Raw genomic sequence first — 213127 nt, forward strand, 5'->3', positions numbered from 1 at the left:
ATTTCTTTTATGTGATTTCATGAGGTTCCTCAGAAATTAATGGAAAAAAAAAGAAAAAATAAATGAAGAAATAAAAATGAAAAAATAGAAAAAGAAAAATAAAAGGGAAGAGAAACGAGGAAAAACAAAATGTAGGAGCGTCAGGATTATGGAGTTTCTTCTTTTCGGCCTTTTTCGTTCCCGCATCAAGAACGGAAATGTATGCAGAAGCGAGCTGCATGAATCGACGTTACCGGATACCCGCGTGCATGTATCGTAGCGCGACAATAAAACGAACGTTCTTAAATGCAGAAACACGTCTGGTATCTTCCCTAGCAGTTCGAAAGATCCTACTGCGATATGAGGGTGGACGAACGGCGCCTTAGTCATCGTTTCTTGCCGTCAATGGGTCATTTGGGGTCATGAATGGGATAATCGGCCGTTAAATAAAATTCTTCCACGATATCGAACGTTCTATAGTAAAATTTGCAACGTCAGTGATCATATTTGACCTTGAATCTTCACCATGGAACAAGTTGAAAAACGAATTCATGGATTGTGAGTGCATCGACGTTCTCACAAAGGAATCATCCAAAAGTCCCTGAAAATAAAAGTTGTCTATTCAATGTTACGAAAGAATACGAATAAAGAAATTTGTCATGAATGAATAAAGAAATAGTTTGTTTCTTTCATAAGATCGACCTACTTATCGATTCGAAATTGTATCTCTCCGTTGTAGGATAAAAACCTCTTGAAAGATAGGAATAAAAACGAGGAAGACACGAGACGGATCTCGATGGCACGAGACTTTGGTAGACTTCGGTAGAAAGAGACGAAAAGACCTGCATCCCCAGGTGCAACGCACGCCACGGCGGTTGGACCGTTGCACGGTTCTCTTTCTCTCTTTCTCTCTTTCTCTCTTTCTCCTCTTCGTAGCTGCATTCTGCGCCGGTGGCGGTCACGAGGGCGCGAACTAGTTCGTGAATCATGCCTAGAATGCTTTACATAAATTGCTCGGAGCCGACGTCACGCTCATGGAGCGTAAGCACCGGCATCCTCTAGATGAAGAAGAAGAAGAAGAAGAAGAAGAAGAAGAAGAAGAAGAAGAAGCAGAAGAAGAAGAAGAAGAAGAAGAAGAGGTAGAAGAAGAAGAAGAAGAGAAAGAGGAGGAGAAAAGGAAAGAGGACGAAGACGGAACGGACGTAACGCAGACATGACTCAACCGGATCGTATGCGGTTTACTACGAATCAAGAGAGGTACTTCGTGGTAATCCCGGAAAGGTGAAAGTACGAGAGACTCATCCGAAGAAGTAGCGGAATCGCCTCCGGAAGCGCCTCCGGCATCGAACGGCCATACTTCCTTCATGTCCGTTCTTCCACTGAGTTTGACTCGTTTTAATGACGTAGCTCTTGTAACAGTCAAGGAAAGACGTAATCGATAATAGGGATCTATTTGCGAAGGACCTATAACGATTTATAGATCGTTTCTGATTTCACGTTTGAAAATTTTCGTGCGATATCAGTCGTAATTAATCTTCATTGTCTAGAAAAGTGTGAAAATCGACTAGTAGTCTAAAAGTTTTCGTCTTGATAAGATCAATTATTCGTTAAATATCTAGTAATTGCAAGTAGAGCGAGAAATGAGGTCTCTTTGATTCATCGACGTGGTTAATGAGTTTAAATGGAAATGAAGTAATTAAGAAAGACTTTCGACTAATACGGCGATACCACGTTCAAGTTTGTAATCGCTTCCACGAATCGTCGTACGATTCGTTTTACATACCAAGAAAAACTATTAACATAATTAACGAGAACTCAGTTACTTACTTACCAATGGATTTCCTCTTATCATTGATTAACAAGATGTCCCTAAAATGGATAACGTAATAACGTCTACAAAGTGAATTTTTCTTTTATTAACGTTATACACTTAATTCTTAATCGAATCTACGAGAGCAAAAAATATGCCGAAATATGCATGGGTTTATATAAGGGATGTGTGTACAACACACGTGCTCTTCACACTCGATCGCATTTAATCTCGTGTCTACGATCAAATATTTATACGTATTTATGTAAAATCATTCGGATAAATTAATCTTCGATTATTGGTTCGAATATTGATGACGTGCTTCTCGTGAAACCAAGGTTAAAAAAAAAAGAAAAGAAAAAAAAGAACATTTTCGAATATCTCAACGCGAACACCTTTCGAAATTCTTTCTTTGATTCCTCTTGCGACTGTTGGCTGTTTCCTCTTATTTCGATCGTCGACACGGCCGTTCGATGATCTCATTCAACTTGACGTCTCTTCCATTAGTGACTAATACTTCGAGTACTTTTGTCATCGGCAAGGCTGAATACCGATTATTTCTGAAAGAGAGATTAAAGAAAGCTGGCGTATGTATGTGCAAGAAACCCGATTGCCTTTCGTTAAATATCGTTTGTCACCACGCAAGCAGGACTCTCACGTTTCGAACTTACGTTAAAAACTTACGACTCTCTCGATTATGTCCTCGGCGGCGTTTACTTTGGGAGGCCTCGCGGGTATACCTTTCTTCGGTTCGCGTTCCATCTTATGAATCATCTTATAGACACTCGAGTTCATCAGATGATCGTAATTCGGTAGATTTGTCTTTTCGTATTTCTTAAAGTTTACCCTGCACGTAAATGGAAACATAGCGAATTAATTGAAAGCTTCGCGTAAAAGTGTATAATTAGCCGGTAATTAGCGACCTCCATTACCCAAGTGCTTTCCCGCGAATAACTTCCGCTTGAGAGGATAATACTTCGGCTATCATCTCGTCGTTGAAGAAATCGTTTGGACATCTCCATCTACGACCAAACGTGAGTTCCAATTGTTTAGCCTGGGGCCAGAGATCTTGCGAATGTTTTCTCCCTTTCCTGTACTAAAAATGTAACGAGTGAATTAGAAAGTGAGTTAGAAAACAAATTCTTTTACACGTACGCGGATACAAATAGAAGAGACGATGAAATACAATATATCGAAGACGTTCCAAGGTTGCACGTGCGACACGGGGAAATAAGATATTATAATCTATCCTAGATTATTTTTAACCTAAGAAGATTTAAATCCAATTGGAAAACGTTAAGTACGATACGAAGGGATATAGTTCGACAACAAGGTATCACTTTCAAACATTATTACTGAAACGCTTGAATAGTGAACGTGGTATGAAATGCATGGGAAGAAAAAAAAAAAAAAGAAAAAAAAAAAGAAATGTTGGATGGTGTGTTCTCCAACGTTTAAACACAAAAAAAAAAAAGATAATGAAAAACATTCCAGTGAAACTTCGCAATATCCCTCATTCGTATACCTGCAACTCCTGAATAACTTGATCTTTCGGTGACAGGTTTGGATCTGGTTCAAAACTACCTATAATGGTGCATAAGAAGGTATAATAACTATTTCCTCGTTCTTTCACGTAATCACGAACGCTTCGTTGACAATAAATTAACAATAATAGTAACTAGATCTATAATGGTTGAATAAACGATTAGGTGCCATATAATGATAGATATTTACCATAGGAAGGCGTTGGACTAGCTGTTCTCGATCTCATAACTTTGGTTTCGTACGAAACAACGAATTTCTTGACCCTACTACCTTCGTCGTCGCTACTTCTTATGGAGATCGTACCATCCAATTCTCTCGTTTCGGTTTCTTGCTCTTCATCGTCAGTAGTTTCTATTATCCGTGGTGGTTCTTGCGACATGGCGGTCGATGGTCGTTCGGATCGCGAAGTTTCCACGTCATCCTCTTCTTTGATATCTTCCACTACCGGTAATTCTTCTTTACTTTCTCGAGGACACTGCTTTGCAGCGACGATTTCATCTTCTGAAAATACACACTTTCGTCAATAATAGAAAGCGAGTAATATATCCCTAGAGATTTCAATGACAAAATTCTTGCGACGAATGGCGCTTCCTCAAAGATTCGAAAGTAAAAAGAAAAAAAAAAAAAAGAAAAAAAGAAAAAAGAAAAAAGAGAAGAAAAAAAGAAAGAAAGATGAAAAGCGAGAAGCTTGAATATATTTATATTATAACATAAGGCACATAAATAAACAAGACGAAAATAGCCTTCTAGAAGGATCGAGCGCGAATATCACGAAATTTCATTTCCAACAAGACTTATAAACATGCTTACAACCAAAACTCATGACGGATCGATCATCTTGGTTACAACCCACTTCCTACCAACGACGATCTCGTTTACCGACAAGTTTACCACTCGAGATCTTTTAATCACGATCCAGAATGAGCTTGAACGATTTGGCAATGGAAGTCGTATTCGCGAATCGCGCGTAGGCGCCGGCTCGTTTGGCTGGCGTTCAGAAATCTCGTTCATCGGCTTGGAAAGTGAGGAAAATCGATCAAGGCTGATTTTCACCTGACGATCCACGACGGCTACCGGCGGTGCTGCCGCCGTTTTGAACACCGCTCAGCTCCATGATCATCCTCAGTTGCTCCGACACGACCCTAAGGTGATTCTCGATCTCGCTCGGCAATTGCTTCAGGGCGAGCAACTGACTCTGCACGTTCTCCAGTTGTTTTTCGAGATTGATCTCTGTCCTCACGAGCTCCTTGATCTTCTCCCGATCGACCTTGCTCGCCACTTCAGCCATCTGTCTCTCGATACCGGCGAGAATTGGTTCCTCCCTCCTATCCTTCTCCTCCTCCTTCTCCTCCTCCTTCTCCTCCTCCTTCTCCTCTTTTCTTTCCTCCCTTGGTTCCTCCTTCTTTTCTGTCTTTTCTACTTCAACCTCGACAGTTTTCCTCTCGACCGATTGTCGAAGATCCTCAAGACTAACGTTCGGATCCTTTCCCTCGATAGTAACTTCCTCGATCTTCTCAGTTACCACGTCCTGCGTTCTCTCGATCACTTCCAACTTCGATTCCGGACGCGAATCTGGTGTCTTGGCTCCGCTCGATCTCCCAGTTAGATCTGGAGTTGCTGCCGGTGTCGTTGCCTAAATAAAAGAATTTCTATTTTCCAATACCGAAGAGTACTTTTGATCTCGTAGCGTGCAATAACAAATCGAACCTGTGCAAGAGGTTGAACGCGAAGATGCCATTTATCTTTAACAAACTAAATAGAACTAAAAACGATCAAATTCTATACGATCACTTTGTCATTTTTCATTTTTAAAAAGTACAATGATAAAGAATACGATATGTTTGATAGATCCTTCATTATTTTACCTCTTGCAAGCATGCTCTATCTGACTTATATCTTTGATCAATAAATAAAGAACACGGTTACGACACGACTCACAATCTCATTTATTAATTGACCCAGTTGGCAATTAGTATTCGATCTAATTCGAACGATCGAATGCTAATCGTATTACATCTGGAAATGTGCGTTTTTGTGTGAGGTCTGCGCAATGTTCGATCTATTTGTGTCGGTGTATATGTGTGTATGTATTTTTAGTAACATCGACGAGGAGAACGCATAGACATGCAAACATGACGATTATTAAACTGGATTGACGATTTATTTGTAATTGATATATTTCATTATTAGGTTAAAGGGAAACAGAAACGCACGTTTCAAGATACATCGTCGATATAGTCCTACTGTTTTACACGTGCACCGCTTTTACGATCACTTTTTGTTTTGTTCCATTTAACCCGAGAGAACGAATACGCTTAAATCCTAATTTAAATCAATTAATTTTCAAAAAGCGAAATGCAAACGTATCAATTAAAATGCATTTACGGGAATTCTAAAATAAGCCTGTGCGACTCGAAATATGATCTACGAAACGCAAATCTCGAAAATTTATTTTCGATTTAAAACATACAACATTCCGATTATAATGCTTCGCCCTAACTAAACGACATCCAATTAAAAAGCCCACGATTAATATTTCTTTGGACGAATTTGTTACGACCGAAACGAAAACGATACAGGCTAGAGCAAGATCAAAGAAATTCGATTGCATTGAAAACGAAAATAGAAAGCGTACGGGACGGGATCTAAATGATTTTTCAAAAGGATCTTATTTGTACATGTACAACAAAACGACGGACGCACAGGGAACGAAAGTGTAAGCTACGAGTCTGGTAAAATCGACGCCTATATGATTGGTCAGACCCTTGTAAAGGACGGTAGGCACGAAGGACAACCTTCGGGCTTCGTAATCGGCTTCACGAGCGATCTTTTCGTCGCACGTCTTCAAGCTGTCATCGGAGAAACGAGCGCCATTGTCAAGGCCGCAGAGTCGAGCGAGCAAACCGAGCCAGCCGTTGGATTCCATAGGGGAGTCGACCTTGACGACCTTGGACGATCTCGATAGTCTCCTGCCACCACGATGAAACACCTCGGCCGAGACGAACTCGCCGGTGGACCGTAAGAACTTGGAAAATCCTCCTCCTTCCTCCTCGTAGGAGATCGAATTCGAGAGAGATACTTCAAGGTCGTCGTTCGTTGGCCGACCTTCGCGCCAACCGAGTATCTTCGAGGTCATCTTCTCGGCCAGGTTGCCGAGAATCTCGAGATTACGTACGATCGCACGTTCACCGTAGTGAGCGCGATCGTAGGAGCATCTTCTCGAACGAGCTTTAACCGAGACATCGAGCTGTCCGTCGGCAACTTCCGACGATCGACGTTTCGTTGACTCGATAAGACCCGTTAGCGTCGAAGTAAGCGTCGAAACTATAGCGGAGGAGTCTTGTCGAGCTAAACAACGCTCCAAGTAATGACCCTTGACCTTGATCAAACTCGAGCGTCGTCTAGCACCCTGTCTAATCTCTCTCTCGTTACTGCCAATAAAGAATTTTCCTAAATCTACGCGAATAGAAATCTCTTTGATAAGTTCGATCAATCGTCGTACGTCTTTCGCAAGGACGCGCTCAAAATATCGAGCTTTAGGACATAAACGTCGTTTTTGCATTTTCGCGGTGTTCCTTCTCTCAACGAACTCTCCTCTAAGAAAATTCCTCGTCAGGAGTCGCTCGGCGTATCGAGGCTTGCTGAACCTTCTTCCCTTCGTAATATCGTTTCTTTTAGCAAAGAAAACCTTAAACATCGATTTGAACCAGATGTCCTCCCGTTCGAGATAAGTCTCGATGTAACGGCCCCTCCTTCTTATCCGTCCGAACGTCCCATTGGGAGAAGATTTTCCCAGAATAAGTTCGAGAAGATAGGCGAGAGTGACTCTGTCGGAATCCTTACGATATCCGAGGAGAGATCTCTCGAAGTAACGAGCTCTCGTGTAGAGACGCTTTGGCTTGATCGTCGATCGACGAAGAGTTAAGGAAGGAAGACACGTGGGAGGATTCGGATTAGTAGTCAAGGTTTTAACGGAAACGAGATCGAGAGTAGGCTTTTCAATGGGATCTGGGAAATCGTTAGATCGGATCGAATTTGGTAGAAGAAGTTTAGGGACATCGATTTCGTGGACGGCCGTCCCAATTTCGTTAGATTCTTCGTTAGATTCCTCGGGGGCGTACATCTTTACCTCGGACGTTGGTTCAGGCGTGTCGAGGCTTCCAGGTGGTATCAGACCCTTCTCCACCAAACGTGCTATCACGCTCTTCTTCGACTGCTTCTTTATCACTACTCTGTACGGTTCTCCCTCCGATGGTTCGCGAGGTTTAGCCTTCGGTATAGGTCGATCCGGCTTCTTTAAAAAGGTCGAAATGTGATGACGTTCCTCTACGTCCGGTGGTGGAGCTGCGGCGATGTGTTGAAGCTCCTCCAAGACCTTCGAACTTTTCAACACTGTAGCGCGAGGCTTGGGCTTATTGAAGTTCACCCTGTTGATTCATTCAAATCGATCTCTCCTATATATACGGATCTTTTTTCCAAATCTCTCAATCAATATTACACACGATTTACCCTAATACTCCCTTATAGGGAAGCAATTCTTCCTCTTCGAGAATCAATTGGGCGATCTCCTCGTCGGTCAGATTCTGATTCGGTATAATCTCGCTGTTGGCGTCCTTCGGCTTGTCCGGCAATTCCTCAGCCTTATCCGGGGTCGGTAAACGTTCGATCGTTACCTCGTGCTTCTCCAAAATCGTATCTTCCGACAGAATTTTCTCCGGGAAAACTGGCGGCAAATCTGCGAGCTATGACAGAAGAATTTAACCCTCCGATTCGAATCGATGAATCCGATCGATTCTTCTTTATTGTTTCTTTTCTTTTTTTTTTTTTTTTTTTATTCTTACGAACGAAACAAGAGAAAATCCAACGAGTTAACTCACCGAAATATTATACGGGACAATGTTCTCGTCGGGTATAGCCTCGAGAGCCTTACGAGCTTCTTCCTCCCTACAACGAGAAAAAAAAAAAGAACGAAGAGAAATGATATCGTGTTTCAGCTTATTAAAATCTCATACTTTTCGACTTACAGCTAGCTCCTTAAAATACACGGTTAGTCGATATTAAATTTTGTTTATTCGTTCTCGTGTGATCCCGAGCGCGAACCAAAGGGTAATGAAGAATCGGTAGAGAAGGAGGGGTGACGCGAGTGCGGTATGAAAAGCCAGTAATAAAATTACCAGCGACCAATGATAAACAGATTTCATTCTGGGTCACCTATTTATAAGTGGTTGCAATACATTGCCACACGTAGACTCTTGTACGCACCGGGATATTCTGGCTACGTTGGATTATATATAAAGCCAGAGAGAGAGTGACAAGCGTGCGTGCACTTTGACTCGTTTTTCCAGACTCGTGGCTGCTAGCTTGCTATCCGTAAGATATTCTTTAATACGCACATGTATACCATAACTAAGTTGTTGTTGTTGTTGTTATTTCATCGACCGAGAAGATAGTTCTTCATTATTATGGATTTCGGGGTGACAAAAGTAAAAAAAAAAATGTGATTGTCAAGTTTTATCGCGTCGACGTCGAACGTATCGATAAAGTCTCGCGAAGATACTTACCTTTGTACACCGAGAACGAAATTGTTGCCTGCCAGTTTGAGAGCCTCGTGTGCTTGTCCATGCGTCAAACTGCTGATCGGTTGATCGTTTAATCTTACCACGACATCGCCCACTTTTATACCCATACATTCTGCAAGACTCCCTTCGTTAACCTGCAAATGGAACGGCCAAAATTTATCGAATCCGAGAGAGTCTTAAATTCGATTAATTGACGTAAATGTTACGGATAGAAATATACGGGGTCGTATATGCTCGCGATCGTCCATTGAACTCTAATTAACGTCAGGATCGGTGTAAACCTTACTAAAACTTGGCATCACTTTCGGATGACACTTTTGGCTCGAAATAACATTAAATGCCAAAGCCGTTCGATCGTATTTGAACGATCAATCGTGTTTTACTTAACAAATTTGTTATCGTTAATCATAAAATACGTACTTTGATGACCGTCAATGGCTGTGGAAAATCGCTGCCACCCGCTAATCGAAAGCCCCATGGTGTGTTATCGAATTTTGTAAATTTTATGTTAATCGCCATGCTGATCTACATCTGAAATTACGTTTAATATGTAAGATTAGTATCCGTTAGTTAACTACTCTACAAAAGCATTGCCCACGTCCCATAAAACATAAGATGGAAATTATATGACATCGTTAAAACGAAATCAACAACAAATAATTCATGCGAAAGGAAGTCAAGGAGGAATCTCTATTTTTAATCATCGATCTTTCCTTCTTCCTGTTTACTAAGAACGAACGCGTAGGAGGATTCAGAGAGATATATAAGAGTAAACAGGAGTACAAATTCTTCGACGAATACTAATGGCATCTTTTATTTCAAATTTATATCTAATTAATAATTTATAATGCGATAGAATGAAAATTCTTTATTTTCTTATTTTCAAAATGGAGAAAGAATCAATTCTATTAGTTCGCGATCGTTTTACCGAAAAAAAATTATTTTTACTTTTTAATGTATCTCGCTGGTTGCACGCTAAAAGGAAAAGTCTGGTCGACCTTTCGCCGGCTGACTCGACCAATTCGTCTTGTGTACGCGGAAATAGACGTAAGTAAGCGCGAATGTAGTCGTCATTAGTATAAGTGCGAGATAAATGAGACACACGGCAATTGTTGGTCATTATTCATATTACACAAAACATTCTCTTTATGTACCTGCTATGTATGCCTGAACTTATTTTGCATAATCCCCTGCAAGAGTCTTCTAAATAAAGACATTTAATCATGGTCGTTTATATGTTTCTTTACTATTACACCTTACCCTAATACTATTTTTTTTTTATTTTATTTTATTTTATTTTTATTTTCTTTCTAAATTTGATCGATCGTTTTTACACACACGATCGGCGAAAACGTGTTTTCTTTATTATCACGTTTGGACCTACGTGTTTAATCTACGTCAGGTTGAAGAAAGCTATTTTACGTTCCAAGTCAACGGCCCCTTCTTCATCCTACACGGCTGATTCTTCTTTCGATACTCTCATAAATCTCAAACACGAGCGTTCGAACTGTGTTATTCCTTGAAACGATGATCCTAAAACTGCACGATATCTTAAGAATGTTTCACAGCGTCCAGAATCGACAACGTCACGTGAAGACATCCCATCCCTTCCCTTATGCCTTACGTAAGCTTTGCAATATTGTTTGCCACACGTGAGTTATCATTCTTCCGATATAATTCACGAAAAAGGGTGTACGTATGCGAGAGAGTAAAACAGAGACAGAGAGAGAGAGAGAGAGAGAGAGAGCTATAGATGATAAGTACTTGCCAGAAAGAAAAGATTAAGAGTGCAAGCGAGAGCACACTGACAAGATAACGTTGATCACTGCATTCGAAGACGATCGGAATCGTGAAAGCAAAGTGAAATTTCAAATGTGAATTTTCTTCGTTCAGCGCGAAGCAACGAAACGCAACGAAACGCAACGAAACGCGCCCGGGCAACGGCCCGGCTTGAGCAGTCCACCGAAACGGTGTCACGACGAGCTTTGCCAGAAGGCTCGATCACCGACGCTCGACTTACAAGACGCAAATACACGGCTCCTCCGTGTCCCGTCGTGCTTTCCGATGGCTCGATCTATTTACTGATCGATCTATTTCAATTTGAGCTTCGATTTCCGCGACAAGTTAAGCTTCGGTAACGCTTCGGTAACGCTTCGGTAATGCGGCCCTTATGTTTCTTCCTCTTCTTCGGCTTCCTCCTATTTTCTTCTTCCCTTTCCTCTTCCTCTCTCTCTCTCTCTTATCTTCCGCGTTCCTCCTTATACTTATACTTCCTCCTTATATTAACTCTATTTCCTTTTTATATTTCAACGATATCCTCTACTTACGCTGAGAATTTCTCTCGAGCGTAGAAGAAACGAGACGTGAGAGATCGTCCCCTCGTGTCGATTCTAACGAAGTTTCGATCCGTTTGCCAGAGTATATTTATGAGCGTGGGCGAGAGTAGGGATACGTGAAATATATTTGTAACGTAGGAGATAGAGAGAGAGAGAGAGAGAGAGAGAGAGAGAGGAAGGGATGGTACGTAAGACTCTTTTTAATTTTATCAGACCATTAAAGATTATACTATACGATAACAGAACGTATCATAGTCGTTCCGCTCGCCAGATGATAGAATCATATCTTATCGTCTTCTCTTTATTTAATGCCATTGCTTTCGGAATACACACATCATTTAAAACATAAGATATACAAGGACATGGTCACAGCCATATATTGCTTGCAGGACCCTTCCTGAACCCTGCGGATTTTTACTTAACTGGTATAAGGTACTGAGAAATACGTACTTAGCAAAGAGTATCAGTCGCAAGACGCTTTAGTTCCTTAAAAAAAAGCTTTTTCACATGCTACCGAAAACTTTTCGACCCCTTGTCACCGACAACGAAACGACGACGACGCTTAAAACAAAAAAGACTAGTCCAAATAAAGTGGTCAGAGCTCTGCACCATTGCCGATTCCTTTTCGCTTTCGCAATCGCTCGACCCAAACGTTCGGCACGCGTGACGTCCAACGTGAAATCCAAATCACCGATGAATCCTCTCGTGTTGTGATGATTCCAGGCACCTTTCGTCGACGGCACGACTATCCCTTCGTTCGAGGAACCACCGTCGCTACACTCCAACTGCTGAAACATCGCTCTTTACGCGTTGGTTACATTGACGATAGTTTTTATACAGAAAAAAAAAAAAAGAAAAAAAAAAGAAATGGCTACAATTGGATATCGAGCAACTAACTAACTTTGACAACAATTCTGTTTCCACAGAAACGCGCTCGTGTTAAACCAACAGCTAATAATTGCAAAAAAGAAAGAACCGGTCGTATAAAGATACGAAAACTCGTATTCATTAAAATGATAATTGGAGCGTCGGAAAGATTAGCAATTTTAAATTCATTAATCTCGATATCAAACCTATACGAACTCACCATCGTGTATTCTGGTTCATCAGAAACAAGACCATTTCGATTTTGATTTAAACCGTCTAGTCCAACGATCGACTGTTTCTCACTATCTCCGATCTGAACACTGGTACAAGTACTCTGTTTCCTTCTAGATTGCTGAGTCGAGTCTTTAAAGCATTTACAGGTACACAAACCCAATGGTTTTTGACAATGAATCTCCGTACTTGAAGACGACTTCTTTTCCAATTCCGGCCTAGTCTTTTTGCATCTCGATGATTCGACGTTTCTATTAGATGGGTCGCAGGTACATCTAGACGTTGACCAAGCCGAATTATAAAATCTACGGGTGCTACCGTAAACTTTCGAATTCACCGGATTTACCCTCGTCGATGACGAGGAAGACGAGTGTTTCGTACGACTTTGAAGCGACGACGAATCCTTTCCAGTCGACTGTGACGAATTTTTACTGCTCAAAATTGACGAAGTGTTCTTTCCGTCATTCAACCATGCTGGATTGTGACGTACGTACTCGTATATACTACTCTTCTTCAGATTTATCCCCTGAGCCACGGTTTTCGATATATTTTGTAAAATCTCTTCGGGTGTCATCGTCGTCTCACCTTCTATAACGGAGTTCAATGTCCTTGATAATTCTAGAAGAATCTCGCGCGCTGACGTTCCCGTCGGTCGGCCGTAATTCCAATCGTAGCACGAATAAGTGTACGTACAACCGCATCCGCAACACGTGTACATTCCTATGAGACAAGAAATAATTTATAAAACATCTTATCGTTAATATTTATGCTTACATTGACACATATTAAACGAATAGAGCTACTAACTATCGTATTCGGTTTTGCCGTCATCGCGGATATAGAATTCTTGTGGTACACTGGTAAAGACAGACGGCCATATGGGACGTGGAATTGCTTCGCCCTCGTGTATTACTGCGAGACCTCCTCCGAATTGATCTTTCATCGTTTGCGGAGCTGTTGAACGAAAAATACTCTGACCAGGTACAGCAGACGCGTAACAGGAATAGGAACCTGCTGATAAAGGCGGCGAGTGGCTCGAGTAGCCCGAACTGGTCGAAGTTCTGCAACATCGTCTTGGATTATTTCGCGTAATCGTCGTCGTCGTCGTCGTTGTCGACGATCCTGCTACTAATCTTGATACTTCGGCATCCACCGAATCAGGTTCTACCCTAAAAAAAGGAATATAAAAGTTTTAATAGGGAATCCACTTGGAACTTTATCATGCGATCCAAAACGATCAAAACTTTACTTTCATTCTTTTTACATTCCTTCCGATAAGATAAATATAAATAAAGAAAAGAGAGTAAAATATATTCTCACCATTCCACTTCGTGAAGATCGTTTCTAGGGACTGAATAAATGCTATCGGGGTTACAGGCGTACCGATCGTTCGGTAATTGCAGGGATGAAACGACGCCGTCTAGACTGATCCGGTTCCCAGTTGAGACTGTCAAGGCCGTTGCGATTGCGGCACCGGTACGGACTTTCTCGCGTTCGAGCATCCCCTGATACGGTCCAACAGTTTAACCTGAGACTCAAACGGCTCGTTACAAGACGGATTAATTATTAATTAACCTGCCGGTTAACGCGAGGAAAACGAGATAAAGGACGTAAAGACAAAAAAGAAAAGTACGTATGTATCTATGCATTATGAGAATCATTTAGCGGAATTGCTTATTTAAAAGGTCATCGGTAATCTTTACAGAAGACTCATTAGATTTACTCTGAGCGATGAAAAAAAAAAAAGGTCTAATAGATCGTATCTCTAGAATGAGAAACCTCATGACCATTTAATAACATTCCTTATGAGAAATTGATAATCTTCCCGTACGTCCTTGAAACATTTAGCGGTGAATTTTGCGAAGCTCGTTACGTCAGCTTTCGAGCGGTGCCGCGTAATTTACGCAAGGTCGCCATTACGTCCTCCACAAGTTGAATCCTCTCTAGAAGAGTATTTCGTGAAAGTCGGGAGATCGTACCCCGATGGTTCGTGGCCGATAACAATGCTACCGCATGGGTTCGATGCTGGTTCGTCCAGGGCGAGTAACCACCGCGGCATGCTCTTTTAGAACGACCTACCGTCGTCTTTGTAACGCACGATTCTTCTCTCTTCTGTCATCACCGACATCGCAACATTTTTCTTCCTTCCTCTCGACGTTTGCACTTGTCCTCCTGAAAAATGAAATAACTCCGTTGGTCGTGGGTACGGTACGTTCGAAAGCAAAGTTCATTGCTGTTGCCATACTGAAAATAGTTTATAATTCCTATTTATAGCTTCGTTAACCGCATAATGATGGTCGTAGGAACGATCACGAGTCAGAGTTTTGTGGCTGCTCATAAAAGGCCAGCTGCACCGTGGCGTTTTAACCGAAAGACTACGACCGTATTGCACGTACGATTATTCAACAGTGACGCGAACAACTTTTGCGTGGTCGGACTCGGATTTTTCCAAGCAGAAGATAAACGACGCGAGTGTCGGCTTTCGATGTAAATCTTAATAACCTATCGAGATTAAATAACGTCTGTCGATCAAATAAATGATAAATTCGTAATCAAATTTCACTATTAGATCGACGTTCGTATTGAATACAAGCACGCTGGACCTTAGAGTTGAAAAATATTGATGTAAAGTCACTCGATGCTAACTTGTTTCCACATATTACTCTTATTACAATCAATTATTTTATTTTTCTTGTACGTACGTGCGCACTGATGACAGTCGACGCGTAAATATATACGAATGTCAATGCTCTTAGTCGGCGGCTTTTATACAGGATTTATTTTTCACGAGAAAAAATTCGATGACAAATGGACGATATATTTAAAAGAAGAAAAAAAGAAAAGAAAAGAATAAATAAATTTGGATCTACGAACGGTAGCACAAAACAATAACGACTAAAGCATATATCGGTTGATCATTGAGAACGCACAAAGCCGCACCGCATCCTCTAAACTCGTCAATGTAGCAACGCTATTATTTATGCTCGTGCTGACACACAATGATTAATCGTTGTAAAAGCGTGTATCACAAAGATCGTAGACCCCGTCTACGAGAAGCGGTAGTACAACCAACATGAAAGAACAAACGCTTCTTACAATTAAAAGATCAAGAAACGATAATTCATCTCTGACAGAGATCGTTAAGACACTGTTTTCTTTTGTCTTAATCCACACTTTTATATATATATATATATATATTAGAGATTTGTCTTGCAATCAAAATGCTCATTAGATTCTTGCCTTTCTTTCAAGCAAAGCGTATCCGTTATTCGATGGTTTCGTTTCTCAGCAACTTTTTCGACGCATCTTTGACACTTAGAAAACAAAAAGAGACAGAGAGAGAGAGAGAGAGAGAGAGAGAGAAAGAAAGAAAAATTCTCTCAGGCTGAGATTCTTTCCTTTTCGTCAGAACGTGCGAAGATATTTTTCTTGATCGCGTTAACGAGCGAAGAAAGTAAGTAGAGAGAAAAGATCACGCGTCGTGACTCGTCGTTGGTAGATAGAACGCGAGCTATGATTTGTGATCGATGATCCAGCTGAATTCCGACGAGTTGCTCCTACTGGTTTTCGCCTCCTTTACCTTCTCCTCCTCTTCCTCCCCTCTTCTTTAATTCCTCCTCCTTTGTCTTGGCAACTTCGTAGGTGTCGTAATGGCTCACGGCACATCCATACGCGTCGTGACATCGCGAGCGAGCGAGCGAACGAACGAAGGAGATTATCGTATTCTCACCTCGTCGATTCCCCCATCCTCTTCTTGCCTTTTCAACCATGTTATAAACAGACACCTAAGCCAATGGCGTAATCGTAAACTAGGGAGAAAAAGAGAACTCGAGAGACCATCGTAAGTTCTCTCTCTCTCTTACTCTCTCTCTTTCTCACTCTAGCTCTCTCGATATATCTATTTTGCAAGAGGCTTTTCAGAAGGCGGGAAATATTTATTGCAAACACGATATAACGCATATTACTCGTTCTATTTTGCAAGAATCGATTTATACGTCCTCCTTCGTCGAGGATTAGATCAATTATATCTGTAATATGTGTAGAACACGTAACACGTCTAACAAAGATCGAGAACACGTAATCTCGCGATTATCTTTGTTCTACATCTTCGACATGACTTTTGTAAAAAAAAGACGAATAATTAACGGCTCTAATACAACGTGATATCGTTAATCGCGAATCAAAGACGATAATTAAATCGAATCGATCGGCAATAATCGATCGGAGTGGATTGATGGAGACTCGTTCTCCTCGTAATCTCCGTAGTGTCCTATAGATTTGTGTCATTGAGTCCACGCCGAAAGTATCTTTCACCCAAATATTTATCGATGCGGGCAGATGATCCGCGATTCAAGGTCGCTTTCACATTCGTCATGTTCACGCAAGAAATTGGACAGCGCGAAGGTACGAGCGCGTTCGCGTTCACGTTACGTTATCCGGGACGTTCCATATAAGCTGACACGAATACAAAATATCGCCTCCTTTTTCTTAATGTTTTACTCTCGAACGAAAAACCCACGATAAAGCTCGGAACTTGCTTTGGTCGGAATCGTATATAGAAATAAGTATGAGAATGTATGTAGGTATCGTCGATCGAACGATCGAAATAAAAAAAAGAAAAAAGAAAAAAAAGGGAAAAGAAAAACATCTCAATGGCTCATCGTCGTATCTACGACAAAATTGCAAGAGAATTCGAAGGAAGAATTATTTTTCAATGTAATCGACGTCGCGATAGCGCATATTCCGAGTCTTTTAGCGAGTTGCATCGATAGAATATTCCTACGCCTCCGTCGTAAATCAAGGCACAAGAGAGTCGCAAAAGTCGCACGATCTCTTGGGATATGTAAATACATTTATGGTGAAATTCCAACAACGTACCAACGTTGGTCTCCATTCTACTCGTGGATAAAATCCTTCGTTATTTTCCTCCTGTCTCTCTGGGAAAAATCTTTTTCTCCTTTCGCGCCTCTACCCCTCTTCGACGAACCTCAGGAATATAAATCTAGAATACGTCGATCCCACGCACCTATCTGTACGAGGGTTTATACGACGCGTATCTTTTGCCCGTTTTACTCCCCTCTCGTAGCACCGTTTCTTTTTATCTTCTCGACGGCAGAAAATTTTCGACCTCGTAACGCTTTCTTTAATGGCCCAGATAAACACGATCCGATTCGTCGTTCTTCTTCCGTAAATTTCTTTCTATTCTTGCGAAATTCATGTATTCTGTTGATAGATCGATCGATCGATCGATCGATCGATAAATAGATGGATAGATAGTTTCGAGTATCTATCGTTTGCTTGAATTCCGATCAAGAGTACGTAACGGTACGATACGATTAATGAGAGTAATCGAATGGAACGATGAACGAAAAGTAAAGAGTCTTACGCCATTATCGTTCTTTCTAGTTCATATATAATACATATAGTAGTACAATAAAAGTGGAGGAGTAGGCGAACGATACATAGTCCAATTAGCTAGTAGCGTTGATCAACGTACACGCTGTGCGGCGGCCGACACTCCGCATTCCGCCACTTCCAGCCGACCACTTTCACGTCGGCACCGTCCTGTCGGGCCCGTTCCTCGATGTTTACGTATTACACACGGTGCACCCTGGAATGTCGATCGACAAACAGTTACAAAAGCCGAACGAGAGACGATCGAGACTACGATCAAGATTTCGATCTGGACGTTGATCGAACACGAAAGATTTTAACAATTTCCTGCCGCCGTTTCTTTCCCTTCGATTCAATTTCATACGTATTTCCATAAAATCCGTAAAGTTCCTATCGACTAATTCTCAAGTTAGAACGCTAGTTAGAATATAGAACGCTGTATAATTCTCATGGCCAATATCCTTCAACGAGTTTCAAACGAGTTTACAACGAGACACACCATCGCACTCGTGCCAACGAGTATTATTACATCTATGATAATTGTCGTTATGAGTGTTATAAAACAGCTGTGCCCCATTATCTTACGCTAAAGTAACTTCAAACCTACTTCGAGAAATAAGAACGAAAGAGAATACGCGAGATCGAAGGTATCGAGTATCGATACGTAGGCGCTAAGAAGTCGTATAGGAAGATCGCAAAACGGGTCCACGAAACACAGCCGCGAAAAAATATTTGACTCGGGGACTTTCACTCGTGCAACAGTACCGTCGCGAGAAAACACGTCTCCCCTGTTTCGTCGCTAAAGGAAAGAGAATATCTTTCTTCCTTTCTTATACTCTTTGTAATAAATCGAACAAAAGAGAGAATGAAAAAGAGAGAATTCACCTCGGGCTGCTGGCGCGGTCGCTGGACCCAAAAAGATCCACGCGACCACTTTCACGGGCATCGAAAGTTTTAACGCGCGATTGTGATTTCTAATCGAGCTAATCATCGAACCGAAAAATTTCCATTCGAATTTCTTTCTAATTTCTATTATCGAATGTTACCTCAATGCTTTTTTATGTTCCTTTATTTTATTCGATCTATTTGTCCTTGTTAAAATCTTTCGATAATAAATTATTATTAATGAAATTCCGATGTTTTTCTAAGTCAATCGACGAAAGAACCGAGGATTTTTCTTCACAGAGAAAGTATTAAAAAAATGACAATTGCTTCGCAACTCTATAAACGTTAAGAATACGCACGCTTTAGGTTCGAGGCATCGATTACGTCAGTATAATGTAAAGGATAGATCTTCCCTCGTCGTCGTCGTCGTCGTCGTCATAGTATTAGTAGTAATAGTAGTAGTAGTAGTACGTTTTTATAATACGAATGAACATGTAATCGCTCTACGTGCTTTCGCTACATGCTTTCGCTACGTGCTTAGTGAGTCAAGAAGGAACGACAGGAAAGTTTAACGAATTAATCGTAATTAACAACAGCGAATGTAAAAACGACTTAATGAATTTGTAAAAATACTTTTCGGGAAATGGATCTTTTGATTAATCGAGAAAGATCATATGTGTTTCCTTAATATCATTGGTAATTATTTTATGGTTTGCGTTCACGTGAAACTCGAAAGCGAATTCACGAAGCTTCGTAGAAAAATGATAATTTGTTGGTTGAAAGTTTGATCATCTCTCTATATATATTTTTTGAAAGTATATATATATATATATATATACAAAGAATAAAAACATTCGACAGCTATCACTCTCATTCACAATAATTGTAGAAAGTCTTCCGTTCGTACGTTGATAGTTGGTTAAAATTTCACGCATTCTAGAGATGACATCCTTATATCGTTCATACCGATGGCTAATCCAATCTTAGAAAGTATAAACCGCAAAGATTCAACCTACTTTTTAGTATATATATACATATATATATATATATATATATATATATATATATATATATATATGTGTATATGTATACATATATACATAAACTTCGAATGATATTTTAAACTAGACATTGCAAAACTATATCTTATTTAAGTGTCTTCCGGTTATGTCAATTATTTTTCGAAAATGAAATATCTCATCGTATACTTTCTAGTATCAAATCAAAAGAAACATCGACGATTATGATATTATACATCCTCGCTTCCTTACAATCACCGGAAATCTAAATCTATACTAAATCAAATACGCCTAGAAAGAAAATTCTTATTTATTATCAATACTTTAGAACGTAATACAGAAGATAGGACGTAATTTTAATCGTTTTATGGCATGCAACATGCAAGATAAGTTGGAATGGTTGAACTCGAAACTCTTCCTCAAAGGAAAAACTTTCTTCTAAGCGAACTAATTTTATATATAAAATTAAATATTTATAATTGAAATAATATTTTTGATATTACTCGAATAGATATTAGAACGATTGTTTCTCTAAACAAAAGAAAAGGGTCTGAGTTTATTAGAAGATGTATAAAGATAGACATATAATGACAAAATTCGATGATGAGGATAATCGAGAAAAAGAGAGAAAGAGAGAGAGAGAAAAAGAAATTGAGAAAGATACAAATGAGGCACAGAGAACGACCCTGACTTTTTGACCCAAAGCACGGGAGCTCGAAAGAAGATCCATTGATCGTAAGGCGCCGTTATAATAAACCTCATGTTTCGACTCTAACATATATATATATATATATATATATATATATATATATATATATATACGTTACAGGTATATATATAGGTATAGATTACCAAGGAGTACGAGCAGCTATCTGCTTCTTGTAATTTCGTAACCCTCGATGTCATCGTGACAAGGAGGGTCATCGTTTCGAAAATTATTCATTTCGTTCCTATTTTGTCCTTCAAATTCTTCCTCTTATCCTTATCAGTCATATGTATTTCGTTTTGCGTCTTTCACTTTCTCTACGTCTTTCTTTCCTTTCCCTTACATTTAGATTCATATGAGTGACCTTGTGCAATGGCTCATCCGGTGAAATTAAAAGTTATTATTTCGATATACCTTTGAAATGATGGTTATAATAATGAGAGAGAGATTTTTATTCGACTCTACTATCTCTGTACGAACGAAAGAATCTGTTTTATAGATAGAATGTGTTATGTTATCCTGTAGGTTTTAACTGGTGGCTAGAAATAGCTTGACCATTGGGCGATCAAAAGTAGAAAATGAGAACTTGGAAGAAGAAACGAACCGCGTTACTTAATACCGAAGAAAAACCTGTCCCATGTTTCACATAGAAAAACTAAGTTACGGCATACTATAGTTATATCGATAAGTGGCATCCGTGTCTTCTTACGACGTCATGCACGAAAACTTTCAATTATAGAAACGCGACCTCTCAAAACATACCAAACTATACCAATACAAATAATCTTTCTGAATGAGGCAATATCTATATCTATGCAATGAACGAACTGAAACGAAGGTCTGTTGATTTTCGATGAATCGACCATCTAATTTTCGAGTGGTTATTTTTAGCGTCGTTTCGTATCAAAAAAAAAAAAAAAAAAAAAAAGAAAAAAAAAAGAAGATCTTTTGAAATAATTAAAATTCACTCGCCTCTTCGTAATGACCTTTCAAAGATCTCGAAATACCTCTAAACATCTCTCAATGAATTACGATCCACTACCTTCATAATATCTCGCTCTTTAATCTTGCAAATTATCGCGCTCAGCGAAGCCTGAATATTCTACGTAAGTAGGTACGTGTATAGACTGAACGAAAGGGAGAGTCGTGAAAATGAAATTGACTTCGTTCGATTGGTCTTAAGATTATGACTGAATAAGTAGTCAAGATTACGATTTGCACGGTCAGTGCTTACCAATGGAATAAATCGATATGTCTTTGACTCATATAAATAATGTTACCGTGGTAAGGAAAGGATATGTTGCAAAGTAACATTTCGTTCTACAGTTTCTATGGAAAAAGAAATTTCAAATTAGCCGCGCTATATTGAAATAGCGTGAAAAGAATACTTTACTTTATCTATTAATTATCATATAAATCATTTGCAAATACGATCCTTTGGCCGTAATAAAAATAAATGTGGTAATGATTTAAAATTTCTATTCGGTACGTTTATGTTTGAATTGTTATGTTAGTTTTAATAATTACTTAGAGTTTAATTACCTCCATAACAATCATTAACGTAAAACAATAAAGCAATACTTATTCGGAATATTTCTTGTTAAATCCTAAGTTAGAAAACCTTTTTTAATTGGAAAGTCACTAAACCGATAACATTACGTTTTGTTCTTATACCGATCTCAATTTGTTCCTTCTTCGAAAACTACTTCGCGACCGGTTACATTCGATGAAACTGATGCAAGCGATAAACCGGCCAACTCCATGCTTTACCATAAATGCATTGCTCTTTCTCTCGCACGCAATTAAGAAATTAATCCGACGCAATCGTTTTTTTATTATATTATCATTTTTCTGTATTACGTATGCCTCGAAATATTTTGGAAATTAACATTTGACTAAATATCGAGCGAAGGAGACTCTTAATATTGGGAAGAGATTGAGTTTATCGGAATAAACAAATGTTTATAAATAAAATGCAATAGACCTGAAAATTAAAAAAAAAAATATCAAGAAGAGTTAAATAAAATTGTAAAAGAAAAAATAATAAACACAAATGAAAGAAAATTAAACGAAAATGTCTATTTATAATCTTGTTATACACCTACCTATCTACCTACGACAGACCCTTTCGATAATCTTCCCTGTATGGAGGAGGATGTTGGCCGCTTCAAAGACAGAAACTTTCACGCACGTACCAGAACGCGCCTGTTACATTAACGAGATGCTGCACTCGCGATCTCCTAAAAGAAACTGAAAGTTCTGTTTCTTAGTAACGCGAACCTGGCCCACAAACTACTCGCGAGTTTACCCACGACTAGTCGCATGTGCGCGCGACCATTCGCTCGTTCATACGTGAGCCGACCTTCTTGTGCGATTCACGATTACGATTTCCTTTCCTATCTCTATATCATAGGTATTCTCATATAATAAACTACGGTAATAAGAATTAATTACCATTCGAATAAGTTGATAATTTCAAGATATGTTTCTACGAAAAACGTACTGTAATAAATATAATTAATTGATTCGTTGTATTGTTTGATTTTATTATGAAATTCTTTGCTCTTTTACACATTTTTCTTTTTTCTTTTTTTTCTTTCTTTTTTTTTTTTTTTAATTATAATTATTATTATTTTTTCGATTATGTCATTCAATTTATTATGAAAACAAAAAGAAATAAAAAATTATAGCCAGCAAAGAATTTCCATAATAGCATCCAAATTCTTGGCATTAGACCAATGGATATACATACTTATTTTCTTTTTTATGTATTAACAGGACTTTTACTATACTTTCTAAGAGATTTTGGTACTTTGCGAGAAGTTGGTACACGAAACTCTTCTGATGTCATACAACTACTTACAAAAGAATATCTGTGAAATAAAAACAAATGTATGATCATTAGGTTTCTATATCACATACTACCAAATTATGAAAAAGATAAGAAGCATAATTGTGCTTGACATTTACCTATCATTTTGTAGTCTTCGTATATCCATAGAAGCTACTGAACTAGTCGAAGTAGATATCGTACTAGGACTAACACCTTTAAGATAATTTAACTTCTCTTTTATTTTTACTATATCATTTTTATATTTACCGCATTCTTGTGTCATATATTCTGTCTTTTGAATAACCTTACAGTAATGATTCTTCAAATCATAATATTTTCTCCTCTTAAATATAATAATAAATAAAATTATTGTTATATCATAAAAGGATAAATACATAAATTTCATAAGAAAAAATACTACATACAATCTCATGAAAGCGTTCTAAAATGATGCTCAATTGTGTATTCTGTAAACTTGTTGCTGTTCTCAATGATCCTAAAGTTTCATTTAACGGAGCAAAATAAGATGCTATCTCTGTTGGCAATGGTTCTATTAGAGGCAAAGAAATAGGCCCTTTGAAACCACAAACTACGCATTTTCTCGTAACTACGATATAACAAATTCATCTTATAAAACAAATCTATTTCTTTGATTATTATTAAGAAATATGATTATTACCTTCTTTTATGCAATTATCACAAAATATATGTTTACACTGTGTAAATCTAAATGGTTTATCTATTCTGGCTTTTGTACAATAACATTTATTACAAATATAATCCATCATACGACGTTCAATTCAAATCATTCAAATATAACGATTCTCTTGAATGATACTGCGCAAGTGAAATAAATGTCATGGCGGCTGTAATCTGATTGGCCTATACTAAAAAACACATTATTTGAATTTTATTAACAACCCGTCCTGCTATTATCTTTAATATTTAAGATATTATAAAAATAATCGAAGCTAAGAATGATCCATTTATGATATTTCCTTCTATTTCAAATTAACAATTACATAAAGAATTTACATACGTACCGTTATAAAGAAAAAATTATTACTTATATCTCACAATTACTATTCATAGATCATTGAGAATTACAGATGAAGAGATATAAAAACTATTGAATAAATGTAATAATCAATTGAATAAATTGGCAATTTATATCTACATATATATACCACATTTAAATGATATGATATAATATATACTTTGTTTTATTTTATACAAAATCACAGTAAAAGGAGTGTAGTACTATTAATTTTTTAGCTGATAACAGTAATGCAAATTATATTACAAAAAGATTCTCAAAACGAAGAGAGATCATTACTTTTTACAGATCCGCACCTTAACGAATGAATAGTATATTAATAAATTATTTTTTGCTATTTAAAAATCAAAGGAAAAAATTTGTGTGAATTTTGTTAAAACTTTTAACGAAAAAGAGACAATCTGCTTTGAGAACCAGGCAATCGACCTTGAGCGTCTAATAAACCAGTTTGAATATCTGCAATTGATGGAACTGATCTAACTTCCCCACGAGCAGCTACACTAGGAGCGGATTTAAGTAATCGACGGGCTACTCTCTGTATATCACTTTTCGATATCGCTTCTGTAAAAATAATGAATATAGAATCTATAATAAATTTTTACAAATAATAAGCTAATTACCAATCGCTTGTATAAAAAATTCCGGTCTTTTTCTAGAACCAGTTGCTAAGACCTGTCTTCCAATATCTTCAAATACAACAGGTCTTTGTTCTAAGTTCATAAGCAGCATAGATTGTAATTGCTTCTTTGCTCTCTACAAAATAAATGATATCAAAAGTTTATAAAAAAAAAAAAAAAAAAATTCTGTTTCTTTTAATTTATTATGGCAATCTTATTTGGCAGTCCTACTTCAAGTTCGCTGTTTGAAATATTGCTAGACATTGAAACCAATTCGTGTACAATAACTTCTACCAATTCTCTTATATGCGAGGGTGTAGAAGATGCATGAATACAGAAAAGACCTGTATCAGTGTAAGCATGATTATATGCCGTTGCACTATATAACCAATGGTACCTACAACATATTTTTCAAATTAATTATATTTCTTTTACTTAAAATCTTTAATCACAAATATTACATATGATTTAAATGTTTACTAAATATTACCTATTAAGAACATTAGTATACAAACGTGTATACATGCCCTTTCCAGGGCCACCAGCACTAAAACTACCACCACCTCCCATCATCATATTTAAAACACACATGGCAACAAAATCTGAATCTTGATGCGAACAACCCTCTAAGCCTATTACCACATGTGATAATTCTGGTAAACCACTTGGCCCTGCATATACTGGTACAGTACATTCTTCCTATTTATAGGTAAAAGACAAAACAAAGTTATTAAATCCTTAATTTAACTGAAAACAATGTAATGAATTTAATATAAATTTACCAGTATGTATCCACCTGTATATTGCGCAATGGATTTATCAACCGAATATTCATTTTCATCAGAAGAAACAATATTTTGTTCTTCCCAAATAGGCTTTTGAGCAACAAAGTATCTAGAATAAATAAATTATAAAACTTAAAATACTCTTTAGTTTGATAAAATCACATTAGTATTACGAATAATTAAGCTTCAAATACACATAAAGTTTTGTAAGAAGTTTCTTATATCTTCTCTTGATGAATGACTAAACAAAATTAAAAGAAATAAATTGAAAACATGCATGAATAAATGGGATAATCTAATCAACAAATATAGAAAATACTTGCGATATGATATTATATGAATGATCGCTTTACTATGCTACATATTCAAATACGCACGAACGATTGAATTACTTTTCGACCGCTTTAACCAAATCCTGATGATTAACACCAACACCAGCAACAACCATTCTACTTGGAATATAGTGATGCTTAAGATAAGTTAATAGAATATTTCTATCTATTTTTTCTATATTCTCCTCAGAACAAATCTTGGGAAAGCCCAATGTATTGTTCCTATAGGCAGCCTATATATAAAATATATTTTTACGATTAAGTTTAACTTAATGTATATATTGTACTTCACATTTCATGCAAAATAATATTAAGTTTTACTTACAGCATGAATCATATCCATCAGTATAGGTTCCTGCTCTGGTCTTGTTAACAATGTTTCTATTTCAAAACGAACTGTTTGTTTAGCTGCCAATATCTTTAAAAATAATCATGTTAAATCTTCATAAATATTACAAACATATATATATATATATAATATATACATTTTATAAATATACCTCTTCCTCTGTAATTTTGGGTCTCATAACAATTTCACCCAAGATATTTGTGACTGTATCTAAACCATGACATTCTGCTGATGCAGCATAAATGAATGTATCTCTTGATGCCTGACAATCACATATACCTCCATGTTTTTCCAATGCTAACATTATTTCATCTTTACTTCCAAAATGTTTTGTCGACTAAACAATTATTAAACATCATTATGTTGTTCTAATTAAGTTATTTTTATTATATACAATTAAGGCTCTTACACTGAATGCTAACTTTTCAAGAAAGTGAGAAATCCCACTGGGATAGATAACTTCATATCGTGGACCAGAGTCAATAAGAACTAAAATATATTTTTATGTCATTACTATAACGTTTTTGTTATTACATGTATATTGATCAAGTTTATATAATCCATACCACCAATTGTACAAAATTGACCAAAACGATTTTCAGAAGCAACACGTAATCCATTTGACAAAATTGTGACCTCAGTTTTTTGATGTTCTTCTTTAGCTGTAGAATAAATTGGCTTTGGTAAATTAGGTACTGGTTCTGTCAATGGGGGAAGCGATGTGACACTTGGTTTTCTTAAACCAGTTGTAAAGTTACACGCTTGCCAAAGAGTAAGGTTATCTGTTTGTATGGGGCTGAAAGAAAAACAATCTCTATTAATCTATTCATTTTTGTTCATAATGATGATGATGATATAATAAATACGAAAGCATTGAAATATTCGTAAATATTATTAATTTGTATCGTTTGACAAATTTACTATTAACACGATAATTTATATCAAAAAGAATATATACAATAAAAAAGAAAAAAAAACTATTTGTTTTATTAATTTTTATCTGTGACTTATAAATTAAAAATGAAATAGCATAAAGGTTATGAATCAAAATTTGAAGCAATAGTCTAGCGTAATATCATATTAAAATTACCGTTTTTTAAGTACAGATGATAATGGAATTTGTGGTAACCTAATCAACATTTTGACGTTATTTGTTTATTTAAAATTTTAATCGTTTATTGCTATTATTAATATTAGTATTATTTATAGCCCAAACTTATGAAAGAGACCTAATAATCAAAGTGAATATAATAGATGTCCCACTACGTTTCTCCATTGGCATAGAATTTAAATTTCTAGAGTAGATTCTCCATACTTGTGATTATATATATATATAAATGTAGTATATATATTTTTAATGCATTTTTTAATATTTTAATTACGTATATATGCATAAGGATTCATTGCCAATCTGATAAAGTTTAATATATTAATTTATGAATATTGTTGATAAAAATAAAAAGAATGTTATTTCAAATGGAACATATCTTTAATTGCAGGCGCATGTCACCAGGTTGCGACAAAAAACTTGATAAGAGTGTCCTTTCTATATGACTTACTTGTTAAATTTTGATTCAATTGGATCTATGTGATATTTCAAAATTAGTCGTCAGTGGTCCTGCATAATTGGTACTGTACAAAGTACATCGAAATACTTAAATACGATTGTGTAGTTAAAGTGCTTCCCATCTCTTAAATATGGAAAAGATGCATTATCTTTTCATATATCTTTCCTGTTTGTTAACGTTTGCTAATGCAAACGACATACTAAGGTAAATAAAAATATTTAAAATAAATGTAATAATTAAAGCACGCGATAAATATCGAAAAAAAAAAGAAAAAAATGTTTTTTATTAATTAAATATTTTGGCCATTATTCGAGGATCCCTATGTACAAGACTCAAACAATACGATCACAACTGAAAGAATATGATACCGAATGGCACCAAGTTCATCTTTTGAATGGCGGATTAATGCCGGAACCATTATCTAATTATCTTGATGCACAATATTATGGTATTATTAGTATCGGTTCGCCACCGCAAAATTTCAGCGTAGTTTTTGATACAGGCTCCTCAAATTTATGGGTACCATCCAAAAAGTGCCACCTAACGAATATTGCTTGTCGTAAGTACATATATATATATGTATAAATAAATATGTACTTATATATATACACGTTCTTTTTTTCCCATTTTAATAGCATGTAAATATATATTCTTAATGATATAGAGAAAAATATTTATGATAATGGAATTATTATTAATAATCGTTTTCAAAGAAAAAGAAATGCGAAGTAATGATAAGAAATATCAAAAGAGTAAAGAACATGTTTTATCTTTCATTTTCCTTGTTTCTTTTTGTTTTCTTGTATTAATTATGTATTTTCGATATTCACTTCGAGAAATGTATATATATTTAAGTACATATATTTAAGTGTAATCTTTAAGTGTAGATAAAAAAAAAGAAAGAAAAAAAAGATAAGATAAAGAAACGATAATAAAAATTCTAATTTATTTTTACTAAAATATAATCGAGATATCTATTTTTTTTTTTTTTTTATTAACGCGTTATTGTACATACAATTAACGATCGTTTTAATTAACAAGGAAACATAATACAATAATTTCTTATCATATTGTACTATTTACGAAACAGCATGTATAAATTAAGATAAAATATGTTTATAACAATCGAATAATGAAATAATCGTTCAATTATATTTTTTCAGTTCTTCATCATAAATACGATAGTAAAAAATCGTCTACATATATAAAGAACGGCACAGAGTTTGCAATACGATATGGATCTGGTAGTCTTTCTGGATTCTTATCTGTCGATACAGTATCTGTAAGTTATTACCGATATTATATTGATTTGAGTATAGTATTATGAACAATGTCTTCATTAAATTGTTATCTCAACAGATTTGATATAAAAAATATTTATAGATTGCAGGAGGAGAGGTCAAAAATCAAATGTTTGCTGAAGCTATGAGTGAACCTGGACTTGCCTTTGTTGCAGCTAAATTTGATGGAATATTAGGAATGGCATATTCTAAAATAGCTGTAGACGGTGTAACGCCTGTTTTTTATAATATGGTTAAACAAGGCATAATATCCCAGGCCATTTTTAGTTTCTACTTAAATAGGTATCTTATCTTGTTGTCTGATATATTTATCTTACTTGTTATCATCAAATTTTATTTTATATTTTTAAATCTATTCAGAGATCCTTCGGCACCGATAGGCGGAGAAATGATATTGGGAGGCTCAGATCCAAATCATTATGAAGGTGATTTCACATATGTTCCTGTAGATCGTAAAGCATATTGGCAATTTAGAATGGATAGGTATAATTTATATGATTAATATTACGTAATATTATTTCATTGATAATTATTGTACTAAAAGATGTTGTGTCGATATCATTTAATTATAGAGTTGAAGTTGGTGATAGCGTATTTTGTGCAAATGGTTGTGAAGCTATTGCAGATACAGGTACATCATTAATAGCAGGACCAGTAAAAGAAATTCAGGCAATAAATAAACAAATTGGCGCCACACCCATTGTAGCAGGAGAAGCAATGGTAAATATAAAAATTTCTTATTATAATATGATTATTATTTAATATTATGATATATTAGTTTAATATTATGATTATTATCTGTTTAAAGGTCGACTGCAATTCTATCGAACAATTGCCTGAGATTAAATTTGTACTTGGTGGACATACCTTTTCCTTGACTGGTAATGATTATGTTTTAAAGGTTGGTAGATTTGCAAGTATGTAAATTTGGATAATGTGATATAAAATAATAACGATTTATAAGATGTTCATTTTACTGTATAGGTTACACAATTTGGTAAGACTGTTTGTCTGAGTGGGTTTATGGGTATGGATATTCCTCCACCTAATGGACCATTATGGATTCTTGGTGATGTATTTATTGGACGTTATTATACTGAATTCGATATGGAAAATAATCGTATAGGATTCGCAGTTGCTAAATAAATACAACGAAAAATACTAATCATAATGCACTAACATCACATGTGTACATTAGTAAATTTTGAAAGCGATAAAAACGTTTTACTCAATATAAAAGAAATAATCCATGAAATAAGCGTTTAAATTGTATAAAATGCATATGAATATTATGTGATTTGTTTATTTACCATAATTCTTTCTTATACCAAATATAATTCCATTAAAAATGTGCCGTTATTCATTGTATCTATATGTATATGTATCTACACTTATACAAAAAGCATAATAATTACAAATATTCATATATACTCTAATTTTATTAAAATTCATTTTATTTCTTATTTTCTATTTTTGATTTTTGTTTTATTCTCTGGCAAATAAAACGTAATGCACTAAAACAAATTATTAATTATTATTTAGTTGTTATAAGAACTATTATTGGAACTTATAAAAAAAATTATTATAAATATCTGTAAAGAAAAGTATATTATACAAAAATAATGAAGAAAAAAATACCTGTTCATCCAAAAAATCAATGAGAGCATTAATTTTACACTTGAAACCATTTGTTTTTAACATGTGATGCAACAATTCTATATTCAATGGTTCATATTGCAAAATTTTATTATGTAAATCTTTATTAAATTCTATTAACTTCGAAAATGCTTCTTTTATACTATCACAATCACTTAATACGATTAAGTTTTCAACATTGTTCATATATTCTGTTTTAGTTTCCATTCTCTTGGAATAATCATTTGAATTCCTTAAATAATTTTATAATATTTGAAAAATACTATATGCATAATATAATATAATATATTCGTGTATGCACACACACACACGCACGCACACACACAAGCATTATTTTATTAAACACATACCAATTTTTGAAGGAAGATACATTACATTCACGTTCAATGTTACTGTATTTATCCGATAAATTAATATCTACCTTTAATCTTTTTTTTTGTGGCTCTTCGTATTCATTATACATATTTTTACCGCTTGTATCTATTGTTTCACATAAATCGATAGTAGGATGTAATTCTTTATAAATATATGTTAATAATTTAATATTTTTATTACGATTTTGTATCTTTAATCCATATTTCTGCATTTCCCTCTAAAAAGAAATAATATATACAATTACCGGAAAATATCAGAAATTATATGAATGAAATAATTAATGGACATACATGAAGCTCAGCAGTATCCATAATATCATAATTTGGTAATGAAATATCATTATTTTCAGTTATAGTAAATAATTTATTCTTTATAATCAACTTGTTATCTTCTTTATTGCATTGAAGACTGTTCATATTATTGAATTTATCAAGTTTATCATTTTCTTCAGCTGTGTAATTAATTTGTAAATTCCCTTCAGATTTACATCTTTTTCGTGATTTTTTGTTTTTTGAACAAATTTGCAATGTTTTATTATTCAAAGTAATATGTTCAATTCTGTTATCGATATTAATATTTGAAAAATGTATATCATTCGGAAAAGTATGGTGCAATTCATCATCAGATTCTTGTATTTTAGAACTTAGAACACCAAGGCTATCATTTTTATTGAAGTTGTTAATATCTTGACTGTTTAGATCTATATCTGGACTAGAGGATATTACAATAGAATCCGGATTGGTTGATAATTTAAAAGGACTGTCATTTTGGTTTTCGATATCAGATATTTCAGGAGAAACTAAGTTAAAAATATTGGAGTAATCATTATAAAAGCTTTCATTATTAGTAATTTGAGTTTTTGAACTATCATTATTACAATTATCTATATCTTGTTCTTTAAAATTGTCTTTATGTTCAAAACTATTATTTAACAAAGTATCATAAATGTCATCTTCATCAATTTTTTCTGAATTTGATGCAATGGCTTTATTATTTTCTACTTCATCATTTTTAATTTCAGTCATAGTATTTTTATATTTTTTCGAAGCAGATTGATATACAGCTATACTTTTATCAATATATTTTCTTTTATTTTTTGTATACATATCTAGATCATCTGTATCCATTTCACTATTAGAAGACAATGATATAGTTACAGATGCATTATTGATCTGTGAATTTGGAATTGTTTTCTCTGAGAAATTTTTGTCACTATACATATTAGTTTCAATTTCTTTTATTGATGGGAATAAATCTGTATTATTATGTTCAGTAGATGTAGTAAGATTTTTATCTACTGTTATATTGTATAACTGTGGATTATCATCAGCATGAATCTGCATATCCTTTTCAAGCTTACTCAAACCATTTTCTTTCTTTTCTGTTTGATCTGGAGAAAGTTTAGAATTATGGAGTTTATCAAGAACATTAGATTCATCATAATTCTTCTTTCTAAATGGATTTTTATTATACTGAATAAACGATTTGATTGGACAGTCTATTTCAGAATCTGAAGCAAAATCTGATTTGGCATTTTCTCTCTGAACTTCTTCAATAAATAATGTAAGATTACTTTTTGATTTTATTTTATCCTCCATTATAGTTGGATTACTTTTTGGAGATGCCACTGGTGACTGATTAAGTACACATTCATCAGTAGAAGATCTACTTTTGTTTATTGATGAGGAAAATAAAATTTGATTTGTAGTATTTTTTGAACTGCATTGAATTGGACTCAATAATATTTCCATATTTGTACGATTTAATATAACATCATTTGTATCATTGAATATATCTGGAGATATACTGTTTTTTCTATCCATAAGTGTCACACATTTTTCTGGAGATATACTTGTTCTTAAGAGTTTATCAGGCGAGATTTCCATTATGGAAATATCAGGTATACTTTGATTACTACAATTAACACTATTAATATCTTTTTTTGGAGTTAGTGTATTATATTCTACAAATTCATTTTGCTTATCATTGCTATTACAATCTTCTTGTATATCTTGTTTATATAGTTCGAACTTATCATTTTTTGAAGTTCTATCATGGAAAGCAGCATATTCAAGACGCAAATAAGTGAATAATTCTTTTACTTTATATCTTCTTGCCAAGCGGCCCAGTGAAGATATTGCAATATTGTCATTAAAAGAAATTGCATGCTTTTTAATAATACCACAATAAATAAATTCTAGAAATGCTAAAGCAATATGGTACTCTACATCGGTCCAGCAGATCATTTCTTTAACTAAATAAGTTGTATCATTATATGGAATTATATCAAGTAAAATGTTAGAACAGCGTATATAAAAAACCAATTTGTGTACCCAAATATGTTTACTACCATTAACAAATATTATTATATCACTTGATGAACTATTGTTTAATGCATTTCCCCAATCAAGTATTAGAGTATTAATAGATGACTGTATGTTAATATTCTCTTTTTCTGTATTTGGAAATAAGTTTATGTCCACTTTGTGTGATATATTTGAACTTTCTTTTTTATTCGAATGTAAATTAGATTTTGTTGGCGATGAAACTTTTTGTTCAGACTTATTTGACATATTTGATTCACTTTCACTTTCCTAAAAATTATTCAAATACTGTATGAAAATACTTTTTCTAATATAATTAATAATTCTATTTAATATGTATATAGTATATTATAGTAATAAGCAAAGCTGAATACATATTGTTTATAAAAAAAATAACTTTTTCAAGATTCAACTAAACGACTTGATTTTTGTTGAGAAAATGGAAGGATTAGTTTATTAAATTACATATCATTTTGCTTATTACTACTTATGCTATATTGCATATATGTAAAGCATAAAACAATTATGCACATAAATACCATAAACGTTTGTTTTGTACTTGGGATTATATATGGTGATAGATTTATGACATAAAAATCTTTTTGACTTAGCTGTAACATTGCTGAATTCCATAATTTATTATCCTGTGTATAATACAATGAAGAAAAAATATAAAATTTCTTTAAAAATGTTTATTACTATGATCCTAAAAATATACTTACAAAATTTAGATATTTTTTAAGGATATGACTTCTCAAATTATTCCTTTTTATATTTTCAAATTTACTTTGCATTTGTTGTTGGCTCTGATGCAGTGTTTCACTATCTATTAAAATTTCAGCTATTTTTTCAGTTATTAAACGGTCTCTTTCTTCTTTTGAACGAGTTTGTAATACTGTTATAAAAGTTTGCTTTTCTATTTAAAACAAAATATTACATTTAATATTATTTTATAATATGAACATGCTATTAGTAAATATATCTTTATATTTTTTATTTTTTAATATTTAATATTATATTATACAAGTACAAGTTACTTAAGCACACTATTTTTTACTTGTATATTATTAAATAAATGTTATATATCGTAAATTATTTTATCATACTTTTCTTTTGAAATCGAGTGGTAATGTTTCCCATTAAATTTTTGTCCATAAGTTCCTTAGTAGAATCCTTTGTAGTACATATATCTGCTAAATCTTCTATTTCATTGTAATTCCCCACTTCTTCAGCTTCATAGAGGGATTTAGAAAGTGCAAGAGCAAGTTGCAGTTGATGATCCTTTGCGAGAAACTATAGAAATGTAATTTTTATAATATTCATGTCATAAATATTACTAATCTTTTATTCCCAACATACCATTTTATTTATAGTAGTTTGCTTTTTATTCTGTAACACAGGTGCAGCAAGTAATCCAAGAGAAACTCTTTCTGCAGATTGACGTTCTTGTAACTCCATAGCTTGTAATAGTTTTTCCATAGAAACATTATTTTTTGCAGCACAATTTTTCATATGAAGTATCCTACTATTCGTATCTTTAAAATTCTTAAAACATAATGGACATACATATGCTACCTTTGTGTCATTTGAATGTTTTACAGATTTACTTTTATCCTCGCATATATTTGATTCTGTTCGTGTATGAACATCAGAAATATTTTTTTTTGACTGATTACTTGCTTTCTTATTTAAGCCTTTACTTAACTCAGTTTTTATGCTTGTTTCTTTCTTTTTCGTTAATTTGAAGTTAAATAGTTTTAATTTTTCAATTGGTTTTATTTTTGGAGATTTAAAATCTGCTATACTTGCATCTGAATCCAATGATAGAGATGTACCAACTTCACTATCGATTTTTTGTACATTTTTATTACATTTTTCCATGTCCATATTATACTTCTTTCCAAAAGATTCAATTATTATATCTATAAGTGAAAATTAATAAGAGAAGCACAACAAATAAAATAATCATCCAAATATATTCATATTTTTATTATCTTATCTAAATTATATTTTTAAATAAATAATACATGATCAATTTTTTTGATAAATTTTAAAGATTATGATAGTAGATTTTAAATTTGTTCTTTCTTACTAAGAGACAAAATATATAAATATAATTAATATTGTATGTATTATTTTAGTTATATCATCTTAATACAAAATATTTTTTTTAGTATTAAGAAGTAATTATCACATAATTTCAAAAATATAATAAATTTAATAATTCATTATTTATATTATATATATTTATTTTAACATTATTGGTTATATTATATATTACACACTATTATGACTATATTAAGCTGCCTTCAAGTATGTACCTCTTTATTCTCCTGTTGTGTTAAATATGTTTAATTAATTTATTATATAAAATATAATATAAATAAATCTTATTAATGTAATGTGAAAATATTTACATATTTAGCTTTTTCTATTTCTTCTTTAATTCTTAATCTTTCCAATAATTTTTGTTCCAAATTCCATTCTATCATGTCACTGCCGATGATATTTACATTTGTGTCATATCTGAATTTCTCTACATTTTCTCGTACAACTTGGATACAACTAGAAATAATGTTTTATCTATTATTATTTATTATCAATCTACAAATCTAAACACCAATTATATATATATATAACATTGAATGTAAGTACAGGTTATGTTTTAAGTGCCATTGAAATCTTTAATGAATCGAGCGGATAAAATCGAACTTTATTCTCTTTATGTAAATAAGAACTGAATTTTAATGTAATATAATATAATATACTCACGACAAACCATATGAAAATGTGTAAACAATTGCACACGAAATACCAATTGCTACGTTAATGTATTTACCAAATGCCGTTCCATGGAATGAACGAGGTTTTCTATATTTTGTGCATCTAGGATCTTGATACATTTCCTACAAAGAATAATTCGCTATAAAAATTACGAAGATTTATACAAATTATATTAGTTAAACAATTTGAATAAGAACAACATCCTTCAAAAAGTAAAATCTATATAATAAGAATGATTAAAAAAATAATTGTTATAAACGAGTATCTGCAGCGCCCTCGTTCCTTTCACCTATTGGTCAAACAGCTAGAATATAACGGATCTTTTATAATAAATAATAATACAGGAATCGACATATAAGATCTTCTAATGCTTAATAATCAATAATCTATAATAGATGCTTTAAATGTGTCTCGGAAAGTAACATACATAATGTTAAATAACAATATATTTCTGGTTTATGAATTCATTGCAATGCAAAGTTCAGATATAATGCTATAAAAAAAAGAATAGCATAAAAAATATATATTCACAAACCATTATTTAAAACCAAATAATTGATAAAAGCTTGATTTTAGTCATAAATTTAAATATTTTATATTTGTCCATAGAATTTTGCTATATCCGATCTATGTATAAAAGTATTATTAACAATGTAATGTCCTTTAATGTTTAATCAGAATTAGATTAAAGAGATTTTGAAAATATATTGTAATGTACAGCTGTACTTTGAGTACATTGTACATTATTTAAATAATTATAAAATGTTCGTATCTATAAGATGATTAAATGTAGCGGTACGGAAACAAATCGTTTCGACGTTTAATACTTGGAGTACGGAATGAAACTGACGTAATAACTCCCACGGTCCTTTCAATGATCTTTCTGTTGACATTAAACAATCGACGCACGTTGAAAGAAAATTATTCTATATCGATCGCATCTTAAGAGCTATGTAATAATTTAATATCTAGGATATACTGGATAGTAATAAATAAATTAATTTCTTTACTTTTTATTATAAAGTAACGTAAAATATAAAATCTAAGAGCAGAAAAATTATGAAACATTTTATTGATCGGCTAGATATATGTACGTGGGTTCCCGCGTTCTACTTCGCGAATCAAAAAAATAACTAATAAATAAATCGAATAGTAAAAAAATGTATCTCTATTTATAATACAATTCTCTTGTCAAAATGCCCAAAAGGAATAATATTTTATTAAGCTCATCGACAAATTGGTCTCTATAAGTATTAATTAATGATTAATTTATATTTGGAGTATGTATTATGGACTCAACGGTAGCTGAAAATGTTTTAACGATCTCTTGAAGAGAAGTTTGAAACGAATAAGGAATTGCTTGAAATATGACGAGAGAAAAGTATGTTTTTAACTTATATATATTTGGACATTACTGATCTATATAGAAGAAATATTGTCGCACTGACTTATATAATTTCTTGGAAAATACTCGCTTTCAATGTCAATGTAAACAACAAATTCTTTCATTTTCTTACACACAGACGCTGCACACATACACACGAATGAACTATGATAAAAAAAACTTTGTCTTTTGATGCGTATTTTCTCAAACGCGTGCACACCTATATACAAAAAATACATATATATACACATCTATTATATATAAATTCTTGAAAGAATTTAAGTTTCTTCTTTTAATATAAGTTTGATACTTATTCTTTCATAAGTTTGATTATGATTTTTTTCTTTCACAATGCAACAAAACTACAAAAATTACCATGTGCATGCACCCAAGTATTAAAAAGTATCAAAATAGCCTTATATGCATCGTACATCTAGCGGTGAATCTTTCAAACTAATTATGAAAACACTTTCTCGATAGTAGATAAAATGTTCCGTTGAAATAAAACAATTAAAGAAGGTATTATAAAATAAGTTTTAATTTTATATAATTAAATGTCCTTTCGCGCTAATGATTTTACGTACATTTACGATTTAGTGTGAAAATAACAATCGAAAAAAAGAAAGATTAAAGAAATAACTTCGTCCGCATATTACTTTCAGATGTTACTATATCGCATGATAATTTATCAGTAACCTTGAGAAAGATGCATGTGATATTAACGTATCAATTTGTACTATTCCTATATTAACAAACTGATAGTTGTTTTATACTGCGAAGAATTCACGTTTTGTCGAACGAAAAATATTTAAAGTATCTGTGACATTCGACATTTGAAACATTGATCCAACGATATTGGAATATTAATATATGCAATCACACAATATGATTAGCTATTTTTATCTGAAATAATATTATACGGGCATTAAATTTCTTCTAATTATTTATCATATTATTATAGTTTAATATAACGTAATTGAGAATATTTAAATCTATTACTAAAAAAAAAATATCTTAAAATACTAATGTACTAAATGTAGCGGTGACGTCATAGAATGACGTCACTGACACGTCAGCGGTGATCTGCCTTCCTACATACAAGAGAATATATCGTTACACATGGATTATGTTCAAAGTCCATTCGGTTGAATGAATTTATAATGTTTTGGATATGTGAAAATATATGATAATTGTAAAATCTATTAAATCAACGAATGAATATATTAAATGATTCCATTGCTCGTTGATCGTGTATCATTTATGTTGATCGAGGAAGTGTATTTATTCTAAGCAATCTTGTGACGTAAGAAATGTTGCACTAAGGAAAAAAAAATGTAAAACAATTGAAGTCTTTAGAAGGAAGTAGAAAAAAGAGAGCTCGAGAAGGAATGAAAAGGTATTGAAGGCACAAAGTGTGATAGTCACGTTGCAAGAAGAAGTAAAAGATTCGAAAAAAAGCGTAGAATTATCTGCCGCGCCTCTTGGTGTTTTTACAAAGAGACGACGGTGGAAGTGGCGGTGATAGTAGCGGTGGTGGCGGCGGTGGCGGTGGTGGTGGCGGCGGCTGCGGCGGTGGCAGCGGCAGCGGTAGTGGTGGGGACAACGATGGCGAGGGACGTGGATGGTCGCCATTTTGATGGTGACGCGCACGGCGCAGCTCGGGTTCCACCAGTGACGAAGCCACTGGAGTTTTGACGTGGCTGCTACGTACCTGCCTGCTTGCCCACTCCGATTGCAGCAAAGTTGGTGACGAGAAATACGTAACTGGTAAGTACCCAGCTGGAGAATAATAACAAGCGGACATGGACCACTGCGCTAACGGTACACCCGAAATACTCTCAATAGTAATCGTTAAACGTTTTTACTCGTGAGAGTCTCAACGCATGGGAAGTTTTATGTCTGCTACTATGGAATATGCTGCGAAATATGGCGTCTTAAGAAAGGATGATACGAATTTCTTCGTTAAAGAATGATGTAGGGTTACCGTGTTGTTTTCAACATATTTTAACTCGTCATCCTCAAGGACTTGACTGATTGCGATCAAAACTATGTACACATTGATGAATGGCGGTTCTGCAACTTTCATACATCTGCCGCCAAAGCACCTTAAGTGTTTATTGTTCTGATATTATTTTTAGATCTGCTTATGTAAATGACGCAGTAGCATAGTCAGTTCGCTCTCATTGGCGGGAACTTTTAAAATTCGCCTTGTTACTCTACGCTACTTCTATCCTTCGATAAATTTGACAGTTTTCTTCTGTTTTGTTTCGTTTAACAATACTTCTGATCTTATTTACCGAAGTTGGAAATGAAACAATTCAATTAAATAATCGATCTTTTTGATAATTAATATTTATGATATTATTACGTAATATAATGAAACTGGCAAATAAATTATTATTGATGTGTTGATGTTTTACTACTTAGATATTTCCCTAAGCACTTTATTATTATTAGAATACTTTACTATATTATTATGTACCGGATTTCTTTATATATTTTTCCTGTGAAATAAGTTGAATATGTACTTATGTGTAATTTATATCAAAGTACGTGTATATTAGTAAAATTTTATTAATTATGAGGGTTTGATCAATTTTAATAGTGCTTAGTCTAATTTGCGTGTATATATAATATAACAAATAGTAAAAAATAGTGTTTCATTTTATAATAATTGCTATTATAGGGCTTCAGGTACCCAGGCTATGGAAAGTATGGTCGAGGAAAATGGATCGGCCGTTGACCCATTATCACAGGGTTCTCAAAGTGGTGATGCAGCACCGGCAATTGCAACATCGGTACAGTCTCTCAATAGAACGCCTCAACAGCAAACTCATCATCTGGTAGCTTCTACCAGCATTGTGCAACTGACACTACCTTCATCAGGAGCAACACAGGTATACAGGAGGAGCTCCTGTGTATCTATGTCTGTTAATTTATTTCATTTTTCGTTTCAAGAATGCATGTGTTATGTATTTGTTTTCTACAAATAGTTGTACTTTTCTTAAATTTGTCATGTAAACATTTTTTATTTAGTATTGCATAATGCTGGTTTTCATAACAAAATTAATTTACAAGTTATAAGAAATATATCTCCAATAATTTTTTACATAAATGATATATAATCTCATACATTTTTTGTTTAATTTTATAAAAATAAAAATAATTAAAAGCTTTGCTTTTATTTTATAAAATGATATTAATTTTTAAAATAAATATATTTATACTGTTATGAAAATATTTTGAAAAAGTTTACTAATGTTGAAGCATGTAAATTGTTTCTGTTCTATTTAATTGAATAGAGAATTGTATTATTTATCAGATCATAATACATTTTACAGGTTCAATCTGTTATACAACCTAACCAGCAGTCTGTAATTCAGACAGCAACAAATATTCAACCTGTTGCTCTCTCCAAAGGAAATGTTATTCTTGTTAGTAAACCAAATTCAGTCATACAAACTGCTCAAGGCAGTTTACAAACGCTTCAGGTACTTCATAATGTTGCCAAACACATAATATATATATATATTTAAAAACTTATCATGGAACAATATCATATAAACAATATTACCATTTGAAGTACATAAAGTTTTTATGTTTAAGGTTGTTGAGACAGGAAGCGATGACAGTTTTTCGGATGAAGAATCTCCGAAAACAAGAAGTAATATTCTCACCAGACGTCCATCATACAGAAAAATTCTTAATGATCTAGGTGGCGGAGAAATTACTGGTGAGATTATCATTTTTTATAATCGTTCATTTTATATATATGTATATGGTCTTTCTATGCCATGTGACATTGATATAGGATAGCTTACTGGCTATAACTTTTTATTTCTTATAATTATTTGATTGAATAAATTTAATTAAATTGTTTAATAGAATTGAAAAAGAAATTATTTTAGTATAAATTATACTTATATAATTAAAGAAAAGTACTTTTTTTTCATAATTACGATTATAATTATGGAAGTACTACTTTAAAAAATTAAATTCATTTAAATATTCCAGTAGTATTTAGAATATAGTATCTTTCTAGTATGACTTAAGCTGAAATTATTCATAGAGAGCATCAAAGTGCATGTCAGTTCATACAAATGTCATAAATAATAAAATGATCGTATTATAATTAAATTAAAAATAAAAAAAAAAAAAAAAAGAAAATTTATAAATGTCATGTGTATGCAAATTAAATTAATAGGTTTAAACATATAATACTTATGTTTGCTTATGTTTCTTCGTTTATCTGCCATTTTATCTATGAAAGGATGCCGTACCAAAATTACAATGTACATTATGTCAGTTAGGTTTCCAGATAATCCCAATTTATTTTTCCCGTGCAAAATATTAAATCAAATTTATTTCCCATTGGAAGTACACAAGAACTTTCATTGATCTATGAGTGTGTGTGCTTATTTTATTATGAATATTAAAGATGTATTTAAGATAAAAGAAGTATTGCATTTGATAATTGGTTTACTTGTGTTTAGTTACGGTGTACAAGTTAGAAGATGATGCATTGATGAAGACATTTGTTACAGTAATTTCTCTCATTAATTTAATAATAATTAATAAATTGCATAATTGTCTGTCTTTTCTTACAAATAAAAATAAATGTTTAAGAAGAATAAATATTACTTGCCACCATTTCAATAAAATATATTCATACATGTTTCTTCCAATATATTATTATTACTATTATTATCAATTTTATAAAAAATGAAGATCTATATTTGATAGAATTCTTATCTTTAAAATTTCCACTTATGCTATGTGGTTGGTCATCTTTAATGTGTCATACTATTTGACCTGTTTTAATGGTTCATATAGGATGACATTTAATTAGATATATTTATTGGTTATATTGCATTTCAATATCCATTATATACTCATAACTATTTTATTTTATTTAATGACTCTATGAGTTTACGAAGTAATAAATAATTTTTCTTGTAATTGTTAATTTCATTTTAAAAATAATAGGATATATTTAGTGGATATTTTAATTTTTCACTGTATCTTCTATTTTCTTTTTGTATGAGCTGACGGCACACTGAATTAATAAATATATAGATCAGTAACCAGAAAGGAAATAGTTTTTAACTGCTTTCTTTCTCATACTTTGATTTGTATGATTTACATTTTATTACAATACATATTAATTTATTTATAAAAAATTTTTGTCAGCACATACAATGTTATAATTAAGAATATTTTTAATTACAATAATCACATTCTATCTTTCATATAAATCATTAAAATAGAATCTCAATATCTCTTTATTTGAATAAATTTGTCAAAAAGGTTGATAATCTTGCTCGTATAAGAGGACATAGAAATGTATTAAGACAAAATACATTTCACTGTAATGGGAGGGTTCTTCATTCGGTGTTGCAGACGGTCGTTTGCCTCCCATAGAATCTTCTTCAGAGTGCGATTCTAATGTGGACAGTGAAGTGTCTTCCCACTCTCTTCATTATCAGACAGGTTGGTTATTTTATCTTCTGCATATTTCTGCTGGCTGTCCTGTGTACCACTATGATTTCTATATGCATCTCATCCACCGTCAAACATATTTTTTATTATAAAATTGGGATGGTCTTTGACTGATAGCATAGCTACATTAAGAAATGTAAATTTTAAATACTATCTCCTACCCCTGTGTGTATTGCCTAACATGACATTATATCAAAATATTTGTTTGGTGTGGCATCCTTGTTTATAGAATATTTTATCTCAATTATATAATATCAATGATATATGAAAAAGTAATTTATATAATTTGCTACCATTTAATGAAATATATTGATAGTTTACATCACAATATCCTCTAAAGCATACATGACATTATAATTTTTATAGCATAATGAATGTGTGAATACATATTCAAATATAAATATATGTTCTTATACATTAGTAACAATATAAGGATAAGTATAGATTGATATAATATTTTACAGTAATACCTGCTGGCACTATTCAAATTGCAACTCAAGGGGAGGGTGTCCCAGGGCTTCATACGTTAACTATGAGTAATGCAGCAACGGCAGGTGGAGCTATAGTAGAGTATGCACAGGGTCAGGATACGCAATATTTTGTCCCAGGTGTGCTTTACTCATGTTTATTTAACTTGTTATTTAACTGTTAAATATATTTAATTTAATTATTCCATATTTTAACTTATCATTAGAGTTCTAACTTCTTTGTATTATCAGTAATGAAGTTACAATACCACATATCTTATATTTAAAGCTCACTATATTTTCATATTATGCTTCTTGCATTATTTTTATAGGAAAAGTTTCTCTCTATCTATATATATATATCTATATATATATTTACTATGCTCTTTTACAATAAAATAGTTAATGAAAATTTCCTCATCTATAAATGTACAGTCTTCGACACTGTTACAGCTTATCCAGGACATGGTGTAGTCGTTGAAGATGCAGCTAGAAAAAGGGAACTGAGGTTGCTGAAGAATAGGTAAGATAAATAGCTAATTTATTAATATTTAAATAAATTATGCAAAAATATTCAAGTATACAATTCATATAACAATAGTTGTAGAATTTTTATTACACATTTTTTCTATCATAGACGGTGTATTAATAAATATATTTGTTTTCAGACAAGCAGCAAGAGAATGTAGAAGAAAGAAAAAGGAATATATTAAGTGCTTAGAAAATCGTGTTGCAGTTTTAGAAAACAGAAATCAGACTTTAATTGATGAGCTGAAGTCCTTGAAAGAGCTCTATCAACAAAAAGCGGACTGAGGTTGGTGTTCAATATTGAAACACTGTATCAAAATTATTAATCGATTATGGAATTTGTACATGTTTTGTTTGTGTACATTATCCTAAGACATTGTTAGATAAACGATGGTGATGTACATGCATTCTTATAGATAAGCGTTCTGTAACATACTGTATTTAAGCATGAATACAAAGGCTTGTGAGACTTGCTATTACTAAAGCGAGAAGCCAAAGGTACATGAAATGTGGAGGTAGGGAATGTATAGACAGATATTTGGGAAATCATCATATATATTTTGGATAAAGATGATTATAAAATTCACACCAATGTTCATGCATGGAGGGGATGAAAAAAAATGTTAATGTTCAAAATGTACAATCTACAGAGGCAGTATGATCGTGCTATTTTGAGATAAATGATGTGTTAATGTAGTATCACTGCAACCTTCCATTTGTATATTATAAACTAGATGATTGAAAGGTATTGTAAAAAACAACTCAATGGTTTTACAAATAGTCAATTTGTGATAAATTAGTCACTTACATGATTTTTTTGCTATATATCTTATAGGAAAAGAATTCTATAAATATATCTATAAAATGTATCAAATGGGGCTAACATATTATTTTAGATCCGCATTCGTGATCATTATTTCTTTAAAAAGTAATTATTTACACATATCTTCTTTAAATTCATATTTTCTATAGCCTCTTTTAACTTTTGGTAATGTATATTATTATATACAGTATTCATTGTAAAAATTGATATAATTTTTTTTTGAATAATTGGAAATATTTTTATAAGTATGATGGATAGACAAGCTTATTTCTTTTAGTTATAAAACATTACAATCTATCTGTTATATTAATTAAATATATGTAATATAATTCATTATCTTTTTCTAAAAACAAAAGGAATATAAGAGAGAAACAACATCTACAATGCAAGAAACTATATTTTAAAGAGTCAGAATTTACAAAAATGCATATTCTGTCTCTTTTTTCTCCTCCTCTGGATACTACAAGTGGAAAAAACTACTGATTGATATATGTAAAATATAAATGTAATATAATCTGGAGTGCCTTTACAATTTCTGTGTACACAACAGTGTATATATATGTATATATATATATATATATACATATATATACCACATGTATAATATATTTATATATATATATATATGTATATGTATAATATATATATATATGTATATATATATAATATATATATGTGTATATGTATAATATATATATATATATGTATATGTATAATATATATATATATATAAAATTATAACGTTATAAGAACACAGGATAGAGATATTTTTAAATTATGTATTACAACGTACTTTTATGCACTTGACGTGTTATATAAGATTCTGTTGATGTTGGAACTTTCATTCTGATGTATATTTTCGCATTTTTAAATTAAGGACTACTAGCATGAATTAAATATTTAAATATCAAAGAGTAATAAATAAATCTACTGCATTAGTAGATAATGATAAAACCACTTTCTCTTCATATTTCGTGATCTCTGTCCAGGACACAATTCTGTATCAATAATAATTAATCTTTACATATAATTATTTTAGTAATCTGATTTGTGCTATGCAAAAGAAATAACTAAAAAATAATTATAGCAATCCTTACATATTTTCTATTGTTATTTGGTATTAATACCACAGATCATTTTACTTTACTACATATTAATCAGTCAAATAACCTTTAATTTCTTTAAAATTTATAATATTCATGCAATATTTATATAAAAAAATGAATTTCCTGCTATATTTGATATAAGAAAAAGTACAATGTATTCATAGCACCATATAAAAAAAAGGAAAAAAGAAAAAAAAAAACAAATATGACTTGTAACATAAGTTTCATTATTTCTTATGTATTAAAAATTTAATTAGAAAGGATATTCTCTCATGCAGATTAATTATGAGATATTGATAATAATAATCACATGTATAATATATGTATATCTTGGTTGCTGCACCAATATTATAAAATATTGTATATAGATAATATATGTATTTTTACATATCACTGGCTTAATAAATAAAATCTTTAAACCCTGCAGTAAAGACAAAATGAATACGTAAAAAAGAAAAACAGATTATATGGATACTCCATATACTCTTAACTGTTATTCTATAATGTAATACTACATTATTTTTTTAAAACAATATTCCTAATAATGGTTTTTTAACGTTTCACATAATATAAGTCAAATAATAAGTTTCAATTAGACAAATTAAAGAAAAACGATAATACTAACATAATTTATTTGAATAATGTATAAATTAAGTAAAATCTTAATAACTTTTGCTTTTATTTGAGTAACCTTTTCTTCTAATTTAATATCACATAAAATGATAAATTTCAAAGAATTTGGGAGAGTGTCGAAATGTATATTAAACAAATTTCTAAATAATTATTGTTTAAGAATATTCTTTATATAGAATATTCAAAATCAAACGATCATTGATTATTTGTTATATTTTATATTTATTTCTTATTATACTGATAGATACAATGTATTCTTTTTTTTAACACAAATTGCTTACGTTTTTGTATTCCAAAATGCACGTTACTCTTATCCTGGAAAAAAAATTTTACATTAATTGTCTTTTTAAAATCACATATAATATTTAAAGCGGTTACGAAATAAATCAGCTGGTGATGCATGTAAGAATAATCAGAAATCATAAAAATGAGTAATAATATCATCATATGCAGTTACTTTATAAATGAAATAGCATTATGAAAAATTTATTCATACAACGAACCTGTTAGTTTGGAGTTGTCTTTTTTTTTAGGAAGCATTCTGAAAGAATAAAAATAATATCGAATTAATAAGTTTTCACTTGTATTTTTAACGATGGAAGATATGTTAAATAAAACGTTTCAGCTGGTAGTGCATGTGTTGAATAATCATCAAAATCATTACTGGTATCATTTCATCATTATATTTTTATTATATTAAATTGTATATAAAGTTTAATAACAATGAATGTACGTACAAAATAATTTGTACGATTTGAATTGTACGATATATGAACACGTGGCCAAAATTTTACTATTAATCTTTACCATTTTTCGTAAAGGAAAAGATCTTGGAATTTATTAATAATAAAATTCTTCATATTAAAATTAAGATTCATAATAGCTAAAATATTGATACTTTAAAAAATATATAATTACACAGAGTAAATAACTAACCTTTGTACTACTTCTCTCCACGCTATCCAAACGATTTATGAAGGTTATGATAGACAGAGAATAAAGTGTTGCTAGATACTTACGCAGATATTACAGAAAGTGCTCTCTGACGGAGAAAATTTGTACTAGTGCACCTAGTGGTAATATGAATGAATTAAAATTCAGTCTATTTATCAACGATTACTTTTAAATAAGTAAATTGTTAATGTCTATCATTGACCTTTGGACTTAGATGCGGCATAAAAGAGACACCGAGAAAAGTTTAAGTAATTTTGAATATAGTATTAACACGAGTTTTTAATAATGGGATCTGAAACCGTGAGTCCTATTAAATATTTCCTCAGCGGAGGATTTGGTGGAATATGTACAGTAGTTGCTGGCCATCCTCTTGATACTATCAAAGTAAGATCATGTTCCTAACCATAAAAAATGAATAAATTATTTTATCTGTTAATTATATTTTCTTCTATTATTTTTGATGATTGTATTTTTTAAACACGATCTTCAAGTAGAAATTGCTTACTTCTATTTTATTCTATATTCTTTTTTAATTTTAATTCTTTTCTCTATCATAGCTATTTACTTGAATATCAGAATTATGTGATTTAAGTACTTATATTATATAAATACTTATACTATTTATCTTTTTTAAGGTGCGTCTTCAAACTATGCCGCTTACTGGACCGAATGAAAAGCCTATGTATATAGGTACATTAGATTGTGCTAAAAAAACTATAGCAAAAGAAGGAATACGTGGTTTATACAAGGGTATGCATATAATTCATATTATTAATATTATTATTTGTTATAATAGTGTTTTATACATATATTGTATACATATCTACATACCCTTACAACAGGTATAACTTAAACATTACTTAGGTATGGGAGCACCATTAGTTGGAGTGGCACCTATATTTGCAATGAGTTTTTTGGGATATGGTGTTGGAAAAAAGTTACAACAAAAAAGTCCAGATGATAAGCTCACTATACCACAATTATTTTATGCTGGTGCATTTAGTGGAATATTTACAACTATTATCATGGCGCCTGGTGAACGGATAAAGTGTCTATTACAAATACAACATGCAGATGCAGAGAAAAGATATAAAGGTCCCTTTGATTGTGCTAAACAACTTTATCGAGAAGGAGGCCTTATGAGTATTTATAAGGGTACATGTGCAACCTTTTTGAGAGGTTTGTAAATATGATAAATTACATTAATTATATTTGTACAGTGTAGTGTATAACTAAATGTATAACCTGCTTTAGCATGTATGTATCACATTTTGAGAAAAATTTAAATGAAACAATTGCAAAAGTATATATTAAATATCATATTTGATATATTTTTTTAGTTTATCCAAATTTAGAATGTTTACTATAAATTAGAAGCAAGTAAAAAAGAATTTGCTAACTTATAGCATTGTTATTTTCATAATTTAATACTTTTGGAATTCCATGCATACGCCTTCGCTTTGATCTTTTACATTGCAAACCACCTTTACGCAGAGCATGGAAAACTCCCCAATTTTGTAGTCTTTTAGGTGTGAAACAACGTGGTGCTGTTTCTCTAATTCTGTTCACCTATTGAATCAGACAAATTATATATTATAAACGTTTATGCACAAAATATTAAAGATAACAAAGATTATTATAAATATTTCATCTCTATAAATTACATTGTAATTTGAGTTTTACATACCAAATGTGGATTCCAAGTAGCCATAGAGCATGTACAATCCCATGGATTACCATCCAATTTTATATTTTGCACTTGAGATGGCTTATTTACTGTCCATAAGGTTTTAAAAAAATCCCAAGGTAATGTAGTTAATTTATTTTTTGTGAGAATAATTTCATTCAATTCTTTTTGATATTGTGTACTGAATAATCCAGGTGGTATAAATTCCAGATCATTATTAGATAAGTCTATACGTTTCACTTTCTCTAAACCATAGAACGCGTCCATAGATATATGCTGAATGTGACAATAACTTAAATCTAAATCTATCAATTTTCCAAGATCTGAAAACGCATCTAAATCCACACTTGAAATATTTCCACGTATTTTTAAATGTGTCAATGATGGCATTCCTTGCAAGATAAAACGTTCTAACAATGGTATTTCTACATTATACAAATATAATATTTTCAATTGTAGTAATCCCAATAAGGAGTTCCTTTGCAATTTTAATCTTGAACCTGTGCCTCCAAGATATAATTGTTTTGTTGTGTTCATAATTTCAAATGTACTGGAAAAAAAAAAGAAAAAGAAAACGTACATATTGTAATGAATTATGTGATATTCATATTATCTTTATATTTCATGAAATCAAAATTACCTTGGAAATACAGAATCCATTGGGTTTTCTCCAAAATCAGCCATTTTAAGAGCAGGGAATGGAGGAAAAGATAATTCTGATAAAAATGTAAGATTATTTCCAGTTAAATCTAATTGTTCCAACATCAACAAGCCTGCTAAATCTATACTTTTTAATGTTAGTAATTGATTACTTGCTAAGGATAATAATTTTAGGTTTGGTGTTCCATAAAAACAAAATTCTGGGATAAATCTCAGATTATTTTTTTCTAATGAAAGATAGAGAAGACTATCAAGGCCATCAAACATGTGCCAAGATATGTCCTTAAGTGCACAATCATATACCCTCAAATGTGTAAGGGCACGAAGTCCAGTGAAAAGACCAGCATTTTCTCTATACCCATCCATTTCTTGTTTGTAAATATCATATGGAAGTATTTCTTTGTCATCACTTTCTCCACTGTTTTGCTGACTCAGAAAAATTAATCTATGTCCTTTATGCTCATTTGTAGCACTTGTTACTACTTGCTCCTTATAAAGTTTTTCATCATTAGGTAAATTCATTGGCTTAATTACAAGATTTGCTTTATTTTTACTTGTTAAATTAAGGCTTGTTAATCTGACACGTTCTAAGTTCAAATACAGTAATGTCATTCCCAATGGAAACAAAGCGTCACCTGCTAAAACTATACCACCTTTTGATTCATATCTATTTACATCTTTTACAGAAGGGTCATTATAATCTATACCCTCAATACTTAAAGATAGTAATTCAGAAAAACGTTGAAATGTTGTAGCTTTGAAAAAAATTTCAGCATCTCCTCTACCTGACCTAAGTATTGTGAGAACCTGTAATTATAAAAAAAAAAAAGAAAAAAAAAAGAAACAAAAAAAAAGAATACTTTTTCTTTTTCATTAGTTTTTTTTTACAAACAACAAATTAATAGAATAACGCATTACATGATGCTTCTATCATTACATTATATAATTGTCAATTCAATATTTGTATAAGCGATACTGATTAAACATTACCTGTATATCCGAAGGAAGCATGCTTAAAAGCTTTTCATGTTCTTCTGCTACTACACATGTTGCAACTTTTAATAATTCATCACCTATGTGATCGTTATCAGAGCTAAAATCATTTTCATCCACTGTTGGGGTCTGTTAAATAGAAATTTATTAATGGAAAAAGAAAAACACTTCACAGATTTACTTCTTACATTACTCCACTTTCTTGGAATAGTCCATTGATGTAGTGGCAGATCAGAAAATTTTTCTATTTCACAAGAACATCCTTGAGGACATTGTGTTTCCCAAATATCACCAATATCTATTATTTGTCCCATACACTGTATCTGAATAATCAATTTTATAATATATGTAACACTTACATCACTAATTATATAGAAATTATATTTATTAAAATAATGATAAATATATATTGATTAAAATGTTGCTTATTCAAATGCTATAAGCCTGAGAGGATTATCAAATCTAATACTTAAATATATCTTGAATGTGAATGAAAGTTACACTATATTAAAATTTATTATTTGTGCAAATTATATAGAATTATGTACCCAAAAAAAAATGATGAGATAAAGTAATGGAATTGCCATAATTATAAAAATTCTTGAATGCAGCACAATTTCTATACCAAGTAACAGTTCGCTGTTCCAAAGGAAACTGAAATTTGTAAACTGTTATCTATCTTCCTCGATACCTCCTATCAAACAGGATGCCTTCTATCTATCCACCCACATACATTATCCACTGTTATTAATTGTATGTAATATTTACGGACTGTTTCTGATTAGTAGAAATATTTTGAAACCTCTAATCAATATATTCTAACCTTTTACTATAATATTCTTATAGATATACCTGCAAGTGGAATGTATTTTATGACATATGAAACTATACAAAGGTGGATAGTACCTGATGGAGAAAAACCAGGTTTATTATCAACAATATTAGCCGGTGGTTTTGCTGGTATTGCCAATTGGGTAGTTGGTATTCCACCAGATGTTTTAAAAAGCCGATTGCAAGCAGGTATGTATTTTTTAATAAAGATTATTTTCGATAATTTTTGCATTTTATATGAATGCATATAATCAATTTGAGATCCTAATCAATTGACAATTTCATAGCTCCTGAAGGCACATATAAAAAAGGTATTCGTGAGGTGTTTGCACGTTTGCTAAAAGAGGAGGGGCTTAGAGCACTTTATAAAGGGTGCACACCCGTTATGTTACGTGCTTTTCCCGCAAATGCGGCATGTTTTCTTGGATTTGAAGCAGCTATGAATGTTTTAAATTGGATAGCACCTAGTTTATAAAATTAAACTTAGGATTGCAATAGCAATTATTCAAATGGTTTATTATACTTTTGTTGATCATACTTTTTATACAATATACTATTTTGTAGATCATATTAAAAGTTTAATGTAATCTCATAAGTAGTAGTAACAAAGTTAACAACAAAACTTGCCTCATTTATTGAATGATAATTACTATTGTAATAGTGTAACTATGGGTTTCTTTAAATATTGAATTTTTAAATTGTTTGTTTATAAAATGTTTAAATTTTTAATGTTACTATTCAGTAGAGAATTATATTTTAATTGAATTTTCTAAGAATAAAACAATATAGTTTATAAAGGAAATATGACATATCAACAATATAATATTAAGAAATATATATTATTCATATATATAGCACTGCCATACATATCACAAGCCAAGAAATATTAATTCTATATTTTTTGAGTAAATTATAAAAGTACTATATCTATATCAACATTTTATATTGAAAATGAAATAAGTAGAAGTGTTCGTTTGTATGATAACTTATTAAATCAATGTTATACATAAGAATGTATAAATTATATTGAAAGTTGGTCTATTGAATCTAGGTACCTAAATGAACATAGTTTTTTTGTTTAAAAAAAAAAAAAAAAAAAAATCTAGATATTATAATTTATTTTTATAAAAAAGAGTTATAATATAAAATGATGAACTTTGTTATTTAAAACAGTAGTGCATTGTACTGCTTATGCATATACTGATTTGTAATTAAATATAATATTATACAGCTGTATCTTGTTTATTATATTTATCAAGATTATTGTAAATTGTTTACAATATATATAGTTATATAGTAGTTTTTTGTACATGACACAATCTTAAGATATTATATGAAGTAAAAAAGAAAAGAGATTAATCTCTTTACCTAATTCTTTAACATTTCACATCCATAATTTCCATATGATATTGTATATAATCATACCGTTCAATTACTCCTCCCAGTCATCGGTGTCAGCTTGAGAATCATATTCACTCGTAGCAGAATTTCTATCGGATGCATAGTGTTCACTTGACTTAGGCGGCGGTGGTGGTATTGAACTTGACATTCTCTCTAATGCCCCTGTTGCAGAGCCAGCAATACCTTTTCTTCTTAAAGCTAATTTTGCATGAAGATCTGCCATTAGATCTCCGCCTACCGAAGCCGATGACCAACGATTTTCTTTTTTATCAATTGGCACTGTAGGTCTCAATTTTGCTCTTCCAATACCACCCGCATCACGTATTGCTGCCATTAAATTTGATCGATCATCGGTATTAATATTTTTTATATTAGACTGAGATCTTTTTTCATTCTGTTTTTGTAAACTTTCATCTTGAGATTGTTTCTCTGTTGATGATGTAGATGGTAATGTTGAAAATGGAGGAGGAGGAGGAGGTGGTGGAGGAGGAGGAGGAGGTGGTGGTGGTGGTGGAGGCGGTGGTGGTGCAGCAGTCGATGGTGGTGGTGGTGGTGGTGGTGGTGGCATAGTTGATGGAGGTTGTGTTGCCTTAAAGTTTGTTTCATTCTGTCCAACATTATTTCCAATTGACGAAATAGTTGCATTTACTGTTGATGATTTAGATTCAATACAGACTGATGAATTGTTTGCAGATAAATTGGGCAGATTTGAAACATTAGATTCAATTGTAGTTTGCGAATCACCTTCTTCAGTCAAAGGTGGTAAATCTAATCGAACCGTAGGAGTAACAACAGCCGAAGAGGGAGCAATAGGACTTTGTGAATTCAAATCTAAGTCAAATTTTTCATTATCTACAATTCCTGGTAAATCTGGTAGCATAAGTGGTACATTCATTTGTGGAACCTGGACATATGTAAAGAGATTAGAATATTTGGTAATTAATAAAGATATACACTTTAAAATATGTTATTACCTCTCCAAGCATAGGTGTATAAAGGTAACCAGATGGCAAATCCATTTCTGATGAATGCCACGATTGCACAATTGAATCGGGTGCATCTTCAATTTGTTTTTTATCATTAGACTTATTAGATGATAAAGTTTTTCTATATGTAGTATTTACATTATCAAATAGTAGAAGAGCACTGACAGACGAAGGTAAAGATGGTACATATTGACGTGTATTTATATCATTTTCTATTTGTTCATTTGTTTTATGTCTAACATAGTAAAATTGTAACTTTTCTTGCAGATTAACATTCATTGAATACTGGCCATCTTCCGTTTTGAAATTAGAAGGTAGATGTGTTTCATGTGTGTCTTTTATCGGTACAGAACATTTGTAAATACTTGGTATATTACTAATATTATCACGTTGCAATGGTATAGCCACTTTATATTCATTGTATGTATGACTGGCAGGATATTTTGCAGCAGAATATATTTTAATAGCTTTTAAATTTAAATTAGATTGCAAGTATCGTAACTGATTTTCCAACTTCAGAGCTCTATGTTTTATATCTGAAAGTCTGTAAAAAATAAACAATATCGATTTAGGATTATTATTACTCGTAAATAGGATGTTACAAAATTTTTTACAAAAATTTGCTGATACAAGGAAAAATGTGAGAGAGGTACCTTTGAGAATTTTCAGTAAGCCTTTTATCTATGCAATTAAATATATACAATACAGCAGAATCTAAATTGTCTAATGCTTCAGTTATTTGAACTATTGTTTCTTCATGTCTCAAATTATTAGGTATAATACCTGAAAGTAATATAACCTTTAAATATATGATCATAATATTTTGGTTTACTGAACAGTAAAGAATTCAATAAGTTGTTTACCAATCTCTATATGCCTTGGCATGTTGTAATGCATTTCCGAAAAACTGCATTAAATGCAGTAAGGTTATGATCAGTGTTGACAAGTTATGACAAGTATGGTCAAGCAGTGGTTTGATCTTATAATTAGTTTTAATATTCCGTCGATAGATGGTGTTGACAAGATGGCTGTTCGATCGATAACATCGAGAATCGAAAATTTAAACATGAGTTCTCGAATATATTTACTTAATGCATGAAATAAAATAAATAAAATTGTAGTAAATTTTTCTTATTTCTGATTAGAAATAAAATCGTTCATACAAATGTCTAAGATAAAAGCTTTTTTTTAATTCGAAATAAAAGTAAAATATAGCAAAGTGGAAGAATCAAAATGAGAACGGAAAATGAATATATGCATGCTAAAGATGGTTGCGAAGTAACAACAAAGAGTCAGGTAAACGATAGGACGCAGGATAAAGTAAAATTATTCGTAGTCTCAGAGTAAAAAAAATACTTGACCTTGGTTGCAAAGATAGGGTCAACGATTCTCCTTCTTTTCTGTGAAGCTTACTTATATAAGTCAGATAAACAATGAAAATGTATCTTTTGGAGGGAGGAGCACATCATCGTTCGAATGTTTGCACTTTTTTCACGACTCGATTAACACTGCGGGTTTGTGAATATTCGTCATGTACATATCGAATATATAGATGAAATCTTTTCACGACGTAAAAGCAATGTATGCATCGTTGCAGTTCGCATCTCGGTTTTCCCCTTTAAGATCTTTTTACGCATTTAAATTAAAAGAGAGTGACTAGTCTCTTATATAAATTATCGTCCTGTATCTAAATAATCTTATAGACGATCTTAATATCCTCTTTACTTTATTCATTTCATTAACATTCCTTCGAAATGACTTAGCGAAATCAAACTTTTGATTAAGTCGATATTGGAACGTCCAATGAACAAATTGCATCTAATATCATTTATCATATTCAACGGTGTCACTTTCTATAAATAATTTATATGCTTCGTGAGGCTCGTAAGATTAAATATATTTTTTTTTTATTTGCATACAATTATGAATTACAAATATTGCGATAGGGTCACGATACAAATGTTTTTTTACTTCTTTTTCTTGTAAACTTATGGCAATGTTATAAACATTTTCGTCATGAACGTCCGGATAAGAAAAAAAATAAGATTGAGATAGAAAAGAAAAGAAAAAATGATATAATTTAAGGAAGTAAAAATTTTCCAAATTTTTGCTATGTCGATCGATTTAAGATTTGTGAACGGTAAACGGGTGTACGATCGCGTGCATTCTTATAGGGAATAATACGTATACGGCATTTTTATGAGTGGTTCTCCTCGCAAAATACTAGTTCTCTTTCCTCGTGTATGTATATTACATACAAGGAAAGATACAGATGCATCGTATGCACGAATGCAACAGGACAACGGATGGGGAAGTCTCGAAGAGAACATGTAGGTATATAAAGCCTGAGAAAACCGAACTGGATATCAGTCTTCAACATGTTGCGTCCACTGCATTTCGTAAGTGATCCTTCCTAAATATCTCAGAAATATTCAATTTTATTTGATTCCTTTTCCCGGAATTAATCTGCTATGGTGTTCTTTCCTTTTAAATTAAGATCGATTTAATGGTACGCGTTTAAATATTTCAAAGACATTTATTTTATCGCTAATTACAAGAGTATATAAACGAATTAGTCGAGTTCTACTAATATGTTGCACATCGATGATTATTCTAGGTGTTGCTTTTGTTGGTGATAACCTTTGTGGTATCCGTGCCGATGCCAGAACAAGTAGATGAGAACAGACCGAGTAACTTAGCTGAAGAAAATGATTTAGAAGCCGACGCTAGCTTTTGGGGGTGAGTTCTAAAACATAATCTTGTTAGTAGAGATCGTTGTCCGAAAGGATCTCTTTCAAGTTTTACGATATATAAATATTTTTCACGTGTGTTCTCGTCCATGTACACGCGAATGTTTTTGTATGCAACATCTGTTGTGCGTATTGGATTTACGCGATTTGTCTGGCATACTAACATTGAAGTAAACAGTTGTGTTCCACGTGACAAGTATAAAACCAAGCGCATTTGCATTAGATTCAACTCGAAAAAGGAACATTGTCTCGGTTGTTTTTTTAGTATAAAAATTACAATTTTTTATAAAAATTATTTTACGAGTTATAATTTGTTAAAATACTTTGCTAAAATAAATTGATTGAAGGACGAAAATGTGCATTATCGATCGATTATTAATTGTACATTATTGCAGATATTCAAGACCATGGAGATACGGCTGGGGTGGCGGTTTATACGGCAGAGGATGGGGTTGGGGTGGCAGAGGCTGGGGTGGCGGATGGTACGGAAGAGGATGGGGTGGCAGAGGCTGGGGATGGTGGTAAAATCAGATGTTTAACGAACAATCTGGATTCGATCACATCATTTTCAATATTATATGTATATCTTTGAAATGTAGCAAAGCGAATAATGCATATTATTAAGAAGCGTTCACGTTGCTTTTAATTGAAAAATGTAAAAGAAACAAAAACAAAAATAGCATATAAAAGAGAATAAACTTTTTGCGATTGAAAGATGAAATTCTTTTCTATTCTAATTCCCAATGGCATTTTATTTGTCGATGATCATTCGTCATAAGACGATTTCCTTTAAATATCAAATTCGCTAATAAGTATTCCAAGGAAACTTTGTCACGAGAATTTGAGGAAAAAAAATAAACATTAAAAAAAGATTCTGACTCAATGCATGCATAACCTAAGACAACATACATACGTACAAGTATTTTCTTCAAATTTTAATAACATCACCAGTAGATAATAACATCACTATTGAGACACACCTAGTTATATCAAGAAACACAATGATGGGTACATTAACATTGATATTCACGAGCAATTGAATATGATATGGAAATAACTCGAAGGTCTAAGGAAAAATGGATAACGAAGGATACGGAGGTTGAATTTATAAGACTGTAACATGGAAAACATATTATGACAACGTTTTGACGTATTATGCAGGTCCAAAGATGGATCATTTTGGTTTACCAGGTTAATTATCGCGTTCGCTGAGCGTCATTGTACGATTAGCGTGCTCTCCTTTGACGTCATTGTTCGATATAAATACTCAATAGCTCTTCCTTTCCTTCATAAACTTATCGTGAAGCTAGTACGACGGATCTACAATCGATACTCATTCTCCAGCATCTGCTATTGTTAAAGGAAACTACGAAAATTGGAAAGAAAATAGAAGATCATTGACATTAATCGAAAATGGTAAGGCAAGAAGTTAAATTTGATTAAAAAAAAAAAAAAAAAAAAAAAAAATAATAATAATAATAAAAACAATGCATAGTATAATAACGTTATAAAAGAAGAAGATTAAAATGTTTTCTTTGAAAAGTAAAATGAAATGAAGAACCGTTTGTTCTTTTTCACTTTCAGATTGTTGCCAAGCTTTTCGCTTTTGTATTCTTCTTCGTTGTAAGTTGTTCCTATGGATCTCCGATCAACAGAGCATCGGTCTTCCAACCGGTAATTGCTGTTCCAATCTTAATCGAGAAGAAAATAAATGCCGATGTTTTCCCTAGCGAAGAAGGAAAAGAAGAAATTGTTGTACCGTCGGTTCTTCTCGTTATTGGTGGCTATTTAAATGATCAAGAAAATTTATTCTCGAAGGATAGCACCGACTCGGACCGAAGTAGGATCGAGAAACGCAACGCAGTGATCGAAGAAAATGCGAACAATGATCTCGAGACAGCAGCAGGCACCAATGTTCTTCGGCCCCTTTTCGTTTATCGTCAACAACTCGCTTATAGACAACGTCTAAGAGAAGCAGTTCGTCGTGGAAATCGTTTTTGAATCGAATATATGAGATTTCGAAACATTTATACGACGATCAGTACATTGACTGATATATCGACAAAAGGACGTTTGATACGATTAACGAGAGATCCGATTCTTCATATATTTAAAACATGACGAGTATTATTTATTAGAAGTCTAATCGTGGAAAGCAACAATTGTGCTCCCTAATTTGATTTTAAGAAGCATATCAAGTGGCTTACCAAAGACCGAAGAAGACAAGGATTGATCAGAAATGTGATCAATGAAGAAACCAAGAGCATAGATCTATTCTGATCTATTGAAAAAAAAAAAATGGAGGAAAAATATTCAAGGATTTTAGGATGACAGGGAACGTATCCTAATAAAAGTATCCTTTGGATACGATTGACTTGATGAAACGATCCTTCTATTTTTACAAAAAGTACTTGTAAATACGAAGACGAGAGATTGCAAAAATTTCATCTCGAGGATTCAACCAGATGGAAGAAAAAAAATGTCGACTGACTATTATCGCGAAAATATTAGATTTATAGACGAGAAAGATTAGATTTTAAGCGCCAATATTTAGAAGATAAGAAGCTGTTACCAAAGTACGACGTATTATACGTACGTCATATTCTTGAAAGGTTCAAGTATTTATGACTATTGTGATACGAATATATTGAATATACTTATTGTTAGATATATAAGTTAGTGTAATATAAAATATTCAACAATAAAGGTATTACTATATTACGTGATAAAATATATCTTTTTTCTTTATATGTTCCATACACAGACACACGTAGAATACAATTATATATAAAATAAGTTTATTCCATTAAACAAAAAAATCAACAAAAAAAAAAAAAAAAAAGAATTAAACTTATATATGACATTATACATCGCTAATGACCTTGTTACCTTCCAGAAAATACTGGATATTTAAGGAATCTCCGGTAAGGTTTTTTTTTGTAAGCTGGCCTTTCTTCTTCTACCTGCCAATCTTGTCGTCGATACCAATATGGTACCGAATGATATCTATCTTCCTCTGTATTAAGATCTTCTTTGACATTCGAAGAATGTTCATCCTTGACGTCGATCAAAGGTGTTGACCAGGTCGATTCTTCATTACTGACGTCACGATTCAAACGAGCGACTACAAGACTGGGATCAAGAAGAATGTCTTGAAAAATATCAACGGTGTTGGAGGCATCCTTTCCACTTGTCTCCGTTGATATTTTCGTATTTTTGGTTCTAACAATGACGGCACTTGAGGTCGACATCGAACTCGTCGTTTTTGAATTTTGACATTCAACATAATGATTGACACCAAACAGAAGACTTAAGACAAGAAGAATCCTAGTCATTTTGAAGGATCGTTATCCTGTAGTATTCGGTATAGTTATTTGTCGACTAACGTGTTTTTCAGGTAACTTGCTTCTTTTATAGCCGAGAGCATAGAATCTTTACTAAGTCGATGGTTAAACACTTTGAAGTTTTGGTGGCATCGTTAACCGCGTGCTAAGTGACAGTGTTATCTCGGAACACGTTCGAGATACGTTTTACGAAGTTCATATTTTTCAAAAAAAATAAAAAAAAAAAAAACAAACAAAAAAAACAAACAAAAACAAAAAAGTAAGAAAAGAAAAAAACAAAGAAAATATGGAAGAACAGTAGATAAGTTTAATGACGAACTAGTAATGACGAGTTTGACTTGCTAATTTTGTCGATGTCGTAAGAATTAAAAATTGGATCATCGTTTGGAGTGTAGAAATTTGATCAGTTTAAAAGTCACGCGTATATCTTAACGAGCACTAAGGACTAATAATAATCTAAGGTATTATACCTTCTAACATAACGAAGAACGTTCGAATGGTCATATAAAAAATATATTAGGAGTAAAGTAGATCTTCAGGAAGTCATTTCTACTGCGTACCTATCAAAAGTTCCACTTGGCAAAGGTAGATTATCGGTGGATCGCACGTACGGTACACACGGCATTTAGCAAACTGGCGATAATTTTTTCAGCACCTTATATAAAACCCGAACTGACCGTTATAAGAGACTCAGAGGAGTCACAACTTTTGGCTAGAGCTGTCTTTAAATGCGTTGACTTAGAAACTAAGTAATTCTCAACGAGATGAAGTACTTATCGTCGGTACGTTGATACCTATGATTTTCTGCCTATCAAATAATAACGCCAATTTGTATTATTCGTAAAATGCTCGATTTCGGAAAACTATAAAACTTTCAAATCGTAATTAATGTATTAAAGGATTTTTAATAAAAAAGAAAAAGCCAGTAATTTTAAATATTCTCTAGACATTCCTAAAAAAATGAATACGTTTGATAATAAATAAAAGTGATATCATATAAAATATCAGTGCACAATAATATGCAAGATTACATTCGAAAAATCTATGACAAATCTAGTATTCAAGATAAGAAAATGTTTATTCATTCATTGTTATGTGTTAACGTTTCAGTTTAGATGGACACTTCTGTTTCCTGGTTTGACATTGATTCTTGGAGGAGGTCGTGGTTACGCAAAGCCTCTGAATAGCGAGGATGTCGAGAGCCTACTTCCTGCAACCCCGCAAACTAAGAACGATACTGTGGCTGCCATTGTACAGGATCCAGTTGTAAAGAATGCCGTTCAATATGCCGTCGGTAATGGATCTTTATCGGGACTAGTTGTTAAAAAGAACGTTGTTATTATCCCTGCTAATACGCCTGATCAGGTTAGTAAAACATTCGATATGTTTAACAAAGATTTTGTTAATTATTAATAATCGTTTTAGGTGCTCTCCCATAGACAGCAAATTCTCGTAGCTCCTACGTCGCATTTGGAGGACATTCAAAAGAATATCACTGAAAACCTTCAAACGGAAACCGAATCACCGGAAGACAATCAATCGGAAGAGTCGATACTTATGTATCAGCCAATAATTGAGGACAATGCAAATGAGGTGCGTAAGCGTTGGAGGCAAACGACAATATAAACGATGATGGAACGTAAAATTTCTATTTATGGATTATAACATTTATGTTGACATCAAATTCCACAATAATATACCATTAAAGAATTTTCTAATCGATACATAAAGAGTGTAAATTCTTATAATTTCTATATTTTAAAGAATTATGGGATGTTTCAGGAAAATGAAAATACTTGGTACTCAGAAAATGACGCCAATACGTTATCGAAAGATTTCGTAGAAGATCGGAACGATACTTACGAGAAATTGAAAGCCATTTTACCGAGTATAATACCTCAAGTGGAAATGCCGGAAGGAATAGTCACGCAAAAGATAAATATTTCAAAGATCGCCAAGAAGGATATACCGGTACCAGTAGTGGCGGTGCTCGATCCTTCAAAGGAAACGAATGATAAGATCGAGAGTTCAATCGTCGCTCTGTTACCTAATGTCAATCCAACCGTTGTGGACGATCAATTGAATTATTTGAATGCTAATAGTGAGAAAATTCGAAGAGAGGTGCAACGATACATCGATGATTCTTCGTTGAGTGTCGCTCCGAAAATTTGGAAACGTTCTATAGGAAGTGAAGTCGAGGTAAAAAATATGAATGATTGAAAAAGAAATAAAAAGGTACGAATATATGGTAATAACGATCGTCAGTGATTTTTATGAAATCTTAATTGTTTCATTTACAGATCGGATCATCTCCTATGACGTACGATTCACAGATTAAAAATTTAGAATATCTTGCACCTGGGAAATTCAATTTACCGACGATCATTCTTGTTCCACGAGATGCCAATTCGCCCTATCTTTGGGAAACAAAAGATGATAAAAATGATCCTTCGAAGGATAATAACGAGGATATGAGCACCGCAGAGGATATCATTTTTAGACCGTTGTTTAGATTTCGGCAAGAAGCACATCGTAGGGCTGATGCTTATAACGATCGACGATACAATTCCTATCAAAGTTACGATTCCTATCCAAGACGTCGATACAGACCACGATATTCCGACGATTATTACTAATTATTAGTTATTAAAAAGAAAAAATTGGATGACTCGATCGTTATATAATCCTTTGAAAGTTTAAAATATTGTTGTTATGCATTATTCGTATCTAATTTATAATGTTACGTTAATAAATTGTATCTCAACGGAATATCGTAAGAATTTCTTTTCATTTCAATTCTTTCTCTTTCTCTCTCTTTCGTTTTTTCTTCTTCTTTACATAGAGACGCTTTCAAGATGAATACGCCATAAAAACTTGTCATTGATATCTCTCATTTAATACGTCATCGTCTTTGTCCGATTAGTCAATGACGAAGCTGGCTAATCGCAATTAATCTAGAGTCTAAACGATGTGTTACGGTTCTAATTGTACAAGACGTAGTATTTAGCATATTTAAAGATATTAGAATCTCGTCTCTAAATGTTTATACATTTATCCATTTAATTTCAAGATGAACAAATTCAATTTAATAATAAAAGTTTCATTTTTATCGTAATCTTATCTAACTTCCATTATTAATTATGTCATCGCAAAATGCGGAACATTACGTGCAAATCGTTCGGCGAAAAGCCACATCGATAAAAAACTAATTAGATCGTACTTTTCCAAACATGCCTTTCAAAGAAACACATCTCTTCTTAGTTCCACGATCCCTTCTTACCTATTTATTTAGCTGACTCACGTCTTCGGACAATTTGTAAACAAAGTAAACTGAAAAAATGACGTTACCATTGTCTTCGACAAGTCCTTTCTTGATGTTTTGGAGACAATTAAATGGCCAACTCGATTATAAAGAAAAAACAAAAAAATAAAAAAAAAAAGAAAAAGAAAAGAAAAAAAACATACATAAATACAAACAAACGTGGAACGATTAGAAGCCGTAGTTAGTGTGGCGCCGTTAATGCCTGCAGGGGAAATGATTAATCATTTAGATCTTATCGTCACTCATTCACATTTCAATAACCGAGAATACAAGCAAAGTCGAAACAATGAAATTTCTGTTCTGCAATCTACCTGCTTTTACATTTCTATGTAAAAACCGATGAATAGATACTTAGCATCTGTTGTTTGCAGAAAATGACAAGATATTTCAGATATGTTAACAACGTAGTTCATTTAAATCTTATACCTTTAATTACAGAAACAAACATATAAATGATCTCGCATATAAGCGGATCAAACGATTAAATTTCGATCGTAGATGAATAAAAGAAAGAGAAAAAAAAGAGATACGCGTTTTATAAAAGTATGTCATTTTATATAAATTTAAGGGTCAATGGTATAAATTTCATTGGCGCTTTCACCTGCACGTATCTTTCGAAATCAAGCCTTTTATCCTCTTCTCTTCTTTCTCTCTCTCTCTCTCTCTTTTTTATTTCGTTTTCTTTTCTTTTTTTTCCAAGAGTTCCTTACTAGTCTATGAGTCATGAAAGAAGCTGGAAGATACGCAAAAGCAGGATTTGTACTAGGAATGAAACTATTCCCCCCTCTGCAATGAATCTGCATACCATTAAATACACATGTGGGAATAGTTTAATCATGTGCTTCAACGCGATTATATATAAGCATCGTTTTCTCGATATTTGCTCTCAAACGTTGTTTAAAAGCCATCGACGAAAGACGTGCCGAAATAAGAAAACATATCGTAATTATATTAATCAACAAGAGAAGAGATCAGAAGGTCTCTATAATCTGCAATTATGGTAAGCAATGATTCTTTATCAGTTCTCCTTGAACGGTGGTTTTATTTCCTTCTAAAGTTTTTTTTTTGTTTACATCGAACGTTACATACATAATGCATATTTCATGCGTATCATTAATAATCTCTATATACTTATATTATATATATATATATATATATATATATATATATATATATATTATTTCAACAGCAATTTTTATCAATACTGTATACGATTACGATATTGGCATGGAGTACCGCAGAATTTCTTAACGATTCTCCGGCACACTTAGAAACCCATATTAGATCGGACAATGTTAAAGGAGGAACACGTTCATTAATAAGATATTTCAACGATGAAGCTAATTTCAAAAGACCTTATATAGATCGTCGAACTGGATTCGATGGAAAAGTTCGAAATATCAATATCGGATCGAACGAGGATATATCAGGTATTAGAGCTTATGGTTTGCCGAAGAAGGATTTAGAAGATAATGGTTTGATCGAGAGAATTAATGTTGCCGATTCCGAAAGAGGCGACGAACGTTCACGAAATTCTCGAATTGTATGTATTAATTTATATAAATGAAAATATTATTTGACATTAAATAGTAGAGATTTATAAAAATGAAAATATTCCTTTTAGGTAGAAGCATACGGTATGTCTAAAAAGCAATTGGATGACAATGGTAAAATCGAAATAATGCCACCTTTGGCCATATTAAAGAACGATGAACATAATGTGGATTCATTGAGAAGAGTTTCAAGATCGATTTCTGAGGAACGTAAGGACGAATTGAAAGATCTCGAGACCCAAGATGCGAAAGTGTTCAGGCCATTATTTGTCTATAGACAACAAGTAGCGAGAAGGCAAAAGTCGAACGAACGAAAGTTCTATGGTACACCACCACCGCACAGATATAGGTCGTGGGAATATCGATATCCTGTCTACTGATTTGATTACATCGAACAAAAAATGAATTCTTTATGAACATGACAAATGCATGCATACATTTTGATCGAAGAAGTCGAACAAATTGCGAACAAATTCTACCAAATATTAGATACCTGAACTAGTTTTATAAGGTAATAAGATTTATTCTAATATAGTTTAGTAAAGAAAAATATTGTATAAAAATGAATAAAAGAAGTTAACAAAAGAAAACTATATACATTTTTGTAGATAGATCCGAAAAATATTCAGAGTGGCATGCCATATTCATTAGACAAATGAATCTATTCGGCGTACGATGAAAAATATGTTACGATTAAAAAAATTTTCGTGATATTTCCGGTAAGACGATTTGCGTCTTAAGATTTCTATGCTGATTAAGATTAAGACGATGACGACGACGATACGATTTGTTCTCGTTAATTTAAATTTTTATAAGAATTCTGTGAAAATTAATCGCAAAGAATATTTAGATTTTCGAAATAACCTATGCGTCCTAAAATCGTTGCCATGCCGATAAAAATCAATCGTTTTTCTGATTGTGATAAAAATGTGGATAAAAATTATGATTCTTTCGTTCTGGAAAGCTGTAGGGAAGAAAAGGAGAAGAGGTACATACATCAAAATTTTCATAAATTATTCTACTGATTCATAATAATCGTTCGATTAAAGCTCGAAGATCGTTTCGAAATTGAGAAAATTGATCGAAAGCGCGATCCTACGCAGTTTAGATGGATTCTTAATGATTGCGATATTACCTTACGTTTGTTATCAATGGGCTTCTAAAAACGAACGATCATTGATCATTCTGAAAGCGATCATCGAAGTAAACATATTATCATATTTCTTTTTGTATTTAAATTTTTGCGAAAGACAGAAAATAAAGCTGAATATTTATTTTTCAGATTACATTAGAATTAATAATATGGTTTATATTTGCTGGTGTATCCATTTTTATAACAGCGGCATTTTTAATGGAAGAACTTTATTTCAGCCGAAATGACAGCAAGAATTTAAAACCGTCGAATGAAAATTCTAAAAAGACGGAATAAATCGAACATTATACTACATAGTTTAATTCGTATTTCAATAATGTTTTAATGTTTTATGATATCTATGATATTAATAGTCGCGGGAGTAGTAGGTGAATCAGCTTGAAAATATATTAAATATTTTGATCAAAAATATTTTGATCGGGGATGAAAATTTAAATGAAATTTCGACTTGAATATATCAATTATTTAGAAATCAAAAATTTAGAAAATTTTGAGAAATAGAGAAAATGTGTATATGAATCAATCTTCGATAGGAGTGTATGCAATCAAAGAAAACTCGTTTTGATATCAGTGTTACAATTCTTTTCGTTTAAATTATATTTTCTTTTCTTTTAGCATTGTAATTGTTTCACACGGCACGTAGTTCCTCTAAAAATAATTCATACTAAATAATTCATTTTGATAGTATTGTCTCGCAAAGACATATGTGAAACATTTATGTGCAACTTTGAAGATTTCTATTAACCTTTCCTATGCTAATACTTCTACGAATTAAAGCAAGGAAACTCGACGATCGTATATATGAACAAAGTTCATTCATTGAAATGTAAAAGATTTTTAAATATTTTCTTTACGTTTGTAACATCGATTCTGTAAAAAAATTCATTATTTCAAACACTATTTAAATTCTTTTGTTATTCCGTTAAAAAAGAAAGATAAATAAATAAAAAAATCAAATGTATTAACCATCATTTTTAAATGACCTTGACAAAACCTGCTTAAATTATATATTTCTGACGTAGACATAGAGTTTTTTCATACTCATTGTCAGTCGTTCGCTGACCATTCTTGAGGAATCACGAAAAGCAGACAAGAAAATTAAGTATCTCTCCTTGTATTTGAATTATAGTACATGTCTGAGAATATTTAACATTTATTTCAAGTAAGTTTAGATAATGACCAAATCAAAATGAAAATATTATTTAGTATATATTAATTATTTCTCTATGCGTTCTTTCGATACTATTGGGATAACGCGTGCTTTTTTTTAATTTATGATTAAACTCAATAATTCTGTAATGGTTGACTGATTTTTTTTTTCTTTTTTTTTTTTTATAGAAAATGCAAACTTTTATCTTCGTGACGCTAATTGTTCTGGGTGTAGCAACTGGTGATTGGAGACAATCCGAATATTCATAGTGGACAGTTCCACAAGGTCAAACATTTCGTAGGGGGCCTGTTAGAAACGTGTATCATCAAAATGGATTCTCTCAATGGAATCCTCAACAATATTATTCAGAACAAAATATTAATGTCCACGAATCTTTTGCTATTGCTGAATGGATCTGTAGAAATCCAAAAACAGGTGACATGGTATGTCGCGTAAAAGTATCAATTTTATATATCAGTTTTACATGAAATTAAAATTATTTCACATTAGTTAAATAACTTTATAAAATTGAATAATTTCAAATTTGACGATAAATTTTTCCAGTTAATAATAGTATCAGAAACGAAAGACCAAAACAAAGATCAAAAGGAAGATCAAAGGAAAGAATCTTTTCATAATTCCGAACAAGATCATAGTAGATGGAATCAAAGAAATCCTACTTCTCATACGAGCCATAAGTTCGAAGATATTACAAAAGAAAATGATATGAAAAATCACGGAGGAGAAGGTCTTATTGACGTAAGGATCGGAGTATAATATCTCATGTGAATCATTGAAAAGCATTCGGACATTATCAAATTTTGAAAATTTACATGTTTGTATCTAAATTTGATCGGAGATAAATATAAGTATAACAAGATTGTAGAAAAATATTTTTGTTTTTAAAATAAATTGCAACTCACATTATAAACATATAACATCGTTATAAATCTTGTGTCAAACACTTTATAATTGTAAAATATTTTAACAGTTAACCCTCTATAAACCAATTTTTCTCGTATCTACGAAAAAATTATATAATACGGAAATATTATTTGTACTAGTACAATTATATTCTTTTTACTAAGTACAGCATATATTTAAAAAATATTAAAAATTATGGATATGAAGTGACAATGCATTTTCTTTTTACAATAAAATGAAATAAAATCTACAAAATACAGATAATATATATATATATAAGTATGTTTAATGGCATTATAGAGAGTTAAATTTATATTCGTATACTTTAATTTTATAGAAAGTTTAGAGGAATAAATCAGTAACAAATTGTATAAAGAATATTATATGCTTGTTTGTTTTTTATACACATATTTAACAATATATAAGTTCATCAATTTCTATCATTGAAAAGTATTTCATTTATGATTAAAGGATCTTTGGTTGTACCAAAAGTACATATACAAGTATAAAATATAAAATAATATACATACAATAATTTTTAAAAATCTCAATCACATAAATTTTCTGGAATCATTCTTGCAATTGCGATTCGATGTGCATGTTTCTGAAGAAATAAAAAAGAGAAAAACTTTTTCATTAAATTCAATTCAGTTATGAATTAAAAATTTGTATAACGTACAGGTACAACATCAGAATTCGGAATATCATCATGAGGACCTTTCCTCCTGTGGGGTATTTTTGGTAACAAACCATTTGTAACTAGTTTGATGTTAGGATTTTTTTGTCTTATTTCTCTTTCAGTTTCTTGTGCTATTTGTAAAACAGCTTTTGCATTTATTACATGATTGTCGCTCCATAATGGGCATCTAAAATTTAAAATATGTAAAATTATTTATGTATATGTTTCACTATGTAAACATTACAATGATACAAATGGTATTTACAGATCTGTTTGCGTGGAACCTTGACCACGAAAATGTTTGTAACCATTGACTGGTTTATCACAAATATAACACATTTCAGCACCACAAACACAAACCATTTTATTGCACCCCTCTTCTTTAAAGAAAGGTCGGTTACATTTGTAACATTTATGTATAAGGGCCTCTGTCATTTTTTCTTCTAAATAATGATGTGCTTTTTCAGATTCAGCTTCACCACAATTCAGCGGTACATGATTTAATTGTTTACATAATCTAAATAAAAAATAAATAGATCAAAATCTATAATATGCTTCTGAACTTTAAATAATATCATAAAAGCACTATACTTGCCTGCAAGATTCTTTCATGCAATCAGGATTAAAACATTTAAAAACTTTATCTTCCGGTGGTGGTATAGATGCAAAATGGCAAAATGGACAAGATACCAAACCTTCTAATCCGGCTGCCATTATTTCTGCTTCTTGTCTTTTTCGAAGTAGTATACTAAATGTTGTTGGAGAAAGTACCTTTTGAAGTGTTGATAGACTAAACTCACTTGTACAATTTACGAAGCAATGGATATGTGTTTCACTTTCTGCTAACTTCAGTTCAACACCTTTTATAATACAGGTATTACAAAATGTATGACCATTATCACAACTGGAACATTTAGATGGCATACATTCGTCGTCGAAACAGCATTGGCATTGGAGAAGACCCTTACTCTTCTATTATACAATTATCAATTGATATTATTATATAAATTATTAAGAGTGCGTTTATACTAGAAAATACATTATCACAAAAATATTTACTTTGAGTCTCTGGAATTCCATAGTTTCTTCCTGTTGTAATTTTTTTAAATATGTTAGTATCTCTGATCTATGTTGTATAAATGTTAATTCCTGTAAAAGAGGAATGTCTTTTGGTGGTAAATATAGACTTTTACGTTTTGTTTTCATCTCAGGTTTAACTTTATCCAATGTACTTGCTGTTAAAGTTAAATTGTGTTTATTTTGTCCATATACAAGCAATATAGTACAAGTCTGTGAAAATATTTGAATATTAAAAGACAAATGAAAGGTATGAAAGTGAGTAAAAGTTATTCATAGTGCAATAATAATAACATTAATATTATTTTATATAATTAAACATACCTTTAATTTGTTATAATAATATTTGAGAAACTCAAATGCAATTGAATTAAATGAACACTGTCTTTTTGGATCTTCAAAATGAGTAAATGGGCATGGATATATCTCCAAAAATTTGTCTATTCTAAAATCTGTAGTATATTGTTTTTGTTGCTCAGTTATTTTTCTTTTTGCTAAATATTGTTCTCGTGTTGGATAATCATGAGTTTCGAGTTTAGATTGTACAAATGCTTTCAATTCCTCTGGTTTGTTGTACATATTTTTTACAATATCTTTTAAATAAACGGGATCTGCATCTGGAAATATTCCTAACATATTTTCATATTGTTCATTTGCATCACATGTCGCTTCATTTGTTTCCGATTCTATATTTACACGTGGATGCTTATCTCCTGAAACAAGTAAATGTTCAATCAGTTCATGGAGCAATGTCGACTCATCCAAGTTTATTTCTTGAGAATCATTGAACGTGCATATTGATTTAATGTAATTAGAATTCACTCCAGGAAATATAGATAAAAGTTTATAATAAATTTTTGTCATTTCAGGAGAAAGCTTTGAGTCTTTTATTGTTATATTTTGTATTTCTGTTATTGAAGAAGATTCACAAAAACTTGATTCTTCCATTTTTGTTAATTCCAAATTTGACGTTTCATCTGTTACATTAGCTGTTGTTAATGTGTTTAATGATGATCTTTCTTGAAATTTATTTAATGTTGACATAGCAATGTCAGCACACCTTGGTATTGTTATTCCATTACTAGTACTAGGTACATTCAAATCATTATCTGTAGAAGGCACAAACTCTGTAGATTGTTCAGAAATATCAGGATTGGATATTAATACTTTGCTGTCTTCACTTGTGTCTTTTATGATAGGAGAAATAACAGAAGATGCATCTTGATCTGAAGAATTATCTGGATTAATTTCATTAATATTTTTGAAAGACTTTAAACACGTTTCACTCTCAGATAACGAACAATTTTTTCTTTCCTTTACATCAGAAAAACTATTTGTCTGAGATATATTATCATTTATTTTACTTGTGGATTGTGTTGGTATTAAGTTCCTTAGAGGGGATAAAGATTTATCATTGCTCGTAACTTTCATTTCATATTTACTAACGTATGTTAATTTAGCAGGGGCTAAGACCACATTATTAGTACTTGGTATAAATGGTGATTGCAACGGAGGTACACATTTAGGAACTATTAACTTTGCTGGGCGTATTATCGAACTATGACTAATTGAAAAAATTGACTTACTTTCGGTATCATTTATTGTTTCTTTTTCCTCTGTCTTAGAATTAATAGATTCTTTAATATTTAAATTTTCTTTTTCTTTCGATGATACAGTACACAATGCTTTAGTCATTTCTATATTAGTTCGCACTTCATTAGGTACAATGTCAAGTTCCTTAGACATATATCTTTTTTGTTCGACTTCGCAAGTATCATCCGTTAATTTTCTTTTTGATAATAATACTTGTGGCATTGGTCTCTTATCCGGCAATAAATCCCATAAAGCAAGTTCACAATAATTCTTTGCATATTGATTTTTTTTAAGCATTTCCAATATCAATCCAAACTCTACGTCTGGCAAAAGTGTTGATATTAATGTAGCATCTTTATAAAGTTTATGATAAATGCTATTTTCTGTAGAATTTTCTACATTATTTATATCTTTACTACAACCTGGAATTGGACTTGTCAATTCCCTTGAATAATCTATTCTATCCTTGGATATATCATCAATATTTCTATTACCATTTGATTCTTGAGGAATTTCATTAAAATCTAAATTATTGTTTGGATCATTATTATTTTCCTCTAATATCTCTATATTATCGGATACCATACCAGAAACTTCTCCGTTATATGGTGGCGAAGAAGTTATCACAGAAGGTGAACGAGTTTCAATATCTGAAATATCCCAAACAGTAGTCATGTAGTATGTACTGTCTTCATCGCCTGAATCACTTGAAAGTTCAATCACATCTGACAATTCCATATATGTTTTCATTTCTTTTTCAATATTCTCATCAGCATCTTGCACCGATATATTATTTTTATTATTAGACAGTTCCGTCTTCTTGCAGAACTCTTGAAATCCAGAATCCGAAAAATTCATATTAACGGATATTATATTTATTATTTTTTCTGCTTTCTTTATCATACAAATGAATCCACGATTTCGTAAAAATTCACAGAAACATAACAAATTCTCATAAATTAGAATATTTCATTCTTATATGCCGGTAATGGTATTTTTTTGTCGACTACGAACGACTTCAATATTCAAATATTCAATAAATTTCATTAAAAAAGTTTTGTCTAATGAGACAACGAGAAATGTTTCTTATAAATTTATCCCTCTGTTCGTTTGAACTTCTACCGTTGTTACCAGTGTAAACAACAACAGTATATTAAAGCGCAGAAGAGGAAATGAATTCTAAGATATAATAAGCATCTGTGCTCTTATCTGAAAGATCGTAAATCAATCCCGGGGATTCTGATTGGGTAGTAATAAACAATAAGTAACGACAGGCAAGTATAGCCTAATCGAAATTGAATAAAATCAGCCTTCACCATTTATTTCATCATTTTCTATGTCAGTTTCAATTATAATAATTCAAAAGTTACGTATATATAACAAATGTATGCAAGATCAAAAAATTAAACTTGCTATTTGTCCTTACGATCTTTTGATTAGAACGAATCGGATCAACGCTAAGAGGAGGCATTCGAGATAAAGTGCCGTTAGAGTGCATACAAAATGGCACTACTAGCGCTATCTGGAAACGTATTTGTCGTAATTTAACCTTTCATTATGTTGCAACAAGTTTTCTTTATTCTGTGCTTTTAACGAATATCGAATTCCATACATGATCTAGTCTGTCGTACGTAATAATTGGTAATTCATAATAAAAATTTAAGTGAAAAGTGATTTGTCCGTTAATTCGAGTTTTTATTACATTATTACAAAATGTCCCGTCATCGAGATGTTCGATGTATGAATTATTCGGATGGTACGTCATTTCTTTTTTATAATATTGCAACATATGTATTTTTATTACCAGAGGAAAACAAAAATATATTTAATTTCGATCTAATATTTCGGAATAAAAGCGGGTATAAAATAAATTATTTCTTTTTTTCCCATTTAGAGTATGATGGTTATGACGATGTATATGGACACTCAGTGGAGGATGATTATTGCGTATCGCCCAGTGGTATGTTATTTTTTCCCCTACAACATAGACACAGAGACTAACATGCACTCTAATTACAGCTGAACAATTCTTGTTTGATCGAAGCAAGCAACAAAATATTGCTTCTTTTATTATGGAGCCAGATATCGTTGAGGATAATGAGGATGATAATACAGTATCATCCCTTGCAAGTAAAAAATCAGATCTTTCTGAGCTAGAAAGAGTGAAGTTATTATCTTGCATGGAAGCTATAAAAAATGTTATTGGAGATTCAATAGCTGAATCTAAACTCGAAGAAGAAATTATCCAGTCAAGGTTTGACACAGAAGTAGCGCTAGATAAACTTTTAAGAATACCACCCCAGAAAAGTATTACCGGTATGTATTCTAGTAATAGTTACTTTATTGAACAAATAATTATACTTAGATCCTGATAAACTAGTCAATGAAAATATATATGTTTATAGAACAATCTAGAAGTAGTAAGGAGTGCCCGAATCCTTGTCCAGGTACATGTTACATACCTAACTTCCTTTAACTTTTTTTTATTTAACTGATCGTTACTTTTCTGACAGTCATTTTCTTTTTGTTTCATGCATTGCGTTTTCCTTTGCTGGTAAGGTAAGGTTCTACTTCTTTCTTTGCCGTACCTAAGTTTTTATTATCACAAAAGCTCGTATTACCTGCCTCTACAAATAATACTGTTTCGGTTAAAAGTCATATAAATAACTCGGAAAACAATTTTTCATCTTTAGCTGAAATGATAGCTAGTCATACAAATTCAAAAAGTGATTCTAAACCACAATATTTTGGTTCTTTGGCTGATTTAACTGCAAATCATTTACAAAAGTCTAATGTTTCTACTAACAAAATAGAACTCTGTAAAAAATCTCCAAATTCTGGTTTCATCATACCTAAATTGAATATTAACAAAAATAAAGAGAATTTCGGACATAACATAATTTTTTCAAAATTTGATAGTAAAAATAATACAGATAGTACAGTTAATATTATAAATAACAAAAGGGAAGATCGATTTAATCCTGATAAAGTACAAATTGATTCACTTAAAAAAGGAATTTCTAATCTTAAACTAGAATCTAATCCTAATAATGAATTTAACGAACAAAAGTCAATAAATTTAGAAGATTTAATGGAGCACAATGTTGAACATGTTAGAACACCGTCACCTGATGATTGGTTGATTGATTTAAGTGCTGCATTAAAAGAAGTTCATGTACCAGATTTAAAACATAATTGCCAAATAGAACCAATGACAAATCTGTATTATGATACTCTGTCATATATAAACAAGATGAAAAATAACTCATTTAATGATTCAGATTCTGAAACAAGTGTAGAATGTACTTTAAATTTAAATAGTTTAATACATGTTAGATTACCATACGCGAAAAAAACTGTTTCTACTCTTGGAAAAATTTTAACTAGAAAATGGAAATTAAAGAAACCTTTTATTAAATGTAAGACACAGGAATATAGAACTATCAAAAGATTTGATTTTTCTACTCCTTATACTCGTTCATAAACTTGACTAATCATATTCTGATGAACAATCTATGAACATTAATATATATTGTACAAAATTATTATAATCAAAAAAAATCGTTTTTTGAAGCATTATAAACTTCATGAAAGTTTATTATTTATATCAATATTTATCAATATTTTATTATTAGATTTATTTATATTTTGTGATATAACATATTATACTTTGGCGCTCTTTTATATGAGTATCTTTATAATAGCAGAAATTAATTTGTAATTTTTATTGTTATTTAATTTATATATGATCAATTAAGTAAAGAAATTATCATTTCATTATTTTTTTTAATTTATCTTATAAATATACTTAAATGTGTGTGTGTGTGTGTGTGTTTGTTTAATATGCCTACTGTTTATTTTCTTAGGTATATTTAAAAAGGCATTAATTGAAAAAGTTAATTATAATAGGTAATAAACTGTCATCAAAATCAACATTACAAATAAGTACACCTTCAATGGTAAAAGTTGTGCCAGCTGGAACAAGTTCTATTGTCAAAGGGTTTACTGTCACTGGATCAGAAAATACAGGTCATTTGAGTCCACATATTCAGACTCCACGCTCTCAAAGCCCATGTTCTGAACAAGACAGTCCAAATGTAAAACGTAAAGAAAATGTGAAACAAGATAAGAGTATAGTTTCTTTAGAAACTGATTCTTTAAGAAGTCAATCTCCCATGTCTGGTCATGTTACACCTGATTTAGATTATAAGACAAAATCTATAGAGGACAAACGTGATGTTTTACGTATTTATAAAGATAGAAGAAGCAACAATAAAGAACAATTACACCTAGTTGTCGTCGGGCATGTTGACGCTGGAAAGAGTACCTTGCTTGGACGACTTTTGTGTGATTTAGGACAAGTTCCATCAAGACTAATTCACAAGTATCAACAAGAGAGTAAAAAGATTGGTAAACAATCCTTTGCTTATGCATGGGTGCTAGATGAAACAGGAGAAGAAAGGTAGAGAAGAATCGTATAAAGTATTTCTAGTAAAGTAGATTGTAATTAATACCTGTTATCGATATATTTTCTTCTTTTTTTCTAGGGAACGTGGAATAACGATGGATGTTGGACATTCTAAATTTGAAACTGACAATAAATGCATTACTCTTTTGGATGCACCTGGCCACAAGGATTTTATTCCAAACATGATCACTGGTGCCACTCAAGCGGATGTTGCCTTACTCGTAGTAGATGCTACCAGAGGTGAATTTGAGACTGGATTTGATAGTGGTGGACAGACTAGAGAACATGCTTTATTATTACGTTCTTTAGGTAATTATGATCAAATTTTTTATCTTACTAAGGATCATTATTACTGTATTAAAATTTTGCAATTTTTAGGAGTGTCTCAATTAGCTGTTGTAGTTAACAAATTGGATACGGTTAATTGGTCAAAAGAAAGATTTAACGAAATTGTTAATAAAATGAGTGTTTTCTTAAAACAAGCTGGTTATAGAGAGACCATCATTTTTGTACCTTGCAGTGGACTCTCAGGAGAAAATATAGTCACGGCACCAAAAACCGAAGGTCTTTCCAATTGGTAATATTATTCTATATGTAACAATTGTATGATAATTATCTTGACTGTTTATGGAAAATGACAGAAAAAATTATATCACAGGTATACTGGACCTACATTAGTAAATGTTATCGATAATTTTAAGTGTCCAGAACGTCCAGTTAATAAGCCATTTAGATTTTCTATAAATGACATATACAAAGGTACTGGCTCTGGATTCTGTGTATCTGGTCATGTAGAAACAGGCATGGTGGCTATAGGGGATAAAGTTTTGGTGTTGCCGCAAAACGAAGTTGCATTTGTAAAAGGTTTTCCCATTTGAATTACTACTTTAAAAATAATCAATTATTTCATTTACAAATACGATAGAAATAATTTTCATCATTAATTTCTTTAGGTTTACAAGCGGACGATGTATCTATAGTAAATGCCTTTGCCGGCGATCATGTTTCATTGACATTATCAGGCATTGACCAACAAAATGTTGGAATTGGTGATGTCATTTGCAATCCACAAAATCCCGTACCGGTAACAACATGTTTTCAGGCACATGTAGTCATATTCTCTATTGTTGTGCCTATTACAAAGGGCTTCCCAGTAATAATGCATCAGCAATCTTTGGTACAACCAGCTATTATATCTAAATTAATAGCACAGCTTCATAAAAGCACTGGAGATGTGATAAAAAAGAAGCCGCGCTGTTTACCTAAAAACTCTAGTGCGATTATTGAAATAGTAACGCAAACTCCAGTTTGCATGGAACTGTATAAAGACGTTAAACAGCTTGGTAGGATAATGTTAAGAGTGGAAGGTACAACAATTGCAGCCGGGCTGATTACCAAAATTAAATGATTATTAATCAGCTTAGTTCCTTGGTGCAGCATCTACGCGTAGGATGAAATCCTGTATTTAATATAATAAAAATCCTGGCCAAAAAGTGATATTATTATTTCTCTTTTAATGTATAAGAGATGTATAAATCTTAATACTATAATTTTACACAAAAGTTTCAATTTTTATTGTTATTACGTAACATATAATATCTTTGTATTTCATTTGTAATATTTTAAATATAACAGAAGGATATGTTACAAATTATTCATTATATTTCTGAGCTTTAATATTTAAATAAACATATTGATTCGATAAAAATTCTTTGATGGAAATAGATTATCCATTATCTTATTTACTCATATTAAATTCAACCCTGACAACTGCTGCAACCCCCAAATGGAATGTTGACGTTATGATTGATATTGCTGGGTCTACCCAGTTTACGACTTGGAGGTTTAGGTGGACTGAAGAATAAATATAATTATAATCTTGCTTAATTAACTCGTAATTAATTAAAAATATTATTCTTACCCAAAGCCAGGTTTATAATCTTTTGAATTTTTACCATCATTTTTATCTATATCCATAGCAAATAATGTCTTGAAGCTGATGAAAGAACCATGCATGATTAAAAATGATGCATCATGAATAATTTTGAACAATTTTGTATTACTAAATACTTACAACATTATTACTAGATATATTATGGACGAAAAGAAATTCGCAACTTTTTTTAAGCCCCAAGGTACTGAGTTATGAATTTTGCCATCTGAAAATATATATTGTCATTAGATAAAACTTTAATTGGAAACAATATTGAAAATTGGAGGTTATAATTATTACCACTTGATATATAAACCATGTCTATACAGTCACATTAATAAATTTTCATAGAATATAAATTCACGGTTTCTATTCTTAAATTATTCTAATTTTCTTGCGTGCTCTGGTAATACTGTGTATTTTATTAATCACAATTTTATTCGTAATCGTTTGACAAGAATGGTCAAAGTGACGTATTAAAAATAATATTTATGGTGCCCTTTATAAACCCATATATATATATACGATCCTGAAGCTACTCATGTTGCCATCTAGTGTTTTTTTATGCGTTATTAATTCATACAAACTGTGACGTCTTACCTCTTAGAAATTTATTTAGAAAAGATTAAAATACATATTATAAAAGATTATTGACGTTATCAACGTTATCATGGAATATTTATGTACACTTTTCGCTATATCGTGAGAATAAAAAATTTTCTACAATTGTGCGCAATGAGTGCTCAATTGATTTATTTTTATCTATTTACTTTCTACTTTTATTACTTATTTGTATTATTGTTACAATTCATATAATTCTAATCGTTTTTTGCTTTAATCAATTTGTCCAAATATAGGATCTTACAAGATTATTTATTTCCTAGGAATAGATGAATATTAAAAGAAATTATATTTATATGCATATCTACTATGATATATTTATATTATATATTATAAATAATAGGTCGAGTGTGCAATATGAGAGAAAAATATTTGTTAATTATATAATGAATAATTATTTATTAATTATACATTGTCAGTATGTTTTCCTTCATAATCATTTTTTTATATTACATTGTCTTTCGTAATCTGAATTTGATCCACAGACCACCTTGCGCTCGTAAAGTCATTCTATATTTGACATATATCTTATTTTTGTTCGCAATGGGTTCCAATACAAAATTTCGAAGAATTGAACTAACGAGTACTTTCATTTCTAATATCGCAAATTTGTATGCTGTGAAAAGATAGATAATTTGTAATGAAAATTGTTGATAAATGTAATGACAATCATTATTTCTTACCGATACAATTCTTAGGACCAGCGCTAAAAGGAATATAAGCATATGGATGCAATTTTTCTTTAGAGTTTTGTGGATCAAAACGTTCTGGTTTAAAGGATTCCGGATCTAAATAATATCGTGGTATTCGATGCGTAAGATAAGGTGAGATCAAAACGGAAGTACCAGTCGGTATTATTCGACCACCTAAAAGAAAAAGAATAAAAAATGGACCAGAAGATGATGGTTCTAACGATGATTTATAAAGAAATCTCAATACCAATTTTTATATCTTCAGTGAGGCATCTGGCTATTACCGGTACGACGGGATAAAGTCTGAGCGTCTCTTTTATACACATCTCCAAATATTTCATCTCTTTCAAAGACTTAAACGACGTTAAAGTAGCGTTATTGTTGTAAATTTCATCCAACTCGTCAACACATTTTTTCTGGCATTCGGAATGATTTGCCAATAGAAAGAGCATGCATGCCGTTGCCGTGCTGACGGATTCTAAACCAGCCAGCATAAATGTACTGCATTCGTTTAAGATGGCTTCGTCATTGAAATACGAATACTTTTGTTTCATGTTGACCATGAACTCCAACAGAGACATCCTTCCGTTTTCCGTTTGCGTTTCATCGTTTGTCATATCGTAAGAATTTAGACGCTTAGATTTTTCTATCTTTTTAATAATATCGTAACAATAGGCAATATTATTGTTTAATTGTTGCTTATCAATTTGCGACTTCTTAGTCAATTTATATAATGACTCGAATAATAGCCACGGTCTCTTAAAACGATAAGGTGCGAACATTTCGTTCCTGAGGTATCAGAAATAGTTGGTTGATTATGTTAAACAGAATTAATTAATATATAAAACTTACACTTTGAAGGGCAGTTCGCACGTTTCATTATTCTTTTTGTTCTCTTTAATCAATTTTAAGCCTAGGACAGTTTCTGCCTGTATATTATAGACGACGTCATTGATTAATTTAGTAATATTCATGTCCTGATTAACAATATCGCGTAATACTGATGTCAAATATTCGGCGTGCTCGACAAAGATTTCAGCGAACTTTTCGAGTCCATGAACGTTGAAAGCCTTTTGAATGATATTCCGATGCATTTTAGAGGCTTCACCGTCGTTTATTATTAATCCATTTCCAAGAAAATTCCTAAATATAGAATAAATAAAAGGTTTACGTGTGTGTTTCGAGCTACTGAGTATTATTTGAATGTCTTCAGGTTGAATGATCACTAGATATGGTATAAAAGTCACCCAAAGTCTGATTATATTATACGTTGAATATTTTTTCATTTCATTCATAACTACGAAAAGAAAAAGCACAGAATTAGAAAAAACCAAATCGTTTTTCTTTTTCCTTTTTTTTCTTTCTTGAAACTTACCATTTGGTTTAAAGTAATAATGGATATTACCAATCAGCGGCAATGCCGGTGGTCCATCGAGACTAAGTGTGATTTTAACGAGTCGAATGTAGTTTCTCAGAATATATATAACGTAAAGGAAGATCAACGCAACGACATAGATCCATGAGTTAGATGTTGTTAGTTCCCACTGTTACCATTTCAAACGTTATATCAAGCAACGAGATAAACTTATTACACTCTTTCTCTCTCTTTTTTGCACTATATATAAAAATGAATAATTACTTACGATCTGTGTATTACTTAAGGGCATGGCGTTCTTCCACGAGCGCTGGAGTGAGTGCTGGAATGAAAGGCATTTTTTTATTTGGTCCTTTATTAAAACTAGATAAGATTACTTGAATATTTTCTATAATTCTAAACGATTCTAAAGGCAACCAGAGATTTATTATCAAGTAGATATCTATTTAAAAATTCATATTCCATAATAAAATATCTATAACTTTTTTTTTCAAGAATGAACCTTGATAAGTTTCATCATCGTCAGACTAACGCATATATTCTATCTTACGACAGAATGTTTTATATTCGTCGATACGAGAGTCCACATGCGTTTCAACAAAGTGTTTAGTAAGTATTTACTAGTTTCAAATTATTTATAAGGTAAAGCGCAATCTATGTTTCGATAAAGAAGAGTATTAAGATTATTTCTTTTCTTTGATGTAACGTTGGAAAACTCAACAATGAGAAGTATCATTATTCGATTTATGGTACTACGGAAACGATTTATCCTTTTTCTCTTAGGAATTTATCATTTAGTTTGAAGAAATAATAAACACTATCAATTATATAATAGTGACTATGCTGCACCGAGGCTATGTGAAATTTTTATAAGTTAAATATAGTTTCTTAAGACATATATTATTACGCGAGGGAAGATCGATACAAGCGAGACAGATTCAAAAATCGGATGGTAACATTATGGAGTTTGCTTTCGAGTGATGTATCTCCTGATAAACTACATTCGACTTGTAAAAATCTGACTCAGTCGTTGATAGACCACCTACATTGGCAATAATTCGTATTGTTTATGATCTCTTCGAAAGGATTGATAAATATCCAAGAGAAAAATAAGAGAGTCGTCAAATCGTTTCTAGATTCATAAATCGATTGTTCCTTGTATATTGTTATGTATAATTCCAAAATTTATGCAAAAGAAAAGATTTATGATCTTATTATTTTTGTTTCGGAACATATATTAGGCTTCATTTTATAAATAATTTATATATACCAAATATTTACATTAATTGTTTCGTCAAAACTTAAGTATATGTGCTACGTGCTATCGATGCACAAATAAAATATCTCACCGTAAGAACGAGTGCACGTTGATTTGGCGATGTTAAAATTTATTAGAATGTATTTAATCGAAACAAAAAATTAAAATTCAAAGAAAAGAAGAAACAAATAAATGTTTATCTTATTTATGGATTCTTCCTTTATCTTCCTTTGGAGTTTCTTTTTGATTTTCCTTTGTATCATAGATCGATTTTAAAAATCGACTAATCAAGCTTTGAAGACTTCACGTCCGTTGTATGAACGGATAAATAAAATATTGGTTTATACGAAGTAACACTCTATTCTCAAATAAGGCACCAGATCGACTAAACCTTTTTTTTGATTGCGTTCTATTAGTATATATAGATAGAAACACTTCAAGGATCTTGAAGGGGTGGGGTTATTATTGTATTCATGTATGACAATTTTAATTTAAAGCACGTTTTCTTGTTGTTCATTTGTATGCAAGATACCAAAAGTATTCCCAATTAGTTTCGTTAAAGGTAGCACATAGATTCAATCAATATTTATATAATAAGATTATGTGTCGATATTTTCGTACATATTAAATAAGGAAGCGACTTAATTAATATGAATAATCTATATAACATGATAAAATAAAAAATGTCATATAAACTTATTATAAATGACTATCTATATGACATATTTGACATTCACATATTTCGTTCATAAACATTCTTGCTCGAACGCATATGAATGAATAATGTACCATAAGCTGCAATAAAAGTAATTGCGGGATAGTTAATAGTTTTGTTGATAGGATTACAATAGGGACATTTATTTGTACAATTCGTTGCAAAAACACGACGGAATATTTTTGTTTGTTTGTTTTTTCTTCTTTTTCGCTCTGTTATCTTCGTTTGATCTATCCCATATTACATATACACGGAGAATAGATATAATCCGTGCACCTGTTTTTTCCATTCAGTTTGGTCGACAAGGTCTAAAAATGCATTGGCGCTAAAAAAAAGAGAAACGAAACGAAGCAATAAGTACAATGCTGGAGCATCGATTACGATTCTACAAGTTCAAGTTTAATTTTTATTGCACTAAAATCATTTCTTCCTTTTTTTTTTTAACCATCAGGTATTCAATTCTTTTTTCATCAAATTGCTTTTATCTCAAATAGATTACTTTAACGTTTGTATAGGAATACAAGTTGATATCGACTGTAAAATTTATTTTTAATTGACGCATCAATCTTTAGAAATTTCTTTAGACTTTTACGTGCATACAAAAATAGTTATGTATATATCGATAATAAATACTTTTGCGATGCTTTTCACGTTCTGCACTTTGCACTGGTGCATCTAAAATTTTACATTTATTCATTTTTTTTCTCCTCTTTGGAAACTACATTCCTTGCACGGAATAAAATATAAATGCACACGAGACATAGATATGTATAGAACACAAGGTTCAAGATTACAAATGAAGTAGTCTTAAGACCGTTGTTTTAGGATACACGTGTGCATTTTTAATGCATTTTTTTCTTTTGTTTGAATGCAGCGAGATTAAAGATAATGGTCTTATTTCAATTTTGTTTCATTAAAAGAATCCACGAGACAGAGCCATTATATTTACAAAAAAGGTTTCAAGCTTTGAAGAATATATATTTTTTTTAATTTTAGTAAAAAATACTTAGTCAAGTTGGATAAAAAATTAATCTCGAAGGAAATCTTGTTTTGAATTGACTTTAACGATTACTATTACATACTTTTTAATTACTTCTTTAAAAATAATTTATTATTTCATTCATAAAAATACGATAGAAATAATTTTCATCATTAATTTCTGTAGGTTTACAAGCGGACGATGTATCTATAATAAATGCCTTTGCCGGCGATCATGTTTCATTGACATTATCAGGCATTGACCAACAAAATGTTGGAATTGGTGATGTCATTTGCAATCCACAAAATCCCGTACCGGTAACAACATGTTTTCAGGCACATGTAGTCATATTCTCTATTGTTGTGCCTATTACAAAGGGCTTCCCAGTAATAATGCATCAGCAATCTTTGGTACAACCAGCTATTATATCTAAATTAATAGCACAGCTTCATAAAAGCACTGGAGATGTGATAAAAAAGAAGCCGCGCTGTTTACCTAAAAACTCTAGTGCGATTATTGAAATAGTAACGCAAACTCCAGTTTGCATGGAACTGTATAAAGACGTTAAACAGCTTGGTAGGATAATGTTAAGAGTGGAAGGTACAACAATTGCAGCCGGGCTGATTACCAAAATTAAATGATTATTAATCAGCTTAGTTCCTTGGTGCAGCATCTACGCGTAGGATGAAATCCTGTATTTAATATAATAAAAATCCTGGCCAAAAAGTGATATTATTATTTCTTTTTTAATGTATAAGAGATGTATAAATCTTAATACTATAATTTTACACAAAAGTTTCAATTTTTATTGTTATTACGTAACATATAATATCTTTGTATTTCATTTGTAATATTTTAAATATAACAGAAGGATATGTTACAAATTATTCATTATATTTCTGAGCTTTAATATTTAAATAAACATATTGATTCGATAAAAATTCTTTGATGGAAATAGATTATCCATTATCTTATTTACTCATATTAAATTCAACCCTGACAACTGCTGCAACCCCCAAATGGAATGTTGACGTTATGATTGATATTGCTGGGTCTACCCAGTTTACGACTTGGAGGTTTAGGTGGACTGAAGAATAAATATAATTATAATCTTGCTTAATTAACTCGTAATTAATTAAAAATATTATTCTTACCCAAAGCCAGGTTTATAATCTTTTGAATTTTTACCATCATTTTTATCTATATCCATAGCAAATAATGTCTTGAAGCTGATGAAAGAACCATGCATGATTAAAGATGATGCATCATGAATAATTTTGAACAATTTTGTATTACTAAATACTTACAACATTATTACTAGATATATTATGGACGAAAAGAAATTCGCAACTTTTTTTAAGCCCCAAGGTACTGAGTTATGAATTTTGCCATCTGAAAATATATATTGTCATTTGATAAAACTTTAATTGGAAACAATATTGAAAATTGGAGGTTATAATTATTACCACTTGATATATAAACCATGTCTATACAGTCACATTAATAAATTTTCATAGAATATAAATTCACGGTTTCTATTCTTAAATTATTCTAATTTTCTTGCGTGCTCTGGTAATACTGTGTATTTTATTTATCACAATTTTATTCGTAATCGTTTGACAAGAATGGTCAAAGTGACTTATTAAAAATAATATTTATGGTGCCCTTTATAAACCCATATATATATATACGATCCTGAAGCTACTCATGTTGCCATCTAGGGTTTTTTATGCGTATTAATTCATACAAACTGTGACGTCCTACCGCTTAGAAATTTATTTAGAAAAGATTAAAATACATATTATAAAAGATTATTGACGTTATCAATGAACATTTATGTACATTTTCCGCTATATCGAGAGAATAAAAAATTTTCTACAATTGTGCACAATGAGTGCTCCATTTCTTTATTTTTATCTATATACTTTCTATTTTTATCTGTATTATTGTTACAATTCATATAATTCTAATCGTTTTTTGCTTTAATCAATTTGTCCAAATATAGGATCTTACAAGATTATTTATTTCCTAGGAATAGATGCATATTAAAAGAAATTATATTTATATGCATATCTACTATGATATATTTATATTATATATTATAAATAATACGTCCAGTGTGAAATATGAGAGGATAAATATTTGTTAATTATATAATGAATAATTATTTATTAATTATACATTGTCAGTATGTTTTCCTTCATAATCATTTTTTTATATTACATTGTCTTTCGTAATCTGAATTTGATCCACAGACCACCTTGCGCTCGTAAAGTCATTCTATATTTGACATATATCTTATTTTTGTTCGCAATGGGTTCCAATACAAAATTTCGAAGAATTGAACTAACGAGTACTTTCATTTCTAATATCGCAAATTTGTATCCTGTGAAAAGATAGATAATTTGTAATGAAAATTGTTGATAAATGTAATGACAATCATTATTTCTTACCGATACAATTCTTAGGACCAGCGCTAAAAGGAATATAAGCATATGGATGCAATTTTTCAGTAGAGTTTTGTGGATCAAAACGTTCTGGTTTAAAGGATTCCGGATCTAAATAATATCGTGGGATTCGATGCGTAAGATAAGGTGAGATCAAAACGGAAGTACCAGTCGGTATTATTCGACCACCTAAAAGAAAAAGAATAAAAAATGGACCAGAAGATGATGGTTCTAACGATGATTTATAAAGAAATCTCAATACCAATTTTTATATCTTCAGTGAGGCATCTGGCTATTACCGGTATGACGGGATAAAGTCTGAGCGTCTCTTTTATACACATCTCCAAATATTTCATCTCTTTCAAAGACTTAAACGACGTTAAAGTAGCGTTATTGTTGTAAATTTCATCCAACTCGTCAACACATTTTTTCTGGCATTCGGAATGATTTGCCAATAGAAAGAGCATGCATGCCGTTGCCGTGCTGACGGATTCCAAACCAGCCAGCATAAATGTACTGCATTCGTTTAAGATGGCTTCGTCATTGAAATACGAATACTTTTGTTTCATGTTGACCATGAACTCCAACAGAGACATCCTTCCGTTTTCCGTTTGCGTTTCATCGTTTGTCATATCGTAAGAATTTAGACGCTTAGATTTTTCTATCTTTTTAATAATATCGTAACAATAGGCAATATTATTGTCTAATTGTTGCTTATCAATTTGCGACTTCTTAGTCAATTTATATAATGACTCGAATAATAGCCACGGTCTCTTAAAACGATAAGATGCGAACATTTCGTTCCTGAGGTATCAGAAATAGTTGGTTGATTATGTTAAACAGAATTAATTAATATATAAAACTTACACTTTGAAAGGCAGTTCGCACGTTTCATTATTCTTTTTGTTCTCTTTAATCAATTTTAAGCCTAGGACAGTTTCTGCCTGTATATTATAGATGACGTCATTGATTAATTTAGTAATATTCATGTCCTGATTAACAATATCGCGTAATACTGATGTCAAATATTCGGCGTGCTCCACAAAGATTTCAGCGAACTTTTCGAGTCCATGAACGTTGAAAGCCTTTTGAATGATATTCCGATGCATTTTAGAGGCTTCACCGTCGTTTATTGTTAAACCTTTTCCAATGACATTCCTAAATAGAGAATAAACAAAAGGCTTACGTGTGTGTTTCGAGCTACTGAGTATTATTTGAATGTCTTCAGGTTGAATGATCGCTAGATATGGTATAAAAGTCACCCAAAGTCTGATTATATTATACGTGGAATATTTTTTCATTTCATTCATAACTACGAAAAGAAAAAGCACAGAATTAGTAAAAAACGAAATCGTTTTTCTTTTTCCTCTTTTTTTCTTTCTTGAAACTTACCATTTGGTTTAAAGTAATAATGGATATTACCAATCAGCGGCAATGCCGGTGGTCCATCGAGACTAAGTGTGATTTTAACGAGTCGAATGTAGTTTCTCAGAATATATATAACGTAAAGGAAGATCAACGCAACGACATAGATCCATGAGTTAGATGTTGTTAGTTCCCACTGTTACCATTTCAAACGTTATATCAAGCAACGAGATAAACTTATTATACTCTTTCTCTCTCTTTTTTGCACTATATATAAAAATGAATAATTACTTACGATCTGTGTATTACTTAAGGGCATGGCGTTTTTCCACGAGCGCTGGAGTGAGTGCTGGAATGAAAGGCATTTTTTTATTTGGTCCTTTATTAAAACTAGATAAGATTACTTGAATATTTTCTATAATTCTAAACGATTCTAAAGGCAACCAGAGATTTATTATCAAGTAGATATCTATTTAAAAATTCATATTCCATAATAAAATATCTATAACTTTTTTTTTCAAGAATGAACCTTGATAAGTTTCATCATCGTCAGACTAACGCATATATTCTCTCTTACGACAGAATGTTTTATATTCGTTGTGCATCGGCGATACGAGAGTCTACATGCGTTTCAACAAAGTGTTTAGTAAGTATTTACTAGTTTCAAATTATTTATAAGGTAAAGCGCAATCTATGTTTCGATAAAGAAGAGTATTAAGATTATTTCTTTTCTTTGATGTAACGTTGGAAAACTCAACAATGAGAAGTATCATTATTCGATTTATGGTACTACGGAAACGATTTCTCCTTTTTCTCTTAGGAATTTATCATTTAGTTTGAAGAAATAATAAACACTATCAATTATATAATAGTGACTATGCTGCACCGAGGCTATGTGAAATTTTTATAAGTTAAATATAGTTTCTTAAGACATATATTATTACGCGAGGGAAGATCGATACAAGCGAGACAGATCCACAAATCGGATGGTAACATTATGGAGTTTGCTTTCGCGTGATGTATCTCCTGATAAACTACATTCGACTTGTAAAAATCTGACTCAGTCGTTGATAGACCACATACATTGGCAATAATTCGTATTGTTTATGATCTCTTCGAAAGAATTGATAAATATCCAAGAGAAAAATAAGAGAATCGTCAAATCGTTTCTAGATTCATAAATCGATTGTTCCTTGTATATTATTATGTATAATTCCAAAATTTATGCAAAAGAAAAGATTTATGATCTTATTATTTTTGTTTCGGAACATATATTAGGCTTCGTTTTATAAATAATTTATATATACCAAATATTTACATTAATTGTTTCGTCAAACCTTAAGTACATGGGCTCCGTGCTATTGATGCACAAATAAAATATCCTACCGTAAGAACGAGTGCACGTTGATTTGACGATGCTGAAACTTATTAGAATGTATTTATTCGAAACAAAAAATTGAAATTCAAAGAAAAGAAGTAACAAATAAATGTTTATCTTATTTATGGATTCTTCCTTTATCTTCCTTTGGAGTTTCTTTTTGATTTTCCTTTGTATCATAGATCGGTTTTAAAAATCGACTAATCAAGCTTTGAAGACTTCACGTCCGTTGTATGAACGGCTAAATAAAATATTGGTTTATACGAAGTAACACTCTATTCTCAAATAAGGCACCAGATCGACTAAACCTTTTTTTTGATTGCGTTCTATTAGTATATATAGATAGAAACACTTCAAGGATCTTGAAGGGGTGGGGTTATTATTGTATTCATGTATGACAATTTTAATTCAAGGCACGTTTTCTTGGTGTTCATTGGCATGCAAGACAGCGAAAGTATTTCCTATTAGTTTCGTTAAAGGTGGCACGTAGATTCAATCAATATATATATAATAAGATTATGTGTCGATATTTTCGTACATATTAAGTAAAGAAGCGTCTTTGTTAATATAAATGATCTATATAACATGCTGAAATAAAAAATGTTACGTAAACTTATTATAAATGATTATTTATATGACATATTGAAATGTCAGTTCCTTTCTTTGGTCTACTTGACATTTACGTATTTCGTTTACTCACATTCTTGCTCGAACGCATATGAATGAATAATGTACCATAAACTGCAATAAAAGTAATTGCGGGATAGAAAATAGTTTTATCGATAGGTTTACAATAGAAACATTTATTTGTAGAATCCGTTGCAAAGACACGACGGAATATCTGATATTTTTGTTTGTTTGTTTTTCCTTTTTCTTCGCTTTGTTATCTTCGTTTGATTCATCCCATATTACATATACACGGGGAATAGATATAATCCGTGCACCTGTTTGTTCGATTCAGTTTGGTCGACAAGGTCTAAAAACGCATTGGCGCTAAGAAAAGAGAAACGAAACGAAACGAAACGAAGCAATAAGAACGATGCTCCAGCAACTATTACGATTCTACAAGTTCAAGTTTAATTTTTATTGCACTAAAATCATTTCTTCCTTTTTTTTTTTAACCATCAGGTATTCAATTCTTTTTTCATCAAATTGCTTTTATCTCAAATAGATTACTTTAACGTTTGATTAGGAATACAAGTTGATATCGACTGTAAAATTTATTTTTAATTGACGCATCAATCTTTAGAAATTTCTTTAGACTTTTACGTGCATACAAAAATAGTTATGTAATCGAGAATAAATTCTTTTGCGATGCTTTTCACGTTCTGCGCTTCGCGCTAGTGCGTCTAGACCTTTACATATTTTCGTTCTTTCTCTCTCCCTTTCTCTTTCCCCCTCTTACTCTCGTTGTTTCACATGTGCATTGGAAACTACATTTCTTGCACGGATTATAATATAAATGCACACGAGACACAGATAGGTATAGGATGGAAGATTTAAGATTACAAGTAAAGTAGTCTTATGTCCGGTGCTTTAGGAAACACGTGCGCATTTTATATGCGTTTCTCCTTTTATTTTAATGTAGCGAGATGAAAGATAATGGTCTTATTTCAATTTTCTTTCATTAGAAAAATTCACGAGACAGAGCCATTATATTTTCATCACAAAAAAGGTTTCAAGCTTTGAAGAATATATAGTTCTCATTAATTTTAGTAAATAATGCTTAGCCAACTTGGATAAAAAATTAATCTTGAAGGAAAGCATGTTTTGAATTGACTTTAATGATTACTATTATATACTCTTTAAGTCTTGAATCCCTTTGTTCTTTCTAATCCTGTAAATATTATCTCCAATTTTTCACATTAGAATTTTAGCCGAACGATTTGACCTGAATGTGCACGTGCTTTTTACGTTTAGTGCAATGAAGGAAGAAATTTTGTTGGAAAATGTATAGTTAGGTTTACACATAATTCTGATATTTTCCTCGAAAGACTTAAGTAGTATAATTTTGAAACGACACTTTTTTATATCGACTTCTTCTCTTTCCTTCGCGAGTCTTGCTTTCCTTTTCAATTATCAGGTTCGTTTGATAATCGTTTTTTACATGAATGTGCTGATTTTATAGAGAGACAAGTATCCATCGACTAAGAGTTCTTTTGACAGTAGAAGATTATTTTTTTTTTTTACGTGCATACGATTGATAATCTGTAGCAATAGCAATCGCTTTATCTTTATTTATAGAGTAGAAACGACGGAAGTAATAGCAACGATGGAAAATTTGTATCGATCAATTATGATGCTCACTATCTGTATTGTATAGAAAATAAATATGATTGAATTGTGTGTGTGTGTGTGTGTATGTATGTAAAAGAAACTATGAAAAAGAATTCAGAAAGAAGGAAGATCTGTCTGAAAAATCTAAAAATGAATGCAAGAACAGTATGGAGAAAAAAAATATATGTAAAATAACTTATCTCAATATATTTTCTCTCTCTTTTGGCTCGTTGCTCATCACTTCCGTAAGAACGAGTTCCGAGGTAGGTTAACGACACGATGGGATTCTTCACGAGCCATTTTTTCCATGGCTCGGATCAAGAAAGTAAAGGCTTTGAAAGTGAGCAGGTCATAGAAAGGAAGCTGCATGCTGTCTCTTTTTCTTTGGTTCGCCCTCGTTGACCTCGATCGGTCCTTTACCACTGTCCCTCCTCGTCATCTTGAAAATGATCAAGAGTAACGAATGAGAGATTGCTAGGAGTAAGACTTAGACTTCTACGCCTCTTTGCACGGTATTAGTGTCCAAGGCGCAATTCCCGTTGACATCTGGAGAATTCTGAAGATATTCTTCGGACGGCGTAACACCGTCCGTTCTCATATCGTCCCTCACGCGTTCCACCTACGGTAATAATAATTTCAAATCAATATTTACGCCTAGTTTATAAACTATAGATACCCGAATGATATTACCTTTCTGAAGACTCTCAATAAATTTAAACCGGCCACCTTCTTCAGATCGTGCACGTTCCATTTGCCGCTACGAAGAAGTTCCGCAAACAATTCGGGATATTTGGAAACGTCCTCAAGACCTCTCGGAGTTCTAACGATCGAACGATCAAATTAAAAACAAAAAAAGAAAAAGATCATTACTTTTGTTTCATTATTTTTTCAAAGATATTACATCGACGTACTTGTTGATACCATCAAAATCTCCACCTACTCCGATATGATCGACGCCGATAAGATTTCTAATGTAATAAATATGCTCTGCCACGTCCGAGATAGTCGCCTGAGAACCACACTTGACGAAATAATTATAAAAGGTCACCATCACCAATCCGTCGTTGTCAGCCTAGACGAAACAAATGCATATGTTCTTCTTTATTGTTCTTTTTAAGATCGTAAAGATAAATCAAAAGGAAATGATCTGATTTTAATGGACGAAACAATATAAAAGATAGCAAAATTATCAGCTGCGATGGTTGCTACAAGTAGAAGAGAGAGGTTTGTTGTCCGCCGTTACCATTATACTGTGTTTCAAGTGGATGGAGCCGTTAATTTTGGTCCCTGTTAATTTGCTTCTTAACGAGGTCGGCTGGGAGAGGATTCTTACTTTAATGGAGCAGAAAACTCGACAATAGAAAGGAATCGTCGTCGGTAATTGTTTCAAACCATTGGAACTCTGGATGCCGAGGAGCAAAGATAATTATCTATCCCCGAGAGAGACAGAGAGAGAGAGAGAGAGAGAGAGAGGGAGGGAGGGAGGGAGAGAGAGAGAGAGAGAGAGAGAGAGACGCTGAGGATCGAAGGAAAGTAACTTTAAAAGTGAAAATAATTATTTTTTCAAGGTGTAAATTAAAAAGGCAAAAGTATTGTACATAGAGACAGTAAAATAAAACAGGCTGAGAGCTAACGAGAAAGGAGACATAACATTTTCTCGATATTCGTCGACCTACCAGCTGTTTTAAAATGTCATCGGGCACGTTTCTCGAGGAATTACAAATGGCGAAGGCCGAGGAATGTGAAAAGATCAGAGGTGCTTTGGTCGCTTTCAGGGCATCCCTCATTGTTGCTCTGGCCGTGTGGCTGAGGTCTATCAGCATGCCTAGTCTATTCATCTCTCGCACCACAGTCTTGCCGAACGCCGTTAGACCTCCTCCTGCAAAAGAGAGTAAAAGGAGTAGGTTAATAAAGAATAAGGTGCTCGCGCTCAAAGAGAAACAAAAAGAGAATGAGAGAGAGAGAGAGAGAGAGAGAGAAAAGAGAAGTCAATTTTGTGAATAAATTTATATAAAAGTTCATAAACAAGCACAAAGACCAAAATATATCTTTTCTTTATGAGAACAGGAAGATGGAGTCTTAGGAGAAGGTGTAGCACACTTTGCCAACATTTAACCAGACATTGTGTAACACTGCCATAAAACCATATATTCGCGTTGCTTACGGGCACTTGAGGAGGCAACCGCAGCCAGGGGATGGACTATTCTCCTCCATCCTGTTTATAGCCCGAAGGATCTTGCACCCTCAGATTACCATCTGTTTAGTTCGTTGAAGGATAGTTTACGTGGTCAACACTTTGAGTATGACAATGGGTATGCTCTTCCGAGTGTACTAAGTTCGATATAACCTCGCGATAGGTATCCTCCTCTTCGTTACTCCTCTTGATTCGATATTAACGACGATACACGGGACTGATTATGAGAACCATATTCTACTCTGTTTCTCTCTCTCTCTCTCTCTCTCTCTCTCTCCCTCTCTCTCTCTCCCTCTCTCTCTCTCCTTTTTTCCCCACAAATCGTATTCGCAAATTCACGTGAGAGGATTTCCCGATGGTATCGATCGATTGCGCATGAGAGATTATGGACGAAGAGTGATTAATATTTTTTAAATCGCGTTAGTCCATATCCGAAGCATTTCCCATTGGCCCTCCCCCGTCGTCCGCGCCGTTACACTTCAACATATTTTATCGCTTCGAATCGAATTTCCGGGAATTCACGCGAAATTTCAAATGTAATTCATCAATTTGTCTCGTTTTATTCGTTGCATTTTATCTATACTATTATTACCGATCGACGAGCCGATTCGGACCGATGATAAATTTAAAATCGAAAGAACTAAGGAAGGATTTGAAGGGATGAAAATTGTTCTCTCTTTCTTTTTTTTTTCTTTTTTTGTTGTTTTTTTTTTTCCCCTTGTGAAATTCTTTAACTCACCGTCCTCGTCGTCCTCCTCTGCGGAGGAGCTTTTCGCCCACGGTGTGTTACACCTGTGCGTTAGCGTCAAATATCTTACGCCCAGGTGATAAAGCGTCCTTAAAACGGCTAGACTACTTCCTAGACTATGTCCTCCTTCCACGCCGATGAGCGAAGCAATTCTGCCTCTTTTGTGAGCCTCTAAGATTTCTGTGCGTTCAACGAGGAAGAACGATTAAATTCTCGTAGCTTAAAACACGTCATTCTTCGAACCTTAAAAAAAAGCAATACACACCCTTGGATGAGGCAGCAAACTGCATCTGCTGAGAATACTTTTCTATCAGTCGTTTTATTAGATCGACCTGTTCCAGAGTCAGCTGCACGGCGTTGAGATGCTGAGACTCGCACGGCACATAAGCGGCCCAAAACTACGACGACGTTGACGTGGTTATCGAATAAAAGAGAGAGAAAGAAAGAAAGAAAGAGAGAGAGAGAGAGAGAGAGAGAGAAAGAGAGAGAGAAGAGATAGAAGAGAAAAGCCGATAATACCTGACCACCGACCATGCCTTGTCGCAATCTGACCAAGTCCGTTTGACTCCAAGCGCTCTTGCTCCACGGTGCGACTTGTCGGAGATCCTTGTCGAAGTCGAAATCGGCCAACTGGTTGTGAACAAAGTTTCTGATATTCCAAGGTAGGTCATTGTGCCCGTCGATCAGCGGTACCTCCGTTAGAATTTGCCGTACTACTTCGAGTCTCTCTCGCGGCGTTGTCAGGGACGACGCGAGATCGCTATCCGCCGGTTGCGGTCCGACTCTACCGACCCAGCTGCCAATCGACAGTATAATCACGCTCGCGATCCAGACACTACTTTGTCCGCCACTCTGAAACAATGCCGACGAATAGAACACATTGTAATGGGTTTGAAAATATTTGCTAGAGTTTGTGTATAATTCAAGTAAATAGGAAAATAAAAGGAAAAGGAAGAAAAAAAAAAGAAAGAAAAATGAAAAAAAAAAAAAAAAAACAAAAGAAAGAAAAAAATAATCTGTTAATACAGTGGCAAGATAGGTAACTATGTCATCCAAGCTGGAGTGCTTTGATGCTGCGGAATAATATACCGCGTAGAAGCGGTCCGCAATCCGTTCTAAGGATTACCCCCGGCAAGTAGATTAATTCTCGGACAGCGTATACCACCGCCCTCCTCTATATTCCTAAAGTTCCCAGAGGGACAAGACAACGAATGGTATGAGTCGACGAAAAAAGAAACGGAGAAATAATTTACCGTATCTGTTTTACGAGTGTCTGCGAACTTATTGAAAATTTGTTATCATCCGTAGAAAATGAAGGAAGGAATTATGGCGATCGTTTCAATCGAATTCGATATCTTCCCAATAATCTAAATAATTAGAAATTTATATCGAGGTACCGTCGAGAATTTTGTGCTTGATTTTGAATTAAACAGAGGAAGAATGATGTGGTCTTGCCGAGGTTTATATCGTTTCCCTCGATGCAAAGATTGCATAAGATATTCTAGGCTAGATCGTGGCTTTTCTGCGAGATTGAGAGGAAGGGACGGGGAAGGGACGTGGAAAGACAAAGCTCTTACTTGACGCAACCCCATTTCGATGGAATGATGGATCGAATTCGCTAGGGAGGAAATTATCTCATCGAGTGTACTCTATACGTATAGTCTTTAAAGAGACGTTATAGATAAAGTTAAAAAAACGGGGAACCGAGGAGAAGACTTCTTCTCCTCTAAGAATTAACGTTAATTTGAGAAAAAGAGAGAGAGAGAGAGAGAGAGAGAGAGAGAGAGAGAGCGGGAGAGAAAAAAGGGGGAGAGAGAGACAAAGTTTGAAGACAGTTCGACGATAGAATTCTTAGCACGTAATTTTTCATGGTTTTTCTTCGTTCCAACGAATGGCCACCGTTCTAGGAACTTGGTAGAAGAAGGAAGAAAGTTTTTTGAAAACTTTTCGCATATCGTATTTCGCTGCACTTTAGTCCGGGTTTATGTTTTCTTCCACGGCGTCGTCGAAGGCCAGTTGAATGAAAAGTTCGAGTACGAAGAGAATCTGGAGAGCTTCTCTTTTGAAATCTACGTGCTGTTTCGGGCGGTTAAGGGATAAGAGAGAAGGAATGAGAGAGAGAGAGAGAGAGAGAGAGAAAGAAAAACGGACAGCGTGAGAAAAGTGACGCCTGCGAGTAAACGTCCTTAAAAAGAAAGAAAAAAAAGAAAAAGAAAAAAGCAAAAACAAACGCGTGAAAAGAAAAGGGAACATAGAAAAGACGAAAGGAGAAGAGATTTCGAAGATTCTCACTTCGATGTACTTTAGAGTAATGCGATCTCGTGAAACGTTAAGGGCGAATTTTCGAGAGACAGTTTGAAAGTTTTAATTCCGCTAAAATAAAAGGTAGTAACGAGGCAAGTGATAGGAGACAACGTGTGAAAAACAATCCGCATGGCTGAACGATACTCCGAAAGAAAATACTCCATTTGTTAAATTTTCTATTTGATTTTTTGATTAATCTTAACGATGACTTGTAGCGTATCGAAATATATTCATAGATATGGCTCGCAGATGGCACTCAAGCCGGATCAAATATTTTATTTTTTATTGCTATGACACGAGATATTGCACGTTTCATAATTAACAGTTCAATCTATAGGTTGACAGTACTAAAGAAGGATCAATCGTTTATCAAAATCGGTTGTATGAATATGTTCTCGTGACCAACGAGCGCGAGCCCAAGCGCATAAAATTCTCCTCTAGAATTTTAACGAGTTCTTTCCTTCCTTTTTTTTTCTTTCATTCTTTCTTTCTTCCTTCCTTCCTTCCTCTTTTTCCTTTTTTCTTTCTTCCTTCCTTTCTTCCACTTTTTTCCCTTCTTTCCTCTTATTTCGATTCTCTTCAATGCCGACCTTTGTTAAACGTACAACGTTCACGGTTTAATGCGCCTTCGTGTTTCGCACCATTTTAATCGAACGAACGAACGAATGAACGAACGAACGAACGAACGAACGAACGAACGAACGAACGAACGAACGAACGAACGAACGAACGAGAAAAATCGCCTTTCCAAGCACGAATGTGACCTTTCGAAAATAGAGAAAAATCAATGGTAGATAAGTACTCTAGACCAGAGATAAGATTATGGATGACAAAACGACTAGTTTGATTCGGCGCATTGAAAAGTTTCGAATACTTATTCGGAAAATTTGAAGAAGATGGCGAAACGAATGAGACGAGTTTCGGGATAAGTACCTGTACATTTCCAAAGGCGTCGTTGCTGTCGTTGATCGACACTCAAGATCAAGGAGTTTAGAGTCGGACTTTCTCTCCTTCTCTGGAGTGTTTTCGATCCTTTAATGAAAAGTTTGGAAAATTTCTTATCATTTTATCATCTTCGTTTTCTATAATAAAGTTTCTAGAACCACTTATCGTCGTTCTTACGAGAAGAATAATCTTATCGTCGATCCGATAATAAAACTCAGGCTTAGTAATTCGTTCGAACGTTATTTGGCCGAATTCTTTTTAAACAAATTCGTTGGATAAAATTTCAATGAAGAAGGATAGGGGGAAGGGGGAGGGGAAGAGGGAAACGTATGCGCGCGTCACACCCGTCGAGCCCGCGGAAGATAGCCGTCCTCGTAATGGGAACATTTCCGTGGGAAAGGGTGAAATAAATCTTCTATCGGTTCCTCTATCACTCTCGACAGATAAGGTAATCTATTTCTGTTCGTTCCGTTTATAAATGGTACGCGCGTTACCAAGAAAAAAAAAAAAAAAAAAAAAAAAAAGAAAAAAAAGAAAAAAAAAACTTTAATCCTTTCTGATCTGTATTTATCTTGCATTGTGTAATGTTAATGCGTTGAAGTGAGTACGAGCAAACAGTGGAGAGTTATAATAGACAAAAGAAAGAAAGAAAGAAAGAGTAAATAAAAAACGCGAAAGCAAACAAATATAAAAGAAAAGAAACAAAATGGATAATAAAATGCAAATGATCGACTTGTGTTCTTTGTTTGTAAAAGGGCTTTTATTAAAGTCATGAATGGAAGATTTGCGCGGTCTACTGTTTCATAGATAATTAGTCGAGTGAGCAGCATGTGAAAAGGTCCATTTATAGAGGATATTGTATACCGAACGATGTCAACATTTCGCTCGTTTGTTATAGGCGCGAGTACATGCCGAGGCACAAATGTGCTTCTGTGACTTACATGTTCATTCGTCATACAGGAAAGCTTCGTTAGCAAGAGCTTATGGCACGTATTGATACACGTACATATATAATCAATACGCAAGAGAGACTTAAGCAACGCTTAATCGCACCACGTATCCTAATAAAACTGATATAGCCGATAGAGTGAAATATTAACTCCCTAAACTTTGAGATATATCGGTTACGACGAGCCGAACACCGAGCGCTTTCTATACCTTCAATTTTTATGGACCTGATAGTAGTGTCGTGAAAACGAGAATTGTGACTGTTACGTGACAGTTATGACTACGGTTAACGCAGTTATCGCATCCTTGGAAAAGATTTGACTCCTCTGAAACAACTTTCGATAACTATCCGATATTTTACTCGCATAAATCATTAAAGCATAAAAGAAGGTACCCTTCCGATTCGATCCTTCAGAGGTCTTCTTCTCTTGGCGTTTCTCTTATTTTATCGTGTATTCGTCTGCAAAGTATGGGATAGAAGAAAATTGATAAAACTGTGGAGAAACTTTTTGGAACGAAATATGTTGAAATTTCATTTCACTCAAGGACGAAAAAGAATCATGCGTATCGTTCGCTCGAAAACGTACGTAACTGAGGTAACAGAGATGCGAAAAGTTTTGGCGCGAAACTTTGAGATTGGAAATATTTTGCGTGGTCGTTTCTCTCTCTCGCTCTCTCTCTTTTTCTTCTCTTGTTGGCTTCTCTCCTCTTTATGTTCCAAGCTTCGACTACCCAGTGGATTATCGTAAATCAAAGAGAGTTTGGGAAACGACCGGCGAAAAGAAAGGACAGATGGCGATCGATCGAACGATTCCTCTGATCGTTTTATCGATTTGGAAATCTGAAAAATCAACGTACAAACGCAACTCTCCGAGTTCTCTCTCTCTCTCTCTCTCTCTCTCTCTGTCTTCTATTAAAGCGAGCCAAATTTTTTCTCGTTAATTATATCAGCAGAACGAAGAGAAATCGGGTTAGCAGATAGTTTTACGAGTTCGCGAGAACGTTCGCGACAAGCTTTCGGATACACAGGGGAGGAAAGTTTATTATCAAGGGCGTAACGGTGCAGTACGCGATGTGAAATACGTTTGCGAACGAAGCTCCAAACAAATCTTGGCGGCTAAAAGTTGCATGGCTCGAGAGAACACGTACGTGCCGTTAATGTTGCTTCTATTATCTTGCGATGTCGAAATATCGTGGGAACGTGGTTTCTCATAGAATAACAACGACAACGAGAAAAGTTCTGTGCCTACGTCGAGAGAGGAATATGAATGAGTCCTCGACGCATCGGCAAATAATTTCCCGTAATCAACTCTGATACTCTAGTAACGCGTTAAAGCGTATTGATCTTATCCCCGAGTACCGAAAGAACGTACTTGTCTTCTTTCTTTTTTTTTCCCCTTTCTCTCCGAGTCAAAAAGCGGCTAAGGATTTACAAGCTCGCTCTTTTCATCGGAATAGCTTGTAAGCTTCGATTTAGTTAAGTCCCACTGGATTACAGCGTGCATTCGCAGCTAAAACTGCAGCTAAAAGTTCGAGGGTAAATACATACCTATGTATATAGATATATTTAGGTATATCCATGTACTACGTGCCTTTTCACCTTCCTTTTTTCCAGAAGGCAATCTCGTTTGTCGTCTGTAATTAGTTGCCTAACAAGCGACTACGTCTACCTGCGTGGAATCGCATTATTTCGGAGCTTATAACAACACTCCACTAATCACGATACCAAGTTTAATGAAACGATTTTAATTATATCATACTGCGAAGGTTAATCCGTATTCCTCCAACAAAGAAATTATAAATGTTATTCCGCAATCCAACTTTGCGCTTTCGAAAAACATTCTCTTATTCAAAATATACGTTTGTCCGCTATTCGTTTGGACGTTGATGATTTTATTAAACGATTTAAACTTTTCATACTCTCTCTCTCTCTCTCTCTCTCTCTCTCTCTCTCTCTGCCCCTTTCTCTCTCGTTGCAATATGCCGGAGGAATGCGATTTTGTAGAAATTAAATTGTTGAACAAATTTTATTTTCTATTTGTCCCATTTGGAGGAAATAAAGTCAAATATTTTCATCGCTGTAAAAAAAAAAAAAAAAAAAAAAAAAGAAAAGAAAATAAAAAAAGAAAAATAATAATAAATAAATAAAAACTTTCGATTTTCGCAATGAAAATATTTTTCCTACTTTTCCAGTCGTTCGTTCCGTAAAAATGAATGGTCGTGCGTTTCAGTATTAACGAGGCTAAAGCCACGAAATACAGTGATACTAAAGAAAGTAATACGAGTCAAATATATTTCATTCGGTAGGAAGGCAGTGAAATAGTTTCCCGTTTACCTTTATTCCATCTCATCTTGGCTTCCAACCTTCTGGAGATTCTCTTTAAATCTTTTTTCAAAAGAGAAAGACTTTGACGTTCTTGATCCATGTCGGATAGTTTTGAATGGCACCTACGAAGCTTGCGCGATCAAATCCAAGAAATCGTATCTCCCGAGAACTTGAAATTCGTTGGTGGAACTTTCTAAAGCGCTTAGGGGTTACAAGGAACCGTGATTCCGATAAATTTGTTACCCGGAGATTGTGAGAGTCCGTCTTAACCTTCGTGCTACGATAAAAGACCAATGGCGTCTCTCTCTCTCTCTCTCTCTCTCTCTCTCTCTCGTTCTCTTCATTGTCTTCCTCTGAATCTACCATTCTCTCTTTGATATTATTTATTCATCGAGACAATCAAAAGGATCCCTTTGATAAGGGTAGCTTTTGTAAGAGATTCCCTTGTAAATAATCGCAATCGACTAGTAGGTATCGAGAAGTTTTACTTTGATGATCGAGATCAACTGACTAACGACGAATTTGTTCAGGCGATAGCGAGCAAAGGGAATGGCTAATGACGTGTATTACTTAATATTCTTGGGAATCTACTAACAAGATTCTACGTAAGAGAGACCGTAAAGGTGCACAAATGCAAAGTTACGCGTAGCATTTGCCCGCGAGGAAATTACTTTGAGTTGAAAAGTTAGCAAAGAACAACGTCACAGTAGATAGAGAGAAGAGCCAACCAACTAACTCGAATGCCGACCCAATGCCGATATAGTAGTACTTGCGGTACTCTGTACTTGGTCTCGACCGTAAAGAAAAATATGCTATCTCTACGGCGTATATGCATTTTCAATTTGCAAATTTTCCCTTATCCTTTGGACCAAAACTAGAAGGAAAGATTTACGAAGTAATGTATCCACTTATTACGAGATGCCAGTAATAATTCACACGTAGTTTAGATTATTAATAGAGGGAGTAAGAAGGTTAGTTCGAAGCAAACGGGGCTGGCCGAGGATGGGTATAATGACGTCTGCAAAAGCATTAGTACTCTGGCCCTTTCCCTAGCACCTAACACCACCACCACCACCATCACCTTCGAGCGTTTCCTCGCTTGAGTTATCCGCCGTAATACCTATGCATGTCTGCAATTGCAAAACGTATTATTATTTATGAAACGGTAATGAAGACGTTCCTTGAATATTCTGCAAATTTCTATATAGATATAGATATATAAATTTACAGAGCACTATCGCCAAAGCGCGTGTCCCGTTTCATATGCTCCTCTAATATTTAATAGACTTTGCTCGTCGTTGCAAAGCTATGAGAGAGAGAGAGAGAGAGAGAGAGAGAGAGAGAGAGAGAGAGAGAGAGAGAGAGAGAGAGAGAAGTCATTGCACTTCATAAATTCCAATCACACGATTTATCCATTTCCCTTATCTCCGACGACCAGATATCTCGCGTTTACTTGTTGCTCTTCTTTTTATTACAAAGACCACGCGATTTCTGCGGTCTCGTTAAACATTTTTTCGTGGTGTTACACGTGATCGTCACGAGTGTCAATTAGCCTACTTCTTCCTTGAAAATGAAGCGTTGTCGTCCTCGTCGCGGCAACGAAAATTCGCGAAAACGAAGTTGCCTCGACAGTAAGAGAAAGAGAGAGAGAGAGAGAGAGAGAGAGAGAGAGAGAGAGAGAGAGAGAGAGAGAGAGAGAGAATCTTTTTTCGCTGAATCTTTTCGTGCAGCAGCTTTCACGAGTTGTTCTACGAGTGTTCTCGGACACTCGACGCTCTTAATGCAAAAGTCAGTGAGTGGCTCCCTGTGAAGAGGAACGAGGCAAAAGGAGAAAGAACACACACAGACAGACAGACAGAGAGAGAGAGAGAGAGAGAGAGAGAGAGAGAGAGGGATAGAAGGAGTGGCCGAGATTCGCGAACTACGCCACTGGGCGACCCCGGAGACGAATCTTCTCCCTCGTTACCGTGTCGGCTAACGAGAAATTTCGTCGTCGAGCGACGAGGCAAGAAGGTTCCCGACGAAACGATAATAATGCTCGAAACTAGGGTAAGCCTTTGGGACAAACGTTTGCGGTAACGAACGGAGATTTGCTATGCGCAAAGCGATACGTTTCCGTTTATCTTCAAGATACCTTATTTGGATTGTAAGCGATACGTCTCATACCGAAAGACATTAAACTTAAACAATCCTCTCGATTGGTTTATTAAAATGATAACTTAAAGAATTCTCTAAACGTACCAACGAAAGAAATTCGATCGTTCGATAGATAAATTTCGAGAAGAAAGAATCCAAGGAAATTCGTATTAACGAAAGAGAGATTTTACAGCGGGCCGATGCACATCGCGTATTCCACCTTTACCAGCCATATTTCTTCCTGCAGAATCCTACATGGCTTTGTTACGTTCCGTAAAGTCGGAGAAGAAGTAGTAAGGCACGTAGGTGTTATACAAGGTGTGCGTCCGCCTTCGCTCGACCGATAACTGTTTCTTTTTACGACAATCGTAAAAAAGAGCCTCGTAGTCGTTAGAAAATTTCCAATATCTTAAAGACCATACCAAATATACATTAGCGTGAGTTTGGACGTTGTAAAGGAAGAAACGTTCGACGTAATGCCGTAGAAAAAAAAAAAGGAAAAAAAAAGAAAAAAGAAAAAAAAGAGTAAATAAATAAATAAAGGATGAGGTTTGTATCGGTTGGCGAAACGAAAGGGTTGTATCACCCCGTATATAAGAGGGAACTTCTTACTTGATACGCTCGGAAAAGCTCACCACCGAATTCCAGGCACGTTGGATGGATCCACCGGGGGAAAGAGGTTACGCCGCACTTGTACAGACTTTCTTAGATATTACACAAACATCGCACATTCTAAGTTCTATACTACGGAGAAGCCTGCTCGTAAATGGCCAACACAGGAGCGCGTACGATCGCGTTAGATCGCACGACTGCCGATGCTTAAGCTAGAATTTGCCATTGAATTTGGATTATCGTGTATCGATTCCGCATACCGTATTCTCGATGCTTCTCCTTTCTATCTAGGGGAGATGGGTAAAGTACCTACGTATAATATAGCTAAGGTTTTCATTCACAAAATTAAAGAAATTTCCTCGATATTAGAAGGATAGTCGATGGTATTATTCTATTGTCTCTATGTAACAGCTACGTATCTATAATCCGTTGATTCACTTTGCCCTTTGTATTCTCACATATTAGGTTCTCGCGCATCCGTGAGCGTACATATACCTCTCTGCATACGTACATTCCTTAGCAAGGATACTCTACGTTCTGCCGAGCACCAGAATTAACAATGCAACCGGCATCGACGTTTCCGAGGTAGCGCGATACGCTCGGCGCTCGTCTCTCCAAACGTCATGATTAATGCTCGCTAACCTAACCAGCTGCATACCTCCTTCGAAATTACGCTTCTCCAAATGGTCCGCTCGACAGTCGGAGCCTTCGATAATTGGAAATTAACAGAATCCGGTATACCTCTTCTTAATGCGTTTGCCAAGTGTGTTCGTAGGGGCCAACTACCGAGCTAATGTTCGTTTAGTCGAAATCGATCCTTCGACTCCTATTCGCTCTATGCGACGACGTTACTGCACCCTAACGGGCTTACGGTGGATCTCTGTACATCTTCAATTTATGGGAATTAATGAATATCGTCGTCGGGTAACGAGGAGAAAGCACATCGGAGAAAGCACATTGGAAAAAGGACGAGGAGAGTATTTCTTTGGTTAGCCAGATTTACGGACATACCTGCGTATCTATGGTATGCTCGTAAAAATGAAACGATACTTGCTTGTTCGTGTATCCTTGCAGTTACAGCAAGTAGCGTTATGTAGGCGGATAGAGGTAGCCTGGGAGGTTTAAGGGGTGAGATCGTTGGGTAGGTATATGGGGAGTACTGGACGACGGCAACAACCGTTTTTAATGGACCAAACTTGTAATCCCCGTTGCTCCAGCTCTGAAACGCAGTGCTTGCAGTGCCCGAAATGGATTCCTGCGGCAGCAACCAGGAAGTTGCTACTTTTTAATGCAGCGCTAGTGTATAGGTACGTGCGTGAATGTGTCGACTATCTCGGCTCTATCGCGCTATACCCAATGCTATTCTCCTTGTTTGCATTTTCTGTCCTTTCTATTCTACCGAGCGCGACTAACCTCCCTCTCTCCCTCCCATCCTTCCTCTCTCCTCCGTCCGTACCAGGACGTAAATAATTCCGCTTGCGATGATACTCCGCTCGCTGAAAACAGAAACTTTGTGGCTATCTCTCTTTCTTCCTGACTTCCCCATTCTCTCTATTTTCTACTACTGCTATTGCCATTAGGTTAAATTACGAGTATCCGATATGTCCCGCTTCAAAAGTTATTCTTTCCCGAAGTAGTTCCAATTAAATCCTGCGCCTCGATGCTCGCCAAATACACTCGGAAAATCTCGATCAGGAGAAAGGGGAGAAGTAGTGGTGGTAAAGGAATCGAGACGATTAAGGTTCCTCGCTTTGGAGAGGACATTACCGCTTGTGTGTGTTCATGATAATGAAGAACGATTTTCCGACGGGAATTCGATCGTATCTTTTTGCTCGAAGGTTTGGCCCTCGAATAACCCCTCTTCTACTTATTCTTCTTCTTCTTCTTCTTCTTCTTCTCCTCCTCATCTTTTTTTCCTTTTTCTCTTCCACACGCCAGTTAATTCTCTTTCGATTTTTTTTCTACAAAGCGAACGACAGACGATATGGCTTTGACCAAGAAGAGAAACGTTTAACGAGTAAATCGATGCACGCTCCTCTATCCATTTCGAAACGAAAGAGAATTTATATTTTCCCGTGAACGTTCCTATCGTCCATATTGTCTTTCAAAGTCTAGATATATGTATGCATGTATGTATGAAGGAGAAAAGAATAAGGGTCGAAAAAGGACTTTAAGAGGGTAACGAAGTTTCCTCGAGGAAAGTCATTTCGTAAGCCTCAAAAGGATATAAGAAGAAAAATTCTGTTCTCTCGGGATAGTCCTTCCTCTCTCTCTCTCTCTCTCTCTCTCTCTCTCTATACGACGAGGGAAGGCCTCCGGCTAGCGATAGTGTATGCGGTGTACCGATGACAAACGGCGACTCAAAAGTCGATACCACCGAGACGTGTTTTCTCTGCTCGGACGTGTCTCGGCACCTATTTACATTCAAATGTCTTATAACGTTTTACGATCTTACGTCCTCTTTCTTCTTCGTTTCCTTCTTCTTCATCTTCTTCTTCTTTTACTACTACCCCAGTCAGTCATCGTAAAGCTTTCCTTACCCTTCGATATCACTTCAAAGCAGATAAAAATTCTTATTCCTCGTCTAGAAAGATCGTTCGAGGTTCTTTAATTCACTCGTTTCAAGTTATTAAAACTCACGGACCGATAATGAGGGAACGTGCAAGTTGCGAACTCCAGGGACATAGCTGCTAGTAGATTAAATTATAATCCTGTGTCTGATTTACATCAATAACGACGGAAACTCCGGTTGGCTCGTTAGAAACTTTCCTAGAAGCGATACACAGAGAGCACTACGGTATGTGTCCACGAACAAGGAAAACGAAAAGGGGAAGAAGAAGAAGATAGATAGATAGAGATAGAGAAAGAGAGAGAGAGAGAGAGAGAGAGAGAGAGAAGAGCGTACCTGAATGGTCGTTGCTGTCACTGTTCCGTAACCGCCACAAGCACATACGATGTGTTCTGGTTTGCTCGGCTCGCTTTGAGTTACATTCCTCAAAAGATCCGCGAAACCTAATCACTTTGGCCGCTACTCTGATTTAGGATTCTCTCTTCTCTCTGTCCTTTGTACTATCAAAACGGAAACCATATATATTCAACCGACTGTAGAACCATCATCTATGACAGATAATTAAGTCTATTCTTTCCAGGTAGATTACTCTCTCTCCCTCCCTCCCTCCCTCCCTCTCTCTCTCTCTCTTTCTCTCTCTCTCTTTCGCTTTCTGGGCTTATCTTTCGAGACACGTCCACGGCAGCAAGCCGGTACCTTTCGACTTTGGCTTTATGCATTCGTTCGAATACGAAAAATGTTTGGCAGAGAAAGGGCAAAGTTCTCCTACCAGCCAGAGTTTCAATTTGTAATCAAGCCAGACTTGTCCCTCCTGTCTTCGGCATGCTTCTTCTACTTGCGAGAACGAAAAATAGCAATTCCCTCGTAAATAGCAGAGACTCTGGAATAATCTTTAATGTACGTAATCCTTTGTAGTCTTCCTTCCGAGTAGATCCCACGGATAAAATCTCAGGTGGACGCTAGAATCTTGGACGCTTCTCTTCAAATTGATTTCTTTAAAGGTATCTTCTGTAGAAAAGAAAACCATCCAAGAATGAACATTTCTCTCTCTCTCTCTCTCTCTCTCTATTTCTTCTGTTCTCAATGGATCATTAACGAAGTACCTATTCTATTCTATAAAAGCATGATCGCAAAAGTGAACTTCTAATGGCAATCCCTTTTGGTGCATTTGTTCGACGATTGAATCGAGGTCCTTAAGAGGATACTTTCGTTTTTCGTTATATCACACCTGTAGGAGTAATTCTTTTAGGTTCCTTCCATAACTATAAATCTTATGTCATTAAAAATGCGTGCATCAGAATATTTTTTGAAACTAATTATTAAGTGAAAAAAAAAAAAAATAGAAAGTGCCGAAATCAATAATTCAAGAAACGAGGTTGGAGAAAGGAACGTTGATACCAGAAAATATCACGAAATGTTTTTAGCTCTTGATTATCATATAAATATATACACGTAAAAATATGAGGACGCAAAAGGAGTGTCAAAAGCAGCTATTTTTCTATTAGGATCTAGAATCCAATGATTTTATTCGAACATTTTTTACGATCAAATATCAGATATATAAAAATATATCTTCTTGATATTTCGCGTTTACGATATGTCGAGAAAACTGGAATCTCTTATACAGATCCATAGATTTACGTGTACGTTGTAATCTAGGTTGCACGTGGTATCTCTGAAGAAGCACTAACGGAAAGAAACAAAAATTTGACGAGCGATGATCCAAACTGAAGACGTGGACAAGACGTTAAGTATATAACGACGATCTTACGAGTCCGACAGTAAAGTAAAGTATATTCTACGAGAGCTTTCATTCAGTTTCAAGTTGTTAACGATTTGGAACGTAGAGGATATTTTTGAGAGAGTAACGGATAAGTATTATATTTTTCGCTCGACGTTACACGAAATATATCCAACAACTTTGGCAATGCCCGGGAATGGCATTTCGTCGGATTCGTCAAGAGAAGACGAGGTTGGAAAATACGAGAAAATTTTTCAAGGGTCCTTACCTTCGCGATTCATAATTTACTCGATTTTACAGCGGCACAATCGCGTTAATACCCGGCGTATAAAAGGCGATTGTACGAGGCAGGACATCCCGTCTCGTAGCGCACGTTTGATTTCGTCTACCCTGATTATTGCTATTTCATAGAGAGCGGATGCATCGTTAATTCACTTACATAGTAATTTAGCTCGGGTAATCAAATTTCGCGAGCGACGTCGTCGTCACCGACGACTACGATCGTCGACGTCGATGAGAAACGAACGAACGAACGAACGAACGAAAGAGCGAGCGAACGGACAGATGGATGGACGGACGGACGAACGAATGGACGGACGGACGAACGAACAAACGAACGAACAAGCGACGTCAGTTAAATGCGGGTTAACTCGATTCAAATTGATGTGCGAAATAAAAGTCATGTTAAAGAAAGAGCGCTATATTTTTCAATCGAAAATCGTTGATTTTCTCAAAACGATATAGGATTATATTGTACATATATCGCGTACTTTTGTGTAACTTTCGAGACGTTTCATTTATTAAAAATGAATAATTAAATTATATGGGAAAAGTTTATCATCGCCTCTCAGCGAATTGATAATTCATGTTTACTTAGATAGCGAAAACTCGTGGAAAACGTACACACTTGAAAGATCGATGAGTACGCAGCAGGTGCGCTCGATAATCGTTTTCGTCACACTTGGTTGCTTCGATGCGTTTGAATCGATAGATCTGAGCGCTTTGATTGATCTCTCAGGTGTTTCATGAGCCAATTTTGAGATGATGCCTTTTGGACCGTCTCCCTTCTTCCCCTCCTACTTGTCCTCTCTTCGTTTCCTATCCCAGGCATATTCGAGGAAGCTTTCGTCGTTTCGAGTTTTCACTTTGCAGATTACTCGCACGTGCACGAACTATAACTTGGATTAGTTTGCTTTCAGGCTCGGTTGCCATTTAGAACGGCGAGAGCTTCCCATTTGGTATCAATACGTCATCGACCGGAGGAGCGAAGAGAAGAGAGAGACCACCCCGCAGGTGATGCAGGTGGCTAATTATCCTTCCGACTTAGTTTCCATGAGCTGTGCAATGTCTTTTGTTAGCAGCCCTTAAGATTCGCGAGTTCGACGCTCGACTCTTGGCGATTAACTTCCACTTTTCGAATACGCTGTACTACTGTTGCTGCTGCTTTTCCTTTTCTCGTAACCTTCTCCTCCTCCTCAAGGAAGATCTTAACAAGTGCCGTTGAAGAGTCACATTCGCGTTCTCCTCATATCCTTGAAGATTTTCTCTCGAGAGGAATTTACCGATGAAATTAAGGAAGGTAATCGTTTACAGTGGTAATTTAATTAAAAGTCATTACCGAGCGAGCTTAGGGTTTAACGAGCAGATAAAATAGCAAGAGATGAATCTAGGAGAATCTTATCTCTCATATATATATATATATACATATATATATATACACACATATATATATACGGCGAAGAAAATACGTAAATGAAATTTATACAAAATTATTGCGCCACCAAAGTTTTCATATCCCAGGCGAGTGTGGGTCGGTCAAAGCATCTTGTTAGACGTTAAGCTATCGACGCTTCCATCTAACGACTTTACTCTCTCATAGCCTCGAGTAAAGTGCCATCGGGAATTCCACAGCTGCGATATGTATTACAGGGGAAAACCGAAGGGTCTCGATGCGACGTCTTTCCGACGATACTCCGTCACGTAGATGTACACACACACACACACATATATATATATATATGTATATATACACATGGCAAAGCTTGAAGTAAAGCGTATTGCAAAGAGGGGACTTTAGTTTCCTCTCGACCGAAGTAATCTGTTTTCAAAGATCTCTCCTTTTCGAGTTTTACTCGAGGAATTTCCGTCCACGCACGATAGCGTTATCTTCTCAGAAAAATAGACCGGTTTTGCTGCTTTCTAATTCTATGCTCTTTCAAAGGGACGAGTAGTAAAGGCTAGTCGTGTAGTTCCCGAGAAACGAGAAGTAGACAAGAGAGCGCGCACGAGAGAGAAAGAAAGAGAGAGAGAGAGAGAGAGAGAGAGAGAGAGAGAGAGAGAGAGAGAGAGAGAGAGAGAGAGAGAGAGAGAGAGAGAGTCACTTTTGAAGAGTAATTGGCGAACTCTCGTGAGAGTTGGTGTGCGGTAAATACTCGGATATGATCCCTCTGTCCTCGTCCCTGGACACCTGGAGGCCGTAATTAAATACTCACGACAAGGACCGTTAGCGCGAAAAGGGCCTTTTACACTTCTCTGTTCATTGTCTTTCTAGCATCACCTCTATACCTAGCAACTCACCCCCTTTTCCCTGATTATTACGCGAGCCCCTCTATATTACGGTTCCCTCTCTTTGCGCTAGGAGACTAGGAGAACCTCTTTCCTCACAATTCGTGTGCCTCTTTCTGTCGCTGACACCTCGAAACACCACCTCCGTCCACAACCGCGAGACCACCGTCCTCGCCACACCGACCACGTTACCGAGCATCAAAATTTCAGGAAACCGTAACAATTTATACACCGTACGTGTCACCTACAAAGGCCCCATTGAAAATTCCAAACTATGATATCGTATATCTCGACGTCTTTACCAAAATTGTTACTTTATATCAAAGAAATCTCTTTGATCTTTTTCTCTCTAATCCCTTTCGTTAATAATAAATTAAAAATCTATCAATACGAGAGGGAAAATCGATTCATTTAATCTTGGTATTATCTACCAAGGCTAACCGAGGCGATCAAAGTTATTAATTTACTACGTTTTATGGTATTACGAAGATGACGATTTCATATATTACAATCTGATATTATGATACAATTAATTAAAATTTCTACACGTCGTTAAGTCGGGTAAAATGAGTACTTTCATCTTCAATGATCCAATTCGGTATCGCATGATCAAAGCGACAGGTTAATAGAGATTTTACATAGCGACAAAGCTTTGTCATGGTTAAATGGACAAAGAGAGACGTTAGCAACTTCACAGTGTCACACTTAATTAACATGCTTAATTATGACAATGTACATAGCTATCAAATCGCAGTACGCTGTATTGTTTACCTTCCTAACATGCGATCGTCAAAATTACGCTGAGCTGTATCGAGCGCGAATATGAATTTTCAATTTTCATCAAGTTTGTAACTAACAGTTTCTGTCTTGTCTTACCCTATTCTTGAGACTGACGAGCTACATAGCTCGTTCCTTTATGAAAAAAACACCAATAATTAAATGAGAAACTTTCGCCATCGTTTGAACCGTGCTAAAATCAAGGAATTCTTTGGCGAAGACTTTCCACGAGTAAAGAGGGAGGAAGTTAAATGGTCGACGTCGATTTTTGTCCTATACCCCGTAACCCTCTTTATCTCCTCGTCTTTACCTTATCCAAAGAGTTGTCGGCTTGATTAAAATATTTTAATGGACGTTATTCTCCTACGGCATTGCCGCGGATTTACTGTCTTTCGACCTGTCGTACTGTCGTTATTAAGGCACGTCCACACTACGAGCTCTCTCGACAACCGGATAGACATGACGAACAATTAAGATAAAAGCTCGATTGCGAGTGAGAGAGACAGCAATAGAGGGACAGAGAGAGAGGGAGAGAGAGCGGAGAATGAAAGAGAGGGGAAGAGAGAAATGTATGTTATTCTATCGGAAAATGAAAATGCAAGAGGAGAAAAAAAAAAGGAAATATGTCGCATTCCGATGGATTCGATGACATTTATAGTCGCAGATATGTATATAATAAAGGGAAAGGTGAAAGGTCAGAGGAATGAATAAATATTTTTCAAAGAATAATTTTTACATTAATCACATGTATTTCGCGTGGAAATAGTTGCAAATGTTGTCTCGAATGATTTTTTTTTTCTTCCTTCCTTCCTTTCTTTCTTTGTTTTTTATATCGTCATCCACCTCGATCGCGTGTATGGATTTATTTTTATATGAAAGAACGGAAACGCATTGTAAAGCTAGCGCTCACGTCAAGATTGGCAGGGAATGCGATAAATAAAAAAAAATATGGAACGACGTGCGCGTTGCTCGTCAATTCTCCTGCTCTTTTTTATTCCTTCTCTCTCGCTCTCTCTCTCTCTCTCTCTCTCTCTCTCTCTCTCTCTCTCCTTTTTTTTTCCGAAACCTCGAATCGAGATCGCAGCTGTCGCGGGCGCGAATTAACCAAACTTTTATTCCATCAATATTTTTTCTTTCTTTTCTTTTTTCTTTTATTATTTTCTGTTTGTTTTTTTTATTTTGCTTTCGCGTAACGACCATCGCCGATAAAAATAGGAAAAATAAAAAGTACCGGAAGATACGATAGATCTTGTTAACGTTGGCCACGAGAATGGAAGCTGAGAATTTTATGGAGTCGTCGAAACTGAAAAATACGAATGAACTTGATTCTTTTAACAAAGATGTACAGACATTCCATCCACTCTTTCCACCCTTTGGACAAAGTAAATCAAGAAAAGCTTCGAAGATAGCAAAGGACGACCCAGAAGCATCGAGTGACATCAAGGATATTAAATCGCAAGTGTACTCGAGTATCAAGGCAAGAAAGCTCTTGTCTAAAGTAAGAAAAAGCTCGTACTACCTACTTTGCATCGACGAATTTCTAGTGATACATTGAGAAATCTTGCGTTTGCTCAGACCGACGACAATTTCAGCGAGAAGAAAATTTATTCTGAAATCGATAAAAGAGGTATATCTCTAGAGTATTTATAATAATAATAATTTTATCGAATCACCTCTTCGAGGATCTTTGAGAGATCGATTCGATATCTTGGAGGTGTTTAGGCGCGACTCGACTTTCGTTTTCGTTTTCAGAGTATCTTGAAGAGCTTGTCCACCGTGACAAGCAAGAGGAAGAAAAGGAGAAGGAGGAGGAGGAGGAGGATCCTCTCGAATGGTACGATGCAGATTATCAAGAAAGAGAAGAAAATCTCGAGGAGGAAAGGGACTATCGAAGAAGACAAGTACTGGAAGATTCGAAGGAGGAAAAGAAATTGTGGTCGTTGAAGAAGTGCGATAGCCTTGCTTCTATCACGACCGAGAACGACATCGATGAGGATTACACGGAAACTAGTGAACCTTTATTGGCTCATCCATTGTAAGATATCGAAAGCTAGAGAACGACGAATCGGTCGTTATTTTTCACGACAAATTTTCTTTTCGCGCTGGGAAAATAGAGACACACCTTTATATCCAATAGTATATCTACATATATATATATATATATATATATATATATATATATATATATATTTTTCTTTTTCGTCACACGAAACCTTGCCAGTTTTCTCGCAAATTCTCACGAAAAGAAAATTAGATTCTAGCACTTTGAAATTCTTTAGAATCCTCCCGTACGCTCGCACGCCGAGGCCAAGATTTTTTAGTAACGACGAGAACGTTGAATACGTCCTTAAGAGTCTACAAAAAAGACCGCCGTCGCCGGAGAGGTTAAAATTCAAAATTCAAATGGAATATTTTCCTTATGCCGGGATTTACGAGCTTGAATTCTCCAATTTTTCCTGTAGGCACATATTACCGCAAAGATTCGATATTTGTTCGAGAAAGAAGAGATTCGAGGAGGAATGGCAGGAGAACGAAATTAAAAATTATTTTCAAGAATTGAAGGATCGTATCTCTCAAGGGCTGATGCAAATGTTCGTGAACGGCGTCGAGGCGGATATCATGATCAGTACATTAGTCCTACAGTTGATTTTAGAGGAAGTAGTCTTTACAATAGACTTTGTCGATAACGACATTGACGTACATACTTTGATCACAATGGTAACTACAATAGCTCTCAGGGAATTGAAGATTTCTTGGTTGAGCGAATCGAGTGATTCAAGATTCGATGAAAATTCGAAATCATTCTTTTCTCGAAGCGGTATGTATGTATGTATATAAACTTTTACCGCGATTACTTGCTACGATCGATGGACCCCACCGCCTCTACCACTACCACGAGTTTCTATTTTCTTTGCTTTCTTCCAATCTTCTGATATAAAAGTCATACATATTCAACGTACAAACGATGACTCTGATATTACTTTTTCTTTTTCTTTCTTTTTCCCTCTCTCTCTCTCTCTCTCTCTCTCTCTCCCTCTCTCTCTCTTTCTCTCTCTGTCTCTCTCAAAAAGATCCCGATGACAATTCGAAAGGCATACGACATTCAAAGATTCGAAGCGAGCTGCGTACAGTACGCATTCCAAAATTACGAACCACCGAGTATCTGCACCGATCTTTATCTTGGCATTTGATATGCCCTTCTCACGAACGAGGATATACGGGTGGTCGATTTTGCGGGAATTTGAGAAATCGTATCGGTGAAATTTTGGAAGATCGACAGATCGAACTCGAACGGGCGTATGTTCCTGACGTTGCGTGCTATCATCTGAAAGAACGCGACATATTTGAGAAAAGAACAACATTGCAAAGCCAAAAGGAAGGTTTATCGTCCTGGAAAGGAAGGACTAAGAACATTGTTGAATTACCTTTTTATCTCTTCGGTTTTGTCTAATACGAAGGAAGCAATAAAATTTCTTAACGCGATATTATTACTGTTTTTGGAAATGTGATTTTAAAGAGAAATTTGGAAAGAGAAAGAAAGAGAGAGAAAGAGGAAGGGAGAGGGAAAAGAAATCTTAGAATGAAAAGAAGTCGCAAGAACTATCGGTCAATCGGAGAAATCGTCGAGCATCTTATACTTGCTCGCGTCGAATTACCACTCTCCTATTTCTTTTTCTATCACTTTTATACTTTCCTCTTTCAAACATTCGTCTTCGAGTCGAGCCCGTGACGACGACGTAAAAATAAGATGACACGGTAGGAAGGAAATGATTCCCTTAAGAAACCGGATTCGAAGATTTATGGAAGCAATCGACTTCCGTTGGAAAAGTTAAAAAGGAGAACGAATCGACGCTCGGTGATTTTTCTTTTTCTTCCTCGTTTACCTTTTTTTTTCCTTCCCTCATCTCCTTTTCATCTTTTTTTTTTTTTTTTTCCCATTTTCTTATTACAACCTTTCTCGTTAAAGCATCCGAAAGTACAAGTAACGCTTATTTAACGCGTCGAATTTTTCTTTTAGGTAACATCGTTCCTAAAGCATCCTCGAATTCGTCGCTTTTATCATTTTCATAGTACTGGATCTTCCTCGTGTGAGTTTCCCAATTCCTCTCTACCACACTCTTGAAACGACTAGGAATAGGAGCGTCTTTGGGAGGAAAAGTAAGGCACGCGCGGAGAAGTTCGAGTTCGGTATGGGCTCTGGTAGTAGTAACGGAGGAACGTTCAAAGTATTTTAAAATCAATGCGGCATATCCTGGCCTCTAGCCCAACGCCACCCGTATCCCTCTTCAAGTCGAAGAACCACAAAAGCCATCGGATCGATATCGCGACACATAATTTCGTTGGCCTCCTGTATATATGTGTGTGTGTGTGTGTGTAGTGTGTGTGCATGTGTTTGTGTGTGTACACATAGAGAACGAAGGGTAGCAAACTTTTAAAAGAACTCTCGACGTGACGAGTGAGAGAACCTTTTAAGTCTTCGATTTATCGTGCCTCGTTAAACATATAGGAAGCCACCGGTCGAAAGTAATTAGTGGAAAAATTGTGGAAGAAGCTGCCGGATAAGTTGGAAGGGCAAATCGTCATTTGGAAAACCATTAATCGATTCATTGAAGGGGGGGGGGGGGGAGGAGAAAGGGAAAGGGAAGGGGACTGGGGAGGATCATCGATCACGAAGTGGGTTCCGTCGGCATACGGCACACGACAACGAAACACGTAACGACGAAGGGGAGTTGTCGATGTTGATCCTGACGATGACGATAACGATGCGACCGTGTATTGTTTACGATACCTCTCGTTTTTCTAATCTTCTCTCGATACCGTTAGTAATCGTGACACGTAGTAGTCAAGGTCGCTTTTTTTTCTTGCGACCTTGCGACTTGTAAAAAGAGAAGAGAGAAAAGAAGAGGAAGGAGAAAATCGAAGACGAAAACGGCTAACAACTCGACGTAATTTCCGCGCTGAATCAGCAATTCGCGCAGATGAACAATCGTAGGAAGTAGAAGGACCATTAATTGGTAACCCTTTTCTCATTTCTACGGGCGGACAGAGGTCGCACATAATTGGTACGAATACGTGTTTCTCTAGATCACGGAATACGCGAGACGAGGGAAGTCCTTTGGGGAAAGGTCCGCTACAAGCCACCTGTTTCTGGGCGTTACTTACGTATTGCTACAGCTACACGATTCACTCTAAAACGTAACATCGGTCTTTCATACATAGATACGTAGGTACAATTCATATCGTATGCGCAAGTAAGTCTACCCAGAAGTCATGAAAACAATGGCAACTCGGTGGTAAGCATACCACCGCGAGAAACCTCCAGTCTGATAAATATTCATGGTTTTCCATGACCAATGTCCGAGTTTCTCGTCGTAAAATTGCTTTCCTATGCGATGCAAACTCTGTGGCGTGCTTCTGTCGTATTATTATAATAGCGTACCGCGATGATGGACGCGTTTAAATAGTTAAGCGCGGAATAATCACGCTCTAATGGTTATGACACGTAATGTACTAGGGATTCTAATCGCCAGCGCGGATAGAGGTGGACCGATACGTTATAATCCGGTATTATCGCACAAATTCAGCGCGTAGGCGTATAGAGGGCTCATTATAATCTCTGGACTATGGTTAAATCTGATGCGATGCTCGTGTTTGTCGTCTAGATGGTATCCTCTAATAGTACGAAATCTACGCTGCTAACTGTTTCGCTAATTTTAATCGTACATTATTCCATGTTATTTACATCAATGCGAGCACATATACATCTAACTGATATATCACGACACGTCGATGCAGTGTCAGCTTATAAAAGGAAAGGAATATCTATGATTTAAAAAGAAAGACTAATACGTAAAGGTGGATAAAGATCGTAACGTCATGCTTTTTGAGAATTTCTTTATATACTTTTAGGGCGATAAAGATGGTAGAACCCATGGTATATATGGAGCCGTAACGCAAGCTCGCTTTAAAGGAAGACAAATGATTCTTAAAGGGATACATCGTCCTTTAGGGAACGCGTCCCAGGACTAGGGTTATGTAGTAGTAGTAGTAGTACCTACTAGTGAAATAGCTAAAGTACGAACGAAGATAGAAACGCGAAGGAGAAGAAAGAGAAGGAGAAGAAGAAGAAGGGCGGAGCTCGAAACGTGGCTCGTTGGAGTGCACACGAGCTTCATGATAATCGTTCGAGGGGTCGTTGGAAGTGAAGCTTCTGGGAAATTAACAAAGCCGGAGAAATAGAGAGAGGGAGAGAGAGAGAGAGAGAGAGAGAAAGAGAGGGGACGCACTGCCGGCTAATGGTTACTGCAATATTCACTGACCGAAAGAAGGAAAGGCTTTTTAGGGTCGTCTACGGACCATAGTCCCTTTCGAGTCTGTTCTTCGTCGTTGACGACGGCGACGACGATAGCAACGTCGGATGGTTGCTTGGCTAGATAGCTAGCTAACTGACTGACTGGTTGGTTGGTTGGTTGGTTGGTTGGTTGGTTGGTTGGCTCGCCGACTAGGTGGATAGCTAACCAGCCGGTCTATCGTCCGCTCGGTCTGTCGCCGCTTCTACTGAATTTCAGTGACGCAGAGAAATCGTTTGTTGTTCTTCGCTAGCGTTCTTCTTTCCAGCGTCCCTCGTGTGCAATGTCCGCCAACGTATAGAATAAAGTGGATCTTGGCAAATATTTCCCGGCAACTTGAAACCTTCCGAGCTTTTATCGTGGAACCTTCAAGCGTTGCTCGCTGTCGAAAACGTCTTTGAAATTTGAATTTTTCATATTGCTCCATTGCATGGAGAAGAGTGAAGAAAGAAAAAAAAAAAAAAAAAAACAAGAAGAAAAAGAAACAAGAAATAAAGAACAAAGAAAAAAAACAGAAATAAAGAAAAAAAAAATAGGAAGGAGAGCGGCAACAAACGGGTATTAAACGAGCTCGTCGACGTCGCCCAAGGTAATTAACAAACGCATTTACTTCGTAATTAATTAGCGAATTAGCGAACGGTCGTAGGGGTGGTTGAGCGCATTAATCGCGCTAACGCGACAGACTGTATCAGAGAGACGAACGGCATAAAACGACGCGCCGTTATTGCGCTAATCCTACGCTTGTTGGCTTCCCGCGTTTAAAAAAGTGCGAAACAATACAACCGAGCGGCAAAACCAAACCGAAGACTTTATATCTCGATAAAGGATCGCTCTGCATCGCCGCTTTCTCTATACGATCCCTTTTTTTTTCTCAGTCTAGTACCCCTTCCCTTCACTCCCCTTCCCTTTGCCTGCTTATCTCGACGTCCCATCTGGCCTTGCGTCGACATGCACCTTGTTCGACGATTATCTCTTTTATCGCGCTTCTCGCGCTTCATCTCCGTTTCCATGATTAAAAGAGCGCGCAAAAAAATATTCCATCTTTCCTTTTGTTTCCCACCACATGCAAGGAGATTTTATTTTTTCAACGATCGAAAATAATTCGTTTAAATAAAACAAAATAAAAACAAAAAAAAAATAATATTCACCTAAGGCAATCCTCCAAGCGTTTGGCGAACGGTTATGACTTTAGCAAATATTTTTTTTTTCATTTTACATAAAATGCAAATGACGATGATATCAATGCAGGACAATGGATTCACACACGATGCATCATTTCATATCGAAGGTCGTTATTTCGAAATAATCGTTATTTCGAATAATTTGATGCATCGGCGAACATGTACAAAAGATTAAAAAAAAAATAAATAAATAAATAAAAAAATTAAAACAAAACGAAAAAAGAAGAAACAACGGAAGAGAGAGAGAGAGAGAGAGAGAGAGAGAGAGAGAGAAAGAAAGAAAAAATGAAAAATTCATTAGCGCCGAGCGAGCCGTCGAAAAGTCTCGGGGACGTTAACGAAGCGGCACGGAAGGAAGATTTAAAGATGCTGCAAAATGAACGAACGAGGCGGACTCCAATTCTGAGAAAATTTCCGAGCGCGGTAGTGTTCCGAGCACAGCGTATTCAACTCCGCTTGGTATTCGTAGTGACCCAGACGTAATAATTCGGACGAAATCCGGTTCAAGCGTAGCAGGAAATTCAGTCGGGCTAGAGGCGTTTCAGAATTTCGCGAAATTGTTATGCCTTTCGCCGTGTAAAACTCCTCCGAGTTTTCCTTTTTCATAAAAGAAATTCAAATATTCTCTTATTCGTGTACTATTTGTAGAGAAGGACAAAAATTTTGAGAAACTGTATGCGTATGAGAAAAGCAAAGACCGATCGAGGGAGCTCAACCGACTCGATTTAATAATACACGATGATGCATCCGCGACTTCGATTAATTAAATGCGTTTCTCGAGATAACACGAAGGATCGAGGTAACGTCCAATGTTAAGGAACGAAGCTATTTGTCCTTAGCTTACGACTATGTGGCAAATGACTACCGAGCTTACAGATTGCGAAGAGGCGAGGAGAAGTAGTGACAGGTTGCGAGAAGTAATGAGAAAAATGCAACGGAGGAGATCCATCTCTTCTAGCACCCACCGGGACACTCTTTACCTCGTCGCTCTTTACTTATGTTCCTTTTTTTTCTCTCTTTTCCTTAGTCTTCCGAAAAATACCTAAAGCTCTAAGAGATGTCCCTCCGTCTCTCTTTCGCATGCCTTTATTTCTTGAAATCGTCCATGCGAAAAACAAGTCGTCGCGTTTCTACAGACACGATGTTTGAAGATAAGAAGGAAAGAAGAAAAGGGAAAACAAAAAAGAAAAAGGAAACACGCGGAAGGAAGATAAGACAAAAGAGAAAAAAAACATGGAAGAATAGGGACGACTCGTACTTCACAACAGATCCTCGTCGAATGTTTTTCGAAAGCTGCTTTTCTCGCAGCGATAATCGTTATCACGGTTTTCTCTTTATCGATCATTCAAATTCGCCTTCTCTTTCTTCCTAGTTTGTTCACTTTCTCTCTCTCTTTCTCACTCTCTCTCTCTCTCTCTCTCTTTCTATATATATATATATATCTCTACGAGCAAACTTTTCTCGTTTGATCCACCATGCCCTAGTCGACGTTTGAAAGCATTTCGCTGCGGAGACGCTATCTGTATATATCCATTATGACATCTGCAATGCGGAATTTGGAGTCACTTAATCTGACTTGAAAATAATTTACCATACATCGTGAGATTGGTGAGATATCGAAAGGAAACTTTATCATATTTCCGACAGCTGTCGATTAACGAATCTATTGCGATACGAGAATCGTACGAGATTCATTATCGCGAGATAATATCGGTTAAATGATCAAACATTGCACGAAACAAGATCCAAAAGAGAGCCCACAATGTACCCGCAATTGTACATAGATAAAATTCATTCGTAGAAAGAATGAAAGAGAGGGCGAGAAAGAGAGAGAGAGAGAGAGATAAAGTTCTCTCTTAATGTTTCATTCTCTCGTTCGCGAGGCTGTTTTTCAATCCTAATATCTATACCTGGCATGTTGAATACAATCGAATGGGCGATTACTATTAGGCGAGATGCACAATGCCAGTAGCAGCCGCTAGAGGTATGATAAATGTTCCCTCCTATTTAGCCTCATTCCTGGCAATTTGTTACTCCACGTGTGGCAGGAACGCCCCAAGAAAAGCGCGCGCCCCGAGCTAGTATCGATTCTATACTGCAGAAAGGGTGGAAGGGAGAGAGTATTACGCGGTAACCTTCAATGCTGTACGACGTATTTTACAAACATCTCCAACCTATATCTTCCCTTATTTTTGAAGAAGGTATTTTATAAACGACGAACGCGCGTTGTGGAAAATGATGGAATCAATAAAAAAAAAAAAAAAAAAAAAAAACGTAATAAAAAGATTGACTACGTGAGCGAATATTAAGGACGTAATTTTGTTTTCCTTATTATTATTGTTATTATTATTATTATTATTATTATCATTATTACTATTACTTTCTTTTTCTTCTCTCCTCTTTCGTTCTTCTTGATAGCGTGAAATATAACGAAGAAGGAAGAACCATGGTCGCGATTTTTTTAAAGGAACGTGTGACCGCGCAAAAGGTAAGTTTCCGTGAACTAGCAAACGAATCACAAAGAGGAGCCAAGTACAAACGAAGCAAACGATTCCCGTGGGAGATCCCGCCTGTAACTCCTCCTCTTTTTCTTCCTTTCGCGCAAAGATTCTCGAATAGCGCGACAGCCTACCCGCACCGAATAAAGATACGACAAGGAGATGAAAAAGAGAAGAAAAAAGAGAAGAAAAAGAAAAAAAAAAGAAGGTCATACAAACAAAAATACGTTTCACAAGCAATTTGATAAGAAACGTTTGTTTTTACTCTTCAACATATTCGACGGTTTCTTTCTGTATTTTTAAGGGAGGGCAAAAAATTCATTCACCTCGCTCAGGAATGTTCGTTAAGCAAACATGATAAGGTTTTATAGACAGATACCGCAAGGAAGAAAAGTGACTAGGCGAATGCGGTTTTCGGGACTTCATAAAATTTCTATGAAGGTTACGGAACGTGCAAGAGACTTAACCAGACTTATAAACTGTATCGTAGGCTAAAAAATCTTATCCCCACTGTTCATCGACATGAGAGCAACGGGCCGATAAATTACATCATAGGGGATTAACGTGAAGGATTTCATCTATGCATGAATTCCGCGAAACGGGGAATGAAAATCGACGGGGTGGAAAATGCGTTAACCCACAAATATTTAAAACGTTCTGAAAGACCCAAGAGGATTTTCTCGAATACCGTTGAAAAAGTTTCGATAATCTTCCAAAGGATAATATTCATAAATCAGCAGTTCGAGTTAACGAGGATTATTTCTTTGTAAATCTGGAATAAAGTAAGATTCGATAAAAAGTCGTTTCTTTTGCCGTAGTCTCAGCATTTTTCGCTAACGGCTTGCTCGGTGCAAAGGAACTCGATGCACCATGCGAGTCTCCAAGAAACCTTATCCCATAATTCTCATCTAGTCGCCGCCTACAAAAAGAGTAAAGAGAAGATAATGCGGCAAGTTCTCGGTACGGTTGGCTACCGCAAAATAAACGACTATCCAATGTAGTTACCTTTCCGACGATTCGCCTTTAGTCGCCACCTACGAGCTAGCGAACAAACAAACGAAAAGTAAACCCGCATACTCTCTTATACGAACGTATCGAGTCTAACGTTTACAAAGTAGAATGAATCTCGAAGCTCCCAGCCGTTTGCGTACTTGTTTGCGCAATACCTACGATCACTTTCGTGATTTCTCATTCGATCTTCGTACCGAACGTACGAGTTTCGAGCCGCATACACCGTATGTGTTTTGCGACGACGACAAAGGGACAAATTGCCATGGCTGACCTCGCAAAACTCGACTTTACCGCAGTTTTGCTTTGATTGCGTTCTCGCTCGACTAATTACAGATTTAGTCAAACGTTTCGATATATATATATATATATATATATATATATATATATATATATATATATATAGATATAGATATAGATATAGATATAGATATAGATATATATACATACATACATACGTACATATATACAGAGAAGGAGACGATTACGAATCGATAAAAGGAGGCTGGAAATAATATCTCGAGATAAGAGAACGTAATAAAGATATTTTCTACTCTTCCTTGATCGCTCGATATTACTACATTAATTACTCGCAATATGTGTAACAAGGTTATTTTTGTTTCCTCCGAGCAAGAGCATTTCGCGTTTCCCTAGATTGTTGGATAAAAATTGCTTGAAAATTAATTTTCACGCGTAGAACGAACGTTCCGCAATGAAATTTTTTTCTCGATTAAAAGCTAGCCACCTCGACCAGCCCCCGTAGCAAACCCCTTTCTTTGCCAAAGCCTTTACCTTTGCGTCTCCTCTCTATCGACGTTATGTACATGCCACAAAAGAGCCCGAACTGGACGAATATCGAATTATGATAAACTCTCGAACGCGATCGATTATTCACGTTCGATTAAAATCCGATCGGCGAACAGTAGGTAGGTACTATTAATCGGATTCGAACTTTACTTGTAGGTACGTTTAATTTATTCGTCCAAACGTTACGTTCGTTTAAAAGCGGGTATACACAAAAGTCAGATTATGATATCGATCATTCTCAATGGAGGTGAAGGGTCATACGAACGTCCATTCGCATGCGTGTCCATATTTTATAACATGCTCGAACTACTTCAACGATAATTCCATTCACGCTCATCACGTTCTAACGGAACGTCCCGTTGCCATTCGCGTTTATGATTCGCATTTAATACACTGGGGAGGCTCAGGTAACTCAATGTAATATTGTTACGTACAAATGGCGTGCATTCGTGCAGAGTTCTAGTGTAATTTAATATCGCATCAATGTATCGCACGCATTCGTCGTTCTTTCGAACGTGTATCAAACTGGGGAGAATGAGAGACACGAAAAATATGCTATATTATGCTCTGTCTCTTTCATCCTCCTCCTCCTCCTCTCGCTCGTTCGACATATTTTTATTGCTTTTAATGGGAACAACGTTAATTTAAACAACGAATACGCTCGTAATACGAATGTATTTCGTGTTTCGAGGCTCGTTGCTTTTCGGAGAAAACTGGAGTTGCTCTCCTAATGCTTCGCTTAATCTTAATAGAAGCAGATACGAAAAGACGGAAGAAGAGAACTGTATGAGAGAGAGGGAGAGAGAGAGAGAGAAGGCTGAGAGAAATAGACGCGAGTTTCGCGCGACGAACACGCCTCTGCGTTATATCGGTGGAATTACAAGAGAGTTTCGTAATTTCGTGTAAACATTTACAAAATTGAACACGACGCGCGTTCTCTTCGTTTGCGTTCGCTTCGTCGATACTGCAAGCAAGAGAACGTTGCTTTCCGGTGTGCGTCGATCGACGTACTCGCTAATTCCTTCTCATAAATCAACGTCAACGCGTTGTATCGTAAATACAACCACCATGAGCGCTCCGCCAATCACGATTCTTGCTTCTTCTCTTTAATTTTTTTTTATTATTTCATTTTATTTTTTATTTTGTATTTTTATTTTTATTTATTTAGTTTTTTTTTTTTTCCGTTTTGAATTTTTTTATTTTCTTTTGTCAAACAACGCATAATCCGAACGAAGTATGAATATTGGGCTCAACGAGAAGTCGGTCACGCAAATAACGAACAAAACGACGCACGCTAGATAATAACAAACCATTCGAACGACAAATCAAATGCCATCGAAGAATTAACATCCCTCATACGCTACACGGATGTTCATACTCGTTCATCGTTGTATATTCGAAACTAATGCCGAGAACACTCGTCGAATAAGCGAAGCCTTCGACCGATTTAACGTTAATTAACGATTTTGCCGCTCGAAACGGTACACAAGTCCGATGATTTTTGACTTTATTAACCATAAATGTGACGCATCGATCCATCATATTTATCGCCATTTATTTACCTCTCGTTATGTTTCTTGTTCATTTATAATCCCTCTCTCTCTCTTGGTTTTTTTTTTTTCTTTTTTTTTTTTTTCTTTTAGTAAAACAAGACTATCCCCTTTCCGATGTCATCTAGAATCGTTTCCGTCGTATTTAATAACGACGAAGGGGAATAGGTACTTTAATTACGAAGGCGAGTCGACTCCCATAATATTCGCGCAATTTTCTCATGATCTTATAAGAGCCTGGAACGCGATAACTCCGAAATGATCTTTCGTACAACATCGTAAAGTACGAAATGATGAGGGGAAGTTATAGAAGGGCGGTAGAAAAGGGGATGTGAAGATCTGCATGAAATATTGCGGATTTACGACTTTTTTCTTCTAAGGTCTAGAGGCCGCATATCTTCAGAAAGTATTTTATAAAAATAAATTCATAGATTCTTCGAAACAATCGATATCAAAAGATATCTACTACCGCTAAGTTTCCATAAACGATCAAAAGGGGGGAAAGAGAGAGAGAGAGAGAGAGACATATGTTTAATTGCTCTTGCGGGTGTTATTATCGAAATTGAATAACATATCGTGTAATCGAAATCGGAATGTGTATCAATGTAGTACTAAAGCCGATTTTACATTTCCCCGAAGGTATTAATTTAATTTTCCAACTTGGACTTTTTCCCTCCTTTCTTTCTATTCTCGAAAGAAAAAGAAATTTCTATCGTTAAATTGAATCGTTTAATTGCTAGAAAAGGAAACGATCGAAGAAATTGCATTCGTTGGTTTGATACGATCGATGATAGGACTTCAAAACGATGATTAAAATAGACAATGAGAATCTTTGCAAAGCCTCTTAAAAAGAACTTCATTCTGCGGCTTGCGTATCGTATAAGCGCTTTTACTTTTAAACGTGTAGTTAATCAATGACAGGTGAACTAACCTCTCGGTGATAATATCGCGCTAGAGAAGCACGATGGTTAAATCGTACTTAATGATGGCTTTGTCGATAGCGTTATCGCAGTAGCTCACCATCGTGCGAGCGACGTTAAACATTGTTACCGAATTTAACTCGTTCGTTACGTCGATTGCCAAGAGGTAATACCTGTAGTGTATGTATACCGTAAGAGCGAAAACCACGATAGTTTTGAGCGCGTACAGCGTAACTATCGTGAACACGCGAGATCGCATCCATTTGTTCCTCACCTATATAAAATAAAATTCTCTCTCTCTCTCTCTCTCTCTCTCACTCTGCCTCGCATACTTACACACGCATCGTACACGCATATTGCGCCCTATGGCCAATAAACACATACTTTCCAGTTACGATGATCAATTGAAATAACACACGAAATTCCAATGATAATATCGTAACGCGCTTTGATTTATAGTATACCTTTATTATAAAATGGGATATTATATTTAATCTCCGCGAACGATGAATCGCTGTAATGAAAATTAATTCGATTATCGTTATTACACTATTTCTCTCGTTTTTCTGCTCGCCTGCTCTTTATTCCACAAAGAGATCCAATTTTTCTACGTCAGATAATAAAACAAAAAAAAAAAAAAAAAAAAAAGAATAATAATAAATAAAAAAAAAAAACAAATAAAAAAATAAAAAACAACAATAAAGAAAGAAAGAAAAAAGATCAAAAGAAAAATAAAATAATGGATAATTCGTTCCTCTCTCGTTGTTTTATTACACGTATCGTTACGTGTTTTTTTTATAGTATTCTTTGTAGAAACATCCGTACGGCTCTCTCTCTCTCTTTCTCTCTAACATGTCTATATATATATATATACACATGTATACACTCTTTCTCTATCTCTCGACGTAACGATTATCCATTATATTGAATGTGTCGCAGGAAATAGAATTGCGAAGATATAAGTACGTATTCGAGTAATCTCGTAATTTTATCGTGCACAATACGAAAGGAGATCGTTGTAGGAGACGACGCTTTTCCTTTGTCCGCTCTTGCACGCGATCGTACAGGTACTGCTTTTGAAAAGATTTTCGATATCGACGATACTCACTAGCGGCCGATTTATCTTCGCAACCAGATTTCCCATGAGAACGTTAAGACGAATGGTCTCAACTAGCAACAAATAGAATCGACAACGATGATTACAATAATAATAATAATAAAGAACGTCTAAAGAAAAGACGATAAAACTGAGATTCTCTTTATCTATCATCTTCGAACTAACACATGCTACAATTATTTAGGTCAAGTAAATCGAAAGGAAATATCGGCGAGGATCCTCTCTCTCTCTCTCTCTCTCTCTCCCTGGCGCGCGCGCAAATGCTAAGATTCTCCTCTATCGAAACGTGGCATCGTTAACCCCTCTCGCGTAACCATCCTGAATACGAAATCAATCAGGAGAAGGAGCAAAGTTTCGGGTCGATCCAAATGCAACGTTCGAAATTAATCTAGACGTATATAAATCGAAGGAAACGCGTGGCGAGATACGCTCGAGGTAAGGAAACTTTCCATCTCTTTCTTAAAAGATACTTCAGAAAAGGTACTGATCCTTCCCCGTGATAGATAGGGAACTTCTGCTTGCTTACTTGCTACAGAGAGGGAACGCTCCCTCCCCCTCTCTCTCTCTTTCTCTTTCTCTCTCTTTCGCGGACTTAAGAAAAAATTCATGAGATGGAGAAAAAGAAGGAGAAAAAAGTATACACGTGTGTATGTAAGTACTTGTAATACCTGTGTCATTAATGGTGTTTACGTACACATACCAAGTATTCCAAGTTGAACGAGAGCCGACATTAAAATCGTCTTAGAAGCTCAGATAAAATGACTACGAGGAATAGGAAGAAGATGGTGGCAAGGTGGTCCGTTCGCTCCATTTCCTTGAAAGGACTATTGGAACTCCTTTCCTTCATTCTCGAGCTTTCTCTTTTCCTTCTCTATCTTACGTTCACTCTCTTCCCTTGGAATCCCGTCAAGCTGTGAGCCCAAGGTGCTTTATCGATCTTCGTTGCCTGCCACTATGGGGTTCGGCTGTATTAGAAGGTTCATCTTTACCGCACATCACGATTTTCATCGATATTAGTGGTCGAGGATTCCTCCTTAATGCGAACCGCTTCATCCCCGACATTAGATATTTCATCGAAATACTCTTTAAATGCTTTTATAGACGAATCGACTTTACGCGTACGTATCTTATTGATTCGCTTATTGTTTTAGAAGGAAAAAAAAAAAGAGAAAAATAAAAAAAAACCATTTAAAACATATCACAGATTACTCATCTTCTCCGACGATTATCTTATCTTATCCGTTAACAAATGCAAAGTAATATACTTAAGCGCAAACCACTAGAAAAATTTCGCACGGTTAGTTCTAAAAAGAACGATTTATCTTATAAACGTCGAACGATCTCGCTCCGACTGTACGTATCATTAAACTTAACAAGGTATAATATCCTCTCGTACATATTTACATTATCCCTACCTTCTCTACCATTTGTGTTATAAACTTTCATTGAACTGAACGTCTTTCATTGAAGCGTCCTTTTACAAAGGCTCCGGTCAAAACAAAATAGTAACGCGTATTATCGTCTTACACGTATTGCGATTGTTTTGACCCGCCCAAGTTTATTTCTTGTGTTCTTAGAATGCCGAGAAAGAGAGACACGAAAGATGACTACTACATCATCATTTTGGTATTTTTAATACGACTCGTCGTCGTAGTTATTTTCTCAGAAGTCGATGTAATTCGGAACGCTCGGTTCTCTCGTATCGTTCCTTTTTTCTTTCTCTCTCAGCAATGCAGGTGAACTGCAGCTATAGAAATACCGCGACGAATTGCGTCCCGAATTATTACGACTATTCCTGTCAAAGTAAACACGATCTTTCTTTATTCTCGACAAACAGCTTTCGGAAAGTTCGAGTTCAAAGAAAAAACTAATAAAATATTTATGGTATAACCGCGTACATTATAATTGCGATAGCTGCGATTCTATTCCTCTTCACTCAATACATATGGCCGAGTTTCTCTTTTCGTCGTTCAATACGCATCTCCTGATCTGAAATCTTAACGACGTAACGACATGAAAACTATTTCCTGGTGCACATATATATGTGTATATATATATATATATATATATATATATATATATGTATGTATAAGTGCATACGTATATGTAAATATGCGACTGAAATGAAAATATCTAAATCTATGCGACTCGAAATAGATATCGAATAGATAAGAATAAGAATAAATAAGAATCCACTCGAAATTATTTCCCGTTGGTCTACTCGTATTGCTGCAAATAGTTTTATTTAGATCTTTCTAAGAACGGACATTCCCAATTTTTCTTTATCTTTTATACACACGATAATATCATAAACCGTACGTGTTTATCATGAAAATATTTCCCCGGAATTACGGAGAATCAAACGAGTTTTCTGATTAGAACGAGCAATTAATGATAATCGAACTGCAATTACGTTCGATTTCTCACATTATTTGTTAAACTTCCTACCGATCAGCTTATTTTGCAAATTGTCATCGTATCAACGAGCAAACGGGTTTATCGAAATTTCTGAATGTACTCGTTTAGAATTTGCTTTGCATCAATTTGCGCTTACTATTAACTCTAATACGATTCGTTTTCGTTTTCTATGCGGGTGAAACGTTAAACGACGCTTGTATTTTTGCAACCCTTTTGTACGCTATGTCTGAATCGACGACGAAAAAAGAGAGAGAGAGAGAGAGAGAGAGAGAGAGAATGGGGGAAATGATTCGAAGATTAATAAGCGTTAAGATATGAATCGAGCGATTAAAAAAAGGTCGAGTCTAATCGATAAAATGAATAATTTAAGAGCGATGAATTGGTAAGAAGGAGAAATCGATTATTGCCGGTAATTGTCCGAGTTTAGGTCGAACGTATTCGAGGAACGATCGATTCGTGGGAGATTCGAGTTATCGCGGAAATTGCAGCGATGTTACTGCAACTTGAGTAGCATTTGTCAGCTGTCATTGGTAGGTACACGAATGGGAAGCTGTAGTAGCATAGTTCCGCACCGTAGGTAGGGAGGTTTCGTACGTTGAATATGCATGACCGAGACGTGCAGGAGAGAAAGGGTGTAAGGGCTGGATACAAGGTTCACCGCAGGTGTTGTATCACCATTTGTTACACCGGTGAAATTGAAAAACGATTCGATAACATTTCGCTTTCCTACGAAACAAAACGAAGGATCTCGTATCGATAAATACGATCGGGCACGGTGCAGCGTTCTGCACAGCGCGTCGCGGTATGTTTCTGTGTGCGTTTGAATCAATTAAAAAAAATCTAACAACGAATAATGCCGCAAGACAAATAGAAATATAAGGAAATGAAATATGCCGGTCATAGGGCATGGGCACAATTTGAAACGTAGTTCTCGTTCGAGCCGGATCTACTAAAAAATTCGCTTTGCTTTGCTCTTTGCATCGAGTTTCCTCGCTTGTTTTTTCAAACTTTGCATGAATCCGATGAGGAGAAACGAATCTAAGCTTATCCTTCTCGAATTTGAAACGAGGAGAATCGAGAGTGGCACATTGCTCACTTTACCTATCCTTTCGCGATTCCTCTCGCGATTGCATATGCCGCAACGTCAGGCTTAAAAGCATCTTACGATCGTATTATTTATCGAATATTCCCGTCATAACCGTCGACCTTCTTATCGACCCGAATAAACGTTTCGATCGATTCATATCGCTATAATCTAAATCGCTATATTCTCGAAGTTTGCGCTTGAGTAACATCATTGTAAGAAGGTGCATCGTCAAATATAAACTTCGTATAACGTTCTCTCGATCGAACGTATTAAAACGGGGGAAGGTGAGAGAGAGAGAAAGGGACAGGTATATCTAAGTACACAGGTACATATATCATTAAGGTCGAAGGAGAACCCGATATATTCGAAATCGATTAGCATAGCGTACGTAGAGCATTGTAGATAGGATCTAGGAAGTACTTGTAAAGGTCGCACCCAGAGACCGTGAGCATGTCGGAACTCTCGGAATGCTGGTTAATCGGAACTTCATACGCTTGGAATCCATTTTGCTATTTCGCTATACGCGTACCAACTCTAAGCAAATGTGAAATGCGAAGACAAAGAGAAAAGCTTCCTTACTGTTTATTCAGTATTTCCCTATGTACCCACGCTTGACCCTTACCATTCGTTATCTTTCATCGACTCAGCAAGAATTTCTGAAAACAGAAATATTCATTTTCTTTTCCTTCTTCCTTTTTTTCCTCCTCGGAGAAGCTCCTATAATCTTTTTCTTTCGTATTACGGCTGTACTATATATATATATATATATATATAATATTAGAATAATCAAATCTGTTGTATTTGCAATGTCAGGATTTATCGCGAAAAAATAAAAGGCCAAAGGTCCCGAATCAAATAGAACCATAGTAAGAGGAAAGAGATAGAAAAGGCGACAATCCGAAGATGCAGTAGCATTCCGTCGCAGACGTCGAGACGTGTCGCCACTCTCCTCCCCCTACTTTCCATCTGTCTCCCTCCCTCCCTCTCTCTCTCTCTCTCTCTTCGTATTACATATGTATGCCGCACATTCCAAAGGAAAGCTCTATACTGCCAGGATTATGCATGATCGCGACGAGATACTACGATAAAGAAAGAAGGAAAGAAAGAAAAAAGGAAAAAAAAAAGTGAATAAAAGTCATAACGGATAGTAAACTTGTTCACTCATGAGGAAGTTTATTATACGAACTCAAAGACGTTTATATTACGTATGTAGATATGAATACGTATGTATGGATGCATTCATGTATGTTGGATGTAACGCGTATAGAAATTCTTAGGAATGAGAAAAGCGACTAGGGGATGTGACTAGTAAGTTCGAATCGTAGTTTATGGTTAACGAATGACGGTGGGAAATATCCCGTGGGATAGCGTTACTCGAAGTATTATGAAACTACGTTTAACACGTACGACGAAAATATATGTATATATATATATATATATATATACATACACACACACAGATGCACATAATATCATTTTTAATAAGAGAATATTGTTTCTCGCAAATGAAATAATTTTCTCTTGAAATACATTTAGAATGGTGATCAAGTTAAATCGCTAGTTTAAGTTGATCGGTATATATGTATATACGTATACATTTGATAACGTAACGCTGAAATAGATAGTAACTCTTGGAAAGTTCTCTTTTCCAAAGAGATAAGTCAAGCTCTTTCTCCTATCTTTCACGATCTATCAGCAAACGCTTTGTAAGTAATCATAAGTAGATTTAACGCGGATACGCGTTATAGATTTGCAAAATTACTTTTCATAAAGTTCCAGGAAACTTTTACTTCGCGAATATATACTTCTCTCGGTTTATCTTTCTTTCTTTTATCATTTACTTTTATCATAAAGAAAAATGTAATTTCTACGTAAATGCGATTAAAGGATGGTTACTATTTTTGTTTCGAAATCGATACGAGAGAGAGAGAGAGAGAGAGAGAGAGAGAGAGAGAGAGAAAAGATGAACGTCCGTTACATTTCGCGGGGTTAGTGTTCTAGACAATATGGAATATCAATCTTTCTCGGTGATCTTATTTTCATAGCGATGTCAACTCACCGATGAAAATCATAAAAAGAAAAAGATAGAGAGAAATAGAGAGATTTCGATGGATCGAATCGACACTTTTGTCTCCGATTCGTTCGTTCGTTCTTTTTCTTTCTCTCTCTCTCTCTCTCTCTCTCTCTCTCTCTCTCTATTTCTCTCACTCTGTGTTTCAGCGAAGCGTGTGTGTTATTGTAAAAAGAAGAAAAAAGAAAGCGAAAGGAGAGCACGATGCCTCTGGCATATCCAGAAGGTACATCGTGCGCTAAAGCACATAGTATCCTACCTACGTGACTTCACTACGCATAAATACGCGATGCCTCTGTGATGCCCTCGAGCTGTGCAACCTCCGACTTGTTAGAAGAACCCTTGCCCGCCATTTTTATTTCCAGAATTGAGATATCCGAACCATCGATCCTTATTTATACTCCCGGCACGTTAAAGTGAGTTTTTTTGTCCGATACGTTTTAAATGCATTTCTCACACACGCATACACACACTCACACCCACACACATATATACTATCATAAATCGATCCTAACCTAATAGGTTAAATTAAATTTCGCGAAGCACAAAGATACTATCCATCTAGTCTTCTCTTTCATTTTCTACTTAAACTCTGTAACTTGCTAAAGTACCTCAACGCTAAATATAGAAATATATAACGAATATGCAAAGCGATAAAGGTAGAATAGGAGAACGTATAGAGCGGTTTGTTCATCGTGCAACAGGTTACGACTTTACCTACGTCGTCGTGTAATACATATACGCAGGAAAACATAACTGTCCTACCACTTCACATATGACGATCCTAGTAGTCGGCACTTGTAATCGTCAAATTTACATATATTATATCGCGAACGATGTCATTTCAATTAAGATCGAGAACGATTAGGCAAACTTTCGAGATACTGAATACACAGATAACGAATTGCACATTTACATCATCGCGCAGCTTTATAATTACGTAACTTCTACCATCACCCTTTTTTTGTCGTGTTCTTGCAAATCGATAGTATACTTATGTATATACTTTTTACTTGTGTACATACGACGAAATTTCAAACAAACGACATACAAAAATGTAAGACCACGCTCGTTTAGAAACTTTCGAATATTAGTTATAGAATAAATAATTTGATTAAAAGAATTTACCTCGCAATGATTTCTTGAGATCTTTTGTCGTCCGAAGATGATGCGGAAAAATCGTTAAGACAAAACAAAAAAATGTAGACAGAGTGGTGCCCTAACAATACCATTTCACTCTCCTTTTTTCTTCTTTCATCGACCGCGAACTGAACAATAGATAACCTAATACCCAAAGAGGGAAATCTGTACTGAACAATATGTACATCGATTAATAATATTGAAGAATGATAAATAGAATGGTAGAAAATTATTATAGCTTAAATATTTCTAACGAGAACGTTCTATTTCTACGATCCAATCATCGTTAAGCAAGACAATTGAGGATTACGTTTGATTGGTTCTCCTTTATTGGCGATGTAATGCTTCGACCAATTGCGTGACAAACGTATATTTCTCCCAACGAATTAGAGAAGTTATAGGATAGCACGAGTTTCTTTCTCTCTCTCTCTCTCGGAAATAGCAAGTTGCCTTTAACGCGCGCTTTCTCATTACGCCGGTAAGTCGTCGTTTACGGTAGCGATTAAAAAGTCTTTCTGTTTTATTTGCCAAAGTGTTAATCCTAATATCGCTTTAAGTTTCTAACAGTGTTCGAACTTATGGTTTGTGATTGTGATGCAATTTCGGAAGAAGAAAAGAAGAGATGACAATTGTATAATTCGACAAAGACAAAGGATCTTTCGACTGGACGATACTTCGTAATTAATGGTAACGATGATCGTACACGTTCGAACGATTCATATTTCTTTGTTATTATGTCTCAATTGGAAATAAGGGAATATGCAATCGTACGTTCGTTACTTGCCAAAATATTCGTCGTGTGTTCTCTTTGACCATCTTTTTTGCGTTCTTTTTTCTCTTCTTTCCTTTTCTTTTCTTTTTTCGATAGAGGCAATGATTCGCCGTCCGTTAGAGAAAGGTTTGATTCCGGTTGACGGCGTGCTAAAATCGGCTGTACGAGGTAGTTTCGGCAAGCCTCTTCTTTCTCCTCTCTCTCTCTCCCTCTCTTTATCCTCTCTGTGCTTTCGTTGGTTCGCATAGGTAACAACGGTCGATGGTCGTTCGATATATGCGGGAAAAGTATTTGGTAGAAACGAGTTAGGAAACGTTAGGCTCGCAATAAAGAATTTTGTATTGTCGAACTCTTTAAACTCTCTCGATGTATATCTCTTTTCTTCTTTTATCTATTTGTTTTATATATATTGCGTACAACTTTTGTAAAATTTAACATGTTAACGATTTAATACGTAGTAAAAAGCAAAGAGGAAAAAGAAATTATACTCAATGCGCTATTGGTCTAAAGCATTACACTGCCAACAAAGGAGGACCAATCAAACGATTCTTCTTTATTCGCGTTTAACGATCATTGGTTAATCAAAATAATAAAATGTTCTCGTCGCGAAATATTTAAACGACTCTTAATTACGTATCGTTAAAATGAAATATCTTAGTTTCGTACTTGTTTCTAAAGGGGGAAAAAAAAAGAAAAAAAAAGAAAAAAAAAATCCAAATATTATTACTTTTTCAATGAAAGTTTTAGAGTTCGAGGAAACCAGTAGGACACGGTTCTTATTTTAGAGGTTAAAAAAAAGTAAGGTAAGATAATGTACTAGCCGATCCATCGAAGACAAATAACTTTGAATTCCAAAACTGTTTTAAGTTGTTTCAGACGCGTTTTAAAAGTTCAAACAAAGTTTGGCGAGTTTCTCGAACATAGGAAACCTCGTTCTCTGTAAACATAAACGCGGAAACTTTAAAACCTTTCGAGTTTCGGAAGAAAGGGAAATGATTATTAATACTTTAACGAATTTCTAACGAGTTTCGTAGAAAAGGAATAATGGTTGATAGTACGTACATGAATGCACGTCTGATTACCACAATAAATAGAAGAATAATTCTCTTTTGGTTCGTGCAGTTATTATCTCAATTTTTTAGCTTTTCTTTTCTTTTTAATCTTTTTCTTTTCTTTTTTTTTTTTCTCGTCGCATCGCAAAGCATTTGTGAAAACGTGCAAACGAGGACATTGTAACAAGTTCGAAACTTTAACTAAAATGATAGTAGTTTTTTTTTTTTTTTTTTTTTTTATTACCGTTTTTTTATTACCTTCAATAATAAAGTTGAGAAAAGTCATGGTCAGTATTTGTCGAACTAAAATACGATCTGATAAGAGCGATAATCGAGAATATTGAATGAGAAAACGTTGAGATTCTTCACGAACGACTTTCTTCGCTAAAGTTTCTCCGTTCCTTTTTTCTTCTTTTTCCCCTCTCGTGTTCTCCTCCGATATCTTCGATTGCTTTTTTTCTCCCCACCCCCATCGTTCTCGACCGCGAGCGATCTTTTTTCCTTTTCTTTTTCTTTTTTCCTCTTCTTCCTTTTTCTCTTCTTCAAAATATTGAAACGATAGCACGTATTCTCCCGGTAATAAGTACCTCCTTTTAAAAAATTACTTTCTAATTAATTGATTTCTTGCAGGTAATCCAGGAGAGATTAAGAAAGTTAGTTCCGTCTATCTTGGAGGTTTCGTTAGGGACTATTCTGAAATTCAGCGAGTGATCAGTTTGTTGTCCAAGTAAAACTTTCGATGCATAATTATCGAAAACGATTAGCCAACGTTGGATATCCTCTAGTACCTTGTGTAAGTTGAAAGTAAAGTAACTTGCATCTAGATATGATATAATTTACATTTTATACTCTATATATATATATATATATATATCTTATGAACCATTAACGAACTTGTAATATCATCTTTGAAAGTTGATGTTGAGAGATTTGCTGACCGTTAACTATAATCTCGTTCGCAACGCAAGCTTTACACGTCATAGAGCTCTTTCAAGAATGAATCTAATTAAGCGTTTATTTCGTAAGTAGAAATACAGGGATTAGCGATACGGATAATTAAACGAGCTTTCAAAAGCAAGTTGATTTCCAATGTTGTATGCGTTACATCGATGGGCATATTATAGTTGAAGATAATTTTGTCGGTAAGTCGGTCATATTTCATTCGAGTCTTTAAATCTTTATTACATTTTATTGCTTCAATTTTATTCGTTCGCATGAATTTTTATAGAAGAATGTGTATACTTTCAGTTTTTCACGTCGAAAGGACGAAAAAGAAAAAAAGAAAAAAAAAAAAACAAAACGACATAGGAGTCAGTGAAAAGTTTGGATATTTCTTGTTTCTTCTTTTTGCTCTTTTTTTTTTTCTTTCCTTTTTCTTTTTCTCTCCTTTTTTTTTCTTTTTTTTTTTTGCGAACGAACGAATAGACGACGACGACACAGATGTAGTACTGGCCATTGCTGGAAAAGAAATTCTTTGTTTTTGTCGTCAAATTCGAAAAGCTCCTCTATGAGAACGATCGACGGTCCAAGCTTTTCGTTTCGATTCGCAGTTTAAATATCCGGTCTCTCTTGCCTAGTATTTCGAGTTTAGATAGTCGAACAAGGTATCAATTCCAGACAAGAGCACGTCGGCTTTGGAACTACCTCCTATTTCCACTGGAAAATTTCACCTCAAAGCTGTATCCGATTTACGTGGTAAAGCTCCACATCAAAGTGTGTTCGCGTTACATTTCGATTCTTTTTAGATTGTTTGCGATGGAATATGCCGATGTAAAAGTGATATATGCATATTTTCTCGCATGACGAACTACGTTCATTAGCTTTTTCGAACGATCTTCCGAAGTGTTTTCTTCTGTGAATTCTTTTATGCGTCGATCATTTTTCGATGGATAGCTGTGCATATATATATATATATATATATTTTTTTTTTTTTCTCTTTTGTTCGTACGAATGTTTTATTTAAGTCAAGTTTAATGGAAGTATTCAAGTGAACTTTTGAGATTAAATTTTGACAAACAACAGGGATATTGTAATCTGCTGATTGCGATATTATAAATGTAGACGAGTGTATAGCGTTGCTGCTTGCTGCTCTGTAAGAAACACGAAACAATGGAAAGTGCTCGGTATAATGTAACAAACCGCGATCGATCGATCCATCGAATGTAGTTATATCCTTCTTGTTTGTTTCCCTAATGCATATACTTTTAAGTCATTGTTGATAATCTTATAGGTGCAGTACACCGTACATGTTTCATGAAAGAGAGAGAAAAAAAGAGGAATTCTAGTAAAAAGTTTAAAGACCGGTAACGTAAGTACTGCTTTTTTTCTGTTCTTTCTTCTTCATTTTTTTTTTTGCGTTCTTGTGCAATTTTGGTCGTCTAAATTAGATAATAATCTTCCCATATTTTCTTCCAGCTTTTCCAACTCTCACCAACTTTATAATTATGAATGGTGAATTCCATGAATTCTCGCAGGTGTTTCGTAAAATATTCCTAAAAAAAACCTGGAGGAGGAATTGTGAAATATTCTGCAAGGATGGTCTTAATAATGTGATTCTCTTTTTCGAATTTTTAAAATTAACTGCGAGCATTACTCATACGTTCGGTCTAGATTATAACGAGATTCGAAAGTTAGCTGTTTGAAATTTGAAAGAAAAAAGATAGATCGAGTAAGTAAATCTTTTAGGATTCAATGAACGTTTCTTTTTACATTCTTTATTACGAATTTGAGTTCTACCTCAACAAAATCTTCTTGCAGGTTATATTCGACGACGACGACGACGTAGAGATTAATTTCCCCACAGCTTTCTCGCTTCGGTACGTTTTACGAAGGCGATTGGATATATTTTATTACTGGCAAAGTAGAAAAGGAAAGGGAAGGAGGGAGACACGTCATTTCACGGATATATCTCACTGGCCAGGAAACACATTTTTCCTCTGATGATGTAATTCTCGCATTTCCATATCTCTCGAAAGGCGAGTAGCGACCGATATGAAATTTCTCGCGGCGTAGTACGTCTCCCTCCCGCTCTCACTCACTTTCGCAAGCTCGTACGCGAGACACGTATGAAGGCTGAAAGTACATTCATCCAGCGTGTGATTTTTCCCTCTCTTTTCTACCGTTTTTCTCCCTCCTGCATCAGGACACGACTGTCGAGTACGTCGAGATGGTTCTTTTATTCCCGCACATGTTCGCCTTTGCCTCGTCGCGGCTGCAGAGAACGCGAGAGGAAGAAAGAGAGAGAGAGAGAGAGAGAGAGAGAGAGAGAGAGAGAGAGAGAGAGAGAGAGACAGAGGGAGAGAAAGAGCAGGCGACCAATCATCCGAGTTTACACGGACAACCCTTTTGTTCGTGCGTCATTGAAATTCCTTGCAATTACTCGGAATGTACGGAGCAGAATATGCGAAGGCACGTACGACTTCTTCGACGTTTGACTGTGCTCCGAATAGATTCGAAGAAGAGAATTCACGAGACTTTCGGAGGAACCACTATCCTCTTTGAGTTTGTTTCCAAATTTTCTCCAAATATTTCGTACATCGCCATCCAATGTCGCGCATCTCTTTCCGTTCATAGGAAACACGTCTATGAATTAATATCGGCCACCAACTTTCATCCTTTTTGATATATACATACTTTACCGAACAAGCGAGGCTACTGGTGGTGTTGCTGATGCTATAGCTACACTAGTACAATACAACTACTGTTATATAACAATGCTTGTTCGCGACTAACCGAATTATTCCGAACAAGCGCTTCCAAAATCCTTCCACTATTTTACGCCAACGTTTCTCTTCCTCTATCTCTTTCTCTCGCGCTCTCGACATTAAATTTATCTAGCCACGAGACGCGCCTGATTGTGAGTTACGTGAAGCTCTCACGCGCTATACGTTTTCCTTCCTTTAATTTCGATCTGGCTCGACGAATTTTATAGAAAATATTGTCGTCCTCTCTTTACCGACTTTACTACTCCTTTCATTTATTATTATTTTTTCTTTTACATCTATTTATTTATTTATTTATTCATTCTTCTTTTAACGACTATGGCATTACACATAAAGCGTAGAAGGTTCATCGTTGATTTGTTGTTATGTTATTAAAGTCGTTTGCATTCGATATAAAAACATTACTCTAATATCTATGTAATGTATACACATATTCCTACTCATTAAATGAACGAAACAGGATATTCGATGCATCGCTCGTATTTTATCGTATTGTATATTGAAACAATACAAATTTTCCTCCGTGAATCGAGGTTAATTGATACGCGTCGTGACGTTTTACTTTTGAAAATTTCACGTAAAATTTCAACGTTGAATATTTGCTCCCTAATGTATCGAATACGTATCCAATGATTGAATTTTCGAGCTATCGCTCGCATTTGCATAAACTAGTTCGCTATGACAAGTGTTCGTTGAAAAATTATTTATTACAAACAAATTCATATTTCCTATAATTGTGTTTGTTATTGATTAAAATTTAAGAGTTGCTAAAGAAAATTTATTATTTCTGCAATTCTTCTGACGCTTTATGTCACATCATACTATATATGTGTGTGTGTGTATATATATATATATATATACACACACACGTATATGTATATCGTAACATCCGTTTATTTTTCCAGCAATACTTCGATGTAATTTTCCTTGTACGTGCATGAATCATCGGGAAGGTGGCGCTGTACGCATGCGCGATGCCGATTTCAAATTCGTCTCATCATAGCGCAGGCACGAAGGACGACCATATTTGTTCCGGCAGTGTCACGTTTACGACGAGAATCGTATCGTCTGTTCGATTACAGGTAATTAATAGCTTATTATTTCAAAATATATCTTTTTCCATGGCATAATCGTAATGCTCAACATGAAATACTTATTTCTTATCGTTTATAGCTCGTTTCAATACCTCGATTAAGAGATATTTGTGAATATAAAATTGGCGTCCTACTTGGCGTTTTACTTTGTCGTACGCGTTGTTCACATATTTTTCTCTCAATACCGATATTTTCCATAGATCGTAATGATAGTTAATTATTTCATAACTATATTATTTAGTTAATTATTTGTAACTCGTTGATCACTACCGATCGAATTGCGTATAATACTTTGCGTTCATGTATCTCTACTATTGCGTGTGTGCGTGCGTGCATGCATTTGTGTGCGTAATACGATATCCAAGATGGCTATGAAGAAGACAAGATATAAATTTTCGTACGTTCATCTAATTACAGAAATAATTATTATCGAGATTTAGTGAAATGTCGACGTCATATATATTGATACAGAGATAGAGATATAATCTGTTCGATTCAAATCAATCAATTTTTATATCGTATTAATTCATATTTTGTAATTTTCATATTTCAACGAGATCCATTAGGACTTATGTTAACGTAAGAAGAAATGTGTGAATTCGGAAGAGAGGATGATACGTATAAGTGGATACGTTACTGTTTCATATGTGGGTAAGTTATATCAGTGTTTATTTCTAAGAAATATTTTTAACAAGATCGAAAAATACTTATAGTTACCATTACGAGAATAAACTACTACAAGCATTGTATTGTTCGGAATTTCTCGGAATTCATTCTTGAGCTTGAACGTAGACAAAACAGACTCTAGCATTGTATTCATCTTAATCATCGCTTAACTTTTTCCTCGTACGTTGGTTTTAACATTATGTAATGTTTGATATCTTTATACGTATATCGTTGAGCTATTTATGATGATGACTTTATACGGAATATTTTATTAAACGAACATAACCATTTTATTCTTAAAAGTTAAAGTATATTAAATTATAGACAGTTAAAAGCTTTTCAAAGCCACGAGTATAACAAAACTCGTTATCGTTTATTATTAATATTTTCTTTCTCCATATACGTGGTTATATATATATATATATGTACATATCATATCAATCGATATCGCCTGCGAGATATATTTAACGATTTAACGTATGTAAATTCTATCGATCTAATTGACTTCGGATTTAAGTTATTCTTTCGAAGCGCACTTTGTTCGAAAATCATTTCTAGGATTTCTTTTCTTTTTTTTTTGCAACCAGTTGATTGGACCGCGTATGTATTTTTAATTTCAACAGTAACGTAGGTGGTATAGATATCGCGCTTTTATTTCCAACGTCGTGATCGCAATCGAGAGCGATCTGCGAGTGAAAAGGGCCGAGTGAGAAAACAAGGAGCGAAGCTCGGCTTCATATACGGGCTCTTAAACATTTGAGTGCGTTCGCATGGCATATATTTTTCATGTACATATATACTCGATGTATATACTCGTTTTCTCATCGACTCCACTCCTTTTCTACGTTTTCACCAACATAAGAGACTCGCCACGAGTGCGTTTACTTTATTCTCCTTCTCCCCCCTCGCCAAACCTATTGCTCCTTTCACGCATCCTTCGCTTTATTCGGATCACTATAGACGCGATAATTTCATTTCGCTGCTTTCTTTTCTTATTTTTAATTTCTTTTGTATCGTTTAACAGATTGCACGGAGGAAAATTGAAGATACTTGAAACCGGAAAATGTCTTAACGGAGGTCCCTTTGGAAAAATTTGGAAGCACACGTGTGGCGAACGAGGAATATAGTCGTACGAGAATTGTGCCCTAAAAGCTCCAGGAAAATTATCGCGATCCAGCGGAGTAGGATCGTGGTGCGAACGTTTATTTTGCACTCGGTGAGTTTTCTCGTTTCACGATGTGCGCAGCACCACTTCGAAATTGAATTAATGAAATTACCCTTGCGGCCCTTCTGGAGTTACCCTTCGCGTTTTATTATTATTTTTTGTCCTCGCTAGGGAAATGGGGTGACCTTAAAAGACGACTTTTCTCTTTTCTCTCTCTTTTTTTTTCTTTTTTTTTTTTTTTTTCTTTTTACTTTACGTACGTAAACAGACTTATACGTAAGAAAGAAAGTTATTTAGAAGATTGCTTAATCTTTGTGGTACAATTACATTATATGATCTAATGAAAAAATGTCACGAATATCGTGCGGTGCGAGATGATAAGAGAAGAAGATATCTTTTTCTTCTTTCTTTTTCTCTTTCTCTCTTGATATTGAACGAGAAATCAATTTTAGCACGGTAGATCCTTTTCCAAAGAAGACCCAATCAGCGGCGATGCCGTTGCTTGGAAAAACGAAAAGAAAATCTTCAGACTCTGCCAAGTCGTTGGGCATTGAAAACGAGAGAGAGAGAGAGAGAGAAAGAGAGATAGAGAAAGAGAAAGAAAATAAAGAATCCTTCCCAGCCGTCCTCCGAGTAATCGCGTCTTTTTCTCAAGCGAAAGCGTAATATTCGTCCCTATCGTGTAGACGTAAAGGACGACAACTTTTTCATTTCGCGATGTTTGACCTCGGATTAATTTCCTTCAATACTTGCCGTTAAGGTGAATATGGTGATAAACTTAGGGATATTGATATTTCGACGAAAAAACATACTTACACCATTCTCACACACACACATATGTATATTTACGTAGATATATGTGCGTGTGTACAGGTAGTATGAAGATTTTTTACTTTGAAAGAAACAATTTTGTATGATCGCGGTGTTGTTAATTTGTTCGAAAAGAAAACGATTTCGTATATTTTTGAAATCGATAGTTCCTTCCTAGTATGGAATGTATGTGTCTACATAAACCGAACGTAGAATTTTTATCGTTTACTTGCAGCGGCATGTCGGTTCTCCCTCTGTATAGGCTCTACGCTTTTTTCTTTGTTTTCTTTTGGAGGAACAACGCTGCAGCAACTAGGCTCGCATGTTCCGCGATTCGAACGAGTGGTTGGGAAACGATAACGGCAAGTGAGAGAGAGAGAGAGAGAGAGGGAGGGGGGATATCGCGTACCAGATAAATCAGGAATAGAACGCTGCTAGTCGAAAAAGACATCTCTAATTTATAGACTAAATCGTACACGTATCGCGTATTCGTGCCATTATAGCGCCATTATTGGATCTCTGAGCGATAGTAATTACAACGGGACGCATCGTCGTTGCTTCTATCCTCGTCAATGGCACAGCGCCGCGTCGATAATTAAATTATCGAAAGCATCCACCATTTCTCCCGATACATCGTACGCGTTCCTTTTCATGCCAAGCTTTGACGTTTATTTATTAGTAAACGAGATAAACGAGCTTCCGTAGTAGTTATAATCCGTTGTGCCCGGTTACAAAGCCTAGGACAGACCTATGCTATGTCTGTGGGAAGCCGGGCCACTTGGTCAAGACATGCACGGGTAAAACAACGTGTCCGGTTTGTGCAGACGCTGGCCGGAAGCCGACCAACCACCGTGCCGGTTCTTGGGAGTGCTGGGTAGTGCCTTCTAGAAAATGGATAGACAAGGTTTTCGGGAGGGCACCAAATGTTTGCCTTGAAACAATCGGAAAAGACCCGCATAAGGTCGCGAAGAAAACTACACTTAGGACAGTGAAAGTGATCGAGAAGGAAAGGGTGCATGAAGACATGGAGGTGGAATATCGGGCATCTCAATAGGTCTAGAAGCAACAGAAGGCCCATAGACAATGACCTCTGCTGTTCTACAGATAAACCTGAACCATGCACGCAAGGCGCAGAAATTGCTGGAACAGCGCATGCGCAAGAACAGGGAAGAGATTGCGATCATTGCGGAGCCGTGGTTGGTTCCTCCTGGGGATAAGAAGTGGTTCTCATCCCTGGGAGAGACTCCACTCTCTGCGGTGCTTGTGGGTGAAGGTGGAAGACCCTGTCGCCTGGTGGATCGGGGCCGTTTTTACGTAGCCGTCAAATGGGGGGACTCGCTGGTAGTTTCAGTCTACTTTCCGCCCAGCAAGAACATTAACATGTTTTATAGTCTTCTTGATGAGCTCGAAGAGCTCTTAGGAAAATTCCCCGCTCACCCAGCGCTGGTGGCTGGCGACTTTAATGCCCGGTTCAACAGATGGGACCTGGAAGGCAGGAATAACCGCAGGGGTAAGTTGCTCTGCCTCTGGGCCAACAAAATGAACTTGGATCTGCTGAGCCAGGTTGGCTGTCCCACGTGCATTCGATCGCAGGGGTCGAGCGTTATAGATCTAACGTGGGGCACATCAAAAGCTAGCGCCCGCCTCTCGAACTGGAGGGTGGATAAGGCTGAGTCCTTGTCGGACCATTTATATATTAGATTTAACTATAGTCACAAGGCCACAGGGGTCCGAAATTCTCTCCCACAACATAAAAAGCCCCCTCGTTGGGAGGTTAACTCCCTGGATGAGGATTGCTTGGTCCTCATTTCAGGGAAGTGGACGAGTGAAACTATGTGCGAGGATAATAGGGCCAGTGCGGGCTGTGCAGACAAATTTGTGAAATGGGCACAGTCTACACTGAAACAAGCGTGCGACATGACCATGTCCCAGGTGAGGGGACAAACCAGCGGTAGTAAAAGTACTTACTGGTGTTCGGACAAATTAACGAACCTTAGGGACGTTGCGACGCCCACAGTAAGGAAAATTTCCAGAGTCAGGAAAAGGAAGAACAGGGAGGAAATAGTGCGGTTCTGGGCGCCCGGTTCTGGACACCCGATTCTGGACCCCCTAAGGAACGCAAAGAGGACATCGACTAAGGCTTCAAGGAAGCCAAGAAGAACTCCTGGAGAGATCTGCTGGACTTTATAGAGGATGATCCATGGGGCAGACCTTACAAATTGGTCTTGGGAAAACTCAGGCCTTATGCCCCATCAGTAACTGAAACCGTGGAAGATGAGGTACTGGAGAATATCCTCTCTGAATTATTCCCAGGAGGACCGGGAACTAATGAGCCGTAAGAACCTACACTCTCAGAGGTGACTATCTCTGCGGAGGAGGTCTTGGCTGCCGCCAGGAAAGGAAAAGGAAGGAAGGGACTGGATGGGATACCGGGTGTGGTTGTGCGTGCTGGGGAAACTATTCGAGCGCGTAGTTGTTGGCCGGATCAACAGCTTCTTAGAAGAGACTCGGACCCTGGCGCCATCGCAGTGTGGGTTTAGGACGGGCAGATCTACTGTAGATGCCGTCCTCGATGTTAAAAAATTTGTGGAGGCATCGACGCGGAACAGGAAAGTGGTTATCCTGGTGAGTCTAGATATCTCTAACGCTTTCAACTCCTTGCCGTGGGCCGTTTTCGTTAGGGCGTTGGAGCGAAAAAACTTTTCACGCTACCTGGTGAGCATCATCAGGAGTTATTTAGACAATCGCGCCATAACATATACAGACAGACATGGACGCGCCGTGGAAAGACAAGTGTATTGTGGGATCCCACAGGGATCCGTTTTGGGCCCTACGTTGTCGAACATTGCCTATGACAGTGTCCTTCGAACCTCGATGCCAGGTGGCTCCTGTGTTATCTGCTATGCGGATGACACGGCCCTCCTGTCATCGTGATGGGACCTGTCTCAGGCTATCATGAACATCGAGCGGGACTTGGACGTTTTGGTGGAGGGATTGAGTCTTAAAGTGGCGCCGCAAAAGACGGAGGCCATGGCCTTCCCTGCCTTTGCCTTCTGCAGACGCAGGAATGTTCCGCCCCCTAAGATTTGCCTTAGAGGGGTTTGCATAGTAATTAGAACCAGTGTTAAATACCTGGGCATAGTAATAGATTCAAGAATGTCGTTCAAGCCCCACTTCGAGGCCCTAATCCCTAAAGTGGAGGGTATCCTCCGGTCTCTTAGGAGGCTCCTTTCGAACCTTCATGGACCGGGGAGAAGAAGCGACGCCTTCTACAGCGGCGTGACCCACTTGGTGCTCCTTTATGGGGCGCCGGTGTGATGGCGCGCCGTCGTGGAAGACATGAGGATCGGGCGGGCTGTTCGGAGACTCCAGAGAAAGGTGGCGATCCGGGTGTATTGTGCTTATAGAACGGTCTCCTTCCACGCGGCTATGATGATTGCGGGGATTATTCCTCTCGTTCATCTAACACCCCAGCTGGCGGAGACGTATGCGGCTGTTAGGGACGCGGAGGAACCTGTTCCCCCGTGTACTAAGGCTGTATTGGATGCTTTTGCCAGAAGGAGGGCAATAGAAGCGTGGAAGGCTGAGGAACTTTGGCTCGCAAGAGCACCAGCAGTAACGGGAGTGCGTGAGAGGGCGGCTATTGCCGAATGGTTAGCCGAGTGGATTGGGAGGACGTTCTCTATCGGAACGACATTTTACATCACACAGCTGATGACTGGCCATAGCTGTTTCTCGGTGTACTTAAATAAGATCAGAAAAATTCCCTCCCGACGTTGTTTCCACTGCGGGGGGAGTGAGGATACGGCGGAGCACACCCTGGTCGACTGCCCGGCGTGAACGGATGCCAGGAATGAGCTGATCGGTGCGATGGGGAGAGGGCAGCTAACCCTTCCCATGATAGTCAGGGTTTCCCTGACTGTCCCGGGGGAATGGGCGGCCTTCCAAACCTTCTCAGGGCGGGTCATGCGTGCAAAGGAGGACGCTAAGAGGCGCAGGGAACGGACGCAAGAAGAAGGACGTATGAGTGAGCGTGCGGGTGTGTATGTAGACAGGAGTATGAACGATAGGCCGCATAGGAGAGTAGCTCCAGTGCGGCCACCTCGGGCAAGGCTCCGAGCGGCTCAGGCGGCGCCTGACTCACGCGTCGCTTCCCTCTTGGTGTTGTGAGTGTGTGTATACGAACGTGAATGGGCCTGGTCGGAGCACCATAGGGTGGGGATCGGGCCAATATGTTTGTATATAGCTAGGGAGTAATTGCGTCTCCGGGGGCTTGTGGGCCTCTGTTGAGTGCGCCGTATTTAGTTGCGGTATGAATGTAGATGAATGAATGAGAGCAAGGCGAATATCGGCCTGGCTCACTGAGGAGGGGTACTGGGCGAATTTGAAATACGCTTATGCGCGATACCGTCCACGCCCTCTCTCCTCAGCGTGTTAGTAATAAGTATTGGGAGGTTTTTTAGTCGGTAGGTGATCCGAACCCGAGAGGATGCTCAGGCCGGTTGAATCCGACACTCTCCTGAGTAGCGGGCTCAGGGGGCCTATGAAGGTTTTTCCTCCTGACGAAACAAAAAAAAAAAAAAAAAAGAAGTAGTTATAATCCGTGTTGAAGGAATGCGCTAGCTAAGTTTTATTTTCCAAAGGTATCATCTTGAGAGCGTGCTTATACTTTGTTAAAGGAAAGAGAGTAGTTATTTTTCTTAGAAGTAACAGTAATAGCAGAGGAATAAGAGAAGACTGAGAGAAAGAGAACGACTCGAAAATCTCTGGATTACGATTTATCTACGCGAAGATATTAAATTCCTCGATAGAGCTGGGACGAGGGGATAAAATAGTCGTGAGCATAATTTTCTGCACAAGTGAAAAGCGCGAGGGAGATATATATATATACATATAGAAGTAGAGAGAGAGAGAGACGCGTTGAGACGTTGAGATTTCTGCGAATTTCCGGATTTCGAATCTTTAAATTTGCTCCACTCGTTGAGAGGAAGACGATATACATAACTGATATCGCGAGAAAGAAAATTTAAGGTTACTCATCTCCGTTTTTATTCGATAGTTCGTAAAAAAACATAGGATCGAATACGATGATAGGAGATATAACAATACGCGATGCGATAATGCGTTTACTTTTATATTTTGCGTGTACTTTTTTTTTTTTTTTTTTTTTTTTCTTTAGTAGTTCGTAGTTCGATTCGATTTCGAGTTTCGAGACAAATTTATTCGGTATCGGTCCTATATTGTAGTTTTCTATGATTCTATGTAATCGAACGATTACAAGGGTAGAATTTACTAAAGTCGTATTAAGTAGCTTATGAAGATTATCGTTAGTTGGAAGGATCATAAAATAGTTAAAACGTTTCACGCTCGCAAGGATTATAAATCGAGTTTGGATAATGATACATAATGGATAGTTCGCCACCTCCATCCCACCCCATCCTCCCACCACTCTCCTCATTCCTCCTTTTATTTGGCTCTTGTTCATACTTTTGGTATAACCTGTTCTGCATAAAATAGGTGCGACCTGGGTGAGACCACCGGCATAACGATTATTCACGCTTACCGCCCTTTTGCGCGTTTCGCGTATTAAGTCCTTCGACGTGAACCGAATTCTACTTTTTGAACGTGGCTACGAGACTTTCTTTCCTCGGCAACCATTTTCTCTTTCTCTCGTTGAAATTTTTCAGCACGTATTTCGCGAGTCCTCTGTGTGTGTGTGTGTGTGCGCGCGCGCGCGTGTGTGTGGTCTGGCTGCGAGTAACGATAACGTTTCGAAAACTTTAATATATCTCGTCGAATGATTTGCGATCGTAAATGGGTTGCGTCTGGGTTGCGAAAAATCTTCCTACCTATATCCCCGATGCCTTTTAATACCCCTCGACCGTCCTTTCTTCTCGATTTACTACGAGAAAGCTTGAGAACGAAGGACACGTTTTTCATCCTTCCATTTTCCCACTCAGGTTAGATCCCCAGCGTATGTTCGCTTCGGGGACTTCCGCCTACGCGATATGCGACAACAGAGTAGTCGAGGGAAGGAAGTTTTCAAGAAAAGAAGCCGATTAAGAGCCAAGCTAGGAGAGAAAGACAAGGAGCGTGGTAAACGATAAGGACTTTCCGAAATCCAGCAGCGAACTCTAGTTGGCGCATTTGCTTCTTGGTATACACCGCGAGCCTCGCTCTTCGTTTTTCTTTTTTAACTTTACTTTTTGACCTTCTTTTACACTCGACCGCACCCTCGCTTCCACCTTCCTTTCCCACCCTACTCTACGAACTTCTTTCCCTTCCGCTTTCTCTTTTCTTTTCCCTGCAAAACCCTTGAGAAAAGCGTCTTCCAAATTTTCATATATTATGCGAGTACTAGACATTGTCGACCGAGCCGAGCGGATGCATTTTTATCTTTTATTCGACGACTTTACCAATTTCTTTTTCTTCCTTCTTCCTCCCACGCTACTCATCGAGCAGCCATTTTTCGGTAGGATGCTTTTACGTCTTTGAGCTTTTGTTCGAAAGAGATCCCCAATTGCTGACGTAAGACGATTTATTTTGTCGAGCCCGAGTGCTATTTTCAAAAGAGATTGTCGATTTCCAGGGTGGTCGTACGATCCTACCAAGAGTATAAAATAGTTTAGAAGGTGCTTCTGGATTTCTGAATCTCGACGATTATACATATATCGATCTTGATTTTCCGTAGTAGCTACGAAATAGAGAGAGGCAGACAGAAAGAGAGAGAGAGCAAAGTCAAATCGAATGTAACACTGGCTGCGCGATAGAAAAGGAAAGAAATAACAGAAGGTTCTGCCTGCGTTAAAAATATTCTATGTAGATTTACGATTTCCTCGAATATCTTGTCTGATATTCCGTGTTCCATTCCTCTTCCCTTTACTTACGTAGCATCTACGCTCTCGAGAGCTAACGGAATTGAAAACATAAAGCTTTCGCAGCGCCATTCGATTTATTTCTTCCGAAGGAATCTCTTCCCTTCCCGACAATTATTCGAAAGAGATATCCGGTAAAAGAGCATAAACAAGAAAAGAAAAAAAGAAGAAGCACAAAACGTATCTTCTATCGGTGTGTAATTTTGATAATATATTCCCGCGTACAGGGGCATAAAAGCATTCAGTTTGCGTCCGAAAGGTGGCTCGAATACACCCTCCGATTTTCCTGATCAACGGCGCCACACCTGTTGGAGATGTTTCTCTCATGGCCAAGGCGAAGTAACGCGGAAATTGATTCAGAAGGTCATCAATCAAAAGTTGCGTTTTCTGGCCCGTCTGCCTTTTCTTCCTTTATTCGCGTTTTCGCAGCGTAACACGGCGCAGAAAATTCTCTCTCTCTCTCTCTCTCTCTCTCTCTCTCTCCTCCACTCTTTTCTCGTCTCCTACTTTATAGGTTTAGGACGATCAAATAACATAACTCTTGATGCGAAAACATTGACAATTTTTCCAAAGAGCTTCCCAATATAATAGCGATCTATTTTTGCTAATGTTATGGAAATGAATCGTTCTAATTGTAAATGGATAATCTGGCCATTCTCTCTTATTGGATTCTCCTCGTTTGAGTTGCCCCATTGCCGCGGACTGTACATCGATCCAAAGCTCTCGGAACTTTACATTCGGAATCGCCGATCGGAATTTCACGATATCAGAATAATTCGATGCTATCGTCGTCGGTAGAATAGAATTAATCTTCCTCTCCCGTCTTTTCGGCGAACAAAGACGGGGGTCAGTATTGAAACGGAAAGATTTCCTGTGACATTATTAAACGCGTATCCGAAAGATTATCGATTAAGGAAAAATTCTGGTGTAACAGATGCAAAGAAAGGCTGAACTTTGGATGTATGATATTATTGCGCAATTTATTACAGGATGTCTATAGAGAGAGAGAGAGAGAGAGAGAGAGTCGTTGAAATTATTTTTTAATATCCATTACACCAGACATAAAAATGGTCGATCGTTAAATTCCTCGTGTTTTTGCTCGAAAGAATTATCTTTGGGTAAAAAGCAATTATATTAGCCATGAATTTAATATCTGCCGAGCGACCTTGATTGCGAGTCGGATGCATTCACCTTTCTCTCATCGTTTCGTTCATAGCTTTTTTTACGGTGCGTGCTCGTCCACTTTTTGTTTTTTCCTTTCTCGTTGCATTTCTCGTTCGATGTACGTAAATTTAGACAGATGTTCACTATGTTTTCAATCGAATCTAACTGGCAGGAATGTAACTCTGCAGTTTTCTGTCAACTTTTCTTTTTTTTCTCTCTTCTCTCTCTCTTTTTTTATAACACGTTCGTCAAATTGGTCGTTATTATTTTTAGTTTACGAGGAAAAATAAACAAAACTGTGTGTGTGTTAGTAAAAATGACAATTTCGAGCAATGGTACGAGAAAAAATGTGAAATCCATTATTTAGACAAGTATGATAGGTTTAGCGTTAAACATTGCTCGTTCTAGCGGACATAACGCACTGATATTCTCTGCCAACTAAGTTTTGTCCTCCGGAAGGTTCTTCGGTTACTTGTTAGGCGCGGTTAGAGGATGTCTTTACCCTCTTTTACTCGTCGAATTTACTTCCTCTTACTTTTATTTCGCCGAAATAAAAGCTTTGAATCTTTTTCCTTTAGTTCTGCTTTTCCTTTTCCATCGGTCTTTGACGATAAGAACGGGAGACGACACTGTTAGCAGTAGTGGCAATGGCGATGGCCGCCGACGTTGGCTGCCCCGGTACTGCAGCGTCGAAAAGAAACTTTTTCGTCGGTTAGCGTAATTACATTAAATATGTAAATCTGCAGGCTGCGTCGATGTGGGTCCATCGGTCGAAGTATAACTTTTTTCCGAGTATTACTATCTCGCGAGAAACGAATTTCCGTCACGTTCGATTGGAATTTTTCTTTTTCTTATTTCATAGACTTTTTTTTCTCTTTATTGTTCTCTCTCTCTCTCTCTCTCTCTCTCTCTCTCTCTCTCACTCGCTCTTTCTTTCTTTACTTCTCTTTCTTCGACTAACTTCATTGTCTCTTCCTATTCTCCAGAGAGCTTCAACGCGATCGTAGCGATTGTGTGTCTATGTAAACGTTAACGAGTTTATCGTGTAGCCAAGTTTCATTAATGTCATGGTTATTTATTTAAATAGGAAAAGAAGAGAAAAAATCGTGGGAAACGAAAGGATATTGGACGTTTCGAAGAAATATTCAAATCGAATCTGGCAATGATAACGAATCCTCTATATATCGTTCGAAAATTTTCATTTAACCGAATGATATATATTTCCTCGTAACCGTCGGAAAGACACAAAGTGTCTTTGAAGAAGAAAGACGATTCTAAGGTTATTCGAAAATATCACAGATACAGGGAGAAACGCTTTATTATACCCCGTGGAATACAAGGCGTTATTCGACAAAATTAGATCCGAGAGAGTCGAGACTTATAAATCAATTCTGAACGCTCACAAAGTTTATCAAACTTAACATCCCTCTTAAGGAGTTCACTCGGCTAGTAGTACGTCGTCCCACTTCTCTTTCTCGTTAATAAATGGAACGCGGTTAAGAAAGTTTACGAGATTAACGAATACGATACACCATAGAGATAGATCAATCGAATCTGCGAACCTAGCGTACAAACTATAAACGTCGTATAATGGAAAACTTTCGATGCCTAGGACTCTGTTAAATTCGAATAGCGACTTGGTCGAGGAATAAGATAACGTTGAAACGATTGTAACAGATTTCATCGAGTCAATCAATTAGGCTAATTAGTTTCCAACATATCCTATAATATAGGATAATAACGTATGGCGAGAAGGAACTTTGGGTGGAACGATGTAAGCGCGCTTTTCGAAGAGAACTTTCAAATATGATTTATTAGCGGAGCACTAGAGTAAAGGGTCGCGGAGGAACTTTTTGTTCTCTCTGGAAGCACGGTTGAGGTGCGAAAACCGTAGTTGATACTAAAAAGTGGAAGGACAATAGTTTTCCTACGTAACGTTCGTTTTTCCGTTGAAGTATCCTCCGAAAACTCGGCCAATTTTTCCGTGTGCTCGCTCGGAATGTATTTCTTTTCTCTGCTTTTTTTTCTCTCAATCCCCTCCCTTCTATTTCTTTTTTTTTTTTTTTTTTTTTTTCCCTTTATTTCAGTTCTATCGTTTATCGTTATTAACAATAAGACGCGATCACATTCGATGTTAATGCGTAGTTTTCATGCTTCGGCATTGCGTCCGAACGAATTTCAAGCGGATGTTTCGGATTTTACTGGGAGTGCGAAGTATCAAAAACCGCACGGTCGATTCGTTCTCGAACGCGTGCACGCGCACACGTGCGACTCCCATGTATGTACACCGAAATATAATAATTCGGGACGACCGTCGAGTACTAGATGCGTATCTATTTTAACGTATACCACATGCATTGCCGATTCGCACGATACGACTTTACGTTATTGTTAATATTTATTACTCCCAGTAGTCTCCTAATTCCAGGGAAAAGTAGCTACCATGTTATGTTTACGACTACTTGCAAAGGATAAGATCGAATCTTGGAAATTGGCAGTGGTGCGACAATGCATTATAGAGAGAGAGAGAGAGAGAGAGAGCACTTGGAATAGTCTCTCTTTCTCTTTTCCTTCCTCCCTGTATTTCTTGGTACAACTTGTGATCGATAAATTTGTCCACGGACGACTTAGTCCATTAGAATCCAGTCGAGCGTTTATCGACACTTTCGCGTCTTCACGCCGGACTTTGAACGATAAACGCTACTCGTTACGGATTTAAATTCGCGCGTAAAATTGAGATTTGAAGAATTTCCTCTTGTATATCCATTTCTTGTTAGAATAGTGTCAAGCTCCCTTTTGAACATTCTATTGAGGAAAAAGAGTACATAGAAAGCAAAAAAAAAAAAAAAAAGAAAGCAAAAGAAAAAGAGAGAACAAAAAAAAGGGCGACTCACCGTCATGGTCGAAGCCTCACATGGTCCCACCGTTGGTGAAAAACACGTTCAGTCCAGAAAAGGGCTTGATACTCGTGCTTGTTAGCCATTCGCCATGATTCTTTGATGTGGTCCTTTTTTTCTTTCTTTCCTTCTTTTTTTTTCCAAGGGATAAAAATAGATAAGAGAAATCAAGAGAGCGGGAGGTAGAGAAGGAGAGAGAGAGAGAGAGAGAGAGAGAGAGAAGATTCAAAGAGCAGCAGGAGCAAACGAGAGCTCTATCACTATATCGTAAACGCACACCGTAATATTTTCCCTCCTTCAGCGTTTTCCTTAGATTCGTTAGCACGCGAGAGAACGATTACGTGGCCACGTTGACTCTTCGCGTGATTTCACTTGATTTAGATGGGAGAAAATATTTTCGACCTAAAAACAGGACGATTATTACCCGTCTATCGTCGTAGTAGGATGTGTTTAAAAAATTGAGCTAATATTCGTATGTACAGATCGACGAGGAAAAGTAATGATAAAGAAGATGAAAGTCACGTTTCTTCGTCGATATTGTTCGTTTTTCTTCGAGGAAGTTCCGTAGTTGTAGGGTAGTAGAAAAAGGGTTACGAGGTCGTCGTCGTCGTCGTCGTCGTCGTCGTCATCGTCGTCGTCATCGTCGTCGTCGTCGTCGTCGTCGTCGTTGCACGCAGTCTTTCTTTAAGCTCGTCTAGTCGAGAAGAGATGCTCGACCGTGGCCCGGCAGCCGGCGACTGGCTGCTGCTAGAAGGCTCGCAAGCTCGAGCCAGTCGACCTGGCTAGGCGCAAGCTCTCTCCCTGCTACTCGCCCACCAAAGCTGTCTCTCTCTCTCTCTCTCTCTCACGCTTTACTCTCCCACGCGAGCAGCCTCCCGTCGTGTGAGAATTTCTTCGCCGTGTCACCGCGAAAAATGTTCTCCTTTTCTCATCCTTCCTACGGCTTACGCGAACGAGCTCTTTCACTGACCCCACTAATATTTTTCTCTTTTTGTATTCTCTGAGTATGTGCTTTGAATGACTCGCCGAAGGATCCCAAGGTAGTATCAACTATAATAGAAAAATATTCGTCAAGGTGTTAATTGAACTCAATAAAATGATTATTAAGACGATTATTACAAGCGCGCGCGTATATATAAATAGATAGATAAACACGTTTATTACCTACTTGTAGTAGCAATCTTTTATAGGAGTTAATCGGCGTTACGTTCATTGTCGGATGTTTACTCGTTAAGAAGATAAATATACGTAAGGATTTTTCATTGATAGAAAAATGACACTAGCTTTTATATTTACCTTTAAGTAGATAATATTTATGTGTAGTATGCGTGTATATATTAGCGAAAAGAGGAGGTCGTCGTTAATTACACCGTGCTTTGGTTTTCCAGCTGGTGGCACAAACGATATTCAAGAATGAGCATCCTTATTACGATCAATATGCGATCTCACGAATAATGATCCGTCCGACAAATAGCTCCAATACTTACCTATACCATTTAAGTCGCGTTCGAATATTCGATCTCGTTATTATTATTAAATAGCGAACTCGAGTAGGCGATGAATATAATTATATAATGGCTTGGTAAATAATGGGAAAACTTAATGACGCATTCGAAGTGGCACAAAAGGGACGACGCGCAAATACAACATTATTCCAGTATATCTCTACTTCTCATATTTGGAGGTGAATTTTCGTAAAGTACGACAGAGAGATGATGATAGCGGAGCGGTAAATAAAGTACGGTATATTGTCGGAGCGCGATGATATTCGCCGTTTCCCGTATCGTCGAGAATTCTTTTCTGGAAATACGTAACTGTCGGCCCTCCTAATGTCTTCGCATCTAGCATAGTCTCGTGTACGTATCTAGAGAGATATTGCTCTATACGTATGACCATCGAAACATTTCAGACTTCAACTTTAACGTTCCTTCGACGGTCATTATACGATCGCGTTATATTTTTCTTTCATTTTTCTTTTCCATCTCGTATACTCGGACATTTTCTTATCTCTTTCTACGAGTTTAGAACGAAGGCTAAAAAACATAATTCGTTGGAAATATATTAAAGCCGGTAGGATATAAATAAGGGAATATACGGATTTTAGATTCATCGTAACAACGCTATCAGTCGCACAAATATTTGTTCATTTATTGATTACATGAGACGGTATATGTTACCTATATCAATCATCGATAAGCTAACCGCATCATATACATAACTCGGTCATATGCTAAATAGTCTTTGGATATATCTATATATCGTATTTCTGACAGGATTGTGATTTTTCGAGTGGAATAGATGTAGGGTGGGAGGAAGTATTACCGTAGAGGAAAATGCCAACCTTGACCGGGATATGTGTCCTTCGACCCGTGCCGCTTATATCGACTATACCCTATCAGCTGGCTCGAATATCCAGTATCTATACTATAGAATATAGAGACGTATTATAGCTCATTCTCTTTTCACATTTTCTTTTGCTTCTTTCCATCTCCCTTTGGCTTTTACCGACGTCATCGTCTTCGCCGTTGCGGTTCTTTGTCCACCGACCGTTTTCCATCCACGTCTTCTCCTATTTAGTTTACCGCATAGCTCACCGCATTGTCGTTACTCCACTACCACGATCATCAGTCTCACTTTGTCTTTCGTTTATTCCTTTTCATTTATTTAATCTCATCTTTGTCGAAAGCTCCTTGGAAGATGGTTATACCTCGAGTTTAGCAACAACCATCGTTCTTCTTCTCCTCCTTTTTCTTCTATCATCATGAGATAAAGTATATTCCAAAGTATTCGTCATTTTCCATAGCTAGTAATTACATTCCTTTGTTCTCGCTTGATGTTTTATATCTTTTCCTCTAATTTTTTTTATCATAATAAACTTTACGTTTCTGCTGAATATGCGGCTTTTATTTTAATTCAGAGCTCTATGTACACACATATGTGTGTGTATATATATATATATATATATATATATATATATATATATATATATATACATATACATGATTTACGCACGTGTGTATGTTTGTTTTAAAAGCGCGCTTATGTTAGATAGCGATAAAAATCTACTTTTGCACTTGGCTGCGAGTAGAAATAAGAGAGAGAGAGAGAGAGAGAGAAACGGAGAAAAAAGATTCTGGACAAAGTGCTGAGAGGAAACAAGTCCTTATCTTTGTTTACCGTCTCATAGTTGCAGCCAACTCAGTCTCCCCACCTTCTCTACGATTCATACGGATTGGCAGAGTTTCTGTGATCCTGATATCCTGCAGTAATACCAAAGATCCAGTGGTGGCTCTCTCCGCAGGCGCAGTATATTCTGCTTCTCTCTCCCTCTCTCTCTCTCTCTCTCTCTCTCTCTCTCTCTCTCTCTCTCTCTCTCTCTTTTCCTGTCCCCAGCGTCGTCCGGCAACATGATCTAACTTTCGTGAGATCGCGCAACAAGGGATAAGCCGTGGAGCATCCACTCCGCCAAAAAGATTTAGGACTGCGGCTGGGTCACGGCAACTTGCCAGTGACCTCAGGATTGCGTAAAGCCTATGTACTAGCACCGCCACCACCACCACCACCACCACTATCGACATCATCATCGGCAATGAGATCGGCAGACAGCAGCATTACCGTGATTGCTGTCTGTCCCAGGAAACGTCCACTTATCACCGCGTTTCATTTCTTTTTGGCATCCTCCTAAAGAATTTCACGATTTCCGCGTGACTGCGATTCCTCGTCTCTCGTCTCGTTAAAATTTCAACGATTTACGACGCATTTCATATTTCGCGCCGTAGACAAAATTGCAACTTTTCTAAGCTCTAAGAATTTTCCTCGCTCTTTTTAAGGATTAATTCCTACGGAGAATACTTTTATATCGGATTTACATCGGTAACAATTCGGCTTCTCGATTTTCGAACTAATTAAGATATCACGAATTAATCGGCAATGGGAAATTTCAAGAAACTTTGAAAAGTTCTGTCGATGTCTCCCACACCTTCTTGGTGCCCATAGCCTATTTATTAGTCTGTGGGTTGGATAGATTCCAGTGGTTCGACAGTCACTTAATTAACGACTTCTAACGATCCTCTTGATCATTGATAGAGGGTAACCCTCCTGAAATGACGTAGAATAATGAACGGCCACTCGATACTTGGACTTTAACATCCTTTATCGGTTTCGCACCCCCTTTAAAATGGTGCCACGTAGCGCGTACTCGGTGCTTACGATAGTAGTAACTCGAGAGTGTCGCTTTCGAACGAAAGATCTCTCTCTCTCTCTCCCCCCTCCCCCCCTCCCTCTAACACTTCTTTCTTAGCGCGTTCGAGATAGGAAAAGTCTTGAAAAGGTCGCGAAAAGGGTTAGGGTAAAGTTCTCGTGGCTCATTGTTCGCCTCTCGTTCTCTAGCTCTCCGTGGTTCTTTGTACTTCGAAGGAACGTATGATCTCTCAAGACGAACGACAACGTCTTCGGTCTTGATCTATCGGCTTTAGAAGAAGTATCTACGACGACGAAGAAAAAGAAGAAGAGGAGGAAAATCACGAAGATTCATGAGCTACTAGCTTTTTGGTCATCCATTCGTTTTATCGTCCAAAAGAGACCGAAATCGAGACGGCCGGTATCCGAGAGGAATTCGAATGGTGAACGTGTCCTCGATGTATCTTTATCCCTTTCTCTTTTCTTCGCTCGACCGACCGAAAGGAAAATTTAAAAACCTATACAAAGATATTTTTCCATCGGTCTTGCGTCTTGCGTTGTCGCCGACATCTTTCACAACACACGTTGAATCATTTTCTCACGGACCTTTATTTTTTTTTTTCTTCTCTTTTCTTTTCCTTCTTCTTTTCCTTCTTCCCTCTTTCTTCTACCTTTTTACTTCATTCTTAAGGATTTTCTTGTCCCTTTCGTTCGCGCCACGTTTTTACCCAGCCAGAAACTCCCGCAGCTAGCTTCCTACCTCGAGTAAAAGCGAGCTGTATATCCTTCTCGTCTTTTCTCCCTTTTCTATCTTTGTTTTTTATTTTTTTTTCTTCTCTCTTTTTTTTTTTTTCTTACACGGTCGGCAAATTAATGACACTCGTTTTCTCCTCGTATGGTTAAAAAGGGATGGAGGAGTGATGGAGAGAAAGAAAGGAAAAAAGAGAGAGAGAGAGAGAGCGCGCGTTTCAAAGATTTTCCTTCTTCTTTCTTTTGTCCCTTTTTTTCCACTGCGCAAACCAAAGATACGAAACGATCCCGTCGACGTGGATAAATATTTGGTTCGTGAAAGAGGTGAGCTAAAACCGAGAGGGTAAATCATTCCGTCGTGTTTATAATAATGTCGAGAGTTCTGATTTCGGGTGAATAGGAAATAACGTATGAACGAAAATTAGTCAAAATTTCGTGCGTTCGAACGAATATAACAGACGTCGTATAACTTGGAAAAAGTATATTTAATAATCTAGAAATATGCGATTAGACTTAGGGCGATGGTATGTCGATAGAAGGCGAAGATCCATAGTTCGCATAGATTCGTCAGCGGCAGTAGAACGTCAGGCGATTTCTCGATACCTATCGAGAGCGAGAGCGCGATCCGCTTGCATAATCGTCATAGTCGAGATATCTTTCGTGTAAGGTTCCCTTACGAAGCTTTCGAGGAATTGATATGTAGAAATCTACGATAATCAAGTACAGCTTTTTTTTTATCTCTACGTACATGGACGTATTATTGATACGTAACAATGATTGAAAATGACGAGATAACGTTGCTGTATTCTATTTTTATATCATGCAAATCAATTATCTTTGAACGGCATTTATACCGATCTACTCATTCGAAAATCTTTGATTTATGTTAGAGGTAGATACATTATTCCTATCTATAAAATCATAACGGGAGATGGTATCCATTCGAATGAGTCATTGTAGGACGTAAATCTATAAATCAATTCTTTAACGTGCAGATTCCTTTAATCCGTAAAGATCGAATTTCTTATACGTATTATATATTTACAATCCCTCTTCGTTTAGGATTTCATTCATTAAAAATCGAATCCATTAATAAATTATCGTCGTTCGATTTATTTCGAAGATAACTGCATGGTGTCGTGGAATTTGGTCGTTTTATTAATAAACATTCGTTTATTAATAAACGTTCGTTAAAACTTGCAAAATATTTCATAAATTACCATATTTGTTTGATCCATCGTCGTTTCTCGTATTTATACTATATATGACGTAATATACTACATTTATAGAACATTTTAATATTCAATTGGAAATCTTCAGATTGCCATATATGTGTATATATAATAGTAGTTATCGCATCCCATTCATTGGCTTTGATACTCGTTAATAAATGAAAATTGATCGAAAGTTTACTTACTTGGGGCATTGTCCGTGACATATAACGTACGTCATGTAGGCAAGTGTCGGGTCAAGCCTCCTTGGAACGATTTGCAAGCCTCTCACTCTTCCCCTTCCCAGTGGCAAGAAACTATGGCAAACGAAGAGACGGAGTCAGAGAGAACGAGTGAGAGAAAGAAACATAACACGAGCCGGTGTGTTGGGATAAACGATAGAGTGGGGAGGAAAAGAGAAAGAGAGAGAGAGAGAGAGAGAGAAAGGTTATAATCCTGGAAATCGAGAGCGAGGAGAGTGAAAGAGAGAAAGAGAACACGCCTCTCTCTTTCTTTTTCTCTCTTCCGAAGTCTCGAGACTCGAAGTATGTCTTCTCGGTGAGAAACTCGTCAGTATCTCGGTGACTTCCATCTGGTAAATAGCACGAATCTTGTTCTCTAGAAATCGAACGGTGATCGCGCGTGTGCCTGGGAGCAGGTTTTACTCGCGCGTGTATATTTGGTACGTCAACGAGAAGTGGACTAACGAATAAGAGGGAAGAGGCGGTGGAGGAGGAGGAGGAGGAGGAGGAGGAGGAGAAGAAGAAGAAGAAGAAGAAGAAGGAAAGGAACTCGATTCTCAACGAAGCTACGTCGATTAACGCGATAAAAATCTCTACGTGCACGATTCAGTGAATAGAAAACATCGATAATACGTGTGGGGGCACGCTTCTTCGAAACGTACGTTTAAGATTTTCTTTTACTTCTTTTATTTTTTCTTCCTTTTTCCTCCCTTCCCCTTTTAATTCTTCGTTCCCTCGTTTTCATCTTGCTCGACGAAACGATTCCTTTTAATAAAGAGAAACGAGCCATCGTCATTTATCTTGCCGCTAATACTCTCCAAGTGTTTACTTCTTCTCTTCTTCTTTTACTTCTACTTCTCGTATTTACATTAGAAAAGGTTTCGAAGCTTCTCGTCTCTTATCGTTCGAGACGATCGTAAATTCAGTAAAACGCGACATTCGTTGTTTTCTCCTAGAGCGGTCGTGATCGATGGCGGTGGCGTTGATTGGAAAGAGAGCGAGAGCGAGAGCGAGAGCGAGAGAGAGAGAGAAAATGGTGGAAAAGCGTTGGAAAGATAGATAAAGAGAAGTTGCATAAGTGCTCTTTATACAAAACTTTCTAGCGGTCTTTTAAAGCGGTCGTGCAAGAGAAGAAGAACGTGAAATTAGCGCGAATTGAAATTCGAAAACCTCAAGTGTGGTTTGCCGGTGTGTGCGTAGCAATAAAGCGTAGGCGTGTGGGATTTAATCCGACGTGCAAATATACTGGCTTCGCCATGTTATGTTACGCGAAACGCTCGGCGGACTAATCGGGAGGAAATAATTTGTTTGGACAAACCGGTGTTACGTAGGTTCTGATTGGTCGTAGGTGATCGATCGATCTCTCTCCTCGTTTGCACTATGTGTACAGGAATATTAGGTGTACTCTACTACCTGTCTACCGATTAATGTACATAGCTAATCACTTCGATCGACATTCTTCTAACTAAATTAGAAAAAAGAAAAAAAATATATCGTTTCGTTCTTTTAAAGCGAATTAACGACTTTATCACTTTAGCCTCGGAAATTTGTCTCTTTTCCTTTCGTTTTTCATCGAATGCAAAAGAAATATTAAAACGTGTTGTTTACTTTTTAACGTAGGACATTGAGTTCGTTTACGCAAGACTATTCGTGTTCAAAGACAATCGCGTGTATTCAGTATCCAGGTACCTACTAGCGATCACCTTTAAGATTCCACCTTGTAAAAATGTCTCCTTTCGTGTCGCGCTTTCTTCGACGTGCGCACAAGAGTGCGAGAGAGAGAGAGAGAGAGAGAGAGAGAGAGAGAGAGATCCGTTTCGTAACGCTCTCGTCTAACCTACTTAAAGTAATTCGTCCTTTTGTCCCAAGAATAGCCGTTCGAGTAGATAGGATAGACGAGTCTATGCAAATTTACTTTTTGATTAGGTCGAAAAACATCGTTTCACCATAAAACCAAGTTTCGTGTATTGCTTGTCCCAAGAAAAAAATAGTACATTATTATTATTGCGGTTACTATTATTATTATTATTATTATTATTATTATTATATCAAATTGATCGATTGAGTTGCAATTTGCGGAGATTATAAAATTTCCATGTGCAAAGTTCGCGAGGAGCTAGTTTCGTTAGTGTCCTTCGAAACGTTGCATCACGAACAGCATAACTGGATCCGCGGAACGAGTTTCACATAACGGCCAACTCGAGACTCGACTTCTCTCAAGAATGTACTTTGGAATCTCAATGATTTATAGGTTTTATTAGATCGAATATCATCGTGGATCACTTGTGAATTCCAAAAGACAAACGTACGAGAAAACGTGTCGTAGTTGGATCAAAGCCATTTTCGCAAAGTTCCTGCGAAATCGAAGGTAGGGGTGGTATAATTCATATAACCGAGCTGACGTATCTTATATTCTCGATAGAGCTCGTAAAATATTCCAATTCATTTAGAAAATCGACAGCCTTGGTTTTAGTACTTTTAGTATTTCGTTCGTGCCCGATAATTCGTCGTTGGTAACGATCATTATTACGAGTATTACGGCGAGTGAAAGTAAGATCATTTCGTGGCGTGTTTGCCCTTATGGCCGATGAAGAGATGCTCGTCCAAGCAAATCGCGATATCGTGCGCGAGAGAGAGGGTATGTTGGAAGGAGAAGGGGAAACATGCACGATTAGTGTGTGCGGCTGGACAATCGAGTAGATCGCCTAGCAATACCGCGACCTATCGATCGGCGAACAAACGAATTTATCGAACATTTGCCTGCTAATTCACCTATGCAGCATGCCGCATAATCCAGTTACGTTGTCGAAACCACAGGAATTCGCGGATAGGCACCTGCTCTCGCTTCGAGACCTCGCTTTAGTAGTAGTCCAAGCTTCTATATTGGGATCTGTGCATGCACGATAATATGTTTGCAATGTGCCTCACTGACCTACCCGGATGAACGAAGAAAAAAGGAAGACGAGAAACGACCCTTTCTATTTATATTATATCATATTATTATATTTCCAGACGCGCTATTATATGGATATAATATATAATATATATTATATCCATATAATGTGCATATACGTGGTGCGTGTGAGAAGCGCGCCGTATACTTGTACACCCGGAATAAGCATTACCGGCAGCCTGCGTAATATATTTACTACGGTCCACAATGAGTAATACGTAATGCACGATATAATACCATGTATAATATATAACTTGCATAGTACATAGGGTATAACGTGTAGGGCACAGGAAATGCCATTAATCCTTTGTACTCTAAATTCTTTTTTCATAATCCGTCAACATTGTTCCCCATCGAAAAATAATGTAACGTTAAAGTTTCGACCCGGAAGCAATATAGATGATGGCGCTTAAAACTATAATACGTATAACAATGAATCAAATTGTATCTCGATCCATCTCCTTTCCGAGATGTTGCAACGACAACAGGAGGAGTTTGCTGTAACGAGCATTTGCGGCTTGAATATTTGCCTGGCAATTTGCTTAAGGACGAAATGTGTGAACCTGCATCGTCGTTAACGTTATCGGCTATGTGCGTTGTTGGTTGTAACGTGCGAATGCAGAGAATCGTATACAAGGCCATTATCGTGACGAGCGAATCACATCTAGTCGCGTTTCTAACTCACGTCTACCGAACTCCATTCTAATTTATAATCACGCTCTTCCTCCTCTATTCTAGTTCTATTTGCCCCTTCACCTTTGGAAATTCCTTCTTTTATTATTCGACGATTATTCTCACGTAAACTAAAGCCTGATACCTAATATTATTTTTAGCCTTTCAGATCTTTCGCATAACGTCTAAGATCTTATCTCGTTTCGATTTAATAAGACGTAACTATCGTGTAAATTACAACATCGTCGATTCTATTTTCATTCGAAACGTACGAACGTAGTGACATTATTTTAATCTATAGGAAAATTATTTCGAAGAAAAGAAATTACGTAACTGATTATAGGGAGACAAAGATGGATAGGGGAGAGATAGAGAGAGATAGCAATTTGGAGCTAACTCGAAAGGCGCATATCGGGTCACGTAGATCTCGGTGGAAATATAATTGCGACTGCGGTAGAACGTTTCTCTCTATTGGTAACCCGCGATTAACTTTAACGTTTGGACCTCTTCGTTTCCGGAAACGTCGGTATTTCCTCAAAGCTACTTATAAGTTTCTTTCGCCCGCCCGTCCGCCTTTTCCCAATCGAACATCAAACTTGGTATATCTGTCTTTCCAAGAAAGAGGGATTATTTCGTCTGAAACTAGTATCACGTTTTCGGTCAACAACTTTTGAAAAGCCACGGGAAGGAGTTTCGACCAAACACTTTGCCAGTACTTTCGAAAACTTTATTTTTCGATTTTAAAACTTTCTCGCTTATCTCGCTTCAAGATGGCCTTATAATTTTGATGACTTTAATGAAAACACTATGCATATATTTGCACGCGTGCCCAAACGTATATATACATATTATTATTATTATTATTCTATAAACATATATATATATATTTATAGAAAGCGTGCAAAATGGAGATACAGGATAGTAGAGGCGGCGGTGGCCCCTGGTGTAAGAACATAATCGCGGCTATGTCCTAAAAACGTCGCCCGTGTGATCCGAGTCTTTCCTCTTAATGCGCGATGTGAAAAAAAAAAAAAAGAGAAAAAACCCAGGAAAGGGTTTGGGATTTCGATGCTTCTTTTGTTCGTAGAAAACGACGATATTATCACGACGCTAATACCTCACATTTACTTCCACTCTTCTTCTCGTCTCTCTTCAAACGATCCGTCATTTTGCGAGCGTTGCAACTTCTTCCTCGTCGTAGTAGTCTCGAACGAAATAAACGCGTTCCTCGCGAATATCCAAGCTCAACGTAGAGAACCACATCGTACGATCGTGACTATGATGTTTCTCTCAGTCAGAAACACAAATCAAAAGTAGATACCTAACGAATAATTATCATTGAAATTTCCTATTCCTTATATCTCTTTATTTTCTTCGATTATCTACCAATTTATCGGCAATTATTCAACGACGAATGAAAAAGAAAAAAAGGAAAAAAAAGAAAGAATGAACGAAAGAAAATAAAAAAGAACATGAAAAACAGATTGGAATAAAATGTATACCTAAGGATTTGTCGGCCAAAGATATACTATTATTTAAGACAAATGTATGCATATATTATTCCAGGAGCCAGATTTACATAACGATCGAGTACGTTCTCGAATATATAATGTACCTTTTACAGTTCGATTTCTTCTCTCTTTTACATCATCTTTCTTATTTATCGGATTTCACGTTTAAAGTACCGTTTAAGGAACGTTTGTCTTTATCTCGAATGAACATACGACTGTTGACTTTCGCCGATAGATCTTAATATCGTCGATTATTGACCAAACATTTTCAAGTAAACGTTTGTTTTTCTTTTCTTTTCGTTTCTTTTCTTTCTTTCTTTTTTTTTTTGTTTTTTTTTTTTTTTTGTTTTTTAATTCGTATGCCTCGAAGGGAAAGTTATTAGCACGAGAGACCAAAGCGTTAGCGAGGTTTCGTTAAATAAAAATCCGGTAGAGAAGAGTTCTCGAGAGTCTCAAAATCGAGCTTTCTAGTCGAGAACGTTATAACCTCGTAACGTCGATTGCAAAAGCAATTGCTCTCCGTGATACGCCTACTTTTAACGCGTTAGAATTTCCTTTCTTTTTTTTTCTTTTTTCTTTTTTCTTTTTCTTTTTTTTTTTTTTAAATTTCACTATTACGAAGTTAGGTCGCTGTGTAGAGACGTCAATTATCGGCACTAGCATTGTCGCTAATTAACGAGAGAAATCCTTACAAACGTTCTCCCTTATGCAGAGAACTCGAATAACTGAACCAAATTATTGATTATGGTACTTACTTACGTAGTAAGTAGCTACACGTACGACTAATTAAATTTAACTTTTTTTTTTGTTGTTGTTTATGCTTAATGTTCGGAGTTCGCAACAAAGGAAAAAAAAAAGAGGGAAAAGCAACAAAAGCTTGCAATGTACTTTTCCGTATGGGAAAGTTTTCGATTATTTGTTTACTCGAAAAGTTTCCTGCAAACGATGCAAAGTATATTCTCTTTCACGTTGTTAAGCGATAACACGAGTTATTCGAATAAAACGAAACGACGTTAGAGACTGCAGAGAGAGAGAGAGAGAGAGAGAGAGGCACACGGCCGTCGGCATCGATTATATTCAACATTTTCAACAAAGTTTTCGCTATGGTAGAGAATATCGGTCGCCTCGCTCCTGTAACTTCGTTAAATGTCACTCAACTCGATGGAGAACGTTAGATTACATTTGCAATATATTCGATTAAATATCGATAGCACTTGAAAAGAGGTGTGCGATCGATTGGGAGATAGGCAATCGTTGTCGAGAGATCCGAGTGGACGAGCTTTTTCCGACTGGATCAAGGACATAATAGACGTAGGAGTTGGCAGAGGGACTTAATACCCGATTCCCCAGGACTTTGACTACGAAATGATAAATCTTGGCTTCGGGTGGGTAAACAGGTGCATTCGATCAGGATATTAGCTTTCACGAGAGATCGGCAAGGTTCATTCCCCAACCGGTTTTCTTCTCGGCCATACGACCTATCGATCGTCTAGATATACACAGACAGACAGAGAGAGAGAGAGAGAGAGAGAGAGAGAGAGAGAGAGAGAGACGTCGTAGAAAGCTTATTTATCTATTTTCTGCGTGTCGGCATCATAAACGCTTAACGACACCTTCCTCGTCTTCCTGTCCGGTAATCCTATCCGTTATTTCTCTTTGCGACACCAAATGAAAAAAAATTAAAATATGCACACGTACGCATATACATGCGTATTAGAAATTCCGATGAAATATTAATTAGGTATTCGGCCGACCATGTATATTCGATCGATTCGATACGCGTGCGTATTCGCCTTCTGTGCGCATACACGATTAAATAATACCGGGAAGAAAAGCGGTAAAAGTGGTCGGTACTGCAAGAGCTCCTCCTACCTCTTTGCGGTCTACTGTCCTGGTAGCGAACACCTGTTCGCGCACCTGAATCACCTGGATCGTGCCTTTATCTGCGCACAAATAGTAAGCAAACCTCTTTGCCTGCCTTACCGCTCTGGTATAGGAGGAGACGTTTTGTTTTAACCCTTTCAAAGCTATGGCTTCCTCTTCTAACAATGATCTAAACCGGTCGTTTTCAAATCATTAGAGAAACTCGTCGCTACGGATAAGTTTATCTATCGGAGAATGTAATTAAAATTTAATTTAAATCGTCGCCACGAGAAAATACAATTATTCGACGAACCGTATGAACGTAACGTGTGCACACGAAAGTGGCTTTTCGTTTTTTCCTTTTTTCCTTTCTTTCTTCTCTTTTTTACGGTTTTTTCGTGTTTTTTTCTTCTTTTTTTCTTTTTCTTTCTCTTTTTTTTTTTTTTTTTTTTTATATATATACCGTTTTTACAATAATATCCATCCTTTTGATTCATTTGGTATTCATAAAAGTTAAACGTCTCGTAGGTAACTATTTTATATTCACGTTATATCGATAAAAGGTTGAATAGAAACGATGATATTGTAGTAACGACGATATTAATAATTATAATAATAATAAAAACGAGTATGATCGGGCGAGTACTGTACGATAAAGAGAAAGACACGTGAGCAATTTCGAATCGATCGAACTCTCGTAATCGTGGTAATTCGATCGCCTTGACCTTTCGCATGCGCACGTAGTATTTTCTAAATCGGCCGACGTGATTCTCTTCTGAATATTTATGAGATCCGATGCTACGAAGGATTTATCGTATTAAAATGCGATAAAGTAATCCAAATTTAGTATGCATGCCGTATACTGGGGGCTCCTCTCGAAGGCCAACGTAATTGTTTAAATTAACGTAAAATTTCTTTAAAACCGCAGACGAAACGAGCAATTCTTTGTACCTTTTGTCTCGCTTGCCTTCTTAATAATCCTGCACGTAATTACGCGTAATATTTGAGAGGGCGAAAAGTTAAGAGAGAGAGAGAGAGAGAGAGAGAGAGAGAGAGAGAGGGTCGGGGGGGAGGCGCGCAACGGGAAATTATTCAAAATGTCGAGTGGTCCTGCGCGTCGGCGAGTCACCGCGAGTAATTAGCATAACGATGGTATAAATGTGAAATTACGCGGGTTGCCTCAATTTTACGTGAAATTTCCAAGCGACCATGACGACGTTGTATCGTATTCGCGCAGCGATCCTGATTAAAAGGTAAATTGCGCCTATTGTGCGGGAACTCTGTCAACGAGACAATGGGAAAACTGGAGGACCGAACGTAATCGACCGATTTGATATCGTTAAAATAACGATCGATCTTGCTCTTCGTTGTTATCTAAAACGATGGCGCTCTAATGCCACGAGAGCGTCGAGTAGAAATCGCGAGGAGGATCTGCTAGAAGGAGGTGGTGCTAGGTGATGGAGGAGGAGGAGGAGGAGGAGGAGGAGGAGGAAATGGGAGTGGGATGCAACGTGAACCACACAACGTGCATAATACACCTTGGCTCTTCGCAGGTGTGCAACATCCTGCCTTCTCTGCTACCCTGCTCGCCCACGCTCGTGGAATTTACCTGAAAAGGAAATCTCGGTCGTACCGTGACTCCTTTACCTGTTAGAGAGGTCACCTAGTCGTTATCTCCTCTGTCCACCTCTATCTCCTCTTCGTGCTCCTCTTCATCCAGATCTCGCTAGCGACAAGTTTCCTCTATACCACCGGTACACTTTGTCGCAGCATCTCCTCCAACGGTAAGCACGCGTGCGCACGCTCGCTTCCTCCTTCTTCTCTTCCTCCTCCTTCTCCTCCTCCTCCTCTTCTTCCTCCTCCTCCTCCTCCTCCTCCTTCGCTTCCTCCTACTATCTTATGTTCTCCCGTTAACTCACAGTCGTGGAAATCATCTAGACGACTCGTTCGACGTCGCTCTAGCACGCAGATGTCCAGATAATTTTCTCGGTAGACTTTCCTCATGGAAGCGGAGAGAGAGAGAGAGAGAGAGAGAGAGAGAGAGAAATATAGAATAGAACTTGGACTTTTATCTATCGTTCGCCAGGTGTGTTCTCGAGTAAAATCTCGATCGAAAAGGTTTCTAACTCCTTTCCTAATTAGTAGGTACCCGTGGTAGTTTTCGATGGACTCTTGGAGAATACGCGTAAACGCACGATCGGTCCTTAAAGCACACGTACCCGTACACACACACATGCACGCACGCACGCGCGCGCACACACACACACACAAATATACCATCTAGTGTATCTTCGTGCAACGAGTTTTCCATTTCTTTTCTCTTAGTAGGAAGACGAGTAATACCTAGTAGTAGTGTGTAGGGATTTCGCGTATGATCCAGGTGAATTGACGAAAGAAAGATAAAAAACGAAGAAAGGATCTGTTTGGTCGAAAGTGGGAGGTGTGGGCGTTGAGCCAGGTAGAAGGCTGCACCTCTGAATCCCAGGCGAACAGCAGCGAAAGGAGTGGCTTCTCTTACGAACCTGTCTCCAACGACGCAACGACATATTTACGGTTCGCCCGATATATATCATTTTTTATTTCTTCTTTTATCTTTTCTTTCTTTTTCTTTCTTTGTTGCTTTTTCTTATCTTGAGATACACTCAACAACGTTTATAGATATTTAACGTTAAATCGGTGAGATATATTAGGCTCGATTACTGATCGACCGATAAAGAGAGAGAGAGAGAGAGAGAGAGAATATTAACGAGCTCGTTAATGAGACGCAAGACGCGATTAGATGGACGTGGCTTAGGGGAAATCATATAAATCTTGTCAATAGGGAGCAAATGTGCCCTAAGGGTGTTGTTGTTCCAACGGGAATAGAAAATTTGCTTGCGCGTTCGACACGACGAGGACGCCTGCGTGATGAAACTGGAGACGTCGCGGTGCCTAGAAGAGGCGTACGCAGGTGCTAAACTTCGCACGTCGCGACGATCGACGTGCGCGGAGTCGCTGGTTATTGATATCGCGCTATCAGGAGAGGATAATAACGTCGAGGATCGTTCACGCACGAAGAAAAACCTGTTTGGAGGTTTACTAAATCCTAACGAGATATTTATTAGTTGGGACGTTTGTTAACTTACGTTCTCTTTTTTATCGATCGTTATTCGAGACGACCTAGAGAATTCTCTTGGTCTATTTTATTAGTCGGCATTTTCCATCTCTCTCTCTCTCTCTCTCTCTCTTTTACTTTGGCTCGGTTGAAACTATTCTACTTATTCTACTTAGAATTCGTGAAAGTCTCTCTTTGGTCTTACCTCTCACCTTTAATTAACGAACAAGCTACTCGTAGAATCTCTGAGACAAAGCAACGACTAAGTAGAGTACCTTTCCTTCCGACAAAATTTCTGCTATCCTGAACTCGTACCTTACCTTGTACTTCTTAGATGTAATTTTAACTTTGTCACTTTGCATGCTACATCGTACGTTAGCGTTTGATATTAACGGGTTTCCGTTAATGGTGTTCGTCAATCTTGGGGTGGTTAGTTAGTACTATAAGAGAAAAGGAGACCGAACTAATCCCTGGTAAAGACACATGCGGGAATAGCGACGAGAGTTCACGGCAGGGAAATTCAAGCCAGACCAAACTTATCCCAAGGATGGTATCGATCAGGTGGTTAATTAAGTGCCAAAGAGATTTCCAAGGATCTTTAGTCTTGATCCTTTCAGGTTTCCATGATTCCTTACGAGTTTGTTCGCACCTGGATCGATCTCTGATTCTCCGAATATCTCTTAAAGAGAAGAAACGACGACGGGTCTAAAAGAGTCGAAAGAGTGGGAGGGAAGGAGAGATAGTTAAGCTGCCCAGCGTTCGGACCGAAGCGTTGTGTGTTTCCGTAAATCAACAGGTGGCTTTTGCCAACGAGTAATATTGTACGCTAAAAGATCTCTATCGCGTTCGGGTTCTTACGGAAGTTCGTTCAAGAACAACGTATTAAAATCCAATTTCAACTTTATAATAAAGCGCAACGGCCGCTAATTAATATCCAGGAAATCGGTCGAATTTAATAACTTAAGAAAGAAGGATACCTTTTCTACGACGAAATCCGTCCTCGCAAAAGTCGTATTTATTCATTGTTCTTTCTTTATTTAAAAGAATTCATAGCGAGCGTAAAAGTTTGTAGTTTTTTCTGTCTTCGTCCGTCGCCAATGTACTACTACGCTTGAATTTCATTGTCCTCGCTCGGCTAACTTTCCTTTATAAAGTGCCGCTTATTTATTCATAAGATTTTATAATTTAATTAGTCCACGCTCAGAGTAGAAAAAGGAATGGGGTGGGGGCGGAGGGGCATGACTCGAGCGAAACGACGGAACGAAATATCGAGTATTCTGCTGATTCATTATTTGCATTATACGAGCAAGAGAATCGGTGCATATTAAAATTCTCTAACTCAAATGCCCGGAATATACTTTGAAAGATATCTTTTCGAATTTAACGATTATTATTATTTTTCGTCTTAATAAGTTTTTTAATCCGACGTATTAAAAGTCTTGTGAAAGTCTTTTTTCGAACGATACTTTATGCCTTTATTCGATATTTATTTCGACAAATCTTAGAAGGGAAAAACTCGCGTTAACTCCGTCTTCGTCTCAATCATTCTCGAACAAGTTATTCGTAGGGGGGGATTCTTCGAAGGCATCTGGTACAAATAAGGAATATGGTCTGAAAAGAACTACCCCCGAGGGGTAAAAGCATTCTAAAGGTGGCGTACGATATACGTAGAGAGCGGATTTGTACTTTTCCTTTATTTCTCTCTCTCTCTCTCTCTCTCTCTCTCTCTCTCTCTCTCTCTCTCTCTCTCTCTCTCTTTCTTTCAACGATATCTCGTCTCATCACATTTTTTCCTCGGCGCATCGAAGAAACTCGTTTCTTTCGCTCGAGCGAGATTCCGAGTAAGGAATGTAAGAAAGAATGTAAGAAACAAAAAGCGAAGGAAAAATGAAGAATGAAGAAAACTAAAAAAGAAGGGAAAAGAGAGAGAGAGAGAGAAATATAAGAAGCGCGAGAAATCCGTATCTCGAGAAAATCGAAGTAGTCGTTCGTTATTGGAATTAGAGAGAAGAAAGCAAATGCAAATGTTGAAACTTGTAGGTATGGTTTAAACGAGGAAAGAAAGAGTAGAGAAAACGATAGGAAAGAAATCACGGTGAGTAAGAAAAATGCTCGGAAGCCAGCTCGGACGACGGCAGTGATAAGACCGAGAAAGGAAAATTAAGAGTGGAAACACTCGGGAGAAAAGAAGAGTCGGTGCGCACCGTCTTGTAGCGTTCAAGCGCGCTTCGTCGTCTTGGTACTCTTCTACGGAAAGGATGGGTTCAACTTTCATCTCGGCCTTTTCCTCATTTTTCTTTCTCTCCGTTTCTCACACACACACACACACACACACATACACACACACATTTTCTCTCTCTCTTTCTTTCCTCCCATCTTTTTGAACGCGAAAAAGAAGGTGCGGACAGTCGACGTGGCATCGTTAATATCTCTTAATATCATCTTTCGTGAAAAAGTGGTACAACATCATGAACGATTCTTAGTTTTGGAAAATCATCTCAGCGATGAAGTATGCACGATATTTACGATGTATGCGAGAGATAACTATGCAAGTTTTAACGAGCTGCTATAATTCTGCATGTCGGTGAAAGATGAAGCATAGAAAGAGAGAGAGAGAGAGAGAGAGAGAGAGAGAGAGAAAGTCGTTGGTAGAAGAGTAGCATTGATTCTCAGTTTAATCTTTAGAGAGCTACTTAGCGTGGAAGTTGGTTCCATCGGGTAGTTTCGAGCGGAAGCTTTTCCTTACTTTACTTTGGATCCTTGTGACAAAGAGCCCTAATTATCGACCGTACTTACATACATAGGACAAGTTTGGATGGGAAATTTGTTCTACAAATCTTTTCTGTCCCGCTGGTCTTTCACCTTCTTTTCTCATATCCAAGGGGAATATTTTGTAGGATAGAGAGAACGCGCGTCGCCCATTTGCAATATCACTAAAATAGAAAGCGACTGAAAAAGCATTCGATAAAACGGACCGTGACAATTCTTCCATCATTCTTTCGCCTGATGGGGAAAGGTTTGCGAGGTGTTCGCTGACGCTTTAAATTTTAATTGCAACGCTTCTACGAGTTATCCGAAAGGACGACGACGACGACGACGACGGTGATGGTGGTATTCTCTGTAGTTGCGACGAAGAGACGACCTAGGAATATATTTTCGAGCGGCTAAGCGTGAAACGAGCTTCGGCCAAGTCCTCCTCCTTCCCCTCCTGCGCCATCTTGCCCCTTCCTCTTTCGTGAACGTTATAGGTGCAGAGAGTGATCGATAGAGGTTCGAGAGATCCTTCGAGAAGAAAAGAAAGACAAAGAGAAGAGACTCGACTGAAGGTGCGAGTGTATAGAAAGTATATAGATAGTAGAAGCAGCCTAGAAGGATATGTGTTCACGTACACAGGATCTCTTGGGAGATGATCCTTCTCAAGGACGATACTCGGACGATATTTATCCTTCGGAGAAAATGGGGGAACATTTACGTTGCGCGCGCGTGCACGCGCGTCTAAAAATTTTCTTTTTAGAGTACTCGAAAGCACTCGAGAGAAAGAAGGATAGGTTCACAGAGATCTTGCGAGAAAGAAAAAGATATGTATGACCGAGCTCGAGAAAAAGAAGATGTCCGTTGGTTGGACTCAAGCTCTTCTTTCCTTTCTTTCTTTCTTTTTTCCTCCTCCTCGTCCATGTCGAGACCGGCGCGCGTTCGCTCGTGAAATAAACGCATTCGAGAGAAGTGAGAGTCGTCTAGCGCGTCAAGGGGATTTTTTGAAAAATACAACGAAATCATCCGCGAAGGATTTCCTTTCTAGCCAAGATCTCTTCTTTACCCCTCGCACCAGATCTCTCGGGTCAACCTCGAAAAATATGATTCGGCTTTCACGAATCTCAGGGATTTTCCGCGAACGACGTTCCTCATATCTCTCCTGAACGATATTACTTTTTATTCTTGCGCGCTCAACGATCGGCAAAGATATCGTTTTACTCTGTATCCTCCTCCATCTCCCTTCATTCCTCGACGATTACTTTCAATTACGTGACGTAAAGAGACGACGCGCGCTTATGTATCCACCAGGGGAAAACTGGAAACTAATATCGTTGATCAAAGTTTATCCTTCCTCGTTCCTATTTTCTCTTTTTACGACGAAAAGATGAGATAACTGAAAAGAAAATTTCTTGTCGTCTTATCTTGAAAATCGGTGAAATTTCCTGGAAGAAAATAGCTTTTGTCGGTTCTAGAAGAATATACGGCAAACTTTTTATGCGTTAACACGCATCCGTCCTTTCTTCTATGTTCCAAGAGTAATATTATATCCGGTAAACCTTAGATGGCAAGTGGTGTACCTAGGTAGCTACCTATAAAACGCGCGTTTGTTCATAATACGAGATCAAACGGATATGTCTACGATGAAAGGCTCTCCCCCTTACTCTTCTTCCTCTCCTTCCTTTTCTTTCTCTCCCTCTCTCTCTCTTTCTCTTTGGTGAATTTGCGAGTACAGCTGGTTGTTTGTCTTTACTTTACAGAATTTGGACGGATATTTCATTTTCAGGAAATTCATCGCATCGCCGCTTTCGGCATCCTTCTCTTTCTCTCTATCTTTCGAAAGGGTACAGCTGGAGAAAGAGGCTAATTGTGAAACGAGTTTCCGCACGAAATATGAAATACCAGCCGTGTGTGTATGTACCTCACGAAGAAGACTCGCGGAATTTAACCGGCCGAACAAAGTGGAAAATAGATCTTACGAGTCAGAGAGGGGAAGGGATGGTAAAAGGGTTAATTCACGGGGTCAGATTGCGGTTTGCGTCACGCTTGTTTCCTAAATCCCACGATACGATCCAAAGGGATCAAACAGATTCGTTTTACCTCTATCTCTTCCTCCCTTTCCCCCTCCTCCCTATCTCTCTCTGTTTCTCTTGGAAATGTGCGACGGACACCGAGCTCTCGTAATATATGTATGTGGAGCGTGCGGTTTGTTAAATCGAGTCAAATCGCCGAATTCGCTCGAAATCCGGAAGGGACGCGTTTTACTCACCCAGTATACTACCTATACGGCTGTCTATTCGCATACGTTACTATTTCCCTTTATTTTTTTATTTTCACCAGCGAACCGGAAAAAGATAGGGAAAATCGAAAATGACTCTTTTTTTCATAGAGAGATTTTTACGTTTCAATAATTAATGTAAATCAATGAAAGGTGAAAGGATTATATTTAGTTATTTATTAGTTGAGAAAATAATTTACATTCTACGAAGCTTTTACTTTATATAACCAACGTAATCATCGTAGAATAGATTAGCAAACGGTCGGAAGGAGAAGAAAGGCAGAAAGATAATCCGAGTATCAGCGTTGGGTGAAAATGAGCTCGAACGTTAGCGTAGTATCGTTCTGGTAGTTCTATCTTAGCGTGTAAAGTCTCAAGAGAGGATGTTGGTATTTGTCAGTCTTCTACAGGCCTTAAAGGAGTCATTTCTTTGAGTCGGCGGGGTATCTTCTCTTTCGACGAGCATTTTCGCGGCAACCTAAACGCGGAAACTCATGCTAGCTTATGGGAGTATCATTCAAACCTTACCACTAGTTTCCATGGATATTATCTGTGGCTAAAACCGAGGAAACTTTTCTCTCTCTCTCTCTCTCTCTCTCTCTCTCTCTCTCTCGTTGCACCAGCAGCGCGGCGCCTTATCCGTGAAATTAACGGGACTTTGCAGCAGCAAGTTCTCTCGGCATCCTCCCGCGTTACGCATGGATATGATACGCGGTAAACTTTGGTTAAGTTTTATAAACGATCGAGTGTGCTACTTTAACGGGAGAAAAGATATTCGTTCGTCTAAAAGGAACGAACGCGTTCGTGACCGATCGCGTTTAACTCGCATCGAGGTGATGAAAGCGCGTTACCGATTGTTGTGCTTATTTTAGTCCATCCGGTAAGCTCGAAAAGACGAGACTTTCCTCAAGGTGGGGAGGGGGGGGGGAACGGTTAGTTAAAGTTTGGTAGCTGTGTTGTACGTCGTCGCGGCACATGGTAACATAGAGGAAAACGAGGATGTACTTTTGTAAAACGCAAACTGGTATAATTTTGAATTTAAACTGTATCTAATCGAGTTTAGTTGGAGAAACTATTCGGGAGTCGCGAGGGAAAAGCAATTGCGATGCAAAATAGATAGTAGTCGATTAGTCCAACTACCCCCCATTAGCAGGCATCCGTATCTCCGAGACTCTTTAGTTCAGTTTTCTCCGAGTTGTTCTCGGCGATTTGCAAAATTTCCCTTTTCCTATTCCCCACCTCGGTCCCTTTCTAATTCGTTTTCGCGAATACGTCCGACAGCTGTCGCGAAGAATAAACGCGAACGGGACAATAACGTGCGTTCGTGAAAACGCGTATTGTAGAGGCAGGGAGAATAATCGAGGTCAATAATCGACGAGTTCGCCGTCGATAGGGGGTTTCTCTCTGATTCCTGACAGCGTCAGAGCTCGGCTTTAACGTTCGACAAGTTGTCAATGACGTGAAGGCCATTATAACGATCGATTACTATGGAGGAGCTCGATGATTGCTAGGCTGCTCGCGTATGGCCTGCTAATACCAACGTCCGTTCGCGCGAATTCGATCAGAGCCCGAGAGAACGGATACTGCTCTGAACGCGGAGGATTTCGAGGGATGAGAAAGCTAGCTCCACCCTTCGTCGATACGTTCGTTCGAGAATCGACGAGAATATCGTCGTGAGTATCGCCGAGAGCGGAGAATATCTACGTAGCGGTAATACAATTTTACGAGTCCGATCGGTGTCGGACCTTTCTTCGATATAAAAGATAAAAATCTAATATTCTCATTATAGTCCGTAGGAAAAGAACAAATCTCTTTTAACCTCTTTCGAAATTATAGAACACACAAAGTCAGTCGTTCGATCGAGGCGGCATTTCTTGGCTAAAGCAGCCAAAAAATTGCTAAACTTCCATTTAACTTTTAAACATCTTATTTTTGTTACAGTCGAACGTATTGCAATGGATCATTTCTGGTTCGCGGTGTACCTGACTCTCGGTTGTCTCGTCGCCGGAGTTCTGCCACAATATAGAGACAAAAATACCAGTAAGTAACGAGAGTCTTACGAAACTGCGTCAGCGAACGTCAATTGCCAATTTGTATCGTAAACTCACAAATTTCATTTATTTATTAAGCTATCTTTCTCTCTCCCCCCCCCCTCTCTCTCTCTCTCTCGAAGATAGCGGTTAGGAGAGTTCGTTCTATCGTTCGAGGAAGAAGAAATAGAGGGGAAAAAGAAGAGGACGAATAACGTGGTGCGATACAAGGAGAAATTTAATTCCAAGTTGAAGTCGTGTTTGAACGTGGAAGTGTGCGCCAGGCAAAAAGGAAATAACAGGGTCGATCGAGCCAAGTGCTTTTCCACGGCGCGACGTGCGATGCCTAGAAAGCCCGGTTATGCCATAGTTGCAACGAAGGGATATAATAGGTAATCTCCGTGCGACAGTGATTAAAGTAGAATAGATACGCCGAGCTTTTATTTTGTTCGTGGATGGAGTTTATCTCGTTTCTATCTATCCTTTCTTTTTTTTTCTTTTCTTTTATTCTTTTTCGTTCGTTCGTTCGTTCGTTCGTTCGTTCGTTCGTTCGTTCGTTCGTTCGTTCGTTCGTTCGTTCGTTCGTTCGTTCGTTCGGCCGACGATAGAAAATTTTCCACTCCGATCGATAGAAATTGAAAGTTTATTAAGACGTCACCGTAGTTAGACGATAGATATTATATCGTCGATACCGTGAAGCTTTCAACGTACCTTTACGATTAAACTATAGCTAATATGGTAAATAGAAGCTCTTTACGACAAGGTAATTTCAAAATATGGTAACGTAAGCGCACTATACTCGCTTTCTTATCCCATTTCTATTTATAGAATTTTCTTCGAGAACGATCTTACGTGAAATGCGAAGCCTATAATGGATGGCTCCTTTCGAGTGATCGTATGACTTTATACAGGGTGTAGGTAGTACGCGATCGGCATACCGATTAAGGGTCTCTCGAATTTACCTATATTAAAAGATGAGAAAAAGGTGCAAAAGAAAGGAGAAAGCAAGTATCGGTGATCTTACTCCTCGTCGCTCTAACGAGCGGGAATTCGTTTCCTTCAAGAGATTAGATCCTTGAAATAAGCTTCGAGAGAGAAAGAAAGAAGGAATATGACGCGTGGATAAAGAGATGGAGAAGGAGGAGATTCGTTTGATACTCGCGGTCACGTAGCTGTCATCTCCTGTACGAGCCAACTCCCATAAAGGAGTTGCATTTTCTCCTCCTCGGCCTCTCGTCATAAACGATCCCATTCCCCCTGTACTCTCTCACCTAAATTGGATGAGTTTGCTCGGAATTCGATGGGGCCCCAAAGACAATTAAAGTGGAATCAAAAGTAATTGGAAATTTTCCTATTTTCCTCGTAATTACCTGTGTCGTAACATTTGGCAATATATGTAATTACTTGATTAAGGATGCGGCTCTATGGCTCGACGATTACTTCGATGTTGAGATAATGAACGTGTTAACGAATCCTTGCAATTAGGAGTAATAAAAAGGGTATAGTTTTGCGAGCACGCAGCGGTAAACGGTATCGATAGGAAAGGGCAGCATCTGCCGTTCGTCATGCGAGTTCTGCCTACAGCGTTTTAATTGCTAATTATCCCGCATATTTAACGCGAATACCGGTGAACAATCGCCCGATCGTCCTCTCTCTCCCTCTCTGTCTGTCCTCTTTACAAATTCGTTCGACAAACGAATCACGATCATTACCAGAGCCGCACCCTGATTGTAATTTTATCGCCGGCACCCTCATTCTATTCATTTCCGTCGCAGCTAGTAACCGAGGCGTCCATTATTTTATTTCGTCCTTTGCTCTCGATCGACCATTTCCTTCTTTCTCGTTTCCCTTTTGAAAATTACAGAAGGAAGTATAATAGTGAAAAGGGCACAGAGAAAAAGAAACGACAAGAGACATATTTTGTGAATCACTTTCGTCTCGTTTCGCATCTCTCTTTCTTTCTCTCTCTCGTTTTTGCCCTCTTCTTTTTCTTTTTTTCTTCTTCTCTTCTCTTTTTTGTAGCTATCTCCTAGCTCTATGCTAATTTACTTTTTCCGAGCTCGAGTCTGTAACGCCATGTCGTATTACGTTTACCGTGTAATATCGCGACTGCATCTATGCGTACTTTCATATTTTCTTCCTCTCTTTTCACACGCACACACAGAGAGAAAGAGGGAGAGAGAGAGAGAGAGAGAGAGAGAAAGAGAGAGATTCATACCTTTTTCTTTCTTCTTGGCGCAAACGTAATGCAGCGTCATATTACACAGCTCGTGACAATTGCAACATTCCTACTGCGTCGTCACATTGATTCTCTTTCAAGCGTTAATGAGCCATAATAAAAAATATTCAGAGAGTCGGACTCTATTGAAGTTATTCATCGAGGAGAAAAAAATTAAAGAAAAAAAGAACGAGATTTAAAGGATTACCTCTTATCATCCATTCTAAAGAGGGATTTAGAAACGTTGGGGCGTTACTAATTAACATATTCATTAGCGGATACGAGGGATAAAACGGAACGTTGATCGATAATACGTCGAGAATTGAAAAAATTCTTGATATTCTTTATTGACGAGCTTGCTGTGTTACGTTGGATTATTATCCGTATGTATCGAGAGAGAGAGAGAGAGAGAGAGAGAGAGAGAGAGAGAGAGAAAGAAAATATATTCTCGAATTAATACTTTGAATGGTGGAAAGAATAGAAAAGCGTTTTGCGATTTCGATTAAACGCGTGAATTATTAGTAGTGTCGGGAGATGAAGAAAAAAATGGAGGACGATCTCTGGGCACGCGTTAAAGGGAATTACAATAAGACGGATGAAACGAAGGGGATATAGGAAGGGTATCGCTGTGGACTATGATAGCGAGAGAGAGAGAGAAAGATAGATCCATTTTGTCGCTTACAAACGCCAGGAACAGCGCGATCCACGACGAGAGATTTCGATTTATTCGTAGTATGATTTACGTTACGGCGGTACGGACACGTGTGCTCTTTCTCTCTCTTTCTCGTTCTGTTGCATGGCAGTATCAACGAAAAAAAAGAAAGGAAAGAAAAAAAAGGGCGCACTATTGTTTGTGCATCGAGAGTGTTCGTGCGCGCACGCATGCGCACGCTTACCAGTTCGCGATCGCTGCATTGTATGCAAATATCGTAGGTTGCGCGTCACGGTATCTCGATTTTTTCCTGAAATGGGCTTGGACGATATCGTTGCCGTGTTGTTCTCCCGACAGTTTCTCTCCCTCCGGCATCACGGTCTCGCCGTTCGTATAATTAACATTATGCAAAACTTATGAATCATTACTCATTTCGTTTTTTTTTTTTATTAGCTCCTTTCTTTTTCTTTTCGTTTTGTTTCTCTCCTTTTTTTTCCCCTCATCTCTTCTCTCCTCTTCTGTTTTCTTCTATCTTTTTTCTTCCTTCTTATTTACCAACTTCTTCTCCATTCTCCTCCTCGTACGTACTCGCATTTGTAAAATGTATGTAAGTTAAAAAAACTAGGTAGTATTATTTTTAGTTTATATTACGTAGAAGTAAGTTAAAGACTATACAGACCTGTTTTGGAAAAGCTCAAGCATACATATATATATATATGTATATATATAGACATATCTACGCAGTTCCGTGGGAAACAAGATGAATTTAAGCTTCGTTTAGAAGCAGAACCAAAATTAAGCAAGCGTATTAATTAATCTATTTCCGGAGACTGGGTAAATTCGAATTCAACGTTTCGATTTCCATAAATATTATTCGAGCTTGTTTGTGTGCGCATAATGCAGTATGTATTCAAATTCTGTTTGATTTAAACAGCGAAAACTTTATACATATGTACATGCAGTATATGTAACTTCGAAATGTACTTTCTTTCTCTCTTTTTTCTTTTTTCTTTCTTTTTTTCTTTTTTGTTTGTTATCGAGCAAATTTTTATTTTATCATTTGTTGCCTCCTAACGCTCGTAGTATAATGCGTGTTAAAGTTCGATGAAACGTTCCCCGCCGATAGAAAAATCCTACCCTGGAAAACCGGATTGAAGTTTTTGCTCTGCAGGGAAATTACAATAAAGTTTGTTGTCTCATCTTATGCATTATTTAAGGATATGCCTCTTTACGCTTGAATCCGTCTCGCATGTCACATCGTCTCTCTTTTTGAGAGAGATAAACAGAGACCTTAGTCCCCTCTCTCTCTCTCTCTCTCTCTCTCTCTCTCTCTCTCTCGATGAGGAAGGGAAGCGGGACACAACCGGGAAAACACTTCTTTTTGACTCACTTCGGGAAAAGTTTCATGCCAGAAATTTTCTTCGAATGAGAAAGAGAGAAAAAGGAACGATAGTATGGGAGGCGATGGGGGGGGGAAGGTAGTGAGGACCGGGTAAAAGGTCGGGTCAAAGGGTCGAGCGATCCTCGGAAGTTAGGATAATTGCAGTTAAAGCGGAAAGCTCTCGAGTCGTTCTCCTATAAAACGATTTAGACTCGATTTCTTTATCTTTTCGAACTCGCGCGTGCCCAGAGAAATTTCCTTCTTTGTTCTTTCTTTTTTTTTTTTTTTGTTTTTCTTTTCTTGCTCTCCTGTTTTTTCTTCTTCTCCTTTTTCTTTTCTTTTCTTTAATTCGTTCTTTCGCCGATCGGTCTTTGCCGATTCTACAATAATAAAAATTTCGTCCTTTTCTTTTTTCTCCGTTATACTCTTCGTCTTCTTTTTTACGTTTTCCTTTTTTCTTTCTTTTTTCTTTTCTTTTTTTTTTTTTTTTTTCATTTTTCCTCCCCTCAGGATGGGAGCACTCGAAGCATTGGTTTCTTTTTTCTCCCATTTAACGCTCTCTTTCACTTCCTCCTTTAATTCTTTTTTTCTTCCTCTCTCGGTTTCCGTTTTCCTCGGCATTTCGATATCTACGAATAGAGGCCGCGCGGTCGCTTCCAATTACCGCGGAAAAAGCCGCCAATTACGAGACGGAATTTGTTCATCGTGCTGTTCTGAAGATCTCGTATGCTCGATCGCAATGATATGCACGAGTTCGTTCGAGCCTTTTTATTTTGCAATTTTCCTTCTTCTCCTTCTTCTACTTTTTCATTTACTTTTTATTAATGGTCTTCTGTACGATCAAAAAGTTTCGCGCATTTTCCTTCATTGGGATTGTTCATTGTTTCAAGAGCAGCAATAATACAACGTAATATTTGATCGAGATATGCTTTGGAGAAGGTACGCGAGTCGTGGCGCGTTTGTTTTGACCTTTTGAAAACTAACGTGCTTTTCTCGTTTACAGGAGATAATATATAGTATAACCGGTTAGAAAGGACGAAAACCTGCTGCAGTTTTGCTCATAAATTCGATCATACGTTTGGCGTATGTAAATTCCGTTACTTTATTAATAGTAGGATTAATAGTTTAACGGAGAGATTGTACTCGAATGCGTTCAAGGTTTTATAATATCAATGGTATGGTGAAATTAATTTAGCAAGGTAAATGAATAGAAAGAAAAAAAAAAAAGGTAAAAAATATCTTTAATGGAATACGATAGAGAATCAAAGTTCGGCGTACATTGATAACCCAGATCCGAGATTTTCCACTATTCGGCATCCTACTCTGCGGATTAATAAAAAAAAAAAAAAAAAAAGAAAAAAAAAAGAAGAAAAAGAGGAAAGAGAAAAAAGACAATTTTGTTTCGCTTCGAACATCGCTCGACATTCGAATCGATGCTTACCGTTCGACGTTGTAACCTCGTGCGACGTTGAAATCTATTTTTCGTCGAAATAGTGATCGTTGAAATCTATTTTTCACGATGAATTTTCAACGTTTCCGTGAAATCTACGAGCCTCGCTGGAATGCGAGATTTTGAAAAGAGAAACATCGAGCTGCGGTTGAAAAAAGATCGAAAGGGTTGAAAATCTAACGCGTATGTACATTAGAACGAATCAACATGTACATCGAAGTATATCGTTATAAATCGGTAGAAGAAAATCCGAGGTATTTTTTCTTTTCTTTTGTTTCTGATAAATTTTTCAAACGACCATACGTCGATTCGTTTTTAAAATAACTCGAAAATCCCATCGGCCAGTACAACGTTAAATTTCCGATCGGACTTTTTCTCACACTCCCTCTCGTACCTTTTTTATTCCCTGGTACTAGGATAAAATTCATTCGTAAGATAGTACACATGCTTCCGACGAGTTTTCTCTTTTTATTCGATCGGACATACCAGAGGAAAGCCTGCGCAAGATGCGAACCGTGCGCAAGTCTGGAAAATATTGCGAGCCAGCTTTATCGCTTCTCTATCTCTCATTTTCTTTCTTCTTCTTTCTTTTTCTCTTTTTTCTTTTTTTCTTCCCCATTTTCCTCGTCTACGAGTCTCTCTTGCTATACGCTGAAGAAGATGAGGAGCGGAAAGTTTGAAAGGGAGAGCAATTTTATTAGGAACGACAAGGGAAGTAGACGCGTGTCCTCCGTCTTTGCTGACAGGAGACTGAGTAAGAACGTGTGTTTCTTATCTCTTTATAAAAGGGAATAGAGATCAAGGGAGAGAAAATCGGAAAGTTGGCAAAAGATCTCGCGATATCCGAAACGCACTCAGTTAGATGATCGTTATCTCGTTTCGCATCACTCTTATAGCTATTAACATTTATTATTATTATTATCATCATCATTGAAGGACGCTACAAATTTGAGGCATATCAATGCGCTCCGCATCGGGGACCTCCCGATTGAATACGCAACATCGATATTTTAATATTTAAACCTTCCATTAGCGTATCAGTCATTGCATTGCATTGCTATTGCTATTGCTTATTGCTCGCTATTATTAACGCTCGATATCGCATGATCCGCTTTTGTTTCTTTTTCATTTTTTTTTTTTTTTTTTTTAGTAACGAGCATGTCCGATAAAAATCCTGAAATAAATTCGATGGCCAAATTTGAGCGTCTCGTCGAAGAACGATCGATTGACAATAATCGGGCGGCTCGTTAAATCGTTCGGCGAAAGGCTGAAGATCGAAGGGTGAGAGTAAATGGCGATGGACGACGAGGAGGAGGAGAAGGAGAGAGGGAGAGAGAGAGAGAGAGAGAGAGAGAGAGAGAGAGAAGAGGACAACGTTAAAATTTCTCGTCATGATAGAAATTGCGCGCTAATTAAATCCGAATGTCGGTCAGTCAACTTCTCTCTCTCTCTCTTCCCCGGGCGGCTAATTCGTATGTCCGCCCCAGGCGAAAGCATTAATGGGACTGTCACTTAACGTTAGGCATTCGATGCCAAATCGGTGAAGTAGCCCCGTGACTTCCATTTAATGAAGCTTACGTTCAACGCGAAAGGAAAAGTTGTTTAGAGGACGATGCGATTGTGTCGTAATAGTTTGAAAAGGAGGACGCGCTCGTCTTTCTCCTTCTTCTTTTTAACAAACAACCTTCGCGATTTTACACGTGCTACTTCCAAATGGACGAACGGACGTCGTTCAACGATAAAAAAGCTTTTCTTCGATAGCTGCTGAATTTATCTAAAAGCTCTATACTATTCTTTCTATCTTCGATTTAGTCGGAGACAAGAAAAGTCCCAGCGGAAGTCCACTGTGACTGAAGATAATTTGTTCGAGGCGTCCACTCCTGCCGTTTTCTTTCCCTCTCTCGGCGAATGGGAAAAGAATTTCATGAGAAAAAGTTGAACGAGACAGCGACGCTTAATTTTCTACCATTCCACGGACGGACCGACCACCCCAACCGAGTCCGCGAGTTTCTCTTTTTATCTACGATTCCGAGACGTCCCTATATAATACCTTTTCTATCTTTTTCTTTCGAATCTCCGTCTACCGGTGTACTTTCGGTGGTACATCTTTATTATACCTATTCGGGTTCGTTTAGAGTTCGATAGAGGAGAGGTAAACGTTACTACTACCCACAAAATAAACCATCTCCGTTAAATTTCAGTGGCAACGAGCGGAACGTGCCTAAGGTACCTTTCCTTACTTTCCTTTTTTTCTTTTTTCTCTTCCTTCCTCCTCCCCCCCCCCGTCCCCGTCCCCCCTCGTCCCTCTTTCCGCTCTATGTTTACCATTACTTAAGGCACTTTTCCTTCGGACATCGTAGTATCGCGCGTGCGCGAACCCGTGAACGTTTACTTAGGATTCTCTGCAATTTACACTCGACAAACATCAAACAATCGCGCGCGCATACACCACCGAAGGAAGAATCTTCGAAAGTAGGCAAGCAACCGTAAATATTGATATACTTTCATTTATATCAAGTATCATCCGTCCGGCGGTTCGCGTCGAATTAGATATTCCCAAAGGCACCGGATACTTTTTCCTCTCTCCGATCGGCCTAATTCTTGGAAACTCTGAGAGCTGGCTCGACCGAAATCGGTAAGTCTGACTTTCGCGAGTGCGGTCTCGATGGAACAACTCTCGGGGATAAAGTGTAGAGGAAGAGAGAGAGAGAGAGAGAGAGAGAGGTGATAAGATAAGCAAAAGGAGATTGTTTAGACGAGGAAGCTTTTCTTTTTTTGTTTTTTATTTTCTTCTTCCGCTCTTCCGAGAAGAGAAGAGAAGAGAAACGAACGATCGAGGATGACGGGGGGGGGCTGGCTTACTCTTGAGTTTTCCCCTATTCCTTCTCCCTTCCTTTGGCACCACTCGAGAAGCAAAAGCGTCGGAAAACAAACCGGCGAGAGATAAAATGAATTTTTCAACAAGATCCGAGAGAGAACTCGCGCGGCACTTTTAACGAGCTTTCCTCGCTCCAACGTATCTCCATCGAAACCTCTCTGTAAGCGGGACGTAACTGGGACTCCCGCTAGCTTTGCCCTTCTCGTAAATGAGATTATCGGAGGCTTTTCGATGGATCCATCCAAATAATAGTTCGTCTTTGTTATGAGACTCGCCGACGAAGACCCGATAGATTCGTCTTCTTCGCAATGGACAACTTCTTGCCGCTCGTATCGTGTGTACTCGTTCGGTTTGAGTCTCCCGATCCGTCGATCCTCCTTCTTCCTCCTGAACGTTCTCCTTCGCCGACGTGCTACATAGATGATAACGATCTCGCGCGAGATTAGAGAAGAGGGATGAAAGAGGAAAAGAAAATAAAGGTAAGAGAATGCGAAGCGTCTAGTCTCGTCGTTAACGATCTTCCCTCGTCCACTTACTTTCCCCCTTCGTTAATTTTTCTATCCTTGGGACGGTCGGAGGACTTCTTACACTCGTTTACGAACATCGAAGCGAAGCCAACGTTGTCGTTGTCTCTCTCGAGTCGATTTTTATCTTCTTCGACGTCGAGACGCTTCCTCGTATCCTCCTCTACGTTCTCCCTTTTCGTCTCTTGCGACGCGTTCTCACTGCGAACATTATCGATTCGTCAGATTTGATATCGTCGATCGTTAATCTCTCCCAATTGTAGATAGAAGTATACTTATTTAAGAGGAAAAAGGCCCGTTTGTTCGTCGTCCACCTTCCACCCACGTCAGTCGTATCCGAATGAACTTTCCTCAGAAGTTCCCGTTCTCTCTCTTCGTATCTTTTCACTTCCGCCGCTATCATCGATCGAATAAGCCCGTACAAATTCTCTTCTTCCCTTTCGTAGCTTTTGACCACCCTAAACAATTTATTCTCTTACTTCCTGAAGTCCTTTATTTCTCGAACGAGGGACTTACGGTTCCCTCGGCGAAATCGTTTCTACTCCTTGCCGATTCGTCGTCTCTCTCTCTTCTGTCTCGAGTTCTTCTTCTAAATTCATCGAAATGACATTTACGTCGGTGGGATTGGTCGTTTCTTCGACGTGCTCGGTCGTTACGCTTCGTTCCTCGTGGTTAATGATCTTCGGATTGCTCTCTTCGGAAGCAATCTCGAAGAAATCCTTCGGTTTTGCTTCCTCCGTCGTTAAATTTGTTAAAACGCTTTGCTCCTTGCCTTCTATATCCTTCAAAGACAATTCACGCTTCAATTGCTCGACTATGAGGTCCAAACTCATTTTCGCCTGGACGCTCGCGCTATCCATCGAATTTTTTCTCTGGGTTTGCCATTTTCTCGAAACAATCTCGGATTCGTTATCTTCGAAGGTTTGCGTTCTGGAAGCAAAAGTAACGCCTGAATCGTTCTGATTATATCCGTATTTCCTACGAGAATGGGTATGCTTTTAAACGCGTCGAATATTTTTCACGATTGAAAGAAGTCGCTTCGCGATCAAAACCAATCGCATTTTCGCATTCGTTAAATCGACTGAAATTGAAACCCCCAAAATAGTAGTTACTCTTGGAAAGTCGAGACGCCTTATTAATACCAACGTTGCTTATACGAATATCGACTAAAGTCCTTTGCCGATATCGAAAATATAGTTCAATCGTTCGACGTACTTGTATAGTCGAGGACACCTCGATCCCATGATCCTGTCTCGTTGATTCAAATTCCTTTGAAATCTTTTCCTTTCCTTCCAGGAGTATTCGTCGAATCGTACATAAGGATTTGAATAGGGTAAAGGTGCTACGAGCTTGCCGAAGATATCGAAGATAAGACGTCGTAGGAAAATAAACGTAAAAAGACCGTGGATCAGTATTGGGATCGACAGATCAAAAGCTAAGAAAGATACCGTCAACGACATAATAAAGAAATTTTTAGCTCTGTCGCTTTCAGCGAACTCGAACTATCTACGCTCATGATACCGACAATTTTTTTTATCAATTTTTCCAACTCTACAAAGATTTGCCCTTTCCTGTCTTTTCTTCTTTTTCCTTTTTTTTCCTTTTTTTTTTTTCTTTTTTTTCTTCCTTTTTCCTTTTTAGGTTAACCAAATGTCAAGGAGGATGCGATCGTGTTTTTTTTTTTCTTTTCCCTTTCTTCTTTTTTTCTTTCCTTTTCCTTTTTTCTCTCTCGATGTTTTCTTTTTTATTCGCCGTACACGTACGCTACATGTGTACGCATGCATTGCACAGTGTTTGCAACAACTTATTTATTTATCTCTACAGTTTTCAATAGTTGATTAAGTCACACTGAGCGTAACGCGTTTCTCTACGCTTTTTGCCTGATTAAGAGGAACGTTTCAAACGAAACCCAACTAGAAAATACATCATCCGCTTTTGTTCAATTTTTCGGTACGCTACCGTCGCGTCATATTTATTGCTTCGCTCTCCACACGCGCGCAGGGGGGTCAAGTGCTTGTTGCGAGAGTGAGCCTGTTCAAATAAAGTTTCTCTGTTATTTATGCGATATATATGTACGTACTGTCACCGGATCATACTTTTCCCGTAAAATCCCGACCTATGTACGAGTATATCGATCGAGCCTTAAATCGAGAGGAAAAATCAAAGGAGTGGATAAACGACGAGCAGTAGTACTCTTTATTCCTTCGATGAAATTATTATTCTTATTTGATTCTATTTGTCGCATATCGTTATATAGGGACGATATTCGCGCCCGTTTATCTATCGAAACGATTAAAAATATTTACGTCGTATATGCGAGAAAAGAAAAGATAGAGAGAAATGGATAAGGCGCACCGTGTGTCGTAGGTCAAATTTTATTTTCAATTGAATCAATGTTCATTCGAGTACGAATCACCCGACCAAAAGTTATTTCACTATCGAGCAAGAGTCAATGAAAATACAAAAGCTCAGGGTAATTTTTAAACGAGCGTACACCGCCCTAGGCGGGTTTCCGCTATATTTTTTTTTTACTTTTCCTCTCTTTTTATTACCAGTATTCATAAATTCACCTCGACTGCGTACGCCTCCTGGCACTTTTTGTTTTTTCTTGTTTTTTCCCCCCTTTTTCTGTTTTTCTGTTTTTCTGTTTTTCTGTTTTTCTTTTTTTTTTTAACAAATAAATCAGAGTAATAATAGCGGAGGAGAGAGATAGGGCGGAAGAGTAGTTACGTTTTATCTTTCGCAGTGATTCGGGGGGAATAAAACAAAAGCAAATTTTGTTCGGTGACGAGAAGGAACGGGAGAGAGAGAGAGAGAAACACATTGATCCGCTTCACTTTCCTTTGTTTATTTTATTCAGACAATGCGTTAGAACATGTCCTCTCGATCGAGAGTGAGAAGCTCGCGAGGACTCGATTGCGCGTCGACGTTTTGCTCTAACGGTTTCACGTCTAACGCAATCGAAATTGGAGTGCCTTCAAGGATCTTCTATTAAACTTGACCTTTGACGAGCTTTCAATCCCGTGTCTCGTAAATCGCATTGGATTCACTCGAAAAATCCTCTTTTCTTCTCTTTCCCTCTCTTCTCGTATCGATATTTTATTTTCAATACGCTATCACATAACTTGCATAGTTACGAATTTCTCTTCACGATCTTTTCGGAATTCACCAACTTTTCTCTTTTGTACGCATACCATCCTTTCCCATAGAAAATTCCTTCTCTTTCTCTCGTGTATTTTCTTTAACCTTTCACATACTCGTGAGAGAGAAAGAGAAAGAGACAAAAAAGAAAGTATCGGACACGCCGTATCAATCCTCCCCATTGTTCCGCCGTATCTATCGTACTCGTAGGAGTGTGTGTGTGTGTGTGTGTGTGTGTGAAAGCGAAAAAAAGAAAAAAAAAAGAGCTGGACAGAAGGCAGGAAGAAGGACTCCTCTCCGTAATTCGTAGATGATCGGGGATGATCGACGAAGCGCAGAAAGATAAGTAAAGTCAAAGAGAATGGAGATAAAAATATAAAAGGAGAGCTAGTGAACGAAGACAGAAAGAAAAGGAGAAAGGAAAAGAAAAGATACGTGAAGTGGAAAGAGAGAAAAGAAGGATGAAAGGAGAAGCACAAAGCAGACCAGACCAGAGCGGAGCAGAGCAGAGCAGAGCAGAGCAGGGCAGAGCAGAGCAGGGCAAAGGAAGGCAAAACAAAGTTGGGAAAATTAAACAAAACAAAACAAAATAAAAGCAAAGGAAATGAAAAAAAAATAAAAACAAAAAAAAAGGTAATGAATTCGGACGATGACGAGGAGGTCTCTCTTTCTGTCTTCTAGGCACGGCCGAGAACGACGCGGTTCAAGCCCTCCTCGCCAGATATCTGCAGAAACGTCTTCAAGGTACTCAGCTCTCGACGCTGCCGCCGCCGGCCGTCCTCTTCAACTCTCGTCATCAGGCAAAAGTCCGTCAAGCCGCGCAGAAAGACTCGATGAACAGCGACGGCTTAGCTCGCAATTCTCATCCTTCGTCTAGCTACAAGGATAATAGGAAGCACAGAGAGGACTACGACGATGATTACGTGGACGATCTTCAAGGGATCGAGGACAGCGATAGGAGCAGGACTAGAATCGATCTTCTTGCTGGTAAATCCTTCGTCTTCTTCATCTTCTTTTTCTACTCCTTCTTTCCGAATCATTCCAGCCATTTCTCTCTCTCTCTCTCTCTCTCTCTCTCTCTCTCTTGTACTATTATTAATTTATTCTGTCTCGAAGAACATGGCGCTTCTTTCTCTCTTTTCTTTTTCCTCGTCGCGACAGGGAAAGAAAGAAAGGGAATTGGATGGAACTAGGCTGATAGATAGCCCGTAGGAGTCTTGGTAACGCGATAACGAGAGTATGCAGGAGGTAGTGGAGCAACAACGTCGACGTCAACGTCGAAGTCTCGTCGTCTCGCGCTTGACTCTTTCGACTACGAATTCGTAAGACGAGTCGAAGAGAAGCGAAACGCGGCGTCGATTTTCTACGCTCTAAATCTCCTTTCCTAACGTGTCTATCGGTCTCTTTGAATAAGATAGAGAAAGATGTAGAGGTATACGTCTGGACGACCTTCTCGAACGTGTCCACTCGTATTGTTCCCTCCGTCAATATCGTTCTCTTTTTTCTTTTTTTGCGAATCTATTTTCTCCGAGAAAAATCATTCCAGTCCGTTCGGCTTAGGGAAAGGCATCGTGTCTATTACGCGTAATACATATATTTCTTTTAACGAAGTATACTCGCGAAAACAGAAGACAGTAATTTCGTTGTTGATCTCTTCTATTCGCTACCGACTCTGCGGGATATCATCCTACGAGAGATTGTGGTTGTCGTATGCTTTTATCATCGAGTACACAGACATTCTCTCGTTCGAATAGAGGTGGTGGTTTATCGATCTGTGTTAGTGCTGCGCAATCCATCTCTCCTCCATCCCTCTATCTCTCTCTCTCTCTCTCTCTCTCACCCTCTTTTCTCAAAAAATCAACGTATACGAAACCTGTCAAAACTCCCTATTATTTCCTTAATCGCATAGAAAAGTTTTGATTAGATATTTTAATAAATCGAAAGTACCCGCCGCGTCGTCGTCATTCCATTTTCTATTACATCAGACGTGTACCTACGTATCTAGGAAAATCCCGCGTTCGCAGATGTCCTATTTCCGTCGCGCGTTTTCACTTCTGTCAGCGTCGTCGCGAACGTTTTAAACGATCACGGCCGGAGACGTACGTTTACCGGATCGACTTGCTGAAACTATAAACGTACGTACGCGATACGTACGTATTTAGGTACGTATGTATATTCTACGTGCAACGGATACGCACGACATGAGTTTGCTGTAACGTAATACGTAAAATATGCGGACAGAACGTGTGTGCGCGTGCGTCCATGTATATCTGTAAGCGAAAGCAGTCCGGCAATACTTCCCGTTGAAAGTACCACTATTCGCGAGTTTATTTTCTAGCGTTATAGATCGCACTGAAAATGTAACACGACGAGACAGAGACAAAGGGCCGTTCCAAACGATAGATATTTGTTTTGATTTTGTAGAAACGATCGATAGATCTATAAAATATCGATGGCATATCGATGAGTTGAAAAAAATAAAGAAATAAAGGAAAAAAAAAAAAAAAAAAACAAAAAAATAAAAGTTTTGGCCATCGAGCCGCGATTGTCGAGTCGCATTGATGAGTTTATTCGAACCAATGCGCGGAGAAGGAAGGGTGGGGCCTTTCGTCGTTTGCGCGTCGCTGGTTGACGTCTTTTGATCTTCGATATTTTTGATTATTACACGAGTACCCTCTCGATCGACTCTTCGAATTCGTTATGCGAACGAAAGCTGTCAAGGATTTAATCGAGTACATAGGGCTTTGATATTCGACGGCTATTCAATATGCTATCGGCCGACCAATCCAATCGAGAATAGTCGCGTGACATGGAACATCCGAATCACGACGCATGCCATGCGTCCGATCCTTTTATTTCGTTTCTTCCTTTCCTCCAACGTTTTCTTTATTCTAATTCTCCCGCGTGTTTGTATCTCTCGCGTGGACATGGACAATCGGAAAATTTGCCAGCGATATTCCTTTTCCTTTCTTTTCTTTTCTTTTTTTTTTTTTTTTGCCGATCACGTAACATCGATTTTTTTCATCGTATCGTACAAAGTATTGCAAAAAAAAAAAGAAAAGAGTTTCACCTAAACTGCTACGAATCCGTTTGCAACATCCTTTTTCGTTCTCTTTTTTATCCAGCGTTCTATGTTTGACTATCCAACGTGCCTCTAGATCAGAAATTGACAAACACTCTTGGGTATTTGCACGCGCTCACGGCGATACGAAGCAATAGGGGAGAAGAAAAGCAAGCTGAGAAAGTGAGCGAGACGGGCAATAAACGAAGAGAAAGAGTATAGAAAATAGAGAGAGAGAGAGAGAGAAAGAGAGAGGAAGAGGGTATCGAGTTTAAATTCTAAACGGGATAGAGTTTCTCGAAAGGAGGAATCTCTTGCAACGTTTTCAATATTCTCTTTCCTATAAATACAAAAGACCTAGGTAAATGTTAGAAAAATAAAGAAATTTCGGGACTCGAAGGAAATTCCTTTTATACTCGCGGTTGGTTTTTTCTTCAAACGTACCTTTCCGAGCACACGTGTTTCAATTATAACTCGGTGGATACGGTTTATGAGAAAGTTTGGCAGGAGCGTGTCCCGAGTAAATGTTTAAATCAAGTTTAATTTGGTAAACGTTCCGCGATACCCAAACCCAACGGGGTACGGGTTCGAGTACAACGTGAGTAATTTTAGCCGACAAACAGCGACTTTCAGCTCGAGAGTTTCCAAACTTCTGTTTGTCTTGACAACTTGCAAAAGCGAGAGAATGAAACCGAGGGAGAGAGAGAGAGAGAGAGAGAGAGAGAGAGAGAGAGAGAGAGTGAGGGAGGGATAGAAGGAGGAGGAGGAGGCATAGTTGAAGGAGGCAGTCGCAAGTGCGGCCTCGATATGTACGGTTCGTATAAATAAGACGAAGAGTACCGGTGGCTTAAAGTTTTAAGCGAAACTTTGGTGAAGGTTCCAATAGAGCAGGAAGAGGAGGAGAAGATCGAGAAAAGGAGGCGAGGGGGGAAGGGGGGAAAGGTTCAGTCTCGCCGAGCATAATCACCCTTCTTGCACGAACTATGACCGAGATTGTGGATGTGTCTTCAAGGAGGACATTCCTGTCGATGTGTGTGTGTTTGTGTATGCCCTACGCGTTCTAGCACGATGACATAATTCACAAACGTCCTACATGGCGTTTGGCGAAAGCATCGGTGCCGAGGATAGAAGGAAGGCCTCTTTGCTCTTGCTGGCTTCCACTTGATAATCCTGAAGCTCTGGATATGCAACCACGGATGTTGTTCCCGAGATGGTACTGATGGTAATGGTGTTGGATGCATATGCGAAGAGACCTTGCAAAGCATTAACGTGTTCGTCTCTTCGTGCTACCCATCGTGTGTCCTTGTCAGAAGCTCTATTCGAGCATCCTCTCTCCTCTCTCTCTCTCTCTCTCTCTCTCTCTCTCTCTCTCTCTCTCTCGGTTTCTCTCCCATCTTACGAACGCTCGAGTACCTCGTGGAAATAATTAATGGTTATGGTATTCCGTGTATGGCTATTAAACGTACATATGTATGCTACGTGGCATGTTCGCGATATAGTCACTAATCGTCCTAATCGTTGAGCAAAATTTTATCTTTCATCCGTTAAAGTACCTTTTCGTTCTTATCGTGCCTCTTAGTAAAAGTAGTAATATCGTTGGTATATGTATATACCGTTATAGGAGCATATTGGTGTATATACCTATATATGACTATTTGCATCGTCTTTTCTACGTTAAAACGAGATCCTATCTATCTTGCTTAAAAATCGATGCGCATCGTCAAAGTCGATCTTCCAACGGTGCCATACTTGAAGTAGATATAAATTATTCGCGGCTTTTCTATTCCTGTAATTTGTGTCGATTTTAAATGCAAAAAAGAATGTAACGTAAATTAGTCTGACGGCAGCTTTTCTTCCTCCTTTTTTTTTTCCATTTGTCTTCTCCTCGTTCTTTTACGTTTTCTTTTATTTTCTCGTTCACCGATAAAACGAAACTCGTCAGTTAGATTTAATATCATTGATGAGCGTCATTTAATAAAATCCATCGTTCGTTTGACATTTAGAAAAAGAATGTTGTAAAATCCTTTTACGTTGTAGACGGCGCCCATGCCTGTCATTTATCATATTTAATCTTCGTATATTTCTGTATAACGTACGATTACGTATATAAAATTTGTACGTTCGACTCTTCGTCAATGGAAAGTTCCTTATAAAAGACGAAATTTTACATCTTCATGAATAAATACAATATTGTATTTTATTTATCCGATGCCCGGATCAAAGTCGCGAAAAAAGAAGTGGTCCGATTGAGTCGACGTAAAAACCATGACCGTGCATCTTAAATATAAATATTCACGATTTCCAATCGGGAATGATAAATCCGGAGAGATGTGAGCTAAAATGAATCCAGTTTACTTTGTCAAGGACGGTTGCTCGAACTGAACTCGGAGAAAGTGGTCTCGTTGGATCGTGCGTGCGAAGCCTCCCACTACTCTTTCCCTCCCCCCCTTTCTCCCTTTCGGACAGGTATATTATACGTACCTTTGCTAAATAGTTTATTACCGCTTAATTCTCTTCGTTACGAGAACGTTATTGTAGGTATATCGGGGGAATAAATTTTAGAGAAGACTCTCTCAGCAGTGATAAATATTCGGATTCATTTAATGGTGCATCTCTATAAAAATAAATGGAATGGATGAGAATGGAATGTTCGTTCGATAAAACATCGTACCTGATAACGACTCTCGACTCTTGCTTTGTTCCTTTTTTTGAAAAATTTCAATCTATCCAAGTCGCTTCTCGATTCGAAAGGTCGACGAACGAAAGTTTTTTTTTTTTCTTCTTCTTTTTTTGTAGTTATCAAAGAAAAGAGAACGATCTCTCGAGGTCGCCGAATCGTTCGGGTATTATTCACGTAGCTACGAGATAAAGGCATCGACGAATTTATTAATTAGCTGTCATCACGAGACAAAGATAGTCGAATTTTTCGAATGTCGTCGTTAACGAGGACCAAACTTTCTTTTTACCGTATTCGTTCGTTTTTAAATCAAAAATCAGTATTTCTCGCTAACATAACGCCCGAAAATGAAACTTAACGAGTAGAGATACTTTCGAAAGTCAAAGATGACGGGGATTGAAAAATAAAAAATTGAAGAAGATACACGAACGGAATCCCGTTCTTGTTTTTGAGAAAGCAACGAAACGAGTTTTTCGATTGTAATCGCCGTAGATATTCCATCGATTCGATAATGCGCGAGAGATCTGTGTCCACTTAAAGGGGCCTCCGCCAATGCCTTTCTAAACAAACGGAGCGGCCGATTGCGAAAGATCCCTCCGTGGAATCTCGACTTTCATTTTCAAGCGTTCCTCCTGACTCTCTCGCGACGTTCCTCGCGCGCATGCTTATGCACGTGACGCTAGTGCTAGCTCGCGCCCATGTAACTTTAGCTCTTCGCACTTGAAAAAACCAACTGGGTTTTACCATTTTCGGAGATGTAATGAAATTGCAAAACATCCTATTTTAGTTCGAGGAGAGAGAGAGAGAGAGAGAGAGAGAGAGAGAGAGAGAGAGAGAGAGAGTAGAGGGATTCGTTTTTTTCCAATTTGCCGTCCAGACGCCTGGCTAATGATCGGCGAATTTGAGGTCACCGTGTCCCCCGATCCTGATAGTTCTGACCGAGGCCTACATTCCTTCGCGGTGTGTTCACTTGGCAAAACACGTTGCGAAAGAATCCTGCAGGCTATTCCATTCTATGCGAACAACACGAGCTCACTCCTAGCAATCAATCGGCCAGTAATACCGGGTTATACTACTGACGTCCGTGTGTGGTGGTCAATGTTCCTATCGCGCTCGCGGTAGCCATTGCCAGGATCGTTAAATGCCCGAGTCATATACCATTTTTCCTAACTTTTAACGACTTTTTCAAAAGTTCTTTTAGACGTATTAGAAGGATATAAGCGTCGATACTACCCAAAGCGTCATTCGGAACTTATGGGACCTAAATTAATGACAACATTTTTTTTCCCCCTCCTTTTACTCTCTTCCGTTCGATCGGCCATTCGGTTAGGCTCATTAACGGCTAAACAATAAAGCTTTCGAAAATTGATGGCGCTATCGATGAAAATTTTCGGTGCGTGTCACATTTACGATGGAATCATTTTTTTCCACATTCAAATATAATTCGAATTTCATCTATCTCTCCCCCGCCCCTCCCTCTGTCCTGTGATACATCCCATATTCTTTGGTAGAATCTTTCTATTTCGATCGACGCAGCACATATATAAACGCGTCTACGGAGGGTTCAATTACGGTGCGTCACACACATAGATAGAGAGGCGCCGAGTAATCTCGGTACAAATCTCATCTCATGAATAATTCGCTAGGTGTGTACCCCTCGTTGGCCGTTTCCTATATCCTACGACTTTTCATGAATGTTGTATCGGCGGTGTTTAGTTTTCTCGTCTTCCTCTCTCTCTCTCTCTCTCTCGAGCGCGCGCGCGCGCGGGTATACCAGTCGTAGAGAGCATTAAATAATTTTCTTTGCACGTCGCGAACAAATCTCTCTACCATTCGATGGCATTCGGTTGGTCTTGTAGCCCGCTCATGAATAAATTTATATCGAACGCGTTCGTCGTACTACCAGAATGGTGGTAGAATGGTGGTAGAATAGCGGTAGAATTCGGTGGTCTCGAACGCAATTAGGACTTGTTTCGTTTACCGTTGCCGCGAGACATAATTTCCTTGTTACGAGCACGTTTCCACGTTTCTCGTCTTTTACATAAAATTCCGAGCGAGCAACGTTACGGAAGGATCAACGCTCGTGTCTCGAGCGTATATATCGAATGAAAGCAAAACGTTACCTCTACGTGTTGTATTCATTTCGCTCGATTCGCCTGATATTTAACGAGTGAAAGTATGCCGAATACCCAAATATATCGAAACGGCTGGGTTATTTTTTTCTTTTCTTTTTTTTTCGTTTTCTTTTATTTTTCTCTTTTTACTCCTTGGACACGCTCGTAATATACATCGATTATTGCGACATCGCGTTCGTCGCATTTCTCTCATTTTCATTTTCCTCTTCGTAGCAACGATGAGATTTACTTTTCACGACAGTCCAGTCATCGGCCGTTGAAGCAAATTCCATGTAGCTCGTTAATAGGGCATACTCGCGGGATCGAACGTTAATGGAGCTTTTAAAATTCGCGCGTTCGCGTTCGTACCAAGGTGCTGGTTATGGGATAGTAGGAGGGATAGGTGGGAAAACTTGTGACGTTTTAAAATTCCCCACTGTCTCGTTTCGTCGTTTTATCGGATCGGATAACATCCGCCTCCGTCTTCTTCTTTCGTCTTCTTCTTTCGTCTTTGTCATTATCATTGTCCTCATAGGAGCTACTGATATTCGAGGATAAATAGAGCGGTTGCGACGTTAAGCAAATAATTGTGTTACGTTGACAGACACGGGATATTTATGGGACGTCAGAGAAACGTCATCGTTGTCGTCGGTAATAAACTTTCGAGACTTAATATTATGTCGAAGCTAGGAGAGATGCCCACCCGCAAGGAGAGAGATGTCGCGAAATATTTCAAACTGTCTCTGCGTTAAGTTCTATAGATGCCTTCTTACCGGTTCTCTGGAATCTTTCTTTATGTTCGATCGGGACTTTATGACGTCAGGTTTTATTATCGTATTTCTCATTTCCATACTAATTCGTAAATTGCTAATGGAAAGAATATGATGAAAGTAAGATTTTATAGTAAGATCGAAAGAACGTTTCTCAAATATTAATACGTATAATTATTGAATCTTTCGTATTAGATTATTATGTCAGAAGACGTTACATTATATAGAAATTATCGTAAGCATAAAGATAAGCTAAAGGATTCGCAACGAGATAGTCTCCTTCCGCGATATAACATTTGGTATAGACGCGTGAAAGTATCTACGTAAATAGTACGTACGTATGTAGGACGCTTCACGTAATTCGCGTCCCATCCAAGGAGCAAGAAGCTGCAGAAGCCGGTGAAGGTCGGCCGGTGTAGAATCCCGATTGAAAAGCCAACGTCGAAGCTTGTGGCCGCTCAGTTCTTCGTCGTTGTTTGCCTTAGAAGGTTGATCGTGCTCGGAGCCGGTTACAGGCCAATACTCTTTCTCCCTTTCCCCTAACCTCTCCCCTTCTCTCTCTCTCTCTCTCTCTCTCTCTCTCTCTCATACACACACACACATATACAGACAAACACGAATCGAGATTATAGCCAAAAAAAGAAAGAAACTCTTGGACTCCTTCGTACTCCGAGCACGAAGGCAACGCGCTAGTATCTCCGCATTCGCCGAAGGTTTCTGCAAGGTCGAAGACAAGATTTCTCGGGTGAAAAGGTCCTTCCAAAGTTCCTTGAGCGTCGTTCGAATTATCGTTACGTTCGAACGGTCATAACACGACAGCTGCCTAGAACTTTCACTCACGGGACTGCATTTTCAGCCGTGACAACGCAATTCGATCGAAATATAATCGTGCTTGTAAGCTGATCATATTCGACTTTCTAAGATTTCATATAAATTGGGTTCCATTGTTTTGAAAAACGAATTAACTGTTGTTGCTATATTCGTCAAATATTCTTACGCGAAACATAGGTAGGTAAATGTGGTAGGTAAACTTTTAAAGACGGTAAAAGCATCTCGTGTTTGCATAAAGAAGGAAAGAGAGAGAGAGAGAGAGAGAGAGAGTAAAGCTTGGCGAAGTAAACTCTACGAGTCGGGAGATATCTCCTCTCATTCGGCGTTACACGCCTCTCGAGTATAGATCGTGCGTCGTAAGTCGCAAAAGTAACTCTCGTTTTCCTTTGAAATCGTGACTGACCCCTCTCCACGTTCTCTACGTACGTGTGCATACGTACTTGAACGCGTTCTCTCTCTCTCTCTCTCTCTCTGTCTAACGTGCTCCCATTCTCCTCTATCTATCGATCTAGATCGCGTCTCGAGATCTCGTGCGTTCGACCGTTACGAATAATTTGTATCAAAGCGGAGAGTGTCCCGATGCGTAACTTTACTTTTGGATGTACTTAGAGTGTGCAAGTGCGTCGTTCAAAGGAATAGGCGAAGGATCAAAAGAGGATCATCAGTAGAAAAAGAAGAAGAAGAAGAAGAAGAAAGAGGAGTCTTTGCGAGGTGAGAAGAGAGAAGAAAACACGTCATGACGAAGAAAAAGACGCATTTTATCCTATTCGTCGTTCTATTCGTGGCTTCCCTCGATGCAATTTCTGGCAGACTGAACGGTACGTTGCACCTTCGCGATACCGACTTTACCGCTTTCTCCTTGCAAAGAGAGAAAGAAATAAAGAGAGACCCTCGTATCTCTTTATCGAAACTTTCCTCGGTGCGAGACGCATTCCTAAATCTTCGATGGTAGATTAATTCATTGAAATACTTCAAAGATTACTTTCTCGTCGAACTAAGAAGAAGCCTTTCTCGTAGCGAACGTGGTGATGATCTAACTTTTATGTCGTAGACGATATACTCCTAGCAATGAAACGTCTCGCTCTCTTTCTCTCTCTCTCTCTCCTTCTCTCTCCCTTTTTTCATTTTCTCGTGGAGGAAAAGAGAGAGAGAGAGAGAGAGACATTGTTAATTTCGGTGATAGCTTCCATTATCGATCTTCCCTCGGGCGCTCCACCAGAAGAATTCATCGATTGATCTACTACCTCTCTCTCTCTCTCTCTCTCTCTCTTTCTCTCTTTTTCCTTGAAAAAGTCTTTGCTTGCAAACGGACCCGATTCAGTCGTCGTCCTTTCACTGACCGTGATCGTTGAAAGTTTGTGACCTTGAGAATCGCGCAGGCCAGTTTACAAGAAGGTGTAGACTCGAGATATAATAATCAATGGAGTTCATCGTCTCGAGGATCGAATTAAAAATTCTAAAAGATATCGTAGGATTTTTATATAGTGCTATTGAGACAGCAGCAAAGAGTTGAAGAGAGATCGTTGCACGTTACGCTAAAAGCGTAGTAGGCCGTTTACCTTGCGTTCGACCGCACCTATTCCGCAGTCGATGCAACGCAACAATTTGGTCGATTCGCTTCGTGGAGCGGAAGTGCAGAGCTGCGCGACGCGCCGCGTTCTCTCTCTCTCTCTCTCTCTCTCTCTCTCTCTCGCCCTTCTATCGTTCTCATTAGCAAAGTTTCCGCTCGCGACAGCGTCGAGCTTAACGACTCGTATCTGAAAGTTTATCTCTCGAAAGGTTCTGACGATCGGTCGAGTGCCGTTCGTTTCCTCGATAGAAAAAAAGAAAAAAAAAAAAAAGGAAAAGAAAAGAACATATTTGCGAAAGGAAGAAGACGTCCCGAACTAAAGGAAAACATGGGTTTATTATATAAGTGACAAGTCTCGTTTGGGGTCGGACAACCATACATTCTATATTTCTATCGGTTATGCGTTTTACGGTATTACACGGATAACCTCAGAATGACCAACGATTATCTCGTTCATCGCGTTATCGCTCGTTGCGGTCGAAATCCATCGGTGTATGGAACGCGCTAACGCGTAGGCGTACCTCATTCGCGATATATCGAAATTTATTCGACGAAGCCTTTCGTGAGCCCCCTACAAGCTCTCCATACTACCGTAGAAATCACGGTATGTGTAGCAGAGGTAGATAGCTAGGTTGATATCCATCGTTCTAACCATAAAGCGTAATTTTACGTTTGCATCCTGCTAATGGGTATTAGCGGTGGTAATATTCGCGATATCGCGCTTCTGTTGGCTCTCTTGTATGTACCTTCAATGGATATTTCTGTCGTAGTAAATCCGTCGTGGGAAAATTTGTAATGGCGCGTACGCGTGATGCGTTTATGGCTCTAATTGTGACGTGTTGTGCCCGGAGTCTAAACGACCGCTAGGTACCAACCATCGTCTAATGGTACGCGTTGAATTTATCACGATCTCATTAGTGCATCTTGCGTCGCTTCTTCTTCATTTTCGACGTTATACGAAATTATCTAGAAATTATCTAGAAATTATATGAAAGGAAAAAAGAAAATAGTTTTGATTAATGCGAGAAACGGGTTATCGGTGTTTTGTCAAAAATAAAAAAAAAAAGAAAAAAGAAGAATTGCTTCTCTCTCTCTCTCTCTCTCTCTCTCTCTCCCATTCTCTGGGATCCCTTTATCTCTCTTCAAAGACGACGAAACGTGGCTCTACGGCTAAGGAGAGAGGGTGTTACAATTCCTCGTTATTCTCGTTCAGCTTCTCCTACGAAATGCATTCAATTTCTCGACGATGCTCCAAGGGCTATTTTCTCTCCCTCTCTCGCTCACGTTCTCGGTCTCGCTCTTTCATTCTCGTCGACTTTGTTCCGTTCCTAAGGGGGTAGAGGTTTCGTCGAATGAAGTCTGGAAGGGACGATTCGTGCGAAATAGGAGAGAACGTCTGCTATGCTACCTTACAAAGTACGCCACGGGAAATGACGTTTGCGGATAAGGAGAAATTTTCTAGAGAAATAAGAAGAAGAAAAGGGCATGAGCACTTTCTCGGTGTCTTCTTCGAGGGCACGTACGTGCGATAATAGCGAGCGCTGCGTAGTCTCAAGTATCCTCTCTCTCTCTCTCTCTCTCTTTCCCTGCTTTTCTTTTTCTTTCTTTTTATTTCCTTTTTCTTTTCCTCTCTCGATATATTGCAGCAAGGTTTAACATGGAGAAGATCATCCGTTTATCCTTTAAATATCAAACTAATTACATCGCTTAGTAGCTATCCCTTCCGTTATATCTAAGCATATACCTTCGTGTATATACATACATATGTATATATAGTTGTATGTATGTATGTGTATACACACACGCACATAATATATGTATATTGTCGTAAGACTTCGTAACACACAACGCAACAACGCCTTTCACAATATTCCAGAGAGCGAGTCACGCTCGGCGTTACAATGTTCTAACCACGGCATGATTTTCCACCTTGCCTCGTGGCTGGCCTTGCTCAAGGTCGGATAGCGGAGAAATTTATACTTCTAGCGCGTTTACGATCGACGACCTTCCTTTACGGCATCTATCTATCTCTCTTTAATTCGCGTAGGCATCTGCACAACGGATACGTGCCGTGGGATCGTGGGTACAAATATTCGTTAACTCCTCCGAGTTGATATTAAATGAAGTCGTATTAATTAACAGCAATCTCGTGACGTTTTCATACGCAGAACGTAGATAATGTAGGTAGAAGATAGGCATACCTCGCGATAGACCATAAATAAAATGATATTTTGCATAAAGCCGACAACGTTGAATCTTCGTCTATTCTCTTTCGAAATGCAGCGAAGCGAGAGAGAGAGAGAGAGAGAGAGAGAGAGAGAGAGAGGGCCTTAACTTTTTCTCTCGTTGGCCTTTCTCTTTTCACGTGGCCGTTCCACGTGGCGTATAAACGAGGAGTATACTCCTATAGTCGGCAGAAGCTGGTAGAAAGAACCATCTCTTTCCCTCCCACTTACGCTCGAAGAAGAACTCAAGTTACTGCGGCCATCGTAAACGCGCTAGATAGGTAAACGCACGCTTGCTATTCCGCTCAGCCAAGCGCACGTGAAATATTTGCCGTTGGAATGGAGACGTTCGGTCGCACGTTACGACGATACAATCGTAAACGATTTGACATGAAGATATCGACGCGATACTCCCTCGACGTTTGCAATATTTTTTTTCTTTTCTTCTTTTTTAACTTTTCTCTCTTTCTTCCTCGTCCTCCTACGAATTCTCCATTGCTTATTTCTTCTCTTCTCTTCGCGTCACGTGGCAATGATGGTATTTTAATCGTAGTCGCGGCAACGAAAATGTTATCGCGCTGGAAGCACGGATACTACTCTCGTTTCTTAAGGACAGACGACGAAGCGAAGAGAAAGTTTCGCCTTTGATTACCGCCATTTCTCTCTCTTAGATGGAAATATACAAGGAAAAAAAAAAAAAAAAAAAATAAATAAATAAGAGAGAGAGAAAAGGAGAAAAAAAGGAATAAATATTTTTCAGCTCGAATATTTGAGATATCTTGTCGAATTCTCGGTCGAATACGAATCGGAAGTCGTGCTTTGAATTTTGTCTCTAGCGGGGGTTGCGTTTTGCGCTTCGAAGAGAAGCGAAATTGTGCGAACAAAGTTTGAATCAAACCTGCTTGGCAAAGAAAGATAGAGAGAGAGAGAGAGAGAGAGAGAGAGAGGGAGAGAGAGATAAAGGTGAAATTATTCCGATGGAATACAAGGACATTACTTCCCAGAGCGCGCTTTTTGCATAATGGAGGCTCGTCGCTTTTAGAAGCGACGTTTCTAAAAGCATAAAGGACATGGATGTCAGTATGGCGCTGATATTTGTAGAAACGAAAGAAACGAGAAAAACGTGGGACTTTTTAGAAATAAAGAAAAGAAACTAGCTTAACTTTTTTTTTTTTTTTCTTTTTTACGTTTCGACCAAACACCCTTTATTTCGGAGAAAGCACAGGAAGCTTCTTCTTCGGAAGAATTCCTTTTCTCGAGACTAGAAAACTATGTTGGTTGTCTGGCAGGACTCGTCCGAACGAATCCGAACGTTCCATGATTCTTCGAGCGAGAAACGTCTTCTCCTCCTCTCGTCCTGATTTCGCTTGGATAAATCCCTCCCATCTCTACGTCTCGACTCCCCTTTTCTTCTTCTTTTCCTTCGAAACTAAACGCTAAAAATGTAAACTTAATCTCTAGTCGAAGATATCTCCCTTCTTTTTGAAATCGTAAAATTCGTTCGATCAAGTGATAAGAAAGAGAAAAAAGTTTGACGGACAACCAGGATAGTTTCTCGATTTATCGAACGTTCTTCAAAATCAAAAAACTAGATATTCGAGCTCGTTCGGACGAAATTAAGAGCATCTCTTTTTTTTTTCCACCACGGAACAAAAAATCCTATCAATGGAAATGAAAATTTGCGAGTGAAAGAGCACAAGAGAAATTTGATTTTCGTGACGCGTAGCGACGTTATATCCGGCAACGATTCGGCAATGATCAGCGGGACTAGAGGCTTCTGGTAGATTCTGCTGATGGATGCTGTAGCAGGATGGCGAAGCACGCACGTGCGCGCTTACTCGTTCGCTTCTCGTTCGACTCTCTCGACCGAGTCAATTCCAGTCGATGGCAGCCGTTTCCATCGGAGGATTGAAACCTGTCCCTTTCATTCTTCGAAAAACGAATCGACCGAGCAGAACAGAAGTTTGGCGGAAACGTTCAAAGTTCGAAGAAGCGAAAGAATGAAGGAAAGAAAGCAAGGGAAATAAATAAATAAATAAATATCGAATGTCCTAATTTCATACTTTGCTAATCCGCATATCTGATATTTTCCTTTTCTTTCTGATGTCGAGGACATCGAGATAATTTCCGACTCCCTTTCGAAGGCAACCAACTTCTCGAGATTATAGCGCAATCGCCACGGCATTTCGCTATTGTCCTTCCTTTGTTTATATCTGTGAAATTAATTACGCCAATAAGCGGAGAGAGTTTTCGAACAACTCGAAATTCGCGGTTTCGTGTTATATGTATTTAGGAGAACGAGAGAGAGAGAGAGAGAGAGAGAGAGAGAGAGAACAGACGGGCAAGCTCGACTATAATTCGGTATTTCGTGTGACCCTGTGAATTTCATATCGACGTTACGAAACTCGATTGCGTAAATACAATCTATAAATTCGTAGGAAATGAATGCAAATGCAATTTATGCATTATTTAGCGTTGACTGCCTCATTGTAACGAGGATGTAATATTTGTTGACCGTAAAAGCACACCGCTTTTAACGCGAACCGGACTGTGTCAATTCGGTTAACCACTCGATTTCACGATGTTTCTCATTTTGGTTAATTTCATTTATAAAGAACGTATCAAGAAGAGATTCAGAATGTAAATGAGAACGGAATCGATACGTACAGAAGGAACGTGCGAACGAGCTCTTTTAAGCTCGATAATGACTGCTCCCGGATTTGTAAATCGTACCGAAAGATTTGGGTCGATGCATTGTGAATGCGGCATTGTGCGAAACAACAACTTGCTACTCTGCAGTTCGTGTCTGCATACTCGCAGTAGTAGCGATCATTCGCGCGAAACCTTTTAATATACACGCAAGAGGATATACGCTCGGAGCAAACGACGCGTGCCTTCATTTTCTTCTCCGTCAAGGTTGAAATTTTCTGACATAAGAGCACAGGCAGGTACGTGCATTTTGTTCGTGAACAAGCTTTGCTAGAATGTTAGAACTCTTTTCTACTTTTGTCCTTTTCTCACTTATCCGTGCGAAAGGTGTGTATATATATATATATATATAAAGGGAGAAAGAGAGAAAGGAACCCCCATGTCCACATTTAACCACGACGAGGGCGAGTAATTACGAGAGAATTTAATTACAATTTAGCCGTCCCTAAACGGATTTCGACTCTAAACGAGTACTCTCGACAGTACGTCGTCCGTTCGTTCGTCCTTTAGGCGCGTTGCGCGTTCTTTTCATCTTTGCGCACACGCGCAGGAATTTAATTACCGATGACCGGGAGCGTACCAATCAAGTTTCGCCAAGACGAAAGACCGAGATGAACAGAGCAAGAGAGGGTGAAAAGGTGCAGTTCAAATAGGCGTAAGTGTGAGTGTGTATATATATATACACATACGTAAGTACTATATACCTCCTTCTCTCCTTCTCCGTCTCGTCGAGTTCGTTAAATTAAACCCTATCGCTTTCTGCTCACCAAGATTATATCGAAGACCAAATACGCTTCGTTGCTGGAATAGAGAGGAGAGAGAGAGAGGGAGAGAGAGAGAACATCGTCTTAATCGATCCATCCCTCTTCTACTCTCCTTCCTTTAACCTTCTTACCTTTGCTCTCCCTCGCCATCTCGACGTCAATCTATCCCAAAGTATACTTTTCCTTGACCATAAAGGACATCGTCGACAAGAAGAGACCAACCACCGAATAGGTGATGGCGATGACGAAAAAAAAGTAGAACAGGAAGTAAGAGCTTGAGATGTCTATTATAAGATTCCGTTGAATATTAATGCAGCGAGCGAGCTGTTATCACTGACGAGGATAGTAGATAGTAGGTATACGACATTGGCCGAGGAACTACGGAGATTAACGAAGCGATTATTAAAATATGCAGTACGCTGCTTTAATTAGCTTGCTTGCGACCGTCGAACGAAGAAAACTTCTTTCATTCATTTTTCTTCTCCTCCTCCTCCTCCTCCTCCTTTTACCTCATCTCCACCCATCGCTTCGAGGACATCAAATACTTTTTGTCTTACATTAGTTTTTCGAAGGCACGCATTAACGCGCTCGATTTGATCGCATCGAGACGATCTTCTCGGTCGTTGGTCGCGGTCGAACGAACACAAATTTGTTCGGCATGTTTCTCAAACGGCACGGGAAGAACCCTTTTAAGGTAGAAAATTGCGAGTATTCTCTATCTCTTCTCTTTGTTTAATCTTTCTTCTTCGAGGATTCGAATCACGGGGAAACTTTATCGAAGGGAATTTTCCGTCTACCAGAGAGCGAAAGAGAAAAGGAAAATAAGAAAAGCACTCGAGTTTCTCTCGATTAATTTTTTTTTCTATTTCTTTCTATCGCGAGACGATCCTACGAAAAAATTTATTAATCGATCGACCTCGAAATCTTTCATTACGGAGTATTTCAAAATGACTCAATTCTGACGTAAGCAATGGCATACAATTAATGAGAAAGGAGAGAGAGAAAGAGAAAGAGAGATGGGGAGATACGCACAGATAGGGCTACACGTCATCCTCCGATTCTTTAGCTTCGAGCAGCCTTCCGTGACTCGCCTTTTTATTACGCAATTGCAATTCCAGGCATGTCGATCATTCGAATACGACTCCGAGCTCGACCAAAGCGAATTTCTACCCTTTGAAGAAAGGAATATATATATATATATATATATATATATATATATACACATAGAATGGGAGGGAAGTGCAAGCCCTCTTTTCCATTTACTTCCTTCTCTCTTTCTCTCTTTTCATGTGCTGATTCGTCGAATCTTATTCCTTGCTCGTTTATGTTTTATAACGAATGAAATATGTAAAATGAAAGAAAGTTTTTATCATTAACGAACGATCTTTATTATTAATGAAAGGAGACCGTACATTGTTAATATAAATTTCAAAAGTACCTATGCAAGTACTTATACGCGTAGAAATAATCGCCGTTAAATTAAATTGAAATTTAATCGTCCTCTTTAAACTACGTTCCGTCGTAAATTAATTACAGATCGACAGGATAGATTGTACGCATAACATAGAACGTAATTGATACTCGATGTGAGTTTGCATGTACCTCAATTATGTACAAACGAAAGTAATAATGATACGATATTTAAAATACCCACACATATATATGTATATTTATCTACAGGTACTTTCCATCTTTATGAATTAATTCATTCCCATCTCTCTTTCGTATAAACGAGAAAACTCGTATTTATCTATTGGCATGATATAATAAATGGCTGTATTTTATTCTTAACAATTAAAAACGTTAATAATGTTAAATATAGGATAAAATTGTTTGATGTTATATCGTGGGAAAATAAAGAAATTCTTTAAGTTGGAAATACGTAAAATTCGTAAAGCTGGTATTACCTGTAAACTCGTAAATCCGCGTGCATCTCTTTGAAGTAAAATTCACGTGAAAATAATGGCAGCAAATATGGAATCAAACGATTTTCGTTTATTCCCTCATACCGCACCCAAAATACACGGACGTTCCGTCACCTTCGATCATATATACACGTATACATATTATATATATATATATATATATATATATATATATATATATGTGTGTGTGCTTTTTTATCGAACAAAAACAATGGCGCAGTAAAAACTTTTCGGTGCTACGCCAATCGCATTTCTCGTACCGCTGCATTCGCAGTGAAAGCGATTGAAGCGCGAATGGAGGAATCCCTGCTGCTAAGAAAGAAAGAGAGAATCAATGGAAAGGAAAAAACTTTGTTTTGACTTTACTTTCTCTCATCGCCGTCATCAATATCATTGCGTAAATCGTTTTATAAGTGAGAGCATCATCAGTGAAGACGTTCGCTGACATCTCGTTCATTATTTCATTTATCTTTTCTTTTTTTTCCTTTTTCAGACGACTGTCCAAATTGCGTCGACGAACAAAGTAGCACCTTGAGCGCTTCCAGATGGACGATGCCGTTGTTGAAGCTTGGCGAGAAACGTTACTACCTGGGTATCTTCTTCAAGGTGTGTATTACATGTGTTACAAAGTAGAACCGACGGGTTACTTCGATTCACCTGTCATCCTCATGTCGATGTCATCGTCCTCTACAGAAACGAGACGAGCACGCTCACGCGTACCTCTCTGAACTTTATTCGATTATTTCCGTGCCTCTAACCACATCGAGTAACGCTTCACGGTGCACCGAGTAATATACAACCGCCATCTATGGTATTTTATCGATTTTTCTCGTTGCATTGGAAAAGTCTCTTTTCAAGAGACTCTCGCAAGAGAAACAAATGTTTTATAGTTTTTCGTTTAATATACGAAGGAGAGAAAAAGAATTCTACATCCTTTTCTCTCGAAACGATTGTGAGTCATGGCATGACCTTATTAAAAGGAACGTCGTGTTGTAAGGCACTGGCGCGTCCGGTTTGCGGCTTGCCGCACCAATTTCTACGGAGACGAGCGGAAATGATGAAAGTTGCGCCGGAAGATCGTTCGATTTACCATTTACGAAAAGCGAAAGGTCGCGTTTATCGTAGAAATCAAGGAAAGAAGAAGAACTTTGATCGTTCGTCATCTTATTCTCAACGACAAGGTCCAAGTGTTAAGCCGTTCGATTAATTAAAATCTACTAAAAAAAGAAAAAGAAAAAATTAAAAGCTTCTTATGATTAAGCGATCGTACATGTTTTACGAAAGAAATTCCTTTTATAGAAAGGATATTGTGCGTCGAGCGTTGGAATATACGTCTATAAGACGATTTTCTTCTCTTTTCTTGAACCTCACTCGATGTTTCCTACTTTCATAGGTACAATCAATTTTATATAATGACTAGAACGTCAGCACGTAATCATAATATGGAATGACTTGAGAAATATCCTTATCCTTTCGTAACTAGTATGTACTTATGTAGAGTTCCTCTCGAGAGGCAACCCGATGGACTCGAGTGCTTTATAATAATCGAGCGTATCCTTATAATGTAGCAGCTAATCGAGAAGAAGAGAAAGAAGAGCGAGAGAGAGAGAGAGAGAGAGAGAGAGAGAAAAGGAAAAAGTTCGCGTGACTTCACGAAGACGTTTTTCCGTCATTACGACTATTCTTAAAAGCAAATAGAAGAGTGTCCCGTTACGGGCGAACGAGTGCGCGTCCTTACGCTCTCTATTCTACCTAATTCTAGGTTTTTAGCTGTAGGCTACGCGTAGCTTTTTTAGTTATACATACCTACGTATATACCAAGAAAAAGATCCGAGTAACTTACTTACTCGTGCATATCTTAAAAGTCTATCGTCTTTTTGGCTAATAGAGAAAAAAAAATTGCTAATCCGATAGAGTTTACTTGATTTAGAAGGAGCACGTGTTGTCTCTTGACAATTCGTTATCTCATTTGTTTCGCAGGCTAACTGGTACAGAGCGTCGCAGTACTGTCGTTATCACGGTATGCACCTTGCTAGCATAGCCTCCCAAGAAGAAAACGACAGACTGGAGAAGCACATCAAAGACTTCGGGCTTGGACACGAACATTTTTGGACGTCTGGTACCGATCAGGCGGAAGAAGGGACCTTCTTTTGGATGGCCAATGGACGGCCAATCACGTTCGAGAACTGGAACGTCGGAGAACCCAACAATTTTCGGTCGGTAGCATCTCTCTCTCATTTAACTGCTTCGTCGTTCTAAGAGTCGCGGAAAGAATATTTTTCTTTTTTCTCGATGAAAATGGGAGAAGAATGATCTCTCTTCTTCTTATTTCTCTCTTTCTTATTTCTCGAATGTTCTTGGTTTTCTTTTTTTTTTTTTTCTTTCTTTATAGATACGAGAACGGCGAGGAGGAACACTGTTTGGAATTGTGGAATAGGGACGGTAAAGGGTTAAAATGGAACGACAGCCCTTGCAGCTTCGAAACTTTCTTCGTCTGTGAAGTGCAGTGAAAGAGGGAGAGAGAGAGAGAGAGAGATGGGGTCGTTGTAACATGGGCGACAACCCACACACTCGTTCCCTATACACGGATAATACAAACACACACACACGCGCACACACATAGACGCAAGATCTAAAGGGTAAGAAGGACGAGTACGATAGACGTCGAAAGAGAATAAAGCAAGAAATCCGTCAGACCAATTTTCAAACCTCGTTCGAGCCAGCCCAGTGCCAAAGGTTTTCCGACGAATGTAACCCTTCATCGATCACTTTGGTTTCGTTTACGCTTACGCGACGCGCCGCATTCGGATGGAAGGAGAAGAGTCGAAGTATAAGGGAATGGATCGGAATTTGTTGGCTACTACTGGGGACTCGAAGAGAACGTACGGAGAAGAAAAGAGTTTCCGAATTGACCGAAAAAGAAAAAAAAAAGCAAGAAAGCAGTATTTTATTGTCGACGTCATGATGCAGGATAGTTCTTACCGTGTGTTTCTGTGTGTGCATCGATCTATGTGTGTGTGTGTGTGTGTGTGTGTGTGTGTGTGAGAGATCTATGTGCGTGCAAGCTCGTTGTTTTTTCTTTTCTTTTTGTTTTTTTTTTTTTTTGCCTTTCCGTTTTCTTTTATCTTCTTTTTTTCTTTTTTGATTTTTCCCTTTCTTTTTTTCCTTTGTTTTTTTTTTTTTATTTTTTTTTTTTTTCTTTTTTATTTTAAAAAGACACGTAATGTTATTTTATTGACTCTACTTTCTCGTATGAAGAGACAGCAAGGGGACATTAGCAAGCGTCCTCTGTTAAATTAAGAGGAAGGAAGAAGAAACTAGTAGTACGCGAGAGCGCGGTCGTGCCCGCTCGTCGTTTGATGTTTTAACGAATTATAGAGTTATAATTAAAGAGATTAATTTAAGCCAGGAACAAAGTTTCCTGGACATAAAGCGATACGTCATCACTATTATATTATTATACGACTTTTAGATATCCTACATACCGCTTTTTCCTATTGTTTTTAATTAATTACCAAATTAGTTAATTAACGAGAGATATTCGAAAGGATAGATGGTTATTCTTTCAGGAAGAGAACACGCTAGGAAGCGTTGTATGTACATATTAAATAGAAACGTACGAATGGATAGATACTTGGTTTAAAAAGCATTGCTTTTGCCTTTCACCTTATCCAAGTTGTATATACCTATGTATTTACATATGCATGGCGCATAGACGGATACATATGTATGGTACATAGACGAGCTCGTTCGAATGTAGCAAATAAAATCCAGACTTAATGACAAAACAATAATGGCCGCTTTGAAAGCTCGAATTTTAGCCATCTCTTGCGGTCCACGGATGAGTTGAAAAAAATATTACGCGAGTAACGTTATTCTATATTTTCAGAGCGTACTAACGAACGAGATGGAAAGAGAAAGAGAGCGTGGGAAGCCGAACGAGTTGGCGAATAAAATAAAATACAAGGCGAGCTCCTGCAAATGCACGCTCGTTGTATTTTCATAGAAGTACGAGTTGTAAATTAAAGGATCGCTCTATAAGCTCCAACTGAAAGAGTAACGGTTCTTTTTGTTTTTTTTCTTTCTCTCTTTCTTTCTTCCTTCCTTCCTTCCTTCCTTCCTTCCTTTCTTTCTTTCTTTTTTTTCTCTTTTTCTTTTTTTTTTTTCTTTTTTTTTTTTTTTTTTATCTCGAATATCGAAAATTTTCAAGTATTCTCTTTGACTCTTTTAATCATTGTGCGATGGTGGTATCCATCGACGATCAAAAAATGAACAAAGTCGACGCGCGGTCGTATCTAATTGGAGAAGTTCGCTGGTTCTCATTGTTTTTTGCTCGTCACGTCGTAGCTCTCGTACTTTCTCGGCTTTTGGGTAAGAAGCCGAAATGTCGGAAAAGTTAGAGAAAAAGAATTGTGGGAAGAAGAAACGTAACGAAATTTGGCGCCCTATAAAAATGGAAACACGAAAACGAGTTTGGATGTGTGTTACGTCGACGCGAGGAAAGTCTCCTGTCTCTCCGTCGCTTTTGCTACTTCCCCACTCGACGACCGGATTGACAGAACCAATTAGTGGTTCTGTCGATTTTTCGCTCTTCCATGAGACAATGCACTAGGGAGAGGCACTGAACCGAAGAGAGCGAGAGGAGAAAGAAAATGAAAAAAGAGTTCAATATTAACGAGAGTTCCGTTCTCTATCTGTCTGTTTCGCGTTTATACAAATGTTACAAAGAATTATTCAAGATTTTTTTCAAAATCCGTCTTAACAATTATCTCAATAATAATTTTTCATCGGCGTAGATACAAAGATTCGGCGAATTTTATTTATTACGCAATAAACGCGATTTTATTAAAAATACAGGTGCAGCACTTTCATAGGACTCGTAAAGTATATCAAAAATGGAGAGAGAAACTAGAATGTGCTGGGAGTTTACTCTTTTTTATGCTCGCACGACTCGACTGCAATTTCGAAGGCACGAAATCTTTCGCACATGTCGTTTGCCGACTTTTTCCCTACTCTACCCCCTCTCTTTCACTCTCTCTCTCTCTCTCTCTCTCATCGGATTACTGCGAGGTTCCTGCGTTGAATACCACGACACGAACGAAAGAAAATTCAATTCGAATCTCTCTGGACATTTTCT

At 36.8% G+C, this 213127-nt stretch overlaps 20 protein-coding genes and 2 long non-coding RNA genes across 79 annotated transcripts; 10 read left to right on the forward strand and 12 right to left on the reverse strand.

Moving 5' to 3' along the window:
• Positions 1–1873: 1873 nt before the first annotated feature.
• Positions 1874–11335, reverse strand: LOC124423898 (FK506-binding protein 5). Of its 9 annotated transcripts, none has more exons than XM_046962244.1 (12): positions 10682–11161; positions 9334–9444; positions 8896–9047; positions 8212–8278; positions 7844–8076; positions 7464–7761; positions 4388–4967; positions 3524–3835; positions 3315–3373; positions 2722–2885; positions 2474–2636; positions 1874–2349 (listed from the first exon to the last, which is right to left on the reverse strand). In XM_046962244.1, the coding sequence occupies exons 2-12, from the start codon at positions 9430–9432 to the stop codon at positions 2344–2346; spliced, it is 2133 nt and encodes a 710-aa protein (XP_046818200.1). In that variant the 5' UTR covers positions 9433–9444; positions 10682–11161; the 3' UTR covers positions 1874–2343. The 9 variants fall into 9 exon arrangements, 7 of the variants coding, with proteins under 7 accessions (XP_046818200.1, XP_046818199.1, XP_046818195.1 ...); XM_046962243.1 differs by having other exon boundaries at positions 2461–2636; positions 10682–11160; XR_006942184.1 differs by lacking the exons at positions 1874–2349; positions 3315–3373 and having other exon boundaries at positions 2461–2636; positions 2722–2880; positions 10682–11162.
• Positions 11336–11534: 199 nt separating this feature from the next.
• LOC124423901 lies at positions 11535–23095 on the reverse strand. 8 transcript variants are annotated; one of them, XM_046962252.1, is made up of 6 exons: positions 22457–23095; positions 14427–14519; positions 13668–13852; positions 13155–13516; positions 12337–13067; positions 11535–12037 (listed from the first exon to the last, which is right to left on the reverse strand). In XM_046962252.1, the coding sequence occupies exons 3-6, from the start codon at positions 13847–13849 to the stop codon at positions 11753–11755; spliced, it is 1560 nt and encodes a 519-aa protein (XP_046818208.1). In that variant the 5' UTR covers positions 13850–13852; positions 14427–14519; positions 22457–23095; the 3' UTR covers positions 11535–11752. The 8 variants fall into 8 exon arrangements, with proteins under 8 accessions (XP_046818208.1, XP_046818204.1, XP_046818209.1 ...); XM_046962248.1 differs by having other exon boundaries at positions 14327–14519; XM_046962253.1 differs by having other exon boundaries at positions 11535–12034; positions 13668–13875; positions 14327–14519.
• An 810-nt stretch (positions 23096–23905) lies between these two features.
• Positions 23906–27604, reverse strand: LOC124423900 (mitochondrial-processing peptidase subunit alpha). The gene is made up of 11 exons (XM_046962245.1): positions 27415–27604; positions 26891–27120; positions 26734–26813; positions 26476–26661; positions 26301–26393; positions 26036–26208; positions 25641–25752; positions 25349–25557; positions 25090–25255; positions 24862–24994; positions 23906–24802 (listed from the first exon to the last, which is right to left on the reverse strand). The coding sequence occupies exons 1-11, from the start codon at positions 27462–27464 to the stop codon at positions 24624–24626; spliced, it is 1611 nt and encodes a 536-aa protein (XP_046818201.1). The 5' UTR covers positions 27465–27604; the 3' UTR covers positions 23906–24623.
• Positions 27605–27889: 285 nt separating this feature from the next.
• On the forward strand, positions 27890–30485 carry LOC124423902 (lysosomal aspartic protease). The gene is made up of 8 exons (XM_046962255.1): positions 27890–28096; positions 28207–28451; positions 29056–29174; positions 29276–29475; positions 29554–29676; positions 29766–29913; positions 30002–30094; positions 30178–30485. The coding sequence occupies exons 1-8, from the start codon at positions 28023–28025 to the stop codon at positions 30337–30339; spliced, it is 1164 nt and encodes a 387-aa protein (XP_046818211.1). The 5' UTR covers positions 27890–28022; the 3' UTR covers positions 30340–30485.
• On the reverse strand, positions 30477–38171 carry LOC124423896 (uncharacterized protein MAL8P1.12). Of its 11 annotated transcripts, none has more exons than XM_046962230.1 (10): positions 38092–38171; positions 36321–36454; positions 35966–36113; positions 34908–35470; positions 34655–34841; positions 34271–34464; positions 34088–34192; positions 31515–33818; positions 31200–31441; positions 30477–31081 (listed from the first exon to the last, which is right to left on the reverse strand). In XM_046962230.1, exons 4-10 carry the CDS (start codon positions 35433–35435, stop codon positions 30751–30753), a joined length of 3891 nt encoding a protein of 1296 aa, XP_046818186.1. In that variant the 5' UTR covers positions 35436–35470; positions 35966–36113; positions 36321–36454; positions 38092–38171; the 3' UTR covers positions 30477–30750. The 11 variants fall into 11 exon arrangements, with proteins under 11 accessions (XP_046818186.1, XP_046818191.1, XP_046818190.1 ...); XM_046962235.1 differs by having other exon boundaries at positions 36388–36454; positions 38092–38129; XM_046962234.1 differs by lacking the exon at positions 38092–38171 and adding an exon at positions 37781–38085 and having other exon boundaries at positions 36388–36454.
• A 279-nt stretch (positions 38172–38450) lies between these two features.
• On the forward strand, positions 38451–46529 carry LOC124423904 (cyclic AMP-responsive element-binding protein 1). Of its 14 annotated transcripts, XM_046962256.1 has the most exons (9): positions 39544–39690; positions 40403–40613; positions 41058–41207; positions 41323–41449; positions 43117–43206; positions 43680–43823; positions 44136–44205; positions 44351–44496; positions 44627–46529. In XM_046962256.1, the coding sequence occupies exons 1-8, from the start codon at positions 39686–39688 to the stop codon at positions 44493–44495; spliced, it is 942 nt and encodes a 313-aa protein (XP_046818212.1). In that variant the 5' UTR covers positions 39544–39685; the 3' UTR covers position 44496; positions 44627–46529. The 14 variants fall into 14 exon arrangements, with proteins under 14 accessions (XP_046818222.1, XP_046818214.1, XP_046818217.1 ...); XM_046962266.1 differs by lacking the exon at positions 39544–39690 and adding an exon at positions 38451–39483 and having other exon boundaries at positions 40403–40514; positions 44351–46529; XM_046962258.1 differs by lacking the exon at positions 39544–39690 and adding an exon at positions 38459–39483 and having other exon boundaries at positions 44351–46529.
• A 445-nt stretch (positions 46530–46974) lies between these two features.
• LOC124423905 lies at positions 46975–47750 on the reverse strand. The gene is made up of 3 exons (XR_006942186.1): positions 47709–47750; positions 47276–47313; positions 46975–47087 (listed from the first exon to the last, which is right to left on the reverse strand). It is a non-coding gene; the product is annotated as an uncharacterized LOC124423905 (long non-coding RNA).
• A 151-nt stretch (positions 47751–47901) lies between these two features.
• Positions 47902–52973, forward strand: LOC124423452 (mitochondrial carnitine/acylcarnitine carrier protein). Its single transcript, XM_046961169.1, has 5 exons — positions 47902–48110; positions 48362–48476; positions 48591–48905; positions 51913–52086; positions 52185–52973. The coding sequence occupies exons 1-5, from the start codon at positions 48012–48014 to the stop codon at positions 52370–52372; spliced, it is 891 nt and encodes a 296-aa protein (XP_046817125.1). The 5' UTR covers positions 47902–48011; the 3' UTR covers positions 52373–52973.
• Positions 49035–56411, reverse strand: LOC124423449 (WASH complex subunit 1-like). 4 transcript variants are annotated; one of them, XM_046961165.1, is made up of 6 exons: positions 53323–53458; positions 51255–51389; positions 51064–51195; positions 50054–50880; positions 49414–49963; positions 49035–49295 (listed from the first exon to the last, which is right to left on the reverse strand). In XM_046961165.1, the coding sequence occupies exons 2-6, from the start codon at positions 51378–51380 to the stop codon at positions 49122–49124; spliced, it is 1809 nt and encodes a 602-aa protein (XP_046817121.1). In that variant the 5' UTR covers positions 51381–51389; positions 53323–53458; the 3' UTR covers positions 49035–49121. The 4 variants fall into 4 exon arrangements, with proteins under 4 accessions (XP_046817121.1, XP_046817120.1, XP_046817122.1 ...); XM_046961164.1 differs by lacking the exon at positions 53323–53458 and adding an exon at positions 51615–51726; XM_046961166.1 differs by lacking the exons at positions 49035–49295; positions 49414–49963 and adding exons at positions 54273–54828; positions 54938–55067; positions 55148–55371; positions 55646–56411 and having other exon boundaries at positions 50753–51389; positions 53323–54202.
• Positions 56412–56534: 123 nt separating this feature from the next.
• Positions 56535–57748, forward strand: LOC124423453 (neuropeptide-like protein 30). 2 transcript variants are annotated; one of them, XM_046961170.1, is made up of 3 exons: positions 56535–56683; positions 56902–57023; positions 57430–57748. In XM_046961170.1, the coding sequence occupies exons 1-3, from the start codon at positions 56663–56665 to the stop codon at positions 57557–57559; spliced, it is 273 nt and encodes a 90-aa protein (XP_046817126.1). In that variant the 5' UTR covers positions 56535–56662; the 3' UTR covers positions 57560–57748. The 2 variants fall into 2 exon arrangements, with proteins under 2 accessions (XP_046817126.1, XP_046817127.1); XM_046961171.1 differs by having other exon boundaries at positions 56665–56793.
• Positions 57749–61024: 3276 nt separating this feature from the next.
• Positions 61025–63147, forward strand: LOC124423451. Its single transcript, XM_046961168.1, has 5 exons — positions 61025–61160; positions 61489–61743; positions 61804–61971; positions 62161–62577; positions 62679–63147. The coding sequence occupies exons 1-5, from the start codon at positions 61143–61145 to the stop codon at positions 63012–63014; spliced, it is 1194 nt and encodes a 397-aa protein (XP_046817124.1). The 5' UTR covers positions 61025–61142; the 3' UTR covers positions 63015–63147.
• A 1393-nt stretch (positions 63148–64540) lies between these two features.
• On the forward strand, positions 64541–68491 carry LOC124423645. Of its 4 annotated transcripts, XR_006942125.1 has the most exons (6): positions 64541–64700; positions 64890–65243; positions 65325–65764; positions 66536–67568; positions 67745–67999; positions 68121–68491. XR_006942125.1 is itself a non-coding variant. In XM_046961609.1 (3 exons), the coding sequence occupies exons 1-3, from the start codon at positions 64698–64700 to the stop codon at positions 65631–65633; spliced, it is 666 nt and encodes a 221-aa protein (XP_046817565.1). In that variant the 5' UTR covers positions 64541–64697; the 3' UTR covers positions 65634–65843. The 4 variants fall into 4 exon arrangements, 1 of the variants encoding a protein (XP_046817565.1); XR_006942126.1 differs by lacking the exons at positions 64541–64700; positions 64890–65243; positions 65325–65764 and adding an exon at positions 65863–66456; XR_006942127.1 differs by lacking the exons at positions 64541–64700; positions 64890–65243; positions 65325–65764 and adding an exon at positions 65863–66241.
• A 360-nt stretch (positions 68492–68851) lies between these two features.
• LOC124423464 (E3 ubiquitin-protein ligase RNF216-like) lies at positions 68852–73052 on the reverse strand. 2 transcript variants are annotated; one of them, XM_046961187.1, is made up of 7 exons: positions 71823–73052; positions 70561–70949; positions 70219–70449; positions 69755–70131; positions 69425–69676; positions 69160–69346; positions 68852–69084 (listed from the first exon to the last, which is right to left on the reverse strand). In XM_046961187.1, exons 1-7 carry the CDS (start codon positions 72730–72732, stop codon positions 69028–69030), a joined length of 2403 nt encoding a protein of 800 aa, XP_046817143.1. In that variant the 5' UTR covers positions 72733–73052; the 3' UTR covers positions 68852–69027. The 2 variants fall into 2 exon arrangements, with proteins under 2 accessions (XP_046817143.1, XP_046817142.1); XM_046961186.1 differs by having other exon boundaries at positions 70561–73052.
• LOC124423467 lies at positions 69162–69764 on the forward strand. Its single transcript, XR_006942095.1, has 3 exons — positions 69162–69221; positions 69427–69551; positions 69627–69764. It is a non-coding gene; the product is annotated as an uncharacterized LOC124423467 (long non-coding RNA).
• Positions 73053–73362: 310 nt separating the features above from the next.
• LOC124423465 (protein HBS1) lies at positions 73363–77790 on the forward strand. Of its 2 annotated transcripts, XM_046961188.1 has the most exons (9): positions 73365–73585; positions 73724–73789; positions 73849–74145; positions 74235–74276; positions 75739–76291; positions 76377–76606; positions 76676–76874; positions 76956–77161; positions 77251–77790. In XM_046961188.1, exons 1-9 carry the CDS (start codon positions 73543–73545, stop codon positions 77703–77705), a joined length of 2091 nt encoding a protein of 696 aa, XP_046817144.1. In that variant the 5' UTR covers positions 73365–73542; the 3' UTR covers positions 77706–77790. The 2 variants fall into 2 exon arrangements, with proteins under 2 accessions (XP_046817145.1, XP_046817144.1); XM_046961189.1 differs by lacking the exon at positions 74235–74276 and having other exon boundaries at positions 73363–73585.
• Positions 77791–77937: 147 nt separating this feature from the next.
• Positions 77938–78721, reverse strand: LOC124423466 (selenoprotein K-like). Its single transcript, XM_046961190.1, has 4 exons — positions 78531–78721; positions 78372–78456; positions 78219–78293; positions 77938–78151 (listed from the first exon to the last, which is right to left on the reverse strand). Exons 1-4 carry the CDS (start codon positions 78547–78549, stop codon positions 78055–78057), a joined length of 276 nt encoding a protein of 91 aa, XP_046817146.1. The 5' UTR covers positions 78550–78721; the 3' UTR covers positions 77938–78054.
• A 514-nt stretch (positions 78722–79235) lies between these two features.
• Positions 79236–84113, reverse strand: LOC124423780 (probable cytochrome P450 4aa1). The gene is made up of 8 exons (XM_046961961.1): positions 83974–84113; positions 82268–83216; positions 81187–81240; positions 80919–81087; positions 80396–80840; positions 79791–80332; positions 79535–79717; positions 79236–79467 (listed from the first exon to the last, which is right to left on the reverse strand). The coding sequence occupies exons 3-8, from the start codon at positions 81208–81210 to the stop codon at positions 79301–79303; spliced, it is 1530 nt and encodes a 509-aa protein (XP_046817917.1). The 5' UTR covers positions 81211–81240; positions 82268–83216; positions 83974–84113; the 3' UTR covers positions 79236–79300.
• Positions 84044–84596, forward strand: LOC124423784 (protein HBS1-like; the record flags this gene model as incomplete). Its single annotated transcript, XM_046961976.1, has 1 exon — positions 84044–84596. A coding segment is annotated over one exon (468 nt), but the record flags the coding sequence as incomplete, so codon positions are not given.
• Positions 84597–84743: 147 nt separating this feature from the next.
• On the reverse strand, positions 84744–85532 carry LOC124423783 (selenoprotein K-like). Its single transcript, XM_046961975.1, has 4 exons — positions 85337–85532; positions 85178–85262; positions 85025–85099; positions 84744–84957 (listed from the first exon to the last, which is right to left on the reverse strand). The coding sequence occupies exons 1-4, from the start codon at positions 85353–85355 to the stop codon at positions 84861–84863; spliced, it is 276 nt and encodes a 91-aa protein (XP_046817931.1). The 5' UTR covers positions 85356–85532; the 3' UTR covers positions 84744–84860.
• Positions 85533–86024: 492 nt separating this feature from the next.
• On the reverse strand, positions 86025–89697 carry LOC124423779 (probable cytochrome P450 4aa1). Of its 2 annotated transcripts, XM_046961958.1 has the most exons (7): positions 89178–89697; positions 87978–88028; positions 87710–87878; positions 87185–87629; positions 86580–87121; positions 86324–86506; positions 86025–86256 (listed from the first exon to the last, which is right to left on the reverse strand). In XM_046961958.1, the coding sequence occupies exons 1-7, from the start codon at positions 89238–89240 to the stop codon at positions 86090–86092; spliced, it is 1620 nt and encodes a 539-aa protein (XP_046817914.1). In that variant the 5' UTR covers positions 89241–89697; the 3' UTR covers positions 86025–86089. The 2 variants fall into 2 exon arrangements, with proteins under 2 accessions (XP_046817914.1, XP_046817915.1); XM_046961959.1 differs by having other exon boundaries at positions 87978–89697.
• A 146-nt stretch (positions 89698–89843) lies between these two features.
• Positions 89844–154567, reverse strand: LOC124423782 (dipeptidase 1-like). Of its 2 annotated transcripts, none has more exons than XM_046961974.1 (9): positions 154089–154567; positions 153564–153968; positions 94799–95131; positions 94545–94677; positions 94271–94459; positions 93014–93216; positions 92249–92409; positions 92028–92157; positions 89844–91956 (listed from the first exon to the last, which is right to left on the reverse strand). In XM_046961974.1, the coding sequence occupies exons 2-9, from the start codon at positions 153567–153569 to the stop codon at positions 91825–91827; spliced, it is 1287 nt and encodes a 428-aa protein (XP_046817930.1). In that variant the 5' UTR covers positions 153570–153968; positions 154089–154567; the 3' UTR covers positions 89844–91824. The 2 variants fall into 2 exon arrangements, with proteins under 2 accessions (XP_046817930.1, XP_046817929.1); XM_046961973.1 differs by having other exon boundaries at positions 154047–154567.
• LOC124423781 (low affinity immunoglobulin epsilon Fc receptor-like) lies at positions 139805–212050 on the forward strand. Of its 9 annotated transcripts, none has more exons than XM_046961963.1 (9): positions 139805–139977; positions 140547–140640; positions 141680–141871; positions 143455–144140; positions 177012–177110; positions 190026–190331; positions 208484–208596; positions 209971–210206; positions 210383–212050. In XM_046961963.1, exons 4-9 carry the CDS (start codon positions 143714–143716, stop codon positions 210498–210500), a joined length of 1299 nt encoding a protein of 432 aa, XP_046817919.1. In that variant the 5' UTR covers positions 139805–139977; positions 140547–140640; positions 141680–141871; positions 143455–143713; the 3' UTR covers positions 210501–212050. The 9 variants fall into 9 exon arrangements, with proteins under 9 accessions (XP_046817919.1, XP_046817918.1, XP_046817921.1 ...); XM_046961962.1 differs by having other exon boundaries at positions 140556–140640; XM_046961964.1 differs by lacking the exon at positions 143455–144140 and adding an exon at positions 160329–160606 and having other exon boundaries at positions 139826–139977; positions 140556–140640.
• Positions 212051–213127: the final 1077 nt, after the last annotated feature.

The sequence above is a fragment of the Vespa crabro genome, chromosome 4 (assembly GCF_910589235.1).
Source record: "Vespa crabro chromosome 4, iyVesCrab1.2, whole genome shotgun sequence".
Lineage (NCBI taxonomy): Eukaryota > Metazoa > Arthropoda > Insecta > Hymenoptera > Vespidae > Vespa > Vespa crabro.

Bases quoted from the DNA above. Each gene is read 5' to 3' on its own strand.
- LOC124423900 (XM_046962245.1), bottom strand. From the start codon at position 27,464: ATGTTGATTAGGTTACCACAAATTCCATTATCATCTGTACTTAAAAAA. The intron at 26,662-26,733 runs GTAAGAGCCTTA...ATAATTGTTTAG, and splicing joins TTGAAAAGTTAGCATTCAGT to TCGACAAAACATTTTGGAAG. The intron at 25,558-25,640 runs GTAAATTTATAT...ACCTATAAATAG, and splicing joins ATACAGGTGGATACATACTG to GAAGAATGTACTGTACCAGT.
- LOC124423779 (XM_046961958.1), bottom strand. From the start codon at position 89,240: ATGATACAAAGGAAAATCAAAAAGAAACTCCAAAGGAAGATAAAGGAA. The intron at 88,029-89,177 runs ATAAACATTTAT...TCATTCCAGCAC, and splicing joins AGGAAGAATCCATAAATAAG to TCACTCCAGCGCTCGTGGAA. The intron at 87,122-87,184 runs GTAAGTTTTATA...CTGATACCTCAG, and splicing joins TGCGAACTGCCTTTCAAAGT to GAACGAAATGTTCGCATCTT.
- LOC124423466 (XM_046961190.1), bottom strand. The intron at 78,294-78,371 runs GTAAGTATTTAG...TTCTTTCATCAG, and splicing joins ATATATCTAGTAATAATGTT to CTTCAAGACATTATTTGCTA. The intron at 78,152-78,218 runs GTAAGAATAATA...TTTATTCTTCAG, and splicing joins GATTATAAACCTGGCTTTGG to TCCACCTAAACCTCCAAGTC.
- LOC124423451 (XM_046961168.1), top strand. The intron at 61,744-61,803 runs GTTAGTAAAACA...TAATCGTTTTAG, and splicing joins CTGCTAATACGCCTGATCAG to GTGCTCTCCCATAGACAGCA. The intron at 62,578-62,678 runs GTAAAAAATATG...TTTCATTTACAG, and splicing joins CTATAGGAAGTGAAGTCGAG to ATCGGATCATCTCCTATGAC.
- LOC124423902 (XM_046962255.1), top strand. From the start codon at position 28,023: ATGGAAAAGATGCATTATCTTTTCATATATCTTTCCTGTTTGTTAACG. The intron at 28,097-28,206 runs GTAAATAAAAAT...CCATTATTCGAG, and splicing joins AATGCAAACGACATACTAAG to GATCCCTATGTACAAGACTC. The intron at 29,677-29,765 runs GTATAATTTATA...ATTTAATTATAG, and splicing joins TGGCAATTTAGAATGGATAG to AGTTGAAGTTGGTGATAGCG.
- LOC124423783 (XM_046961975.1), bottom strand. The intron at 85,100-85,177 runs GTAAGTATTTAG...TTCTTTCATCAG, and splicing joins ATATATCTAGTAATAATGTT to CTTCAAGACATTATTTGCTA. The intron at 84,958-85,024 runs GTAAGAATAATA...TTTATTCTTCAG, and splicing joins GATTATAAACCTGGCTTTGG to TCCACCTAAACCTCCAAGTC.
- LOC124423898 (XM_046962239.1), bottom strand. From the start codon at position 9,432: ATGGCGATTAACATAAAATTTACAAAATTCGATAACACACCATGGGGC. The intron at 9,048-9,333 runs GTACGTATTTTA...TTCCATTTGCAG, and splicing joins AGCCATTGACGGTCATCAAA to GTTAACGAAGGGAGTCTTGC. The intron at 8,077-8,211 runs GTGAGTTAACTC...CTTCTGTCATAG, and splicing joins TTGTCCCGTATAATATTTCG to CTCGCAGATTTGCCGCCAGT.
- LOC124423464 (XM_046961186.1), bottom strand. From the start codon at position 72,732: ATGATAAAGAAAGCAGAAAAAATAATAAATATAATATCCGTTAATATG. The intron at 70,132-70,218 runs GTAAATATTTTT...ATTGTATAATAG, and splicing joins TGGAATTCCAGAGACTCAAA to AAGAGTAAGGGTCTTCTCCA. The intron at 69,347-69,424 runs GTAAATACCATT...TTTAAATTTTAG, and splicing joins GGTTCCACGCAAACAGATCT to ATGCCCATTATGGAGCGACA.
- LOC124423453 (XM_046961170.1), top strand. From the start codon at position 56,663: ATGTTGCGTCCACTGCATTTC. The intron at 56,684-56,901 runs GTAAGTGATCCT...TGATTATTCTAG, and splicing joins TGTTGCGTCCACTGCATTTC to GTGTTGCTTTTGTTGGTGAT. The intron at 57,024-57,429 runs GTGAGTTCTAAA...ACATTATTGCAG, and splicing joins GCCGACGCTAGCTTTTGGGG to ATATTCAAGACCATGGAGAT.
- LOC124423645 (XM_046961609.1), top strand. The intron at 65,244-65,324 runs GTATGTATTAAT...TATTCCTTTTAG, and splicing joins GTTCACGAAATTCTCGAATT to GTAGAAGCATACGGTATGTC.
- LOC124423904 (XM_046962256.1), top strand. The intron at 41,450-43,116 runs GTGAGATTATCA...TCGGTGTTGCAG, and splicing joins AGGTGGCGGAGAAATTACTG to ACGGTCGTTTGCCTCCCATA. The intron at 43,207-43,679 runs GTTGGTTATTTT...AATATTTTACAG, and splicing joins CTCTCTTCATTATCAGACAG to TAATACCTGCTGGCACTATT.
- LOC124423452 (XM_046961169.1), top strand. From the start codon at position 48,012: ATGGGATCTGAAACCGTGAGTCCTATTAAATATTTCCTCAGCGGAGGA. The intron at 48,906-51,912 runs GTTTGTAAATAT...ATATTCTTATAG, and splicing joins ATGTGCAACCTTTTTGAGAG to ATATACCTGCAAGTGGAATG. The intron at 52,087-52,184 runs GTATGTATTTTT...ACAATTTCATAG, and splicing joins AAAAAGCCGATTGCAAGCAG to CTCCTGAAGGCACATATAAA.
- LOC124423901 (XM_046962252.1), bottom strand. From the start codon at position 13,849: ATGCTCGAACGCGAGAAAGTCCGTACCGGTGCCGCAATCGCAACGGCC. The intron at 13,068-13,154 runs GTTAGTAGCTCT...CTTGTCTCATAG, and splicing joins CGGCAAAACCGAATACGATA to GAATGTACACGTGTTGCGGA. The intron at 12,038-12,336 runs GTGAGTTCGTAT...GCGATGTTTCAG, and splicing joins ATGAACCAGAATACACGATG to CAGTTGGAGTGTAGCGACGG.
- LOC124423782 (XM_046961974.1), bottom strand. The intron at 92,158-92,248 runs GTACGTCGATGT...TTCGATCGTTAG, and splicing joins GATTTTGATGGTATCAACAA to AACTCCGAGAGGTCTTGAGG. The intron at 91,957-92,027 runs GTAATATCATTC...TTATTACCGTAG, and splicing joins TATTGAGAGTCTTCAGAAAG to GTGGAACGCGTGAGGGACGA.
- LOC124423781 (XM_046961963.1), top strand. From the start codon at position 143,714: ATGACCTCTGCTGTTCTACAGATAAACCTGAACCATGCACGCAAGGCG. The intron at 190,332-208,483 runs GTAAATCCTTCG...TTCCTTTTTCAG, and splicing joins TAGAATCGATCTTCTTGCTG to ACGACTGTCCAAATTGCGTC. The intron at 210,207-210,382 runs GTCGGTAGCATC...CTTTCTTTATAG, and splicing joins GGAGAACCCAACAATTTTCG to ATACGAGAACGGCGAGGAGG.
- LOC124423449 (XM_046961164.1), bottom strand. From the start codon at position 51,653: ATGGCAATTCCATTACTTTATCTCATCATTTTTTTTTGG. The intron at 51,390-51,614 runs GTACATAATTCT...TTGATTATTCAG, and splicing joins ATCTCATCATTTTTTTTTGG to ATACAGTGTATGGGACAAAT. The intron at 50,881-51,063 runs GTAATGTTTAAT...TTATAATTACAG, and splicing joins TGCTTCCTTCGGATATACAG to GTTCTCACAATACTTAGGTC.
- LOC124423780 (XM_046961961.1), bottom strand. From the start codon at position 81,210: ATGCCCTTAAGTAATACACAGATC. The intron at 81,088-81,186 runs GTAAGTAATTAT...AAATGGTAACAG, and splicing joins CCTTAAGTAATACACAGATC to TGGGAACTAACAACATCTAA. The intron at 79,468-79,534 runs GTAAGAAATAAT...ATCTTTTCACAG, and splicing joins TGGTCCTAAGAATTGTATCG to CATACAAATTTGCGATATTA.
- LOC124423465 (XM_046961188.1), top strand. From the start codon at position 73,543: ATGTCCCGTCATCGAGATGTTCGATGTATGAATTATTCGGATG. The intron at 73,790-73,848 runs GTATGTTATTTT...CTCTAATTACAG, and splicing joins TTATTGCGTATCGCCCAGTG to CTGAACAATTCTTGTTTGAT. The intron at 74,277-75,738 runs GTACATGTTACA...TAATTATAATAG, and splicing joins GTGCCCGAATCCTTGTCCAG to GTAATAAACTGTCATCAAAA.
- LOC124423896 (XM_046962230.1), bottom strand. From the start codon at position 35,435: ATGGACATGGAAAAATGTAATAAAAATGTACAAAAAATCGATAGTGAA. The intron at 34,465-34,654 runs GTATGATAAAAT...TGTTTTAAATAG, and splicing joins CACTCGATTTCAAAAGAAAA to AAAAGCAAACTTTTATAACA. The intron at 31,442-31,514 runs GTATGTCCATTA...ATTTCTTTTTAG, and splicing joins TGGATACTGCTGAGCTTCAT to AGGGAAATGCAGAAATATGG.